Source organism: Colossoma macropomum, unplaced genomic scaffold (assembly GCF_904425465.1).
Source record: "Colossoma macropomum unplaced genomic scaffold, Colossoma_macropomum, whole genome shotgun sequence".
In the NCBI taxonomy this organism is placed as follows: Eukaryota; Metazoa; Chordata; class Actinopteri; order Characiformes; family Serrasalmidae; genus Colossoma; species Colossoma macropomum.
Window position 1 is genome coordinate 14495072 of NW_023494809.1, and position 288358 is coordinate 14783429.

The 288358-nt window shown below is 38.7% G+C and overlaps 1 protein-coding gene and 1 long non-coding RNA gene across 2 annotated transcripts; one reads left to right on the plus strand and one right to left on the minus strand.

Annotated features, from left to right (window-relative positions):
• The first annotated feature begins 14568 nt into the window (after positions 1–14568).
• LOC118798890 (nebulette-like) lies at positions 14569–218168 on the plus strand. The gene is made up of 26 exons (XM_036558502.1): positions 14569–14720; positions 33825–33935; positions 34511–34621; positions 40236–40346; positions 83612–83722; positions 83851–83961; positions 93043–93153; positions 93356–93466; positions 97619–97729; positions 99262–99372; positions 126035–126145; positions 128060–128158; positions 136679–136783; positions 138741–138845; positions 141866–141970; positions 142939–143046; positions 143400–143510; positions 160559–160669; positions 162145–162249; positions 162415–162519; positions 162853–162945; positions 184347–184458; positions 187735–187827; positions 188004–188141; positions 206564–206670; positions 217912–218168. The coding sequence occupies exons 1-26, from the start codon at positions 14646–14648 to the stop codon at positions 218086–218088; spliced, it is 2859 nt and encodes a 952-aa protein (XP_036414395.1). The 5' UTR covers positions 14569–14645; the 3' UTR covers positions 218089–218168.
• Positions 91590–92259, minus strand: LOC118798891. Its single transcript, XR_005006083.1, has 2 exons — positions 92145–92259; positions 91590–92010 (listed from the first exon to the last, which is right to left on the minus strand). It is a non-coding gene; the product is annotated as an uncharacterized LOC118798891 (long non-coding RNA).
• Positions 218169–288358: the final 70190 nt, after the last annotated feature.

Below are 288358 nucleotides of genomic sequence, written 5' to 3' on the forward strand. Positions count from 1 at the left end.
TTTTGAGTGGTGGTGGAAATGAATGGGACTCTAAGGGAGGAACAAGGGATGTAAAAAAGACAAACAGAGGAGTGCGGGTCAGTATGGCTGTGGATAAGAGCTTGGAGCCGTGCCCGGAGTAAGTATTGGCATTTCGGTGTGTGTTGGGTAAGGAAGTAATAGAGTTTGAGTGGTGGCGTAAATGAATGAGACTCTATGGAAGGAACGAGGGATGAGAAAACGACAAATAGGGGAGTGCGCGTCAGTATGGCTATAGCTTAGGGCTTGGGGATGTGCTCTTAGTGAGTACATGCATTTCGATGGCTGTCGGGCAAAGAATTAATACAGTTTGAGTGGTGGTAAAAAATGAATGGGACTCTATAGGAGGAACGAAGGATGAAAAAATGACAAATAGAGGAGTGTGGGTCAGGAAAGCTGTGGATTAGAGCTTGGGGACCTGCCCTGAATGAGTACATACATTTTGTTAACTGTTGGGCAAAGAAGTAATAGAGTTTGAGTGGTGGTGAAAATGAATGGGAATCAAAGAGAGGAACGAGGGACGAAAAACGACAAATAGAGGAGTGCGGCTCAGTATGGCAATGGATTAGTTCTTGTGCTAGCTAAGTGCAATTCCACCTTAAAAGCAGTTCCACGTTAAAAAAAATTATTATGTGTGCTGATACTGCTGAGCATTAGGCTGTGAGCATGTGAGACATTGGGCTCTGTGCGTGTGTTTGTATGGGTGTGTGAGAGAGGGGCCATTGTAACATGCATGTACACATGTACATTGGTGGTTGTTGAGAAAAAGGACAGATTAGGGCTTTGTTGCGAAAGAAAATGTATGGGACGCTATGGGAGGAATGACGGATGAAAAAAACGACATACACAGGAGTGCAGGTCAGTGTGGCTGTGGATTAGAGATTGGGAATCTACCCTGAGTGAGTACATGCATTTTGGTGACTGTCGGGTAAAGAAGTAATAGAGCTTGAGTGGTGGTGAAAATGAATGGGACTCAACGAGGGGAACGAGGGATGAAAAAATGACAAATAGAGGAGTGCGGGTCAGTATAGCTATGGAGTAGACCTTGGGGATGTGCCCTGAGTGAGTACATGCATTTCGGTGGCTGTCGGACAAAGAAGTAGTACAGTTTGAGTGGTGGTAAAAATTAATGAGGCCCTATGGGAGGAACGAGGGATGAAAAAACGACAAATAGAGGAGTGTGGGTCAGTATGGCTATGGATTAGTGCTTGGGGATGTGCCCTGAGTGAGTACTTGCATTTCGGTGGGTGTTGGGCAAAGAAGTAATACAGTTTGAGTGCTGGCAAAAATGAATAACACTCTATGGGAGGAACGAGGGACGAAAAACGACAAATAGAGGAGTGTGGGTCAGTATGGCTATGGATTAGAGCTTAGGGTTGTGCCTTAAGTGAATACATCCATTTCTGTGGCCGTCGGGCAAAGAAACAACAGAGTTTGAGCGATGAGCGAAAATAAATGGGACTCTATGGCAGGAACGAGGGATGAAAAAACGACAAATAGAGGAGTGCGGGTCAGTATGGCTATGGATTAGAGCTTGGGGATGTGCCCTGCGTGAGTACTTGCATTTCGGTGGGTGTTGGGCAAAGTAGTTATACAGTTTGAGTGGTGGCAAAAATTAATGAGACTCTATGGGAGGAATGAGGGACGATAAAACGACAAATAGAGGAGTGTGGGTCAGTATGGCTATGGATTAGAGCTTAGGGTTGTGCCTTAAGTGAATACATCCATTTCTGTGGCTGTCAGGCAAAGAAACAACAGAGTTTCAGTGGTGGCAAAAATGAATGTGGCAAGGAATCCAAGCTGTTACTGACTACAAGAGTCAAACTAACAGCTCTCCATGCATAGACGCATCCCTTCCCGCTGAACTCAACACCTTTTTTGCCCGCTTTGAGGACACTGCTCTGGAGCATCCAACCACTATTGCCCTGCCCTCCACCACCACAGATGAGCCACTAACCCTGGCTACAGAAGAGGTGTGGAGAGCACTGTCGCGGGTTCCTACCCGGAAGGCAGCTGGTCCAGACGGTATCCCAGGCAGAGTAATAAAAGCGTGTGCCAACCAACTCGCGACACCCTTCACAGACATTTATAATGTCTCACTGGCGCAGTCCATCGTCCCTGCCTGCTTTAAAACAACAACCATTGTCCCCATTCCAAAGAAAACCAACATCTCCTGCCTGAATGACTACCGTCCCATCGCTCTCACACCCATAGTGATGAAGTGTTTTGAGAGGCTGATCCTCCATCACATAAAGAACAGCCTCCCGAGCACCCTGGACCCACACCAGTTTGCATACCGGGCAAACAGATCTACGGACGATGCTGTCGCCTTGGCAATGCACACCACACTCAACCATCTGGAGGGAACAAACACATACGTCAGAATGCTGTTTGTTGACTTCAGCTCCGCTTTCAACACCATCATCCCATCCAGACTGGTCTCCAAGCTCAACATCCTTGGAATAACTAACTCCCTCTGCAACTGGATCATGGACTTCCTCACTGGCAGACCACAGTCTGTCAGAATGGGTGACCACACCTCCCCCACCCTCACACTCAGCACCGGATGCCCACAAGGCTGCGTACTCTCACCCCTGCTCTTCACCCTGTACACCCAAGACTGCTCTGCCAAGCACAGCACCAACACCATCATCAAGTATCTCGATATAAATGCCAGTATAACATTTCCAGTTTTTTCTGACGGTGTTTGTGCTGACGTTCAGTTTCACCAGATCTGAGTCATCACGATGGTTTTTCTCGAGACTCGAAGTCGTTTAGCTTGAGGAATGATGCCGCTCTGACTCGGAGGTCTGAGGATGTACCAAAATGTACCCCGTAGCCCCGCCCAGTGCTAATTAACATATATTTGCATGTTGGTCAATTTGAAAAAGAAATCGAAAAGTCGAAAATAAAGAGTAAAAGTCCAGCAGGTGGCGCAGATGTTCGTTTGCATTTGCCTTTTCATTCTGACACTTAAAGCGCGTTGACGCCGAAAACTGAATCACAAACCGTCACTTTGCTGTTGATTTATCCGTTTTGCATTTTCATTTTCATTTTGTCAGATATGCAGCCGATTGCTATGAAAAAGAAATAACAATGTAAACATTGCATTTTGGTTTTAGTTTTGACAAGTATTCTGCACTTCATGGAGAAAAGCCAAAGCCAAAGTGAAGCTTGGATTTTCTTTTCTCTATTAGCTTTTTCATTTTAGATTTGGCCATGAAAAACCCAGGATAACGACTAAAATGAAATGACAAATAGCTGTTTTACATTTATTTTTATTTTTGTCACAAATGGCTCGTGCTCATGTGAAAAATGAAATTGCAAATGTAGGCATTTCATTTCATTTTCAATTTTGGCAGGATATTTGCGCAGATGTTTGGAAAAAGAATTGGCAAAAAGAGGTTTGCATTTTCATTTTATGGTTTTAATTTTAATTTCTTTTTTGGCTGGATTTGCCTCCCATAGGAGTGGTGCCCTGAGTGAGTACATGCATTTCCGTGGATGTTGTGCAAAGAAGTAATAGAGTTTGAGTGGTGGCAATAATGAATGAGACTACAAATAGAGGAGTGCGGGTCAGTATGGCGGTGGATTAGTTCTTGTGCAATTCCACCTTAAAAGCAGTTCCACCTTAAAAAAATCATTACGTGTGCTGACACTGCTGAGCACTAGGCTGGGAGCGGGTGAGACATTGGGCTCCGGGCGTGCGTTTGGATGGGTTTGTGAGTTAACGGCCCATTGTGACATCATGTCTGGCATACTGCCAACAGTCCACTCAATGTAAGTCTATGGGAGAAACAAATGATGGAATAAAACGACAAACGGATGAGTGCTGGTCAGAACGACAGTGGATTCATGCTTGGGGGCCTGCCCTGAGATAGTGTATGAAAAACGGTGTTGATCGGGCAAGCAGAAGTACCTTAGATTGGCATGCAAATGTTCACCCCATTCATTCTCTATGGGAAAAAATCCCGCAAAATTCCCTTGCTACACGGAATCCGTGCATCCGATCAAAAAGCTGTATACAAGCACGCATCACACAATCAGGCTGGACAATCTGGAGTTGGAGCGGTGTCGATATCTCGAAAGCTAGTTACGCGGCAATGGACTAGTTACGCGGCAATGAACCGGCAGAAAAATAAGAATAAAAAGAAGAAGAAGAAAAAGAACTAGAAAAGTGCATTTCCTAAAGGAAACACGGAACGGTTGCGCCGCAGTTACTATGGAACTCTATAGAAGAAATGAGGGATGAAAAAAGTACTCATAGAGGAGTGTGGGTCAGCAAGGCGGTGGATTAGAGCTTGGAGACCTAATCTGAGTGAGTACATGTACTTTGGTGGCTTTTGAGAAAAAAAACAGATTAGGGCTTTGTTGCGAAAGAAAATAAATTGGACTCTATGGAAGGAACGTGGGATAAAGAAACGACAAATAGATGAGTGCGGGTCAGTGTGGCTGTGGATTAGAGCTTGGGAATGTGCCCATGCATTTCGGTGTCTGTTGCACAATGGAAAAAACAGGGCTATGGTTTGGCCGAAAATAAATGGGATTCTAAGGGAGGAACGAGGGATGCAAAAATGAAAAATAGAGGAGTGCAGGTCAGAACAGCTGTGGAGTAGAGCTTGGGGACCTGCCCTAAATGAGTACATGCATTTTGGTGACTGTCGGGCAAAGAAGTAATAGAGTTTGGGTGGTGGCGAAACTTAATAAGAATATATGTGAGGAATGAGGGATGAACAAATGACAAATAGAGGAGTGTGGTTCAGTATGGATATGGATTAGAGCTTGGGGATGAGCCCTCAGTTACTGCATGCATTTCAGCGGCTATTGGACAAAGAAGTCATTCAGTTTGAGTGGTGGTAAAAATGAATGAGACTCTAAGGGAGGAACAAGAGATGAAAAAAACGATAAATTTAGCTCTACCTTAAAGAGAGTTCCACCTCATATTCTGTGCCACCTTAATTTTAGTACTACCTTAAAGAGAGTTCCACCTTAAATTCTGTGCCACCTTAAACCCATTGCAATGTTAATTTAAGTTCCATCTTAAATTCTGTGCCACCTTAATTTTAGCTCTACCTTAAAGAGAGTTCCACCTCATATTCTGTGCCACGTTAAATTTAGTGCTAATGTTAATTGGAGTACCACGTTAAAAGAAGTTCCACCTGAAATACTGTGCGTGTGAAATACTATGTGTGTGTTGAGTGTGTGGTGTGGGGTGTTTAATGTGTGTTGTGTGTTTATTGTGTGTGGTTTGGGCATGTTGAGTGTGTATGTAGTGGGCTGTGTTGAGTGTGTGTTGTGGGGTGTGTTGAGTGTGTGTTGGGTGTTTATTGTGTGTGGTGTGGGGTGTGTTTAGTGTGTGTTGTCTGTGGTGTGGGGTATGTTGAGTATGTGCTGTGTGTTAATTGTGTGGAGTGTGTGGTGTGTTTGTGTGTGGTGTTGAGTGTTTATTGGATGTGGTGTGTTGTGTGTTGAGTGTGTGTGATGTGGGGTGTGTTGTGTGTTAATTGTGTGTGGTGTGTTAAGTGTGTGTTTATTGTGTGTGGTGTGGGGTGTGTTGAGTATGTGCTGTGTTAATTGTGTGGAGTGTGTGTGGTGTGTTAATTGTGTGTGTATGTGTGTGTTGAGTGTGTGGTGTGGGGTGTTTAATGTGTGTGGTTTGGGCATGTTGAGTGTGTATGTAGTGGGCTGTGTTGAGTGTGTGTTGTGGGGTGTGTTGAGTGTGTGTTGGGTGTTTATTGTGTGTGGTGTGGGGTGTGTTGAGTGTGTTGTGGGGTGTGTTGAGTGTGTGTTGGGTGTTTATTGTGTGGGGTGTGTTGAGTGTATGTTCTGTGTTTGTGTGTGGTGTGGAGTGTGTTAAGTGTGTGTGGTGTGTTTATTGTGTGTGGTGTGGGATGTGTTGAGTGTGTGTTGTGTGCTGAGTGTGTGTGGTGAGTGGTGTGTTGAGTGTGTGTGGTATCATCTGTGTTGAGTGTGTATGTGGTGTGATTATTGTGTGTGGTGTGTTGAGTGTGTATTGTGTGTGATGTGGGGTGTATTGAATGTGTGCTGTGTCTTTAATGTGTGTGTTGTGGGGTGTGTTTAGTCTGTGTGGTGTGTTTATTTACCTTAAATTCTGTGCCACCTTAATTTTATTGCAATGTTAATTGAAGTTCCACCTTAAATTCTGTGCCATCTTAATTTTAGTGCTACCTTAAAGAGAGTTCCACCTTAAATTGTGTGCAATGTTATTTGAAGTTTCACCTTAAATTCAGTGCTAACATAAATGCAGTTCCACCTTAATTTTAGTGTCAGTGTAAACTCAGTGCTACCTTAAAATCCGTGTTGCTGGCCCTTGCTGTCTGATTCTCCTGTGGTCTTGTCAATGTACTCGCACATCTACCTTCACTTTTGGGGGCTGGCACTTTCTGTGGCTCCATTTGTACCTCAACACTGCTCTGCATTAGTCTTAGATAAATAGAGGTGATTTTTGTTAGTGTGTTATGTTGCAAGACACAATAACAAAAAGACTGCAATCAAATACAGCAAAAGTTTAAAAGTGGAAAAGAAAATTATATTAAAATTAAACATTTAAATTCAGTTCTTTAGAACCAATATTCCGGACATGCAGACCTCCACATTTTGGCTTTTAGAGAGTGATTTTTTAAATCAAAAGAGCAATATTTGGGCTTAAAATAAAAACATGAAACAGTCTTGAAACCTCAGCTACAATCAAGTGAGGAGAAAAGTGCGTTTACATGCACTTGAGTAATCAGATAATGTGGAAACTCCGGCTCTACATGAGTCAGGCAGTAATTGGTTTTCTGCTTTGAAACCAACCCATAAACTCACAGAAGACGTGACGTAAATGTAATATGAAACTCAAACTTCATGCCGAGCCTTTTTTTAAAAAAAAAACATCATGCTGCTTTACCTAAAAATATAAACATACCTCATCTAAAAGATGAAGAATATTTAAATCCTTCATTTCGTCAAGCATGCAGCTAGTTGGTTTCAGCATCGCTCCAAAAGTGTTCTGCTGCCATCTCGTGGCAATGCTGTTTGCCTTTTCCTGGTATCGCAGTCTGTTTCGCACATGTGCAGACTGAGAAATCCAAAAGAAATCCGGGTAAGAGTATACATGCTCTGAGAAATACTGAGCTAAAATCCAGCTCTAATTATCAGATTTCTTAGTCGTATTTGTAGACCTTACTCTGATTTAAGAAATCGGAGTATGCTGTTTACATGACCATTTGAATAATCAAATAACTGCAGAAATCAGATTATGATTGGATTATTGAGTTCATATAAATGCATGAAATGTATGTTAAGGCAATACAGGAAGACAGCTACTGACAATGTATATTAGTTCAAAGAATATTTAAATATTTATATATTTAATGCACACATTCTACAGTTGTGGTCTATCACAGTCTGGAATTTAGCTTCACAAAATGTTCATAAGCCTAGTGTCCACTGGGTGACTGTGTGTAATGGAATGTGAAAGCGAAGGAGAACTTGGTGTGTTTACGGCTGGTGCTGCACAAAAATGTTTTGAACAGCACATTGTCGACTAGCTCAGTTTAGGTTAATACAGTAGCCTACATATCAGTTATTCTTCTAGCTAAATTACTTTTTTTCAGGTTGCACTGGTTATTTCATCTACCCTAGCCATGAACAGAAGAAACTGTTTTCAAGCTGGTCAGCTACATCCCGCAGGAGGTCTGCTAGCAGTCTCCCACTCAAGGCCATTGCATAGTTAATAGAAGGTTAACATGATTAGCTTGGGTGATGTAGAGTTGTTAGGAATCCATTGCTTCTGCCTGGTTCACCAAGCTGACCAATCCTGCGTGAAACCACTCCTAGAGTGAGGTTAGGACCTCCCACAAAATGAACATATATACGCAGAAATACAGAAATAAATAAATGAAGAAATGTAGAAATACAGGAATAAATAAATGTAGAAATACAGAAATATCCCAAATAAAAGTTGATGTATGGAGATGTAGAAATAAATTCTTAAATAAAGTTTTTATTCATTTTTTATTTGTATATTAAATAATTTATTTGTTCATTTATTTATTTATACTTGTCAATTTTGATCCTCTATATTTTGACAACATACATGTTAACACTAATGCTGTGTTTCATATTAGAACTCAGTAATCATTGATTGCTTATTTTAATGCTTAAGTTCCTAGCTGAAGCAGAGCTTCAATGATGTCTCAAAGGACATCAACCTAATACAACCTTAGCAACCACTTGGGATACAATAGCAACAGTCTAGCGACACTTTGTCTAGTGAGGCCGTTGCTATGGTATCCCAAGTGGTTGCTAAGGTGTTGCATGGCAGTTGCTATGGTAGCCCAATATTGTTCATGTTGCTCTTGTGTGTTTGTTTTTGTTTTCAATCTGGTGTTGACCCGAGAAGATTGGGTTCCCTTTTTGAGTCTTGGTTTCTCTCAAGGTTTCTTCCTCTTGCTCTTAAGGAGGTTTTCCTTGCCACTGTTACCCTTGGACCATAGGGGGTTGGACCTGGATTTTCTGTAAAGCTGCTTTGTGACAATGCCTGTTGTAAAAAGTTATATAAACAATTTCAAACAAATTAAACAAATTTCACTTCAGCTTCTTGTCCGACACAAAGTGGTTAGCACACTTGTACAGGTTTTTGCTGACCAAGAACATGCACAACGGGCTGAAGTTGCCCAAGCAACACTTTAGCAACTACTTGGGATAGCCCATGTCCTGTTTAGCAGAGCCGGCCCTCTGGAGAAAAATAATAATAACCAGAATAGTGGTATCCCAGGTGCTTGCTAAGGTGTTGCTAGGCAGTTGCTATGGTATCCCATGCAATTGCTAAATTGTTACTAGGCAGTTGCCATGGTGTATGAGGTGTTCATTTAGTTTTTCGTAGGGTAGTTGCCAAGTGTTAGCTACATATTGTTGAAAATGAATGGGAGTCTATGTGAGGAACGCGGGATGAAAAACGACACATAGAGGAGTGCAGCTCATTATGGCTGTGGATTAGAGCTTGGGAACCTGCTCTAAATGAGTACATACAGTTTGGGTGTCTGTTGGGCTAAGGAAACAATAGGGCTGGGGTTTGGGCAAAAATAATTGGGACCCTTTGGGAGAAACGAGGGATAATAAAAATATGAAGAACAGATAAGTCACAAGTAATAGTAATAATTCTTTTATATTTGTTGTTGTGGCTGCATAAATACCTGTAGCTCATAATTGCTAAAGCTAAGTCCAAACTTAATGTGGGATCCATGATGACATCAACTTATGCATAAAATCTTACCAGCAAAAAATTACTTAATAAAACATACATATATAAAAAACATAATATTGAAACAGTTTGTTCATTCTGTAGTAGCTACACAGAGACAGTTGTGCACTTATTTTGGCATTGTCAGTATATGAAAATGTTCTGGCAAAACCTGCCTTCATTGTTCCCTTATTTTTCATTATGAGATGATAACTTGTAATATTAATTTTAAGTAGGGAGGGAAAGCTGAGGGAGGCAGCTAAAGAGAGCGCAGCTTTGCAGAGCTGGATTCAAACAACCAGCAGGTAAAGTGTTATGATAGAAATGTCAAGCAGCCATTTCCTGCATAATCAATTAAATTGAAGTAGGCCTATTTTCTCAAAAGCATTTTTTTAAGTTGGAGGTTGGTTCATAACTAACCAAAAACGAATATTTCTATCAACTGTAAATATGCAGAGTTTTCTATCTGTGCATAGTAGTAATGTGAAAGTGTTTCATCTTTATCATAATGTTAACAGTGCTTTTTTGCAGGGGGCTAACCCCAAAAGCACCAGTTCTGAGAATTTTGGAAAGCCTGGTAATTAAGTAAAATACTCCTAATAGCTATTGTGAAATATGGGACGGTAAAGCCAGAAAATATGCTCTTGAAATCCTATATGACATTTGTAATTGTTCTGTAGTCTAATACATATTGTACATACAAAATTAGATGTAGACTACTCCAGTCTAATTTCTGGGCTTCTTCAGGAATCATTGGCCTCTTTTCCACTGCAGGGCCGAATGGTTCTGAGCACGGAGGGTAACTGTTCCAGTGGCATTTCCACATGGACACAGTTCGTGGTACGGTTAGTTAACCGTACTCAGGGCCACAGAACCATTCAGTGGCATACTGTTCGCTGATTGGTGCTATGTTTATATTGGTATTGTGCCACGGCATCCCGCTGCGCTATTTCAAACCCAAAAGCATTCAAATAAATTCAGCTTGCTCAAATAAATAAAAGCAGTGTACAATTTAAAATCCATCATTCAATAAACATCAAAGCTTCAATCTAAAAACAATTTCTACATGTTAAATGCGCTGCCTAAACAGCTAGAAGAGAGTAGCTGGTTAGCATTACCTTAGCTAGCATGCTTCCATGATGGAACAGATTCGATTCTGACTAACAAAAGCTTTACTGACACAAATTTAGCTGATAATGACTCAGTCTGAGGAAGCAAAGTCAAGTGGCTGATGTTAGAGGGACAGAAAGCTGAAATTAATCCCTCCTCTGGTGTCTGAAGCTGGAGCCTCCTAGCTAAGCTAATGGTAGCCAGCTCTTCTCTCCTAGCTAACTTAGCTAAAGAGATCCAAACACCACAGTGCACCTTCGATTCAACTAATTGCTCACAAATATAGATGATAAAAACTTGTAATAGCGAAAGCAAAGTTGACTGATTGGAGCGACAGCCAAAATTGGAGTGTTCTGTTAGAGCTTTAAGCTAACTCGAGTGCATGGTGCCTCCTACTGAAGTGCAGGCTTGGTTCTAGCGAACTGATGCTCAAAAACACCACTTTAGAGGATAAAGACTTGTATCTGAGAGCACAAATTTAAATGACTGGTGTTGAAGTGGGAGAAAGATTTAAAAATAGAATTGTTCTGTGGTGCTTCGAGTTGTACCCTGCTGGGCGACGCTAATGCTAATGTAGTTATCCAGCTACAGGTAAAACCCACCACAGTGCAGTCGGTTTCAGTAACAGATGTTCAAATAACACCCGCTCAGAAGATAAACAAGATGAGAGCATGCTGAGAGATTGGAGTTGTAGTGACAGACGGAATCAAACATGTTTGTGGTGGGTGGCGTGTATGTTGGTATTAGCCTTTTAGCAGTTAGCCATTCGTTTGTGTAGGTTTCTTGAGTATTTCCTGGTTCTGATTTAGCGGTACAACAGATGGAGACAGAAGCCGTAACTGGTCTTACGAGTCTGGACCAGTGCGGAACGGCCCAGTACGGCCCTGAGAACCGTTTGGCTCGATAGTGGAAAAGCGGCCATAGTGTCAGCATCACGTCCACGAAAATTCAGCTGGCTACATAAAAGTGTTCAGTTGTATTGGTGCATGTTTTGCAGTGAGAGGTAGCTAAAGTTGACAATTCAGTCAGACATTAAGAAACTTGCATTACGGACTTTAGTATGAGATTTATTGGTCCATTCTTGTTTCCATCTTCACACTTATTTTTCACATCTATTATATTTCACATCTCAGAGTTGTAGCGAGTCTGAATTTGTTGTGTTTCTAGGTGGGTTTCTAGTCTACAGTGTAGATTGAATGTTTTAGAATTAAAAACATTTAAAATATTATTACCTGCATGTCTAGCCATGTACCATGAAGACTGGTGGCATTATAAAAAGTCTACATTTAAAATGGGATGTATTTTTTTTCTTCACAGTGGGTCCAATAAGCATAATCAGCATTATTTATAAATGTTTTTCAGATATTATGCTGCTGAGAGCATAGTAGACCTGGGCGATAGGGTGATGTAATGATGGATATCTTCAATGGTTGACAACTAACCCAATGATGATGCTTAAAAGGCAATAATTGCTATGTTGGGAAACTGACAGAGGACTAGAGAGGACTCATTTACTGTTAAATAGCTTGCTAAATATGTTGGGAAATTGGGGTTCACATTCCCTTAAGAAGTGTGCGGGCGTGTGCCCCAATAGTTGAGAGAAAGAGAGAAGTTTGTTAAACTGTGTTAGTTTTCTTTGCTTCGTGCTGTGATGCTAGACTTACCTACCCCACAGCTATGAGTGCATGAAACTAAAACAAATGCTGACTTGTTTTGGAACTTTAACTTGCTTCATTCTGACTTGCTGCAGTAAAACAACCATGCTAAAGTGATTGGCCATAGAGCAGCTAAGTTAGTTCTAGCCCTGGAATCTTTAGAAGTAGAAAAAGTTAATCTGATTTACAGCCAGGAAACAGGATCAAAAAAGGTAACAAAGATGAAATTTCAGTATATTCCATACAGTTTAAGTGTCCTAGTCTTTTAGATGAGTTAAATCAAAATTGTGAAAATATAATACAGTCATGACTTGTGAAAATATAATACAGTCATGACTTTTTTCAAAGGCCATGACTTTGGAAATCACTTGCAGTCTGAAGTTTCTCCAGCAGAGAATGCTATTAGCATGCATGTCACCATGAATCTGCACCAGAAGGATCTCATGAATGCACATGTTCGCAGTAACTTCTGTTGAAATGACAGGCAAGTTTTGAAATTAAAGTAGTTTTGATATAGTTTTGATGTAAAAGATATTGATGAAAAAGATTTGAAAAAGATATTGAGTTACTCAGCATTACAATATTTAATATCTCATTTTTATTAAAGATTCATTAAAACTGTTTATGTAAAAGAGCACATAAAATAAAAATTTATTAGAAAGTAGGTCATAGCTTTAGTTGGCCACAGTATTGGGAGGTCAAAGTAATCACTAATCACGATTGTAGATATTGCTCAGGCCTAGTAAGTATTACAGTCAAGTAAATGTATTGCCTATTTGGTTGAAAGCAAGAAAGATATACTCACTAGATAGAGATTATTTGGAATTTCCCCAAATGCTGAGTAAAAGTCAGGTGTCATAACTCTAATAATTGTATAGCTGACTGACTTTTATTCAGCTGAGTTTAACAGTTTCTTTATGTTATGTTGTGATGTCAGCTGTTACATTTTTCAATGTACTTTGTCTCCAGTATAATTCAAACTGTTACTCGTGGCAATTGACTGATTAGATTGTCTTAGGTTGACTAATTAAATGTTATTAACAATTATTACTTGGACTCAACATACAGAACACTTTCAGATTCTGAGCCCATCTTTTAAAATCTTCTACCAATAGTAGTATTCAAAAGACTCCTTAGCAAATTCTGAATTAAATTCAAATTCTAACAAAAAATCCTGTGCTTCCCTAGTGGTGACATAAAGATATGAACATGCTGACAGGGTTGGGATAGCTACTGAAAAATTTGTAGTTAGCTACTTTGTAGCTACTTTCCCAAAATTTGTAGCTAGCTACAATTTAGCTACTTTTTTCAGAAAAGGTAGTGGCTACTTTTTAGCTACTATTTGAAAAGTAGTGCACTACTTTTTAGCTACTTTCAAAGTGCGATTGTAAGAATGTTTGTGAATCTCCACCTGACACACCAAACAAGCCCAGTGTGAAAAAGACACTGCATTTAATCATGTGCCAGAAGGAAACATACAATTGAAAAGCTGCGAATATACAAAAAGATCACCAAGTACGTTTAAGTGTAACCAACAATCAAACTTACACAACCAAAGGTGTGATATCCAACAAAAATTTCGACTAAAGGCAAAGTCAATCATTCCAGGTTTTTCCTACATCGATAATTTGGAGACGAATGGACTTATTTGCATTTATAAGCACTGAGCTGGTTTCCTGATACGTTTAATCTGCAACAACTCGCAAAGCTGAAGTTGCTTCTCATTCGAATTCTGCCGTTTCACCTTAAATGGCGCAGCTGTACCATCTGGCGTCGCACCATTTAAGGTGGAACAGGGCAATTTGAACGAGAATCTGGAGAGTAAGAAGCGACTTCAGCTTCGTAAAAAGTCGAACATTGAGAGACATTTTACAAGAAATTCGCGGAGAAACTTCCCAAGATGCGAGAAAAGTGGCTATAGCTGAGCTAAAGGTTAAAGCAGAGCAAAGTAAGTCTGCGTTTTTGGTTTATTTAATTTTTAGCCTGTATTAGCACATTAGCACATACTGAGACATACAGCCAAGATGGTAAAACAGACATATGTTGTGGCTCCCAAGGTGGTTTGATTTTTGTTGAAAGGACAAAATGGCTCTTCTTAACATTTCGGTTGCCGACCCCTGAGTGCGTGCCCGTTTGCTCGAACTGTCCGTGACTCGGTCAGGTTTGCACAGTCGCCACCAGCCCAGTGAACGGCCACGTTCTATGGTTCATATTTTGCGCTATAGCTACAGAAAAATTTGTAGGTGCTACAGCTGTTAGCTACATTTCATAAAACTGTAGCGGCTACAGCCATTAGCTACAAAATTTTGTAGCTAACTACAAAAAGTAGCGCGCTACTTAGCTACTCCCCCATCCCTGCATGTGGACAGGTTTAAACTGGAACATTCCATTCTATTTGTGACAACACTATCAATCTCATGATTCACAGCAATGGCACTGCCACGATAACACTCAAGTGGTATCTAAATCTGGAAGGCTAGGCTTTGATAAGAAGCCCATGATGCAGAGGCAAAGGCGAAAGAGGAACAGAACAACAGAACTGTGTCCAAGGCCAGAGAGGTTACCAGAACATTCTTTCATTTTGCTTCTCATAGTTTTGCATTTGTGTTGCAGAAATGTCCACCGCAGATGCTGAAGAGGTTGCCAAGACAGACAAGGGTGTCACCCATGAATCCAGCGTACTTGTGAAGGTGAGAGCCCCTTATCTTCCATTTGACTTTTCTAATGACCTTGAAACAACAACAAAAATATGCTAATAAGTGTTGTGAATATTACAATTTTCCATTGAACCTGAATAAATGAATAAAAATAAAGTTACTCTGTTGTTGTCGGCATAGGCAGTGACATGGTAGTGAAAAGCAAAAATGCATAGCATATAGTTCACTAGAAACACATTGCTTCCTACTATGTGATTAGCACAGTGTTCTGATACATCACACAGAAACACTCAGATGAAACAGTGGAAATTAATATACAGCAGGCAGTTTTTATATTTGCTGGTTGGTAAACTGTTATACAGACTAGAGCATACTTAGAATGTGTGATTTACACTAGTGTTTAACAACACTGTTAGTTAGTGAGTTAACTTTAAACTTAAAGATTTAACTCATGGTTCATACAGTCTCTAAAATCCTGGAAAAGTCATAGAATGAAAAGAAAAATAGAATACCACTGACAGTTGTATAAAGTTTTCCTTAACAGTAAATAATAATGTGATTCATGGGCAACCAATCATAATCTGTTTGCTATTTCAAATATTTATTTCCACTATCATTCAATATAAATATTTGTTCATGTTCTTGACCAAGGACAAAGAGGAAGGAAAAGAGCCAGTGCCAGACATTCTGAACTCCACTTTATTCCCTATTCTAACCAGTAGATGTCACTATTCTACACCCCTTTTTCTGTCAATTTTTTTTTGCTGTCAAACTTCAAGGAATAGCTCAGCAAAAATCAAATTTACAAGATTATCTGCTTACCTCAAATGCAGTTGATCAGTGAAGACATTTTTTGGTGTCCAGTTTTTTCTAAGACTTTCTTACTGTAAGAGAGTTAGAAGTTGCAAACACCAGTAGACCTATGAAAATTAGGTGTTGCGTTCCATTTTGCAAAAACAGAACAAAGACATCTGTGGCTAGTCTGGTATGTTACCACTGATTACCTACTAATGCAGACACATGCAAACTGTAACTTTTGACACCAAACCACAAACTAGCAAGAGAGATGTTCAGAAAGCTTACTGTGCAATATTTCTGTGTGTGGTGAGGTGTGGTGATATTCTAAAATCTACATCAGTACCTAGTACATTTTAGGGATGACACTGCAAAGAAGTGAATCTGAGGTAAGCGCTGTTTACTTACAACAGTGCTCATTGTTGGCTGAAGTTGGCCTCCTGTTCGGCAACAAGTTGAATTTTCTGTTACATCTGCAATGATGCAGCAGTTATATTCTGACATTTCAGGCACATTGTAACTGCTGCACCATTTAAGGTAAAACTGACATTTTTAATAAGAAGCTAACTTCATCTTTGTGTTAAAAGGTTGGTCTGGCGAGTCATTGGTTAGTCTGGCATCCAACTGATGCATTTCTTCATGTGTATATTCAGGTTCAAACATGCATTTGAGGCCCATTTGTGCAGAAAAATGTACTCAAATTCCTGACACTACATTGATTATCTGAGTACACTTGCTTAGCTTCTCTATCTGTGTACGCTACGATGTGTCTGTGTTCTCTGCTGAAAAAAAAATCATAGAAACCATCAGAAGTTTCTGCTGGTTCCTGGTGGTGTCCAGTAGTCACTAATATTATTGTGTGTTTTCCTGATGGCTTGATATCACAGTGTAAAGGACTCTAATGGTTTAACAAGTGTTCTAGGACTGATTCCAGATAAATTAGGTAGTTTCCTAATGGAATCTAAAAGTGTCTTATAGAAAACTAGTGGTCTCTAATGGTAACCATTAAGCAAATTCCCATTAGAAAGTGAAACCATGAGGATTTAATCCTAATGGTTCTAAGTTTCTTTTTCCAGTAGGGTTGTGAATTCCCTTAGCCTCGTCTTCGGTCGTCTTATGCGGAATGTCACCAAATTGTGCTCAGGAAAGAAGGCATGCAAGTTATCTTTTATGGCTTCTTATAACTACCCACCCTGCTGAAAAAGGACCATTAGGAAGGTTTAGAAGATTTTAATCCTAAGGGTTTGGTTGCCAATTGCTTAATGGTTTTCAACTGAGGCCCCTAGTTTCCTGCAGAACACCTTTAGATCCAAATAGGAAACCATTAAATGCATTTAGAATCAGCCATTGGTTACCTGTTAAACTATTAGGGTCCTTTACATTATAATATTAACCAATTAAAAGGCCAAAACACATTACAAAACAAAACAAAAAAAAACAGTCAATGGTTTCTTCAGCTGACGAAGTAACATAAGTGTCAGTATGGCAGACCGCATGCTCTTGCTTTGCTCTGAGTGCAGTATGCTTAGCTGTGTCTCTCTCTCTAAGTCACTAGTGACAGTAGCATTACTGTTTGTGAAAATGCAAATCAGTTTCTTGCTTGGAGAGAAGATTGTGCAGTCAGAGGTGTGCATCCACAAACTAGAAGTAAGTAGAGCTACTAAGCAGAGCTCACTGCAGTGTTGCCCCACTGAAAATCTTGGGGTGGTACACCAAAATCAAAAGCCATAACTTTATTTCAGAAATTCTGTTATGCTGTTGTAGTACATAGATTAGTTGAAATGTTAATATGAGAGTAAAGGAATTGCGTACTGAACTTTGGTTTCTTGCACAGGTTTAAACCATCAGTTTTGCTCATTATTCCCATGAGGACAAACCAATATTACAAGGGTGTTGCATCAGATTCAGTTTGGTTAGCACGCACTTGACTATGGCAGCAGAACCCTCGCTGTGGGGGCAAATGAGTGGCATCTCGGCAGCATAGTTGCAAAGCCAAAGATAACTCTAAGGCTTCCCCTGCAAGCACCACTTCTTTCGCATTCACATGTTGAACAGGTTTGCCCCACTCAGTGAGACATCCTTTGGGATGCCTAATGAAAGAGCTCTGGTTATAGGTTATTCTATTTTACAATACATGAAAATAGCTGGGAACCAGGATGCAGGCCATTGGAGGGAACCTAAAGCTTCTAGCTAACCATAGTTTTTCTAGGATTCACCAAGTTCACCAACCAAAAAATTTTAAATTTATGATGATGGTTAAAAAGATGTTGTTTCTGCTCTCAATGACTGCTCACTACTGTCCACAGCCAGATCAGGGTTGCCAGATGGGGAGGATCATCATTTTAATACAACTATGACATTTTTATAAAGAACAGGCATTTTTTCATTACCTTGTAGTTTTTTTTAGTCTTTTCTCAGTGTTATAGAATATTCAAATGTTCAAAATGTGCACTAGAATATTTGAAAATTAAAACCCTATTTCTGGAAACAAACATCTGGGCCATTTTATCACATTTTGTAAAATGTGGTACTTTTATTGCATTAAAACAAGAATCTACAATTTGTTAATTGTCTTGAACTTTGACAGAAGTACAATGAAAATGATTTTTAATATTTTGGCTGACCAACTTGATTTGTAAATGAAAACAAGTTCTGAATGCCTCCAACAATCTCATAAAAAGTTGGGACAGGGGCAAAATAAAAGTGAAAAATTTTATAGAATATTCAAGTTTTTTTGAAAGATTCCACAACAAGCAGGTGAATTGGTAATAGGCAAGGGTCTCATGATTGGCTGTATTTAGTATGTTTCAGAAAACCATTGTCACTTAACACAGTTTGCTGCTGCATCCAGAAATTTAGCTTGAAATTCTGTTACACAAAGAAAGACATACAACAATTCTATGCAGAAATGCTGTTGAATTCTCTGGGTCTCAAGTCATCTCAGACGATCGGAAAGACAGTGAAAATGTGTGCTGTGGTCAGATAAGTCCATGTATCAACTTGTTTTTGGGGAAATGTGCATCAAGTTCTCCATGCCAAAGATGAAGGAGACCATCCAGACTTTTATCAGCTAAAGGTGCAAGCATCTGTCATGGTATGGGAGTGAATCAGTGTCCACGGCATGGGTGACTTGCATTTGTGTGAACGTACCATTGAAGGCATATATTGGGATTGTAGGGAGACATCAGGATGTCATTTTTTCCGGGGAAGTCCATGGTTATTTCAGCAAGACAATGCCAGGCCTCATTCTGTATGTACTACAATGGCAGGGTTTTATAGACACAGAGGGTGTGTGCTTGACTGGCCTGCCTGCAGTAGAGATCTGTCTCCTTTTGAAAATGTAGAGTGCATCATGAAGAGGAGAATCAGAAAATGATGACCGCGGACCGTCGAGTCTTGTATCAAGAAAGAATGAGCAAAAATGATACTTGCAAAACTGTAACAAATAGTATCATACCCTGCCCAAATGATTAAAAAAGTGTAATTAAGAAAAAAGGTGATCTAACTCAGTGGTAAACATGCTTCTGTCCTAACTCTTTTTGAATGTGCTGTAAGCTTCAAATTCTAAATTTTTTGGTCAGTGGAAACAATGAAAATATCTTCTTTGTACTTTTGTTAGTTTAAATAAAGGTTCAAGAGAATTAACAAATCACAGATTTGTGTTTTTAGTGCATTTTACAAAATGTATCAACTTTTCTAGAAATGGATATATGCTGTTGAGACAAATATTATGATTCCTCACTGATGAAGCTAATAATATTGATTATGTCATAACAGCAATTGTCAAGATCTGGCAATATATTAGTAAGTTAACAGGTTCCCATAGTCAACATGTTGGATGCAGGGAAATGGGCAGGTGTAAAGACCTGAATGATTTTAAGAAAGACTAAATCATTATGGCTAGACAACTGGGTTGGAGTATCTCTGAAACGGCAAGGCTTTTGGTGTACTCTCAGTGGTGAGTACTTGACAACAGCAGTCCAAGAAGGACCAAACCGGTGACAAGGTGTTGGGCACCCAAGGCTTATTGATGTGTGAGAGCAATGAAGTACCTATAGTGGGGAAGCTAGCATTGAATCTGGACCATGGAGAAGCTTGTGTGGTCTGATGAGACCCGTTTTCTTTTACATCACGTGGACGACCAGGTACATGTGCAGCATTTACTTGTGGAAGTGAGGGCATCAAGATGCACTAAAGGAAAAAGACAAGCACTCCAGGCACTCATGTTGACGTCAGTTTGACAGTGTCATTAACTTAAACATTGTTGCGGACCACCATTTCATGGCAGGCGTATTCCCCTACAGCAGGATAATGCTTCCTGCCACACTATACACATTGTTCAGGAATGGTTTGAGAAACAGAGTTCAAGGTGTTGCCCTGGCCTCCAAATTCCACAAATCTCAATCCAATCAAGCATGATCTGTGGAATCGGTGGAATGTGCTTGAACAAGTGCAAACTGCAGCTGCTCCACCTCAATATTTACAGGAATGAAAGGATCTGCTGCTAATGTCTTGGTGCTAGATACCACAGGGCACCTTCAGAGGCCTTGTAGAGTCCATGCCACGGGTGGTCTGAGCTGTTTTGGCAGCATACAGATGATCTGTTAAGCATGTGGTTATGTTTTGGCTCATGATATATGTATATTTGTTTGTATGTATGTGGGCCATTCTTCATTTGGAGTTGGAATTCAGGTGGATACATTTTTTAAAAATCTATTTCTTTCATCCCAAAACTAAACAATCTTATAACACCAGCAAAAGTGGTGGGGCAAAGCAGTGTTTCCCAAGCTGACTAAAATTGTCTGTCTTTATAAACCTATTCAGAGGTTATTAGTAACTACTTACATTTACTCAAGTACATGTACTTAACTAAAATGTTTTTTACTCTCCTGAGTATTTTTCAAATACTCTTACTTCTGCTAAAGTGAGTAAAGGAATCTTTTTACTTAGTTACATTTTAGCCATTCGTATTTAGTTAGTAATTCCATTTTTTGTGTTTAATTTCAATGTTTTGACTATGTCAATTTTTGTGCTGCTTTGTGATTGGTTACATCTCTGGCTTTTGAGCTTTATAAAAATCCCAAAAAGAGAAGAACAGAGCTGCACAATCTTCAGTTCCTATACTGATAAATGCTGGATGTATGAAGAAGTTCTATTGCAGTACTCAGTACTTAAGTAGATTTTTCAACCTGCTTCTTTTGTATTTCCGCTCAGTTTGGGGAAGGTACCTTTACTTTTACTTAAATATTTTATATGTGTACCAATACTTTTACTTGAGTATTGATATAGACTACTCTACCCACCTCTGAACCTGATCATGAACAGTGTGTGTTTGTTTTGATGCTGCTTCAGTAGGTGTAGCCTCAGATAGCAATATTTGTTAGCTAACATCTCCGAAGAACATCAGGCTGTTTTCATACCCAATTAATTTTCTAAAGACAGCAGCATAATTTGTTTTTGTATGATATTGTATCTCTTTCCTTTGGTTCAGATGGTGGACTGCACAAGCTAAAGTGGACTAAATTGCACGTGTTTTTGTTTATTGATTGGACGTTTTGCGGGGATGCAATCGCTCTGTTACTCTCATATTCACCACTATGAAGACGCTTATAGTCTGTGTGAATACCAATTTAAATTTAACCGATCAGGTCACTGATGCTTGGCCAAAAATATGTTCCACAATTCATAATGAAAAGCATATCACTATTTTATTGCTTGTCTTTTGTTATTTACAGCAGCTTACAGTGCAGGAACGATATGAGCATTTGTAAAGAGTAAAATGTTAAAGCAGCAGATTGTGCAGACAGAACAGCGAAAATGTGCTCATGTTGAATTCCCTTGTGAATCAGTGTGGTTCAGTTGTTTGGTGCTGCCTGAATATGGGTGGAGTTGCATGTCAAAATCAAACTAAAGGAAAAGATTGACATGTCTGCACCATTCAAGGCAGGTCTGAAAGCTCCTCCCAGCTGAAATGGACATTCTGATTGGCTCTGTCGCTAAGGTTTACTCTGTCTGTTCGTGCTGGTCAACGCTTCATGCAGTTTAGGGAAAGGGGAGGTTTTTATGTGTGCGTCCTAAACGCAAAAGGTACCAGTACTTTAAAGAGTGGTGGGTCAAATGCCCGCTCACCACTGAGGTTCCGGCAGCCATTAACATCTCCTATTATCATATATCCAAAAAGGAGAGCTTAATTCCAACATATTTTAATTTATTTTATTGTAAAGTGCAAAGTTTTGGTTAATTTGTCACTCTGGTTACCCCTTATGAGGCAATAAATTAATATTTTTTTTACATTTAATGTGACTGTATTTATTGAAAAAATTCAATTTGAATAATCATATTACCAAAGCTCTTTTATACACATGCACAAAAAAATTCAGAAATACAGATGTTTTTATATATTTAACATACCTTCATGTTATTTTGTTAAAAAAGTAAGTTGTTGAACAGTAAACATTGAAATAGAACTACTGAGATAAAGTCAGTGCAGAAATTTCAAAACTTCACATACATGTATGAGGTGAAGTGTGTCTAGGCTAGTAAAGTAAGGTCAAAATCTGCACTTTATATCAGCGCTTAAAATTGCCTTCTTGGTGGTAATTTCAAACTTTGACCAACTATTTCTTTGGCTGGCTTTGGGTTCATATTAATCCAGTAATAGTGGTATGATGAATGGCAGTGCTGGAACCTGCTGACTGGTAGCAGCAGTTTGTACACCTTCAGAAAAAACAAAAGTGAGGTTTGAGTTATGATCATGTTAGGCATTAGTTCTGCTGATTATTAGATTATTATTAGCCATGTGATTACCTCTTCCTGTCAGCGTTCGTACAGGTGCTTGAATCCTTGAAAATACTTAAATTTTAATGTTAATATTTTACAAGTTTGAAAAGTACCTGTACAAGCTTGAAATTGTACCTGTACTTCTTTCACGACAAATAGCTATCTGACTGAATAGTTCAGTTATTAGATGGAGAAATAATTCAAGCCTAAAATAAAAACTGCTCTGCCTGGGCTCGCTTGCGCGTCTGCGTGTCTGATAGTGATAGGAATTTTATCTTTTTTCTCATTATAACACCGTGGAGAGGATCAACCTAACATTGTGCCTTGTATTAAGTTTCAAAAAAGAAAGAAAGAAAAATGGCCTATTGACGGGAGCCGGCTCCCATCGTTCACTTAAAACGGGTCAGCAACATGCGACTCTTTTACTGCTCTGTTTTGGCTCCACAGCAGAGTTAGATTTTTAGGTAAAAATAAAATAATTCTCCTTGGCAGTAAAATAAAGCTCTGCTGATCGTTCTAACACAGTTTTAACAATTAGTGGTCTTAAACACTGGAGTTAATGTAAAACTGCTAATTCACAAACCTTAGATAGCAAGGAAAGTCTATTTACAAACAGGTGACACATTTTGAAACATAAAGCATATGTGTTTTCTTTAATTTCTTATCCTTCTGCTATTACCAAACACAGTTCTGGTTGTTTATAGCATAATACCATCTCTTTTAATGTGATTGATTATTTTCAGTATGTGTTTGTATAAATATGTAATTTACTACAGCTGTAAGGTGCTGGAAAAGCTTGAAAATGGACCTTGAAAGTGCTTATAAAAGGGCTTGAATTTGACCTTGGAAAAAGTGTATGAACCCTGTAATTACCAAAAGCTTGACTAAACAAGTAGTTTTTAGCCTATTATTATTATTAGCAACAAATATATTGTACAAGAGACAGACAAGTACGTTAAGACAAGACTCAAAAGCAGAGAAAAAAAGAAATTATTCCCATACCAGACAGACAGTACATAAGGCAAACTAACAAAGTGAGATGAGACAAACCAAACAAACAAAAAAAAAGGAGCTGTAGTAATAATAGTAATAATAATAATAATAATAATAATAATGACAGACAGGCAGTATACGAAGTAAATAAAGTAGTAAGATATATGTATATACATATACACACACACCCATTCAACATCTTTGTACATAATATACAATAGTCTATTACATCAATAATAAGTAGGCAATATTGCTTTGCTGTGCAGAAGAAAGGGAGAGCCAGGGCGCCCCTGAGGACCCCCCACCAACTGTTTTCTGTCCCCTCCGTACTCTTCGTCTCTCTCTCCCCCACCCCTCCAGCCCCAACCTGCTTCCCAGTGCAGGCTGAACATCGCATCAGAGCCACTTTCTGGGTCTTATTTAAAAGCCCACTTTGCACAGGATTCCTTTGAAGTGCCCATGTGGCCTTACTGAGATGGCCACTGCGCACAGGATTCCTTTGTTCTGTGTTCGTCTGTGAAAGCTGCTGATTTTGCTCTCTCTGAAGAGGCACCAGAGCTCTGCCATAATGGGAGGGGGGCGGATGGTGGTAATGGTGATCCAGGAAGGCGGTAGGGCAGACCAGACAAACAGGTCTGGAGGGGAAGCCCCCTAAGGACCCCGCAGCATCCCATGCCCCTGCACAGCACCACACACTGATGGTGTGTTGCATTATACAAGATGTGCTCATAAAATGTGTATATATGTATGTACATACATATACATATATGCATACATTCACACACTCTCAAATATGTAAAGGGGAAAAAAAATCTTTCAATATACTACTACTACTACTACTCATGTCATGTTACATAGTTTTAGTAAGTTTGAAAAGTTTAGATTAAATGCATCTATTTTGTTGTGGCTTACAGCTGATGCTTGTTCACAAGATAGGTGTTTTGTTAATAGATTAGTCCACTGTGTTACAGATATATTTTTTTAGCTTTCCAATTTAGCAGTATTGTTTTTTTTTGCTATAGTTAATGCTATAAGTAATGGGACTGTATCTTTGACTAATGATTCTAGTTCTGAGAGGTCTCCTAGGAGGCATAGGGAGGGTGACATTGGAATGCTGCTCCTCAAATATGAAGATAATTTTGAGGTTATATTTTCCCAAAAACGGTGAACTGGTGTGCAAATCCAGAATGCATGAAAATAGTCATCTGTTTTGTTAGTTATACACTGTGTACATATGCTTGAATTGGTGAATCCCATTTTAAACAATTTGTATTGCGTAATGTGTGTCCTATGAATAGTTTATATTGAATTAATTGTATGTTTGTGTTTTTACTCATAATGAAGATATTTTTACAGATTTGTGTCCAGAATTGTGTATCAGTGCTAATATCTAAATCCTTTTCCCATTTATTAGTTGGTATTGATATAGTTGAATTTAAAGTACCTATGAGAGCATGTAACTTTGCTAAAACTTTCTTCGGGCTGATGATTTGGTTTAAATTTTCAGTAATGGGTGGTGGACTGAGACTGTTGTGAAAAATATTAATTTTGGTTTTTAGTATACTTTTTAACTGATAATATTTTAAATATTGATTTTCCTCTAAGTCAAATGTTTCAGTTAGTTCTTGAAAGCTTTTAAATATGTTATTCGTAAAGAGGTGTTTTAAATGTGTTATGCCTTTGTCTTTCCACTTCTTGTATATAAGGGGTTGTCTATTAATGGTATATATGGTAGGTGTCATTTCAAAATTTGGTAGTTTATTAATTTTCCACCACACTTTTAATGTTGTTGATATTGTCATGCTTTTAAAACATTCCTGATATTTTATGGATTTGCTAAGAAAAGGTAACTCTGCAATGGATATTTCGTTGCAGTATGACCGTTCAACATCAAGCCAGTGGTTACAGTAATCATCTGTATGTCTCCATTTTACTAAATAGTGAAACTGATTTGCTAAGTAACAAAACTGAAAATTCGGTGCACCTAGTCCCCCCTTATTTATTTATTTTTTTTTGTAAAATTGTGAGTTTTATCGTAGGTTTCTTATTTCTCCAGTAGAATTTTGATGTTAACATGTCTAAATTGTGGAACCATTTTTTAGTTGGTTCAGTTGGCAACATTGCAAATAGATGATTGACTTTTGGTAAAACTGTCATTTTGATTGTTGCAATACGGCCTATAAGAGAAATTGGTTAAATTCATCCAGCGATTTAGATCATCTTCTATTGTTTTTAATAGTGGTGTAAAATTAAGGTTGAATAACTCTGAAAGCTTGGTGGTTACTTTTATACCTAGATATGTAATACTTCCTGTGGTAATTTGTAAAGGGTAATTTTGGAGTGCAGCATTCCAGTTCCAGTCACCTATTGATAGCGCTGTTGATTTGTTCCAGTTAACAGAGTAATCTGATATATGTGAGAAACTATTAATCAGTTTAATGGTTTCCTTTATTGATGAAGTGGGATCTTGGAGAAATAGTAGCACATCATCTGCATAGAGCCTTATTTTATGAGCAATACTATGAGTTGAAATGCCTGTGATTTTATCATTCTGACGTATTGCTGTGGCTAGTGGTTCTATGAATATTGTGAATAACAGTGGTGAGAGTGGACATCCTTGTCGAGTACCACGAGAAAGTGTAAAGCTTGATGAGGTGATGTCATTAGTTATAACGGAGGCCATGGGTGATGAATATAGTATTTGGATCCAATGTATAAATGATGTACCAAAGCCAAATTTATGTAATGTACTAAAAAGAAAATCCCAGTTTACTTTATCAAAAGCTTTTTCCGCATCTAAAGATAAGATAATTGTTTTCCTATTACTTTTCTTTGTAAAGTTAATAAGGTTGATAAGACGACTTGTGTTTTTCTGATGATTGTCTCCCTTTTATAAAGCCTGTTTGATCTGGATGGATGAGATTGGATATAACTTTTTCCAGTCTTGTTGAAAGTGCCTTACTTATAATTTTTAAGTCTGTGTTAATTAGTGATATTGGACGGTAGCTTGAGCATAATGTTGAATCTTTATTTGGTTTGAGTAATACTGAAATTAGTGCCGTATTCATTTGGGATGGAATTGACGAAGTTCTTTTTATTTCATTGACCATCTTTACAAACAGGGGGGAGATAGTTGGCCAGAAATGTTTATAGAATTCAGCAGGGAATCCATCCATACCTGGTGATTTATTGTTCGGCATTGATTGAACTGCTTTCCTAAATTCTTCTTTGGTTAATGGTGCTTCTAAGGAGTGTCTTTGGTCATTATTCAACCTAGGAAGGGTGATATCATCAAGAATGGCATCAATATCAGATTCTTTTGTAACTGTATTTTTTTGAGTATAAGGTTTTGTAGTAATTTTTCTGTAGTAATGTAGTAAAGTTTCATTTATTACTTTCGGGTTTTGAGTATTGTTCCCTGATGAGTCTTGTATAGTGGTTATTGTGTGTTTTTCTTTGTTTTGTGTTATTTGGTTTGCTAAGAATTTTCCTGATTTGTCATTGTGCTCAAAGTGATTTTGTCTAAGTCGTGAGAGTAAAAATTGTGTTTTTTGATCTATAAGAGTATCTAGCTGGGCTTTAATTTTGTTAATGTTTTTAAGAATTTTTTCTGTGGGATTTTCTGCATATGAGCTCTGGAGTTGCTTTAAATGTTGTTCTAGCTGCTTTGCTTTTCCTGATCCTTCTTTTTCTTATGCACTGAATATGATATGATTTTCGCTCTCATCACTGCTTTGGATGTTTCCCATAATAGTATGGGAGAAGTTTCCTGTAGACCATTGGCTTCCATAAAAGATGTCCACTCTCTTTTAAAGTAGGTATCAAATTCTTTGTCTGTGATGAACGATGTATTAAATCGCCATCTTGGCCTTGTTGGAGTTTTTTTCTATGTCCTTAAAACTAAAAGTAGGGGCATGATCAGAGATTACTATTGGATGGATTGTTGATTGTGATATATGTGGTATGATAGAGTTACTGGCAAGAAATAAATCAATGCGAGAGAATGAATGATGAACCTGGGAAAAATAAGTATATTCTTGATATTCTGATGGGTGTTGCAGTCTCCAAATGTCTCCTAGTGCTCCATGTATTGTTGTATTTTAGTAGTGTGCCAAATCTTTGCATTGGAGTTTGATCTGTCCTGCTCTAAATTTAATACTGTGTTAAAGTCTCCTCCTATTACCAAAGATGAATTTGAAAAATCTGATAATACTGTAAATATGTCATGATAAAATGCTGGATCATCTGTGTTTGGTCCATATATATTTGCAATAGTGATATCCTTGTTATTGATTTTGATTTGTATTATGATATAGCGTCCTTGTGTGTCAGATATTGTTTTTTTTGTGGATCAACTGAAAATTTTTGTGTACCAAGATAGCAACTCCTCTTTTTTTAGAATTGAATGAGGATGAATATATACGGTTAAAATATTTCCCTAATAGTTTCTTATGTTCAGTTTCTAAAAGATGAGTTTCTTGTAGGAGACAAATGTCTGCTTGTAACTTGTGAAGGTGGTTGATGATTTTAGTTCTTTTTATTGGTGCATGAATGCCTCGTACGTTCCAGCTCAGAAACTTAATGTTTGGGGTAGACATTGTAATGAGAGATGCACAATGTAATCTTTATAAGCAATGAACATTACCAAATATCTTTTTTGTATATATGATTATTAATGTGCTGATGAAAAGGGTGATCCTGATAACCAGTTCTAATATGTACATGTAAAGTGAATAATGGTTGACTGGACATTAATGTATTATATTGACTTAAAATAAAGCACCAGCAGATCCCAAATAGCATTATATTAGGCCATAGACATAATTCTAAGAGGCCCTCATATTTATACAAATTGCCGGATGAGTAGTATGTTAATTTCAAATATAGCAACTTTGTAAAGGTGAGATAACAAATAATTACAGGTAGAACAGTTATAAAGACAAACACATAAACACAAGCACACAGAAACAAACAGAAAAGCATCAGTGATATGTATACTGTAGGAAAGAGAAGAAAGGATTGACTACTGGGTGATTAGTGATTCAGTTCGTGGTTTCTGAGCACCATTTTTTTTTCTTTTAGAACAGCCATGGTGTAACTTCTGAGTCTCTATATAGTTTCCCATCGAGATATAGTCTGTCTACTGAGACTATCGCACATATTCCTTTTTTTCTGTATTCTTTCTTGAATCTCCTTTGGAAATTGGTCACTAAGGACAAATTTAGTGTCTTTAAGCTCTCTTCCTCTGCTTCGAACAAGCTCTTTTTGTTTATATCATTCGAATTTGGCGACGATGGGTCGTGGATATGCGTTAAGTTTACGACCAATGCGGTGAAAGGAGATCTTGTTGACTGTATTCTCCGGTATCTTTAAGTGCTCACACATGAAGTTTTTAACAGTTTTTTCTGGATCTTCTTCTGTTTTTTCGGGTATTCCTGTGAATATTAAGTTATCGCACGTACTACGGCACTGAACGTCGAGTAGTGTTTCTCTCAGTGTTTCGTTTTCTTTATTTATTTTGTCCAGCTCCGTCGTTAATGAGTTATCAGTAAACTTCATATTGTTTATGTCATGTTGAAGGTCCTTAATCTGTTCAAAGCTGAATTCTAAACTTGTTTTTAAGTCTTGTATGTCTTTATGAAGGACGTCAATCACAGACAGTTGGGTTTCCAGATGCAGTAGTTTTTAGCCTAGACTTAAAGACTGAGGCTGTGTTTGAGTACCAAACACTGACTGGAAGATTATTCCAAAGCTGGGGGGCTTTGTATGAGAAGGCTTTACCCCCTGATGTAACTTTATTAATTCTAGGTACTAAGAGTAAGCCAGCACCTTATGATCTAAATAGGCGTGATGGTTCATAATAATGTATAATAATAATAGTTCACTCAAGTACTGAGGGGCGAGGCCATTTAGAGCTTTTTTTTCAGTAAAAGAATTTTGTAATCAATGCAAAATTTAACTGGCAACCAGTGTAGGTTTGATAAACCTGGGCTGATATGGTCAAAGTTTCTGGTATTTGTGAAAATTGTGAATTTTCTTTAAACGAGTATTATGTTGGGGATCAATTGTATTATAAATTCTTGAAATTGAACATTTATTTATCATGGGTAATTCAAGAATATATTCCAGGGGAGTTTCTGGTGGCAGGGAAGGAAAAAAGAGCACTGATTATGCATAAAATTCAGAATTTGAAGATATCTGTAAAACAAAGAAGGTGATAATTGAAACTTGACGGAAAGATCAGAAAAAGAAGCAGACTCCATTAATGTATAGATCTGTAAATCTACTGATGCCCTTTTTATGCCAATCATTAAAGACCCGATCCATAGTAGCACGAATAAACAAATGATTTTTACAAATAGGACCAAGATTAGAAAATTCAGTGAGGCCAAAATGCCACCGAAATTGGGACCATATCTTTAAAGTGGATCTAACAACAGGGCAAGTTGCACAAGTCAAAGCGGGTAGAGGTAAATTAGCTGTTATTAGGGCTGAAAGTGAGGATGAAGTACAAGCATCGGCTTCCCAACTACACCAATTTAACTGTGGGGATTGATATTAAAGTACTACCTTCTGCACATTAGCTGTCCAATAGTATTGCATAAAGTTAGGAAGAGCCAAACCACCTTCTTTCCTTTGTCATTGTAATCTTGCCACACAAATGACAGTATAACACTATCCATTGTGCGGAAAAAAGCCTTATTCAGGAATACTGGAAGACACTGAAATAAAAACACAGTGAATACAGAGACTTTAGGAGGTGTATAACAAACAAATCCAAGATATAAATTTAGGGCCCAAACCAAACCATTTCAGTACTGCAAACATATATTCCCATTCCACACTATCAAATGCTTTTTCTGCGTCAAGCGATATAACAACCTCTGGCGATTCTGACGGAGAAGGCGAATGTATGATGCTAAGGAGCCTACGAATATTCGAAAACAAATAACGACCATGCATAAATCCTGTCTGATCTGCTGAGATTAATTTGAGAATTACCTTTTGTAACCTGGCAGCAAGTAGCTTTGCAAGAATCTTCAAATCTACATTCAATAAAGAAATGGGTCTGTGAGAACTACACTCATTTGGATCCTTTCCAGGCTTTAAAAGGAGTGTTATAGTGGCTTCTGTCAAAGTTTGTGGTAAGCAACCTGATTCCAAGGCGTGGTTATACAACTGTAAGAGAAGAGGTGCTAACTGATTGGAGAATGTTTTGTAAAACTCTATGGGATAACCATCCAGACCTGGGGCCTTACTACTTTGCATTTTAGAAATTGAATCTAGTATTTCCTCAATTTGTATTGATTCATCTAACTGTGTTTGAAGTGCAAAATCGAGCTTAGGAACATCCAGTCCTTCCAAGAATTTAGTCATTTCTGAATAATCATTTGAAGCTTCTGAGGAGTAAAGTTCTTATAATATTCTTTGAAGGCACTATTTATCTGTATAGGGTCATTTGTGAGGTTACCATTCGTAGTGCGAATCTGTGGTATAAGCTGAGCAGCTGCTCTATTTTTAATTTGTCATGCTAAAAGTTGGCTTGCTTTCTTTCCATTTTCATATATACATATCTACACAATTTAAGAAGGGCTTGTTTTGCTTTATCAGTAGACAGCAGATTATACTGTGATTGATGTTTTATCTTTTCTTTGTATAAATGTGGGGAAGAACGTTGAATATTGCTGATCTACCTTAGATATATCATTAATTGTTGTTGTAATATTTTGGTTTTTTTTTAAGCAGTGCAGAATAGGCAATAATTTCTCCTCTAATCACTACTTTCAAAGTCTCCTATAAAACTGAAGGAGAGATTGATTCAGTTTTATTTTCTAGGATAAAATGTATAAATTTTAAAATAGCAGTTGACACTGATGAGCAGAAGTTTTGGTCTGATAGTAACATGGTATTCAGTCTCCATGGAGGTTGTGTCTTATGATGTGAGGGGAACATTAAATCAAAGGAAACAGGAGCGTGATCGGATTCTACTATGGCTTGATATTCTATGCTATTAATAAAGGAAATAAGAGTTTTGTCAACAAAAAAGTAATCTGTTCTGGAGTAAGCATGGTGGACATGTGGGGAAAAAAAAGAAAAAGCCCTTTTATCTGGATAAAAGAAACGCCAAAGGTCAGTGCAGCCAATTTGAGACAAAAACGATGAGAAAGTTTATGCAAATTTTGAGATGTTAAATGTTTTAGAATTACAGCGGTCCAACACAGGGTTCAACACAGTTTGGGTCACCTCCTTTATAGGAGTACTGGAGTATGGAAAAGCAAACCAGCCACTATAATAAATCTCCCCTGAGGATCAGAGACAGTGTTTTGGGCAGAAAAAAAAGTACCTTTTTGTGAAACAGAATAGCAGTACCTCAGTTTCTTGCATTGAAATTGGAATGAAAAATTTGGCCAATTGATATCCTGGCTCTTTCAAGAGGTCAATTTAAGCTCTTAACATTCCAGCTAACTAAGCGAATAGCGCCCCCTTCTGACTTTGTCTCAGTATTTACTCTGCCATATGTACTTACTAACATATAAACAAAAATGATTCATCGACCCTAAGAACATGTAAGGCTGCAAAGAAGAGTTCACATAATTAGCATTGTCCTGACCATGAAGTAACATATAAGACCTAACTCCAAACCAAATGAAAAAATAATTAGAAGAGAACAATTTAACAAAATTAACCATTGCCTGTGCTAACCTCCTACTGTTTGGTCAACTGCAGGCTATGTGTCACCTAACTATACTCCAAGACTTCCAATATTTTTTTACACACCAAACAATTCACAGCGGAGGAGGCCATTGAAAAGATAACAAATCTTGACGTCTATAACACCCAACTTATTTACAAACTTTGCAAAATTTGCATCAACAAGAAAACTGTCCAACTCAAATAGCACGGCTACAAGGCGAACCAGGTGCCTTCCGTGTCACTCTAAACAACTCCAAACATGTACTCATATTACACGTTGCAAAGTTAAGTCAATGTTCCAGTGGACTCAGATTATACCTGTGTGAATCAGCAATCTCTCTGATTAAACGATAAAATGTTCTTACTGTCCTGGAGAGATCCGCTTATGATAGAATTTCAAAGTTTCCTCTGGGCTGCCAAAGGTGAGAGTCTCGTTGTTGTAGTTTATTCGCTGTCGAACTGGGTACAGAAGCTGAAAACGAACGCCTTTCTTGAATAGCATGCGTTTTATGTCTTTGTAGGCTGCTCATTTTCTCGATAAAACAACACTCAGGTCAGGGTAGACTCTCAGCTTGTTTCCTGTATAGGTTAGACTGTGTTCTCTCGCCCATCTAAGCACCTTCTCTTTCTCCCTGTATCTGTGAAAGCACACCACCAAAGGTCTGGGCGGTCGGTCTGCTTTCGGTTTTATATATATGTGTATACATACATACATGTTTGTCATATTTAATGTTATTTGTCTGTTAAAATGTGTTTCAGGGCCTGATTTTGAGGGAAAGCGGGAAAGTGCACTTTGGGACACTGCAGTTTTGTCGCCTTTTTCATTTTGTTCCACCCCTCCCCCACTCCCTCAGCTCAGACATAGGCGTCGACCGCATGGCTAGCGTTTCATGTGACTGCATTTGAGTCGTTTCTTACACGTATTTAGCAGTACATTTCTTATTATCAGCACTTAACTCAGAGTCTAAGTCAATCAGAGGACTTTTTCCATGGACATTTAAACGGACGTTAATGCAGGATCTGAACGGTGGTTTTCTAAATTGGATTACTGACTGGATCTTCACTAAGATCCAGTCAGTAATCACTCTGGACGCACAGGGTAAGTCCTGATGGTCAACATGATGTGTGAATTGCGTTGCTGTTTTAACCCTTTTGTTGCCATATAAGGGCTAAAGCAGAGAGGTTTTACAGTGGAGGTGTTTGGAGTTGTATTTCTGGGTTGTGGGATGTTAGAGCTGGTTTCTCTCACTCTGGCTAGTGATGGCAGGTTCTTCTGAGTGATCTGTTATGTAAATCATGTCGTTATTTTTAACCCTTTGTTTACAATGTGATGGCTAAAAGCAGAGATGTAATATAACAGTAGCAAGTGGATTTTGGGTGATTTAGAGCTGGATTGCTGGCTGATGGATGGCCACAGGTGGATGAAATCACTCTGGATTGTGAGGGCAAAGTCTGATGTGATCTGATGTGTGAATCACGTCGCTGTTTTAACCCTTTGTTGGAATGCGAAGGCCAAAAAGCAGAGCAATAATATCAGGATTTTGGGTGATTTTCTGAGCCGTATTACTCACGGATGCTGCTGTCACGGCTTGATGACGTTGTGCTAACTAGTTAGGGGCGGGTCTGCTGAATGGTCTGATATGTGTTTCATGTCTGTAGCTTAACCGTTCTGAACTTATGAAAAGTAGAATTTACCTATGGTTTTGCCCTTTGAAGATAGGACTGGACACCCCTGTGCTAGGCGAAGGTCAATGTTACCAGTGTTACCCTTTATCTTCCCTTCCCTTCATAGTCATGCCATGAAAAGGGGAAAACAACAAAGGGGAAGGCTATTTTCTTTGAACATCCATCTCAAATTAAATTTTTGTGTTACAGACCAAGTATAAACAGGAGGAAAAGAATGAAATTTCCAGCAGCCACTATTCTCTGATGCCAGAGACGTTGGAGACCCGGCATGCTAAAGATGTCCGTCAGCTTCATAGTGATGTGAGTGTGAATAACTCTCTCTTACACATGCTTGCATGCGTAAACACACATTTTTCATTCCATACATATTTTCTGTAGCAGTGGGTGCCATTCTTAAAAACATCCTAAACATTTCAGTAGACCGAAAATATAAATGCATTCTGTAATGTTGACGGTAAATCTTAGTTTATTCTGAAGGGCACACTTGTGAGTTGCATAAATCTAAACAGCTACAGTTACAGCAGCAATTTCCTCAGAATCGCAAAAAAATTGAGTATCATAAACATGGCTGGATGAAGAGAAGGAAAGAAGGAATGAACAAACAAACGAGCAAAGAAATGACCAACGAACAAATGAACATGCCTGGTGGGAGTGTCTCCAGTGGGAGCAGGGAGCCTTAGAGCCTGAACACTGTGGGAGTCAGAATCCAGCTTTGTCATACATTTACTGTTTGACACTGTATTTAGGGAGAAAATTAAATCAAAAAAAGAAATTACAGTTATTTGGCACACAGCCATACACATATTTCTGGTTTGTGTCATTATCTTTACAATAATGAGGCACCTTGTGTTCATGTGTATTTGTGTATTATTTAGGTAAAGTACAAGGAAGCAGGGAAAAAGGGTACAACCACCTCTCTCTACTCTCTACTACCTGAGACTCTTGAGACTCAGCACGCCAAAGAAATGTCCATGCTTCAAAGTGACGTAAGGATATAGCAACATACTAAAAATTCTAAATTTACACTCCCTGGCCATTAAGGACACCTACCTTGCATCTACTCTCTTTGTATATTTTTTCAGGTCCATTTGCCAGATAGGTACACTTTGTAGTTCTACAATTTCATAATGTAGTCCATCTGTTGTTCTCTATAATAAGTCAGCACCCTTTCACCCTAATATTCAATGTTCAGGGCCCCCAAAGAACCACCACAGAGCAGGTATTATTTGCGTGGTGGATCATTCTCAGCACTTCAGTGACACCGATGTGGCAGTGGTGTTAGTGGATGTTGTGCTGGCAAGAGTGGATCAGACACTCTTACAGTGGTTTGTGTGTGTGTGTATACATATACATACTGTTGACTTCTGCTGGCAAGCGTTGGTTTTTGAAGCAAACAGGAGTGGAGACTTGAGGAAAATGAAGTTTAATGAACGTGCGTCTTCTCAACCAAACAAGTCTAATGAAGCTTACACACTGATAAACTTATAGTCACGAAATGTAAACCACACTCTCAGTTGTCTCTTTGTCTCAACGAACCCCCGGAACCCCCTACGGAATGGACAACAGCCTCTACCTTTGTAATTAAAATAGAGGTGTTGAGGCCCACCCTAGGAACCAGGATGTCTCCGAGATATCACCATCAGCAAATGGCATTGCTAGATTGAGGAGCTATAGATAACCAGATGTGAGATAGGCTAACCATTGGAGGTCGTTAAATGACAAAGCACTGCTCTCCACAGCCCCCACACATCACCCAAGAGAGACATACAAAATGCAAATGAGATTAATACAAAAAGGCAAGGGAAAAAACAGGAAAAAGGTTTGAGATGTTACAATAAAGAATAAAATAAAGTAAAATAATATTTAACAATATACACACACACACCACTGTAAGAGTGTCTGATCCACTCTTATCAGCACAACATCCACTAACACCACTGCCACTCATGACTGTTCTAAGAAAGCTTTGTATCTCATTTTTTCATAATTTGAAAATTCCAGCCTCTTATTATAGTACCTTAAATTCAAAGTTACGTTTTTCTGTCTGTATAGTTTTTTTTACATAGGTGGGTGGGTATGTAGGTGGGTAGGTGGGTAGGTAGGTAGGTAGTTAGATAGATAGATCTTTGTTGATCCCGAAGGGAAATTGCAGTGTTTCAGTAGCCAGACATACAACTGCACATAAACTTACATATGCAGAATACTATGCAGAAAAATAGAAATAAATTTAGACATAAGTTAAAGTACAAGAGAAATAAAATAAAAGTATATCTATTTGCATACTTACATGGCATATGGGACAGATTTGTTGTATTTACATGACAGCAGGCACTGAGTGGTATGAGGTAAACTAAAAGCACATATTATAGACATAACCAACTCTGAGTTGCATCAATATTACAGTGTAAAGTGCATAGTGAAAGTGTCATTACAGTAGTAGTTATGATATATTGCACAGTGTGTATTAACAGGAGAGGTGATATAGTGATGTGGTTTAGCACAGTTCAGACAACAGATCAGTACCATCTCTGCAGTAAGGAGACTCGTTGTAGAGCCTTATAGCAGAGGGTAAGAAAGATCTCACATGGCGCTCTTTAACACAGCGTAGCTGTAACAGTCGGCCACTGAATGTGCTTCTCTGTTTATACAGTGTAACATGCAGAGGGTGTGAGGTGTTATCCAATATGGCTAATAGCTTGTTGAGCGCCCTCTGTTCTGCCACAACCTTCAAAGAGTCCAGCTTGACTCCTACAACAGAGCCAGCCTTCCTGATAAGTTTGTTTATTTTGTTCAGAGCACTTTTGTTAATGCTGCTGCCCCAGCACACAACAGCATAGAATAAAGCACTCGCTAGAACAGACTGGTAGATGTCCACAGGAGCTTAGTGCACACACCAAAAGACCTCAGCCTCCTCAGGAAGTAGAGACGGCTTTGGCCTCTCTTGTGTACTGCGCGAGTGTTACAGCTCCAGTCCAGCTTGTTGTCCAAGTGCACACCCAGATATTTGTAGGTCCCAACCACCTTCACATCAACTCCATCAATGGTGACTGGTGACAAGGCAGGTTTGGACTTCCTAAAGTCCAGCACCGTCTCCTTAGTCTTACTGATGTTTAGCTGCAGCTGGTTCAGCTTACACCAGTCAACAACGAAGTCCTTCACCAGCTTCCTGTATTCCTCCTCCTGTCCATTCCTCATGCACCCCACAATGGCTGTGTCATCTGAGAATTTCTGCAGATGACACGACTCTGTGTTGTACCTGAAGTCAGAGGTGTACAGATTGATCAGGAATGGAGCTAACACAGTCCCCTGGGGTGCCCCAACACTGCACACAGCCATGTCTGAGGCACAGCTCTGCAGTCGCACATACTGGGATCGTCCAGTCAGATAGTCCATTATCCATGAAATGATGGATTCATCCACCTGCATCAGCCGTAGCTTCTCCCCTAACAGCACAGGCTGTATGGTGTTGAATGCACTGGAGAAATCGAAGAACATGATCCTCACAGTGCTGCCTGATGTGTCCAGGTGAGAGTACGTTCTGTCCAGCAGGTAGATAACTGCATCATCTACTCCAATGCCATCCTGGTATGCGAACTGCAGAGGGTCAAGAGCTGTTCTGACCAGAGGTCTCAGATGAGTTAGCATCAGCCTCTCGAGTGTCTTCATTAAGTGGGATGTCAGTGCAACCGGGCAATAATTATTCAGTGCTGTCGGTTGCCTTTTCTTGGGGACAGGAACCACACAAGGTTTTCCACATAACTGGGACTCTCTTCAGGCTGCAGCTCAGATTAAAGATGTGCTGAAGAATTCCACACAGCTGCTCTGCACACAGTTTCAGCACCCTAGGTTCAATGCCATCAGGACCCACTGCTTTGCTCTGCTTGATTTTTTTCAAGTCAGTCTTCTCCTGATTATAATATTAATGTATCATCGCAGGACATTCCAGTTGTGGGGGGTGGGTGAGAGGTGTCCATTGCTCTTTTCTTCTGGTTCAGCAGAGACTTTAAGTCACTGGTGACCCAGGGTTTGTTGTTCGGAAAGCGTTGGACAGTCCTGGAGGGTACAACACACAGACGTTGATGTAGTCAGTGATGCATGATGCGTGATGTTATTGCATCAATGTCCTCACCATGTGGTTCACACAGGACATCCCAGTGTGTGGCCTCAAGACAGCCCCTCAGTGATTCTACAGCCTCAGGTGACCACTTCCTCACTGTCCTTGTGGTCACTGCCTGTCTCTGAACCAGGGGTTTATACCATGAGTTGAGGTGAACCAGGTTATGGCCTGAACGACCCAGTGGGGGGAGAGCTGTGGATTTATATGCTTCTTTGACATTGGCATACAGCAGTTCCAAAGTCTTGTTCTCTCTCATCTTGCAGTCCACAAACTGGCTGAAAGTGGGCAGACATGATGAGAGGGTAACATGATCGAAATCTCCAGACACTGCAATGAATGCACTAGGGCTCTCGTTTTGCACCCTCGCAATGGTTGAGTGGATGATGTCACACGCGGCATCCGCATTAGCAGAAGGTGGAATGTACACAGCACAAAGAATGGCGTGAGAAAACTTGTGAGGGAGATAGTACGGACGCATAGCTACAACACACCGTCTGTTATTCACGAACACAGCCAGCCCTCCTCCCTTCTTCTTACCAGTTTGTTTGTGGTCTCTGTCCATCCTCACAGTAGTACAACCATTCAGATGAACATGAGAGTCAGGTACGCACGGGCTCAGTCATGACTCTGTGAAGCACAAAATGCTGCATTCCTGGTATTCCCATTGTGTCCATGTTAGAGCAGACAGTTCCATTTTGTTAGCGAGTGACCGTACGTTCCCCATAATTATTGCAGGAAGATTTGGTTTGTATCTCCGCTTCTTTTCCCGCTGTTTCTCTCCCGCTCTGCGGCCCCGGTAAGGACATATCAGCTCGGCTGGAATCACCGGCCGCTGCAATGTAAACAAAGGCGCCGGCTTCCACAGCGCGATCAGCTGATTCCTTGTGTAGACAAAGCGAGGGCGCGCGGTGCAGTTATAGTCTGAAAGTTCCGTTAAATGATCCATTGAAAATTCAGTAAAAGTTTTAAAAAGTTGTGTAGCAACTTTAGGCCATGCCTCAATATCCAGAAAAGAAAGAAAGTCGGCAAAAAGACGCTATTGAGCGGCGCCGGAAGGGGAGTAAAAATAGGTTTTGTTTCATTTTATATATATATATATATATATATGTTAGGGATGCACCAAGATTTTGATTGTCTAAAATGGTCAAAAATGGCACTTTTGCTGAAAAAAAAAACATTAGAAGTGTCAACATCTAACGTGACACATGCTTTGAATGGTAACTCAGCACAGACCAGCACAGACGCAGCAGATCAACAAAAAAAATCCTAACAGTCTGCTACAGCTGCATTCAGTACAGCATTTAGCTTACATGCTTTTTAGTATTAAAGGGCCCATATGATGGAAAACAAATTTTTTCTCACTTTCTTAATTCTCAGATTGTTGCAATATGTAAACATTGGTAAAGTTTCAAAATATACCATTCACTCCCCACTTCCTAAAGTCCTTGGAAATATGGAAACAAAACTGCAAAAACAGCCCATTATGAATTCACTGTATCTGTGATGTTACAACAATCAGCACATTTACGTACTGTATATCCACCTAGTTTAGCCTATAAAAGTTTAGCCATGCCCATTGACACTGAATTTATAAGTGCGTTTCAGCCCAGATTGCTGGAATAGGCACAATACAGGACAATCAGAACAGAGCTTATTTACATGTTTCAGTCTTAAAGGCACAGCACCAAAAACAGCCTGTTTACTTTTAGAGGAACAGCTTACAAGATTTACCACTTAAACCAGATGCAGTTGATCAGTTGTTTGATGCCAAAATTTTTTCTTTAGTTAGAACCGGAGCTACGAGGCTAATATGGCTAACAAACATAGTCCATAGTCTCCCAAACAGTTTCCACAAATATTGCCCAAAATTTCCCTCAACCTGCTGAAACTGCATCCAGGTCTTAATTCAGATTGTGTAGACAAGTCGATGTGGTTTAGTGCATAGTATGACTTACTATGAACTATAAAAACAAAACCTGTGCAGCTAAAAGAAGGGTCAGCCATTTAGGATAGCTGGAATCACTTCTTTCCTGAGCACAATTTGGTATGATTCTGCACAAGACTACCAAAAGCTGAGGGAATTCACAATACAGATGCGCCCTAGGGTAACGCAGATAGAGAAGCTAAGTGATTGTACTCAGAAAATCAATACAATGTCTGATTACGAATTTGTGGACCAGATTTTTCTGCACAAATTAGCCTCGGCCATATGAGCCTGAAAGTACACTTGATATTAGTTGTATGCCTGACTCACAAGTGACTCCCTGGATCCACCTCTGAGTAAGAAGCTAAAGTTAGCCTCTTATTTGATTCCACCTTAAATAGTGCAGCAGTTGCATGTTACTGCCGCACAATTTATTGCTTTATTGCTGTAAGGCTATTTGAATACAGAATACATGCTTTTACTGCAGATTGTTCTGTTTATCACTCTATTCATCTCTCTGTTTTGAGTATTTTTGTTGTTTTTGTTTTATTTTCCTTAGATCAAGTATAAAGAGAACGGGAAGAAGATTCTTTCCTCTAGTATCTACTCTCAGCTGCCAGAGACCACTGAGACTCAGTTTGTTAAAGCAGTATCTGAACTACAGAGTAAGGTAAGAAATTTTGGGCACTTACAATGGAAACATTTAAATTTATATATAATAGATATAGTTTTATAAAAGATTACTTAATTTAATGATTAATGATGAATAATTTCTTGATCCATGATAGGAGTATTAATGTATTAACATTATCTTAATTGTTATAAAGTATTAACACTATTTAATACTTTACAAAACTTCAAAAAAAGATATGGTAACCACTTTTTACTATTAGAAATGGTCCATAGACCATTAACCTAAAATTGATTTAGGAGCAGATTTATTTTATTTATAAGTTTTATAGGGTTATTTCTGAGATGGTTTGTCTTAGTAAGTAGTAAGTGCCTCTGGATTTATCATGTACTTCTTTATTTTGTACTCTGTTTTGTCATGACGTAGACACTGTGAGCCTTAACATAAGAACAAAAGACTCAAAATGTAATTAAGCCCATTCATATTAATTTAATTGCCACTCAGTAGCCACACTTGGCTTCAGGTGTACGAATAGCCCAATACAGCAAACAAACTATTTAACCACAGGAACCTGCACACAGTGCCACCCTGCCTCCTTGTCTGTTGAAAAGGAAAAAGTAGCCTTATCCCCTACAGTGGCTAGCTGCGCTTATAATGGTTATAATTTTACAATATTGTTACGTCTAGGTAGATTGCAACAAAACAATGCCCCCCACTTCCACCCCAACCTTACCATTTCTGCAGAAAAAAAGAAAAGAATACACAAACATGCCCTAGCTCCCTAATGTAAACAAAGTCCCAAAAAGAAATAGTGTACACCCCAACAGCTTCCAGACGTTTGTTACTCAAGCACAAGGACTCAATATATCATCATGACTAGATAGAGTTGGATAGAGGGTATCACAGATAGCACAACTAAGTTAATACACAGAGAGAAGGCCAGAACTACTCCATAGCAAACTCTCTCTCAGTCTGACTGGTGGAAGTGTTGAGAGGAAGGAAGAGGAGCTTCAAGGACTCGACTCCTGTAGACATTCAGCTAATAAAGCTAGTGTCTCTTTCAGTTGTGCTGTAGTTCAGCTGATTTTAATTTATTTTAGAGAAAAACAAATGTGTGTTCGATTCCATTCCACTCTTCCTGCAGTGCACAGCACTAGCACATGTTCCTCTCACATACACTTCTAACTTATAGAGTAGATCGAAATTAGGTGCAGCAAGGACTGGTGAACAGTAAAAGGCTAGAAAAGCTCTGTTAGATAGTATCCTGTCATCTTTAGAAGTCGTCTTGACTTGTGCCGGGTTGTAGGTGCAAAAAGCTCCAAGATACCAGAGATCTTGGCACTCACAGGACACATTTGACTTTGACCTAGATACTGCTCAACCTAGATAATGATCACAGCTTTTGCAATGTTCGCATTTTGCTAAGTTCAAGGTAAGTGATGTGGCTTGTAGATGATCACTTTAGAAAGAGTTTGTAAATGGCTGGCCCGAGTAGCTGAGTAAACAGTCACATCATCAAAATAAGCCTAACAATTTTTCACACCAGGGACTACACATCATATATTGTAGAAATTTATCGGGTATCTAGACTTTCCAATACTCTTAAAGTAATCAGGCCACCTTGTTAATGCAAGAGTCCACCTTGTTAATGCAATCTTCCATCTTGGGAAATGAAAATATATCAGGTTTAGTAACTGAATTAACTTTCCTATAATCAGTACAGAAGCACAAACTCCCTTCGATCTTTGGCACCAATATACAGGAAGATCCCCATAAACTCACACTGGGTACAGCAAAACCATTTTCCAGTAAATACTCAACTTTATGCATTCAACACTTTTTAGTGAGATTAATGAAAAGTGTTCTGTTTGATTAGAACATGATTACCAACATCAGTGCCATAATGCAAAGCAGAAGTCTGGGTTGGAACACCAGAAAACAAAGGCAATTGCTTTGATTCAGTTTCATAAGGACCAAAGAACTTAGCCTGCAGTGTAGACCCCGATACAGGCAAAAATCTAAACATTTTCAGATGTTTTTAAAATGGCTATTTGTCATTTCATTTTAGTCATTATTCTGGTATTTCATGGCCATATCTACAACCCCATTTCCAAAAAAGTTGAGACACTGTGAAAAATGTAAATTAAAAACTAAATGCTATGATGTGCAAATCATTTAAACCCTATATTTAATTAAAAATGCTTCAAAGACTACATATCAAATGTTGAAACTGAGAAATTGTTTCTTTTTTATGCCCATTTTGTAATTGATGCCAACAACACATTTAAAAAAAGTTGGGATAGGGGCATCAAAAGGCTGGTAAAGTTGTTTAATGCTTAAAAACACACCTGGTGGTTAATTGGCAACAGGTCAGTAACATGATTGGGTATAAAAAGAACACCCCAGAGAGACTGACTCCTTCAGAAATAAAGAGGGCGAGAGATTCACCACTCTGTGTAAGACTGCATGATCAAATAGCACAGCAATTCAAGAATATTTTTTCTTAACATAAAATAGCAAAAGACTTCTGCTTTTCATCATCTACGGTACTTAATAACATTAAAAGATTTAGAGAATCTGGAAAAAACTCTGTATGCAAGGGACAAGGCCAAAAAACGGTATTTGCTGGCCATGATCTTTGGGCCCTCAGACAGCACTGCATTAAAAACAAACATGATTCTGTAGTGGAAATCACTACATGGGCTCAAACACTTCTGAAAACCACTGTCTATGAAAACAGTTTGGCGCTGCATCCACAAATTCTAATTAAAACTCTTAAATGCAAAGAAGAAACTGTACAGAAACAGAATCCAAAAATGCTGCCACCTTCTCTGGGTCCAAGCTCATTTAAAATGGACTGAGGTGAAGTGGAAAAGTGTTCTGTGGTCAGACAAATCAACATTTGATATTCTTTTTAGAAATCATGGACATAGTGTCCTCCGGAGACCAGTGACCACTCCGCTTGTTATCAGTGCACAGCTCAAAAGCCAGTATTCACGATGGTATAGGGGTGCATGAGTGCACATAGCAAAGGTGACGTGCACATCTGTGAAGGCACCATTAATGCTGAACAATATATACATGTTTTGGCAAAATATACTGCCATCCAGATGACATCTTTTTCAGGGAAGGCCTTGATTATTTCAGCAAGACAATGCCAAACCACATTCTGCATGTATTACAACAGCATGGCTCCGTATTAAAAGAGTTCTGCCTGCAGTCCAGACCTGTCACCCACTAATAACTTTTGGAACATTATAAAATGAAAAATACGACAAAGGAGACCCTGAACTGCTCAGCAGCTGAAATCCTATGTTAAGCTAAAATGTGAAAACTTCTAAAACTACAGCAGTCGGTTTCCACAAGTCCCAAACGCTTACAGAGTGTTGTTAAAAGAAGAGGTGATGCAGCATAGTGGGAAACGTCCCCGTCCCAACTGTTTTGGAATGTGTTGTTGGCATCAAATTCAAAATGGGCATATATTTTTCAAAAAACAATAAAAGTTCTATTTCAACATTTGATTTGTTGTCTTTGTATTATTTTTAAATGAAATATAGGGTTTAAATGATTTGCACATCATTGAATTTTGTTTGTTTTTACATTTTGCACAGCGTCCAGAGTTTTTTGGAAATGGGGTTGTAAAATGGAAAAGCTAATAGAGAAAAGAAAATCCAAGCTTCACTTTGGCTTTGCATTTTCTTCATGAAATGCATTATACTTGTCAAAACTAAAATCAAAATACAGTGTTTACGTTCTGATTTCTTTTTCATAACAATAGCCTGCATATCTGAAAAATGAAAATACAAAATGGATAAATCAACAGCATAGTGACAGTTTGCGATCAAGTTTTCGGCGTGGACGTTTAAGTGTCAGAATAAAAAGGCAAATGTAAACATAGGCACCATCTGCTGGAGATTTACTTTTCATTTCCCACTTTGCTTTTTCATTTTCAAGTTGACCAACATGTAAATATATGTTAATTAACACTAGGTGGGCCTACGATGTACATTCTAGGACATCCTCAGACCTCAGCCTCAGGATAACCATCGTCTTGTCTAAGATCTGGTGTCTGATGACCAAATGCCGTCAGACCAAACACCCTCAGAAAAAAGGTATCAGATCAAACACAGTCACACAAAATTGCCTCATTCATCAGAAGTGGTGGAGACCCACGCAGCTGACAACAGCTGACAACGCACCCTCTGGTTTGTTGTAGCGGTTTGTGTGGAGAGAGGTGAGCCATACCTGATTTCATTTACCCTCACAACACTTTGCAAATGTTACACTGGCATTTATATCTATAATACACAATAGTTTAAGTTATATGACCCAGTATATGCTCAACCAAGCTTGCGTTTGGTCTGATACCTTTTTTCTGAGGCCGTTTGGTCTGATGAAGTTTAGTCTGATGTTCAGTTACACCAGATCTGAGACATGACAGTAGTTGTTCTCACGCTGAGGTCTGAGCATGTCCTAAAAATGTACACCGTAGCCCCGCCTAGTGTTAATTAACATATATTTGCATGTTGGTTAACTTGAAAACAAAAAAGCAAAGTGGGAAATGAAAAGTAAATCTCCAGCAGGTGGCGCATGTGTTCATTTGCATTTGCCATTTGATTGACACTTAAAATGCGTTCATGCCGAAAACTGAATCGCAAACTGTGACTTTGCTGTTGATTTATCCATTTGTCACTTTCATTTTGTCAGAAACGCAGCCTATGAATGCTATGAATGCCATGCTATGAAAAAGAAATAAGAACCTTAAAATTGCATTTTGATTTTAGTTTTGACATGCAGTTCATGACGAAAAAGCAAAGCCAAAGTGAAGCTTGGAATTTCGTTTCTCTGTAGCTTTTCCATTTCAGATATGGCCATAAAATACCGATATAATGACTAAAATGAAATGACAAATACCTGTTTTAAATGTATTTTATTTTTGTCGCAAGTGACTCATGCTTATGTGAAAAGTTAAATTGCAAATGTAGGTATTTCATTTTCAATTTTGGCAAGATATTTGCACAGATATTTGGAAAAAAATGGCAGAAAGAGGTTTGCATGAACATTTTATTGTTTTAATTTTAATTTCTTTTTTGGCTGGATTTGTACATACATTATATGTGTGTGCGTCTTTACTGAAACCTCAGTTCATTTTAGCTTTTAGCAAATTATGTTTGCCTGAATCCTGCTACTTGGAAATGACTGTTCACTGACTCCTACACCCTCACATATTGCGAATAAAAGAAATGGAACCCCTTTGTCCCACTTACGGCGAGTGTCAAGACAATATGTGAGCAACATAATTTCAGTGGGCCTTGACAAGCCATATTTTTTTCCTGATTCTATGGGTCCAAATAAACCTTTTGGCTATTTTGATTATTTAGCTCCGCCCACTTAGATTTTTCGCAATACTGCAAAATGTGCAAAACCTACTTTTTGCGAACTAGTCCTACAATCTTTGCCCAATCCTCATGTTTTTGGTGTCAAAAAATTCAGAAGAGTGTCCTGGTCAATAATTATCAAAAACATTTTAAGTTTTCTATACAACATGGCTGCCATATGCAAATGAACCCTTCTGGATAAATTCAAAATAATTCAGAATTAATTGAAAAATCTGTAACTCAAGAATTCTTCAGCCAAAAAATTTCAAACTTCTCACGCCATGTCAGTAGCCCATTCTGAGGTAGCCATTCGATTTTTGTGCGTATAAGTAATTAGGGGGCGGAGCAACAAAAACAGGGCTTTTTCTCTGCCTCTGAACATCCAATCAAGCTCAAACTTTGCATCCAGCATCCTCTGGCCAGTCTACAAGTGTGCATTTAAGGACGTTTGGATACATTGAAATTTGTGGTCGCCATCGGCCAATAAGCATTCAGCAGGCCATTTGACAGGCTTTACATTGACCAATCATGACGAAACTTGACTGGTGTCTATATGTAGCCACTTTCTAACAACCAGTCGAGTTTCAAAAGATTTGACCACTGGGGGGCGCTATTTCAAAAAATTACATATTATTACATGTTATTACAATATTATTACAATTTTCACCTACAGCCTATTGTAATACAGTGGCACAAACAATTTTGCCAATACATGTTCATTAAAAATCTGTATCGTTTTTTTGTAATAGATAAATGTTTCAAAACCCTACTTTTCGAACTAGTCTCTGGATTTTGATCCCATCTTGTCAAAGTTGGTCTAGAACAATTCTTTGGCATCTCTATGTAAATAATTATCAAAAACATTTTGACTTTTCTACTCAGGGTCATGTGGATTAATCACCAAATTCCTGCATATGTGGCATTGTTAGCTTGGTTAGCTATAACTCATCAGTCATTGATCAGATCATGTTCAAACTTTGAGTATTTATACAAATTGAGATTCTAATGGAGCACACCAAGTTTGGTCCAGATTGGCCTTTGGGGGTGCTTCAGCACTCAAAAACACTGAAAAATCAATAAAAATGCTATTACAATGTTATTACAAGGTCCACATATAAACAAATGGTGCCATGTGACTCAGTCCACTAAGATGAACAACTTTCTAATTACATGTTATGTCAAAAATTGCACTGCTTGTCTTTTATTTTGGATTATTCATTCAAAGATTTCACTATACAAAGACTTACTATACAAAGGCTTGTATAGTAGCCTTTTTATAGTGATGGGCGAAACCAAAAGCTTGAGGCCTTTTTAGGCCTAAAGGCCTAAACCAGAAGCTTGAGGCCTTTTTAGGCCTAATGGGCTAAACCTGCAGAAGGTCCCGTACTGCTGTTGCGTGCTTGAACCCGCTCATTGCCGCTCGCGGCTATATTTAGGGTTCAAGCATGCAATGCATTGAACCCTATTGGAATTGTGCGGATTTTTCTTATTAGGGTTCAAGCATGCAATGCATTGAACCCTATTGAAATTGTCAAGATTTTTCTTATTATTATTATTATTATTTTTCTGCCCTGAAACGGAACGCACAGCCCAAACCGTAAGTCCTAGAGACACCAAACTTGGTCAATAGGTAGTAGTCCCTCCCGCTACTCAGGCGCAAGAAATCAGCCCTGTCGGCCACAAGGGGGCGCTACAGCGAAGGACAACGCGTTTAGGTCTATATCTCTTAAACCAGATTTTTGCCAGACAAGCCATATTTTTTTCCTGATTCTATGGGTCCAAATAAACCTTTTGGCTATTTTGATTATTTAGCTCCGCCCACTTAGATTTTTCGCAATACTGCGAAATATGCGAAACCTACTTTTGCGAACTAGTCCTACAATTTTTGACCAATCCTCATCCATTTGGTGTCTAAAAATTCAGAAGGGTGTCCTGGTGAATAATTATCAAAAATATTTTAAGTTTTCCATACAGCATGGCTGCTATATGCAAATGAACCCTTCTGGATAAATTCAAATTAATTCAGAATTAATTGAAAAATCTGTAACTCAAGAATCCTTCAGCCAAAAAATTTCAGACTTCACAGGCCATGTCAGTAGCCCATTCTGAGGTAGCCATTCGATTTTTGTGCGCGTACGTAATTAGGGGGCCGGAGCAACAAAAACAGGGCATTTTCTCTGCAGCCGTACATCCGATCAGGCTCAAACTTGGTAACCTGCATCCACTGGCCATTCTACATGTGTGCATTCAAGGACTTTTGGATACATCAAAATTTGTGGTCGCCATCGGCCAATAAGCATTCAGCAGGCCTTTTGACAGGCTTAACATTGACCAATCATGACGAAACTTGACTGGTGTCTATATGTAGCCACTTTCTAACAGCCAGTCGAGTTTCAAAAGATTTGACCACTGGGGGGCGCTATTTCAAAAAATTACATATTATTACATGTTATTACAATATTATTACAATTTTCACCTACAGCCTATTGTAGTACAGTGGGACAAACAATTTTGCCTATACATGTTTATTACAAATCTGTATAGTTTTTTCGTAATCGATAAATGTTTTAAAACCCTACTTTTCGAACTAGTCTCTGGATTTTGATCCAATCTTGTCAAAGTTTGTCTAGAACAATTCTTTGGCATCTGTAGGTAAATAATTATCAAAAACATTTGGACTTTTCTACTCAGGGTCATGTGGATTAATCACCAAATTCCTGCATACATGGCATTGTTAGCTTGGTTAGCTATAACTCATCAGTCATTGATCAGATCTTGTTCAAACTTTGAGTATTTATACAAATTGAGATTCTAATGGAGCACGCCAAGTTTGGTCCAGATTGGCCTTTGGGGGTGCTTCAGCACTCAAAAACACTGAAAAATCAATAAAAATGCTATTACAATGTTATTACAAGGTCCACATATAAACAAATGGTGCCATGTGACTCAGTCCACTAAGATGAACAACTTTCTAATTACATGTTATGTCAAAAATTGCACTGCTTGTCTTTTATTTTGGATTATTCATTCAAAGATTTCACTATACAAAGACTTACTATACAAAGGCTTGAGGCCTGTTTAGGCCTAATATAATAAAAGGCTTGAGGCCTTTTTAGGCCTAATGGGCGAAACCAAAAGCTTGAGGCCTTTTTAGGCCTAAAGGCCTAAACCAGAAGCTTGAGGCCTTTTTAGGCCTAATGGGCTAAACCTGCAGAAGGGCCCGTACTGCTGTTGCGTGCTTGAACCCGCTCATTGCCGCTCGCGGCTATATTTAGGGTTCAAGCATGCAATGCATTGAACCCTATTGGAATTGTGCGGATTTTTCTTCTTCTTATTATTATTATTCTTTTTCCGCCCTGAAACGGAACGCACAGCCCAAACCGTAAGTCCTAGAGACACCAAACTTGGTCTACTGGTAGTAGTCCCTCCCGCTACTCAGGCGCAAGGAATCAGCCCTGTCGGCCACAAGGGGGCGCTACAGCGAAGGTCAACGTGTTTGGGTCTATATCTCCTAAACTAGATTTTTGCCAGACAAGCCATATTTTTTTCCTGATTCTATGGGTCCAAATAAACCTTTTGGCTATTTTGATTATTTAGCTCCGCCCACTTAGATTTTTTGCAATACTGCAAAATGTGCGAAACCTACTTTTGCAAACTAGTCCTACAATTTTTGCCCGATCCTCATCATTTTGGTGTCAAAAAATTCAGAAGACCCTGTCGGTCAATAATCATCAAAAACATTTTGAGTTTTCCATACAGCATGGCTGCCATATGCAAATGAACCCTTCTGGATAAATTCAAAATAATTCAGAATTAATTGAAAAATCTCTAACTCAAGAATCCTTCAGCCAAAAAATTTCAAACTTCACAGGCCATGTCACTAGCCTATTCTGAGGTAGCCATTCGATTTTTGTGCGCATAAGTAATTAGGGGGCGGAGCAACAAAAACAGGGCATTTTCTCTGCCTCTGAACGTCCGATCAAGCTGAAACTTGGCATGCAGCATCCTCTCGACATTCTACAAGTGTGCTTTGAAGGACGTTTGGATACATCAAAATTTGTGGTCGCCATCGGCCAATAAGCATTCAGCAGGCCATTTGATAGGCTTACCATTGACCAATCATGACGAAACTTGACTGGTGTCTATATGTAGCCACTTTCTAACAACCAGTCGAGTTTCAAAAGATTTGACCACTGGGGGGCGCTATTTCAAAAAATTACATATTATTACATGTTATTACTATATTATTACAATTTTCACCTACAGCCTATTGTAGTACATTGGGACAAACAATTTTGCCAATACATGTTTATTAAAAATCTGTATCGTTTTTTTGTAATAGATAAATGTTTCAAAACCCTACTTTTTGAACTAGTCTCTGGATTTTGATCCAATCTTTTCAAAATTGGTTTAGAACAATTCTGTGGCATCTCTATGTAAATAATTATCAAAAACATTTTGACTTTTCTACTCAGGGTCATGTGGATTAATCACTAAATTCCTGCATACGTGGCATTGTTAGCTTGGTTAGCTATAACTCATCAGTCCTTGGTCAGATCATGTCCAAACTTTGAGTATTTATACAAATTGAGATTCTAATGGAGTATGCCAAGTTTGGTCCAGATTGGCCTTTGGATGCGCTTCAGCACTCAAAAACACTGAAAAATCAATTAAAATGCTATTACAATGTTATTACAAGGCCCACATATAAACAAATGGTGCCATGTGACTCAGTCCACTAAGATGAACAACTTTCTAATTACATGTTATGTCAAAAATTGCACTGCTTGTCTTTTATTTTGGATTATTCATTCAAAGATTTCACTATACAAAGACTTACTATACAAAGGCTTGAGGCTTTTCTAGGCTTAATATAATAAAAGCTTGAGGCCTGTTTAGGCCTAATGGGCGAAACCAAAACCTTGAGGCCTTTTTAGGCCTAATGGCCTAAACCAGAAGCTTGAGGCCTTTTTAGGCCTAATGGGCTAAACCTGCAGGAGGGCCCGTACTGCCGTTGCATGCTTGAACCCGCTCATTGCCGCTTGCGGCTATATTTATTATTATTATTATTATTCTTTTTCCGCCCTGAAACGGAACGCACAGCCCAAACCGTAAGTCCTAGAGACACCAAACTTGGTCAATAGGTAGTAGTCCCTCCCGCTACTCAGGCGCAAGGAATCAGCCCAGTCGGCCACAAGGGGGCGCTACAGCGCAGGTCAACGCGTTTGGGTCTATATCTCCTAAACCTGATTTTTGCCAGACAAGCCATATTTTTTTCCTGATTCTATGGGTCCAAATAAACCTTTTGGCTATTTTGATTATTTAGCTCCGCCCACTTCGATTTTTCGCAATACTGCAAAATGTGCGAAACCTACTTTTGTGTACTAGTCCTCCAATCTTTGCCCAATCCTCATGTGTTTGGTGTCAAAAAATTCAGAAGAGTGTCCTGGTCAATAATTATCAAAAACATTTCAAGTTTTCCATACAGCATGGCTGCTATATGCAAATGAACCCCTCTGGATAAATTCAAAATAATTCAGAATTAATTGAAAAATCTGTAACTCAAGAATTCTTCAGCCAAAAAATTTCAAACTTCACAGGCCATGTCAGTAGCCCATTCTGAGGTAGCCATTCGATTTTTTGTGCGTATAAGTAATTAGGGGGCGGAGCAACAAAAACAGGGCATTTTCTCTGCCTCTGAACATCCGATCAAGCTGAAACTTTGCATCAAGCATCCTCTCGCCAGTCTACAAGTGTGCATTGAAGGACGTTTGGATACATCGAAATTTGTGGTCGCCATCGGCCAATAAGCATTCAGCAGGCCATTTGACAGGCTTAACATTGACCAATCATGACGAAACTTGACTGGTGTCTATATATAGCCAGTTTCTAACAACCAGTCGAGTTTCAAAAGATTTGACCACTGGGGGGCGCTATTTCAAAAAATTTCATATTACATGTTATTACAATATTATTACAATTTTCACCTACAGCCTATTGTACTACCATGTGACAAACAATTTTGCCACTACATGTTTATTAAAAATCTGTATCGTTTTTTTGTAATAGATAAATGTTTCAAAACCCTACTTTTTGAACTAGTCTCTGGATTTTGATCCAATCTTTTCAAAATTGGTTTAGAACAATTCTGTGGCATCTCTATGTAAATAATTATCAAAAACATTTTGACTTTTCTACTCAGGGTCATGTGGATTAATCACTAAATTCCTGCATACGTGGCATTGTTAGCTTGGTTAGCTATAACTCATCAGTCCTTGGTCAGATCATGTCCAAACTTTGAGTATTTATACAAATTGAGATTCTAATGGAGTATGCCAAGTTTGGTCCAGATTGGCCTTTGGATGCGCTTCAGCACTCAAAAACACTGAAAAATCAATTAAAATGCTATTACAATGTTATTACAAGGCCCACATATAAACAAATGGTGTCATGTGACTCAGTCCACTAAGATGAACAACTTTCTAATTACATGTTATGTCAAAAATTGTACTGCTTGTCTTTTATTTTGGATTATTCATTCAAAGATTTCACTATACAAAGACTTACTATACAAAGGCTTGAGGCTTTTCTAGGCTTAATATAATAAAAGCTTGAGGCCTGTTTAGGCCTAATGGGCGAAACCAAAACCTTGAGGCCTTTTTAGGCCTAATGGCCTAAACCAGAAGCTTGAGGCCTTTTTAGGCCTAATGGGCTAAACCTGCAGGAGGGCCCGTACTGCCGTTGCATGCTTGAACCCGCTCATTGCCGCTTGCGGTTATATTTATTATTATTATTCTTTTTCTCCGATAAAACGAATCGCCCAGACCAAACCGTAAGTCCTAGAGACATGAAACTTGGTCAATAGGTAGTAGTCCCTCCCGCTACTCAGGTTCGCGAAATGAGCCCAATCGGCCTAAAGGTGGCGCTATTGCGCAACACAACGCGTTTGGCTCTATAATTCCTTCCCCAGATTTTTGCCAGACATCACTTATTTTTTTCCTGATTCCTTGGGTCCAACAAAACAACTTTGTAATTTGGACCATTAAGCTCCGCCCACTTAGATTTTGAGCTAATTTGCATAATATGCAAAAACTACTTTTGCGAACTAGTCCTACAGTTTTCATCCAATCCTCATGTTTTTGGTGTCAAAAAATTCAACATAGCCTAAGACTCAATGATTATCCAGCACATTTTCAATTTTGTCACCAAAATGGCTGCCATATGCAAATTAATCCTTCTGGAAAAATCAAAATAATTCTTATTTAATTGAAAAATCTGTAACTCAAAAATCCTTCACCCAAAAAATTTGAAACTTGACAGGCTTGTTCCTAAAGAGACTCTGAGGTAGCCTATCCATTTTTGTGCACATTGGTCATGGGGCGCTGTAAATGCTTAATGTGCCTTAATAGCTGTTTCTCAGCATCTGTACATCCGATCAAGTTGAAACTTTGCAAGTATCATCTACTAGTAAGACTTTAAGTGATTCTTTAAGGACACTTTGATATATTGAAATTTATGGCCGCCATCGGCCAATAAGCTTTCAGCAGCCATTTGACAGGCTTAGCCTTGGCCAATCCTCATGATACTTGACAGCTATCTCTATCTCACCACTTTCTAACAACCTGCGAAGTTTCAAAACATTTGGCCACTGGGGGGCGCTATAACTGAAAATCAAGTATATCTTGTACAGATTGTTATTTTTGGTCAAATAACTTAGATGCCCTCATGCAGTGCAGTGTTCCAAACACCTTTGTCATTACAAGTCTATTAAAAATGTGCATACTTTTTTTTCAATCGTTGTTTGAAATTAGCACTCTTCGAACTAGTCCGTGGAATTTGAAGCTACCTTCTCAAAACTGGTCTAGAAATACTCTGTAGCCTCTCTAGGTAAATAATTATCCAGCACATTTTCCATTTTTTGCTCATTGTGGTCTCCCTCCATCACTAAATCATTGCGGCCATGGCATTGCTAGCTTAAATTGCTATAGCTCATCAGTCATTGGTCCAATCATCTCAAAATTATATGTATGTTTATAAATTGAGTCTCTGATGTAGCTTGCAAAATTTGATCCTGATTGGCCAATAGGGGGAGCTCTAGCACTCAAAAACACCTAAAATCTTTAAAAATGTTGTTACAACAATACTACAAAGTCTACAGATAAATAACAGGTGTCTTTTGATTCAGTTCACTGATCTGAATCACTCTGTAATTACATGTTATGTCATAAATTGTACTCCTTCTCTGGTATTTTGAATTATTCATTTAAAGACTACAGCTTATAATACCAAGGTCAAAAGGTCAATCTGAACAAAACTCGGTGAACATCTTTGACAAAGGTCCCTGATCAATATTCATAACATTTGAAGACCTTTGGACCAATCTGACCCACTTTCACTGAGGTCCTTTATGTTTAAAGGGCCCTTATGGGTCCATTGGGTCTGTTTATGTCTTGCTTATCAAAGCCTTTAACATGGAGAAACAAAATACTTTGCCAAGCAACAAAGACAGAAATTTTTACCATTACTCAAATGTGTCTTCAAACCTTTGTAGATCAGTAAATTGAAATGTAAACATATATTAGGTTTAAAGCCCCCTGCTCCTAGTTTATGACAAATGAAGGCCTGTTAAGGAACTCAGACCTTTTTTCAGCCTCTCTGCCGCAAAGTCCCAAATTGCATTAGGCCTCATTAGGCCTTTGGGCTCCCGCTGCTAAAGTTTGCGAAATGAGCCCAATCGGCCTAAAGGTGGCGCTATTGCGCAACACAACGCGTTTGGCTCTATAATTCCTTCCCCAGATTTTTGACAGACAAGCCACATTTTTTTCCTGATTCCTTGGGTCCAACAAAACAACTTGTAATTTGGACATTAAGCTCCGCCTACTTAGATTTTGAGCTAATTTGCATAATATGCAAAAACTACTTTTGTGTACTAGTCCTACAGTTTTCATCCAATCCTCATGTTTCTGGTGTCAGAAAATCCAGCATAGCCTAACCATCAACAACTATCCAGCACATTTTTAATTTTGGAAACAATATGGGTGCCATATGCAAATTAATCCTTCTGGAAAAATCAAAATAATTCTTATTTAATTGAAAAATCTGTAACTCAAAAATCCTTCACCCAAAAAATTTGAAACTTGACAGGCTTGTTCCTAAAGAGACTCTGAGGTAGCCTATCCATTTTTGTGCACATTGGTCATGGGGCGCTGTAAATGCTTAATGTGCCTTAATAGCTGTTTCTCAGCATCTGTACATCCGATCAAGTTGAAACTTTGCAAGTATCATCTACTAGTAAGACTTTAAGTGATTCTTTAAGGACACTTTGATATATTGAAATTTATGGCCGCCATCGGCCAATAAGCTTTCAGCAGCCATTTGACAGGCTTAGCCTTGGCCAATCCTCATGATACTTGACAGCTATCTCTATCTCACCACTTTCTAACAACCTGCGAAGTTTCAAAACATTTGGCCACTGGGGGGCGCTATAACTGAAAATCAAGTATATCTTGTACAGATTGTTCATTTTTGGTCAAATAACTTAGATGCCCTCATGCAGTGCAGTGTTCCAAACACCTTTGTCATTACAAGTCTATTAAAAATGTGCATACTTTTTTTTCAATCGTTGTTTGAAATTAGCACTCTTCGAACTAGTCCGTGGAATTTGAAGCTACCTTCTCAAAACTGGTCTAGAAATACTCTGTAGCCTCTCTAGGTAAATAATTATCCAGCACATTTTCCATTTTTTGCTCATTGTGGTCTCCCTCCATCACTAAATCATTGCGGCCATGGCATTGCTAGCTTAAATTGCTATAGCTCATCAGTCATTGGTCCAATCATCTCAAAATTATATGTATGTTTATAAATTGAGTCTCTGATGTAGCTTGCAAAATTTGATCCTGATTGGCCAATAGGGGGAGCTCTAGCACTCAAAAACACCTAAAATCTTTAAAAATGTTGTTACAACAATACTACAAAGTCTACAGATAAATAACAGGTGTCTTTTGATTCAGTTCACTGATCTGAATCACTCTGTAATTACATGTTATGTCATAAATTGTACTCCTTCTCTGGTATTTTGAATTATTCATTTAAAGACTACAGCTTATAATACCAAGGTCAAAAGGTCAATCTGAACAAAACTCGGTGAACATCTTTGACAAAGGTCCCTGATCAATATTCATAACATTTGAAGACCTTTGGACCAATCTGACCCACTTTCACTGAGGTCCTTTATGTTTAAAGGGCCCTTATGGGTCCATTGGGTCTGTTTATGTCTTGCTTATCAAAGCCTTTAACATGGAGAAACAAAATACTTTGCCAAGCAACAAAGACAGAAATTTTTACCATTACTCAAATGTGTCTTCAAACCTTTGTAGATCAGTAAATTGAAATGTAAACATATATTAGGTTTAAAGCCCCCTGCTCCTAGTTTATGACAAATGAAGGCCTGTTAAGGAACTCAGACCTTTTTTCAGCCTCTCTGCCGCAAAGTCCCAAATTGCATTAGGCCTCATTAGGCCTTTGGGCTCCCGCTGCTAAAGTTTGCGAAATGAGCCCAATCGGCCTAAAGGTGGCGCTATTGCGCAACACAACGCGTTTGGCTCTATAATTCCTTCCCCAGATTTTTGACAGACAAGCCACATTTTTTTCCTGATTCCTTGGGTCCAACAAAACAACTTGTAATTTGGACAATTAAGCTCCGCCTACTTAGATTTTGAGCTAATTTGCATAATATGCAAAAACTACTTTTGTGTACTAGTCCTACAGTTTTCATCCAATCCTCATGTTTCTGGTGTCAGAAAATCCAGCATAGCCTAACCATCAACAACTATCCAGCACATTTTTAATTTTGGAAACAATATGGGTGCCATATGCAAATTAATCCTTCTGGAAAATTCAAAATAATTCTTATTGAATAAAAAAATCTGTAACTCGAGAATCCTTCACCCAAAAAATGTGAAACTTGACAGGCCTATCCCGAATGAGACTCTGACGTAGCATGTCAATTTTTGTGTACATAGGTCATTAGGGGGCGCTGTAAATGCTTACTATGCCTAAATAGCTGTTTCTCAGCATGTGTACATCAGATCAAGTTGAAACTTTGTAAACACCATCTACTAGTAAGACTATAAGTAAATTGTTAAGGACGTTTCAATATATTTAAATTTATGGCCACCATCGGCCAATAAGCTTTCAGCAGCCATTTGACAGGATTACTATTGGCCAGTCCTCATGATACTTGACAGCTATCTCTATCTCACCACCTTCTAACAACCTGTGAAGTTTCAAAATATTTGGCCTCTGGGCGGCGCTATTATTGAAAATCAAGTACATCTCGTACAGAGTCTCATTTTTGGTCAAATAACATAGATGTAGCTTTAATTGCTATAGCTCATCTGTCATTGGTCTGATCATCTAAAAATTTTTAAGGCATCTATAAATTGAGACTTTGATGTGGCTTGCATAATTTGATCCTGATTGGCCCATAGGGGACGTTTTAGCACTCAAAAACTCCTAAAATCTTTGAAAGTGTTATTTTAATGATAGTGCAAAGTCTACAGATAAATAAGAGGTGTCATTTGATTCAGGTCACTCATCTAAATAACTTTGTAATTACATGTTATGTCATAAAGTGTACTTCTTCTCTGGTATTTTTATTATTCATTTAAAGAATACAGCTTATTATATCAAGGTCAAAAGGTCAATCTGACCAAAACTCAGTGAACATCTTTGATGGAGGTCTTTGATCAATTTTCATAACATATGGAGACCTTTGGACCAATTCTGACCCACTTTCACTGAGGTCCTTTATGCTAAATGAGCTCTTCTGAGTGCACTGGTTCTTTTATGTCATGCTTATCAAAGGTTTAACATGGAGAAAGAAAACAATTTGCAAACGCAACTAAGACAGACATTTTACCACTCCTCATGTATTTTTGACATCTATGTTTATAATCTTTTAAATGTTCTACAAACCTTTGTCGATCAGTAAATTGAAATGTAAACATATATTATGTTTAAAGCCCCCTTCTGATTGTTCATGATAAATGAAGGCCTGTTGATGAACTCAGATGTCTTTTCAGCCTCTCTGCCTAGAAGGCCCAAGCTGCATTAGGCCTTATTAGGCCTATTTAGCCCAAAGTGCATGAGAGTTTCTTGTAGGTTGACATCTATGTTGACAATCTGTTGCATTTTCAACAAAACTGAATCGTTCCGTACATATAAAATGAAGCACATTTCATGTTTAAAGAGTGCCCATCATTTATGGCAAATAAAGGGCTGTTCATAAACTCTAAGTTTTTAGGTTTTACCTCTTTGCCTTGGAGCAAATAGCATTATATTTTGGTAGGCCTAATTGCCTGAAACTGCACAAGCACTCATTTTGCTGATGTGGACCTCTCTATGAAAATATTGCAAACTTTGATCCAAACTTATTGAAATTTGTTTTGAAATACTGCCTTGTTGCTCTTCAAAAAATGTTCAGAGTCTAAGGACATTTGCAGATTCTGATCCAGATTGGCCTGCAGGGGGTGCCCTGGCGCTCACAAGCACTTAAAATGATCAAAAATGCTATTGCAATGTTATTATGCAATATACAGACGGACAATTGGTGCTATTTCATTCTATTCTGTGGCGTAAATAACTTTGCAAATGAAAGTCATATAAAATATTGGACTCTTTGCCTGGTATTTATACAAATTCATTCAGAGACTACAGCTTATTATTCGAAGGTGAGAAGGTCAATCTGAATAAAACTCAGTTTTCAATCTGATCAAAACTTATATTTTTGTTTAAGGCTCCTGATCAAAAAGCATAATATATTGTGACCTTATGACAAATTGTGAGCACCTTTCACTTAGTACTTGTATGACAAAAAGGTTCTGTTTAGGTGCATTGGGCTTCATTATGGCATGCACAATAATAGGTTAAACTTTGAAAACAAGTCAGCTTTGCAAATACAATTATATCAGAAATTGTGTAACAAATGGAGTATTTTGACATCAATGTTGACATTTTTTTACATGCTATATAAAGCTCAAAAGATCCGCTAATATGAATTTTCATATACAGGCTCTTGATTCATGGAATATTAGCTTCTTTTGGTTTCTCTTGTGTTAATATAGAAATTATTAAAAGTCCCTTAGAATTGTAATTGCAAATACCTTGAAACAGGTAGGTGTATGAGGATCTTAATGGCAATGCATTGAAGCAATTTATATGCAGCATGTTTATCAAAATCATTATCTGTACAACCTTGAATACTGCTTTCTCCCATTTTATGTGTTTAATTTTTACACAAGTGTCAGTATCAGGCATTGATCAATTTTAAGACTGTGTGTGTGTGTGTAATATTTTATGAAATGTTATGACTAAGTTTTTCCTAAATTTAAATGCTTAAAGGCTTAGTTCAAACAGATTTTCAGTTTTCACAGATTTCAAATTTTTGTTTGAGTACTTCTAATAAAAGAGTTCTTATAGTATTATATCACCATCCAGCAAAGAAATAACATTAGAGCACAGATATATAGAAACTTGTTAGCGTCTCTGTTCTGGTAATGTTTTCATTTCATGAAATAGCATTGCCGATGAAATTATATTTATATCCCACAAAGACACACACAATATGCATACTTTCAATGAATAATGTACTTTATTAATGCATTGATAGATATTTCCTTTCCATAATAGTTAATTACAAAAACACCAAAGGTGGGATGTGTAGGGATAATAGAAATATCAGTGATGAATGCAGCATTAACGTTTGATTTAATTTACAATTAAATAACACAAGTAATTGAATATTGAATATTGCTGTACACTATGGCAACCCATACTCAGAGGGTTGTTTTACAGTACTTTTAGTACAAGATATTACTGGTCACTACATTGTCTGTGGAAAAAGGCTGCACACATATTCTGCACAGAAACCAAGCCAATGATTTGGTGGGTAAGTTACTTCATATTTTAATAACTTTTTTGTTGAACTTATAGACACATTGAAGATAATAAATATATATATATATATATATATATATATATATATATATATATATATATATATATATATATATATATATATTTCTAACTGTATAACACAAATACATAAAGGTATGCACACTTATTTAATAAAATTTGGTCTGTTTGTACAGAGGAGTGGCTAGTGCTGATGTCACTCTGCCTTAGGTTGTCCCTGGCCAGGGGATCTTACCCGTCATCAAGCTGACACCAATGCACCAGTTTGAAATTTCATAATTTTTTCATGTAGCCCCAAAATTGGCATTATTTTGCCATAAGCAAACAGTTTTTTCAACGTTTTCTGCAGTTCCTAACATTATGACATTCAGTTGAAGCAGAAATGTTAATGATATATTGTGCTTTCATTCATACCAGTGCCAATGCCACTCTGCCTTAGGTTGTCTCCGGCCACGAGATCTTACCCGTCATTGAGCTGACATCACATTACTGGTGGGGCTACTAAATTTGCTATGTTCTGTGTATAACATAAATACATAAAGTATACACATTATTATGTGATAATATCTGGTCTGTTTGTACAGAGGAGTGGTTAGTGCCGATGTCGCTCTGCCTTAGGTTGTCCCTGGCCAGGGGATCTTACCCGTCATTAAGCTGACATCGATGCACCAGTTTGGAATCTCATATTTTTTCATGTAGCCCCAAGATGGACATTATTTTGCCATAGGCAAAAAGTTTTTTCAAGGTTTTCTGCACTTCCTACCATTATGACATTCAGTTAAAGCACAAATGTTAATGATATATTGTGCTTTCATTCATTCCAGTGCCAATGCCACTCTGCCTTAGGTTGTCTCAGGCCACGAGATCTTACCCGTCATTGAGCTGACATCACATCACTGGAGGGGCTACCAAAGTTGCTATGTTTGTAAGAACAGTTTTGGTCACATGTGTACACTTTCTTGATTAATAAATATGATTTTCATATATAAGAACTGAATAAACACATATATTTGAAACATAGTTATGTAATAACTAAAAATGTAGTTATGTAATAAGTGTAACCTCTCCACTATTTATTGCTTCCTGCAGAAAATATAAAGGTAGCTTAGCTGATGTGCACTGAAGAAAATGTGCAGTCTTTTTTCACAAAGTTCAAACACTGCAAAAGAGATGTAAGCATTACATTATTGAATACTTTTTACAACTGAATGGTGTTTTAAAAGAACAATATTTGGACCAATTCATTACAAAAATCTTTAAAATAAGGAACATAATGGATATCCCACACATACACCATATGAACAAAAGTATTAGGGCACCTACATATCACACCAACGAGAGGTTTTATGAACCCCTTTTAAATCAATAGGCATTAATATTGAGTTGGCACGCCTTTGCAGCTCTAACAGCTTCCACTCTTCTGGGAACCTTTCTGCAAGATTTTGGAGAGTGTAGCTGTGGGAATTTTTGCCCATCAATCCAGAAGAGCATTTGTAAGGTCAGACACTGAAGTTGGATGAGAGGGCCTGGCTCACAATCTCTGTTTCAGTTTATTCCAAAGGTGTTCAGTGGGGCTGAGGTGAGGGCTCTGTGTTCCAAGGTATTGTCCCAATACTTTTGTCCATATAGTGTTGCTCATTTTAAAAAGTTTTACTTAATAAGAAATAGAGATGTCCTGTTAACTGGTTCACAGCACAGAAGCTCCTAGTACAGAAATAAGAGGCTTTTGTAAACAAAATGTTCTATTTCAAGCAGCCACTATGCAAGAAATAGTCTCAGAAATAAAGGGATGAAACTGTCACTGGGGCAGTTCCCTTCTTGTCACTGGGGTGGTACTCTTAAGGGTACATCTCAGTACCTTTAGTCAGGGAACATAATTGTACCATAATCCATTAAAATTATATTTTCTAAGTTGTACTGACTCCACACACCCTGTCTCGCCTCCAGGCTTTTTATTTTATTGTACTGTTTTACAACATTAGGTTGTGAACTGTTATTGTACTGTTTTACAACATTAGGTTGTGAAACCCTCTTGTCACTGGGGCAGTTCCCCTCTTGTCACTGGGGTGGTACTCTTAAGGGTACATCTCAGTACCTTTAGTCAGGGAACATAACTGTACCATAATCCACTGAAATGATATTTTCTAAGCTGTACTGACTCCACACACCCCGTCTCGTCTCCAGGATTTTTATTTAATTGTATTGTTTTAAAACATTTGGTTGTGAAAAGATACAAATACAAACCTTTTCACCTGGAAAAACTTTTTCAAGGTACACAGTTAGACCTTAAAACCACTGTTGTACCTTTGAGGCAACATTTACATTGTTTGCACCTTGATGAACGGAAAATGTACCTGCACAGAACCTTTATTTCTAACAGTGTACTGTCAGATCTTCCTTGAACAAAGTGAGTCTTTGTGGCTGTGAACCAGTTAACAGGACATCTCTCCTATATATCTATACCCACAGGGGCCGTCCAGGCTTCTGCAGTACCCCTGTATCCCCCCCAACACGAGCAATGGACGTTTCCCATTTTCTGTACTACATAATTACGTATTAGTGAAGCATATTTAGTACTACGCATTCGTGGTAGCTGAAATATACTGGCATAATGGAAATACTCATGTTGTTGCTGCTGATGTCTTTGATATAAACATGATCAATCAAAGTGCCACTTTCAGTAGTTGCTTCTTTTACAACTTGAGAAAATCCACAATTCTGCATCATTTCATTCAAAGCACTTGCTACAAAAAGATTTTCATTAAAATCTCCCATAATAATTTTTCCTCCAGAAAAATTGTCCATGTACGTAATCAGATCAGTGAAAAGCTTTCAGATTGTAGGAGGGTGGTCTGTATACAACTGCTGCTGTTGTATTTAAATGAGGTATGATGAATGACAGAAATTCAATGTTCTTACATGGTAGATCATGAACAATACACTTAATTTGCTCTTTATTATATACACCAATACCACCATGTTGTTGCTCCTTTAGATCAGCAAACATTGTGTCACTTTGGTCATATGCAAGACATCTGGGTTTGCTATGAAATGAAAATCCAGGTAATTTTACATCATCAGTGGAATGGATTGATTTTAACCAAGTTTCTGTCACACAAATTATATCAGCTTCCATGTACCTTCTGTCATGTTTTAGATCTTCAAGGTGACATGTTAGTCCTTGTATATTGTGCAGAAGAATCTTGCATGATGGTAGAGATGGAACTGTTTCTTTCACTGTCTCAATAAATGCTGGCATGCTTTGCATGAAAGTATCAATTTCTTCTTTCGCATATATAGAATTCTCTTTGAAATCTTCTATTATGAGTCCTTCAAGAGAAGTAACACGGCTTAAAGCTACATATGCTTGTCCTGCAGCAAATATCTTTTTCAGTGATACGACAGCCTTTTCCACAGTTAGTCCTTGTACTTTGTGGATCGTGCAAGCCCAAGCTAATTTCAGAGGAAATTGATGCCGTATGCCCCCATTTCTTGTCACAGTCTCTTCTTCAGGTTTATTGGTGTTGCTTTGTCCAGTCCAGGTTTCAAGCAGGGATTTTTGGCTCTTAATGCTTTACCAGCTTTTTCATTGTCAAATGTCACGTATATTTGTGATGGAAATTCCTCATCAGTATCAAAACATACTTCATTAACTGTACCAAATGCACCATTTATAAGTCCATCTGAAACATCAGTGTTTTTAAGCAACATCACACGTGCATTGACACCTACATGCAAAGCTTGCGTCAGACATGTGTTGCGAACATTGGCATGATGTCCATCTTTTTGTTCCAGCCGACCAGTTTTAGCAACTCTTTCAAAATCCTTTGCCCGAATGACAGTAATGTCAGAGGATGTTTTATACAACATGCGCCTGTTGTGATCGTCAACTTCCTCGTTCGTTGCATAAATATGTAGGTCAGCACTGTTCTCTCCTTCACCTGTTTCACGTTCTTTCAGCGTATTGATATCTTGTTCTAGCATTGCATTTCTTTTTTTCCGTTTCCTTAACCGATTGAGTAGCTGTGCAAACTCTGTGTCTTTTTGTCTCATTATATCTGTCAGTTCTACCACAGTAAAATGATTCTGCCACAAATTCACTCCAACAGGCTCTGCAAACAGAGGTTTTCCTTTTACAGGACCAAGCTGATAGAAGTCTCCAGCTGCAATTATGGAAACTTTTCCAAAAGCAGAATAATCTCCAGTTTGTTTGATCTGTCTCAGTCTGCCATGAACATAAGCAAGGAGTTTGTGATCGACCATTGAAATTTCATCAATAATTAGTATCTGGAGATTGCCCAACTTAGATCTCAGTGAATTTATTTTTTCATCTCCCAGTGGTTGATATGGCAACTTTATGTCTGTTCCGATGGAGAAGGAAGAGTGGATTGTTGTAGCATCAATGTTGTAAGCGCTAACACCAGTTGGAGCAGTTAATAACACGTGTGTCTCATCTGGATTATCTGACACCTGAGATAAAATGCGACGTGACTCATAATGTATTGCTTTTATCAACACAGACTTTCCTACACCTCCAGGGCCTGATATAAAGACGTAAAATGGCTCAGGATTCTCACCACGTATCTTTTGTAAACACCAATGACGAATTTTATAAAAGATCAGAGATTGTTTTTCATTCAGTGAACGAAGTAAAGCCATTGCTTCTTGCTTTGGCATACAGTGAGGATTATCTTGTATTTTATATGTTTCTTTCGGTAGCAGATCTGGTATAACATCACTGTGTTGTTCTGTTTCTTTTGATTGATCAGATTTGCTGGCAAGACATTCTAAACGTTCATGTTCAGTTTCTGGACATATTTGAGCCCATGCATCTTCCATTGGACCATGTGCCTCTAGGTCTTCTTGTGCTTTTTCTATGGAGTCAGCCTCTTTCTCAAACACTGCCATGTTTGTGTCCACCGTTAATTTTACTGCATGTAGTTCATCATCAGAAAATTTCACAAAGCCAGTGTCATAAAATTCCTTATAAGAGTTGAAATTGCAGGGTTTCAATTGACTGTTTGAATAATGAGGCAAAAACAGCTGCAAAATGCTTTGATAATATTTCTCTGGATCCTTTGTTGATGAAAAGCGAGGATATCGAATGATAGCAGCGTCTGTACGTGACCTTTTCTTTACAAAACCTAATCCTTTGGCCAACTTCACACTGTTAGTGGACGAACTTTCAGATTTGGCCAATATTCTATACTCAGATGCAAAACTTGCTAAGCACATTTCAGCAAATTGTTCTGTTTTAGGTCTCCCTTGATATCTTTCAGTGATACTAGTCATCCAAATGTTCTGACTGTCTTCATCGGCACATTCAGCTCTCTTTTGAATCACATTGAGTGGAAGACTCATCCTAATTGCGTTTCCAGTTGGGACAAACTGCACTTTCCGAGATCCTTCTTTCAGCTTCATATTAGTAAGGCGATAAACACTTTCCTGAGCCGAAACTTCACGATTATGCAGAAAAACACTGCCAAGTTTGTGTAAAGCTTGCTTAGCATCAACATTGCCTTGTTCTGAAGCCTCTTTCTGAGCTTGTGACAATAGCAATCCCATTTCTCTCTCTGCTTTAGATATGTAGGAGATGATGTAGATAATACAGGAATATGCATCAACCACAAACTGGATATCTAAATTTGCATTCCAAGCTTTTAAAAGATCTCTATTATACTGATTCACCCAGACATCTTGTGGCTTTCTCTTCAAAAGTACATTCGTTTTTCGTGTCATTCTTTTGTAAGCTGCTTCAAATATTTCTTGATTTATACCAACAGAAGCAAACAAAGTATCAGCAGAATCAAAGTTGGTCTGAGTATTCAACAAAGCATCTCTTACTTTTTTAAGTATGATCTCTGCTAAATCTGGATCCATTCGAGGGTTGATACAGTTTGCAGAATCCTTTTCCGATTTCGTATCATCATCTTTTTCACCTTCTTCAGTTTTATATCTTGTGATAAATGTTCTGTTACTTGGGGGACGTGGAAAGTTAAATCTGCATGCTGTTCCCTTTTTTTTGCAGGTTTTTGAATGCCTCTTGCTGTGTTGTTGAACACTTGACACAATATCATGCATTTCTGTGTCATCATCTGGTGGCATTTCACATGTTACATAGCGATCAACAAATGCTGTAACTTCAGCATCATCATCTTTATCAATCTGTGGTGCATCTTCCACCCAGAACAAGCAGTGAGTGTGAGGTGAGCCACGCTGCTGAAATTCAACTCTGTAAAAGTAATCTATTATTTTGCCAATGGGTTTTGCTTCTGACATAATGACATCTTTAAGAAAGCAATGGAATCGATGGTTGAACATTCTAGCAGCTGTCACAGGGTTAGTTTTTAACAGGGCACATCGTTCTGACCAATCAAGTTCATCAGCGGATATCTCTTTTCCTTCTTGTTTCAGGATTGTTTGTAAGAGCTCTGGCCATCGCAAGTCAGCAGATGAAAATGAGCAAAACCAAGTAGGAATACCCAACTGTCTAACCATTGCAAACAAGTCTTTCTGGACACTTTGCCAGAACACAGGAGTTCCTCTTATGGGCCTCAAAAATTTGTAGCCTTCATCAAAACTCAAAATCCTGTGCAAGGACTCTTTGTTTGTCAACATCTCTGAAGTAATATCAATTTTGTGGTGAGACTCATATCCTTTCCTCATGGCAATTGATACATTTGATATAATTTGATTTAGCTCTGACACATATTGTGCAAAGAAAATGAAATCCAAGTCTTTTGCAAATCGTCCTTCTGCATTGAGTATTCTTGTATTAAGATATCTACACAGTGTTAGTTTCTCTGGTCTGTTATCATGAAAGGTACCTCTACCATTTGGAAAAAGAACTGGAAAACATTTAGCTTCATTTGACTCATCAGTTAGTAATCTGACTGGGTTGTTCTGTTCTGCAGGGGCCAGAGAAAGGATGCTATCAAAGTGTTGATCCAGAATCTCCTGAGCGATATCAACAGGTTGTAGACAAGTATCCATAAACATACCATGTTGCTGTCTGTCATGCAAAGTTTCATCAATGTTCTCATCTCCAAAATTGTTATCAGTATTTTCCACATCGGCGTATTCTTGACATACATCATCTTCAGAGTTAATTTTACTTAATGGATTGGTCCAACCAGTGTTAAAGCGCACATCGCAGTAAAATTTGTTATGCTCTTTCAGATACATCAAAGCATTCTTAATCTTTTCTGGATGTACAAATTCATATTCATAGTGTCCTTTATAAGTTAATTTCCTCCTCAGTTTCACACGAATCATGAAATCAGTATTTTCTGATCTTGGTAGAGCTTCAACAACATCTGTAATGTTAGAAGGAACACATGTGACAGGACCATGAACACCATTTTGCCCTCCTTTTGGTAAAGACACAACTTTCATAAATGGGATATGCAATGCAATGAGATGTTTCTCCAGTGAATTCAGCATCTGCAGCTCAGGAGGAATTGGCTCCAGGGAAAGATTGTTTGTAACACTTTCTTCTGGCATTTTTCCATTAAGAATCTTTCTATGACAAGTGTAGCAGATCCACAGACAACCAGCATGGCCAGATTTCAATTTGCAATCATCATTGCAGACATCAGAGCATGTATGTAAATATGTGTCTGTAATACACTTTTCTGCCAAAATTTTAATCATGTGTGCTCTTCTGACATATTCATCTTTTTTACATTTGATTACCTGGTGTTTGAATAATGCACGATGACAAACAGCACATACGTATTCAGGACCCGTGCTTACTTTTTCTCTGAACTGTTCAATTACATAATCAGTATCTTTCCTTTGTTCTTTTTCTGTTTTCCTTTTTTCTGCACTTCTGCATTTAGTTATCATAGCATAACTTCTGTCCGTTTTATACCGCTCCATACTGGCTTGTTTTTTAGCAGTTTGGTGAACTTCATCATTGTGGTATAATTCAAAACTCTTCTCTTTAACAGTTTCTCTGTAACTTTCATTTGTGGAATATTTCTGTATGCTCAGTTCCTTCACGTGCTGCCTATGTTCTGGATTTGTGGAATATTTCTGTACGCTCAGCTCCTTCACATCCTGCCTATGTTCTGGATTTGTGGAATATTTCTGTACGCTCAGTTCTTTCACGTGTTGCCTATGTTCTGGATTTGTGGAATATTTCTGTACGCTCAGCTCCTTCACATCCTGCCTATGTTCTGGATTTGTGTAATATTTCTGTACGCTCAGTTCCTTCACGTGCTGCCTATGTTCTGGATTTGTGGAATATTTCTGTACGCTCAGCTCCTTCATGTGCTGCGTATGTTCTGGATTTGTGGAATATTTCTGTACGCTCAGTTCCTTCATGTGTTGCCTATGTTCCAGATTTACAGAATATTTATTTAAGCTCATTTGCTTCTTTTCTTCCTTATATTCTGCATTTGATTTATATTTATCAGCTTGCTGTTTCTTAATATACTCTCTATAAACCTCATCCTCACGATACCGTTTCATGCTTTTCTGAACTTTATCATCCCTAAATTCTTTATTTGTGTCATAATGTCTTTTCCGACATTCAAGTTCACGTCTACTCGATGCAGTTGTGGATACTCTGTTTCCAATATTGTGAAGACACACCTCAGCACATTCACTTGTACTAGTTCTGACACAGGTGACTACTTCATAATGAGAATCATTACAATGTTTCAAATAAATTCCTGCTTCATTATTGAAACGACTACTGGAACAAGAACATGATGAATACTTTAACCATTTGTTCTGGGTGTAAGTAAATATGTCCACACCAAATACGTCAGCAGAAGCTTGAATTTCAACCTCTGTGGCCCAGGTTCCGACATACTTAATTCTTGTTTCAGAAATATATTCTGCAACAGTCTGGTAACGTTCTCGGAGATACTTCACATAAACTGTTTCATTTCTCTGCATGTGTGTAACAACAGCCCGTCTAATTTTTCTGTGCTCTTTTTCACTCCCACTAACTGCAAATGCCAACGATCTAAAAAAGCAATTTCCATCTCCTGTGACACTCTGCGTTTGACATGGTTCACCCACTGACACTGGTGTACTCAGAGCCAACTGTTCATGATCATAGTGTACAATATTCAGTTTCGTACAAATGCTCTTTTGCTGTTGCTCTGCCAAAGGATTGAATTGAAAGGAAGCAGTACATGTTTCACTGATGAAGTCAACTTCATTTCCACTTTCATGGTTTGACCAATTGATAGCAGTACTTGGTATAGTTTCAACACCTGTCTTACTGTGTATTTCTGCTTTGCAAGTTTCTATAGACATTTGCGGACAGCTGTTGCACAAAGATGGAGTAATGGACCTTATGCTGATTGTGGCATCCATCACATTTCCAGTAGCCATGGTATGTGATGACTGAGTATTGCTAGGAATTCTTTTTGATTCTTGGCTAGACAATACTTGGGATTTTCTGTTAGTTGAGATATTAGATTGTTGGTCCCTGGTACACTGCTCATAACTGCTTTTTGGCATTGTGGTGTAGTCTGAGTGAACATCACTGTGTTCATGTTGATTTCTGACACTTGCATGTGCTACAACTCCAACGACTTCAAACTGTTTATCAACTCCTCTTACTGACACGCCTAGAGTGGTTACATGTTCCAATAATGACTCAATGTTGGCATGGTAAACTACTAGGCTTCTACCCAAGTCCTCATCAGCAAATGAACCATCGACATTTCGGGAATGTGAATCAATCAATATGTACCAATCTCTCTCTTTAACAATGGCACATGTATTCACAGCAACTGTAAATAAGCAAGCATTGTAATTTGCAAATACTCTCTTTATTGCTTCATCACATGACATGATAACATCTGGAGCATGTCCAAACTGACCGTCATCACCAAAAACTCCAACAAAAGAATTATCCTCATATCTCATACTGAATTCATAATCACACAGTGTATGCATTGTTGGCAAATCACTGATGTACAAATAACCTGAACGATCATGAACTTTGCCTTGAGCTCTCAAACAGTTGTACAATGCATCACCATGCACCAAGATAGCATCCAGATCTTCTTTTGACCAGCTGAGCACATTCTTAACTTGGCACATCATTATGGCAGTCACACTGTTTGCTGCACATTGTTTGTTTCTACTAACAGTTTCAAATCGTGCATCACCTTGATGAAAGGAACCTCTTATACTGGACATCTGAGGCAAGTCTGCACACAAGTTTACAGACACATTTTCAGAACGTGTTTCAACCTGCAATGGGAACCGTGTTTGTGAGACTTTGCTTGGCGAGACTCTGCTTGGCGAGAATATGGGTTGCGAGAATATGGGTTGCGAGAGTTTGTTAGGAGAGTTTATTTGGGTGTCATTCTGAGCAGTTAGACAGTCACAATCGTCCTCTGACAGTGCCTTTATTTTAAAAGGCGGCACACCTTTACCCGTCTGACTAGCCTGCAAGGCTAGTCTCCTCTTTGCTGCTTCAGACCTCCTTGAAGCTTTAGTACGTGGCATCTGAAAATCACACACAGATCATGCATCATAAATGTAAAACCTGAATATGTATCAAACATTACAACAGCATCAAAAAATAAACTTGATAAATAGCAAAACCAGAGATCCATGTAATATTACTGTAAATCAAAAAAAGCATTGTGTTACCACACACAGAGAACATATATTTATATTAGAAATATACCATATAAAATACCTTTGCAAATACAGCTCTTAAGTGCACAAAATAAACAGGTAAAAAATATGACAACATTCTTTATTATAACCATAAGATTAGATATTACAAAGATCACATGATAAACGTTCAATATTCACTTATTTACTGTCCATATTATTTATATTTCACCACAAAACACAAGGACAGTGACATTAACTTTGTAAAATAATAAAACGTCATTTCAGTCTGTGTTCTAACTGAAATGAATCTTGAATTTACATCCTATATCACACACACAAGCAGAACCTATTTACAAACTAACAAATAACAGTAAATAAATCAGTTTATTAAATACTGTATAATTGAATACATAAATCATCAAATAAATCTGAGTTTGTTTTTCTCATACTCTTTTGCCAAAATGACTTTTTATTGACCTAATGTATTTTTATAATTTCTATCACAAACTTTTCATACGTTATTTTACCATTTCACACAAACAGTATTTTAGAAAATCATATTTTTAGAAAATCTTTTATTTGCAGCCTGATGTCTTTATTCTATGACTTGCATAATTGTATACAGTTCATAATGCCATATTTATAATTTATATATAATGTATCATAGTTAATTCATAGATAAAAATCAGCCTTGGCCAGTCTAGAAGCAAGTTATACTACTGAAACACTAAGTAATAATTGCTCCATTCATTTCTTCATGTGGAGTGAGGAACAATATCAGTACTGTTTTACACTGAATACACACGCAAATGATTAAAACTGAGTCATCAGTGTAATGTACAGGCAAAATACTGTCTCTGCAGAAACATTAAATCCGGAACAAAGAACTCTGTGGACTGTGTAATACAGGAGTCTATTTGAGTTCGTTTCCTTACCAGCCTGTAAAAAAACGCTGCTGGCTGCTGTGAAAACTCAACCTCTCTACAAAACCTTTTCAATATGGCCCGCACGGCTCCACAGTCCCGGTTCCATGCAGTAAAAAAACATTATAAACCAACGAGGAACTAAAATCAATCGAAAGGAACTAATATTTCTCACAAACCGCTGTGGAAAAGAGGATGAAGTTGACCTCTGCCAGCCTCTTTAAGCTGTGGCCCGCTAGGCTAAGCTAACACGAGTGCACGATTCCTCCCACCGCTGTGAGGGCTCGGTTCTAGCGAACGGATGATTGAACACACCCGTTTAGAGGATAAGGACGCTTATCTGAGAGCACTAACTCAAACGGCTGCTGTTGAAGTGACAGAAATATAGCTATAAATAACTGTTCTATGTGCTTTGGGCTGTACCCTGCCGGGCGATGCTAATGCTAATGTAGTTTATCAGCTACAAGTAAAACCCACCGCAGTACAGTCTTTACAGTCACTTTCAGTAACAGATGCTCAAAAACCACCCGTTTAGAGGATAAGGACATGCGAATCACCGACAGACTGAATCAAACGTGTTTCGGGGTGGGTGGTATGTGAGCGGCCATTCCTTTGTGTAGTTTCCTCGATTATTTCAGGGTTCTGATTTAGCTACAACAGACGGAAAGAGAAAAGTACGGCGGGCCCGAGACCGTTTAGCTGGGCAGGGCGAAAGCGGCCATTTTCTCACGGTGCATCACTACAGGTTTGTCACCACTGAAAAGAATCCAACGACATCTCCGTAAGAAACTCACACCAGTAACACTTCATACCCAGCACGGTTCGACATTACTACCAAAAACCTGAATCCGCGTTTATTAAAACAAACCTTAGATTCGCCTCGTGTTACTCCGCTCAAACAGTGTGGCGCAGTGAGAAATTCAAGCGCTTTCCAGTACTTCTCAGGAAATGCTGACGTCTTTGATTTAAAATCACTTCAAAATAAAAGCACGGCTAAGGCATAGACTGTCCTGGAACTTCAAAGGGCGTCTTTCACCAAACGTTATTAAATCTCTTCCTAAAAACTACTTTTTCACTAATTTTCACTGAGATTCTGACCTTCACTAATCTATAAAACAGACACGACTTTATGTAGATTAAAGATACATGCTTTCAGCAAAAAGTAAGGTTTGCCATTTATTAAACCTTATTGTTAGAAATTGTGTAAATGTTACATCTCTGCAACCATGACTTTTACACCTCTGTAGAAATAAAACAGTGATGCATTCACTCTGTTCAGAAACAAAAAAGGCAAACTAAGACATTTCCAACCACATTACACAGACAAGAGTATCTTTACAAAGTTAAATTTCTGTATTACAATAAAAAAACATTTTACAAATTCAGTTTTAAAAATTAAAGCTTTTAAATAATATCAAACGGTACATCAATGTTTTTCTTAAATAAAAAAAAAAAAAATAGCACACATGGGGAGTGTTTCCACAGTAATCAAACGCTCTAAATTGTAAAAACTCTGTAACCTCTCTACGTAAATAAGCATAAATTTTTTTTTACCTTTTTGCTCATTGTGGTCTCCCTCCATCACATGATCATTGCAGCTATTACTACTTTAAAGTGCTATAACTCATCAGTCATTGGTCCAATCATCTCTAAATTGTAAAGCTGTCTATATATGGAGATTCTGGTGTGGTTTGCTTCATCCAGATTGGCCCATAGGGGGTGTTTTAGAACTCAAAAACTCCCAAAATCTTTGAAAATGTTGTTACAACAATACTACAAAGTCTACAGATAAATGACAGGTGTATTTTGATTCAGGTCATTCATCTGAATAACTTTGTAATTACATGTTATGTCATGAATTGTACTCCTTTTCTGGTATTTTGAATTATTCATTTAAAGACTACAGCTTATTATACCAAGGTCAAGAGGTCAATCTGAATAAAACTCAGTGAACATCTTTGATGAATGTCCTTTGGACCAATTCTGACCCAATTTCACTGAGGTCCGTTTTGTTAAAAGGGCCCTTATGAGTCCTTTGGGTCTGTTTATGTCCTGCTTATCAAAGCCTTTAACATGGAGAAACAAAATACTTTGCAAATGCAACAAAGACAGAAATTTTACCATTACTCACGTATTTCTTCAAACCTTTGTAGATCAGTAAATTGAAATGTAAATATATATTAGGTTCAAAGCCCCCTGCATTGTTCGTGACAAATGAAGGCCTTTACATTAACGCAGGCTTCTTTTCAGCCTCTGTGCCTCGAAGGCCCAAACTGTATAAACCCTGATTGAGCCTGTTTGACTCAAAGTGCATGAGAGCTTCTTGGGCTTATGTGTGCTTGGACCCGCTCATTGCCGCTTGCGGCTATATTTATTATTCTTTTTCTCCGATAAAACGAATCGCCCAGACCAAACCGTAAGTCCTAGAGACATGAAACTTGGTCAATAGGTAGTAGTCCCTCCCGCTACTCAGGTTCGCGAAATGAGCCCAATCGGCCTAAAGGTGGCGCTATTGCGCAACACAACGCGTTTGGCTCCATAATTCCTTCCCCAGATTTTTGCCAGACATGACATATTTTTTCCTGATTCCTTGGGTCCAACAAAACAACTTTGTAATTTGGACCATTAAGCTCCGCCCACTTAGATTTTGAGCTAATTTGCATAATATACGAAACTTACTCTTGCGAACTAGTCCTACAGTTTTCATCCAATCCTCATGTTTTTGGTGTCAAAAAATTCAGAAGAGCCTGAACCTCAATAATTATCCAGCACATTTTTAATTCTTTACTCAAAATGGCTGCCATATGCAAATTAATCCTTCTGGAAAAATCAAAATAATTCTTATTTAATTGAAAAATCTGTAACTCAAAAATCCTTCACCCAAAAAATTTGAAACTTGACAGGCTTATTCCTAATGAGACTCTGAGGTAGCCTATCCATTTTTGTGCACATTGGTCATTAGGGGGCGCTGTAAATGCTTATTGTGCCTTAATAGCTGTTTCTCAGCATCTGTAATCAAGTTGAAACTTTGCAAGTATCATCTACTAGTAAGACTTAAAATGATTCTTTAAGGACACTTTGATATATTGAAATTTATGGCCGCCATCGGCCAATAAGCTTTCAGCAGCCATTTGACAGGCTTAACCTTGGCCAATCCTCATGATACTTGACAGCTATCTCTATCTCACCACCTTCTAACAACCTGCGAAGTTTCAAAACATTTGGCCACTAGGGGGCGCTATAACTGAAAATCAAGTATATCTTGTACAGATTGTCATTTTTGGTCAAATAACTTAGATGACCTCATGCAGTGCAGTGCTCCAAACACTTTTATCATTACAAGTCTATTAAAAATGTGCTTACTTTTTTTTCAATCATTAATTGTTTGAAATTAGCACTCTTTGAACTAGTCCGTGGAATTTGAAGCTAACTTCTCAAAACTGGTCTAGAAATACTCTGTAGCCTCTCTAGGTAAATAATTATCCAGCACATTTTCCATTTTTTGCTCATTGTGGTCTCCCTCCATCACTAAATCATTGCAGCTATAGCATTGCTAGCTTTAATTGCTATAGCTCATCAGTCCTTGGTCCGATCATCTCAAAATTGTAAGTATTTTTATAAATTGAGACTCTGATGTGGCTTCCAAAATTTGATCCTGATTGGCCAATAGGGGGCGCTTTAGCACTCAAAAACACCTAAAATCTTTAAAAATGTTGTTACAACAATACTACAAAGTCTACAGACAAATCAGAGGTGTCATTTGATTCAGTTCACTGGTCTGAATCACTTTGTATTTACATGTTATGTCATAAATTGTACTCCTTCTCTGGTACTTTGAATTATTCATTTAAAGACTACAGCTTGTAATACCAAGGTCAAAAGTTCAAGCTGAACAAAACTCGGTGAACATCTTTGACAAAGGTCCCTGATCAATTTTCATAACACTTGAAGACCTTTGGACCAATTTTGACCCACTTTCACTGAGGTCCTTTATGCTTAAAGGGCCCTTATGGGTCCATTGGGTCTGTTTATGTCCTGCTTATCAAAGCCTTTAACATGGAGAAACAAAATACTTTGCAAACACAACAAAGACAGAAATTTTTAACATTACTCAAATATTTCTTCAAACCTTTTTAGATCAGTAACTTGAAATATAAACATACATTAGGTTTAAAGCCCCCTGCTCCTAATTCATGACAAATGAAGGCCTGTTGAGGAACTCAGACCTTTTTTCAGGCTCTCTGCCTCAAAGTCCCAAACTGCATTAGGCCTTATTAGGTCTTTTGGCTCAAAGTGCATGAGAGCTTCTTGGGATATGAGTGCTTGGACCCGCTCATTGCCGCTTGCGGCTATATTTAGGGTTCAAGCATGCAATGCATTGAACCCTATTGGAATTGTGAGAATTTTTCTTATTATTATTATTATTATTTTTCTGCCCTGAAACGGAACGCACAGCCCAAACCGTAAGTCCTAGAGACACCAAACTTGGTCAATAGGTAGTAGTCCCTCCCGCTACTCAGGCGCAAGAAATCAGCCCAGTCGACCACAAGGGGGCGCTACAGCGAAGGCCAACGCGTTTGGGTCTATATCTCCTAAACCAGATTTTTGCCAGACAAGCCATATTTTTTTCCTGATTCTATGGGTCCAAATAAACCTTTTGGCTATTTTGATTATTTAGCTCCGCCCACTTAGATTTTTCGCAATACTGCAAAATGTGCGAAACCTACTTTTGCGAACTAGTCCTCCAATTTTTGCCCGATCCTCATCCATTTGGTGTAAAAAAAATTCAGAAGAGCCTCAAGGTCAATAATTATCAAAAACATTTTGAGTTTTCCATACAGCATGGCTGCCATATGCAAATGAACCCTTCTGGATAAATTCAAAATAATTCAGAATTAATTGAAAAATCTGTAACTCAAGAATCCTTCAGCCAAAAAAAATCAAACTTCACAGGCCATGTCAGTAGCCCATTCTGAGGTAGCCATTCGATTTTTGTGCGCATAAGTAATTAGGGGGCGGAGCAACAAAAACAGGGCATTTTCTCTGCAGCCGTACAACCTATCAAGCTCAAACTTTGCATCCAGCATCCTCTCGCCAGTCTACAAGTGTGCATTTAAGGACGTTTGGATACATTGAAATTTGTGGTCGCCATCGGCCAATAAGCATTCAGCAGGCCATTTGACAGGCTTACCATTGACCAATCATGACGAAACTTGACTGGTGTCTATATATAGCCACTTTCTAACAACCAGTCGAGTTTCAAAAGATTTGACCACTGGGGGGCGCTATTTCAAAAATTTCATATTATTACATGTTATTACAATATTATTACAATTTTCGCCTAGAGCCTATTGTACTACCATGTGACAAACAATTTTGCCACTACATGTTCATTAAAAATCTGTATCGTTTTTTGTAATAGATAAATGTTTCAAAACCCTACTTTTCGAACTAGTCTCTGGATTTTGATCCAATTTTGTCAAAGTTTGTCTAGAACAATTCTGTGGCATCTCTATGTAAATAATTATCAAAAACATTTTGACTTTTCTACTCAGGGTCATGTGGATTAATCACCAAATTCCTGCATATGTGGCATTGTTAGCTTGGTTAGCTATAACTCATCAGTCATTGATCAGATCATGTTCAAACTTTGAGTATTTATACAAATTGAGATTCTAATGGAGCACACCAAGTTTGGTCCAGATTGGCCTTTGGGGGTGCTTCAGCACTCAAAAACACTGAAAAATCAATGAAAATGCTATTACAATGTTATTACAATGTCCACATATATACAAATGGTGCCATGTGACTCAGTCCACTAAGATGAACAACTTTTTAATTACATGTTATGTCAAAAATTGCACTGCTTGTCTTTTATTTTGGATTATTCATTCAAAGATTTCACTATACAAAGACTTACTATACAAAGGCTTGAGGCTTTTCTAGGCCTAATATAATAAAAGCTTGAGGCCTTTTTAGGCCTAATGGGCGAAACCAAAACCTTGAGGCCTTTTTAGGCCTAATGGCCTAAACCAGAAGCTTGAGGCCTTTTTAGGCCTAATGGGCTAAACCTGCAGAAGGACCCATACTGCTGTTGCGTGCTTGAACCCGCTCATTGCCGCTCGCGGCTATATTTCTTATTATTTTTTCCGCCCTGAAACGGAATGCACAGCCCAAAACGTAAGTCCTAGAGACACCAAACTTGGTCAATAGGTAGTACTCCCTCCCGCTACTCAGGCGCAAGGAATCAGCCCAGTTGGCCACAAGGGGGCGCTATAGCGCAGGTCAACGCGTTTGGGTCTATAACTCCTAAACCAGATTTTTGCCAGACAAGCCATATTTTTTTCCTGGTTCCTTGGGTCCAAACAAACAACTTTGCCATTTGGACCGTTTAGCTCCGCCCACTTAGATTTTGAGCTAATTTGCATAATATGCGAAACCTACTTTTGTGAACTAGTCCTACAATTTTTGCCCGATCCTCATGTTTTTGGTGTCAAAAATTCAGAAGAGCCTGCAGGTCAATAATTATCAAAAACATTTTGACTTTTCTAAACAACGTGGCTGCCATATGCAGATGAACTCTTCTGGATAAATTCAAAATAATTCAGAATTAATTGAAAAATCTGTAACTCAAGAATCCTTCAGCCAAAAAATTTCAAACTTGAAAGACACATTTGTGAGTAGATTCTGAGCTAGCCATTCGATTTTTTTGCGCATATGTCATTAGGGGGCGGAGTTAATGCTACATGGCTGTTTCTCAGCATCCGTACATCCGATCAAGCTGAAACTTTGCAGATACCATCTGTTTGCCAGAGTACAAGGGAATCCATAAGGACAATTTGATTCACTGAAGTATATGGTCGCCATCGACCAATCAGCATTTAGCAGGCTTTTGACAGGCTTAACATTGACCAATCATCTTGAAACTTGGATGATCTCCACATATAGCCACTTCCTAACAACCAGTCGAGTTTCAAAAGATTTGACCACTGGGGGGCGCTATTTCAAAAATTAACATATTACATATAATTACTATTTTATTACAAGTTTGCTTGAAATTCCTTGTGTATCATATGTAGTATGTTATTCCAAACAATTTTGCAATTGCATATTTATTACAAAACTGCATAGTTTTTTTGTAATCAGTAACTGTTTAAAAAGCCTACTTTTCGAACTAGTCCCTGGATTTTGATCCAATCTTTTCGAAGTTGGTCTGGCAAAATTCTTTGGCATGTGTAGGTAAATAAAATATCAAAAACATTTTGACTTTTCTACTCAGGGTCATTTGGATCAATGAATTAATTACTGCGACCATGGCATTGTTAGCTTGATTAGCTATAACTCAACAGTCATTGGTCAGATCATGTCCAAACTTTACGGACCTTTACATGTTTGGACTATAATGGTGTGTGCCAATTTTGGTCCAGATTGGCCTTTAGGGGGCGCTTTAGCACTCAGAAACACTTAAAAATCAATTAAAATGCTATTACAATGTTATTACAAGGTTGACAGATAAATAAATGGTGCCATACAACTCAGGTCACTCACATGAACAACTTTGTAAGTACATGTTTTGTCACAAATTGTACTGCTTGTCTGGTATTTTGGCTTACATTATATGAAGCCTTATTATACAAAGGTCAAAAGGTCAATCTGACCAAAACTTGGTAAACATCTTTGGATATGGCCCCTGATCAAGAATCATATAATATTGTGGCCTTTTCACTAATTCTGACCCACTTTCACTGAGCTCATACTTTACTTTAGTCCTATGTTCCTATTTTTCATCTTTTTCAACTTTACACGTATTTTTGCCTGTATCTTTTGATCAGAGTGAGATAGAGACAAAATTCTTTTTTCTGCTGATTCCTTGGGACTTGCTGAACAAGTGCATCTTGGTCAATTTTTGCCCCAGCCCCTTAGTTTTTGAGCTAATTTGCATAATGTGAAAACCCTATTCTTGCAAACTAGTCTCAGGATTATTTGCCAATTTTCATCAAATTAGTACCATAAGATTCAGAAGACACTGATCCTCAAAAATTATCAAAAACATTTTGACTGTTCCACTCAGTGTATTGAGGATCAACCAATTAATTACTGAAAACATGGCATTGCTAGCTTGATTTGCTATAACTCATTGGTCAAACTTTACAGATATGTACATATTTAGACTTGAATGGAGTATGCCAATTTTGGTCCAGATTGGCCTTTAGGGGGCGCTTCAGCACTCCAAAACACTTAAAAATCAATTAAAATGCTATTACAATGTTATTACAAGGTTGACATATAAACGATTGGTGCCATGTGACTCAGTTCACTCACATGAACAAATTTCGAATTACATGTTATGTCAAAAATTGCACTGCTTGTCTTTTATTTTGGCTTATTAATTCAAAGATTTCACTATACCAAGGCTTGTTATACAAAGGTCAAAAGGTCATTCTCACCAAAACTTAGTGAACGTCTTTGGATATGGTCCTTGATCAAGAATGATACCATACTGTGGCCTTTTCACTAATTCTGACCCACTTTCAATGAGCTCCTCACACCAATAGGGCCTTTTATGAGTGCATTGGGGCCTCGTTATGGCCTACATCAAATCAATGGCTTAAATATAGAACCAATCCACTGTGCAAGTGCAACTTCTTGGATGTTCTACAAAGCAGTGTAGATCAGTACATATGAATGCAAACTTATAATGTGTTTAAAACACCACTGCTTCTTGTTTATGGAAACTGAAGGCCTTTTGATGAACTGACTTCTTATCAGTTCTATTCACTCCGCCTATGAATAAGACCCATAGCTTGAGGCCTTTTTAGGTCGAATGGGCTAAACGAAAAGCTTGAGGCCTTTTTAGGCCTAATGGGCTAAACCAAAAGCTTGAGGCCTTTTTAGGCCTAATGGGCTAAACCTGCAGAAGGGCCCATGCTGCTCTTGCATGCTTGAACCCGCTCATTGCCGCTTGCGGCTATATTTATTATTATTATTATTATCTATGTACATCTGCCGATGCTTCCAAGGACATCACTGATGATGTGTCCAGAAGTAAGTAAGTAGTAAGTTATATTAATTTCTATAGCAAATTTAAAAATAACTCTTGTTGCAGCAAAGTGCTTTACACAGGTAAAATCATAAGAGGTTAAGAGGACAAGATAAAACAAAGAAGAAAAACAAAAGACTTTGTTGAATCCAGCAGGACAGGTGTATTAAATTATTACATTTGGGCAGCATTGTTGCAAAGATGTGCAAATTTAATTTAAATTAAATTTTAATTAAATTTAATGTGATGGCAGATAACTGGAGCGCAGGGATGCAAATAGAATGTAAACATTTCATTTAGTGCCTGTCGCACTGATTTTCAGGTAATATTTATTTAAATATTGCTCATAAACTACTATCGCTTTCAATTAACCGGAGGTCTAAAATTTATACTCATCAGTCCATAATACTCCACATCTCAGATGTCCAGTTTTGGTGTTTCCCTTTTCAGTAGTAGCTTTTGACAAACTTAGATTCTTGTCTTACGAAGTCTTGTATGGTCCTCTTACCTAGCAGAGTTTTTTCACCCTTACACACAAAGTCAGATCCTCAGGTCTACATTCACTGGATCCACCACTGGAAGCAGATCTTTTAGTGTCATGGCTTTTAAATTTTAGAATAATCTCTCCTCATCCCTTCACGAAGGTTCATCTGTCACATACTTCAAAGCGTATCTCAAAACTTATTTTTCTCTACAATTTCACTCTCCTTCTTCATCTACACACTTACAATAACAAAAGAACAAAAATGGTACCCTCTTAAAAAGACGGTTCTTCAGTAAAGACAATGGGTTTATATACAACTCAAAGAACTATTTGCATGTTTAATGGGTTCTTTGCATGGTGAAATGCTTCTTTCGACTGATGGAGAAGTGGCAAATACCGAAGTACAAGTACTTTTTTAGGTATCTGTACTTTACTTGAGTATTTCTGTCACTTAATACTTTTTACTTTTACTCAATACATTTTAGAAGAAAAATCTGTACTTTTTACTTACTATTTTCAAACTGCCTTGTTACTTTAGTCTTATTAATGTATTTATTAATGTATTAATAATATGATATATTTTTAATCATGCAGTTACATTCAGGTACCTAATAACACACAAATCAAAATTCTACTGAGAGAGGGGGAGCGGAGCCTGTGATTGGCTACTTTTACGGTTACAAAGCCCCAGACGTGAGCACAGGGGAAAGGAATAAAGAAAGATACAAAGCAACAGCGTTGAGCTAGCGCTTACGGACGATGCATCTTAAAAAAAAAAAACTGCGTCCCCAGCCTTACTCAGTGCTGGAGTGGGTGATCAGGAGAGTCAAGAGAATTCTGCTCAAACTATGACATTCAAGTGTATATCGGTAATACAATAATTTAGGGTTAGCTTAGATGAAGCTTGAGACAGCTTCAGTTTCACATCTTTAATGATGTAGCAGTTGCGTTCAGATGCCTAGATGAACGATAGCGTGCAACTGCCAGACTTTTTAAGGTGGAACAGAAATTTGAATAAGATGACTTCAGCCTCGAGAGATCAGCGCGACTGTGTGAATCTGGCCACAATATTATCCAGTCTGCCGCTGGCTGACACAATGGGCAGCTCTTCTGAGTTTATTATATTTGCTTTGATTTTTCAGTTCATTATCAGGGCACCAGTTTGTGAATTTTAAGCTCCAGTTGCTTTAAAAGATGAACTGGTTTTCTTCCCGTCCAAAGCCGAAAACATCGTCGTGGTCGGTTTTCTGCAAATTTGGTACTTTTCTGCGGATTTGGGTTTGTGAAAAAGTCAAAGCAAACATCCAACATTACTTCAGTGCATTAAGTCATCACAGGTAAGACTCTAAATAGACCATGAACATGTTTCATATCCACCATGGCAATATGCTTTTGCCTACAATTATTAGGTTTAGGTGTTTAAGATTGCTGTGTTTTTTTTTCTTTGTCTTTACACATCAGCTGTTTAATTTAACGTTTGTATTCTATTCTATTATTTTCTAACGTTCATGTCGTCTTCATCAAGTCTGCCCTTTGTGGCAACCTGTGTTTTTGGCTTCGATAATTAGTAGGTTTTAAGTTTGTACATCTGTAACTTTAACTTTAAAGGTTTAACTGTCTGACTAAAACTTTTCATCTTTTCTGGGCAGAAGTTGTGTCTGTAATGAGCATGCTTAATAGTGAAGGTGCTGCAGTGTTGGCTGCGTTTGTGTGAATCCAGCTTTCTGATTGGTTGTTTTGTATCAGGGTGGAAGTGCTGGAATATGTACAGCAATTACTGTACCGCTGACAGCCTATAGCCTGATGTAATGATATTGCAGGACATGAGTGTGGGTGTGTGTGTGTGTGTGTGGGGTTTGGGGTGGGCTGGTCTGTATCATGTAACTCCTGGTCTGAAAACAAATCCCACTCCGGCCCTGGCCTTACATAAATGAATGATCTGATCTGGTGTTCACTGTTAAAATAAAAATCAACAGTTTTTTCTTCGTTGAGATTCCAACAATGTCCATCTCAAATTCTTGTAAAGGAACTGAAACATGTAAACAGGTTTGGGTGCTCTAGACAAGTGGATTTTTGTAGATGATGTCTGCAGTTCAAGTATGAATTATTATGACTGTTATGTATGCTCAGTTTCACAGATGTGTGCCTCTAACCCTCAATCAAGATATTCTTTTTAAAAAATTTAACTAGCAATGATAAAAAATACTTGTACTTTTTTACTGTAAGTACATTTATAAGCATGTACTTTTATACTTTTACTTGAGTAACAAATTTAAGTTGTACATCAACTTTTGTTTGTTTATTTTTTTTTTACTAGATTGTTAGTACTTTTACTTAAGTAAGGGACTTCTGCCACCTCTGGTTGTAGATGGTTCTATGTAGAACCTTTTTGGAAAGAGTTCTATACAGCAACAAAAGGGCTGTTCTATTGTTACAAGTTTGACATAACAATAGAAGAAGCCTTTTTGGTGCCATATAGAACCATATTCATATGTTTTCTGCTGTGAACTACAGAAATGTTGCAGATAGTCTAAGAGTTAGGTCATGTTGTTATTATTATGATTGTTTATTTATTTATTTTTTATTAATATCATTACCTCTTCATAACTGAACTGTTAGTTTCTCTTTTGTAGTTGTTGACAGTTCATTTATTTCATACCACCTCAGGAGCACACTGTGTAACTTTCTGGACATTTACTTTGTGCTTTTATATACTCAAATATGTTTAATTGTCGATTTATGATTTTGACACAGTACCCATAGAAGTTTCTCTATACTTTTTTTCATCCTTGTTCATTGGGTGCTTATGCCATCCTTAAGCACCAGTGGCTGAAGACAAGATGGCCATGACAATTACCTTCTGTCCCGAAAATTAACAAATGGAAGTTTTTTTTTTTTGTTTGTTTCAGGCAAAGTACAAGCAGTCTGGGAAAAAGGCACTATCTTCGGCTTCCTACTTTCTTTTACGAGAAACACGAGAGACACAGCATGCTAAAGAAGTGTCTCAGCTTCTGAGCGAGGTATAGTAGACATCCTTATGTGAACAACACCAACGTACATTCGCTCTAATGTACTCTGTTAATACAATTTGTTTGGTGTATTCTGTCCAGGTTCATGTGAAAATAATGATTAAAAGTTTTATTCCTAGAATAAATACAAGGAGAAAAGCGAGGCAGGGATGTCAAACTGCCTGTACTCTCTGCTACCAGAAACTACAGAAACTCAGTTTGCCAAAACTATGTCTGAACTACTAAGTGAGGTGGGTTCATTATGAGCAAATGTAATTACACTGCTGGTACATTATTTATGAGTTTGTTTGTTTAATCATTATTTATACTGGGATCTCAATTAAGTATTCTGTTTACAGCACAAACAAAATTATACAAACAGGTAATATAGAAACTAAAATAAATCAAAAAATGTATTTAGCACATTCCTGCAGAATAAACTCACTGCCACAGTTAACCTAAAATTAGTCTTTGTAAAACATATAAAACCTACTGTGTGAGCTGAACATAGTTCTGTGGTGGCTGAAGCAACTTTACTCGTGTCTGCATTACTCAGGGAAGAAAAGGAAACTTCCACAGGAATCCGTGCACGAATGAACAAAAACGGTAGTTTATTCCAGACTGTAAACGTGATGAAAATAAATTAAAACAAAACTTTCAAACCATGGTTAGGTTGTTCCAAATATAAGATGCAACACAAACCGTAACGCTAAACACGGTAAGAAAACTGTGTTGCTACCAGTATCCTCTGCAGCTCACTCCCCAATGCCTAAAACATGTCCTGCCCAGCACCGTAGCAGCTTAGCTCTTAAAGTGACAGTGCACCTATTTTCTGAACATAAACAAATGGTGCCTGAAGACATTTGTATCTACATAATCAGTACAAATATCACTTCTGGCATCTTAATACTATATTAAGCAGCAGTATATACATATATACACTTCTTCATAAAAAGTTAATTAACTATTTATATTTACACACATTGCAAAAGATGGTCTTTATGGTTTGGCTCCTACACCTACTGCTAAGCATGATGGGAGGGATAAGTCACCTAAATGTTCTGCCTAGCTGAAGTGCAATAAATACAAATATTTAAAATATAAGTCAAATCTTAACGTCTGTCCAGTGTTGATATTTTGTATTTTTGTATTTGATTAATAAGCATTGTGTATGAAAATTCCTAATTATTACTACACTTCACTCTGCACTACATTAATAAAAAAACACACACAACACTCTGTCCTAATGGGCTGTATGTGCAATGCAGCTTATTAAACAGAAGAAATGTAATACACTGTACTTGTTATATTAGACTACAGAAGTTGAATCTTATTTTGGACATATTATTAAAAGAACAAATTCACTGGAAAAGATAATTATGCTTGGAACATTTAAAGGTAAAAGAGGAAGTGGACAGCCAGCAACAAGAGAAGTGAAGACAGTCAGAGCAACACACACACACACACACACACATATACATATATATATATATATTATATATATATATATATATATATATATATATATATATATATATATATATATATATACACACGTGTGTGTGTGTGTATATATATATATATATATATATATTTATATATATAAATATAAGAGTTGAAACGGTTACCGGTTTCACGGTAAATCGCGGTAAAATTAATGACGGTTAGTAGTACCGTTTGAACTTTAAAGTATCGTTAAAACCGCGGTTGATTACCGCTGTGTGAAAAACTCGGAGATTCTGAGATATTTCAGCCTTCTAAGAAGACCAAGTTAGACGTTTGGTCATGTTTTGGGTTTATAACGGTGCAGAAGTAAAGCTAATTGAAGATGACCACCCTGTCTGCAGAACAAGCCGAAAGAAAAAAGCGGCGAAAGGGGGCAACACATCAAACCTTACGAGTCATCTTCGCGACCACCACCCGCTACTTGCAAGAATGCAAGGTTAACTTTAACAGAGAAGTCTGTGGGGACTTTGAAATAGAACAAATGTCATGGTTTGTGTGGTTTAACTTATGTTTATGGTTCGTTAATAATATAAAATGAAGCTCTGAGTAAAAAAAAAACTGTGAATCGATACTAAAGCTTTTAACACATTTCTGTGGAGCAGAGTCTCCAAAATGAGCTCTGAGTTAACGAGACGCTGCAGAAGTTCAATCTGCACAGCTCCCCTTTCTCATCTCGCTTGCAGTGGTTACTGTCTGAGAAGAGAATAACACTGTCTCAAATCACTTAATGTCCCCTACATAGGGCGCTACTGTTCAAACACGATCATCATTAACAAGCAGCTGAGTTTTAAATAGGGAATTTGTAACCTGTTGTTAAAGTTGATTATAGATGACTTAGTCGAACATTCCATGCACTCTTTGGGTGAAGGATTTGCTATTTCATGATCCACGAAGTGCACTACATAGGGAAGATAGTGTGCTTTGAGACGGGACCTCGCGCGAGTAAACACTGTGTGCTGCTTTTAGGAAAAGCAGAGTTTCAGAGATTAAACTTTAGGAGTGTTTCTGCCGCAGCTCAGATGCGCGTTAATTTTAAGTTATGTTTTAGTTTTAAATGTTTTTAGAGAAGCAGCTCCACAGGTGAAGACACGCTGTGTGAGTTGTACACTGTCTGCAGCTCACAGCACGGTCACACAATTCCTCTGTGATTTTGGCTGTTTTTCCTGGTGCACTGTATTGATTAGGGGTACAGCGCCACAATGGCACAATAATACTGCAGTTGCAGTTAGGACAGAAATCCCCCGAGTGCAACACTTCTTAGAAGTAGTAATTTTCCATTAAGACCCACCTCAGAGTTGGTCGAGATTTAATTCTCTATGCAGGGAAATCCCTAGTTATTGTAACTAATAATAATAATAATAATAATAATAATAATAAAATAATTACAACAGTAATAATAAGAATAATAACAGTAATAATAACAGTAATAATAATACATTTGCTATTCTTTTGTTTACAGAGTATTACAAGTATTGTAAGTAATACAAAAGTAATACTAAAATTGTATTGACCTTATTTTTTAATGTTTATGCAAACAGAAAGTGCATATTGCTGCCAATTCTATTTGTGTTAATATAAAAGTTGGTGAAACGAGTTTCAGTTTGTGTATCAGTATTTATTTTTTAATTTATTTTACTTTTAAACACATTTGAACATCGTGATAATTTTGGTCATGATAATCGTGATGAAATTTTAATATCGTTTCATCTCTAATATATATATATATATATATATATATATATAAAAGAAACATTGCACATTGTATAGAAAAATGTTGCACATTGTTCTTAATGATAGTATTACTGCACGGTGTAACAGGAAATGTAAACTTGACACTGGTGAATAGTGATAAAGTGCTCAAGTGATGAGAACACTGTAAATATTGCACAGAAAAAATTAGCTGCAATTTTATATTTAAGACAAAGTTCTAATAGAAATGTTCAGACAGTCTGTGTGTATGCTCAGGAGTTCACCAGTCCTGATAGGTCAGCATGTTGTGTATTGTTAGAGGGAGTTAAGTAATCTAATGGCCTGTGGGAAGAACCTCCTGCTAAGTCTTGCACCATGTGCTGTGGTTAGTTAGCGTTTGCCAGAGGGCAGAAGGCTGAACAGTCAATGGGCAGAGTGGGTGGGGTCTCTAACTATCTTGGTGGCTCTGCTGAGGCAGCGTGAAGGGTAGAGATCATGTATCGACCGAAGTGGGGTTCTGATGATTCTCTCTGCCGTCCTCATCACTCTCTGGAGGGACTTCTGGGGCCATATTACAGAAACTTCCTTTTTGTCTTTCTGTCTTAACTTAAGATCTGACAGGTCAGTATAAGATTTTTCACAAATTCGTATTACAGAAGCAAATCTTAATTTAAGAATCTTATCTTACAGCATTTCAAGTTAGGAAATCTTAACGTTTCGATTGAAGTTAACAATTAACTGTCGTGTCTGTTACGTAGCAACCGGCCATCCACGCACAGCTTAAACGTAAACATGTACTTAGCTAGTTAGCCAGACAGCTAACGTTAGCTACCGTTACTGAAGTAAAAAAGGTCAAATAAAACTAAAGCGTGATAAACTGAAAGTTAATAATATTGTGTCAGCGCTTCGTGCTGTTTCCAGAGCGTCGCTGCTCCCCGGTTTCAGTTTCATTTCCAAACGCTCTAGCCGAGCGCAGTAACGTTATTCCTCCTAATAAAGAGACACACGTTCAGCTCTGTCTCCTCATTATTCACCACCATCACTGTAATATTATATCTAACGAGTTTTTATCAAACATTAACACCCGATGGTAATAAGGGGACAGTGGAGATCGTGTCTGCAGAGTCTTGAGTTCTTAAAAAAAAACCTCACAAGTCTAAGCACCGTTTTCAATGTACACAAATGTAGCGTCATCATGCTAGTTACAGTAAACTGTGCTGCCTGCCGAGTGGCGCAACCTTCTAAGCGTTGGCCCTATAATCAGGAGATCGCGAGTTTGATCCCACGTGATGCTACAGCCATCTGTGGCCGGGAGTGCTAGAGGGAGTCTCTCTAGGATGCCCCCCCCCCTTCTTTTTCGCCGGCTGCTTATTCGACTTTTCCCATTCCACCTTAAATGGTGCAGCATTTCAGAACGTGACTGCTGCGCCATTTAAGGTGGAACGGGAAAAGTCGAACAAAAAGCTGGCGAATTTCCTGAGAAAATGTCCTCAGCAAAAAATGTTACCAGCATTAAAATAAAAATTAGGATATTCTGAGAGCCTAAATCAGTTTATATGAGGATGATAACCTGCTTAAGGAGGCTGTCAGTCTAATGACATGAATTCAGTGCACAGTAGCTTTAGCTCACATGTAGCAATATTCATATTTCAACTCTTTAACAACCTCATATTTCGGAGGATCCAGTGTTATTCGAGAGAAGAATAATCACAGGACAAAACGTATGTATGAGTCCTAACTAGCGGGTAGAATTGGAGATGACAAAATTGGGGAGAAAATTGGGTAAAAAAAAAATCAGAAAAAAAGAAACAGGCGATTAAAACAGAAGTTAAGACAGCTCTGGGGTTGTTAAGAAAATATTTAGGATATTTTGGCAACTTAGGATATTTCTGTAATACCGTTTTCTTATCTATAAGATAAAATTATAGACTTAAGAACTGTTGCTGTGTAATAGTTTCTGCCTTAACTTCAGTCCTAACTGAAGTTGCCAGGACACAAAGCAGATATGATCTCAGACTTAAGAATTTTCTGTAATATGGCCCCTGATTTGCGGCGGTGCAGCTGCCATACCACACTGGGAGGCTGCTGGTCAGGATGTTCTCTATAGTGCCTCTGTAGAAAGTAATGAGGATAGAAGGGGGGAGGTTTGCTCTTCTTATCCATCGTAGGAAGTGAAGGCACGAATGTGCCCTCTTAACAAGGGAGGTGGTGTGTGTAGTCCATGTCAGTTTGTCTGCGATGAGCACTCCCAAAAACTTGGTTTACCATGGATTGTAAGTGGAGTATGTACCATGTGCTTCCTCCTGAAGTCGACAATAATTGCCTTTTTCTTGTCGACATTTAGTGACAAGTTGTTATTGTCACACCAGATGACGAGTTGGTTCACTTTCTCTCTGTAGGCTGAGTCGTCGTCGTTGCTGATTAGGCCCACCACCGTTGTATCGTCTGGGAACTTAATAATGTGGTTTGAGTTGTACTTCGCACAACAGACATGAGTCATCAGGGTGAACAACAGAGGGCTCAGCACACAGCCCTGGGGGACTCCAGTGTTCATGATGATGGTTTTAGAGGTGTTTCTTCCAACTCGTACTGTCTGGGGGCTGTCTGTGAGGAAGTCCAGTAACCACTTGCACAGTAGGGGTGTCGGTTTCTAATGGGCTGAGTTTCAAGTGCATGTGGAAGACCGTATTGAAGGCGGAGCTGAAGTCAATGAGGAGCATCTGAACATGGTTGTTCTTATTCTCCAGATGGGCCAGACTCAGGTGAAGTTTGTCGAGCATTGTCGGGAGTCTGGATGTTATGTGATCTCTGACCAGCTTTTCAAAGCACTTCATCATGATGGGAGTGAGTGCTATAGGGTGGTAGTCATTGAGTATTGATGCTGGTGACTTCTTTGGCAGTAGTATGATAGTAGTGGCCTAGCACGAGGGAACAATGGCTTGGCTCAGGGAGGTGTTATAGATGTCTGTGAGGACATGTGTCAGTTTCCATGGGTTGACCCTGTGTAAGGTCCTCCAGACATCAGCTGGGTCGAGACAGAGTACTTCATTTTCCAGACTGAGAGGGGCTTTTGTTACTGTGGTAGTGTTCTTTTCCTCAAACCGGCTGAAGTAGGTATTGAGTGTGTTGAGGAAGTCAGTATTGTCATCACAGGGTGGTGGTGGGGGAGACCTGTAGTCTGTGATGGACTGGATACCTTGCCACATGCGCGTAGGGTCTTTTGAGTCAGTGAAGTGACTCTGGATTTTCTGACCATAAGCACGCTTTGCTGCTCTCACACTCCTGTTCAAGTAGGCTCTAGCAGATCTAAGAGCATCTTTGTTCCCAGACTTGAAGGCAGCATTAAGTGCTCTCAGAAGCACATGTACCTCTCTGATGAGCCACCGTTTCTGGTTGGCACATGTGGTGATATTCTTGATGACGGTCACATCTTCCACACACTTGGATATGAATCCCGTCACAGACTCAGCATACTCCCCCAGATTGACGTGTTGGCTTGTTTCTGGTTAACAGTGGCCTGTATGCTGGAATTAGCATAACAGAGAGATGGTCTGAGTTTCCAAGGTTGGGGTGGGGGTCTGCCCTGAATGCTTGTTTGATGTTTGTGTGAACCCCATCCAGTGTGTTTTCTCCCCTGGTTGCAAAGTCCACATGTTATTTGGTAAAATAACCTACCAAATAGTAATTTGGTAGTACTGACCTCAGGTTGGCCTGATATAAGTCTCCAGTGATAATATAAACACAGTCTGGGTTGGCATTTTGCATTGTGCTGACAGACTGTTACAGTGTGGATAGTGCATCTTTTGTGCTAGCACTCAGGGAAGTGTAAACAGCTGTGATGCTAATGGCTGTGAATTTCCTTGGCAAATAACAAGATTGACATAACATAGTCAACATGACCAATTACAAGGTTTTTACGTATAAAATTGCTATGTACTACTGACTACAGCACTACTGACTGTATCTGGCTGTCACTGTAAACAAAATCATTAGGTGTGTGCAAAAAGACGAGTATTCCTTACTTTTTCCATTAATACAGCAGTTTTAGTGTGCTGTCAGCCTGAGCACCTTCATATCTTTCAGTAAAGTTCGCAGTTTATGTATTAGCTTACTGTATCACAAAGAAGCTTTCTTCCATGAGGGTACGTTGTGATATAAGAACGCTGTGTGCATTTTGGGCAGCTGCTTATCAGGTTTTTGTTTGTGTTTTTTGTATTGCTTGTGGTTTGTTTTGTTTTGTTTGTTAGCCTGACTTCTGTTGTCAACCAAGAACTGGCTGCAGTGGTGGACTCATGCTGTTTGAAGGGCAAGGGTACACTGAAAAATAAAAAAAACAGGGACAGTGCAGATGAGATTACATCAAAATGCTAGCTAACTTACCGGCCCCTTACAAGGATGGATGGATGAATGGATGCATGGATGCATGGATGGATGGATTCAACTTTAGCAGCAGTTAGCACAAACAAACACTCAAAGAACCATATGTATGCTTACAGTGTTCTTTGCATTGTAAAGTGGTTCTTCAGCTTGATAGAGAATATATTGTTATATGGTTCTATAGGATTATATAAGGGTGTAACACCCAGCAGGACCCTTTTCCTACCGAATCTATATAAAACACAGGGAACAAGAATGTCTTGGACTATACTCTGAATGAACAAGCAAATGAGAAATATAACAAAGATGGTGTACCTTTTTCTGGTGTTATTGAAATGATGAAATGGTGAACATGCAATGTAAATCAGACAACCCCACCTCTACACAGACATAAGAAACATCCATTTAACCCACAACCTCAGTTCCACAACACAGCCAACACACACAAATACAAAAAGAAGAAAAAAGAAAAAAAGTCTAATTGAGTCCATGTGAGCCTGAGGCCTCACTCAAGAGTCCCAAAGTGTTATTTAAAATAAAATAAAAAAAAAAAACATAGCAAACCAGTCCTTTTTGGAGAGACAGAGATGAGTGGAAGCTGTGTGATAACGAGCTAACCCCACAGTAGAATGTCCATCACACCCCTTTCTTTGAATCTTCTCAGGTTTCTCCCCTTAAATGCCTCTCTTGTCACCAGCAGTTCACAAATAAGCACCAAAAAAGTCCTTCTGCAAACACAGGTATTTTAAAATGAATTTACAGCTGAAAAACTGAAAATATGGCCTGCTAACATAAACCTTAGCTTTAGCATAAACCTCAACCAATCCTCAACACATTCGAGTTAAAAAGAAAAAACACTCACTGAATGAAAAGAGAATGTAAGTTCTTCAAACAAAGGACTGTGTAAGTTGAACAGCAGGGGCTTCTGCACAACAACAGATGCTTGCTTGTTGGAGTCACCATGCTGCTCAACTTCTTCTTTGCCACCATTTTATGGGATACTAGAGACACTGAATGATGAACTGGCTCCCCCTAGAAGCCTGGATGTATAAAACTACATCGCCTCATAACCAAACCTGAAATGCAAATACTGGAACAGAGGTAAATCTGTAACAAGGGTTCTATGTAAAATCAAAAAAGTTTCTTCTATTGTTACATGCTTGACACTGTAGAAATAGCAGAACCCCTTTTGACAGTATATAGAACCCTTTTCAAAAATGTTCTTTATTGATCCATATAAAATACATTCTCCATCAATCTGAAAAAAACATTTCACAATGAAAACAATGCTTTAAGCTTGCAAATGGTTCTTTGAGAGTTCATGGTTCTATCTAGAACCATTGTCTTTACTAAAGAGCCATTGAAGAACCATCTTAACCAACTTAATAATAAACTAAAATATATATTTCCTATCTCAGTGAAAGCCTTGTTCACTGTGACTGGCTCTCTGTTCTGCAGCTGACACTGTATCCATTTAATTTACAACGCTTCTGCTGGCAGTAAGTAAAAAAGGCCACTTGATTGTAATGCCAGCTGAGGTGATTTTGCTTGAAACCTATTTGCTGATAAATATAATTGCAGCATTAATGTCTTTAATGTTCATGTGCTATACTTCAAACTTACTAACTGAAGGGTTTAGCAAGATAATGTTAACATGCTGTAGTGGCTTGTTAGCAAGCTATAATAATCCTCACACAATGTGTAATTTGTGCAAGCTTTGACCTGAATATAGAAGTGTCTTGTGACCCTTGACATTTCAGACCAAGTACAAGCAGAAAGGTAAGGAGGAGCTTTCCACTAGCAGCTTCTCCTATCTGCAACAAACACGTGAGACGCAATTTGCCAAAGAGATGGCCAAACTGCAGAGTGAGGTACATGACCAGACGTGTGTGTGTATTGTGTGTTGGGTGGTTAAGTTGGGTGGGGGTGAGTCACAAGACTAATCTCTCAGTTCTATGCATGTTGCTTTTTTGTGTGTTCTCTCAAACATGCATTCTTATCACAATGATTTCTTGAAAATACATTAAAAATATGTACATAACTTTTTTCCAGCACTTAATTTTTTTTTCCTAGAATAAGTACAAAAGAGAAACTCAGCTGGAACAGTCTAACTGCCTCTACGCTCAGCTGGCCAAGACACTTCAGACTCAGTTTGCTAAAGAGTTGGCATCTGCACTGAGTGAGGTGGGTTTCACAGTGATCTTTGACCACCTGTGTTCTTTGCATGATGCATAAAGCTGGGCCTACACTACATGATCTTTGCACCGATTTTCCCCTTCCGAAGCTACTGACGGCACAGATGTTCTGGTAACGTGAGTGCGCAAATGAGTCAATCTTTAGCCTTCCTTTTGAGCTTTTTTAACATGCCACGCATGAAAGCACAAACAGGTCCGGTCCAGTTTTGCTTTGTTTGTATTATGTGATAAGTGACACCCTCAGTCTGCTGTATCATCTATTGTGTGCTCCATTATGACAAAAAGACAAGAAAGAGTGACATTAAGTTTGTGATGTTTCAGAAATTTGTTAGGGTTTAAAAAATTGTGTGCCCAACTTAATGGGTAATTGTGACATAATTGATGCTTCGTTTGTTTTGCTGGTATGCACCACAAGTTGCAGCATTAGAAGACAAACAAATTTGAAAAAGAAATTTGATTTTCAATTTCAAAATTTGTAGACACCTGCTCATCCAATGTTTCTTCTGAAATCAAAATTTTTAATATGGAGCTTGGTTCAGTAACAAGCCAGGGAACACGTTACACTACATGGTGGTAGCGGCGTAGGCAGAAATACATCTTTGGGTAGGCCTGAGAAAAAGTGGGTAGGTCAACTTGGTAGATACAATTTCCAGGCATGCAGTGTCATAACATAGGCTAAAGCCTATTGCTAACAGCAGGGCAGTCACCATTATGCCTTTTCTAATGCTTCCGTACTGATATAAAACATCAAGACTGTGTCTGCTGACATCAACCAGAAGGCTGGACTCATATAAATCCAACTAACACTTTCCTTCACCAAGCAACAGCACCCATCTGTATAAAGCATGCGCTCACCAAAGGCACAACTTGTGCCTGACGAATATGACATAATTACTTTGAATTACGTTGAAATCAGCTAGCTGAGATACACAAAGACGAGGAAAAACGACACTGCGAACTTGAACACCGAAACCTAATCATTGTACGCTGAAGCAAATTGCCATGGTGGGCATGAAAAATGTTTTCTGAAAATACAGCTAAAAATGCATGTTGAAACCTTCACTGAATCAGGTAATAGTTTCACATTGATTTTATTAAATTGACCTCTTTCTGTCTCTCTACTTGTCTCTTTTTCTCTCTTACATAATAGTCTTCAATGATTACTGCAAAAACATACATTAAAATTATGTTTTGAAAGTCTGTCTCTACCAAGTCCCAATTAACGAAACATAATACCGTTTACTTGTTGATCTCTGCATTATGTTACATTATATACTGTGTCACTAATCTGAGATTAAATAGAGAATTTTCTTGCTTGTTGTACAACATATGTTGGTAACACAATACAAAAACTTTTTAACTACCATTCATTTCTCATTTACTCACTAATATAACCAGCTAAAGAGCTTGTCACATTAGCCTAAACTGAGCAGCTACTCAAACTAGACTAAAGTTTGCTGATGAAGCTGGCAATGTTACAGGTGGTCCATATAAAAACATGTTATGGGGTTTGCATTTTACAGATCTAATCAGTTAATTATTCTCATAAATGCTTATGTTTATATCACACTGTTGTCTTATATGTTAGCCTATTGTATGGGTGCTTCATACCTGAACATCTCAATGGGCGCAGATAATGTAGTGAAGGCTTGATACAAAGCAACAGTTGCTAAGCATTGATGGGAGAGCTAAGGAGAATAAGGTGGAGCTTGAGAGAGAGAGCGTCTTCATTTTACAACAGTGACAGTGCTCACAGAAAAAAAATCAGAATTCATTATTTAAAAAAATGTGGCACCATAAATATTTTTCAAATTTGATGGAATAGATCTGTGATCAGTCTGGCCTAGGCTTATCCGTGGCTGCGCCTTTGCATGTTGGAGGATTGTTGCATTCTATTTGATTGTATTAAGCCACTAAATTTACGACATTGATGAATTACTGTTATTGCTTAATGATTTGTTATTAAACATAATCTTTTCTTTTACTTTCTTTACTTCAAAAAAGGTTATACACTACTATTCAAAAGTTTGAAATCACTGTTCATAGGTTTGGAAACACTGTCCACTCTCATCATCAATGTTTTCCACAAAATAAAAACAGCAAGTTTTTTTTCACAATAACTCTATCATTCGGCTAAGCATGTCTCACTTTATGCTGCAGGTAACCATTACTACGTTTTGAATTTAGAACATTCAAAACCTGAAAATGAACACAATAGACGATTTCTATTAGGTAATTTTGACCTGCAGGCAGTTTTGTCAGTTTCTAAGGAAGATGTATGATAGCAGGCTTACATCAGATTCTGAAGCAGACTGGAACTAGCTAGAAATTAACAGAATACAATTTGGCAAACAAGATGGGCCGTGAAATGCTGTACAGCAGGGTGCGTCAACTGGCAAACCATGGTCCAAATGCAAAACGAGTTAACAGATGGAAAAAAAAAGGTCAGTAAGTTCAAAATTGATGGGTGTCATCAGGGCCGTAACTAGGATCATAATTTTAGTGAGGTCCATTTTGCAGAAATGTGACCTACATCTTGTAGTAAATAAGCTAACTGCCGAATATGAGTGTTACACCAACCATAAGTTTCTCCTTTAGGTTTTTTTATCATTATCATTATTATTTTTTAGTCAACCATATCATTGTTCCTTTTTACCCATCCATAACTGTTATGCATCTTTTCTTTCTTTCTTTCTTTCTTTCTTTTTCTTTCTTTCTTTTTCTTCTATAAACTTTCTTTTCCTTCATCTATAAACTGCTTCTACTCTTCCATAAACTAATTTGACTCCACAGTTATCCTCTTTATTCAATTAATTATATAACTGTTTATTTATGTGTATTTTGAAAAATTAGCTGAAAATACGTGTTGAAAGCTTCACTCAACAAAGTGATAGCTTCAAATTAATTTTACTTCATTTAGCTCTCTCTTTCTTTCTTTCTTTCTTTCTCTCTCTCTCTCTCTCTCTCTCTCTCTCTCTCTATCTATCTTGCATCTCTGTCCTCACTGATTACTGAAAAAGCACACCCTAAACATACATTATAAAAGTCTGTCTGTACCAAACCCCAGCTAATGGGAAAGGTAGCTTCTTATATGGTTAATGAGGCAAAATACAGTCTAATGTACCAGCTGATTTCTTAATAATGTTAGCAACATGACACTATACCATTAATATGCTGGTTAACAGTAAACTTTCTCATGCGGCTGTATTATGTTATGTGCAGGTAACACAATACAGCTTTAATTTCTCATCTAATCGCTAATATGGCCGACTACGGAGCCTGTAGGCTAAACTAAGCAGCTACTGGAGCTAGGGTAAAGCATGCTGATTTAAGCTAGCAACATTAAGAGCAGTCCAACTGAAAAATGAAATACAGATTTTGCATTTTACAATCTTAATTGCGTTCATAAACTCTATGTTTTTACCATAGCAATATTACATGTTAGCCTATAGCATGTGTGCTGCATACCTGAACATCTCAAGAAGTCAAAGTTACACTGGTACTGAGGGGTGTGTAGAGTCTCGTACAGAGATAAACAGAGTAGGCAGAGTAGGGCCAAACCACAGCTGTTCTGACGTCAGCTGAGAATCAGTCACAGCTCATTGGGTAGTATCCCCACACTGAATCCCATAAAACCCTTTAGAAACTTCAGAGGACCTCGGTGTCCTAAATCTAAGTACGAACATTATAGCCACTGATAACATATTGAAGTAATTGCGGATAGCAGCGGTCTCAGTGATTGGAGGGTTGAGGAAAATAAGGCTGAGTTTGGCAGATTTTGATTGGCCATAATACAGTGATAGCACTACACCCACTTTGCTGCCTGTTATATGGACAATGAAACTGCTCCTAATAAAACCACTTTGCATTTGCAACCTGCTTAAGCCCCTGAGTTACAGCCTGGAACAAAACTGGCAATAAAAAACATGTTTGATATAATCTTTTGGCAGAACTGTTCTATAAAAGCAATTGAACAAAAGAGGGAGTGTTTATTTATTTATTTATTTTTGGACTTGTTGTTTTCCCAACAGCAATTTTCTTTTCTTTGCCAAATAATATTATTTTGGCAAGGGTTTTTTTATATCAGTGTATAGTGCATTTAGAAAGAAATGAGTAATTTTTTGTTTCTGTTCTAAACCAGTACACATATAAACAGGAAGGGAAAAAGGAGCTTGCCAACTGCCTCTATGCTCTCCTGCCTAAAACCAGAGAAACACAGCATGCCAAGAAGCTTTCTCAGCTCTACAGCAAGGTACATACATAAACACACACCCACACACACACACATGTACTCACATTGTCTTTGATAAGCTAAAGAGTATTAACCATGCGTTAGGCTGTACTGTCATTGTTATGGTTAGGGATGGATATTTCCTTAATGCCCTTAACTTTTTCTCCATAGTATCTGACTGTTTGATATACACTTAGTGGCTATTTCATTAAAAAGAAGTTCCTTGTAGGTGCACCTTATTGGTGTGCAGTTAGAGACTGTAGCCCATCTGTTCAATTTGTGTTAGCCATCCATTAAGCCTTCATCAGTGGTCGGTTTGCTTAATGGTCAGTTTGATTTTAATCACAGAACCTTTCTTGACAAAAAAATGCAAACTTTGAAAACGTAAGCATTAAACACTAATGCAGTCTATCACGAGAGCTCGTTGTCGTTCTTGTAGTTTGCTTGCTCATTTTAATGCTTGAATCAAGCTGAAGCAGAGCCTCAAACTCCACCACACATTCGAGCTCAGTCCTGAGGTGGCCATCATAGAGCTTCAGCTCCTGTGAGCGTCCGATTCGCACTGGCTAAAAGAAAAATAACTTCATCACTGTTTCTACTCAATAAATCTAATTCTCCTTCCTCTGCATGTTCATCCAATGCTCTCAGTGTTAAATCAAAAAGTGCGTCAGACTTGACATGGTTTCAGTGCGTTCAGTCTTTAAAAACTGACTGTGAAAAGACCTTATGATCAATAAACTTAACATAAACATGAAAAATGCTGCTTTTGATGGTGTTTTTCCGATAAATTAGCATCTAGTGTGACGTTCACTTGTGTGGTGGAGGACAACTTACTGCTGCATATGAAAATTAAATTCTGGGACTGGAGTTTTGTAAAATGGACTAGAGCGTACAAAATAGACAAGGAAAAAAAGATAATTTCTGTGTATTGATTTAGTGGCGGTTATCAGCGTTATACCCACTACCATGTTATTGTCATCTAAGTGCCACTGTTGTGATGAAAATGTATCTGGTCGACAGCAGTCCTGTGCTAAGAATTTGACTAAATGTGGTTGACAAATTGTGGAAGACAAAAGATGGGCTATAGTTTGTGTCTCAAACTTTTTGGTGTCTCAGACAGCTGATTATATTCTGTTGCAGAGTCCTTTATTCTTTGTGTGTCCAGTCAAGAAGAGACAGAAAGTAAAAAAAGGCAGCATGAGTGCTGTACTGGTGTCTGGATTTGGTAAATTTTGATTGTGAAACTGAGTGGAGCGAGCTTGTCTTGCTTTCACAGTCAGTTGGAATGTTGCCATCTATTCTGGTGGTGTTATCACCTGTAAATTGAAGCAACATGAAAATGACATGGCCACTAGATCTTTTTTCCCAACAACAGAGTGTGGTAGCTGTAGGTATTCCAGACCCTAAAATGTTTTTGGAGTTGTAATAAATGTCACTGAGAGATTAGTCTTATTAATTTAATTAGCAATTTCTGATTGAATTTTTTAAAGAAATCTTTTTTCTTTTCTTTTTTTTGTCTTTGTTTTCTATATTTTACTTTTGTTATGAAATAGAAAAGCTATGAAGAAAGAGAGAAGGAAGATGCGAAAGCATGTCTTTATGCCAAGATGCCACAGACTGTTGAGACAGTGTTTGCTGAGGAAGTGACCAAAAATCAGAGCAACGTAAGCATTTATTCTATTTTAAACTGTATCACATCAAGGCAGATAGTGGTGCTAGAAAGTTTTTGAACCTTTTAGAATTCTCAGCATTCTAAATTTATATATTTAAACTACTATGTAATTAGCATGTATTTCACCTTAAGAGTAATTACATCTTCGTCTCACTCTTTGAAACAAATAACACAAAAATATATACTTTTCTTTTCGTTTATTGAACTAAATGATCCAACATTAAATGTTTTTGTTGGACAAAGTATGTGAACCTCTCGAATAATCCGTTCAGTATATGGGATAAATGGAGTCCTGAGGTTCAATCAATTGGAGGACAATTAGGTTAGAAATTTCTGTGGACTGGACACCCACCTGTGAACTGAAGGTGAATCTTACAGCAAGACAGCAACCCTTAAACATACCATTATAAAACGGATAGTTCAGGTCCTAAAATCTGATTGGCAAAGCCGTTGTAAAATCCACTATATATGCACCTTCTCACAAAAACTGAAGTATGAATTACTGTGCCATGTCATGAACAATCCTTGTACTGTTTAATGGAAGAATCTTTGACTTTAATGCTGTTGGAATGGATCACCGAGTGTACTGATGACAGTTTTTATTTATATTGAATGGCTGATGACGTATTTTCTTAACTAGAACTGGGTTGGTCAGCTACCTAACAGGCTAAAAGATGCTAAACAACTCCAACATTAATGAATTAATGTACTTACCATACGATTTACTGTAAAACGGGAATATAAAAGTCTAAAGAATGCCCCTTGTATGGCTTACACGCTTCAAATGTCCGTGTTTCATTCAGAAGTAGCATCAAACCCAAGCTGAATCTCATGTGGCTCTGTACTCAAAAGCTAAATAGTGTGCTATGTAAGTTTTGAAATTCCTAGCTTCTGCAGCCAAATAGTGCATGTTTGTTGAGTATGGATATGGCTAAATCTCAAATGACTCATTTTTAGCGATATTACCCACTGGATACAGGAGCCAGTTTTTCAGTTTCTACGCTGTGCACTATGTAGAGAGTAGGGAGCCAGTTGAGATTCAGACTCAGCATGGGAAGAGGGATGCTGTAAGATTGGTGCTGTATAAGATTTGCAGTGGTAATTTGATGACCAAAAAGTGCTTATAAAGCGAAAGTCTATGCATTACATTGTGCTGTGTTATATTCACTGTTATACGACAGAAAGTTAAAAAGTTCACGAAATGACCGCAGTATACAGTGATGGAAGATGGAACCTTCTTATCCTTATTTAGTGGTCCGTGGTTGCTTGGCAAGAATACCAAACTCTAAAGTAACTACTTTTTTATGGCAAAATACTTTATAATGTTTATATTGGTTGTAATTAATACTAACGTAAATAATTTTCTAAAACGTGTATTTTTACCATATTTTATGTTGGCTGCCATTTCCAGTTTCGCGTCATTCCTAAGAACACCCTTCCCCATGATAAAACTTGCAGTAACGCATGGCCTCTCGTGGATTATTTTTGTGATTTCAGTCAGGGAAAGAATGGTTCAAGCAGAAGAAATTTCATGCTTTGGAATGGCAGGACCTGAAGTGTGGAGTTCATACAAGAAAGCCCACCAACACTGGTGGATGCAGGGTAGGGATGCCCACCCTGAGTCCGCCAGTGGTTAAAAAAGTGCCCTCTAGGGTAGCAAAAACGAGAAGTGCCCTGTTGGCTGTTATTCCCGTTGTAAAAAATGATCGAGTGCCCTCTAAGGTGCCCCTTTGTGCAATAAATTATGATGACATGCCCTCTAGACAAGAAAATTCAATAAGGTTTTAACGAATGCCCTACCAGTGGAGAAAACATGATGCAGAGCCGTATAAGATGCCCTTACAATGGTCTAAAGTTAACATTCCCCAAGAGTGCCCTTCCACTGGAAAAGGGTGCCGTTTTGAAGTGTCCTCTATACTGCCCCTACGTGTTCCAAGGGTGTTCCAAGGGGGGCAAAATGTGATGCTGCATAGATTACTCCTACACATGAGAAAACATGGTGAAGTGCTCAATTAGGTGCACTTTAGGCTCCTCTAATGGAGAAGTGCCCCTCCAGTGGATAAAATATGATGCCATGCTGTAAAGGATGTCCCTACATCCTTTGTGTGAGAATGTGGAGAAGTTTCCTAATGGATGTACCTCCAGTGGAGAAAGTGTGATGTAGTGCCATATAGGTGCCCTCATAATGGGATAAACTTGGCATTCCCTAAAAGATGCCTTCAAAGATATCCTTCAAAGTGAGAAAACAAAATGAAGTGCCCTTGCAGTGAACAAAAGAAAATCCAAGTGACGAAAATTAGGTGCAGTGCCCTGCGGTCTTTCTTACAATGTGCTCTCTAGTGACTTTCCCAAAGTGGGTGCCATGACAACAATCTAGGGGTGCCACCAAATCCTTTGATAAGATTCTGAATTTACCTCTTAAACTCTGCTTACATTAAAAACACATTCAAACATTGTATGGCTTCTAACAAATCTTTTCTGTGTTTTTACAAGGAGATGATAAGTTAGGCTAATATCTAGCTAGCATTTTGATGTAATTTGCATTGTCCTTGTTTTTTATTTTTCAATGAACTCTTTAGGGTAGGTTAGATTATATTAGTGTGAATGGAACCCACAGCTGGGCTGGACACACACACACCAGAGACAGGGTTAATAGAGCTCAGAGACGTTTATTATAAGCTCAAAATACAGAAGTCGGCAAAGAATAGGCCGAAGCCTGAAAATGGGTGCAAAAAGCAAAGCTACACCTCATTTGAGGGGGTAAACGACTCTGCATACAACAGCATGATATACATGAACAGTAAACAATGTGCTTCTTTTTTCTTTCACTGGTTCCCTTTCTGTCTCCCCACACCTACAACTCAGACTTATGTCAGAAAAAGTAATCTATTCTAGAATAACAGTGGTGAACACATGAAAAAAGGAAAAGGCTTTGCTATGAGGATTTAAAAAACGGCAAGGATCTATACATCCTGCTTGATTCAGTTGCCGACAGTTCTGTGGCAATTTTAGGTTTATGTAATTTGAAACAAGAGCAACCTAAAACTGGTTTCATTACACAATTCGGGTCACCCCCCAAAGTGCTGTAAGTTCAGATTTATTAGTGTGGAAATAAGTTTGTACACAAACCCTACATCATCCCAGTTGGGACAGTAAACATTTCTTGTAGGAACGCAATATCAGTTTTCAAGCTTTTAAGGTGGCTGAATATCGTTGCTCACTTTACTGAGCCATTTAGTCCCATGTAAACCTAATGACAGGCCATCCAGCCGCTCCCTGTCACCCAACATATTAATTATAAAGTAAACCCAAAAGGGCTTAATGAAGTGTTCATATGTTAGATTGCCACTATCCTCAAGACGTCTAGGGTAAGGATTTTCTTATTTTCAAATTCAAAATGAGCATATAATTTTCAAAAAACAATAAAATTTCTCAGTTTAAACACTTGATATGTTGTCTTTGTACCATATTCAATTAAATATAGGGTTTAAATGATTTGCATATTATTGCATTTTTATTTTTATTTATATTTTGCACAACGCCCCAACTGGGTTGCAGTAATGAAATGAAGTGTTTGGTGTATTTTAAGTTATTTTGCTGACTCCTCACAGACACGGCCGCTCTCTATATCCTCACAACCGGAAACCATTGTTTGTGCATGTTCTAAAGTTACAATAATGCTAATTACCACTGGCCTTATGGAGTTTGCAATGCTATGTGAGCATCACATTAGCAGGGATGTACATTCACAATGAATGGCTTTAGTCTAGGTGTGGACATTTGAAGCTTGTATCAGACATTCAAGTGACATATTTCTTTGCCTTATATTTTGCATTTTTACATTCACTCCTTCAGTTACCTTCATTCTTCTATGTGCTAAGTCATGGTATTATCCACTAGACTATCAAGACATTGTCATTCCTGCCAGTATCTCTGCCCTAGTAGCTGGCCTATCCTGCCAGGCCTTTTTTGAGCCATCAGTTTATAAAGACTTTTGGCGTAGTCTGAAAAACTCCAGGAAAATCAGACGCAACCACATCTGACTTTTGACTGGATCTCACTGGGCTGAATTAACTTCTACTTTAGGACAGATAGTGTATCATGCCACATTCAAAGTCACAAAGATAATTTGTTTTGACCATTCCAATGCTAACTGATGCTAGAAACGCTGTTGTGAAATCATGAGTTCCAGGAGACCATAATTGGCCTTACTTTCTTTAGCCCTTCCTCAAGTCAAGTCAAGTCAATGTTTGTTTATTTATTCACAAAGCAGCTTTACAGAAAATCCAGGTGCAAGCCCCCATGAGCAAGCCAGTGGAAACAGTGGCAAAAAAAACTCCCTAAGAGCAAGAGGAAGGAACCTTGAGAGGAACCAAGACTCAAAAGGGGGAATCCATCCTCCTCTGGTCAGCACCAAATAGCAAAACAACAACACAAGCAGTATGAACAGAGAATAAGGTTTTACCATTAGTATAATATATTACAATACAGAAAAGGGGGAAAGCATGTGAAGCAATGGCTATGATTAAATAGTTTAGTGCATTCAGCAGAATCACCAGGAGTGTCAGTAGCATGCAGGTGAGGTTTGCACAACGTTATACAGCAGGAAACTCCATGGTGGTCAAACTGGTCCAGCAGTGGGCACATGATCAAGGCAGATGAAGCAACAGCATCAGATCACACAGGATGGTTCACACAGTTGTTCAGCTCGGCAAAGAAACACACAGAGAGTTAGTTCTGTTAAGAGAGACTGATTACAGTGTACAATGTTAACTGAGTGCAGCAGGGACTACAGTAGGTCTAACTATTACAGCCTAACTAAATGGGAGAGCAAGAAGGAAAAAAAGACTTGAGGGCTCCCTGAGATGTTAGCACCCCTTCGCTCCACCGTCAACAAACTTGAGTGAATGCATGACAGCAGTGGGACAACAGCAACAGCACTCCCAGTTTACCATAATACTTTATGTCCAACAACCCCAGATCTGCACCTTCCATCTAATGGGAAAAAGTAATTACCAAAGGCTTGACTAAACAAGTAGGTTTTTAGCCTAGACTTAAAGACTGAGGCTGTGTCTGAGTGGAACACCGACTGGAAGGTTATTTCAAAGCTGGGGGGGCATTGTTTGAAAGGGCTCCAACCCCTGATTGTAACTTTATTAATTCTAGGTACTAATAGTAACCCAGCACCTTGTGATCTAAGTAGATGTGATGGTTCATAATAAGAGAAGTTCACTCAGGTGCTGAGGGGCAAGGCCATTTAGAGCTTTATATGTCAGTAAAAGAATTTTGTAATCAATGCAGAATTTAGCTGGCAACCGGTGTAGGTTTGATAAAACTGGGCTGATATGGTCAAATTTTCTAGTTCTTTTGAGGACTCTGAGCATATTGGAATAACTTGTTCTGAAGCTTGTTAAGGCTTTTGCTGGAACATTCAGCCAGCAGGGCATTACAGTAATCCAGCCTTAAGGTAATAAATGCATAAACTAGCTTTTCTGGATCCTGTAGAGGCAGTGCATTTCTTAATTTGGAAATATTATGAAGATGAAGGAAAGCTATTCTAGTAATATTGGTTATACATGCATTGAAGGACTGATCGGGATCAGTCATGACCAAAGGTTTTTATAGATGTACCGATGCAACTGGGAAACTATGAAATTTACTATAGAGTAGGAGGAATTTACTAGACATCCAGTCTTTTATGTCCTTTACACAGTCCTTAATCTTAAGTTGAAGTTCATCTAGTTTGGTCAATATACACAATTGTGTGTTATCAGCGTAGCAGTGGAAATTGATGCCATGTTTACTGATAATGGTACCCAGCGGTAGCATATATAATGTGAATAATAGTGGTCCTAAAATAGAGCCTTGTGGAACACGATACTTACGTACAAACAGATCATTTACCCTTTAAATGCACAAACTGATAACTATCAGTCAGGTAAGATCTGAACCAGGAAAGAGCTATTCCTTTTACTTGTACTAGGTTTTCTCGCCTATCTAGTAAGATATAGTGGTCTGTCGTATCAAATGCTGCACTAAGATCAAGCAGAACCAGCAAAGATACACAAAGATACACACACACATTTTCTAAACCGCTTATCCTTCTGGGTCGTTTGGGGTGCTGGAGCCTATCCCAGCGGTCATTGGGCGAAGGCAGGATACACCCTGGACATGTCGACAGTCCATCGCAGGGCATCAGTTCATCAATCCACCTTTATTAAAACTTGGAGTACATTGAGGGAGACCCTCATTTACAATGTAGCCAAGCCAGTATGGAGATCAGGGACTGATAAGTTATATAGTAAAACCAATGCCGAAATGTAATTATTAAATTAAACCAAAAACCATCAAAATTACAACAATAGATTAACTTTATAAATGAGATAAAATAAAGATAAATAAAAAATATAATTAATGAAATAAAAGATGTAAAACAAAAGCTTGGCATTATTAAAATAAATAAGAACAGAATAAGAAAAATGAGAATAACTAAAAACATACTAAAAATTACATTAAAAGTTTACTAAAATCAAGTAAAACAGTTGAATGGAGGTGGTTGGAGACTAAAAGTTTAAAATGTTCATGTGAAACTATTGAGCGAAGAAATTCCTGTAAAAATTTCCAGCTAACTGGCGCACTGTAGCTTAAAGCGGATTTACCCAGTTTAGTAAAAGCTCTTGGCACCTGAAGGTAATCTAATCACTGGAATGAGTCTGGTTAAATGCATTGATTACTTTGAGCGTTTCTGTGATGTATAATGGCATATGGCCAGTAAGTGTTGTATACATTTTAAATCCCCGGGCCAACATTCCTTGGCCACACCACCACCCCCCCTTTTCCAGGGGACATATATACATATATTTTTTTTTTCTTTCACTTCGCTATTAATATCGCAACTCATCGTTTATTAATGATCATATAGATATAAGGTGATGTGGCACCACAACCACCCAACACCCCTCCAAACACCACCCCGCCACCCTCGCACCCATCCCCTGATTTGAGTGAAACAATGAACAGAGTATATAATAATAAATGATAATAATAATAATGACAAACTGGACATACAGAACAGACAAATACAGACACTTAACAAAACAATAAACAAGACAGTAATGCCCCCCCACCTTTTATGTAATTATAACGTGGGTAGTTATCAAATCCTATGTAGGTGTTTTAACCTTCCCCTGATGAGTTTGGAGAGAGAAATCAGCTCTCAATATATTGTAAAAATTGTGACCAGGTTTCCTTGAATAATTTTGTGTTATTTTTAAAATTTGCTGTGAGTCTTTCCAAGTTGCAGTGATCCATGAGGAGATTAAGCCAATGCTTTATCGAAATTTTGGTTCTGTCCTTCCAGTTCAGCAGTATAACTTTTTTGGCAATGGTAAGTGATATGAATATAAAGCATTTGAGGTGATTGGGTGCTGAAAGTGAGGAAAGGTCATTAAGTAGCGCTATAATGGGACATAAAGGGATGACAAGGCCCAAAATCTCTGATAGCCTGTCCATGACCTCTGACCAAAACTGCTGGGTCGGGGGACAATTCCAGAAAGCATGATAGTAGTTGTCTGTTAAAGCTGGACAATGTTGGCATTTATCACTGTGACTAAATCCCATACGGTGTAGTTTAGAGGCTGTGATATATGTTCTGTGAAGGGTTTTATATTGAATTAGCTGGAGTTTTGAATTGCTGGACATAGAGAAGATATCACAGCAAATATTTTGCCAGTTGATATTACATGTTTCTTTTATATCTGATATCCATTTTTCAGTTGGGAGTGAGATAGTGTTGTCCTTTGAGGCTATTTGTGATAACATTTTCTGAGGTTTTAGGGAGTGTAGTTTTAAGTAGAGGGGAGGAGTGTGATTGCAGAGATTTCCACTATTAACTGTCTTCTTTAGAACATCTTTGAGTTGTATATACTGAAAGTGACAATTATCTGGTATATTGTATTTTTCTTTGATGTCATCAAAGGTCATGAGCAAGCCACCAGAGAACAACTGTGCCAGGCTGGTTATTCCTCTCTGTTTCCGGGCTGAGAATATGAAAGTTGTTATTTATTAAAAACATGGGGTTATTCCACAGAGGAGTTTGACTGGAGGGAGAGTAGCTGTATTTAAGAATTCTGTTTGAATTCCACCATGCATTCAGGGTGGTACTTATTGTACTGTATTTATAAAATTTTGTTTTTTTTATAGCTTTGTCTATGAATGGGATACTATTAATGTCCAGTTCTTGAATTAAACTTTCCTCAATATCTTGCCAGGGTTGGTTTGAGCTAGTTGTCCAATGTCTAATGTAAAGCAATTGATGTGATAGAAAGTAGTAGTAGAAATTTGGGGCTCCAAGTCCTCCAAGATGTTTAGGTTTCTGGAGGGTAGCTAACTTGATTCGAGGCTTTTGGTGCTTCCAATAGAACTTAGTCACTGCATTGTCAAGAGAGGAGAACCAGCCTGACGGTGGGGTAACAGGGGTCATAGAAAACAGATAATTGATTTTAGGAAGGATATTCATTTTAACTGCTGATATTCAGCCAGTTAGAGATAATGGTAATTTATTCCACCTTTCTAGACTATCCTTTATTTCTTGCATTAAAGGTATGTAATTAAGTTTATACAAATCATTTATGTTAGAAGAGATATGAATACCAAGATATTTAATAGACTGGGCGATATGTTCAGATGGTATATCATAGACCTCGTCATCCCCGTTGAATTTACTTAGAGGCAGAAACTCAGATTTGGACCAATTAATGGAATAACCAGACACCCTGCTATACTTATTTATCAGATCATGAACTGATGGAAGGGATAGTGAAGGGTTAGTAATATACAGTAAAACATCATCTGCATACAGACTGATTTTATGGTGGTATGACTTTGACTGTATATCTGAGATTTTATTGCACTGATAGAAGCAGCCAAGGGTTCAATAAAAAGACAAAACAATAAAGGAGATAAAGCACATCCTTGTCGACTCTTTGTCGACTTGCCTCTTTGTAGCTGAAAGGGTCTGGATATATGTCTGTTTGTTGAGACTGAGGCAGAAGGTGAGTTGTATAATGTTTTTATCCAGTTGATGAAGTATGGGCCAAATCCAAAGTGTTTGAGAGAAGCAAAGAGAAAGGACCACTCCACTCTGTCAAACGCCTTTTCAGCATCCAGAGATGCTATTATACATGGTGATATATACGGAGATTTTTCGCTGTTATACATATGAATTAGATTGAATAACCTGCGTGTGTTCTCTGAAGACTGTCTCCCTTTGATGAACCCAGTTTGATCTGTGTTTATAAGAGTGGGTATGACCGATTCCAATCTGATTGATAAAGCTTTACTTATGATTTTTATGTCTGAATTGATCAGTGAAATGGGACGGTAGCTGGAGCAATCTGTGGATTTTTTATTTGGTTTTAAGATAAGTGTGATAAGAGCAGTATTCATATGATAGGGTATGGATGTATTTTCAAACATTTCTGAGATTGCTTTTAAAAACAGCGGTGAAATAAGAGGCCAGAATTGTTTGTAAAATTCTGCTGGGTAGCCATCCGGTCCTGGTGATTTATGGTTAGGCATTAGAAAGAGGGCTTTAGTGATTTCTTCAGAGGAAAGAGGTCTGTCTATAGATTCTGATACAGATGTAGACAATGTAGGTAGGGAGACGCTGCTCAAGAATGCTTCAATTTCTTCAATTGAGGCTTTCTTATCAGAAGTATAGAGATTGGAGTAAAAGGACCTAAATACCTCATTGATAGCTAGGGGATCCTGAATGATCCTACCAGAGGAATCTGAGATTGCTATTATTATTAATTTCTCAGTTTCCTGTTTTAATTGATTTGCTAAAATTTTCCCAGTTTTATTTCCAAATTCAAATTGCTGTTGTCTAAGTTTAAGCATATCCTGTTCGGTCTTCTTTTGTAGTATATTATTAAGTTCGTATTTAGTTTTCATTAGTTCTTTAATAATTGAATCAGTAGGAGTCTGAGAGGCCAGAAGGTCCAATCTCTTCACCTCCCCCTGCAGCTTTTGTTCTTTTACTAAGTCTTCCTTCTTCTTTTTAGAACAGTATGAAATGATTTTTCCTCTCATCACCACTTTTGCTGTTTCCCAAAGTGTGCAAGCTGTAATGTCAGGATGTTCGTTAGTTTCAATAAAGGCTGCCCATTCCTGGTTAAAATAATCTAGAAATTTTTTATCATTGAGTAAAGTAGTGTTAAAGCGCCATCTTGGTGGAGGGAGGGATTGATAGTCTGCTAGAAAGGTGATACTAATTGGGGCATGATCAGAAATAATAATACTATTAATATCTGAATGAATTATTCTGTGTGATAGAATTGTTAGACAAAAAATAGTCTATACGGGAGTATGACTTGTGGTAAGGGGAGAAATATGAATATTCTTTACTGCTGGGGTTCTGCAATCTCCAAATATCCACCAGTCCGTAATCTGACATGTATTGTTTAAGCAACGTTGCTGAATGATTATTTACGTTACATTGTGCTGAAGAGGAACGATCTATGCATGGGTTCAGAACTGTATTGAAGTCACCACCAATTATAAAAAATGAGTCAGAGAATTTAGATATTTCTGAGAAGAGTGAATGAAAGAAAGCAGGAGAATCTGTGTTTGGTCCATAAATATTTACTGAAGTTAATTTATCTTTCCCAATAGTGCCATGAATAATAATGTAACGGCCCTCTGGGTCGTTCAGTACAGAGGTACTTATGAATGGTATGTTCTTCCTGATCAGGATGGAAGTGCCACGTTTTTTTGAATTATATACAGAGTGATAAGCCTGGCCAATCCATTTAGCCGTTAATTTTCGAGACTCTGCCTCTGTAAGGTGGGTTTCCTGAATAAAACATATGTCAGATTTTAAACTATTGAGATGGTTTAACACTTTTGTTCTTTTGACAGGGGAGCTGATTCCTCTTATATTCCACGAGATTATTTTCAGGGATAGTACCATGATTGTTGAGGTGCCATATTACGTTGAACTGGCATGTAGTAACAATACCTACAGATGGGGAGGTTATATTTACAACAAGCAACAGAGACAGGACAGACAGGTACAGAGACTACATTCAGGAACAGACACAAAAAACAGAGTAGGTTGGTCATGGATGTGTGTGTGTGTGTGTGTGTGTGTGTGTGCGTGCGCACGCACACGCACGGGTTTAAATGGGCTGTAAACTTGGGTTAGCGCATTGTACTGACGAGAGAGAGAGAAAAGAGGCAACAAACGCATAGAGGTGCATTTCATATATGTTGGTTGCTGGATCGAATCAGTCTTTCCCCCTTCTTTTCCATAATCCTTCTTGTTTCAGAGAAGCCACGGTGTGATCTGTGAGTCTCTGAAAAGCTGGCCATTAATATATAATTTGTCCACAACTAGTGAGACGCGTTTGCCAGAGAGTTCCTTCATAAGCGGATATAACAGCTTGCGTCGCTCATTTAGGAAATTGGTCATTGGCGAGGAAATTGGTCATTGATACCAAAAGTTGTTCCTTTTAGTTCTCTTCCTTTGCTTTTTACAAGCTCTTTCTGTTTATAGTGTTCGAATTTAGCGATTATTGGTCTGGGTCGATTTTGTGAGCGGGCTCAGAGACGGTGTACACGGTGGAAGGAGATGTTTTTCACGGTTTCAGTCGGCAGTTTCAATTTCGTCTGCATAAAGTCTTTAATTAATAGTTCTGGATTATCCATTTCGTTTTCAAGTATTCCGGAAAAGATGAGATTGTCTCGCATATTTCGAGTTTGAATGTCAAGAATAGTTTCTTTCATTTCTTTGTTTTCCTTTTTGATGAGCTCGACTAGCGAGGTGAGTAACGCCACAGAGTTCTGGAGTTCTTCGTTGTTTCGTTTGAGGTCGTTTATCTGTTCTTGAGAAAATTCTAAACTAGTTCGTAGGTCTTCCACGTCCTGATGCAGTATTCCTAGTATATCTAATTTTTTTATTGATGTATGCCAGTACACTGACCTGTATTTCGATGGTGTTTAGATCATCCGTGTCAGTGGAGGAATCGGACAGAGATGACCAGCCAAACTTTTCACATGTATACAGCAATGGGTCTCCAGTAATGACTATTAAAACAGAGTAGTCTACAGAGTCTAAAGATTTTGGAGTAGTTGTAGATGCATTTCTGTGTATTACATCACCATAATCGAGGGCAGACAATAGTGTTGCTTCAACTTTTTCCTTGTGTGCATTGGGGAACATGCTTTTTTTTGATACATGAAACCAAATGTTTTGCCTCTTTTTACACGTAAGCATATACATATGGTGTTTAAAAGTTTATTTATCTGTGAATTTATCTGTCACCATTCAGCTTTAGCTTTTTTGATGCAGGAAGTACATTTATTTCTTAGCTGCCTGAAAGTAAGCCATTTTTCTCTGTCACCATTTCTTCCTGCAAGGTCCTATGCTTTATTTTTTGTATTGAACAAGGAATATATTTTAGAATTGAACCAGGGATTTGATCTACACTATAATGCCTTCACACACATATGAACTTGAGTGACATCCCATTCTAAAACCATAGGGTTTAATATGATGTTGTCCCACCCTTTGCAGCTATAACAGCTTCAACTCTTCTGGGAAGGCTTTCCACAAGGTTTAGGAGTGTGTTTATGGGAATTTTTGACCATTGTTCCAGAAACGCATTTGCGAGGTCAGACACTGATGTTGGACGAGAAGGCCTGGCTCGCAGTCTCCGCTCTAATTCATCCCAAAGGTGTTCTATCGGGTTGAGGTCAGGACTCTGTGCAGGCCAGTCAGGTTCTTCCACACCAAACTTGCTCATCCATGTCTTTATGGACCTTGCTTTGTGCACTGGTGCGCAGTCATGTTGGAACAGGAAGGGGCCATCCCCAAACTGTTCCCACAAAGTTGGGAGCATGAAATTGTCCAAAATCTCTTGGTATGCTGAAGCATTATGAGTTCCTTTCACTGGAACTAAGGGGCTGAACCCAACTCCTGAAAAACAACCCCACCCCATAATCCCCCCTCCACCAAACTTTACACTTGGCACAATGTAGTCAGACAAGTACCGGTCTCCTGGCAACCACCAAACCCAGACTCGTCCATTGGATTGCCAGACGGAGAAACGTGATTCTTCACTCCAGAGAACACGTCTCCACTACTTTAGAGTCCAGTGGTGGCATGCTTTACACCACTGCATTCGACACTTTGCATTGCGCTTGGTAACGTAAGGCTTGGATGCAGCTGCTCAGCCATGGAAACCCATTTCATTAAGCTCTCTACGCACTGTTCTTGAGCTAATCTGAAGGCCACATGCAGTTTGGAGGTCTATAGTGATTGACTCTGCAGAAAGTAATCGACCTCTGCGCACTATGCGCCTCAGCATCCGCTCTGTCATTTTACGTGGCCTACCACTTCGTGGCTGAGTTGCTGTCATTCCCAGTCGCTTCCACGTTATAATATCACTGACAGTTGACTATGGAATATTTAGTAGCAAGAAAATTTCACGACTGGACCTGTTGCACAGGTGGCATCCTATCACGGTACCCCGCTGGAATTCACTGAGCTCCTAAGAGCAGCCCATTCTTTCACAAATGTTTGTAGAAGCTGTCTGCATGCCTAGGTGCTTGGTTTTATACACCTGTGGCCAAGGGAGTGCCACGGTTTCCCCTTGTTCCTGTGTCTGTTACTTGCTCTGTTTTGTAGCCATGTGCTTTCTGTTTTTGTTTTGGTTCTTGTGCTCTGCCCCTTTCCCCGCCTTCCCTATTAGTATCCTCACCTGTCTGTAGTCTGTCTCCTCCCTGTCCCAGGTGTTCCCCATTTGTTGTAACCTTTATCTAGCCCTTTGTTACAATCAGTGTTGGTCTGGTCTACTTGTCAACTTTGTCTGATATAGTGGTTCTTTCCCTACCTTGTGTTTTGTTTGCTCTTTGTGTTTAAGCCTTGTAGTTTGTTACTTTGTACTGTGCTAATTTGTTTTGGTTATTAAAGTCTGCTCGCACTTATGTCCAGCTTCCTTGCTCATTCCATACATGACAGAAGACCAGACTGTTCAAAATGGATATAGTGAGCTTGTTCAAAGTACAAAAGAAGCTCATTGAGGAGAATACACTTAGGCTTCAGGAGGGTTACCGTTTGCTTCGCCAGCTTCAGCCGTTTCTCTCTGGTGGGGGTGAGAGGGCCACCTTGCTCTTGGCCCACATCTCCACCATCCTGGATGCGGAAGCGCAAACGCCGTGGGCATAAGGGCACTGAGGGTACAGCCAGTCCAGTAGCACCGGAACTGTCTGTGGCTGCTGAGCTTACTGCTGCTTCTGCACCCCAGGAACAGCCCATGTCTGCTTTCTCCACCGCTTCCCCTGACCAGCCTGCCTCCGAGGCCGTCACAGCAGGCCCGCCTGCCTTCCAAGGCCGTCGCAGCAGGCCCATCTGCTTTCCGAGGCCGTCACAGCAGGCCAGCCTGCCTTCCGAGGCCGTCGCATCAGCCTCTGAATTTCCAGACCTGCCCATAGTCTCTGTGTCTCCTGATCTACTTACCCCTGTGTGTCATGTGCCGGCTCTCCGGCGTGTTCCTGTGCCGGCTCTCCGGCGTGTTCCAGTGCCGGCTTCCAGAGTTTATGTGCCCCGGGCAGCTCCTGTTCCTGTTCCCGCGCCCAGGCTAACCTAAGAACTTTCAGTCTATGTTTTCTCCTGTGTCCAGACAATGTTTTACCCCACGTTTTGTTTCTGTTCCCATTTCTGTTAGAATGTTTGTGCCTGTTAACGTTACCGTTTTTGTATCCATTTCTAGATTTCCATCTGTCCCTGTTACTCTCATAGTTTCTGTCCCTGTTTGTTATACAGTCCCTTGTCCAGTCCCATGCCCAGTTTAGTTGAAGCTCCCAGTCTGGTGTCCTGTTTCCTCTCTAGTCTCCTGTTTGGTCACATTTCATGTCTTTCTGGTCCCTCCTCCTACCCAGCTCCCATGTCAGATGAGTTGTTATTCGCGCCTCGGGAGCTGCGCATTAGGAGGGGGGTTCTGTCACGGTTTCCCCTTGTTCCTGTGTCTGTTACTTGCTCTGTTTTGTAGCCATGTGCTTCCTGCCATGTGTTTGTGTTTGGTTCTTGTGCTCCGCCCTTTCCCCCACCTTCCCTATTAGTATCCTCACCTGTCTGTCATCGGTCTCCTCCCTGTCCCAGGTGTTCCCCATTTGTTGTAACCTTTATTTAGCCCTTTGTTTCAGTCAGTGTTGGTCTGGTCTACTTGTCACTTTGTCTGATGTAGTGGTTCTTTCCCTACCTTGTGTTTTGTTTGCTCTTTGTTTCTTTGTTTAAGCCTTGTAGTTAATTACTTTGTACTGTGCTAGTTTGTTGTTGGATAAAATTAAATCTATTGATGTTGACCTGTTGGGGTCATGCAAGTTAGGTCATGTTGGTTCTGTAATTAGTTGCATTAGCGACAGATTTCCACACGCTTCCTTCAAGTGATCGAACGCATTAGTTAACCAGTTCAGATTGGAATCACCTAGGATCAGCATTTCTGAGTTGATGTATGGCTTTAAAAGTCAGCTAAATCAACTACAGCATGAGAGGGTGCGGAAGGAGGTCTATAAATCCCAGTTACTACAAAACTATTATTGTGTCCTGTGCACACCTTTAGGGCTAAAAGTTCAAAACAATTATCTTTAGATAATGAATTAAGACTTTTATTTGAATAACACAATGACACATTTGTTTTAACCAGGACTCAATCAGAGCTACGATATACTGATCAGCTTGTGAAATAAAAATTTTCAGGTTATCCAGTGTATTTTGCTGAAGAAGACTCCTAATATTTAAGTAAATTATGCCTATGCCTTTTCTGTGTTTGAAACTAATAGGATCTGTAAATAATTTTGTTGCAAGCATAGGTTTTGGGGTCTGTGAGACAGTTTGGAGGCAGAGGGGTGACCAGTATGGCTTATCAATCAACCTTTATTTAATCTCGGAGAACATAGAGGGTGACCCTCATTTACAGTGTTGCCCAGTTGATACAGGAAAAGGGGATTGATAATGTGTAAGAACACACCAAATAATAAAAGTAAATTTAATAATAAAAATGGCTTAAATCAGATAAGTATAAAAAAGAAACCTTAATAAAAAATACATAAACAGTAAAAAATAAACAATAATTAAAGTGTAACTAAAATGTAAAAGTTAATAAAATCAGAAGATAAATAAAACAAAAGGAGGATAAGATCAAAAAAGGAAGCTTAAAATGACTGAAATAATAATAATAAAATAATCATAATTAAAACAAGAATAAGAATATGAATAATAATAAATAAATGGAAAAATGTGTTTCCCACCGTGCTGTTAGTGAGGGCCAACCAACTTTTTCATACATTCTGCATGATATGACAGAAACATTAAAAATATATGTTGTGTTCTAAAATAACTGGGGCTGCTAGATGCAGGAAGTAAGAGTCCAGCCCATGGTTCCCATCTTCACCAGTAGTCTTTCGTAGATTAATAGTAGTAAGAGATTTAGCTACTATGTTTGGAGAGAAGGGCTGAAGTGAATAATAATAATAATAATTATTTATATAGTACTTTTCATGCCGGTGGCAGCTCAAAGCGCTTTACAGACAGGTGATAAAACAGTTATACAAGAAATCATGAGTATTTATTTAGTATCAGGAGAAAATGAAACAGATCAAATTAGAAGATGAACACCACAAGACATAGAGTTTTAATTAAATGCTAAGTTAAAGAGATATATTTTTAGATGCTTCTTAAAAGTGAGCACTGAACTTGACTGTAATAAAAAGCATAATAACTGAAAGGGGCCTCTCCATGTTTTAAGTATTTTACAGACGGTATTTGTAGAAGGCCACTATCTGCAGATCTTAGATTACGTGCTGGAACATAAACAGACAGACACTCTGTGATGTAAGCAGGTGCTAGGTCATTTTGAGCTTTAAAATTAGGAGCAGAACTTTAAAATCTATCCTAAACGATACAGGTGGCCAGTGCAGTTTTTTAAAATGAGAGTGATGTGACCTCTCTTTTTTGTTTTTGTTAGGATGCGTGCTGCCGCATTTTGTACGAGTTGTAAGGGATGTATAATTTTCTTAGGAAGTCCAGTAAGAAGAGCATTGCAGTAATCAAGTCTGCTTGTAACAAATGCATGAACAAGTTTCTCTGCATCGCTCTGAGAGAGAAAAGGCCGAACTTTAGTGATATTTCTCAAATGATAGAAAGCTGCTTTAGTGACTGCATTTACATGTGGGATAAAACAGAGCTCTGAGTCTAAGATCACACCCAGGTTTCGTACTTCAGGTTTGGTATATGAAGCCAAAGAACCAAGTTTCTCATAAATAATTTTTCTCTGAGTTTCTGTACCAACGATCAATATTTCAGTTTTTTCATGATTTAATTGTGGAACATTGTGACATCCAGGGAGAAATATCTGACACACAGCTAGTTAGTCTGTCTACAGAGTCTTGATCTTCTCTGTACTATTTTTAGAAGGAAAACCTGACTGAAACTTCTCATATAATTGTTTGATATTAGATACGCATTTAGTTACATTTTCTGAGACTTTCCTTAGAAAAGGTAGGTTTGAAATTGGTCTAAAATTATTTAATATAGAAGGATCCATGCTACTCTTTTTCAGCAGAGGCTTCACCAGGGCAGTTTTAAAAGCATCTGGAAAAACACCTGTTGACAGAGAACAATTTACAATAGATAAAACATCATTGTGAACACAAAAACCATCTTAAGGAATGAAGTTGGAACAGGGTCAAAATCACATGTGGGCAAAGTTTGTTTACAACAGCTGTAAGCTCCTGATAACTGATAACAGAGAAAGATGTCATTACTGATGTAGGAGGCTTGTTGGGAACATTATAGAAGCAGCCTTGGAGCCAGCAGTGCAGCGCATAAAGCCTGCTGAACACCTCGCTTCCTCTCCGGTAGGTGGGGAGCGGTCCCGAGATGACGATCCTGGCTTTGGTTCTCTTCTTAATGGTGTCTAGAAGTAATCTGAAATGCTCCTTGAGGACTTCGCTCTGACGGGATGAGATGTCATTCACCCCAGCGTGAATTACCATGGTGCCGACGTCCCCATGTTTGCTCAGAGCCGCAGGAAACCGCTTGGAAATATCCAACACCTGGGTGTCTGGAAAACAACAGACAGCAGAATTACTTCCAGAGCAAGCTACTTTAAGATGTCTCGCTACAGAGTCTCCAATTATAACAACACTCTCCTGATTCTCTCTCCAAGGCATTGAATCAGGCGGCAAGCTGAGGGCTTCAAACTGGTTACTGGAGGTGAAATCCAGCAGGGGAGGAATTGGTGAAAACCTTCTCTTCCCCCAACCACGCTGGCATTCCCAACCCTGCTCCGGTGCGGGCGTGAAGATGGGCAATCCCAGTGTTAACCGTGATAGTAGCGCTCCATCAGGTGGAGTAGAAGTCGGCACTTGGCTTGACCCTGAAACTGCCGTGTACAGCGTGTCCCGGGCTGTTTCCAAAAGGGTTTTCTGCTCGTGGAGCTCAGTCTGCCACTTCAGGAGAGCCCTGATCTGCTGATCCAGCTGCTGCAGCTCCCTGCTCTGTGTCCAGAGTTTGCGTTCAGTGGTGGCCGCCATGTTGTCACCGTACAAACAAAGAAATGAAGGTTAGTTGAAAACAAAAAACAACACTGTAAGGGTAAAGAAACAAGTTACAAAATAAATATTCAGTTAAAGAAAGTAACTTGAAAGATTAATAACAAGATGAAAGAGCAAAAAATAACAATCAGTGAACGAGCAAACACAAACACGCGAAACATGCAACCTGTTTAGTCAAAAATGGCACCAGCCTTGCACATGCGCAGACCATAGCTCTGGGTAACAGTGGAGTTGATACCTAACAGAAGATTTGAAACAGTATTTTCAAAAATGTGAACAGGTTCAGCAAAATGTGTGTTAAAAACTCTACAGAGTTCCTTCTAATCAGATATTTTTTTTTAGGATTTTAGAGTTTTCCAAAAGTTTGAGTGTTTGTAGAGCTGGTAGTCAGGCCGAGATAATAATCTGATTTGGCCTTTCTAACTGCAGAGGTACATTCATTTCTCAGTTGACTGAAAATAAGCCAGTGGCTGAACATAAGCCAGTGGTCTCTCTCCCTCGTGCATCTGGCAATGGCCCAAGCTTTATTTCTAGAAAAATGAAGAAACTTCACTAGTAAACCAGGGACTTGATCTGTCTCTTATTCTTTAGTTTTTGTGGGGGCATGTTTACCGTACTGTCAGATATTATTTGCTAAAATGGTTTAATGCTATGTCAACATCTTTAGCATTTTTAGTGTAAAGTGAATTTCACTCATTGCTAAGTCAGATAAAAAGCTTGTTCATTAAAATGTTACAAATTTCTTCTAACCACCATCCAAGAGCCTGTTTTGTTCTTGCAACTGTTTCTTATGCATACGATGGGGCAGTGGTCACTAATGCCAAGGTCAAAGATTCTGAGGCAGTATTTTTTTTCCATTTTATTGGACAGAGTTAAGTCTACCAGGGTAGATTTGGTGGGATCCTTAAGATTTGAAGTATTTTTCTGCAGTTAATAAGATGGCTTGTATATTTACTCTTAGATAAATAGCTACTCCGCCTCCTTTTGATTCTCTGTCTCTTTTATAAAAAATTTAATTATTTAAGGCCACATCTTCATCACTTACAGATTGTCTAAGCCAAGTCTGTTAGATCAGATTGTGCAATCAGGACTTTAAGTTGATCCATTTTATCCTTTTAAGGCTTCTAACGTTAAGATGAATTATGCCTAAACCTTTTCTGTTTTTAAAACTCAAGATCTGAGTTTACACCTCCCAGCACACCTCCCAGTTATTCTCGTCGAGGACAGCCATTGCAGCTGCTCGGGGAAGACTGCCTTCCCGGTGCTGATTGCCTGAGTTGTAGCCAGCACGAAGTCGAGGAGATCCTCATCATCTTTGATCTGGTAGAGCAATTCTTTCTTCATGTTCACAAATCTTCTGGCTCAGCCGTGCAACGACACCATATCCAGCTGAAGAGCTGAGGAGAGGCATGGCCCAAAAACAACTTGTAATGTAATTAGCAGTCCGTAGTCCATAGTTTAGGGTAGTCAGTGCAAGTGCTCAGGCGAATAAAATTTAGCACTTAAAACAAGGCTTAAAAAGGTAAAAGGGTCATTCTACAGAAACGTCCACTTTTGGAGTGGCAAGATGTCTTAAAATGTATTTCTTTTTCTAACATTTAGACTATGTTATTACATAACTTATTAGCTGTACAAATACCCATACACGACAGCTTAATGATTTTTTACTTTTTTTTGTGCATGTATTTAAAGATTATATTATTATAATCTAATTTGCAAAATTATATTTGCAATAACAGGGAAAATATTTGAAAAAACAGTTATAAACAAGTAATGATAAAATGCCTTAAATCTAAACTTTTGATTGTAGCAAAAGTCAATTAATATAAAATTATTATCTTTTCAAATGTGACACTTTAACATGACCAAAAAAAAAACACACAGTAACACCAGTGACACAAGGAAAGACCAGTGACATACATAAGACCAAAGATCTCCCAAATCTAATTAAAGTGAGACTAAATTGTTACATTTGGCATAAAATCAAAGGTTATCATTGATACTTAATGACAGCACAGAGAAAAAAGACATAGATCATAAACAACAGTTTAAAAATACATAACTTTATTAGAAAACAGCTAAACCTGTCCAACAAAGTACATTGTCTAAACTACACTTCTCCACTACTATTTTATGTCATGCTATGTTACAAGGTGATGATTAATAAGGTGAGTAAAGTGGAACGGTCCCCATTTTTCATTTTATGGTTAGATCAATTTCAAACCTTCCTTTTTAAAAATAAAATCTTAGCAAATTGTTTTTTTTTTTTTTAGAGAATTAAGTTTTTATCTAATATCAAATAAGTTATATACAAAGTTTCAATCACGTTTTTATTCTAACCATAGTACTGAGACAGCATTGGTTCATGTTGTGAACGACCCTAGGCTCAGCGCTGATGCACAAAATCCTTCTATTCTGGTCTTTTTGGATATTAGTGCATGTGACGAGTCAACAGAATAAAAGGTACAACAGCCGTTTTATTATCGTCAGGCAAAGCCGTGGTCAGAAAACAGGCGTGGGACAAATCCAAAAAGCCAGCCAGATCACAATCGTGATAATAATACCAGGCAGACGAGAACAAAGGGAATAAGCAAAAATCGTGGTCAAAAAACAAGCCAAAAGGTCAAAAACACAGATCCACAAACGATAGGCAGCAGTACAAAGGGGTTAAACAAAAATCAAGGTCAGGGAAACAAAGAACAGGTCATAACAGGCAAAGACAATCAGAATATAACACTCAGTAAGTTTTTGGAATAAACAATACCTCACAATGTCTACATCTAAAGCCCGGGCTTATATACTAAACTAATATGGTCATATGACAAGATACACAGGTACACAACATTAGTATTCTGGCGATCGGGAGCGCTGATAGGTGCACGTGCGATCATCTGATGTCGTGATCTCCTGAAGGATCGTGGGCAATGGAGTCCGTTTCGGTTTCCGAGTCCGAGGGAAGTTGTTTTGACACGTGATCTCCGCATGCATGCTGGGAAATGAAGTCCGAATCTTCCCGATGCGTGACAGTGCAGCTTTTGGTACTGTTGACCACAAGATACACTATCTTGAATACTATCTTGTAGTTCATTTTGATGAAATCATTCATCAAAAAATGTAACATTTCTTGTGGAGTCCCTCAAGGTTCAGTTTTAGGGCCTTTGTTTCTCTACAATTATATCACAAACAAACAGATTTGGTACTAAAAATGCTTTATGAGAAACTTGGTTCTTTAGCTTCATATACAAAACCTGAAGTACGAAACCTGGGTGTGACCTTAGACTCCGAGCTCTGTTTTATCCCACATGTAAACACAAACAGTAAAGCAGCTTTTTAGCATGTGAGAAATATCACTAAAGTTTGGCCTTTTCTGTCTCAGAGCAACGCAGAGAAACTTTTCATGCATTTGTTACAAACAGAGTTGATCACTGTAATGACTTCTTACTGGACATCCTAAGAAAATTATACATCCCTTACAACTCATACAAAATGTGGCAGCACGGATCCTAACAACAACTGAAAATAGAGATTATATCCTATCGTATGTTCAGCTCTCTTCTTCCTTTCACTTAAATCATTTATTCCCTTCCTCTTTTTTGTCAGTGTCTCTGGCATAGCCCTGTTTCCTTCTGCAAGTATTCTGCTCTGCGTTCAGGATCAGCATCCCTGTGCTGTTTGTAAAGTTGCTGCTTCTCAGCTTCATTTCATTTAGCCATTACTGACCAAAAGAGCATTAACAGTGATAAAGAAAATTATAATCATGATGTCTGTGTTGTATTTTATGCAAAGGAACTCAATGAACAGCTTTGAATAACATTTATGTATGCATAGGAGTCATTGGTGTTACTGATTGTCACTGTTGTTACACATAAGAAAAGTAACATCAGTGACAGTAACACCAGTGACATTTTTCATGAAAAATGCATTTAACTAAATGGCTGTTACAGAGTATCAAAGCACTTGTTGTCAATCATGAAATTTCCACTAAAATATGTAATTTAATCCGTTTGTATTAAATTTTTTCACAGTTACCTAAGAATAAAGTAGGTCACACCAGTGACGTCAACTAAAAGCTTCATAGGAAATCATGAGCTAAATGAGAAAATTTCTACTAACTGAAAGACACAGTGGACTTGTGCTTTTCTTCATAGATCCTAGATAGGTAAAAGGAAGTCAATTGATGTCATCAGTGTGATTTTTCATCATCATCATCATCGTTAACCACTTAGTCCAGATAGGGTCGCGGTAGCAGTTGGGAGAGCAGAGAATCCCAGATGACCCTGTCCCCCGCAACTTCCTCCAGCTCATTCCCGGGGACCCCAAGCCGCTCCCAGGCCAACTTGGAGATATAATCCCTCCAGCAGGCCCTAGGACGACCCCGGGGTCTTATTCCGGTAGGCCGTGCCTGGTACACCCCCACCGGGAGGCGTCCAGGGGGCATCCAGGTCAGATGCCCGAACCACCTCAGCTGGCTCCTCTCAATGCGGAGGAGTAGCGGGTCTACTCCAAGCTCCTCCTGGATGGCAGAGCTCCTCACCCTATCAAATAGAGTGTAGCCCGCCACCCTGTGAAGAAAGCTCATTGCCGCCGCTTGTATTCGCGATCTCATTCTTTTGGTCATTACCCACAGCTCATGACCATAGGTGAGGGTTGGGATGTAGACCGATCGGTAAACAGAGAGCTTCGCCTTACGGCTCAGCTCCCTCTTCATCACTACAGTCCGGTACAGCGACTGCATTGCTGCTGCCGCTTGTCCCAGCCTGCGGTCGATCTCACGATCCTTCTTCCCATCACTCGTGAACAAGACCCCGAGATACTTAAACTCCTCCACCTGGGGCAAGTCCTTTCCCCTTACCTGGAGTGGGCATACCATCCTTTTCTGGGCTAAGACCATGGACTCAGACTTGGAGGTGCTGATCCGCATACCAACCGCTTCACACTCAGCTGCAAACCGCTCCAGTGCGCGCTGGAGGCATCCATGTGATCCAGCCAAAAGAACAACATCATCTGCAAATAGCAGAGACGCCACCCTCCGGCCTCCACACATAATGCCCTCCTGACCCCGGCTACGTCTTGACACCCTGTCCATGAATATCACAAACAGGAGTGGAGACAGGGCACAACCCTGGCGGAGTCCAACACTAACACTGAAAGAGTCCGACTTAATGCCGAGTATATGAAAACAGCTCTCACTCCGGGCGTACAGAGATTGAATGGCCCGGAGTAGTAACCCCAGCACCCCATACTCCCGGAGGACCCCCCACAAGATATCTCGGGGAACACGGTCGTAAGCCTTCTCCAAATCCACAAAACACATGTAGACTGGGTTGGCAAACTCCCATGCCCCCTCAACAATCTGTGAGAGGGTGAAAAGCTGGTCCATTGTTCCACGGCCAGGATGGAATCTGCATTGTTCCTCCTCAATCTGAGGTTCAACCATCGATCGAAGTCTCCTTTCCAGCACCTTGGCATAGACTTTCCCAGGGAGGCTGAGCAGTGTGATACCCCGATAGTTGGCACACACCCTCCAGTCCCCTTTCTTGAAAATAGGGACCACCACCCCGGTCTGCCAGTCCAAGGGTACTGTTCCCGAGGTCCATGCACTATTGCAGAGGCATGTCAGCCACGACAGTCCCACAATATCCAGAGCCTTAAGCATCTCCGGACGAATCTCATCCACCCCCGGTGCCTTGCCACTGAAGAGCTTGCCAACTACCTCAGTGACCTCCACCAGGGAAATGGAGCTTGACACACCAGAGGCCTCTGGCCCTGACTCCCGTGAGGGAGGCATGTCTCCCAGATTAAGGAGTTCCTCAAAGTGCTCTTTCCACCGGCCGACAATATCCTCAATTGAAGTCAGAGTTTCTCCACCCCTGCTGAATACAGCCTGGGCGCAGCCACCCCGACCGCTCCTGAGTTGCCGGACAGTCGTCCAGAACCTCCTTGAGGCCAACCGAAAGTCTTTTTCCATGGCCTCACCAAACTCCTCCCACGCCCTGGATTTTGCTTCTGCCACCGTTGCAGCTGCCACCTTTTATGCCTGTCGGTACCTATCTGCTGAATCGGGAGTCCTTTGGGCCATCCAGTCCCTAAAGGCCTCTTTCTTCAGCTTGACGGCCTCCCTCACCACCGGTGTCCACCAGGGGGTTCTTGGGTTACCGCCATGACAGGCACCAACAAGCTTTTGGCCACAGCTATGCCTGGCAGCTTCCACAATGGAGGTTTTGAACAGGGTCCATTCAGACTCTATGTCCCCTACCTCCTCCGGGACATGAGAAAAGCTCTCCCGGAGGTGGGAGTTAAAATCATTCCGAACAGGGGCCTCCGACAGTCGTTCCCAGTACACCCTCACTAGTCGCTTGGGCCTACCGGGTCTAACCCTCAGTCTTCCCTGCCTTCTGATCCAACTCACCACCAGATGGTGATCAGTTGACAGCTCAGCACCTGTCTTCACCCGAGTGTCCAGAACATATGGTCCCAAGTCAGATGAAACGACAACAAAGTCAATCATTGACCTTTGACCCAAGGAGCTCTGGTACCATGTACACTTATAAACATCCTTGTGTTCGAACTTGGTGTTCGTTATGGACAATCCATGCCTGGCACAGAAGTCCAATAACAATTCACCATTCGGGTTTAGATCGGGCAGGCCGTTCTTCCCAATCACGCCTCTCCAGGTCTCCCAGTCATTGCCAACATGAGCATTGAAGTCTCCCAGTAAGACTATGGAGTCTGTAGGCGGGACCCTTTCCAGAACCCCGCCCACTTGCTCCATAAGCACACACAACAGTCAGAGTTTTCCTCTCTGCGATTTTAATACGCATTGAGGCGACCCTCTCGTCCCCCGGGACAAACTCCAACTGCACTGCCGCCAGCCGGGGACTCGTGAGTATCCCCACACCCGCCCGGCGCCTCTCACCTTGTGCAACTCCGGAGTAGGAGAGGGACCAACCCCTATCCAGGAGTTTGGTTCCAGAGCCGATACTGTGGGTGGAGGTGAGCCCAACTATATCTAATTGGTACCTCTCAACCTCCCGCACAAGCTCCGGCTCCTTCCCCCCAAGTAAGGTTACATTCCACGTACCAAGAGCCAGTTTCTGCCGTAGGGGCCTAGGCCACCAAGGGCCCCCCTGCAATCTCCCACTGCCTGTACGGCACTGCACCACTCCCCTATGCTGGACGGTGGGTGGGCCCACATGGTCCCCCCACGTTGCCTCTTCGGGCTGAGCCCAGCCGGGTTACGTGGGCTGCCCAGCCACCAGGCGCTCGCCGAGGGATGCTACCCCCAGGCCTGGCTCCAGGGGTAGGTCCCGGTGACCCTCTCCCGGGCAGGGTACACAATCTTCTGTGTCCGTTTTTCATGGAGGTTTTTGGATTGAGTTAGTCTGGGTCTTCACTCCAGACCTGTTCGCCCTGGGAGACCCTACCAGGAGCATGTTGCTCCCGACGACTTGGCTCTGAAGATCCCTAGACCACACAAGCCCTTCCGCCACGACAGGAAGGGAGTGTGATTTTTTATTTCAAAATATTTAATTTTGCAATTTTTTGTTACACGGTAACACTAGTGACACGACTCCTGGGACAACAACTTTCATTATATATTTTTCTCCAAGCACATTGAGCTTTCCATGGCATTTCATTAGTGGCAGTTTGAGAAAATGCACTGGCTGACTTCACATGTTTTGGAGGAAGTATGTGCTAGTCCTCACCCTCCCAGTTTGGTAGGATTGTGTGATACAGACAGAATTTGCTAACAGGTGGGTTTCACTATGGCTTCATTGGGGAGAAATTTGGGTAAATGTCAATGATTTATACTTTCATTTATACATACCACAGTCACATAACATTTGGAATGTTCTATGTGCCTGAAAGTAGGTGTTGCCTATTAAACTGGCAAGCAAAGAAAGATTGCAAAATGCTGCTCTTTACTAATGGAATATGTCAAGACCATGCTCCCTCAAGTGAATGTGAGTGCAGCATGTAGTGACATGTAGAAGGCTATACTTGCAATATTCTTGCCTGTGTATGCTTTGCTCTAGAAACTATACAAGGGAAACTACAGTGCAGAGAAAGGGAAATCTATCTACGCTTACATGAAAACACTGCCAGAGGTGGACCACGCCATGGAGGTCAACAGGCAGCAGAGCAGTGTAATTGCTTTTTCAATTGTTTAAGACACATACCTTTTCCTCTGTACTGCTGTGATAAGCTGGCATCAGTGCTATATCTCTATAATATAGGATAGTGAAAATCTAATCTAATCTGTAGTTCAGCCCCTGTAGTATTGATATGAATGTGTGATGCATGTATTATAATGTTTCTATTCCCTCCAGTACAGGAATGAATAGTTTTCTCTTTGCCTTTATCATTTTTATTTAATAAAATTTTTCCTCCAGGCAGTACAGTATGGCATGGTGCGGTTAACAATCCAAATCCAGAATTATTTGCACCCTGGTCCAGTATCTGTGACCATTTCCCATCACACATCCGTGTTCGTGACAGTAGGTAGGGTTCTCTGGCAGTCATGTAGTGATGACAGGACTTCCCGTGAGTTTTAACAGTTACACAACTGCGACAACAATGGAAAGGCTTCAAGTTTCACTTCTACCAGTGGCAAACATCTGGTCTTTCAGTTCAGGCCATAAATGTCAAAACTAAAAACATCTCTGTAATAATGCAAATTTCTCTAGCGCCTTTTTGTGATATCTAATAGTATGTCAGTAGTGCTAAGCTAACGCTGCAACACATGAACATTTTTCACCATTTTGACCAACTCTGACCACAACACGAGGAAACTGTTAAATGCCTGGTGTAGTTCAATGGCAGTGCAAGGAGGCAGCGCTTGCTGGTTGATTGCCAGGCACTTGTTGCTTTCCATGGCTCTCAATAGTGCTTGTGGAAGTGGCGCCAAAGTCTTGGCATTGTCCTTGCCTCCTGTCGGTGGACTTGACACTGCGCTCTTGGCAACGCTTGTGTTTGCCACTGGGTTTTCGCTGCTCTCTGCAGCACTAGGGGGTTCGAGTGCCAGTCTCTCAGCGCTCCTTGCGGCCCTTGTTGGCATCTGCCACAGCATTTATAAGTAGTTTAAGCTTTGATATAAACATATATTTTACCTTGTATGTTGCAGTTTTGTAGTGACTCAGTAAAGAACCCTAGCATGTAGCTGCCACAGCTCTGTTTTATTTATTTTTTTTTTTTTTATTATCAAAAATTAACAAAGAAATAAGAGTAGTGGAGCTAGTGCTCCAAGTAGAGTCTCCTCAGAGGGCAGACACTGTAACAGTCAGAATGTTTTTGAAGCCAAATACCAGATAAAGCTCTGAAATAAGTCTATCCATAAACTAACACTACGTGTACGTGTCTAAATGAGAATGAAAATTTATTCCTACTTGGAGGAGAACAAGAGAGGTTTGCTTCTACATGCTTTGAAGTTTGGCTGAGAAATAGCTGTTACCTGCAAAAGTAACCATCGTAAAAAGCAGGACTCAGTTAATGCTAATGCGTTCATTTTCTGGCTTTTTTTAAAATGTAGGCACTGATCACTTATCGGTAGCTCAGAAAATCATGAGATTTGTGATTTTGTCCTTCAGACAAGTGAAATTTGCATTTTCTTCTCAAAAATGCTTACTGTCAAGCCCTGGTTCCCCACTGCCTTTTACTCTACATTTAGTTTACATGAAGATAGCATTTTAACGAAATAGCAGTTTCCCAACCTGGTTGATGCAACATGACAATTTTCAGATGATTGCATTTGACCAGTCAAATGGTCTGGTTTCACCGATATGTCCTGGTTTGGGACACGTGGTATCCCAGCAAGAGGCGTAATCAAATTCTGGATGGATACTCGTTTATGGTACAGATCACTCTGCAATGGAAATGATGACAAAATGTGTGATCTTTGAATTTCTGACCGCACCATGTTATACTGCATTGGTCAGTGGCGAAGAGCTATTGGAATCATCTGAGAGATACAAACACACCAATTGATATATGCCATACATACATGCATTGTGAGAAGTTTAAAAGTGAGTTTTTCTCATCTGCATTTCTGCATTTTCCTCAAGGTGACCTATAGAAAGAATCAAGAGCTGCACAAGTTCCATGAGGTGGCGGATAGACCAGACATCCTGTGTGCTATAAAGGCTACAAAACTAGCTAGCACTGTAAGTTGTTTCACTCAACACTGTTGTGTACGCAGTGTACACTCACTGAGCACTTTATTAGGTACACATACTTTGTTTCCACGGTCACTGTCCATTTTATCAGCTCCACTTACCATTGAACTTTGTAGTTCTACAATAGATTGTAGTCCATTTGTTTCTCTGCATACTTGGTTAGCCCCCTTTCAGCCTGTTCTTCAGTGGTTAGGACCCCTACAGGACCTCCAAGACCAGGTATTACTTGGGTAGTGCATCATTCTCAGCATTGCAGTGACACTGACGTGTGGAGTGTTGTATGTTTTGCACTGGTCTGAGTGGATCAGACACAGCAGTGCGGCTGGAGTTTTTGAATACTATGTCAACTCACTGTCACTCTATTAGATACTACTACCCTGTTGTTCCACCTTGTAGATGTAAAGTTAGAGACAGTAGCTCATCCCCTGCAAACATGCCCATGTGGGCCCACTTAGGCATATCTGTGGGCTGGGCTAGGGCTAGCCAGCAGATAACCCTATGCTGGCCCACTGTGAGTCAGCCCACAGTGAGCCCTAAAAGGTCTCTGTTTGTGCAGTGCACCACTGGACTAGCCCATATCATTTTGCCCTCTGTGGGCCCTTAATGGATTTGAGTGGGCTGTACACTATTGGGCTAGCCAACAGATAATCTGACACAGGCCTATTGTGGGTCTCTCCGCACTGGGCCTACATCACTTAGCTAACGTTGGATTCTTAATGGATTTGGGTAGGCGGTACACCACTAGGCTAGCCCACAGATAACCTGACACAGGCCCACTGTGGGCTCTTATTGCATTTGGGTGTGCAGTACACTATTGGGCTTGCCCTCAGATGACCTGACACAGGCTCACTGTGGGTCACTCCACATTAGACCTACATAACTTACCCATGTTGGGCCCTTAATGGTTTTGAATTGCAGTACGCAGCGGCTAGCGAACAGATAATCCAACATGTCAACATAATTTTAATGTTATCATGACGGTTTGTCAGCCTCACTTCAATTTTGAAATGTCAACATTATTTCAATTTTACTATAACATTAGGGTTTCAACTTGTCCTCAACATTGGTACATTAAAGTTATTTGAATGTTGCTATGACATGTACACTGCTATTTATGTCTTCAATATTAGTATGACAATATAATTTTAGTGTAAAACACTATAAATAAAACAGTGAAACAGCATAAAGAAATTGTTTAAAAAAAAGTTAGACTATTTGTTCTCACATTAATAACAAACTAACTTGGCAATGTCTTTTTTTTAGCTGTTTGAAGTCATCAGTGCTGAGTGGAATAATACTGATTCTCCTTTCCATGAAAGGCTCTCTGCAAGTTTACCCAAGCTTATGATTATAGTAATCAGAGAGAAAAACTATTCTATACTAAGTTTCTTTATCTGTTTAATTCTTACTAATTTATTGATTAATAATTAGTTGTTAGGGCCATTTTGGGCATAATATATGTAATTTATACATAATTGTAATAATATATAGTGGTACTAATAATATTTAAGAAAATGAAAAGACTGAAAGTTAATAAACTTCACATAATAACGTTTTGTTCCTAAAGTGGTGCATGTTCCTTTAAGAACCTCTTGTGCGACTTAATTAACAAAAAATGACGATTGTAGCTGCACAGCAAGCTGACCGCTAAACTGTAGAAAGAGAAGTGGAGGAGTGTAAAAAACTCTAAATATTGAATGAGCTGAATTCAATTTTTATTATAAATAAGTGTAGTCCATGTGACGATTTAAACCAGCAAACAGCAACTGAAGAATTTAACAAGTTAAAAGGAAGACAGTTTGGTAAGTTTAAATTCACTCTATGACTAGCCTCGTTAGGTTTAGCTATCGTTACGTGACAAGTAAGTTTGGTTCTTTACCTGAAAAAGATAAATGTCGTTTGCAGCCATAAATGGAAAAGTACGACTTTCTGTGTTTATACAACCCCAATTTCAAAAATGTTCGGACACTGTGTAAATTGTAAATAAAAACAGAATGCAATGATTTGCAAATTTCATAGACCCATATTTTACTCACAATAGAACATAGAACACATATCAGATGTTGAAAGTGAGACATATTACTATTTCATGAAAAATATTAACTAATTGAGAACTTGATGGCAGAAACGCATCTCCAAAAAGTTGGCACAGGGACATGTCTACCATTGTGTAGCATCCCCTCTTCTTTTAACAACAGCCTGTAAACGTCTGGGAAGTGAGGAGACCAATTGCTAGAGTTTTGGGAGAGGAATATTGTCCCATTCTTGTCTGATGTAGGATTCCAGCTGCTTAGCAGTCCTGGGTCTTCTTTGCTGGATTTTTCGTTTCATGATGGGCCAAGCGTTTCCTACTGGTGAAAGGTCTGGACTTCAGGTAGGCCAGTTCAACACCCGGACTCTTCTTCTGCAAAGCCATGCTGTTGTGATGGATGCAGTGTGTGGTTTAGCATTGTCTTGCTGAAATATGCAAGGCCTTCCCTGAAAGAGCATATGTTGTTCTAAAACCACTATATACTGTTCAGCATTGATAGTGCCTTTCCAGATGCGCAAGCTGCCCACGCCATAGGCACTAATGCAACCTTATACCATTAGAAATGCAGGCTTTTGAACTGTGTGCTGATAACAAGCTGGATAGTCCCTCTCCTCTTGAGTCCGCAGGACACAGCATCCATGGCGATTCCATTTTGCCTCAGTCCATTTTATATGAGCTTTGGCCCAGAGAAGACTGGCAGCGTTTCTGGATCGTGATCGTGATAAATGAACTGATTTGGTAACTTTGGTTGCCATTTGCTTAAAAATGCTGTAATGCATTTACCGCATATTTGGTTTCTCCTATAGTCTGATACTCTTTAAATAAGAGTCTACTGTTTAGTAATAGCCATATTATGATGTGTAGAATTTGTCTCGTGTCATTTGAATGGAGTGCATATTACTAAGTCAATGAACTGTTCTGGTAACTTTGGCAGCCTTTTATGTTAAAATGCTGCAGTAAATGGACCTTTCATATGTTCATAGTATGACAAACTTTACAACAATATGTGGTGTTTTTTTGGTCTACTTATTGGACATGGTCATTTGATTGAGATTGAGATTGAGAAAGCTGTACAACATCGAGAATGAGGTTATAATAAAATTTATTTCCTGAATTCATACTTCAAATGTGGTGATCATACTTGGAGGCAGGAATTCGAAAATATTTAAGATATTTATTGTTAAATGCAAAATATGGTTTATTATCATTTAACAAGTTTGTGTTCTTGCCAGTGTACTTGAAATACTGAATCAAATACCCACAAATGTATTTTGGTGTTTATTTTAAAAATATTTAAATCTACGTTGCAGAAAATATTAGTAAGTAAGATTTCAAAAAGATATTTACATGACAAGTAATTCCAATTTTTTAAACAAAATTTGTGCATGGTGTGATACCAAATATCCTACCTAACTTATGATACCCATCTACGAGGTATGACAGTACCATGATCAGGTCAGTTCTTAAAATGTTACAGATTACAGAGTATTATTTGAATACTTGGATAAGACAGGCTGAACAGAAACCACAAACATACCTATGCAGAGAATGGTTCAACATGATGAAAGTGATGTTCATCATGTTTCTTTGGGTTACTGATCGGGCAAAATCAGCTGTAAGGGCATGACTAAGCTGGGAAACAGAAGCAGGACTTTTCTGTAAGCAAATATACTTTTCTACTTGGGTTTCCCTAGTGAAACCTGGCCATTCCCACTCCTGTGGATAACTCAGGCATGCCTCTGTTTTGCAGCCAAGCCAGCCCTTTGCAGATAACATAACATTCATGTTTGTTTTTCAAAATATATGTTCCCTTTTCCAGTCTATTCCAAATAAACTTTTCTACTCAGGTTTCCTTAGTAAAACCTGGCCATTCCCACTCCTGTGGATAATTCAGACATGGCTGTTTTGTGCGAACTCCACTGCATGCGTGCAACTGTTTGAGCAGCACAAGTCGATAGATAAGTCTAAAGTTGGAATACCAATGTAGCTAACTATTATTAATGTAGTACCTCATGGGCCAGTCTCCCATATCTAGATTAAGCCTAAGCCTAGACTAAAGTATGTTTAATCCAAATCCAGGAAACTTCCTCTATGTTGTTCATGTTAAGAAATGAAACACATAATGTTAGTCACCACTTGTGTCTTACTTCATATTTTATATGATTTTATATGAATATTTTTTGCAATAGAAAAATATTCCTATGGATGTGAAATATATATAATAAAATATATCATTTTAAGAATTACATTTAATTACAGGGTCTTCCATGTCTGGGAACCCCCAGAACTAAAGAACCTTTATCTGAAGAAAAAAAAAAGTCAAAAATGTCTTAATCCCAACACTCAGGAACAATATTGTGTACTTAATACTTGTGGACAGATAAAGACTGTTTTAATATTGTTATGCTGTAGTAGGCTTTGTCTTGTGAATTTAATAGAACTTGCATTATACTGTCCTCAGATGTATTAAACTGATGTTTGTCAGTAGTATAGAATGTGTCACTGACCACAGAATCAAGCTTTTGCAGTGGCCGTCTCAGTTCCCTAAGGTAAACCTCACAGAAAATTTGCAGGGTAATCAGAAGTAGAGATGTTAACAATTAACTGATTAACCTTTTTTCGACAAATGCATAAATGTTTGTCCAGTGCTTTTGGTTAATAAGTTAATTTGATTTACGATAAACACTTGATTTTTGAATAGGTGGGTTTTTGTTCAAATTGAGCACTGTTTATGAATTGTATTTATGAGGGTGCAAAAGTACAACTTGCTCTGGTAGCCCTACCTATTGATGCACAACTCAGGGTTTTCTGGAGTTGGAGTTGAATCTCTCGATTCCTGACGGTGGAGTTGATAGAGTGGACTTGATTTTAACTGGGAGCACCAGAGCTATTCATAAAGTGATATCGCAGAGATTAAACCATCCAAAATGTAGTTCACAGCACTGTCACAACTAGGATATTTAGCAACATGACAGAGTGCTAAGGATGTTGATTCTGTTGAAGTGTAACCTTAAGCTATCGTGTACAAAGTGTTTTAGTTAGATAATGGGTAGCTTGTGTGGTTAGTCCCACAACAAAAAAGCTAAAAACTACTATTTTTAAATTGTTTTTTAAACTATGCTTATGTACCTCAAGCCAGCCCTGGTCAGGCCACATACATTAGTTAACTTTGGCTGATAATATGTGATAAATGTAAGTAAGTAGACTACATTATGTTGCTGTCATATGTTACATTAGGCTGCATTCTATCATACATGTTCATTAAGTGAAGCCCTCATTTCAGTAAACAAGTCTTGTTTATGTAAAACATTGTGTATGTAAAATAATTTTACAGAGTAAATCATCTAATAGTTTATTCATAATTTTTATAAGTATGTATTTATAACGCAGGCATTATTAACCATTTTCTTAGGATTATAGACACATCATAAATAATAGTTTATTAGTAATTATTTAGTTAGTAGTTATGATACTCATAACCTTTAGCTAAGAAATTATGGAACTTGAAGTAATGTGTGTATTCAGTTGCCTAAAAGTGCAAAATCATAATGAAAAAATTTGTATGCATAAACTTTTATAAACATTGACATACAGTCATGGCCAAATGTTTTGAGAATGACACAAATTTTGGCTTTTGCAAAGTTTGCTGCTTCAGTGTTTTTAGATCTTTTTATCAGATGTTTCTATCGTATACTGAAGTACAATTATGAGCATTTCATACGTTTTTTTAACCTTTATTAATAAACACTTCAAGTTTATGCAAAGTGTAACGCTCGGACAGAAAACCAGACGTGTGCGGATGGTGAGTGCAGGTGGTTTAATATAAACCAAGCGGCCGTAGTCAAAAGGGGAAAAACAGAGATCGTAGTCAAAAAACAGTCCGAAAGTCAAAACACAGATCATACACACAAGCGAAAGTACCAAAGGAATAGGCAATAGGCAAAAACGGAGTCAAACGAAGCAAAAAGGTCAAACACGGTAAACAATCAGAACAGGATGAAAAACGCTCAGTAGTCTCAGAGAAACAATACCTCGCAGTGATTCTAACTAAAGCCCGGGCTTATCTACTCTAAACTACCTGTCATATGATCATCAACACAGGTGCAAGCAGTCAAAACTCAGGGGATTGTGAGCGCTGATAGGAGCGCCTGTGAGAGTCTGAAGTCACATTAAACTTCATAGTATCCTGGGAAATGGAGTTCTCGTCAGAGTCGGATTCCGAGTGCGGCTGCTCAGTCACATGATCTCCCAGAGAATTCTGGGAGATGATGTCCGTTTCCTCCATAGAGGGAGCCGAATGCATGACACAAAGACTCAGTATTTACAGTGTTGATCCTTCTTTTTTCAAGACTTCTGCAATTCCCACCAGCATGCTGGACATCAGCTTCTGGGCCAAATTCTGACTGATAGCAACCCGTTCTTGCCTAATCAGTGTTTGGAGTTTATCACAATTTCTGTGTTTTTGTTTTTCCACACGCTTTTTGAGGATTGACCACAGGTTCTTACTGGGATTGAGATCTGGAGAGTTTCTTGGCCATGGACCCAAAATTGTAATGTTTTGTTCACCGAGTCACTTAGTTATCACTTTTGCCTTGTGACATGGTGCTCCATCATGCTGGAAAAAAGCGTCATTTATCACCAAATTGCTCCTGGTCTGTTGGGAGAAGTTGCTTTTGGAGGATGTTTTGATACCATTCTTTATTCATGGCAGTGTTCCTAGGCAAAATTGTGACTGAGCCCACTCCCTTGGATGAGAAACAACCCTAGGCCAGACATGAATGTTTTTTTTTTATGCTTTACTGTTGGCATGACACAGGACTCATGGTAGGCCTCATCTTTTCTTCTCCGGACAATAATTTTTCCAGATGTCCCAAACAGTCTGAAGGGGGCTTCATTAGAGAAAATTACTTTACCCCAGTCCAATCCCTGTACTTCCTGCAGAATGTCAGTCTGTTCTTGATTTTTTTCTTGGAAAGAAGTGGCTTCTTTGCTCCCCTTCTTGACCCCAGGCCATCCTCCAAAAGCCCTCGCCTCACTGTGTGTGCAGATGCACAGTAAGTATTAAAATGTAAAAAAAAATGTAAAATGTAATGTAAAATGTAAAAACCAAGATGAACGTGATGAATAACAAAACCGTCCATGAATTTGTGTGCGCTCATCTTACGGTCAGATGTGACCATAAGCATCTTTAATGAACCAAAGTGAGAAAGTGAAGCAACTGAATATATGGAGGTAATGGAAAGTTAATTAACAGATATTTAGCGGGATTAACACATAAGTGCTAGTTATCACGTTACTTCTTTATATGAAGAAAAATACTTTAGTATTGTAATAAGTAAAATGTATTAAGTAAAATGTAATAAGCAGCAATTAGCACACATAATGAGTAAGTAAGCCACAAACTAATGACAAACTAACTTATCAACTAACAGTGTACTTAATTACTAATTGATAAGTGCTTAATCAATTACTAAGTAATAGCTAATGCTTAATGAAGAGTTAACTAATAACTAAATAATGGGAAGCTAATAGTTGATTATTATATATTTAATGATTGATTAGCGACCCTTAATGTAAAGTGTTACCGAATTTGGATCTGTAGTATTAGAAATATGTCTAGGCAAACAAGGTAATACACTGACAGGGAACATTTTAAGCAATTAAACTGAATAAATCAGTTTTAGGACAGAGGCATGTTTATCACTGTGTTACATGACATTTTTGAAATATACTTTTTAATAGTCTGGGAAAAGAGGACTGAGATTTCTCCCAATTCTCTGAATCTTTTTGCAAAATGATAGTCAAAGACCTAAATTCTTTCCAATCCTTCTGAACTGATAATTCTCTCATGAAGTTTGACACAAAGTGGTGAGCCACGACCCATCTTTGCTTGCAAAGACTGAGCCTTCAGTGGATGCTACTTTTATCCAGTCATGATACCCTCACCTGCCAAATCATCTGCTTTTGGTGGAAGTTTAACTTGAAGTGTAAGAGGAAGTGTAACGTGAATATTCTAAAAACATTTGACTTTGTTGTATTGTTAACTCCCTCTATCCACATATTTTTACATGCACATTGCTGATGCCCAAAAAGCAGCTAGAAGTTTTGAAGAAGGGTGCTGCTTGCTCAGAAAAAATATTACTACAGGCACAGAATCTAATAAGAGTTTATTAATCTAGTTGCTCAGTAATACCTTTCTCATTTAAACCCAATTCATGTGACCATCTCTGTTTTTTTATTTTTTTTGTTTTTGGTTTGTCTCCTTTATATCATGCCTTTCTTAATGTTTATTCTGTGTATCTGATAATTGTTTGCAGCTATTTCCTTATATAGTCCTCTGCTGACTGTCCACCGGGTGCTGTATTTTGCTTCCTTATTGTCTGATGTCCTCTCTGACTCTACCTCTCTGTTTCCCTTTTTCTCTTGCTCTCTCTCTCTCATTAATATACACAAAAAAATGTTCTTTGTTTATGTAGATATACTACAAGCAGAAGTTCGCAAAAGCCCAGAAGCCACAATACAATCCAAGAGACTGTGTGTCATTTAAACATTCACAAGCTGCCTCAGCGATTGTGAGTCAGGTATTACAATATACTGCTTCCACACATCTGGGAATCTTATGGATTCCTCGTTGTATTCATGGAAAACAAATGAAAAAAGTAAATTGTATTAATTTATACTTCAATTATATTACATTATTTTTTTTTTTGATAAACTATAAACTTACACTATCATCCAGTTTCCTTTATGGTGGTTATAACTTTTTTTATAACTAAAAAAAGTTACCAATGATGGGCTGCTATACATGCTGAGTTTACACTAGATGCTTCTAATTGCTGCCAAATATCAGACCTCTTTAGGAAACTTTTAAAAGGTAAATAACATGAATTTTTATTTAAAGAGCCCATATCACGGATAACTCAATGTCCTTGCTTTTTGAAGAAAGAGTTTGTAAACATGTTAAAAAATGTAGTATGTTAGCACTGTTAAAGTTTCAAGATGTTCTATTCACTCCCCAGTCCATAGACAGTACAATGCAGAGTAACCAATCTGAACATGAATTCATTTACATTTATCGGTCTTTAAGGCATAATAACAAAAACACACTGTTTAATTCTAAAGAATAAAGAAAAGTTGGAAAATGGCCATGTAAGAATGAATTAAAAATAAGTGTTTTTGGTACTGAATCTCAGGGAACAAATTAAACTACAGTGAAGAAAACAGTCCTGTAGAACCTGGGCTTGTGAATGGAGTGAGTAAACTGGATGCAGAAATGAGAGCTGCAGAGCTTTTAATTTAAACATAAAACATAAAACAACATTAAAAAAATTTTTGTTCTAATCCCTGAGAATGGGGATTCCGCTCTGCTTGGTTGTGTCTCTCAGGTCTCCTGTAGTCTACAGAAAAAAGGCAGTCAAAAGCTGTCAGAAGCCGCGCATATGTGGAACACAGCCTAATCAGCCTGCTTGTTCACTGCACCTGATTCTCCATCCTGCAGGCCCCTTTAAATGCAGTATATAAAAACTATTTCCCCCAGAATGATTGGCACCTTGTGAAGATGATCAAAAAATGTCTTTCTCGTTTACATATATAGGGATCTGAGACCATTCTTCCTTAAAAATCCAGATCCTTCATGAATTGTTCTTTTCAGCTCATCTAATGTTAGAGAGTTTCAGTGGGGTTAAGGTCAGGAGACTAGTGTAACCACTGGAAATTCTTGTGAACTATTTTGATATGAATTTGGATCATTGTCATACCCAGTATTAGTGTCTAATGATTTAATTATTCCTACACAGTGGAAGGTTATGGCATGAGGATTTTATACTATTTGTTGGTATTAATGAATGTCACCATATTCAACAGTTTTCCACATATTGCTGGATGATAAATGATGTTTGGCCTGCTTCATGTCATACCCAAGTGAACCAGAAAGTCACAGATATGTTCCTAAATATTCAGCTGTTCCTGAAATTGTATTCCCAGTAAAAATGGGAATATATGTTAACCCCTTAAATCCCAGGCTTTTTACACACTAAGGGTTATTATTCAGTAACTACAGGGACTACAGTGCAAACTGGCCGAGCTATTTATAGATTATAGAAGTGTGTAATAAAACTTTGGGCCTGCCAGTTTGCCCTGGTCATTTAAGGAGTTAATTAGATGTTGCTTGGAAGAATTTCAGAACAATTGTGTAATAATGTTTTTGAGTTTTTTGCCTAATAGTCTTGTAAGCACTCCAGAATAATTCCTCATACCTCAGAGAACAAGCTCTCCTCCTTGTAGAGGTTATAATTTAGGGCACATCTTGATTTCAAAAGCTTGTCACTTTTGAAAAAGAAACATATTTTTAGAAGGTTGTTTGCTGAAGTGTGTGTGAAGTACTATGATGCAGTAATTATTTGATGAAATACAAACTTTGATGTAATATGTTTGTAGCAGATATTACTTTAATTGTAATAAGCATTTATTACCTTTTAGAGGTATAAGTGATTATATTCATCATTTTAAAACTATTATTTTTGCATGTTTCTGTTTCAGGTTAAGTACAAAAGCAGTCAGAAACAGATCCACAAACCTGCTACTGCTTTGCCTAATCTACTCCATCTGGCCCATAATTTGCATGTCAGCAGAATTCAGAGCAATGTATAGTATCTCTTCTGTATTCTTATAATCACAATTTTGAAATATACCACCGCATTTGTTATGGCAAGCGTGTAAAAATTTGTAAAACAACCATTGTATGCATTTTACAGTGTATATGCGAAAAGACAACTCATTACTCACTTATATCTTTTTATTTTATCTAAAAAAAAAGCATAGAAAAAGGAATTGTATGTAAGGATGGGATAGCTTGAAGGACAAGGCAATGAACGTTGCAAGGCCTCATCAAATAGCACGAATTCAGCTCAAAACTTTAGCTGGAAGCCCCAGGAGTCTGTGCAAATAGCCTATGCATGCAGTCAACCACCATACATCAGCACACTTGAGAACAACACTGAGAAAACAGATGCACATGAGAAGCTTGAACTAGCATAAGTTAGCACTTTTTTCCAACCATGGTCACGCTTGCTGAAATACATAGAACAACGTCTCTTGCAAAACATGAACATGGGCTTAATTGATTTTGTTGTGATTACAGAAAAGACAATTTCATATGGCCTAGTCAAATAGCCTAAAGACAAACAGTTCTAATAAAATGCAGAAATTGCAACCATTTTGCAGGAAGCAGCGCATTCAGTGGGAGAACACAGTGAGACACACAGTTTATTGATTCAGTGTTATGAAAAGGCCACACTCTTTAATGAGAGCAATTTATTCAAAGCCAGGCTTATAGTTTACCTACTTAAATGCACACACCTCTCTCTGCTAAGCTGACTCAAAAAATAGCTGCAGTCAGTGCAGTAGCTTGGCATAATTACAAAGCTCACAGAACTGACAGACTTGGTAAACACACTGGCTGTAGTTGTGAATTTCCCTACAGGCATGTTTCATATATGCAGGGATGGGGGAGTAGCTAGGTAGCGTGCTACTTTTTGTAGCTAACTACACATTTTTGTAGCTAATAGCTGTAGCCACTACAGTTTTATGAAATGTAGCTAATAGCTGTAGCGCCTGCAAATTTTTATGTAGCTATAGTGATAATTTTCGCTACAATTTCGCTACAGGCTTAAGACAATCTGTGCAAAATTTGAACCATAGAACACGGTCGTTAACTGGGCTGGTGGCGACTGTGCAATCCTGACTGAGCCACGGGCAGTTTGAGTAAACGGTCACGCGCTGGCCCCACGTGCTGATCACCCCTTAGTAGGCTTACCTCAGGGGTCGACAACCGAAATGTTAACAAGAGCCATTTTGTCCTCTCAACAAGAATTAAACCACCTTGGGAGACACAACATTTTGTGTCCATTTTAGTTCGTTGTCCAATTTAGGCTGTAAATGTCTCAGTATGTGCTAATGTACTAGTATAGTCTAAAAATATAATATAAACGAAAACACAGATTTACTTTGCTCTGCTTTAAGCTTTAGGTCAGCTGTAGCCGCTTTTCTCGCACCTTAAATGGTGCCTGATGCGCCAGAATGTAACTGCTCCGTCATTTAAGGTGGAACGGGACAATTCAAACAAGAAGCTGGCGAAAGAAAAGCTGCAGCTTCGCACCATAGTGTTTGACAGTTTCTCGTTGCAGATTAAACATGTCAGGAAACTAGTTGGAGTGATTATCAATGCAAATAAGTTCATCCGTCTCCAAATTATCAATGTTTGTCTTAAATCTCTCTCATTGCCGTATTGTTAGCTACTAGCTGAGATTGTTATTATCTGCGTTGCTAGATCTATTATCTGTATGCTAGATCCGGATTTTGGTTAGTTAAGCTCACTGAATTCTACATTCAACATGGTATTTGAACTCTGTGGATCCTTTTATTTACTCATTACTCATTGGCATAATTTCAGCCCAGGAAGACTTTTTAGTGAAAAATGACAAAAGCATGAGGGCCTAAAGGTGCCTCAGAAATTGTAAATAACATACTGGACTATGGAAGGACCAAAGATAAACATGACTGAAAATGACACAATGCAACAACACTCTCATGAGTATGGAGTCAGGCTGAACCCCAAAACCTGTATAATTGGAACCAGTGAATTATTTCTGACATCACCTTACTGTTAAAGACATAAGACCAAACAATTGGTTGCTACTGTGAGAGACACGAAAAAGACAAAGTGGAGCTACAAGTGATATTTGGTATGGTGAATTATCTGGCAAAGTTTGCTCCCAGCCTGTCTACCATAAAAATTCAGCTTCTGAACAATTTAATTGAGTTTGCCAAGGAGACACAGCATGGTCCAGCATGCTAGAAAATAAAATAACAAGACCCTGTCCTAGCCTACAAAAGGAGCTTAGACTGTAGATGCATGCATCAAAATTGTCAAAACATGGTGCTGTCCTGTTATCTGAAGGCAAACCTGTAGCATATGCCTCTAAATCTTATACAGACAGTGAAATCAACTATGGACAAATTTAGAAGGGATGGTATGCCATTTACGTTGGTTGCAAACATTTCCATCAGTAAAGGGTGGAAAAGAAAAAAGGTCATAAAGGAAGGATAGGCAATGAGAGAAGGAAATACCTACAAAGCATGACTAATGTCAAATATATGATTTTGGAGAATAAATGGGATTTTCAATAGCCATAGAATTTCCATTCCTCGCTTTCTAAGTGCAGACAAGCTGTCACATATTCATGCTGTCCACATTGGCATAGAAAAGTACAATATCTCTCAAATGCCAAAGAGCCCATGATCAGCCATAAACTACTTGATAGACCTTGGCGGGTAATGGCCACAGATTTATTCATGTGGAACAATAAAGATTTACATTCATTGATGTTGAGTATTACAGCAGGTACTTTGAGCTAGAAAACTGCATTCTACTGCATGGCATCCCAGATATAGTTATATTTGCATGTGGGCCATAGTAAAGATTCCCAAACTTTGGTTAAGGCTCAGGAATTCTCTAAAAGTATAACATACCCACACTATCCACAAAGCAATGGCCTAATAAAAGAGTAGGGTTTCAGTGCCTTCATTGCTTTCACAGTTAAAAATGCCAGGTGTTATTTGGATCAATTTAAGAGCCATTTTCATTTGAAAACTCTTTCCCTCAGGTGCAGTACCGGAAGAAGTATGAACAGGTTAAAGGACATTATCACTTCACCCTGGACACAGCAGAACAGATCCACCATAAAGAAAATACAGTTCTGCACAGTCAGGTAATCTATTGAAATTGCTGAAATCAAGGATGTTTTTATTAAAGTTGCTGAAATTAAGGATGATTTGGTCTCCTATGATTATTTCACTCACAAGTCTCCCTCTAATATACTCATAGTATTAAAATGTCTAAAGTACACGCCCTTTATTTACAATTTAATCGGGTTTCTCTTTTTATTTGTAATATCAAAAGTGAAAAGATAGGAAAGCATCTCACTGCAGTTGCATATGATTAACTATTTAAATGAGATAATTAATGAAACTATTGAAATCTGTAATTTGAATTAATGTAGAGAAAAATGGCACGTGTAGAATTTTGATAAAAAATTATGAATGTCATTACTTTGGCATTTACTAAAAATGATTGGCCACAAATTGTCACATTAATCAGCACATTTTCGATTTAGGCAATTCTACACACTGTATTATCAAGAATTTATACGCATTTCCGTCATCTGGGAAATTCTACTAATATGAAGGTGAGACAGTCAGACAGGCACAGTTGCCACATGTTAACCCCTTGAAATGCCAGGCTTATCATTCAGTAACTACAGGGACTTCAATGCAAACTGCCTGAGGTATTCTTAGGTTGTAGGAATGTGTAATAAAACCAAATAAAGGATTAAAGCCTTTACACTTGTTTGCAACATGGCCACAGCGTGTCCTTATAAGGTGGCTTGGCACCTTTTAGGCATCTGTTACAGCGTTCAAATTCAAATTCACAATATTCATCTACCAAAAATAGTAGTCATTTGAAGTATTGTAATATGTCTTGACACTTGGCAGAATACAGTTTTTTCACTGATATTGAACAGGAAACCCCTCCCTTGAAAGGGCAGTGATGATGTCTTCTCATTATCGGTAGCAAAAAATATTTTTCAGTATGTTTTTATTATCATATCTGTGTTTTGTTTGCTAATGTCATTTGATCTTTTTGTTTAATTTTTGTAAATGGTGACTGTGGAAGTAGGTCAAGTATAAACATGAGTATGAGAAGAACAAAGGTAAACTGAAGATGGAGTTTGTTGATACACAGTTCTACAGAGTGTCCAAGGAGGCTCAGAAAATGCAGAGCGAGGTGATGTCCACTTTTATTTTTTGGTTTGTTTAAATATTGCATATAATTATTCACTGTTGTGTTTGATATCAGGAATGGAAGAAGACCATTAGAATAGATCTTAAAAGCAAAAAATAGTCAATACCAGTTGCATGGCAATGCCAGCAACTTCTTGAGTGAGGTAAAGACAACGTTTCTCATAGTACTTGATTACTTGCAGTCTGCAATGCAAATAAACTTTTAAGGCAAGTATGATTCTCAGGTTTAATTACAAGAATGTCAACATATTGCTAAATGTAGCATTGTCCACATTCCCTATAGGAACTGATTACTTGTAAAAGAGCCATTTCCAATGTGTCTGTTGTGATCTACAGAAGAACTACAGAAAGGATCTGGAGCTGGAGGTAAAGGGAAAAGGCCTGACTAGTCTAGAAGAGACGCCAGATCTCCTGCGAGTCAAGAATGCTGGACAGGTTCTCAGTGAGGTACAGCTGCAAATCTTTCAAATAAAATTTGCTTTGTGAGGTTTGAGAACATAATGGTACCCCTGCCACCCTGGAGAAAGCTGCTGCTCTCAAATTTTTAGCAACAGCTCCAGCTGCAAAAATAAAGCTATGAAAGCTATGTTCAGGCTACAGACAAATCGGATTTGTTTCTCAAATTAGATTGTTTGAGATGTCTGTCCGCACTATTATTTGCAAGTGATCTGATCAGATTTGTGTATCCAGACATTACCATCTGACCTGCAAACGTTGCTATAGTAACAATATAGACGTCAGTAACTACGTAGCTATGCTGGTGATGTGGAGGGCAAACGCGGGTGCAGGAAAGATGGAATCACCATCATCTAACTCTCCAAACTGTTCATTAATCTCTGGCATAGGCATGAATCTTTGAGGCTCTACTTGAATCCCAGCACTTCCGTCACTCGTTGTATGTCGTGTTGTGAGTGATGTAAAAATTAAGTTTGAGCAGCCAGAGCGTCCAGACTGAGAGGCATCTGTAAAAATCTAATTGGAATCACATTCCAGACTACCTCCAAATGGGGTTTGGATCCAATTTTCAAACCCCATATTTCATGTGTTTTTGCTGTCCAGACTAACAAAATCTATAATTATAACAATAATAGCACACACACACATTTTCGGAACCGCTTATCCTTCTGGGTCACGGGGGGAGCTGGAGCCTGTGCCAGCAGTCAATAGGCGGAAGGCAACAATAATAGCAATAATAATAAAATAATAATATAAATAATAATAAAATAATATTTTTAACAACAACAACAAAACAACAACGACAATAATAATAATAAAAATAATAATAGGGGTCCTAGTCCAGCAGGATGAATGAGGTACTCATGATGGTTAACACAAAAGGAAATAGGAGACAGTGACCGATACCATCAGTCTTTGCCCCATTTTCCAGGGAATCATGGGAGTAGACTCAGTGCACCTTGTATGCGTTATCTTGTTTGCTGATGAGTAAGGGTCTGACAGAATTGGATCAGTCAGAGGGGAGCTGGAGATTCTTCTCAGAAATTGGTGATTGGGAGTCAGGATACTCCCAGTTTGCAATTCAGAAGAGAAAGTCCCTGTCATGTCTGGTCCTAAATGCTGATTGGTTCTCCCTCCATATGAGCGGTGTTTGGGGTGATATTCCAATCTCAGCACTCCCACTTTTCCTATGATAAAAGGACATAAAAAAACTACATGAAATGTCACATAAGTTTTCTGTCTTCTGTGCTGTGGAACAGTGGCATGACTAGAGGAGGGGCAGGGTGGGCAGTCGCATTGGGGCACACAGCGATGGAGGGCCTGCGGCGACCAGCCTCCCATTTTTTTTTATTGAGCCCCTCCAACTGCCCATCGGAAGAACCGGGAGATTTTCCGGTGGGTAGTCTGACTTGTTAGTTGTGCAAAAGATTAACTAAACTAGAGCACAATGCAGCCACATCTATTAATATGTGAAAAAACCTCCCACCCTCTGCCCCTTGACCTCTCACACAACTAGACATGGTAAACGCGCACTATAAGATATTCTGGTGTCCGCCACAGGCTCCACATGTCTACGCTGACACGACAGTATTAAATCAGAGATGTGCAGTACAACTAGCTGGCTAGCCAGTTTAGTTAGTTAACTAGCCTACAGCATCACAGTTCGTGACCACAACTTCGCAAAATGGATGAGAGGATTAGAGAAGGCGGAGTGTCTGTGTATCTTTTGGTCATTTGATTTTTCATTTGAAAACCAATATTGAAAAGTGGGGAAATGGGTAAATTCTCGTTTTAGGTTCTGTTATTGTCAGTGCAACAATCAAGAAATAGCTTAGCTTTACAGTTTAATCATAAAATCAAACAACAATGGAATAAATGCTTGTATTTTACTGATCCAAATAAAAAAATTATCACCTTAACCGGAAATAAGCGTGCATTACACATGTGGTCGCAAAAAGCTCAGAATTCACTGAAATCTGGTCTGCTTGTAGGGGTTTTGCAGAAACCACGACTCCCCTTCACCTGCAGGCGTGTCTCTTGGGCATATGGACGCTACAGATTAGACTCGCGATTTCGGTTGTTTCTGTGTGTAAATAATGGTTAATCCAGACTTTTCCTTCACAACAAACAGCACAACAAGACCTAAAGCCAAACACAGAGTCTCTGTCTCACAGTGAGAGTTTTGTTTCTTTCAGTCGAAATGGTGATTTTCTTGGTGAAGAAGGAGACACGGGAGAGGCTACAGAATAACACAAATAACACACATACATTTTCGACTAACAGAACAACAACATTAATGACATTAATCCATTTTACGGGGCGGTGCCCTCTGCACAGCTCTGCATAATGCACCTCTAAAGCACCTTCCCAAAACCAAAGCCAGTGGCAGCTGCCACGATATTATAAGAACAGTATGAACATGGGACAGCTCACAGGTTTAATTCTTAAGTCTGGAGCAACAACACAGTAGCTGTAACACTCTGATGACGTGACATTACAGTATTATTTTTTCTCATCATTATAGGGCAGACTTTCATTTCTCTTTGGTTTCGCTGTTAAATGGCGGGAGTCCTGTAGAGTCTCTTCCCCATATCGCTTTAGGTTTTTGCTAATAGAATATCTACATCAGATATACAAACATCTATAAAACATGATATAGTCTCCCAAAATGCCAGGAGCAGGCCTGTCAGCATTAATGCCCGTTTTTTTCTGTCTTTATAATTTTTTTTTACTGCCTGATTTCTGAGCTTCTGTGACCACACTTGCCCTCTGCACGTTTATTTCCGGTTCAAGTGATAGAAAAAATTCAATTTGGATAAATAAAATATGACCTTTTATACTTCTTCTGTTTTTTGTATTTTGATTTTATGATTAGTTTGTGAAACTGTAAATTGAAGCTATTTCTTGAATTTTCCACTGACAATAACAGAATCAGAATTGTCCCTCCGTGTACCTTCTGTTCATTTGATTTTAATTTCAAAATCCAGTATTGAAAAACGGCAATTGGGTCAATTCTCGTTTTTGATTCTGTTATTGTCAGTCAAAAAAAATAGTTTTTTAGTTTTATTTTATAGTTTCACAGGCTAATCATAAAATCAAAAAACAAACAAACTGCGATGGAATAAAGGGTTGATTTTAACTGATTTAAATTAACCAACAATAAACTGCAGAGTGCACCCATAGTCGCAGGAGCTCAGAAATCAGGCTGACGTGGTTAAAAAATTATGAGAACAGGAAAGATTGAGCATGAGTGTTGAAAACGTCAGCCTACATCTGGCATTATGGAAGGCTATATAACGTTTTATATGTGTCTTTTTTCTATTAGCATAAAAACACGACTCCCGCCATGTGCGCTGTCCTGTGATCATGTGGGTTCATAGTGTTCTCATAGTCATGTGACGGCGGCGCTGCCTCCGGTTTTGGGGGAAAGGAGCTTTAGAGGCGCGTTAGAGCTGTCCCAGGGGTCTCTGTGCTCAGGACCCTGTGTTCAGTTCGCTTCTGTGAGCGTTTTGTATGATGGTCTGAATCAAAAGAGGGAATTCAACATTTTTCAGGGGTGATAACGTGGGTGTGTTTAGTTAGTTGGGTTAAGTGTCTACGATGAAGCGGAGGGAGCGGAAGTGACCTTCATTGCTAACAGGCTGCCCTGTATGAGCCTTTTCTGCAGGTGTCAATAAAGAGCACTTCTCGTAGCAGAATGACAGTCTCTCCTGAGAGGCTACAGTCTCACCAAGAGGCTACAGTACTGGTCATTATGACTGAAAGACAGAATGTAATCTAGTGTCCATATATGATGCGCGCGCACGCATAGGGGAGTTTGGCACAACACCGACAGAATACTTCTTGATCTAGGGAGCACAAAGCCCACATCAAATGGTGGGAATTCAGTTTCTTCCCTATATCGTTTCTTTCTTATATAATTTGTACAGGTCAAATATACAAGTGCTTATACAAAAAGTAATATAGCCTGCCAATACACCAGAACTACAGGCCTGATTTCTGTGATTTCTTAGCTTCCATACCAGCGCTCTGCATGTTTATTTCTGCTTATGATGGGAAATTCTAAATCTGGATCATTAGAATACGACCCTTTATTCCATTGCTGTTTGTTTGTTATTTGATTTTATGATTAGTTTGTGAAATTGTAAAACTAAGCTATTTCATGATTTTTCCACTGACAATAACAGAATCAAAAACGAGAATTGACCCAATTGCTGTTTTTCAATACTGGTTTTTAAAATGAAAATCAAAAGAACAGAAGGCACACAGACTGGGCGCGTCCCTTTTCCCCGTTTTTTAATACTGGATTTGAAATGAAAATTGAATGACCAAAAAATACACGGAGGTCCGTGTACCTTCTGTTCATTTGATTATCATTTCAAAATCCAGTATTGAAAACGGAAAATGGGTCAGTTCTCGTTATTGGTTCTGTTACTGTCAGTGGAAAAATCAAGCAACTAATTTACAGTTTCACAAACTAATCATAAAATCAAATAACAAACAAACAGAAATAAAATAAAGGGTCATATTTCATCCACACTCAAAAATTTCCATCACTTGGGACTTCCGGTATTCCACTGCAGGAGTAAGACGTGTGGGAGTTGCTCCATGTCTTCTCTCTTTTTGCTCAGTCCCTTGGCACAATTACATTTTTTTCTTCACTGCATTTTTATTCCTTGAAGTTGACAGACACTACTGGAACCCTCATGATGCCAAAAGCTAAACGAAACGTGACGGATTCACCACATACTGAGGAGGCTAGCACTCAAAGTGAGAGTAGCATTGCCTGCTCCAACTTTAGAGCTAGCGGTGGGCTAACCCCTGCTCTGCTGAAAAATGTTCTAACAACGACTATACGGGAAGATTTCCACATTCAGAGCGGAATTTCTGGCTGAACTTCGTTCATCACATGAAACTTTGACCACCAGCATTAACTCTCTGAACTCTAAAATTCTGGACTTTAAAGCATCCACAGACACGGACAAACGAATCGCAGAACTCGAAACAGTGTGCAAATTACTGAGTTCTCATAACAAATGGCTCAGAGAGAAGATGGATGACTTAGAGAATCACTCCCAGAGAACAATCTCTATATTATCAGCATTCCTGAAGGGGTTGAAGGTTCTCAACCCACCTCGTTCATGGCGTCCTTTTTCACAGAGTTATTCGGTGTGCAAAAGCTCCCCAATGCACCTGAAATCGATCAAGCTCACCGAGCCCCGATCCCAAAGCCCCAGCCAGGTCCTCATCCCAGGTCAATGCTGGTTCGCTTTTCAACCAAAGAGGAAATTCTTTGGCTATCCCAGCAGCAGGGCCAGTTATCCTACAGGAACTCCAAGGTGCACATTTTCCCGGATCTATCGGCAGATTTACGGTGTCGTCGTAACGAGTTCAAGTCCATTAAACTCAAACTACACAGGGCTGGTTTGAAATTTCTCATACAGTATCCAGCTGGTCTGGTTTTCTCCTTTGGCGGTTTCATGCACAAATTTGACTCTGTGATTGAGGCATCTGCCTTTTTCAGTGACTCAGTCCTTCCTACCTTGAAAGCAGCGCCTGATCCCTCTATGTAACTGTGTAATCTGTTGACAATTTCACTCAAAGGCACGAGGTTCTTGTCTTAATCTTTTCGGACTCTTGCTCTATTTTATAGAGTAAAATGCAGCCCCAGTAGTTGTATATAGTATGGACGAATTTTTGGACTCGGAAACTTTAGCCTCTATGAGGAACCTGTTCCGACTCTGCAGTTGATTCTTAACGCCCAAGATCTAGTCCAAGGGGAGTCAATTCTTATTTTATTATTATTATTATTATTTTTAAACGACTCCTGCATATGGGTGGACCTTCGCTTATCTTTGAAACAGTATTCTTTTTATATCTAGCAATAGGCCTAAGTGTTTCAACTGAATATTAGTGTTCGCTACTTGTGTCTGTGTTATAGTTCATTACATACATTATTTACATACTATCTCTATTTTACTCTGAAATTTGTGTCTGTAAACCGAGTGTTTTTTCTTTTTTTTCTTGGGAAGCTTTAAAGGCAGTGATTCGAGGTCGGACCATTTCTTATTTGACTTTTCAAAATAGACAGAAAAACTGCTAAAGTTGACCAATGAGATTGCACAGCTGGACATGATCTGTGCCCTCTCCCCAGATCCAGATATTTTAAGAAAAGAACAGCTCTGCAATCTCAATTTAATTTACTCTCCACTCAACCTGCAGAACAAATGCTTTTATGCTCACGGCAATCCTTTTTTGAACATGGCAATAAACCTAGTAAGATCTTAGCCTCCCAGCTAAGTAAACAGCAATCTGCCCGAAATTTCATATCTCAGATTTGTATGCAGTGTGGTACTCTCACTACAGATGCTTTGGAAATTAATAATTGTTTTAAACACTTTTATTCTTCATTGTATAAATCCGATTCTACTCCTGACATACAGCAAATGGAGACATTTTTTGAAGGCCTTCCAATTCTTACTATTAGTACTTCAGCCAAAGCTGAGTTAGATTCACCTATAACTAAAGAGACAATTATTTTAGCCACTCAAGCTATGCAGAGTGGCAAGACCCCTGGTCCTGACAGCTTCCCTGCAGAATTCTTAAAAAAAAAATTAAGTATACTTGCTCCTGCACTATTGGAAATGTTTAATGATTCTTTGGAGGGGGTGTCCTCCCTACTACTCTACGACAAGCGATCATTTCACTGATTTTGAAGAAAGATAAAGACCCTCTTGACTGTGGTGCATACTGCCCTATTAGTCTTCTTAATGTAGATGTTGAAATCCTATCAAAAGTGCTTTCTAAACGGCTTGAAACTGTTAGGTAGTAATACATACAGATCAGACAGGATTTGTTAGTCATAGACTGTCTTTTTTCAAAATTAGAAGGGTCATGAATATTGTTTATTCTTCGACCCCATCCCCGCCCTCTGAAGTTTTACTTTTGTTAGATGCTGAAAAGCGTTTGAAATTGAATTACATCTTTTACACATTGCATAACTTTGGCTTTGGCCCTGTATATATCTTGGATTAAGCTTTTGTATACACCCCCCTTGCCTTGGAGCGCACCAATGGGCTCTGTTCTAGTTTTTTCCCTCTTTTTTGTGCAACACGTCAGGGTCATCCCCTTTCACCTTTGATATTCACTATCAATAGAACCTTTAGCAATCGCTATTCGTACAGATCCTGGGATTCGGGGGATTAGTCTTGGAGGACTTGAACATAAAATTTCCCTTTATGCAGACGATGTGGTTTTATTTATGACTGAACCTGAGATCTCTTTGCCACATGTTCTACATGTCATTAATATCTACAGTTCATTCTCAGGTTATAAATTAAACACTGCTAAAAGTGAATTGTTCCCCGTTAATATTACAGCTAATGATCCACCTCAGAGTGCCTTGTCCTTCCATATTATCTCACACAGTTTCAAATATCTTGGTGTCATCCTGACCCATAAATATTCCGAACTTTTTAAATGTAACTTTTTTATCATTATTGTCTTGGGTCAAGGAAGATCTATCCCGCTGGTCGTTCCTTCCCCTGTCCTTAATTGGCCAAGTAAATTCGGTTAAAATAAATATACTCCCCAAATTCTTATATCTCTTTCAATCAATTCCCTTGTTTTTGCCCAAATCGTTTTTTTTAAACTATCGACCAATATATATATATATATATATGATTTTATGTGGAACAGTAAGCCCCCCAAAATTCGTAAAGTGCTTATTCAAAGCCCTAAGCAAGTAGGTGGCTTTGCGTCTCCAAAATTCCTATTTTATTACTGGGCGGCAAATATCCGTAGCATTTTATTTTAGTGTGAAGGCCACTATGGGTTGAGTGACTGGGTTCCTGCATGGACAGCGGTGGTGATTGATGCTGCAAGACCTATATCTTTGATGGCCGTATTATGTGCTCCCCTGGCATCTAGCTTTAATCGATCTTTTGCTAACCCAATTTTAAATGCTTCAGTACGTATTTGGCGCCAGTTCCAGCATCATTTTGGTCTTCAATCTCCATCTATAAACATGCCAGTTACAGCCAATCCCTTATTTCCACCTTCAATGAAAGATTACGCTTTTCTTAGCTGGCATAGACCTGGTATTAAGAAGATCAAAGATAGGTATGCTGATAACACATTCTGTACTTTCTCACAGCTTGGGTTTAGTTGGATTGGGAGATTTGGAATGGCTTATTTGGTTAATTGTCTGGAATAACCAAACAAAATCTATGCATGTATCTTGTTTCAGCTTTGTAAGCCTTTTCTTTCCTCCTTACCCAATAAACAGAATGGTCAAAAAAAAAATTCCCATCACTTTGAGCAGAAATAAAGAGCAGTGCGCACATATGGTTGCAGAAGCTCAGAATACAGGCCTGCAGTTCTGACATATTGGTAGACTTTATCATGTTTTGTGTAGGTGTTTGTATACTTGACGTGCACAGCTTTGTTCTATCTGCAAATCAATGAAACGATATGAGAGACTCCCATACTGCACTCCCGCCATTTAACGTGGGGGCCTCATACTCTCCAGATCAGCTGCTGGTGCACTCAGGTTCACGTAACGAAGTATTCTGTCGGTGTTGTGCCGAACTCCGACTCCTCTCCACGTGCACGTGCATCAGTGTCTTGGTGAAGAAGGAGACTCAGGAGAGGCTGTGATTCTGCTATGAGAAGTGCTCTTTATTTACACCGGCAGAAAAGACTCATACAGAGCAGCCCGTTAGCAGAGAAGGTCGCCTCTGCTTCAGGATAGACACTTAACCCAACTAACTGAACCCACACCAGGAACGGCGCCAGGGAGTGCTAGAAGGTGCTGAAGCCCCCCTGAAAATCGTTCAGCGTCCCCATTAGCACCCCCGAAAAACGTTCCATTTGCCTCTATTAAACAAATTATTTTTTCTTTTAACTTTTACTCATCCATCATGGTATAAAAGCCAGATCTGTCACTCACTCATATTCTTGATGAATCATATTATCACACTTATTATTATGTTAAAATAAAGTCTGCGGGTAGCTTGTGCAGTCAGAGAAATGAAACTAATCTTCACTCCATCTCTACTTCTGGTTCTGCGTCTGTTTGAAGGTTACTGTTGTGTGGCCCAGCCAATCAGAAATAAGTTATGTGGTCTGTGTAATATAGTAAAATGTTTTGTTTACTTTTCTAGCTCAGATGGTGGCAAAAGTGGGAGCGACCTATCCGTTACAGTGTGAAACCAACCGAATCCAATTAAAAAAATACAAAATCACAATAACCCAAACTCTGGTTCGGACTTTAGCAAATGAATAAGGTGTGAAAACAGCCTTAATACTGAATCTTCTCCACCCTGAATTCAGTGTGTACCTAACGCCGCTCCCCCCTTCTCATCTTGCCACCATCACAACCATAGGTATAACCCCCCCTTCACATGATTCAGCACCCCTGTAACACACACACACTGTAGAGTAACACAACAACAACGTTAACAACAGTAAACTACAACGTCCCTTTTTCACGGGGGGCGGTGAAGCCCACTCAATGCACCTTTAAAGCTCTTTTCCAAAAACCAGAGCCACTGCAGCAATAACACACATTAACACACTTTTACCTCTGACGAAGGTCAAGTTACAGTATGACTTTTTCACCTCATAATTGGGCAACAAGACCTTCATTTCTCTTTCATTTTGCCGTCAAATGGTGGGAGTCCTGTACGGAGTCTCTTCTCCATATTTGTTCAGTTTTTTGTCAAATATACAAATACGTACACAAAATGTCATAAATCCATGTCAGAACTAGGCCTTATATTCTCAACACTCATGCTCCATATTTCCCTTCTTTATAATTTGATTTCTTCTTTATAATCCTGATTTCCGAGCTTCTGTGAACACACTGCTCTCTGCACGTTTATTTCCGGGTAATTTGGATCAGCGAAATAGGACCCTATTCCATTGTTGTTAATACAATACATTGTTGTTAATATGTTGTTCATGATTAGTATGTGAAACCGTAAAATGCAGCTATTTCTTGATTTTTCCGCTGACAATAACAGAACCAAAAACGAGAATTGACCCATTTTTCGTTTTTCAATACTATATTTAGAAATGAAAATCAAAATCAAATGAACAGAAGGTACACGGTGGAGCAGAGAGTCTAGCAAACTGAATTCATGAATGATGGCACGTTCAGCATTCGCTTACAAAAATAGGCCTGGTTCTGCTTCCTAACATAGCCAACTTACATCCGATTACAAACAGGTTCCAACAAAACTGTCTCATTAATGTGAAATACGTCATACAAAATACATACATACAAAAATACTGTTACATTTGAACAACTGAGATTTCACTTTATATGTCCAAGTACTTAAAATATTGTATGGATTATTTTTTACACTAGAATGTTTTATATGAGCTGATTATGGTGCTGTTGTTACCGACCCCAGGCCTAGGAGGAACCTGGGCGCGGTATAAAGCCCACTTCCCTTAATGAAAGAGAGAACGGACACAAAAGTTATGGTGTGCACAGCTCTGGCGTTGATTTATTAATACAAAAATACAAAAGAAATAATAGCACTTTAAATAATTGGATATCAATTTGAATTACATAGAATAAACAGACTCAAAAACAATAGAAAACAGAATAAGAAATAAAAGACCACACATTCACAAAATAACCCAATTAATCACTAATGAAATAGTAAATAAACATGTTCTCAAGTAAACTTAAGGAAACCTGCACATTAGCATAGCCTTCATTCACAGATAACTCATGTAAAATACTGTAGCAGCTTAGTTAGGCTGATGCTATAGGTAATGGTAGCAGCGTGGTACAATCGCAGCTCTGTGAGCTTACACGATGGCATAAAATTGCATACAACACAATGCACATAAAATACATTCTAAGCCCAGTCAAACCAAGGCAGTCGTAGATAAAACAACATTTCTATACCTTAATAAAAGAGAGAACGGACACAGAAGTTATGGTGTGCACAGCTCTGGCGTTCGAAGCATGACTTCCTCGCCACCAGTTTTATGCACACCATCCTCTTAGCAAGGGGCGCCCCCTGCTGGTCTAGTGCCGTTAGTACCCAGTTAGTACCCTGTCTTTAAGCTGATCTGCTTTTAAAAGGCATGTAGTTTATTAAGAGATCCCAAACCAAAGAAAAGAATGGAATAAAAGAACACACAAAAAGAAGTTATGTCAGTGTTTTAAAAACCCAATATGAGTATAAAAAAATTGTACAGGGGTGTTAATGCATCTTTATTAAGATTTCCAACCCCTTACACCGTCATACTTCATGGATGGGTATCATACTAAATAACAAAGCGAGGTGACAGGTCAGTGGACCTCACAATGCACCCTATGCTCAGAAACTAGATCTTGGGTGGGTTCTTTTAGGTGATTTTTGACTAGTACACAAGCCCACTGTGCACTGGGAAAGCAAATCAGGTGATGGACTTGGGCTTACTGTCTTCAAAAGAACATGCAACAATGACCAGCTCACTCTTTATATCGAAGATAAAGTCTTTTTAATACATGGATGAAGAGGTCTACCAAGACAAGTCAAACAGCTGAGTGGCCCCTCTTCCTTTCAGGAGCACCAGACAGCCCCTTCCTAACAATAGAGAACAAGCCTTAAGCCACTTCTTCTCTCTAAGGCACACCCTGAAAAAATGTTTTATGCAGAATATATATGACAGCGATCATGCTGAGCCTGCACCTCCACTGAGAGAGGGAAAAGAATGCCGGTATTTGCCAGCATTTGCTCTTTATCATCCAAGGAAGCCAGATCAAATCAGAGTTGTATTCGACTCTAGTGCACAGTACAGTGGCATCTCCCTGAACAATGTCCTTCATACTGGGCCAGACTTCAATAATGGTCTCCTGGGTGTCCTAATCTGCTTCAGGAAGAAAAGTGTGGCCGTGACAGCAGACGTAGAACAGATGTTCCATTGTTTTAATGAGTGGGAAGACCATCAGGATTATTGCGCTTCTTTTGGTTTGGACCCCAGCAAAGACATCATGGAGTTTAGGATGCATGTACACATTTTTGTAAATAGCCCTTTTCTAACAGTGGCAGCCTGAGGAGAGCTGCAAAAAAAGGTGAACAGCAGTATGGCCCCGACGCTAGGCAGTTCATGGAGCCCCAGTTCTATGTGGATGATGGACTCATTACAAACAAAAAAGGAAACCGTTGATGTGCTCAGGACGACACAAGCATTCCTCGCCATCTCAAACCTAAAGTTTCACAAGTTCATTTCAAACAGCACAGAAGTACTGAAGGTTTTTTCTTCTGTTGACTATGCCAAAAGCACCAAAGACTTAGACCTTGATGGAGAAGTTGCTCATGCACAGCATAGCCTTGGTTAAATATGGGAAGTAGCAGCCGATACGTTCACTTTCCAAGTGTCAGTCAGTGAAAAACCCTTTACACAATATAGAGTCCTATCCACTGTCAACAGTCTCTTCAATTCCCTTGGCATTGCAGCTCCTGTGACTATACAGGGAAGATTACTAAGGGAACTCTCCTGGTGAGTCAGACACATGGAGAGACTCCCTGTAAGACTTACAGCTGCTTTGTATTCCCCACACATACACAGCAAGCTCTCTCTGTGAAGCAAAAAGGAGAGAAATCCATGTCTGCTCAGATGCATCCACGAAGGCGGTAGGTATCTTAAGACAACAGACAAAGCCAGGCAAGTCAGTGTTGGCGAGACTCGCACCTCAGGCTGGGCCTGCGATTCCCAGGTTAGAGCTATATGCAGCAGTGCTGGCAGTATAGATAGCAGAGCTCATAGTGCAAGAGACTGATGAGCTAAGACACTTCCATGTATATGTCCATAACAGAGTGCAAAGAATCAGACAGTCCACACAACCAGAGCAGTGGCATTATGTGCCCAAAGGGCCAGTGGTGGACGAAGTACACAAATCATGTACATGAGTTAAAGATACCCAAAGTAAAAAATTATTCCAGTAAAAGTAGAAGTCCTCCCTATAGACCTCCATTTGAGTAAAAGTACAAAGGTATTTGCCTTCTAATGTACTTAAGTATCGAAAGTAAAAGTACCAAAAGATTAATTATGACTTTAATGTCCTATTACCATTTTTGTAACAAGACTTTTGCTTCATTAACTCATTTTAGGAGAAAATACTCTAGTGTCACTCTTGGTAAACCAGTCTTTTAATAGAATGTCATTAATTAGTCTGACACTGATGTCTATTAAAATTATCATGAGCACAAAACACTGAAGGCAAACAATTTCTGTTAGGTAGAACCAAGTGGCTATGAAATAACTTTTTTGCAAACAAGCAAATTTCCATTTTATGATTTATTTGCAACTTAGTTACAAGTTTAACTTGTAACTAAGCTTTAAACACAGGTTCACAAATGTGTTTTCCTTTACTATATTGCATCTGTAGGTCTATGTTCATAAACATAAACTAGCAAAAACAAATTTACTATAACATGAAATAGTGTTTGTATAAATTCAGAAAAAAGACACATGCCAGTCACAACTGCATATGTGTACATATTTCTATATTATGGTCTATTTACACAAAGTTAGGTTAGTTCCATCATTTATGTAGGAATAGGCACTCCCAAAATTTTACATTGCTGCACTGACGTTGAACCATATGACAGCGTTGTAGGGCACTGTTAATAAAAATAAAAATAGTAGACTTCGTGAATAAAGTCGTAATATTTTGAGAAAAAAAGTCGTAGAATTATAACATTAAAGTGGCATTGAAAGGTCGCAATATTGTGGCCAAAGGCTTTGCAAAGGCAAGGCAGCACCTCCTCGTGTTACAATGAGGGGTATTGAGGAGTTGGTGGGGTTATACTTTCATATCGATTTCACCCATAAAGAAATACTCCGTCTCCCTGTCTCTCATGCACATCAGCACCAGCCTGTTATTTGTATAAGAAACGGCTGAGCAGGAAACTGTGTTTATTTAGAATAAACAACCAGATGGACTTGGAGGAAACTGTCTGTCTGTTTTGTTGAAGGAGAATCGCAGGCAGGGCCGTCTACACGGCTATCGGTGGCTACATCTCCGCGCCATTCAAAGAGGGCATGAAGTTTCACAGACAGTCAGAATGATAATCAAAATGATCGATCCACAAAGAGACAGGAGTGTGTGGGACTCCGGCGCCAGTACAGCAACCAAGACCCCAACACGTTATGGCAGCCCCCCTACAGTTAGCCCACTTTATCCTCCAAATATTACAACTTTGTTCTTGAAATAGTACAACCTTATTCTCGAAATATTATGACTTTATTCTCGAAATCTACTATTTTTATTTTTATGAACAGTGGCCCTAAAACGCCACCGAAGAACCTCATGCTTGCACTGGGTAGGTGTGTCCAACAGGTCAAAACAAGCTCAAAAGAAAGTGCATGTTGTACCCTGATTGGTATGCTTGCTTCACGCTTCTTTCGTTTTGACTGCACACATAAGCCAAAAGGAATGACAGATTTCGCATAATGTGATGGAGTAAAACATAAGATATATGACTTTGAATTGCAGTGGAGTAAAAGTAAAAAGTTGCCCAAAATGGAAATGCTTCAGTAAAGTACAGATACACAAAAAAGTACTTAAGTACAGTGACGAATTACATTTACTTCATTACTGTCCACCACTGCACAGGGCACAGTTCTGCTGATCACGTCTCAAGGTCTGTTCAGGCATCTCATCTAGTCAAGACCACATGGTTCATAGGACCAGCCTCCTTCTAAAAACCCACCCTGGGTGGCATCACTGTTCTAATATGTGCAATATGTATATGTGTATAAAGTGTTAGTGCATAGTAATATGAGTAGAGAGATATAATGTAATGTAATATCCCGCTTGTGCCCAGTGAGCCTGCCCTGTTAGTGGCTCAGTATACAGTAATGTCCTGACACAGTGATGAGGTGTTGTACAGTGTGATCACTGTTGGTAATGATCTCCTGTACCGTTCCTTACTGCAGTGGAACTAAATGAGTCTGTTGCTGAAGGTGCTCTGCTGTAGTTCATGGAGGAGGTGTGATGTATTGTCCAGGATAGCAGTGAATTTGTCAAGTAACCATACATACTGGGGTCTACCAGACAGGTAGTCCAATCATGGACTTGTCCACCTGCATTTTATCCATTTTCTCCCCCAGCATGAGAGGTTGGATGGTATTGAATGCATCTGAGAAGTCAAAGAAAGCGATTCTCACTATGGTGTTGTTCTGGTCCAAAAGGGACTGCGCCTTCTGTAGAAGAAAAATAACAGCATTGTTTATGCCAACCTGCTGTTGATAAGCAAAAACAGTTTGGGCCACCAATGTAATTTTCCAGAGCGTACAGAGAGCAGCCTTTCCTGAAGAGTTCAACCCACTTTCACAAGGGGTCCCCATACCAAAGAACAGTTTACTTGCAAAGCTCAGTCCTGTCTTGGATGAAAATTGGCTGAGTAGGGGGCAAGTTGAAACAATCATAACTGTAGACTGGTGAGGAAAAATCCCCTCCTCATTCCTCGAAAGCACCATGTTTCTATACAACTTATATGCTACCATCATGAAAAAGTGGAGCATCAAGGCCTGAATCTTAGAGGATCTGCCTGAAGAGCGACTGACTATGTTGCCACCATTTCCAAAATATTGGCCTGGAGGTATTCGGCCCTTGGATTGTTACTGCACACTGTGCTTGGCAGTGCTTTTTACTTTTATGCAATTCATATCAAGGTCATCAAGTCAATAGACACCTTTAGTTGCATTAAGACAATAAGGAGATTCTTTGCGATTCATAGTCCAACTAAGCTGTTTCATTCTGATTGCGAAACTACTTTCATTGGAGCCTGCAATGAGTTTCACAAAGTGACAAACAAATAGACAGTGCAGAGATATGTCAGCAGTCAAGGCTGAACTTGGATCTTTAATCCACCACACTCTTCACACATGGGAGGAGTATGGGAATGGATGATTGGTGTTGCACACAGAGTTTTGGATTCTATGCTGACCCATGAAGTCCTGTGCATGTTTATGGCAGAAGTATTAGCTATCATTAACTTAAGACTGCTTGTTCCTGTTTTCACAGATGTAGACTCTTAGCCTGGTAATGCTACTGACCCAGAAAGCAAGCATTCAGCTTCCACCTAGGAACTTCACAGAAAAAGATTTGTAATATAACCTTTTTCTTTACTGAGACCCATTGAAAAAACATCCTTTTTAATGTGAATTTATACTAGTGTTATATAGCAAACCAAATACTTTAGATGCTAGTGGGTGGAGTAGCATGTCTTGAGAGCATAGACACGTTTGAGACATATTGAATACACAAGCAAATTACATTGCCTTTTTTTTATTATTTGAAAGAACTTTGAGAGTTTCTCGGCTAACATAGAAAATGAATTATGGTCAGAGACAGCATATATACCAATATAGCACCTTTTGGCCACAGTTCAAAGCAAATTGAAAATTTCTGTTCGCTGAACAACCTCCTGCAAACCAGCAAAGACAAATGGGGGTTTCACACCTGAACAGCATGCAAAGCTGGAACATATTTGTCCCCAAAACACTTATTGCAGCAAAAGGTCAATCTACCAAAAATTTATCAAGTTGTTATATTTAAGCAATAGTATCAGTTTTTCATTTTCTTTAAAATATGTGCAGAAAAAAAAAACTCACTTTGGCTCTGAAAATGTTGTGATAAAGAAAATTATAAAAAAAAAGATACTTGTTTGAATTTGTTTATTTAAAATCTAGAAAATGGCTTTCACAAGGCTGTATACCTCACCTACATTTAATAAACATATAGCTGTCAGAGTTAATGCAATGCATTATTAATGCCACTCTTTTTTAAATTGTGTTAACACATTCCCTTTAGTACATTTTTACCTTTAAAACCATCTGAAATAGTGCAGACTAAAGCTCAGCTACTCGCACACTGTTTATATATTAGAATCCGCGATTGTGGCCCTTGCATTATTTTGTGTAGTGTGATTGATTGCATTTAATTATTATTATTGTAATTGTTTGACAACTCTAAATAAAGATGCTAATTGGTTTCTTCATATCTTCATTTCATGTTCTGATAGAAAGAGTATCGTAAGGATTTGAAAAAGGAGATCATAGGGAAGGGCATGGATATCAGCAGTGATACAATGGAGATGCAGAGGGCTAAGAAGGCATCAGAATTGACCAGCCAGGTAAAGCAGAACATAAACAGACTCAGGCTTCTTAATTAATTTTTGTTTGTTTAGTATTGGATTTTATGACTACTAGGTGAAACAATACAATCGAGGTGTTTCATTTTTCCAGTATTGGTTCCTGATATTACCTACAATAACTCTATGCCATCTCTACCAAAAAGAATATTTGGGCTGTTTCTGTCATGTACAGAAGCCCAAAATGAATTCACATATTTTATTTACTCCTTTTTCCATGATTAGTTGTTATTATTATTATTAGTAGTAGTAGTTGTAGTAGTAGTAATAGTAGTAGTAGTTTTAATGAGATCCTGAGCAATTATGTCATTACCACGTTATTATCATTAATAAATGTTGCTTTCCTACGATAATGGCATTTTTTTTTGGAGATATTGAGAAAACTACACTTATTCTCAGAATAACAACATAATTCATTTGAGAACTTGAGAAATCAAAGCCTTGTTCTCTTGTGAGACTTGAGGTTTTCTGATTCATGTTAACTTTTTTTTATTGTGATATTATAAACTGTGATAAAAGGTTAGGTATTTTTTAAATTGGCATAAGATAAACGGTAGAGAAAAAATATGTGATTACACAGTCACGTATTGAAGTGGTAGTGACTGGTTGACATCATTCACAGTGTTTTTGGGATAAGTTGTTCCTGTTTTTGTTCATTATTTATATGTTAACCCTCTATTTGTGTATGTGCAAGCGGAGTTTCATTGCTTCCTTGGAGAGGTGTCCCTCCATTACCAATTACATGTAACATTTACCCAAAAGCTCATTTAATTCAGTGTATACCGCCAACTACTGTCTGTCATGTTGGAGGCCTCTGTATAACTTTGGGTATTAGTGAAGAACATATCAGGGACTCAGTAGAAGACATCCACTCTTTTAGACTGAAAAAAACCTTTTCAGCATCAGTGCCAAACTTGTGCAAATATGATGGCAGGAGCTGTTTTGATTGTTGATAAATGAAGCAATGAACACAGTGGCCTCTGAAGTACTCCTGGCTTCTAGTGTAATTGGTCCAAAGTTTTGCTTTAAATCGGGCAAGCCAACAAGTGTTCTTTGTACGTCATTAAGAAAATGTCCCCAAACATTGGTGAAGTTGTCTCATTGGTTGGCTTGTGGTCAACAAAAAATTTAGAGGGAAACAATGATATTGTGTAGTATATTGGATATTGCAGATGTTTGTATATGTGTGTGTGAACTCTTTCAGTTGCCTTACAAACAGTTATCACAGCTAAGGCACAATTTATTTGGTACGGTGACTGATACTCCAGAGCTCCTTCATGCAGCATACTTGAAAGATATCTACAGCCAGGTCTGTCATTACAGTCTGTCTCTACCATCCACCCATCATACATCCAACCACCCACCTATCCAGCCATCCATCCATTCTTCCACAATGTGAAAATATCATACTTTGGCGGTGTGTTTCTTTTTTGTTGTGTGTACATGTGTGTGTACAGAAGAAGTATAAGGATTATGCAGAGAAGCTGAAGTGTTCGTATGCTGTGGTGCCAGACACACCTGACATTGAGAGAGTCAAGACCAACCAGCGCAACATCAGTTCAGTCAGTCACACTTCAGTTCAATTCATTTTCAGATTTGCACTGCCACAACACACTATTGTGGAAATTTAAGTCTTTTGGATGAAAAATCTGACATTTGGTTTATATCAGTACATTTAACATGGTTTGTGTTTATGTGCACAAATATTGATATGTCCATACATGTAGGTAAGGTACACTTGGAATGCAAAGTTGATGAAGGGACTGATGTCATCAGTCACTGAGACTCCAGAGATTGTCTTGGCTAAAGAGAATACCAAGAAGATTAGCAATGTGAGTATGCTTCCACTCAAACATCAAATGTTATATTTTTATACATTTTATGGCCTTAGGCCTTAACCACAGGCCAAGCCTTAGGCCTAATGTACATGTGAAGAGTAACAGTGATAAGGAAAACCAAGGTTTAAGAGATCCCATCCTCTTCTGGGTAGCAGAGGACAGTGAGGTTTAGACAAGCAGTCTGAGAGTTATATAAAGAGTTCCTGGTTCATGTCAAGGGACTACTACATAAAGATCAACAATGGGCCTTTTAATTTATGTGACTGTGTGTGTTAATCCATTTTCACATATATATTTCATGGTGTTTGGACATGTGTGTTACTGCAGGTTGAGTACAAAAAGAAGGTTGGCAGTGGGACTTCGGTGAACTACACTCCTGAAATGGAAAGAGTGCAGAGGAACCAGAAGAACATCAGCTCAGTATGCATAACCGCTCCAGCTCAATACACCCACATCTTGATTAAACTTCACTTAATAATAATTTTTATTTACTTAATAATAAATAACCATAATGTGATTTGATCATCAGATTTGAGAAAAAAAATCATAGACCATAATTCAAAAACTCAAAAAAACTATAAAATAGAACAATGGAAAACCTTTTCTCTGCCTGTAAGTGTTTCAGACCACATGGTGATTAACAGTGGCACAGCAATGGCATCATAAACAACTCCACAGAAACAGGCCTCTGTGTTTTTTTTTCTTCTGTTTTTTGGCAGAAGTCAGACTTTGAATCTGTAAGAAGTTATGCTCAACTGGGAGTGACTGCTGTGTAAGTGGCTACAAAATTTGGTCAGTTGTGCAAACAACTTCAGTATTTGCTTGATTGTAGTAGTGTGGCTGTATGGCTGTAAAAGGCTACAAATCATTTAATGTTAGTATTTGTTGGCTAAGTTAGACTTGGGACAGGAAAGATCAAGCATGAGTGATGGGAAGGTCAGCTTAGATCTGGCATTATGAAAGGCCATATGACATTTTATGTGTTTATTGACTTATATTAGCAAAAATACGTGTGTTTAGTTAGATGGGTTGAGTGTCTACCATGAAATGGAGGTGACCTTCATTAGGGGCTGCCTTGTGTGTGTCTTTTCTGCTGGTGTCAATAAAAAGCACTTCTCATAGCAAAATGACAGACTCGACTGAGTCTCCTTCTTCACCAAGAGGCTACAGTACTGGTCATTACGACTGAAAGACAGAATGTAATCTAGTGTCGTTATGCCTGTATGATGCACGTGCACGCATAGGGAAATTCGGCAGATTACTGACAGAATACATCTTGAACTGGGGAGCACAAAGCCCCTGTCAAATGGTGGGAGTTCAGTTTCTTCCCTATATCATTCCTTTCTCATATAATTTGTACAGGTCAAATATAAAAACAGATATACAAATAGTAATACAGACTCAGGAGATCTTTTGTCCCTAGAGCCATTAGGCTCTTCAGCTCTTCGCAGTGGGGCCAGAAGAGAAGAGGGAAGAGGGAAGAGAATAGATTAGGACTGAATCTCTCATACTAAATTACAGGTTTATTTTATCTGTCTGCACATATGGACACCTTACTGTACATATTGCACTAGTGTGCACCTTATCGCACATTTTGCACATCTGGACATTACTTCACACCTAGTCACTTTATTACAGTACCAATATATGCACCTATTTATTCAGTGTTGTCATTACCTGCGCACTGCAGGTTTTTTTTATCTCAGAATAGATCTATTGCATATTTCTTTTTATAGTTTTAGTTTTATATATGCCTGTAGATAGGTTTTTTTTGTATATATTCTTCTTTTTATATTGTATCACCCTTATTATTATAACTGTCCTGTGTTGTGTGACTGCTACTGGCTGCTAAATGTCCTTCAAGATCAATAAAGTATCTGTCTGTCTGTCTGTCTGTCTGTCTGTCTATCTATCTATCTATCTATCTGTCTATCTATAGCCTACCAATACACGATCGACAGGCCTAATTTCTGTGATGTCTGAGCTTCTATACCTGTGCTTTGCACATTTATTTCCACTTATGATGGGAAATTCTAAACTTAGATCATTAGAATATGACCCTTTGTTCCACTGTTGTTTGTTTGTTATTTGATTTTCTGATTATTTTGTGAAGTTGTAAAATGAAGCTATTTCTTGACTGTTCCACTGACAATAACAGAACCAGAAATGAGAATCGACCCATTTGCCGTTTTTCAACACTGGATTTTAAAATGAAAATCACATTTTTTCCACATTCTGATGGATGATGTGAACATTACCGAAAGCTGCTGACCCATAACTGCATGATTTTATGGACTGCACTACTGCCACACAATTGGCTGATTAGATAATTGCATTAATGAATATGTGTACAAATGTTCTTAATAAAGTGCTTAGTCAGCGTAAGTCAGAAAGGCTTAAAGACCAAAGCATAACCATAGAAAGTACACTAGAGAGAGAATTTTATTTTCTCAATCTCTGCCCAAGCCAGCACAGTGGCCTCTTTCGCATTAAGTCAAGTCATAGTGCACTCGAGGGAGGCAATATAGCAGTAGTAGTGTCATCTCAAAACATTTATAGGGAGTGATGTATAATCTGTGAATCATCTTATAATGAATAAGCTGATGTGCAAGGTTTTTGGAGGTGGTGTTCATGTTTGTCCATATAGTTTTCCCATTAGGTTCCAGGCATAGACTATAAAGTTCTCTGTTCCGTATTTTTTCCACTCCCAATAGAACAATCCATCAACAAATTACATATATGAGTTACTAGTCCTTTGAAGCACTTCCTAGGACTAATCCACTCCTCTAAGGGGTGTTGAGACAGTGGTTCCCCATATGCTTTCATTGCTGATCTTATTCACCCCAAATGAAGAAAATATGAGGTGCATGGTAAGTTGTATTTCTCCTTTAAATCTTGAAATGAGTATAGTCTTGTGCTGCTAAAGATATCCACAATAACAAACACTCCTTTTGAGATCCAAGGTGGAATGTAACCAGTTTACCACCTGACTGAAAATGATGATTATTCCATAGAGGAGGCGCTTGATAAAATTTAACTGTTGTGATCTTTTCTATTTTATGCCATACATCAAGTTGGTAATGATGCTCCCATATCTTAAATGATAATTTCTGTGCCCCATACATATACATAATAGATCCTCCAGCCTATGTGGTTTTACACGTGCTGCCTCTGTCGCCCGCCAAGGGACATGCATAGATGTAATTGGAAAAGCTAAGTAGTGATAATTTGTATAGCACATTTGTATAGCACTTTTCTAGGGCCAAAAGACGCGTACAGATTACAGTTTAGTAACACAAACAGATTAGTGGCACAAGAAACAAATACATAACAATATACAAACAGATGACACAGCAGAGACAGAGATACATGTTCACAGCACAGATGATGAACTGACATGAGCAGTTGAGCATGAGTAGTTTAAGACAGGGGAAGGTTGTATGCAAGATAGAACAGATGTATTTTAAGGTTGGATTCAAATGAGGACAGAGAATTAGACTGCTGAATATGAGAAGGGAGAGAGTTCCATAGGCGCGGGGCTACTCTGGAAAATGCACGATCACCAAAGCTGTGGATTTTAGAGGAGGGAATGGTAAGCAGACCAGCGGTAGAAGAACGGAGAGTGCGCTTAGGCTTGTAGGGTTGGAGAAGATCAGAGAGAGAGGAAGGAGCAAGATTGTTGAGAGCTTTGTAAGTGAGAAGAGGGATCTTAAACTGAAACTGAAACAGCCAATGGAGGTTTTGGAGAAAAGGTGTAATGTGGTGATGTGACAGGGTGTAAGTGAGGAGAGGTGCAAAAGAGTTTTGAACTGTCTGGAGTTTACGAAGTGATGAGGAGCCGATGCCTGCAAGAAGAGAATTGCAATAACCTAGACAGCTAGAAATTAAAGCATGAATGAGAGTTTCAGCAGCTGACTGGGACAGAGATGGTAGGATTTTTGCTATATTGCGTAAGTGAAAGAAAGAGGTTTTAACAAGGGAGCTGACATGAGAGTCGAGTTTAAGTGAGGCGTCGAGGATGACACCCAGATTAGGGACCACAGAGGAGGGAGACAAAACAACATCATCAGTTGAGAGAGTGAGGGGGCCAGTTTTATTGAGTGCAGATTTAGAACTAATGAGAATGAGTCCAGTCTTATTACTGTTTAGCATTAGAGAGTAATGCACAATTCCAAATTGCCAAGAGGGGGTTAATGGGCGAATTTGTCCGAAGATAAATCTGAATGTCATCCGATGAAAGTCAAGGTTAAAATGTCGAATAATCTTGCCAAGAGGGAGCATGTAAATAATAAATAATAATGGGCCAAGTACAGAACCTTGCAGGACCCCTTGGCTGACAGTGGAAGTGGAGGAATGATGCCCAGAGAGAGTAACAAACTGTTTACGATCTGTTAGATAGGAAGTGAACCAGTCAAGAGCAGAGCCTACAATACCCAGCTCACTCAGTCAAGAGAGGAGGATGGAATGGTTAACGGTGTCAAATGCAGCGCTTAAATCAAGCAGCACGAGAATGCTAATAGCACCGGCATCAGCTGTCAACAGCAGATCATTAACAACCTCGACCAAAGCTGTTTCAGTGCTATGATGTGGCCAAAAACGAGACTGGAAAGGATCTAAAAGATTATTAGTTTCCAAGTAATCTTTGAGCTGTATTGCGACAACTTACTCGAGGGCTTTCAATAAGAATGGGAGATTTGAGATGGGACGAAAGTTATTAAAGTTAGATGTCAAGGCCAGGTTTTTTAAGGACTAGCGTAACCGAGGGAACATGGCCAGAAGACAATGACTGGTTAGTGATAGAAGTGAGATGGGGGACCAGAGCAGACATATATGCTTTGACTAGTGATGTGGGGAGGGGGTCAAGGGAACAGATTGTACTTTTAGAATTTGGAATGATTTCACTAACAAGAGACTCAGTAACAGGGTTGAAAGCAGGGAAGCAGGGTGAGTCTAGAGGCTGGGTGTTTGAAGGAGAGGAAAAGAAGGTTTTAGGGGAGGAGACCATAAGAGAGTTGTTGATTTTAGATATTTTTTTTACTTTCAAAGAAATGTAAGAATAAGTTACAGAGTTCAGAGGAAGGTGCCACAATGCCTACTGGGGGTTTGAAAAGCTTAGAGATGGTTGAAAATAGATGGTGGGAGTTTGAGTTTGGCCTGTTAAAAAGACTAGAAAGATAGCTAGATTTAGCAGTGCATAGTGCATCTCTGTAAGCACAGAAAAGTTCCTTATAAGCATCAGCATGCACTGTAAAGTTTAGATTTTTTGTACAGCCTTTCAAGTTGACGACAAGCCTGCTTCATGGTACGAAGTTCAATAATGTACCAAGGTGCAGAAGTGTAAAAGAAACGGCTTTGGTTCTCATAGGGGCTACTGCATTGAGGGACTCAGAGAGAGACAAATTCAGCATTGTAGCATGTTCCTCGGAAGAAAGAGGGGCATAATGGAGTGGAAAAGCCCTAAAAATATGCGGGATACGAGAAAGAGGGTCAACAGATTTAATACTACGAAAAGTCTTTTCACTGACTGATGAGTTACACTAGCAGGGACAGCATACAGAATAAGCTTATGATAATGTAAACAGAAGAGAATGGAGATTTAGAATCTGTACAGACCTGCAGACTAGGTCAAGAGTGTGGCCTCTGTCATGAGTGGGAAAGTCAACATGCTGAGTGAAGAGAAAACACTCAAGGAGAGACAGAAAATCAGTCACATATTTACTAGTAAGAACATTAATATGAATATTAAAGTCACCGAGTAGCAACAAGCGGGGGGAAGCTGAGATGAAGGAAACCGGAGATGAAAATGTAAATTAATTTTTAATGTTGTCATTCTACCTTGTAACTGTACGAGGAAAGTGCCCCTTGTCTTGAGATCATCTATAATTTTCAGGGTCCAAAATATATCGAGCTGTAACCAACCCAGGATACTTTCTCTGGATCATACTCTTCCCAGTCCACCAGGGACTGCATCCTGCCTCGGACTCACTGTGAGTCTAGAATGCACCTGATTCTATAGGCAGGTGCTCCCACAACCAAAAGTGGGGCTAGGAGTTATACAGTAGGCAAGAAGGGACTGCACAGGACTGGCAGGCAACAAGAAATGTTGGGTTTACCTGCATAGACCCGGGCAAAAGTAGCTGGTACGAGACCGGGTTAACTCATCTGAGCACCTTAGCAGATCCTTGGATGACAGCCACACTCTTTGCCCTGGGCAGGAGGAGAGTCCTAGTCTTCTACAGCGGTTGACAACTACCTTGCGACCTTAAGATGTAGCTAGGAGTGTGGTGTGTGCTTTTTTTCCAAGCTCGTCCTCATCATACCAGCTGCTCAGAGATGGGAACCCCTACTTCCACTTCTTACTATGGAAAGAGAAGTGACTGGGATTCCGAATATTATAATTATGTTCCTCAGGGGTAAGCCTATAGGGGTACCCATATGGAAAAAATTATATGGACATGTATTTTAATATATTCAAAATACATTTCAAATACATTGCAGTTCATTCTGAAATGCATTCCTAACACTAAAATGTATTTCAGAATAAGATAAGAAAAGATAATCAGCCCCATAACGAGGGAATTCGCAGTGCTACAGCAGCAAAGGCACTCAAGAAAAGACGTAACAAGAAGAGAATTAACAAAGTAATTAACCTTGTTAATTACTTAACAAGGTTATGGTTTGCTACTTGTTACTATATAATATAAGTATATTGCCAAATTGACCAAATATATTTTAAAATACACTTATTTTAACATGTATGAGGATGTATTACACATAGAAATGTACCATACAATAATAAATGTGTGAAAATAGCCAAAATACATGTCTAGTGCACTTTGCTGTTTGGAATACCTTTTGAAATGAATTTGGATTCCAGTATCTTAGTTTTAAATATTAGCAAATAAATTTTTAACATGACAAAAACAAGTGTTGTAGGTATTAATACATAGTGAAAATTGCTATGATTTGACATCCTGTTCATTTAAAATACATTTTGTGTCTTACCACGTGCATGTATGGTTAATGCAAACCACAGTGCAAGTCAGTACTGCTTATTCAGTTCATGTACATTTAGTTATAGCTGTAACCTTTGTTAAAACTACAGTGGTGTGAAAAAGTGTTTGCCCCCTTCCTGATTTCTTATTCTTTTGCATGTTTGTCACACTTAAATGTTTCAGATCACCAAACAAATTTAAATATTAGACAAAGATAACACAAGTAAACACAAAATGCAGTTTATAAATGAAGATCTTTATCATTAAGGGAAAAAGAAATCCAAACCTACAGGGCCCTGTGTGAAAAAGTGATGACCCCCCTTAAAACATAAATTAACTGTGGTTTATCACATCTTTGGAAAGCTGAGTTCAATTTTCCTAGCCACACCCAGGCCTGATTACTGCCACACCTGTTCTCAATCAAGAAATAACTTAAAAAGGACCTGCCTGACAAAGTGAAGTAGACCAAAAGATCCTCAAAAGCTAGACGTCATGCTGCGATCCAAAGAAATTCAGGAACAAATGGAAAAACAAAGTAATTGAGATCTGTCAGTCTGGAAAAGGTTATAAAGCCATTTCTATACCTTTAGGACTCCAGCAAACCACAGTGAGAGCCATTATCCACAAATGGCGAAAACATGGAACAGTAGTGAACCTTCCCAGGAGTGGCCAGTCGACCAAAATTACCCCAAGAGCGCAGCGACGACTCATCCAAGAGGTCACAAAAGACCCCACAACAACATCCAAAGAACTGCAGGCCTCACTTGCCTCAGTTAAAGTCAGTGTTCATGACTCCACCATAAGAAAGAGACTGGGCAAAAATGGCCTGCATGGCAGAGTTCCAAGACGAAAACCACTGCTGAGCAAAAAGAACATAAAGCCTTGTCTCAGTTTTGCCATAAAACATCTTGATGATCCCCAAGACTTTTGGGAGAATATTCTGTGGACTGATGAGACAAAAGTTGAACTTTTTAGAAGGTGTATGTCCCATTACATCTGACATAGAATTGACACAGCATTTCAGAAAAGGAACATCATACCAACAGTAAAATATGGTGGTGGTAGTGTAATGGTTTGGGGCTGTTTTGCTGCTTCAGGACCTGGAAGACCTGCTGTGGTAAATGGAACCATGAATTCTGCTGTCTACCAAAAAATCCTGAAGGAGAATGTCTGACCATCTGTTTGTGTCAAGCTGAAGCACACTTGGGTTCTGCAGCAGGACAATGATCCAAAACACACCAGTCCAAAAGTCCGCCTCTGAATGGCTTAAGAAAAACAAAATTAAGACTTTGGAGTGGCCTAGTCAAAGTCCTGACCTGAATCCAATTGAGATGCTGTGGCATGACCTTAAAAAGGCGGTTCATGCTCGGAAACCCTCCAATGTGGCTGAATTACAACAATTCTGCAAAGATGAGTGGGCCAAAATTCCTCCACAGCGCTGTAAACGACTCATTGGCAGTTATCGCAAACGCTTGATTGCAGTTGTTGCTGCTAAGGGTGGCCCAACCAGTTATTAGGTTTAGGGGGCAATCACTTTTTCACACAGGGCCCTGTAGGTTTGGATTTCTTTTTCCCTTAATAATAAAGATCTTCATTTATAAACTGCGTTTTGTGTTTACTTGTGTTATCTTTGTCTAATATTTAAATTTGTTTGGTGATCTGAAACATTTAAGTGTGACAAACATGCAAAAGAATAAGAAATCAGGAAGGGGGCAAACACTTTTTCACACCACTGTACATACAATTGAAAGAATAGAAGAACAAATACAAATAAATGCATTTAAAAAATATATTTAACAAATACATTTTTGGCAGTTTTCATACATTGCAAAAGCATATTTGAAAAATACATTTGGAATATGTATTTTTCCACATGGGTAGAAAGCACAAGGATGGAGTTTCTGGTCAGGACCAGACCTTTGTGAGAGGATAGCACCCACTCCTACATCAGAGGTGTCCACTTCCATGACAAAAAGGTGCTTCAGCATGTTTTAATTGGAGCACAGGTGCTGTGGTCAGTCTATGCTTGAGGTTCTCAAAAGCCTTTTGGGCCTCAGGGGTGCACTGAAACTGGCCCTGGAAATTTTGTTGCAAGGGAGGGGAGGATACTGACGGGAATATTGAATAAATATTCCCTTAATCAATAATCAAATAGATTACATGTTGTAATCAATAACCAAATAGGAAGTATTGCCTAACAGAGAATATTAATTCTCTCACAAAGGGTAGGCCGTAGACTGTCTGCATAGGAGATTGTAGACACTGGAAAGCAGCTGGGTTCACAGAGAGGCCTGTGTGTACCTACTGACCCAGTGAAGAGAGGGGCAAGTTGACCTTGAAAGGTAGAGCAGACTGGTAAAAACCTGTTGAAGCCAGTTTTTAGGAGTGAGCTCATCATGCCATGGCCAATTGATGGACGAAGAGATACACCTATTAGAGAATGAGCTAATATCAAAATTTGAGAAGTAAGGTGGGGGGATATCACATTACCCCAGATAAATTATATATAAACTGTTGTTTGTAATACTGTATTTGCGCTGTTGGGTCTCTCGAGACCCTGTGCCACCTGATGCTGTAATAAAGAAGAAACTTTTTCTCCCTTCCACAAGAACTCAGTGGCTGAAGTCTTTTATTCTACTTTCTTTTATTTTGGTCCAATATCCTTTTTATTTTTGTTTATTTTATTTTTGTTTATTTTTGTAAGTGATTAAGACAATAATTAGAACAAAACCACAGCACAGAATAGTTTAGATTTTAAAAACCATCATATGTCAGGGCTTTGGGCAAGGAAGAAAATAGCTCTTGGTCCTGACATAATTGGTGACCCTGTAGCGGGGACAGGTGACGAACCTGAAAGACCGCTGTGTTATCAGCACCAGATCAATAGTGGACCGCCACCCTGTGACCCTGTGAAAAAGTGCCCACAAGCGCGCGCTAAGAGTAAAAGGTAAGCAGACATCAGTTTTAAAAGCTCTGCTTTAAATGTGGGAACAGGCTTTGTTCACTGGGTTATGTGGTCGCTGACGCTTGAAATAGCTCTAAGAGTGATTTATGACTGAGGTGCAGTGAGAAAGGTAGTGAGCCGCATGAGAAGGGAGGAAAATGAAAAAAAAAAAGGATAAAAAGGAGTAATAGAAAAAATCGGGTGGACAAATTAAGTAGTTTTATGTTGTGAAGATGATATAGTGATTGGAGTGAGCCGTCGGTTGACAAAAAACAGTGTATGAAGAAAAAGCGCGCCAGAGAAAAAAAGGGATGATGAAGAAATAATAGAGACAAAGAGAAAAAAAAGCATGCTAGAGAGAAAAAGCGCTAAGAGATAAATGTTAAATGTTTGTCTGTGTGTTTTGTCTGAAAGGGTGGCCATACAAAAAGTTGTAAAAAGAAAAAAAAAAAATAGAAAAACTTCTGAAGATATGACTGCAGTGGTATGTGAAAACTAAGAGACAGGCTCCTTCTCTACATAAGTGTAAATGTGTATTACAACATTGAGAAGATATGTTAGAGAGGACCAGATAAGTTTAATACCAGCCGCACTTGTGCGTGAGTACGTGCCAGTGCTGTCATTCGAAGCTATAAAAAAAAATTGCTGTTGGGAAAGAAAAGGAAACTGTAAACTACTAAATGATTGAAATACAGAATTTAAAAATACAAATGAAACTTAAAAGTAAGGTCAAATATAAGCAACTGACAGTAACAGCTATATCAGTGATGAGTGTAAATGTAAACGGTGATAGAGAATTTAATAAACGAAAATGGAAGTTAATTGAGATATGGACAGGACCTGATTTAATTTCCATAAATAAAGTGTGGCTGACGAAGTATATGAAAAAACTCCCGGTTCCTCAATAGAGAGTAGAGTGATTGTATTAAAATATTGTCCACAGTGATTTTATGGATAATCAACTTGTAATGGAGACACAAGGTGTTCAAACTCAATTTTGGCTTGAAAAATTACAAAGATGTAGAAGGCAGAGAGTTGGCAATCATCAGTGTTGATTATTGAAAAATTATGGCAGCTGACCCAAATGGCTTAATTGGGATGAAGTGCAAACTGTGTTGGAACAAAAACATCTAGCTCCATTGTAAAATACAATATTAAATAGTCAAATCCCCTTTAGTGGCTGAAATTAAATTTGAGCGGTGCAGAGAGCTTAAGATATACCTTACTGTCGAAAAAAGAGAGGTCCAAAGAAAGAAAAATTGTTATGGACATTAACATCTTACTTTGCATATGGCATAAATTTAGTTCTGACAATGGCCAACACTTTGTTAATAAAGTTATTGATATAATCACACAGATGTTAATTATTAATTAATAATTAAATGTAGATTGGGATGTGTATATCATCCATAATCGCAGGGCATAGTTGAATGTCAAAATGAAATTCTTAAAGCTAAAATTGCTAAGATATGTGCAGCGAGCAGACAGAAAATTGCCTTAACGCTCTACCTTTAGCTTTAATGAGTATGAGAGTGACTACCAATCGAATCACTCATTTGACCCCTTATGAAATGCTCACAGGGCGCCCCATGCCTGTAACATATCTCTGACGGCCTACTAAAGGCCCTCAGCTCAAGTAATTACAAGCTGAGTTACACAAATATGTAAAAGGTTTGACTAAAATCCATAGAGAAATCTTCAATGATGTGAAAGGTGCCACTGAGGGAAGAAAGTCAGATATTAGAGATCAGCTCAAACAAGTGCTGCCCAGAGACTATGTCTACATAAGGGTCTTCAAAAGAGGCTGGACTGAACCAAGACGTGAGGGTCCTGCCAAGGTAGTCCTAGCAACTCCAATTGCAATTAAAGTGGAAGGACGAAAGGTGTGGGTCTGTCTAAACCATTGTTCCAGAGCAACATCTGCGCCGAGACCAGCAACTGAACAACCACCAGCACAACAAGAAGAACACATCCACAAGGATGATGACTCCCAAGAGTCTGGACCAAGTGGAACTTCCAGACCAAGAACAAGAGCCCAAGCCCACTGAGAGACACCACCAGCACCATCGGACGGTGATGATGTGGACACGGACATGGATGACTGAAGTGAGGAAACATGAAAACACAATCGTCAATCTCTTGCTGTTGTCATTTGCTTTTTTTCATCACTTGTGTTCTGCTGGGACTGACAATGTGCATGTTCTACATGATATACAACCCACCACGCTGTCTGAAAAATGACTCACGTGCACACAATCAAATCCAGAACTCTCATGAATGGATGAAAAGAGCGTAACCAGAATACTTTCTTGCATGCCAAACCTGGAACTTGACTAATGGCATGCACTGTGAACAGCATTGTCCAATTACTAGCCAAAAAGTTTGCCAAGGATTGCGTGAGACACCGAATGAGTTCAAGGTGTTGCATGAATGGACAGAGACAAAAGGGACATGCAAATGCAAATCAGTCTTGCTGTTGTCAGTGGTTTCCAGGTATTTCCAATTGTACACAAGAGCCTAATTGTGCTGCACCAAGTGTTACACCTAGCAGGATAAACAATGGGCTATAATGTGTGTTCTCTTTTGCTACTCCTTAGAAATAATCACTCACTGCCAGCAGGTGATTCCTATGTACAGCTATGAGCAAATCTTTTACAGCTCCACCTGTGGTAATTAAGGGTGGTGGATTAAATAATCCATTTTGTTTTTGTCTAGAAGAAGGTAATGAGATTAATAGCTTTGCTATTAGATATGATAGAAAGTTAAATGCCACTATTCAAATAAACAATAAAGGGAATGTTACCTTTGACATAGACTTTACTGTAGGATCTAACCCTGTAGCAGACATATTTAGTAAGAAGGATAAGAACTACTACAATGCTTATCAGATAAGTGTGCTCCATTTACTCTTAGTGGGATTGTTCTTACATTTGCATGGGGAGAAATAACAACTAGACATAAGAAAGACATTTCTTGGCAAGAAAACAAACCAACACTAAATTGGGCAGGTGTTCCTGTTAATGTACCACCAGAGTTTAAAGCCATGTCAGATGCGGCCTTAGGAGGTTTATCTGCATTTTTCTGAAGTATTCAAACATCACAAAATGCCAAGTGGATAAATTATATTTGGTATAATCAACAAAGGTTCATAAATTACACCATCAAAGCTTTAGAATTGCTGGGTCAACAACTAGATGCTACTTCTCGTATGGCACTACAAAATCAGTTTGCAAAATGGTTACATTCCAATACATACAGCAGTAAAAGGTAATTACACAAACATAATGGATCAATTAAGGGCACTTAGGAATGAACATGTGGAAAATACTAAAGGTCCTTCTGTATTTGCTGGGGGGGGTAGTTTAAAAGGTTATTCTCTAGTGAGTGGACAGCTATCTTATTAAGAATGGGTATGATTCTATTGGTTATTCCTGTGGTTTTGTTATTTTTGGAGTGTTGTGTTACACCTTTGGTACGCAGCGTGATTATCATTGTGGGAAGTATTATGGGATATTTTCCTGGGTTACGTTAAGTTGAAACTCCTATAACTAGTAATAACTTTCATGTGACTTGCTGTGTTGCACCAGCTCAAGGAATTAATTAGGACTGAGTGATGGCCTATTAATCCGTGTATTCTTTTTTTTAAGTTTTCTTGATATTTTGGTGTTTAATTCTATCCTTTAGTGACATTAGTTTGTGTTTTTGGAAATAATACATTGGCAAGTAAATATGTTTGTTAACTATTTCAAGGGTCTGGTTTGCTTTCAGGCTGATGCTGGCTGCTGACATCCAAGAAGTTGGGTTCAAGACACCAGTTGCCTCTTTGGGGTTGAGAGCTGGGACTGGAATGGTCCAAGTGTGGCTTTTTGGGCTTATTGGCCTTCTTGGGACACCTAGTATGTGGGACTTAAAGAGCTTGTGTAGTACCTCTGAGGAGCTTTATATCCAGGAAGACCCGGATTTGCCATGCCTTATGCAGCTATGCTCACCCCCTATACAAAAAGTTCACCAGACTGATAATTGGGCTGATAAATTTGTAGTGAGTTTAGCAGTATAGTTTACACTGCCAAACAGGTTCCAATGCACAAACAATGATCATTTAAGGAGGGAAATGACTATTTGGGTTTTTATTTTATTTTTATTTTGTTTTTCTTTTACTTTGAACTACTTTGCTAATGGATTTGATTTTTGGTTTGTTTTTAACTATACTCTTTGATTTTATTCATTTTTCTTCACTTATTTTGATATTATTTTACCCCTTTAACATTTATAATATGTAATTCAGCATTACTCACTGTTTGGTATGTTGAACAAATTAATCAATTATAAGGTTCACGGGCCCTGCGATGGACTTGCGACCTGTCCAGGTGTATTCTGCCTTCCGCCCAGTGACAGCTGGGATAGGCTCCAGAACCCCACCGTGACCCAGAAGGATAAGCGGTTTAGATGATGTATGTATGTATTTAAGGTTCACGGTAAAGGGTGAGAAGGGGGGAAATGACGGAGATTTTGAGTAAACAAAACCACAGCACAGAATAGTTTCGATTTTAAAAACCATCATATGTCGGGGCTTTGGGCAAGAAAGAAAATATGTTCCATTGTTCCAGGCCAGGAGATGTGGCTCAGAATGAATGACGATGGGGGCTGCCTGAAGCAAGGGGTCACCCCCAGAGGCCTCGGTTGGCTGGGCAGGTGGAGTAGTGTGCTGCTCTTTGGGCTCCACCCCTCTTTGCAACTGAACTGATAGAGACTGAAGTTGTGATAGTTTCTTGCAGAACATGTTTATGTCTGCCAATTGCAGTTACCTGGTTAACCAAGGCTGTTCTTAAATGACAGAGAAGAGATATAAATCTTAACTACCTAGTTAGAAGGCGGTTTAAGCTGACATGGGATTAACTAACAAGCAAGTCAGCTATTAGGCAATTTTTTTAAACATGAACTGGCAAATTATTGGGAACATCGTCTGTAAGTTGAATGGACATTCAAGTATTAAATAAACTTACCAAAGGAGATGAAACCTAATACTTGAGCTGTCGAGAAGCGCTAATTTCAGTATTCTGCCTCAATTGCTATGTACTCTAGATACTGTGACGTCAGCAAATCTTGGCAGAGGACCAGGATATGATTGGCCAGTGGATGTCAGTTCTTGGTAATTGACAGACTTGCGATAGGCTGCCATCCATTGCAAAGGGGCCCTGGATACTTGGGGCTAGCCAAAGGCTCCAGAAAGGGGGGGGGTAGGTAGGGATAGGGATAGAAGGGATAGGTAAACCTAAATATTTTTTTACTTTAACACATTTAACTCATTTTCTTGTTTTCTCAAGATAACAAAGCTTAATTTTTTGTTGATCAGTTGTTTCTAAATACTGAGAGGTGGCTCTCTGCCTCCCTCTAGGGGTGTCACTGGGTCTGACCACAGGCAGGAGACCTGTCACCCAGCCTGTGGCAGTCCAAGACTCACACCTCACAAAGTTATCTTGAACTGTCTTGTGGAGCTCTGGATAACTTTTATATATACCATACAGTGTTTTTATCAATGATATGAATTTATGCCCAAATTCAAATCTATCCAAAACCAGCCATAAATAACTCCATTCCAACCTGTCAAATGTTGGAAAGTTTTTTTTAGCAACTTTAGAAAGGACAGTGCAGCCATCTGGAAGCTTTCTGACATTGGCAGATGCGATTCTACCTTTAATCAGTTCTGTTCAATCAAAATATCCAAGTTTTCAACTGGATATTTTGATTGAACAGAATTCATTTCTTTGATCTCTATAAAATGACTTATGCTTAATTGCATTTCGTTGATCTCTATAAAATGACTTATGTCTAATAGCAAAGTTTATAGACTCTATTATTAAAGACCTGATACCAAAATGACAGATAGAATTCAAGTGGTAAACCAGGTGATTTTTCTTTTTTGGAGTGATTTTTCTGCCATTTAATGATGCTCCTTTAATGGTATGGGGCTCTCTAAATTAACTCTCTCTGTTTGGTCCAATCTAGGCTTTGAAGGAAAGACATGCACTTTGTTCTTTCTAGAGAGCATTCAGAGGAGTAAAGGCTACCATAAAAAGATTTTACATAACGTTGTTGATTATAGCGGGTTCAGTAGCAACTTCACCATATGCTGAACTTCACCATATGATGTTAGCTTTCTTTTAACTGAAGGGCTAATGGTATGGTGCCTTCGTATGTGACTTTGAACTGGGCTGGATGATCAAAAATGGTTGGAGCCCAAGAGAAGCCCTCCTTTTGCAAACTAGAGCAAAATCCATTCTTTTGATTGTTGTTTTTGCTGTAAAAAGAAAAGTAAAGACTGGCCATCGTGTTGGACTGGCTGGGCTCTGGCTACTTTTAGAATGGCTTGGCAGTCAGAGTAATCCAGCAATTAGAAGATGAGACTGTGTGGGTGTTTGGCGTTCCTTTCTTTTCCCACATAGAGTCAGAGTGACCTCTTGATTTGATTGGTCCATTCTCCCAGTGAGGGAATCCACTTTGGTAGCATTATTCTGAGGAAGCTGATAGCGTCAGAGCCTTCTGTGCCTTCCTTCAGGCCGAAAATGAGATTTTCTTGCTGTAGTCCTCCATTTGGATTGTTGTAGCATGAAATTTGTCAACCTGATGCTGGAGATCATTAGCCTGTTGTTTATTAGTCCATGGCCTGCTGTGAGTCAAATCTAGCTGTGTTATTTTGTACAGTTCTGTGGGACAACTGAAGTTCTTTAGTCAAAGCATGCATGTTGTCTTTCAGTATGTTGCAGCTGAGTAACTGCAGCAAAAGAATACTATTTAACACTTCAGTCACTGCTGACTTGATAGTTGTCTTAAGGTTGCTTTGCTGTTTGCGTAGTGCTTTCTTGTTTGCCAAAGCAATGACATCATCCAGGTCTTCTCTTGGCATTGTGAGCATGGGTTTTTTCTTCAGAGGCGACAGGCTGTCTTCCTCTCTTTTCGCTGCAGGTTTTCCTTGCACCATCAGTTTACTTTGTGTCAGCAGATTTGTTCAAAATAAGCAAAAAATATGAGGTTGAAGCTGTTGCAGAGGGCAAGCAACTGTAGTGAAACTGACTGGAAATCCTTGTTTTTTTTATTATTGTTAACTCTCTGGATTTAGTATCACATGTAGCTAAAACAAACAATGAAGTGGAGAATGGTAACAACAAAATGGGCTTAAATAAGCAAACATATTTAAGATTAGTGAACAAAAGAAGACAGCAGTGGGCAAAAGTAGTTGTTAATTTGTTAATGGCCTACGTAACTGCTGAAATGCTGCTAGTTTCACAAAGCTGATGTTAGAAACCTTACACAATGTTAGGTGACGTATCATGCTATCACTATGCTACAGTAGCACATCATGCTAATAAGAAATGAAAGTTTTTTTAATTCACATAGTAACACTTCTTCACCTGAATTTTAAAAAACACTCTGCCTCTTGCTTTCTCCATGACTAGGTATTATTTAATTTAATGTTGCAGTGGGTAAACAGCAGACAAACAGTCAAAGAAAAACCTGAAAGTTTTGAGTGGCCACAGGTCATGGACATATGAAGCTGCTGAAGTACATCCAACAACAGCACAAGTGGAATCCAAGCTTGTGTTTTAATGAAGTGCTAATAAAATGCTTTTTATATTTCGCTGTGTTTGCAGTTAGCTACTTGAATACTAATGCATTGGGAAACAGGAAGCTGGCATATGGTGAGGTGTCATGACAGTGGCTTCTAAAAAAAATATTATTATCATATTTAAACTAACTACCCCTAACATCGGCCGTCCCCCAATATCGGCCACTTGCGCGTATTGCGCATTTCATCTCTCTCTCTCCACAAATTGCTCAGGCTCTTCTCTGAGGTAAAAAAAAAAGGTTTGCCGCCATGGTAGTGTTACGTATATGGCGTAAGGGTGCCCACAGAGGACAAACTTAACGTCATTGTGAAGCATTGTAAAGCACTGAATCTGGTAGGAATGATGCATAAACACGATTTCTCATTTGATCAGGCACACAGCAAAGAGCTGTGCTCTATACTTAGTTGAACAAGCAAATCAAGTTGAATAATAAAACAATACAATAACGTCACATTTTACTAACAAATATATACAAATATTTTATGTTTTTCACAATTTTATACGCTGAATTTTAGGCTGAAAGATGAGTTACGGAAAACTGGAAGTGAGGTGGCCGATATTGGGTGACCCCCATCATTCTAGCGATACTAGTGTCAAAGTAAACAAAAACGTTATTATTGAAAAAACTGTTTTCTCATCATGTCAAATGACTCTTGGACATTAATCTACACATGTATCTCCCCCGAAAAACATTGATTTGGGTGAGTAAAGTGCTTTCATTTATTTACAGTTAGCTTAGATTCCTGATGTTTTGTTTTGAGGTGGCCGATAACAGGGGTAGCTACACTACATGCTATTAAGAAACTAGCCTGAATGGATCAGGTCCTGTGCTACTTGAAGGTCTTGTGCCAAACCTGGTGCAGATATGCATAAATGAATCAAATATCAGTTTAATCAAATCAAATGAATCAAATATCACCACAGTTATTCCATTTAAATTACCTGATGACTTGCTATCATGTGTGCTAGTGATGTTTTAATTTTTAAAGAATGTAATCTTTTTTTCTCTTTGAACAGCCAAGTAGTTTGTACATGTATGAAAAAGTAATGGACTTCCTCTGATTGAAAGGTATACAAACCCTGACATAGCCTGGAATTCAAGCTGATATTTTGCACTTCAATCTCTTGATCAATACAGAGTACAGAGCAAATATACCAAAATTGTCACTGTCCGAATGCACTGTATGAGAGTATGTGGGCATATGTATCTATTTTTGTGATTTTGTATACTTCAGGTGAAATATCAGCATGATCTGGAAACAAAGGGTCATTCATGTACAGTGCTGGACACAAGTTCACTGTAAGGTTTCTAGCACGGTCAGATGCTCGCAGATGTAACTTACAGAAAGGGCTTTACTGATAGAAACAGAGTTCAAAGTCGTAGTTGATAACCAGGCAGAGATCAGATCCAGAAGGCACACGAAAGATACAAAGATCAGACAAGGCAACAATCCAAAAAGGGAAAAGCAGTAGCGTGGTCAAAGGTAAAGGCAAGTAGTCATAATCCAAAATCAGAGACAAATGCAACCAAATCCAAAGGGCAGAGCAAAAAGGGCAGAGACGAGAAAACGATAAGCAAAGGTCATACACGAAATATACAACAATGAATAAACGCTGAGTAGATCTCAAAAATGGATACAATACCTTTACTAAGCTAAAGCCCGGGCTTATATACTATATCATATGACACATAACACAGGTGATTCATATAACTCTGGAGACCTAGAGTGCTGATAGGAGCGCGGTGTCACGTGAGACGTCATGTGACTTCCCATAGGATCCTTGGATATTGAGTACGGGAAGATCAGAAGTCATGTGATCTCCCAGAGGATTCTGGGAGATTGAGTCCGAATCTACAAGGGGTTTCGGAGGCTGTGTGACATTCACAAGTCTCAAGCCACCATCTTCATTGTAGCACACAACCGTGGTGCTTTTTTAAACATGTACTCATTGTTGCTGGTAACAGTGGGTTGGGCTTTTCATTTTAATCTTCAAAGCAATGTTGAAGGCATGCTTTCAGTCTGTTGTGGGGAAGGATTGAGTTTTTGAGTATACTTAAACTAATAAGTATTTCTGCTGTACTAAAAAAACAAACTAATATTTGCTATACATACATGTTTTGCCCTCATAACGGTATATTTAAGTATGTGTTTGTTTGGAAGCAAATTAAATGGTAGTTAATTTCTTTTTTCACATTATCCAAATGCATATTTGTGTGTGTGTGCAGGGGGGCTGTGAGGGGTTGGAAGAATATAACTGAAGCTAATGCTATAATAGGCTAACTGCAGTTGTCAAATGGAATTGTTTTGACAGAGCTGTGTAAACCAAAGCCCATGCTCCATTGCAAATTTACAATGTTTGAGTTGTTCACTCATAAAGCATTAGTGTAACATACCAGCGAGAACTAGGGGGCATCTTTCATCAAAGTGTTTTGGCAGGTCCAACTGATCAATCAGAGCATGCCATGTCATCAAGCCACACCCCCAAAGGTACTGTAAACCCCAACAATAAAATGTTAATCTCAAACTCATTTTGTCCATTATTGCAAAGGTGCACCAATATGACTGAGGTTGTTGAAATAAATATCTTATACATCCTCTGACCCATGGTCTGACAGAGAAGTTGAAAGTTTGCAAAGAGCTATTGTGGAGAAAATAGGTAAAAGGTGAACATGAATTATGTCAAAAACTGGTAAGTTGCGCAGGATGCAAACACTCTCCATAAACCTGTTTCTGTGAAATTGAAAAGAAACATGATGAACAATGGCAAGCTGATTTAAATGACCATCTTATTGGAGAATAATGACAATATGTAATTTATGTACCACTGTCATTTTGTTTGTCAAAAACGAACCCAAACTAGCTCCTGTTCAATAGTCACCACACATGAACCTTGTCCAACTCATTCACTCGCAAAGTCGATCTACACAGAGCTCTCACTGGCTTTTTTGGTGCAACCAGAATGTTCACCATAGCCTCTTGCCTTCTTAGCCTCTTAGGCTTCATTTACTTTTCTTAAAACACTAACTCTTAAATACTCGTGCTCAGAGTCTCATGGATTGAAGAGCAGAGTTTAATCCTACAGATAAGAATGAATACGATCACCTGATTTGTCAGCATCTTTTGAAATTTGGCGGAAAAATTTAAATCGAGCTTAGCGTTTTAGCAACTCAAAGAGGCCGAAGAAAAATGGATGAGGGGTGGAGGTTCTAGATTTAAAACCTGTTGAGGGTGGGGCTTCTAGATTAAATAACAGTTGAGGATGTGGTTGAGTAGGTGGTTATCCATTCAAAACTGGAGGATAATAAACTGTTGAAGGTTTGCTGTTTTCATGAAAATGGCTGACTGACGAAAGGGCATGGTTTCCAGGAAAAACGGTTGAGGAGTGGGAAGGCTGTATATCCTGGGGTGGGACATCCTGGGCGGGACTTTCAACTAACACACACTAAAGATTGTTTGAAGGAGCAGGACTTACCGTAAGTGCATGCTTATGATTTGATAAAGGGGCAGGGCTTATGCAACATTTCGGGGCATGGTTGATGACGTGACATGCACTGATTGGTCAGTTGGACCTGTCAAAACACTTTGAAGAAAGGTACCCTTATTTCTGTCTCTCATACCTTTAGTTTTTTTGTGATGAGATGTTGTGTTCTCTTGGCCACTTTAAAGTAAGAGTTTAACATGAAAAGTGAAAGTGAAGTATAAAGTGGTGTCTGCTATGTATGCTAAAGACAGTCTTTAGGCTCCTCTTCTCTTCTGGCCTGGGTACAAGTACAAATTAAAACCAGATTATCTCCATAATTCCGCAGCTAAATTTAATGATCTGTAGTTGATAAACTAGTAGGTTTGTGGAGATTTTATTGGGTGTTGAATAATGTATTTGTCCTAAACAGTTCATTATAGAGTTGTGCTTCAACAGCCAAGATGCAACACATTTAAGAGGCATTTCAGAATTTCAGCCAGTTGAATACAGTATATTGATGTGCAGTCATGTTGCTTATATTCATATTTACAGCTTGGTGCATGCTAAGTAAAAGTTGGAGTTTTGGACCTATGACAAAATAAAGAGTAGGGATGTAAAAATTTTGGCAAGCTTTAAGGTGATGCTAAGGCAAGTGAAGTAATGCAAGGAGCCCTACATAAAGTTTTCAGGAGGCCCAATATTCCTTACCATTTTTCTTTAAACACCATATATATTGGATAATCTATAATAAAATTATTGTCATTTTAACATTGGTCACACATTCTCTTCCTTCAGGCAAAGTACCATGAGGACTTTGATTGGATGCGTGGGAGGGGCTGTACTCCTGCACTGGAAAACCAAAACATTCATGCACTGGAAACAGATCGAACAGCAGGCATTGGTGTCGGTCAGTAAATAATTTTATGTTTCTTAATTGCAGTATTATGATATAATATATAGTATTTAAAACAAACTCGGCTCAATTTATTCGATTAATTCAATTATTGGCACCCTTAGAAATCCATCCATCAATATGAGAAAGGCCAGAGAAAATAACAATTATGTGCAGCAAAAGCTTGTTGAGCTGCACAAATCAGGAAATGGCTACAAGAAAATAGATAAACAGTTGAAAATTCCCATTTCTACTATTAGAGCAATAATTAAGAAGCTTAAAATAACTAGAGATGTTAGGAATCTGCCAGGAAGAGGATGTATGTCTATACTGACCCCACGCACGCTAAGGAGGATAGTTCAAGTTGACAGAGAATCTCTAAGGATCACAGATAGGGAATTGCGGACAGTAGTTAGGCCTTGGGGTCACATGTCCCAAAGTACAAAGGTAACACTTTACATTTAAGGGTACATAATCTGCCAGTAATTTTAAGGCATTTACTAATGAATAACTAATCAGAAAGCAATTAATTATTAATAAGAGATAAGATAAGATAATCCTTTATTAATCCCACAACGGGGAAATTTGCGGTGTTACAGCAGCACAGAAGACAGAGCAGGAACAAATGAATAGTTTATATTAACAACAACAAGATTAAATTACTAATGCATGCACTAATGAATGAAGATAAAGGTAATATAGGCTTTCTTCAACATCTGAATTCATCAGGAATTCATGTGTTAATTAATGTTTGTTGTCACAAGATCCCTCTGACACAATATTGTGTCTATCAAAGTCAACTATGTTTTTTCTGAGCTCCATCTTCTCATCATCTTGTCCTTCTGCTTCATCTTGCTGTATGTGCCTGTTTCTATCTGTCAGGTCTTGAGTTTATTGTTTTTGATTTCGTATGTTACCTCATCTGTTTCTGCCTACCCTAGTGTCTGTTTATTGAACAAAATTAAAAACTTACACTGATATCGTTTTGCAACTAGTCCTCATTTGGGACAGTTGCCGTAGTTTTAATTAATCTTTCATGTTAATAATATGACATGACATGTTTTAACTCATATGTTGATACACAGTGCCTCATGAGGAAACGGTCTATCCTACATTTACCATTAACCTCGGAAATTAGTTAATAATTAATAGGGAAAGTGCAGTGCCTTTCTCCTAGGGTCATAAGAATCTTTAATTCTATGCACATTTTTGTGCTTTCCCCCATCTACTACACCTGATGAACTCAACTGCTAATTTACAAGCTCCTGTTGTACTGAATAGGATGATACTAACAGAGCTTCTAGCAGTACGCCATTGTGTACTAACATTCTTTTTGTATGCTTAATTAACGCATGAATTCCTGATAAATTCAGATGCTGAAGAAAGCCTTTATTACCTTCATCTTCATTCATCAGTAAATGCATTAGTAATTTAATCTTGTGGTTAATATATGACTTATTCATTTGTTCCTGATTAATGATTCATTACTTTCTGATTAATTATTAATAAGTAAATGTTACTGGCAGGTCATGTACCCTTAATGTAAAGTGTTACCCAATCAAACACGACCTATATAACGACAAGTTGTACGTCTTTCAGAAGTAAAGATGAGTAGGGGTACACCACTCTGTGAATGACTGCATGATCAAATAGTGCAACAATTCAAGAATAAAGTTTCTCAACGTAAAATACCAAAGAACTTTTGCTTTTCATCATATATGGTACATATCATTAAAAGATTCAGAGAATCTGGAGAAATCTCTGTGTGCAAGGGACAAGGTCGAAAACCAGTATTTGTTGGCCATGATCTTTGGGCCTTCAGAAGGCACTGACACAAATGCAAGTCAAAACTCAGTTAAACGCAAACAAGAAAGCATATATATACAGGATCCAGAAATGCTGCCACCTTCTCTGGGCCCAAATGGACTAAATGGAAATGGAAAAGTGTCATGTGGTCCGACGATTTAACATTTGAAATTCTTTTTGCAAATCATGGACATTTTGTCCGCCAGGCTAAAGACCACTCAGCTTGTTATCAGTACAGAGTTCAAAAGCCAATATTAATGATGGTAAAGGGGTGCATTAGTGCACATGGCATGGGTGCTCATCTGTGATGGCACCATTAATGCTAAACGATATATACATGTTTTGGCAACATTTGCTGCCATCTAGATGACATCTTTTTGCTTTTTTCAGCAAGATGATGTCAAATCACATTCTGCATGTATTACAGCAGCATTGGTCCATATTAAACAGGCTCTAAACACTAAACTGGCCTGCCTGCAGTCCAGACCTGTCACCACTGGAAAGATCTGGCGCATTATGAAATGAAAAATACAACAATGGAAACCATGATCTGTCCTATGTTAAGCAAAAATGGGAAATCTACACTTTCAAAAATTACAGCAGTTGGTCTCCTCAGTTCCCAAATGCTTACAGAGTTCTTCTTTGTTAAAAGAAGAGGTGATGAAACACAGTGGTAAATATGCCCCTGTTCCAACTTTTTTGGAACAGATTATTGGCATCAAGCTCAAAATAGGCATGTATTTTTCAAAAAACAATAAAATTTCTCAGTTTCAACATTTAATGTGTTGTCTTTGTACTATTTTCAATGAAATATAGAGTTTAAATGATTTGGACATCATTGGATTTTGTTTTTATTGACATTTTGCACAGCTTCCCAACTTTTTTGGAAGTGGGGTTGTAAGATTTTGCTATAACCTGCCTTGTTCCATGACCTAAACCCCTTAGAAAACCTGTGGGATGTGCTCAAGTGGAAAGTCCATAGTGTGGACTTCAGAATCTAAAGGATCTGGAGAGGTCCTCTATGGAGGAATGGTCTGAGATTGTTTGTAATGTGTTCTTTGCAGAGAGAGGCTGCACAAAGTATTAAACAAAGGGATGCCATAATTTTGTCACACACAGATTTGAAAAAAATATTTATTTCCTGTTAAGATTTTTTTTTTCAATCATTGCATTTCAGATTTTTGTTAATATTTTGAATGAAAAATCAAAAGGATCAGAATGTTTCTTGCAGCCTGTTTTGCTCATTTTTACCAGGGGTGCCATTATTTGTGCAGGGCAGTATATATAACTGAGCCCATAAAAAGTGTCTTAAACCTAGTGTGTAATTGTTTGGATTGGTTGTCATTTAGGATTAATTAGTGATTGTTCAGTCATCTAATGCACTGTAAAATTTACAAATTAGCAATTTAATTATTTAATCATTTTTGTTGTCATTGCTGTTTGTATAAAGTAACTAACTGAAAATTAAAAATATTTTTGTCAAAGACCAAAAGGTGTGGAGGACAGATCCAGACTCCATATTTGATTTTGACCCTGTGGAGGACAATATTCAGTCTAAAAGCCTGCACAGAATGTGTGGTACTGCTGCACCCTTCTTCACACATCCCAATCTCACACAAACACACACACAAACACACACACAAACACACACACACACACACACACTGTGTATATATATATATATATATATATATATATATATATACATATATATATTTATAGGTGTGTGTGTATTTATTTTTTGTCTGCATTAGAGCGAGCTACCCATGTGACTAGGCAGCAGTCTGCACATTTCATACCTTCCTGTATGCAGTCTGTGTGCAGCTCTTTGGTGTCTGAGCCATGGGGTGATGAAAGTGTCTACAGCAGCACACAGGACACAGCTAGCGCAGGTAAGAAAATGCATGTGTGGATGCTTCTGCTAGCATGCGTGTGTAAATGTATTTGATTTCAGAAAGAACACATGGTAAAACATGCACTTAATTACCACTTTATAAGGAACATCTACCTTGTGTTTACACTCATTTTGCATTTTATTAGCTCCACTTACCACATAGGTGCACTTTGTAGCTCTACAAATACCAACTGTAGTCCATCTGTTACACTGTATACTTTTTAACCCCACCACAGAGCAGGTATTATTTGGTGGATCATTTGGTGGATCATTCTCAGAACTGCAGTGACACATGATGTAAGTGGTGGGTTAAGAGTTTTTAAACACTTAACTGTCCACTCTATTAGACAATCCTACCTTGCTGGTCCACCTTGTAGATGTAAATTTATAAATGATAGCTTATCTGTGGCTGCACAGTTTGTGTTGGTCATCCTGTAGTCTATCGTCAGTGGTCACAGGACGCTGTTGGCTGGATGTTTTTGGTTGGTGGACTATTCTCAGTCCAGCAGTGACACTAAATTGTGTATGCATACTAGGGCTGCAACAACTAATCAATATTATTGACAACAATAATAATTAATAAAATATTGTTGGCAATGAATCATGATATCCATTAGTTGGCTTCCGTCATTAGGGGGATCAGGGCAAAAAAATGCAGGAACTTACTGCCTGCGTGGTGCCACTGTCCTGGATGTTTTGAAAAATCTCTCTAACATTTTGGATCAGCAGCCATCTGTTAAAAACATTGTTGTCCACATGGGCACAAACAATATTGTGCATCAGGAATCAGAAATCCTGAAGTTGGATTTAATTTGTTTGTTTGACTTTCTTAAAAGTTGTGGGTAGAATGTTTTCATCTCTCATCCTCTGCCCACTCTTGGCCATGGGAACATTTTAGCAGACTTTTGAGTTTTTACACTTGGCTGCATTCATATCTGCATGATTTGTTGTTTATTGATTATTTTAATCTATTTTGGAATAGGGCTTGCTTTTTCAGGAGAGATGGTCTTTATCCAAGTAGTTTGGAGACATGCATGTTGGGTGCAAACATTTTCCATGCCATTCAGGTTGCTCCACATAACTGACTAATAGAGAGGAAATCTTCTTCTTCGGATTACAAAACTGCTTTGATTACCGATGTTGGTAGCGCCCGCTTTAGTGCAACAGACTTAAACATGTCAATTAATTAATGATTTCATCAATCAGACTATGGCTACATTCACACAGCAGGGAAAAGTGGCCCAAATCCGATCTTTTTCTTCCTATGTGACACAGAAAAAACACACTGAATCTGACATTTTCAATTCTGATTTGGAACACTTTTATATGTGGTACTGAAATCTGATATGTATCCAATATGCAGCAATGCAACTCAGTCTGAAGAGCCAGATCAGAATTCATGCTATAACTATTACGTCAATCAAACACGTCATTTGTCATAATTTCGTGCTGTGGAGAAGAAAAGATGGACGACAGCAGTGAGGGAGGATTTCAGTGATGGGATAGCGAGGCAACAGACCTCATAAACATTTGGGGTTATGTTTCCATACAATCAAAATTAGAAGGCCGCTCCGTGTTTGAAGAGACTTTGCCGAAGGAAATTACCAAACACGGCCACAGGAGAATGTGGCTACAGTGTCAAACGACAGTCAGAAGTCTGAAAGCAAAGTTTAAAGAATACACAGGGTGCTAACCAACCGAGAGCATTCTGGGTGATAAGCCCAGCAGTCAGCCTTTGGAACTTCTTGATAGCTCCTGTGATGTTGGCGGATATGTAACTGAAACCGAAATCTCCAGGAGTGGGCCTGCATCTGTTGGAAGTAATGAAGATGGCAAGACAGGTATGGGAAAGAAATGCTTGTCAGCTATTCGTAGCTCAGTCAACTTCACCTTCAGTTACTTAAATGTCACAACAAGTTACTGTAATGGACAAGGACGACTTCTAGATGAACATGCTGTAAACAAGATTAAACTGAATATTTAACCTCAAATGATTAGCTAGCTACTCTTAGTAGAACATAATAAGCAGTATGTTTTCCCTGTAGCAAGCCAGCATTGTTTCATGTTTGCTCACATCCGTCTGAATGTGCAAAAATCGTGCATATATATATATTGTCAGCATGTTCCTCATAAAGGGGAACAAGGTACACCATACACTTTGGAACTTCATCATAATTAGCATGTTTGCTGCCCATATTTAAAACTGAAATAAAATAGAAGGAAAATAACAGTGCTGTCATCCCCTTTTTGGGAAATTTTGAAGTGATTACAGTCCCTATATAATAGTTCTGAGAAGTGCACTTGACACAGCTTTTCACATTGAATAGTCTATTGCAAAAATAATGGAAGAGGAGCTATTGTTTAATTATTTTAATATTGTTTCTTTAGATCCAGCTGACACCGCCCCTGAGCCACTCCCATGTACATCTGGAGGAAGTTCATCATCTGGAGAAAGCTTATCAACCTTTCAAGAAAGCACATCATTGACAGCTAATACAGAGAACTTTGGATGTGCATGTGCATGTGCATGGCTTCTACTGTGTCCTCTGGAGGTGACTGACCTAGCTTTTGATATTGCTTTTGTGTGGTTACCAATCACCACTCTATTTCTGCTACATTTAGGTGGCTGCTTGGATGGATGAATGTTTACATTTGTGTGCAAAACATGACTTTAGTTGCACATTTTATATCATGATTATAGAACCTATTACCACTTGGTATATCACTATTTTATGTAGGCATATCAAATTAATTAAAATTAGAAAACCTACTCCTGGCAGTGTCCCTAACCTAAGCACTGGCCAACTCATTTATGTTGGTCCCCAAGTCCTGTTTCATGGCTGCTATGACTAATTATCCCACTGAGACAATAAATATTATATTCCTCATTGTCCATACGTTAAGCACAGTGCTGTATGTACCTCTAGAAAGAATGAACCCCTTTTGCTCAACTTTTCCTTTCACTTCTAGTTCAGTTACAATAGTCATTCTTCTAAAACTGTTTTAACATATGCCCTTTCTTTTTACAGCTAAATCTGTCAAGAACAGAAAGCCAAAATTAGTCTTAATTAAGCCTTCACTGAAAAATAAGCAAGGCCCTCAGCACAGATGATGCAGACCCTCACTTGAAAATGCAAGCAGCAGAACATGAGCAGAAGCTCAAAATAATGACAATGTTTATCCAGTTTCTAACCAGGTTCAACCTTATCCAACCTCCTACCTTCTACCCAGCACCTGCCCCCACCTCCATACATGACCAACCCAACACAACCTCCTTTCCAAAATTTTGCTCAGCCCTCTGCATTTCGCATGGCTCCTCCTCTGTCTTCCCCAGTAAACATCCTTCCTGCAAGATTTGGCTCAGCCTCCAGATGATGGTCAATAATGTTTGAGCATTTAGAGAGAGATCTTGAAGCTTGAAAGTTAGAACAAAATGTTTTCAGTGTGCATGTTCTGAAACCTTTAAGATACCAGCGTTCATTATAGTTACAATTGTGAATATTTTCAATGACCCAGATAAGTATGATGTTTTGTTTGTTTTAAACATGTACAATTGAATATTGCACTACCTCTAGACAAATAATTGCATTAAGAATGTGTTTTTTTTCAAGCAGAGTTGTGGACAATGTCAGGCTATCTAACATATATCTTGGTATGATTGTCAAGAGCAGAACAGTATAGAATTTGCATTTGTATAGAATACTGTCATAATATGGTCATAATTCTGATGCTGCATACAGTTCACATTAACCTTACACAAGTGTTTATTGAGAAACAAAAATATAGTTCCTTCAAAAGAGAACTTTTATTTTGTTAGTAAACACATTTTACAATGTTTAGTGTGTAATGTTCACAATGTTTTACATAAAATGGCAATAAACTTGTCTGTCACTACTAAATTTAAGGCTGAATGGTGGCTGATATCTTTTGTAACCTATAAATAAATTGTATGTATTGCTATCACTAAAACCTAAAAAGAATAATTACTTTAACTCAAAAACACTTCCAAATTAAATATGTCTGTGTAAAACAAAGTAACTTCACATTTATGTATAAAAGGGGTTTGTGCAGTGTTACAATGCAGCAAGAACCCACTCAACGTTCACTATAAAAAAGCTGTGCCAGTGCATCTCTGACTCTTACTGGGCTCACTATATCTTGTGCCCCTTCTTCTGCCCCTACTTCTGTTTCTGTACTCTAGAGAATCAGTCTGCCCAGGGTCCTCATAGGCCTTACCATGCTTTTCATACACATTGTGTAGTGTGCAGCATGCACTTATGATGGTGGGGACTTTAGAGATGTCTACATCCAGACGTTTCCCCAGGCATCTCCACCACCCCTTTACTCTGCCAAACCCACACTCCCACCATCATTCTGGCCCTGCAGTGTCGCTTGTCAAAGTACCTCTGCTGTTCAGTGAGGTTACCTGTGTCAGTGTATCCTTTGAGTAGCCAGCTTTGTAGGGGATACGCTGGGTCACCAAGTAGCATATTTGGTACTTTGATGTCACTGATCTCTTCTGTGTCCCGAGACAATGGAAATATGACATGGGTTACATTTGGGAGGATTAAATATGCTTTCATATTTCATTTTTAAAAGGTACATTTTTTAGTCAGTAACTCTTCAATGTTTGTCATGACACGTTCTGACAGCAGGCAGACATAGAGTATACAGTATGATATACAGTATTACTTCAGTTGGGCAAAATTGAAAACTGTCATAATTATGTTATAATGTTCAAATGATGAGAAATTAATTTCATTTCACATCCTTAATGGTTATAATCTACAGAAGATCAATGTTTTGTGTACGAGAAGGATATAGAAAAAAAGACCTACTTGAGGGAACAGTTCCCTTCTTTCTGCTACAGCATGGATTCTTGAATTTTTAAAAACCCTGGCATCATGGACACTGCCAGGCCATCCAACACATGTTGGTGAAGCTATCAAGAGCAGAACAATTAATATGGAAGTACAAGCAAATAATGGTGATTGATGATTGAAAATGATTTTATGATTAAACTTAAAATCAATGTCTAATCTTTGATGTGATATTGTACAGCCATATATTTAAGTGTCCTTTTTACTTTTAAATGACCTGGAAGTGTAAAGAGAAAGACTTTGAAAATAGAAATGGCCTAATAAAATCAAACATTTACCAACAGTACCTGAAACTCACCAAACAAGTTAGACAACACGTGATAACCCACCGCCGTTGCCAACCAGTTCAACACAACTCCTACGTGCTTTCTCAGAGATATGGTTTGTGAGTATTTTGCTTCTGCAATACATCGGACAGTTGCTGACATAGGTAGCTGAAAGTCGCCCATGACATCCTGAAATTTTGGATGAATTCCATGTCTGAGAATGCATCCACATCTCAATCCCACCACTCCTGGCTCCTATTTTGCATCCAGATATTCCTCTCCAATAAAGTAGCTGCAATCGATCCACAGAGACCCATCAGTAAAATCTTGGCCCTTTTGCGCTTCCTCGCTCTCATGATAATTTGTTTATGAATTTGCAGCAGCCCTCCACTGCACATTAACATGAGCATTAACTTTACGTTACTGGCTGGTACTGTGGACTCAGTTTTGATTGTTTACCTTTGAATTTAACATTCCATGTGAGGCATTGTACCTTTGTGCATGTAGGTCTGTTCAGGAGCGTGATTTGGATATAGGTCACATTAAAAAGAATGTGAACAGCCTAACTAAAAAATTTGGGCCTTGGGCCACTTTTACCTGCTGTGCGAACAAAGCCTATCTCTGTTTCAAATGTCTATCATATTCCGTCTTTTATAACTTTTCAACCTCTAGGAAATGTGAAAATATGCAAATATGTTGCCTGTCACCATTCAAACACAGCAGAAGTACTTAAATTTGCCTCTATGAATATACAATCACTTACAAACAAATTGACAATTTTAATAATCTACTGTCCACCTAAGGCTAATCATTTTTTTGTTCAGGATTTTTTTAGATTTGCTTTTTACATGTCCATCAGTCCAACAGACATGTTTATTTTTGGAGAATTTAACATATCGTCTCCTTGGAATCATAAGGCTCTAACTGACATTTTTGTCAGAATTGAGTTATTTACATATTCGTATTCTGTGACAACTTCCTAATGTTGTGTGAGGTGTTTTTTTGAGTTGTATGCATTTTTGGACTCTTTATCTAGGAAACAAAAAGTCTCCAAAGTCAAACTAACATAGTTCTATAAGGTTCTATCTGTGAGCCAGTCAGCACTTTGAATACACACAAGAGGAGCAATCAGGCTCTGCTACTTTGTCATGTCACCACACTGCTCAGTGACTGTGGAAAAAGGAGCCTAGGAGTCAAATATAAGAAAATGTCATGCAATGCAAAGTTTAAGAGAAACTTCAAGTTGGAAGGTTTCATTGATGGTCTCATGAAGGACAGCAGTACAAATGAGACCATGACACCGTCTTTTACCAGACATTAGTCTTTACCAGACATAACAATGGCCGTACCTGTGGAGCCAGTGGCTTGCAGATGGACAGCATCATAGTGCTTTGTTGAAAAAATAAGCCAAGGCTATAAGGCTTAGAATCTGCCAACTTGATGAGTTAGAGGTATTTTATGAAATTGAGATGAAACAATCGTTTTTAATTGTTAGTAGAAACTGAGTTGTTGCATTATTTGAAACGTTTTGCAATGACTTAACAATTGTTTAATTAATGTATTTCCAAGTTTATAAAACTGTGAAACATGAAATCATGTTGCTGAAACTCTGCCTGTCTCTTTGCAGTTCTTTAAAAACTCATTTTGTCTTAAACTTTATTAAATATTAAGCCTTAAAGGTAATTAATTAGGGAACATTTGAATTGATGGGGTCTTATTACAGCATAAACATTAATTTCATTCACCCAGCATTTTTGATATAAAATAAAACCTCATACACTGACCGGCTACACTTACTTGCTGGGATAGTTCATTACAGTAGCTGGTTGCTGTGAAACCTAAGGACACTTAAACTAATAGTTCCTACCTGAAACTGACCTCTGCACTGGACAAAATATTTTTCACTGACCTTTATACTTAAACAGCAATGCTTTTTTGAATATGAAAGAGATGATTTGTCCTAAAAAAGCAATAAATGGCAAAAAAATTAATTAAAAAAAGTTATAAAAATGCCATTAAAAGGCATTAAATTAAACTTTCTGATAATGTAGACACTTTGCAAGAACACTAATTTTATCTTTTGAAACAAAGTATAAGTAACCTGTTTGTGTTCCTTGTGTTCATTTCTTCTTTTCATGTTTTCCCAGATAGAATCCAAGCAGAAAGTGAGTTCTTAGGGTTAGAAGGTTCTATCTGCATTTGACCTGTTCCAAAAAAAACAAATTTTTACAAGTTTGATAGGATTTTGATATTGTACATTTACGGTGTCTGTCCTTCTCATGTTTGACACAGACTTCCACATATCAGTTTTGCTATTTGGAAAACAAAATCTTTGAAGCTCAATATCTCAAAACTGCTCAGAATGCAGACAGAACCTTATAATGCCAAGGGGGCGATACATGTTGATTCCCTCAAAGGATCACTTGCTGTTGATTATCTTAAATTTATTAACTGTCTTCCACTTGTACAGCATGTTAACAGTCCTACTCACAAATATGGTCATACACTACATCTTGTGATTACAAGTGATGGTGCTGATGTGAATATTTAGGTATTAAGATAAAGGGGTTTCTGATCACACTCTTTCTCATAAGAACCTCCGTACCATAACTTTCTGTAACACTTGAAATATTGATATGAATTATCTTGTAGCCACCCTACCTACTGCCCTCTGTGCTACCTCTAATGCTTCTATATTTGATGACTGTTGAATTATACAATCGAGTTTTAAGTAATATTTTTAATGAGCTGGCTCCTGTGAATATTTGTACTGTTTTTTTTCTTGCTAATCCCCATGGTATACTTCTCAGCTTAGGGCTCTAAAAGCACAGTATCGCAAGCTTGAACGCAAATGAAAGACATTTCTCTAACAGTCCACCAATTGGCCTATAGAGAACACCAGCACAAATACTCTGTAGAATTAAGAGAAGCTAGGTCCAAATATTATTCTGGTCTAATAGGCCTTTATCACACTTCCTGTTTCTGGGAGGTCAGAATTGAGTGAAGCAGTGTTTTCGCACTTACAGTTTAGATTAGCAGTGGCAGAATCCTCTTGCCTCTAGGGATCCTTATTGCAGCATTCCTGGCTGCTCTGACTCTAAACAGAAACACCCTTACTTGAGTTTTCATGATTTCCTGAAAGATAAAGAATTGTTAAGGCTGGGTAAGGTTAATTAAGAGGGATGAAGTTCCTTTGTTTAATATAGTTAGTGGGAGCACTTCAGTGTAGCCTGCACTTCGAAAGTGCCGATGTTCACATTTCGAAAAGCAGCAGAAATGACTTAAAACCAGTGCTGCACCCCACCGCTTTTCTGGAACAACTGGGGTGAATGACCAGATGTCTCGGAAATCTGCCTTTAACCGCGCTAGCGCTAGTCTTGGAGCGAGGTTTATACTGTGGATGAAGTGGACGAGGTACAACCCACAACTAGTACAAATGTTCTCCTGCTGGTAAGTATGTGCAAATTCCATTTTTTTAACTCAGTGCTTTAAATCATCGACCACAGTCTTTTTTATTTAGCTTACATTATCTTTACATTAAGCCTCTTTGCAGTGTAGCTGTAAGACTGATGTAGCTAGCTAATGCAGTTTGCATGATGCTATACTGGTAGCTAGCTAAGTTACTGTAGCATATATGCCCCACTTCCTTGTTTACCATATTAGCTTTGTGGCTCCACTACAAAACCGAATAAGCAAACACCAAACATATTTCACATTATAATTATTTAGGGAAAGGAAGAATGTTGTATATTTGATTTTTGACCTTTTGCTCCCCACTACACACATGGGCACATATACAAGCTTCTCAGCTTCTCACAGTAGGATTATTGATCCAGAATCAGAGTAAAATCATAGTAAATAATAACAAAATCTAAGCCTAGATTAGCACTCTTTCTCTAAGAAGCTTCTTGAATAGGAGCCCCGATTCAGTTAATCAAATGCAAGATAAAGAGCTGATCATTTGGACTGGATGTTTTGTAGCCGGGAAAACACTGTTACCTAGTGTTGGTCCTGAACTACCTCTGCTCTGTTGTTTTGATGTTCTCTCTGGACCAACACATCTAATTCAAACAGTTCAAGTTACAGCCCCTTCTTGAAATCATTGAGGTGTGTTAGTATCAGGAAAACAATAAATATCTCAATTTATAGAACAGGACAACTTCAATTTTTCACTAATGCTTTCATCCATTTTTCAGGTGCATCAGAAGCTGCTGGTGGAAGAATCAGAGAATTTGAGGCCAAGGTCAGAGAACTAGAATCTCAGGTCAGGGACTTGACTGCCACAAAACTACAAATCAACAGATTTTGTGTAACTGATGAAGAGTTCAGATTCTACACCCGTTTTCCATCAGTAGGAAGGTCTTTTAGATCTTTTGGGAGTCCGTTGCCCTCTCAGCTTCAAGGTTAGTGTGCTGAAGTAAAACACAGAGAGTTGAGGATGTCATGGAAATTGAGAAACGAGTCATTCATGTACTGCTGCCATGTTGCAGTTGGCCTGAAAGAAGAGGTCCTAGCAGACATCTTTGGTGTCAGCACCACAACTGTAGGCAGAGTGATCATCACATGGGCCAACTATCTGTACCTTGTCTTGGGGTCAGTGCCAACCTAGATGTCAAGGCAGGAAGTCCAAGCAACAATTCCAGAGAAGTTCAGACATGAGAGTGATTCTGGACTGTACTGAAATTAGATGCGAAACATCATCTTTGCTTATGCTTCAGTCTGAAACTTTATGAACATAGAAAAATCACACCAGTTTTAAAGCCCTGATAGGTGTTTCGCCATGTAGAGTGATCACTTCTGTTTCAGAGCTCTTCACGAGATTAATATCTGACCAAGAAATAACAAGGCATTCTGGAATTCTTAGACTACTGGAGCCATGAGATGCATGCATGGCAGACAAAGGCTTTGTCATTGACCAGATACTGTCTGATGGTGGTGCAAGTCTCATCATCCCACCCTTCAAGAAAGGTACCTGCTTAAGCAAAGAGGAAACAGAGCAAACACAAGCCATAGCTTGTCTCAGAATCTTGGTGGAGAGAGCTATCAGCAGAGTCAAGGAATACAACATCTGGGATACAACCATTTCTCTGACCCTTTCAGGCTTAGTCAATCATGGATAAACTGCTGTTTAATGACCAACTACCAAGGTCCATTAGATGTAAAAGGTGATGTACGTGTTTGAATTATTCTTGTAACACTGAAAGAAACAGACACAATTCATTGTTTTTAGTTTTAATTTCAGTGTTAATTAAATGTTCTTTTTGTATAGAGTTTGTTTTTAGATATTTATTTCATTAAGTAAAACATGGTATTCCTAAAACAGCATATTTTAAAGAAATAGGAACAATACATATAAGTACAATAAAATAGGTACCAAAGTTAACAGAACTACTGATAATACATAAGAACTCATGTTCCAAACCCTGGGCCTGAAGTATTTCTTGGTCTGCACATTTTAGTGTCTATCCTACTGTAACACAACACAATTTCAACCCAGGAAGTGCTTGTTAATGAGCTGATTCAAACCAGTTGTGTTGGGAGCAGGGAAAACACTACATTGTGCATGACAGAAGCACCCAGGACCAGGTTTGGGAACCACCATTAGAGAACTTAAGAGCATACTGCGTCAGGACAAACACTTGTATCTCTATAATAGCAAGCTGCCCTGTTACATTGTCTAGAAATTATAATCATAATACAATGGACCAAAATTGACACTTAAAGATGGTGCTTCAAATGGTTCTTTATTAAAGGGAATAGTTCTGTTTAGAAACATGAGCTCTATATAGAACTATTTCATGCATAAAATGTTCTTTGCATGGGGAAATGTTTTTCAGACTGATGGGGAATATGTTGTTTATGGTTCTGTATAGAACCTTTTTGAAAATGGTTCTATATAGCACCAAAAAGGGTTCTTTTATTGTAACAAGCTTGACATCATAACAATAGCAGAACCCTTTTTGGTGCTATATAGACCCATTTCCAAAAAGGCTCTATATAGAACCATATACATTACATTCTCAGTCAATCTGAACAACCATTTTACCATGCAAAAGAACATTTAAGCAAAATGGCTCTATAGACACACTCTTAAAGATGGTTCTTCAAGGGTTTTTTAGTAAAGACAGTGGTTCTATATAGGACCATGAACACTCAAGGAACCATTTGCATGAGTAAATAATTCTTTGCATTGTGAAATGGTTCTTTAGATGGATGGAGAATGTCATATGGTTCTATATAGAACCTTTTTGAGAATGGTTCTACATAGCATCAAAAAGTGTTCTTCAACTGCAACATCACAATAGCAGAAACCTTTCTGGTGCCATATAGAACCCTTTTCAAAAAGGTGCTATATCTAAACATATGCAACACATTCTCCATCAATCTGAAGAACCATTTTATCATGCAAATAGTTCTTTGAGCGTTCACATTTCTTTATAGAACCATTGTCTTCAGTGAAGGACCCTTGAAGAACTATCTACTTTTGTATCTTTGAGTGTACAAAAGTAGATTAATTGGCTAATTATTTTATAGTCAGGTACATATCCATATGTGTTGAAATAGAACAGGCCCAGCTTCTTCTTCATTTCCATGATCAGAGGAATCATCTCGTCAGTTTTGGTAGACCTGATAAAATCGCACCAAAACAAACCAGTTTTGGCCATCTGGTCTTGGACCTGCCAAAAGTACTTGTGGTTCCTTTCAGTTTAGCCTGACCACTGATGAACTTGATGTGCGTAGCCTCTGTTGCACGCTCAACAATTGGACATTTTACTTCAGCAAGCCCAAAGGGAGGTATTGCAGCAGGATTTGGATACCTTAGCATCAGGGCTGGCACCAAGGTAAGGCACGTCAGGGTGTATAACAAATGCAGAAGGTGACATTCACAGGACACTGTATTCCTGTAAGACATCTGACTCAAGGTCAGTACCCCTCTTCGTGGCAGATGTTTGCCGCACCCATTAAAGAGTAACTACACCCTAAGACCTTTTTTCCATTAACAGCTGAAATGTTTTGCTCTGTAATAATAAAATATACCAGCCTTTCTTGAAATGCGAATACATCTTTTCAAACTGTAAAAATAACATTTTTATCATGGTCAGTTCCGCCTCTGCAGTGCCCCTCTGGTTCAACTCTACTATAGGCGTGGATAACGTGTCTTCGTACCAAAGTACGATGACATGTCACAGTAAGCAAATCAGTCAAACAACATTACCATTACCCTGATGACGGCCTGCTGCACTCATAAATATGAAAGCACAGGAGCCTAGAGCAAGGAGATAACCACACTAAATACGCCCAGCACCACCTTACAAAGTTGTGATATGCAAGATGTCTCTAACAACTGTACATAACCCAATTAATCTAAGCTTAGTTTGTAATAAAGATGTTATGATTAGCACTTTAATTGATAATGTTCATCGTATGAGTGGGTGACCTGAAGGGCCAGTCTTTCAAGTATTCCATATAGCTGCTGGTGTTGCGTCCGATTTACATTTCCCTTCATAAATCAAACCCTCAGGCGCACACACTCACTGAACAGAAATGAATGGCAAGCCACACTGGAGCTACAGAAAGCGAAAAGGTTCATTAAAGGTTAATGTTAAATGGCCATTGTTACTGATTGTGTCAAGCTTTTGTCTCTGCAGCCTTTCTTGAACTTTTTTTTTCGCTTTCCGTAGTTCCAGTGTTGCTTGCCGTTGATTTCTGTTCCGTGAACGCGCATGCCCGAGGGCTTGATTTATGAAGAATATTTAGGAACGTGAATTTGAGGTAGAATTGGATCGGATGTAACACCGGTAAGTGCCATTAACAGCTTGCAGAATGTAAGGATTTAGGGCTACTGCAGCAAACCCTGGATGACAGGTGAGGTGACCCCAAACTGGTGACATCTGTGAACAACCTATTTGGTACAGTTCAGTCTCCCTGTTATACTTCTGTGCTTGGAATCAAACAGGCAGCATGCTAAAAGCTGGGTTGTGATGCTGGCACAAGCTAACTAGCTTAGGCTACAAAGGTTGGGTTAGTTTTTTTCTACATTAACTTTTAACATAAATTACCTCCACCCTACTGCAAATATTCTCAACAAGTGAGAGATTTGTACAGTGCCCACAAGTGTACCTGTATAGAAAGAAATGGTATCCTAATGGCCCAATAGAATTTTTTCATATCTTGATGTCAAAATGAATGAAACTTTGACAATGTTCAAAGAAATTCACTTTATTTTCTCGGAATTCAGTACATCTAAGAAATCCGGACTCTGATTATATAGAATATGGACCTGCTGAACAGATAAATACGAACTAGCTGTCACGGTTGGGGAATGTTCTTCCATTCGGGTGCTTCTCCCACTCACTGTTAATCATTTTCCGGCACTATGTTAACTCCTCAGTGGCTTGAATGAGTGGCTCATACTGGTAAGGCTTAAGAAACACCTTCCCTCGCCGAAGATAGGGATGGTAGTGAAGAAGAATCATCAGCCTTGTAAGACCTTGAAGTTGCAAAAGTGCTGTTCGATTCTGTCACTCTCCATATTTCCTGGTAGCTAACATTAACTATAAAGACACAGCAGCCCAGCTTGGACAGTTTCTCTCCCAGCCCCACCTCCAAATCTGATATTACTGCAGTGCCCCGCCCAAATTGCCCCGCCCATTTTTGAGCATTTCAGTTCAGCCAGGGATGGAGTTAGCTGAAAATTATGGGGTGTAGTTACGATCCTGACTGTTAAGGCCTGAATAGATGACTCCCCCTGTATATTGCATACATCTCCAAATCTGCTGGAGGTCAACCGTGGCTGACGCACTACCCTCTTGTGTTCTTCTCAGTGACACTTGATAATTCCATAGTGACCACTAAACTTTCCAAATGATTAAAATGATAACTGGGAACAAAATGTAGATGCTCTTGCAATGTATGGTCATTTAGTGGAAGCTATGGGAATAAGGGGGCTTCTGGATGTTTAGTAATTGTTACCACAAGTGGACACTGACATGAGAAAACAGAGCCCTGAAAGACTGGTCCAAATTTGGAGTCCACTAAAGTCATGTTGGATAGGCTGCACAAGATCTTACAGATTCCAGGGGTTGGTCTCATATCTCTTAAGCAGGCTCCAGCTGACAACATTGCAGGGCCAGGAAGGGGTCCTAAACACAGATGAAGTGTCACTCCTGCCAACTGACTGCTTAGGCTTTACAACAGTTGATACACAAAAAAATATTATTAAGAAGCTGTTTTATGTTTTCACCTCCAGAAGCAGACTACTGCAGTTTCTCACAAAAATACTCACTTGGGTATGCTCAATAGAGTGTTGACACAACTTCGTCCTGGTGCCCTTGGCTTCTACACCACAAGTTCATCTGTAGGTTCCGGATGAATCCCCTATAAGAAATGCATTTTTCATAAACAAAAAAGGCCTGCCAATTTATTAGACACATACACTAACAATTTTATAAAGGTTAACTTACCACTTTGTAGGCATACAATTACTGACTATCATTCTGTCTCTATAGCCCGTCCACAGCAGTGACACTGACAGTGTGTGTAAGTCTGGTTCGGTGTATTAGATATAATGCTGTTACTGTTTAAAAACTCAGTGTTCATCTAAAAAGGTGGACAGTAAGCTATGCCTGAATCAGTCATACCAGATTCACATACAGTACCGTGTATTAGTATGAATAGAGTGTGGAGAAGTAATGATACAATGGTCAGAGCTGTATATTAACTGTATATCAACAATGTGAACCTACTAACTTTAAACTATCAGGCAAAACTTTGCTGAAATATCATACATGGGTCCTTGGTCTGTGCCATTTTTGAAGAACACTGAAGGAATGGTTCGGCATAAAATATAATTTACACAATTTCCACTTACCTTAAACTCATTAACAGGTCTTTATTAATGAGTTGGATATGGTTTTATGATGTTTTAGGGATGTATTACAGAAAGGATTTACGTGATTATTGACTTCCAGCGACTGACAGCCACTTGGCCAAATTATGGCAAAGTGAGTCAAAAGTGAGCTTGATGACTGAGATCCGGTATGCCATTTTGAATCCACTGCTAGCGAAAGCTGGAAGTTGTTGTATACAGCTTTGACGAACACTTCTGGTAACCTGTTCAGCTGTGATAAAGCCTATTGAGAGAAGCAGTAATAATCCCAGACATTTATTTTCTACAATTAGCCATTTGCTCAATACTAAAGAACCCAGCTTGGCTCCCTCGATTGATGTTTGTTGTGATTTTCTTGATTTTTTTCAAACAAAGATACATAACATAAGGCAGAACATGATTAATAGTATAACTCAACAGCCCTCTCCATTGGATTTTGTTCCTGTAATGGTTCAAGATTCTTTATTTAGCGCTTTGTCTAAACTGAAGCCCTTGGCTTTCACTCTAGATCCTCTGCCAGCTTTATTATTGAAAATGTGTTTTCATGCGATTAGCCCTGTTGTAACTTGTATTATTAATAGTGTTGTATTGTATTGTATTAAAAATAGGTGTGGTACTATCACTTTTTAAAATGGCTATAGTGAAAGCTCTGCTAAAGAAACGTGGTCTTCACCCTTCTGTTTTATCTAACTATAGGCCATTTTATCTCCAACTTATCTTTTTTATCCAAAGTTTTAAAGAAGGTTATTACAGATTTCAAATACGATTGTAACAGCCAGTTACAATTGTATTTGGAATCTAACATGCTGTATGAAGAATTTCAGGCTGGATATTGTACATTTCATAGTACCAGGACAGCATTAGTTGGGGTGGTTAATGATCTTTTATTGGCCTTTGATACTATCAACCATGCTATTCTTTTGCAGTTCATGCAGACCATAGAAATTTTAGGTATTGTTTTAAATTGGCTTTAATTCCTATTTGACTGGGCGCAAGGAATGTGTAACCTTGGATGGGCATTCCTCATCTTTTAAGGTTATTACTTCAGGTGTCTCCCAGGGGTCAGTATTGGGTCCTACCCTATATTCATAAGCATAATAATTCTTTTCATTGCTTTGCTGATGAAACACAAGTTTACTTTCAAACACAACCAAGCTCACAGTTTGCCTCAACTCAGGCAACTAGGTGCCTGGAGGATATTCACAGTTGGATGACAAGAAATTTTTTGCATTTGAATAATACTAAAAGTTACGTTTTTCCCATAGGCACTTACGTAAGGCTGGAATTGACAATGTCGTAAATCGTCATTTGTTATCATTGTCATCATGTATGGGGAATATTGGGGATGTGCTTGACCCTACGTTATAATTTGATTTATATATTACCTCTGTTTGTAAAACTTACCACCTACGGAATATTGCGAGACTCAGGGCCTTTCTGACGCATGGTGATGCCGAGAAGCCGATGCATGCGTTTGTGACCTCACGGTTAGATTACTGTAATGCACTCCTGGCGGAATTTCCAAATTAGAGAACACAGAGATTATAGTATGTTCAGAATTGCACTGCATGTATTTTAACCAAATCTATAAAATTTTCCAACCTCGCTCCAGTTTTAAAGTCTTTGCACTGGTTACCCATTTGAGAGAGAATTAATTTCAATATTAATTTTGGTTTAAAATTGTTTACATATCCAAGCTCCAGTATATTTGCGTCATCAGTACTTCATATGCTCCATGGGTGACTGTGCTTTTAGTATATTGGGTCCACGATTATGGAAAAAACTTCCTGAGTCTCTAAGAAATTCTGGGTCTTTATCTCATTTTTAAAAAAAAGCATCTTAAGACTTTTCTTTTTAGATGCATTTTATATATTAATTTTTGTGTTTTAGGTAATTCTGGGTCTCTTAAGAAAAATCATAAGACTTTACTTATTAGACCTGTTTTCATGAACTAAATTTGCTTTGTCTTAGAAACACTGGATGTTTTAAGTAAAATCTTATGAATTTTCCTTTTAGATGTTTTTTTTTATGAATTTTGTTTTATTTTTCCATAAAGCACCTTGAGTTGACTGTGTCATGTAATATATAAATAAAGTTTATTATTATTTATTAAAACCATGTGAATCATTGACCCTCATTCACCAACCATTCTTAAGATGAAATTTCTTCTTAAAATCCACTTACGCAGATTCTGACATTCACCAATGTTTTTGTATTTGGAAGCTGCTCTTTGGTAAGAACAGAATCTATGCACATTTGAGCGCAAAAGTGCAAACAATTCTGTGGTTTAAGAACACATAAATCTGACGTTGACTTTTTCTGAGGACCTTTCTTTTGAACAAATTTAAGAAAAAACTTAGGAAGATGTTTGTGAATAAAGCCCATTGTTTTGTTGACACGTAAGTGACATGCTTTGCATGTGTCAGGGTCTGTATGTCTAGCTAGCAAATGATGTTCTGTCGTGGGTGACAGGATGGGGATGATTGCAACAAGTTCACACAACTGTATTTTTGAACATTTTTAGTTCAACGTAGGCACAATTTTTCTATTTTAGTGGTTATAATGAACAGAACAGGCAATATATTAAAAGACCACAAGATGATCAACTATGATCGGCTAATGATCAACAAAATAATTCTCAAAATAACTTGTTTGTAGTTTCTTATGTGTGTGTGTGGGGAGGGGGAGTGTAATACTTGTCTAAAAGTAGAAATTGTATTTTGTTTGTTTTCTGTATAATCAGGGATGAGGGCAGAACTGTCAGGGCAGGATTAATATTACTAAATAAATAAATAACACTAATATTTTTGTACAAATAAAAATATAGTGAAATTGTAAAACAATGCATATTTTCAGAATGCTGTGCTTATTGAAACAAAAAGCAAAAGTTAATTAGTGAAATTTAACATATTTTGAAAATTTTGCAACTGTCCCTGATCTATGTTGCAACTGTCCCAAGAGAGAGAGAGAAATGCAAAAAGTGTTCCCCTAGTGTCAGAAATGTCTTTTGCATGTTCTGTGGTCAGTTCATTTCATAGCAAATTCTATAAGGTGAATAGTGAACTATTCGAAACACAGTTTTAGGGTAACATTATATCAGTTCACTGGAAGGTGTAATTTGTCAGAAATTTTAAACACATGGTGCAGCTTCAAAAGTCCATGCAGCAAAAAATAGTTCATTATTTTGACAGAAATGTAGAAATACTTCATAAAACCAAAATTTACCAGACAGCACTTTGGCTCTAGGTATGGATTTGCCAGGGCTGTCTGGCAACAGGAGAACCACATTTGTGTAGTATCTCTAATAATTATGCACATTTTATTTTTCTTTATGTCTTTTGGTTCTTTTTTATGTGAATTTGAACTCTAGCTTCTGCTTCTTCAGGTGATAACCAGCCAAGTAGCCACTACCACTTCCAACAGCCACATCAGCATGGTTATGTCCACATTCACCAGACCAACATAAAGGCTTCTCCTCACTGTGCCACTATGGTAAGATCTCATTTTTACCTGTTTTCCCCAACAAGAATCAGGGACCATCAGTTAGCTAAATTCTGATTACTTTAGATTATGGCAGCATATTCTGGACAGTTTTTGTAGAGATGGACCAGTCAGTGTTTCTGGGGCTAATACCAATCAACTTTCAGCACGATTGGCCAATAGCAGATACCAGTTGAGGGTGGGGCTGCATGCCACATTCAATGGCAATGTTTGAACTCAACAGCAAAACAAATTCACCCAAGGGCACTTTTTTAGATCTATATAGCCATAAAACCCTTTGCAAATGTTGTACAAACAAAAAACAGCAAGCTGTCAAGACATTTACTACTGCAAAGCTAACCAGTTAGGATTAGCTACCATAAACATTAGCAAATGGGACAAAACAATACTGACCTATTGGTTCTTTGAAACAGCAAAAATAAGTTAATATTACCCACCTGTTGTGCAAAAACAGAGCAGCCACCTCATCCATTAGCATGCCTTTCAAGTCAGCTTTTTTGCCAGCTTCTTGTTCACATTTTGCCATTCCACTTTAAATGGTGCAGCAGTTACATTATGGCATCTCAGGCTAGCACAGCCATTGAAATAGCTGGTGCAGCTAACAGAACAATTTTTTAAATGGATTTTAAACGTAATAAAAAAAGGCTAACATACAATCACTTTTGCAGTTATGCGTCTTATTTTTATTTTCAGCCGAAGCTGTAGGTCATGAAACTAGTGTAGTGTAAGCTAAGCAAAAATTAGTGCTCGGGTGCTAACATGCTAACAGAAACTAATCCTAGCAGCTTTAACAACAAACTGCGTTAATTACAGCTCTGCATGGTCACACAGTGAGTTTACGGCAAAATAGGAGCCAAATACAATATATTCTTCAGGAAAAAAAGTTTTTCTTAAGTGAAATAGATAAGACAAGGTTTTCTATTTGCCAGTTTCTTGTTCGGCCATTCCACTTCAAATGGTACAGCAGTTACATTCTGGCGCCTCAGGTGAAATATGGCTCATATATTTTACGTGACTGATCAGCTCTTAGGATAGGTTAAGTTAGAGAGATACTGGCCGCTCGCATATTTGGGCTGAAAATTGGCCGATACGATACACAGCCGAATAATCCTTGCACCTCTACTTTTTTCATATTCAAATGCCAATTTGAAAATGCAAATTTTTTTAGAGTGGTTATGTAGTGTGAATGTTGGTAGTCCTTTGGTCTTTTGGATTAAACAGTTTTTGAGGGAACAGTCCCAGCCAGTTTGCATTAACAATGTCTTTTGTGGTTGGCTTGTTCTGAATACTGGTTTACCTCAAGTCTGTATTTTGCCCCCTCTGTTGTTCTCTACATACACACGAACAAGCTGCAGTCTAACAGCCTTGATTGTTCTTTTATTAAGTATGTAGATTATATAGGCCCTTATTTCTAGTCAGCAGGATGAATCTCTGTATCAATAGTCTTGTCTCCTAGTTTGACAATAGCTTCCTGGATCTTAATATCACCAGGGAGCTGTGTATAGGAGACAAAAGGAAAAAGGGCAGTTCAGGTCTTGCATACCACCAGTCAGTGTAAAGGGTAAGGAACTGGAGCAGGTCACTCATTTCAAAAACTTAGGCAACAAAAATTTATGAGCTCACTTTGGAGGATAACATGAACTATATAGAAAAAAAAGCAAGACAGCGGCTTTCTCTTCTCAGAAAGTTAAAAGGTTTACATCAGTAAACCTACTCTGACCATGGTCTATAGATAAGAAATTCTGACATTTAATATTGTATCATGATATGGAATGTGAAGCAGAAAATTAAACTGTCATAAGAATGTGCATTTGCATTTACATATATAATGGCTGGAAAAAGTTAATAGGAAAAATCAAAATGCTTTTGATATTTCATTTTCATTGCCTCAATGGTCTGACTCTGACATATTAAAAATGAAATAACAATTGCTGATTTGCAATTGCATTTCCTCATCATCATGCTCCAGCTCTGCCAAAATTAAAATGTTAAAATTTTGCAGCCCTGCTTGCAGTTGCATTTTCACTGTGAATGAGGCACTTCTGTCAATCAAACGCGGAGGGACCTCTGGAAGGACTTTTCAGTGCAGGCATGTTTTGAGAGGAAGTCAAAGTCTAAACTTTGTCTAAACTGCTGCTAGTGACATTTTAACACTGGCTGACCTGTGTTAAAATGTCCGGGGATAAATCTCAAAGTGATTTCCTGTTTCATGTGACAGTGATTGTTAACCATGTAGCAGATGATTGCCACTTAATTCACTTATTTCATATTTACCATAAGCATAACTTACTTTTAGTTTCAACTCAGGCTGGGATCTTCCTGTGGCCAGAGGCTGTTTAGCAGGATGTGATAATTACACAACAAACAAATGATAAGGTTAATATGATGCTAGATGATGGAAAAGATTAATAAGTATGCTTAGAGAAATCAGACACAACATTAACCTAATGAAAATACTGTGGGAAATTGAGCAGTATCAACAGAATGTGCAATATAGAAGCTAGTGTTATGACTGATCTAGGTTTTAAAACAAAAACAAAAAACAAACAAAAAAAGGGGCAGAATAACACAGCACTGAGAATAAATCATATAATAGAAGTGATGGTACGTTACTGCTTTGAAGCTTAGAAGGAGAGCTGCTGATCTCTCTATGCTGATGACCTGGGTCCCTGTTTGCAGCGGGACCTTCAGAGAATTAACCCAAAATGCACCTGAGCTTAGGGCCTGGATGTGCACGGTGGACTCAGCTAGTTGGTCAGTCTCTCTTGAAGACTGAAGATTCTTTTGCAGTGGCTGGGGACAGTAAGTCATGGTTTAAGAATGGCTACTGAAGCAAACTTATGTGATGGCTTTGCAGGTCAGTGCTGGCTTATTTCTGTCCATCATTCCTAAAATATGCTCGTAGGACATCTTGCAATGAACTGTCATTGGCCAATAAAAACGTACACATTGAATCGACAAAACTTGAAAACAGATGCAGTTCAGCTAGGCTGTTTAAGTGCAGAAGAGCAACATCAGGTTGAATAATTTACACCACTCTTTCTTTCAGGTTACTGTTTGAACATAAAGAAAGAAACAAAACTGAACAACAAACTGAAACACAAAAATAAAAACAAAATCTGCAGATTTATCATTCCGGGGGGACCCTGAGCCACTTCCAGGCCAATTTGGAGATATAATCCCTCCAGCAGGTCCTAGGACGACCGCGGGGTCTCATCCTAGTAGGCCTAGTAAACCCCCACCAAGAGGTGTCCAGGGGGCATTCTGATCAGATGCCTGAACCACCTCAACTGGCTCCTCTCAGTGCAGAGAAGTAGTGGCCCTACTCTGAGCTCGTCCTGGATGACCGAGCTCCTCACCCTATCAAGTAGAGTGTAGTACTGCAAAGAAAGCATATTTCTGCCACTTGTATTTGCAATCTCATTCTTTCAGACACTACCCACAGCTCATGACCATTGGTGAGGGTCGGGAGGTAGACTGACAGGTAAACAGAGAGCTTTGCCTTATGACTCAGCTCCCTCTTCACCACTACAGTCCAGTACAGTCACTGCATTACAGCTGCTGCTTCCGGCCGATCTCACGATCCCTGTTCCTATCACTTGAGAACAAGACCCTGAGATACCTGAACTCCTCCACCTGGGGCAGGTCCTTTCCCCTTACCTGGAGTAGGCATGCCATCCTTTTCCAGGATAGGACCATGAGCTTGGAGGTGCTGATCCGCATACTAACTGCTTCACACTCAGCTGTAAACCGCTCCAGTGAGTGCTGGAGGCTGGAGCATAATGCCCTCCTGACCTTGGCTATGCCTTGACACCCTGTCCATGAATAAATAGAATATCACAAATAGGAGTGGGGCCAAGGCACAACCTTGGCGGAGTCCAACACTACCACTGGATGAGATTGACTTAATGCTGAGTATACAGACACAATTCTCACTCCAGGAGTACAGAGATTGAATGGCCCAGAGTAGTAGCCTTGGCACCCCATACTCCCAGAGGACCTCCCACAAGATATCTCGGGAAACATGGTTGTAAGCCCTCTACAAGTCCAGGAAACCGCATTGTTCCTCCTCAGTCTGAGGTTCGACTATCGGCTAGAGTCTTCTTTCCAGCACCTTGGCATAAAATTTCCCAGAGCGGCTGAGCAGTGTGATACCCTGGTAGTTGGCACACACTCTCTGGTCCCTTTTCTTAAAAATAGGGACCACCACCCCAGTCTGCCAGTCCAAGGGTACTGTTCCCAAGGTCCATGCAACATTGCAGAGGCGTGTCAGCCATGACAGCCCCACAACATCCAGAGCCTTAAGCATTTCTGGGTGAATATCATCCACCCCTGGTGCCTTGCCACTGAGGAGCTTGCCAACTACCTCAGTGACCTCCACCAGGGAAATGGAGCCTGACACACCAGAAGCCTCTGGCCCTGACTCCTGTAATGCTCCTGGAGTGCTCCTTCCACTTTCTCATTTAAAGTCAGAGTTTCTCCACCCCTGCCGAATACAGCTTGGGCAAAGCCACCTCGACCGCTCCTGAGTCACCGGATAGTTGTCCAGAACCTCCTTAAAGCCTACTGAAAGTCTTTTTCCATGGCCTTCTCAAACTCCTTTCATACCCTGGAGTTTGCTTGTCCCACTGCTGCCGCTTTTTTTGCCTGTCGGTACCTATCTCTGAGTCAGGAGTCTTCCGGGCCATCCACTCCCTAAAGGCCTTCCTTCAGCTTGATGACCTCCATTCATCACCGGTGTCCACCACTGGGTTCTTGGGTTACTGCCATGACAGGCACCAACAAGCTTTTGGCAATAGCTGCACCTGGCAGCTTCCACAATGGAAGTTTTCAGCAGGGTCCCTTCAGACTCCATGTCCCCTGTCTCCTCTGGAACATGAGAAAAGCTCTCCCGGAGGTGGGACTTAAAATCATTCCAAACAGGGGCCTCTGCCAGACGTTCCCAGCACACCCTCACTATTCCCTTGGGCCTACCAGGTCTGACCATTAGTCTTCCCTGCTATCTGATCCAGCTCAACACCAGATGGTGATCAGTTGACAGCTCAGCACCTCTCTTCACCTGAGTGTCCAGAACATATGGTCCCAACAAACTGCAACAAAGTCGATCATTGACCTTTGACTCAAGGAGCTCTGGTACCACATACACTTATGAACATCCAACTAGGTGTTTGTTATGAACAATCAATGCCTAGCACAGAAGTCCAATAACAATTCATCATTCGAGTTTGGATCGGGCAAACCGTTCTTTCCAATCACCCCTCTCCAGGTCTCCCAGTCATTGCCAACATTGCCAACTATGGAGTCTTTCCAGAACCCCACCCACTCGGTCCAAGAAGGCTGTATACTCTGAACTGGTGCATAAGTACACACAACAATCAGAGTTTTCCTCCCTGTGATTTTAATTCGCATTGAGGCGACCCTCTCGTCCACCGTCAAACTCCATCTGCACAATGGCCGGCCAGGGACTCATTAGCCAGGTTAGGTGAGCTGCCTGGCCACCAGGTGCTTGCCGAGGAACACTACCCCTAGGCCTGGCTCCAGGGGTAGGTCCCGCTAACCCTTCCGGGCAGTGTACACGATTTCTTGTGTTCCTTAGTCATGGAGGATTTTTGAATTGAGTTAGTCTGGGTCTTCACTTCAGACCTGTTCACCTTGGGAGACCCTACTAGGAGCATATTGCTCCAGACAACATAGCTCTGAAGATCCCTAGACCACACAAGCCCTTCCTCCACGGCAAGGCCAGGAAGTGCCAAGTATGAGCTCCTATTTTGGACTTCTGTTACATGTTTCTTCCTCTTTCCACTTCTCTGTCTGTGTGTTATGTAAAACAGACCTTTCAGGAAAAGGTGTTCATACCCAATTTCAGAACAATTTTTCAAATTATTTGTTTGTTACAATATCTAATCAAATTCACCACAATGTTAATTCACATACATTAGGATTTCTGAGCATGGTTGCATAATATAGAGTAAAAGAAACACCAAGTATAAATTTATCTAATTAATATTAATATTTCCAGTGAAAATTTATGGTAGTACCTCTAATAATCATGATGTATTTTCATGAGAGTAGTTACACATAGTTTAATACCCATTTACTTACTCAATTATTTAATACACATAAACGTTCCTACTTCTAGGAATAAGGAGAATAAAATGATTACTTAAAAGAAAAGAAAATATATGAGATTACAACATAACTGAACAAAAGAAATATGAACTTTGAGATTCATAAAATGATTTAAAATGATTTAACGAAACATTTCAACAGTTTTGACAATGTAAATTCACTCTGACTGTAAATGAGTCATATGAACTCCATCTCTCAGCAAACATTGTTGGTGGCATATTTGAAGGACATTTTAGAACAAGTGAGTCATGGAATTTAAAAGGTGCAGCACTTCTTACTTAAGTCACAGGGTGGAGCTGTGGATGTATGTGGAATAATGGAGTTTACGAAAGAGCAGTGAAATTGACAGGATTTGTGAGAGTCAACGTCTGAGAGATCTTTAAATATTTTATGACCTCTGGGAATACACTTGTCATGCAGATGGTAAAGGAGGAAGAGGAGAGAGAGGGAAAGAGATGGATGGCTTCCTAGAGTGTTTGAAAGGTGATTTCTTTGAGGTGGTCCATTAACATTGTAACTCAGGCTATGTGGTCACTGTTGTATTTTACCTCTGTCCTTGAGGCCAGATATCCTTCTCTTACACAGTGATGCTGTGAGAAGTGAGAAATGTGGGATTTGTGTATGCAGATAAAGAATAAAAATCTGCTCCACTTTAATATAAAATGTAAACTGGCTTTTAATATTTCATATTCACTGAGCCTGTAACAGTGATGTAAGGAAATGTACAGAGGACTTTCAGAATGGCATTATTGAAGAATGTTTTTTTTTCTTTTTTTTGTTTTTTTGCTCTCTGTTACAGTGGTTTCTTATTTTGTTTGTTTGTTTTTTTATGGTTTAGTTCATAACACCCAATCAACAATGCTGAATTGCTTCATGTTTTGTTGATGTGTAAATCTCTATGTCAAATTTTAAATGTAATTGCACATTTTACAGGTTAATTAAAAAAAATCTGGGTGCTGATTCTACAGTGAACTGGACTGAGCCCCAGACCTTTGCATGTCCAGCCCATCTGTACGTATCTTCCCATCTGTACCACTATAGAGTCGAAGGAAAAGTGTTTATCTGCTTGTAAATTTTCACCAGGTGTATGATGGGGAATAATATCAAAAATGTAGTTGTAGTCTTGCAAATAGTGACACTGCAAGATACCTAGTCCTTGCAAAATCACAGTCTGTGACTAAAAACTGTGACATTGACATTGATGGTGTCGGACTTTAGTCTTGAAGTCTCTTCAAAGTTTTCTAGTGTATGGTTAACATTAGACAAGAAGTTAGAGTAACCTGGATTTATTTGAAATATACAGACCAAACAAGAGAGACAAATGCTCACACCAAGGATGCTTCAATCAAAAGGGAATTGATTGGCTAAGTATAAAACTACATTTGAATTACTTTCAATCATAAAAAAAGGAAAAAGAAACAAAAAAGCTCAAGTGATGTTTTTTACAGCTAAAATAGTATGAGACAGTGTGGTTTGGTGCACTTCCTGGGAAGGCAGCTTGAAACTTAGACGTGAAAGAGCCTCTAGGGAAATAACCTAAGTATGGACGTGTGTAGTTATATGGGTAGATATATCAGTGAAGGGTTTTCATTAAATAAGTTAGCATCAGAGTCCTGAATGCACAAAGGAAACTTAAATAGCCTTACTTTGGAGTCTAGGGAACTAACTTCAAGCCCTCCAGGAGGGGTCATCTCAGGACTGGCTGGATTGAGACAAGCTCACACGCTGGGTCTTGTTTCACTGGTGGTTCTCCAGCAGTTTCACTGCTACTCTGCCGCAGTAGCCGTAAATGCAAACATGGCCTCGGTCAGCCCCTGGGCAGAGGCGCCTCGAGGCTGCTCAAAGATGGACCTTGAGCAGTCTTCAATCTGCAATCTGCGTGGCTCTGGGTGAGGTCTCAAGGTCTTTTGTGGCATCAGACCTACTGACTCCACTGCCGAGGTTTGGGTTCCGAGGCTGGTGATACTAACTTAACTAACTACCTCTCTTTGGCTGAGGTGAAATTTGAAGAAATGATTCACTGGCCAGGTAACAGACCTCTTCACTTTTCTTCTCTAAGGGTGGTGTAAACTTGAAGTGTATACAAACTGACAAACAAGTTACAAAGATGAACAAAAGTTTTAGATCTGATAATTGTTTTATTTCTGACCTCGGTCTGTACGAAATGTATGAATTTTCTAGCTTTCTTCAAAGCAGAACTGCTGAAAAATCCTGTGCAGTTTTTGTTTGGCTGTAGACCCTCCCCTTTGGAGGTGGAATGTGAGTACTGATAGGTTCTCTTCACCTAATGGTTAATTAGCTATTCATTGTTTCCAACTCTGATTGGTGTAGCATAATCTACAAGTGCCTCCCCAAGAATGCCCTCCTTTGTTTTAGTTAAATCTTAAAAAAAGGAAATCAAGGTAATCAACTACATAATATACAAGTAATATTGCTTGTAATAATATTTGTTTCTTTGGTCCTTTTCCTTTTTAAGCAAATGACTTTTCAGCAGTGAGGTGTGTCTCATTCTCACCACTTGGTGGTGCTGTGGCTCCATATCTAAATTCTCAATAAACTCCAAAAAGGGCTAACTGTATTATAAATTCTCATAATAACTTCGTTTTTGGTGTCTCCAGTCTTCTTGAAACAGTCTTCTTGAAGCAGTTTGGATTTGATACACACTTTAGAAATGTGGTTTTCTGTTGCTTAGAGAGGTTTTAGTCAAGTCATTCTGTGGTCTCCAGCAAGAGCTTTTTATTGTCAGGGCTGGTACCAGGACAGCTGTTGAGCTATAAAATTCTAATCCCTGTTTATGGCTTTTAGCTGAAACTTTGTGGAGCCAAAGCAATTATGTTTTGAGGTTGTGGGGAGTTCTTGTAAACAAGAGGGACTTTGGTTTAACCAAATAAACCAACAAAAAATTCTTGGTGTTCTTAGATAAGTAATAACACAGACTGACAACTGTGCCATGTAATATATTTTATTTGCATAAGCAAAACTTTAAAATGCATTTACACAGCTTAACAAGACTGACTAGGCTCTGGGACATTCACAACACAGCACTAAAAAATAACTGGAGTCTGAATAACAGAATGTCACTCTATATTGTAATTCAGTTAGAATTGATGCACTAAATCTGTGTTACACAGAATAGTTGAAAACAGAATGAAAGAGAGCATTAGCAATTTACGCACACAGTTCTAGCATTAAAGCCTCTGCCTATAACGCATTTTGTACTTTAAAGTATGCGTTTATGTACAAATGTTTTTACAAACAAAGTGAAAATTTGCTTACCCCCAAGGAACAGAAAGAAATAACAATACAAACATGAGCAAATTAATCTTATCTAAGCCCCGCAGAGCAGCGGAATTATCTCGACATAATAAGCTCTCACTGGGCAGAAGGCAGGAAACACCCTAGACAGGTGGCCAGTCACATATATATATATATATATATACTGTAGAATTCTGCCAAATATTACATATAGTACAGTACTTGATTTGTAAAACACGGGTTAACAGAACACCAAAGGTGAGGTGATGCAGCAAGAGTGTAGGGAAGGAAAAGGTCCTGGAATGTATACATACAACAGTGCTCTAAGAGGCCCATCTAATGCAGTAGGTTTCAGTGCCATAAAATCAACTGAAAATTAATGTTGTAGCATTGGTGGAATACAAAACACCCGTGTAGCCATGATTCTATTACAAAATATGTTCTTTATTGAACACAGCAAGAAAAACACATAACACATAAGTTCACAGGGGAGGTCTCCACCAGCCACAGGCTACACCCTGACAGTGACCCCCCCAACACACACACACACACACACACACACACACACACACACACTCACACACACATGCACACACACACACACACACGCACATACCAATCCCACAGCCCCTTACAATAAACAACACCAGTAACACACACACATAACTATAACGAACAAACTACAACAATAAACACACAAATAGTGCCTTTGTTGCTGGGCGTGCATACCTTGAGCCTTCCCCTGTGGGCATCTGCCTAGCCACACCTCCAGAGTGTCTCAGCTCCATCGCCAGGCAGTAGCAGGATGCTACACAGCTCCCCTCCCCCTTCAAAGGTCAGTTAGTCCCCAGCTTGAACTGGGGTAGTAGATTTGCTTTATCATGAACTGAGCTGCAGTCCAAATTCTCTGTGCTGGTCTCTGATGCTTCCGTAGGCATGTCACTTGTGTATTCGGTAGATCTTCAAACTCTCACTTTCACTCTGCTACTCATCTCTCTTTAACTGTATCATGCAAGCTCCCACTGTTGTTGGCCCTGGTGCCAAACTAGCAACATTAACATCACTGTTAGTGCTGGGTTTACCACTGGCATGGATCACTGTCCTCCTTTTCATTCTCCCATTTTCAGAATTTTTAGAATCTTGTTCTGCCCTGTCACTTTTACTTACTTTTTTAAGAAAAGACAGCAAAATTAGTTGCCTTTTTTGCCACTTTAAAATCTCGCAATCGGCTAAATTGAGCCCACAAAATGTGACTGATAACTTGATTACCATCCATGAAATGAGCCAGTTGGGTTTTTGGAAAGGAGTTTTCACACAAAGAAGGTATCATTTAATATAAATTTGTTTATCAATATTACTTTATTTTATTTTATTTTTATTTTATTTTAAAAAATGCCCCAGAGGCAGAGAATCGCTGCAAATAGAGAGGATCTTGTTCCGACAGGATCCGGTAAAAATTAAGTGCTGGTATCGTATAGATAGATAGACATGTATAAAATGTTAATAATCTAACAGAGGAATTATGCTAATTTTGTCAGTAACATAATAACAGCAGAAAAGTAGAAAGTGTTTTTTCAGAGGAGAATGATTTTTGTTATGACTGTTTATCAGGACTTCTTGGTGTTGCAACAATACTTTGTGACAGTGTATTAAGAATCTTAATCATTATCATCATCATCATTAGTGTGGTAAATACACCATATAACGTGTTATAACAGTTTTACAATTAAATTGTGAAAATAGAGCTTGTGTTTTAGCCTCTACATTTTATTCTGAAATAGACCTTATGATGAGTATATAGTATATATAGAGAGTATAACATGTCATTTTTGTCTGTTTGTGAAACAGAGTGTTTATCGCGCTCTGTATGATTATGCAGCCCAAGATCATGACGAAGTCTCCTTTCGGGATGGTGATGTCATCATCAACGTGCAGCTAATCGATGAGGGCTGGATGTATGGCACTGTCCAGAGAACAAGGAAGTCAGGCATGCTCCCTGCTAATTACGTGGAGTGCTTCAGCTGAAGTTGACTCTCAGAGTACTTCACATCAGCAAGCCTGCTTCAGCATTAGTGCTTAAATTATACTCTAAGAACAATTATTTTAAAAACAACACAACACATATATGCCTAGTTAAGGACAACACATTTTGTGCAAGGTTCTATATAGTAATAGAAAGTGTTCTTCTACTGTTACGTAACAATGGCAGAATTCTTTTTGGTACTTTGTATAGCACCTTTTTCAAAAACAGTTTTAAATAGCATTTGTGGATGCACGCGGCGAACCTTTTTCACAGTAGGTGTTTTTCAGAAGTTTTTCTGAGCCCATGCATTGACGTCCACTACACTTTTAATGCAGTGCCATCTGAGGGCCCAAAGATCACAGCCAGCAAATACTGTTTTTTGGCCTTGTCCCTTGCATACTGAGATTTCTCCAGATTCTCTGAATCTCTTAATGTTATTATGTACCACAGATGAGGAAAAGCAAAAGTTCTTTGCTATTTTATGTTGAGAAATGTTATTCTTGAATTGTTGCACTATTTGATCGTGCAGTCCTTTACAGAGTGGTGAACCCCTCCTCATCTTTACGTCTGAAAGACGCAGCCTCTCTGGCATGCTTTTTTATACCAAATAACTTGTTATAAGTAACAGGTTACTGACCTGTTGCCAATTAACCACCAGGGGCCGTATTACAGAAAATTCGTATCTTTTTGTCTTAACTTAGGATCTGACAAGTTAAGATACGATTTTCACACATTCGTATTACAGAAGCAAATCTTATGTTAATTTAATCTTATCTTATCTTACAGCCTCTTATCTCAAGTTAGGAAATCTTAATTTACTCGATTGAAGTCAACAGTCAACTGTCGTGTCTCTTACCTAGCAACCGACCATACCCGCACAGCTGAAACGTAAACACATAATCAAGTTAGTTAGCCAGCTAACGTTAACTGCTGTTACTGTCAAATAAAACTAAACTGCGATAAACTGAGAGTTAAGTAGCTATATTGTGAGAGCACTTCATGCTGTTGATCAGAGCGTTGCCGCTCTCCACTTTAATTTCATTTCCCAAACGCTTTAGCCGAGCACGCTAACATTATTCCTCCTAATAAACAGACACACATTCAGATCTGTCTCCTCATTATTCACCACCATCACCGTAATATTTTGTTTGACGAGTTTTCATGAACAATAACACATGAAGGTAATAAGAGGGGTTGGTGGACATCGTGTCTGCAGCATCTGGGGGTTTTAAACGCAGTTAAAAAAAAAAAACTCACAAGTCAAAGCACTGTTTTCAGTGTAGAAAAATGTAACATCATTATGCTAGTTATAGTGAGCTATGCTGCCTATCACTGCATAAAACAATAGAAACAGATGATTAAAACAGAAGTTAAGACAGCTCTGGGGTTGTCTTAAAGTTAAGAAAATATTTAGGATATTTTGGCAATTTAAGATATTTCTGTAATACCGTTTTCTTATCTGGAAATAAGATAAGTTTATAGACTTAAGAACTGTTGTTCTGTAATTTCTTCTGTCCTAACTTCAGTCTTAACTGAAGTTGCCATGACAACAAAGCAGATCTCAGGCTTAAGAATTTTCTGTAATACAGCCCCAGGTGTTTTTTTTAACATTACACAACTTTACCAGCCTTTTGTTGCCCCCGTCCCAACTTTTGTTTGGAACGTGTTGCTGGCATCAAATTCAAAACAGGCATATATAAGGTTTAAATGATTTGCACATCATTGCATTTTGTTTTTATTTACATTTTACACAGCGAAAAAACGTTTTTTTATTTACATTTTTCACAGTGAAAATGAATGGGGTTGTGTATATGCATATTTTTTTTTCACTCAAGCTCTTAAGCTGACATTTTATACATGTGCATTTGGCTTTGGAAATTGGTAGAAAACTCTACCTCAGGCAGTCAGGTTTTGCTTTTACAGACCCATTTCTGGAGTTTTAAAGCATATCTTGAGCTTGAGTTTGGTTGTTGTCTTGTTGAAAGATCCATCTTCTCCCCAGTCTTTCTTGGCCAATGAGATTAAGTTCTTCTGTAATATATCTTGGGGCATCTTTTTGATGATGTGTAATGCCTTAATCATATCATGATGCTCCTTCCGTACTTGACTGCAAGTATGGTGTTCTCTCATCACATGCACAACCCCTCTTTATGATTAGCTGAATTATTACCTAAGAGTTTTATTGTTATCTGATCAGAATACAGGTGTTGTGTAAATGCTTGTGTGTAAATTTTAGATGTGCATCTCTGTACTTCTTTTTTGTACTTATATCTTGAGCTTCAAATTCAAAATATATGTCCACAGGAAGCAAGGGTGAGTTGCTCAAAAACTAAAAGCTTAATTGAGATAATGACTTAAATCATGTCAGCCAATCATGTGGCAGGAGTGCAGTGTATAAAATCATGCAGACACAGTTCAAAAGGCTCAATTAATATTCACATCAAACACAATGGGGAAAAAATGTGATCTAAGTGACTTTGATCGTGACGTGTGTTGGTGCCGTATGGAGTGGTTTGAGTGTTTCTGAAACTGCTGACATGACAGTGAGTTTAGTGTACAACATTGGCTTCTACAGTAGTATAATGTAGATTGGCACAATGAATGTGCAGCTGACAAATCTGCAGCAATTATATGATGCAATCGATCATGTTAACCTAGACCAGAATCAATGTTTTTCAGCACCTAGTTGAATCCATGCCATGAAGAATTCAGGCTGCTCTGAGAGCAAGGGGTTTTGAAATGGTGTTCCTAATAAAATGGCCTCGATCCTGCCTTTTATCTTCAACACATTTTCTGTCACATTTCTGTTTTGTAATGAACCAGGACATGTCTAACATGAAACAAAGCTTTGATGAGACATGTAACAGAAGATAATGTTTTGATAGGAAGGATTTATTTACAGCATTGCATCAGTCTCTTGGAAGACTCATTTTCTTAAGTTTGCCCACTGAAGTAGGTATGACCAATAAGATAAATTACTGTGAAAAAGTATGAAATAATATGTCAAATAAATTTGGTATATGCCTGACACTTTTTGTTAAAAAAAGCAAACTAGCTGAAAATATACTCTGTCTTTTTTTTTAGATCAGTTTAACATGATTACAATTACTACGGCAATGTAGCCAATGCACAGATCTCTAAAATTTAATTTTCTTTTCAAGTGTGAAAACATACTTATGTTGAGTCCACATTATTGATATCCATTTCCAGTGCTTTATGTCAAAAAATGCTGGACAAAGTGTCAAACATATCATATGGCCTAAACAGTACTTATTTCTCCCCACTGATTTAATTTCACTAACCTTGCTAATTTGTCCAATGGTATGATTTCACTGAAGTTTGGTTTTGTTGTACATGAACAGGTATGCCTTGACTTGGGCTCCAAAATATCTTGAGGAATAAAAACAAAAAAACATAAAGAAATGTTAACTTAAAAACAAAACAGAAACTTAATCATCCTTAACTGTTCTGGAACAGAAACCTTACTCTGTAGTGTTACTGTTTTTGATGATCACACATCTACTAAATCAAATGGGGAGAAAAATGTTTTAAGCTGCATTTTTACAGTGATGATATTTAATGTGTTGTCATTATATTGTAGCCAATCAAATTATCATATCTGCAATCATATCTGCAAGCTGTCCATTCACTGCTTAAGGCACCAGTAGTTCCCATGCATAAATTTAGAATTTGAAACAAAGGCTAAAGATGTGCTTTTTGGAAATGAGTCCCAATACCCCGCAGAGTAGAAGGTGCTCCAGCCATTTCCAAAGCCAAACACAAATTTAAAAAAAGCTATGGAGGTGCCAAAGTACAGTTTGGGAATTACATGAGTCGAAGTATTTAGACACTTTCATTTTTGTTATTTAATATTTAACTGTAAGTGCACATATCCACTTCAAATTTACACACATAATATCTTTTGGCTTTGTACTTACAAATCTGAACAAAAACTGTGTATTCATAAGCACAAACAAAAATGTGTTCAAAAATTTAAATTGATAGGGAAAAAAGTATTGAGACAAATTCATAACATTAGTATTTTGAAGCAAAACCATTGGTGCTACAGCTTTGAGATGTCTATAGTAAGAAGTAATTCACTTTTTGCAGCATTGTGGGTCAATTTTGGCCCATTACTCTTGGCAAACCAACTTCAGCTCCCCAAGGTTATGCAGATCCCACTGATGCACCACAATATCACCATTTTCAATGGGATTCATGTCAGATGATTGGCTAGGGCATGCAAGCACCTTCACATTGTTTTTAGAAAACAGCTTTGAGTCTTGATTTATTTGGGCTGTATGTTGGTTGGTGCCTTGTTGAAACGTCCGTCTTCTCCCCTTGCCTTCATACCATGTGCAGAGAGGCAGCTTCAGATCATGATACTCCCTCCGTACTTGACTGTGAGTGTGGTGTTCTTGGCAACACATCCGCATCCCCTCTTTATGATCAGCTGATTATCAAAGAGTTTTACTGTTGTCTGAACAGAATACATTTCAAAAGTGTTGTGTAAATGCTTGTGTGTAAATTTTAGATGCACATCTCTGTACTTCTTTTTTAGCAGAGGGGTTTTGCATGAAGTGTTGTTATGGAGATGATTGCAGTGAAATTTATTGCTTATTGTTGTTTGTGTAAACTGTGCAACTGTTTTTGAGATTCAACTGCTGGCTTTTCTCTTACCTTCCTTATCATTAGTATGAGAGTTTGTTGTGAAATCTGTGTAGTGCACCTGCGAGGGGAAGATTAGTTATTGTTCCTTGAACTTTCCCTTTGCATATTATCAAACCAGCTGTATTGACAGGGATGTGTATGGTCTTTGCTATGGCTCTGTAGTGTTCTATTTGAGTATTGTTTAATAATATTGTGCCTGAGAACTTCTTAGCATTCTCCACAACAGCCAAAATCTTCCCAGTCATTGGCAAGAGGACTGCACAAGATTTTTTTTTTTTTTTTGCAGCTATATTAAACAGAACTTGATTTATTTTTATGAATCTTTTACATATGTATATTTACACATAACTTTGTTTATGCTTATGAATACAAACATTTTTGTTCATAGTTTTTTATAAGTCCAAAAATTGAAAAAAAAAGTGTTGAAAAAAATTTTAAATGGATATATGCACTAGAAGTATATTACATAACGGAAAACAAAAGTGCCTACTTGTTATACTTTTTTCCCCTCTCTGTAGGAACAATCCACTTTTACTAAAATAGCTTCAACTGGTTATTCTAAAATGTCAAAACAGTATTTGTGCATCAAATGTCATCAAAAGTAAGATAAATGGCTCCCGAGTGGCAACCGTCTAAGAACTGGCCCTATCATCAGGAGATCGCGAGTTCAATCCCTGGTGATGCTACAGCCATCTGTGGCCAGGAGTCCAAGACAGCACAATTGGCCTCGTTCTCTCTGGGTGGGTAGGATGGACTACTTAATAACTACTAAGTCTTATAGAGAATTACTTAGTAACTATGTTTTCTTAGAATAAACTCATAAATTACCGATCAATTCAACATTAATTGCTGCTGAACTACTAACTACTAACAGTAGTGAAATACGCTACACAGTGTGCAGTCTCTACAACATAAAGGATTGTATCCTCCATTATTATTCACAGAAACAGGTATCCATGCACATCTTATATTTGGCAGTGTGAACCAATTTGCACATCAGCCTACAAATGGGACAACTGCTAAAATACTACAGTATTCAGTAGACCAGTCTGCTTACCTCTCATCTTTAGAAAAGAAAACACCATTCTTTTCTGCAGGAGCACATGTGCCAGTGTTTCTTCTGAACAGTAGTTCTCCTTTAAAGTCCTCTTGAGGGCAGGGTCAGTTGAAGAGAGGGCTCACTGAAATATCTGACTGTGTTTGTGTCCTACCTTCAAATTCACATGGTTCTAAATATTACCAAATGATTATGTAATTACTACCATGCCATGAATCTGACCAGCACTCACAAAAACCTCACTGGCGCTCAACAGAGACAACAGAGCTATCATAATAAAGACAACATATCAAATGTTGAAACTGAGAATTTTTTTTGTTTTTTAAAAAATATTTGCCTATTTTGAATTTGATGCCAGCAACACGTTCCAAAAAGTTGGGACAGGGGCAACAAAAGGCTGGTAAAGTTGTGTAATGCTAAAAAAACACCTGGTGGTTGATTGGCAATAAGTCAGTAACATGATTGGGTATAAAAAAAAGATCCCAAAGAGGCTGAGTCTTTCAGAAGTAAAGATGAGGAGGGCTTCACCACTCTGTGAAAGATTGCACAAGCAATCAAGAAATTGAGGGAAGAGGACTAGGATAACTGAAGATGAACCAATTTCTGCCTATGTTTGAATGCTGCTTTCATTTTGTCCTTAACCAGTGAGTGTCAGCTGAGTGGTTCATCAGGCACATCGTCTTTATGCATTTTTCACCAGATAACTACTCCCCACAAACAGATATTTTATGATGAGTCTTTCAGTCATCTTTATAATTGGATATTTTGCTCTTCATCTTGCTTGCTGAGCTGCGCTGCACAGTTTTAGTCTCCTGGCCAGGTGCCCAGACCCACTCTGAGGATCATAGCAGTGTTCCTGTCAAAAAAATGTTGTTTTCAACCCCAAAAGGAGTCCAAATCTAACAAACACGAGTAATTGCTACACAGATTTGCATGTATTCATCAGTACTTACACAGCCATTCTTTGAATCTGAACCTTTCTAGCAAGGGGAAAAGTGTTACTATTCCAAGGGCATATAAAATGAGGACATTTAAAGATGGGATCCTCCTTCATTAAAACCACACAAGTACTATTAAGAAACATGGCCAGAATTGAATGTACAGAAATACGATACTTCCAATAAATGTGACTATTCACTGTTTACTCACCTATGGCTTTCCACCACAGCTGTCACATGTATGTTCACCATCATTCTTCTAATGCAATCAGAAAGACCACTAGTTTTGTACCACTCCTGAAATATCCAGTCACCACCTTGCATTGAGTGCTACTTTGACCATCTGAAACAATCACATTTACATATGCTGTTAAAATGGTGCTTCACATTGATTTTAAAGAAATGTCCCTACAAAAAGACAACCAGAGAAATTCACCCATATTTATCAAGCATGTCAGAGTAAAATTAGTAAAAATATTCATCTAAATTCAAGTCTCATCAGTCAATTTAAGGCACAAAATGATTCCAGATCAGTATTCATACTTTGAGAACTTTAATAAATATCGGCCATTGTGGGTGATCAGGACAGGACAAAGCAGCACAAAGCTGTATCACAGTGCTCAATTTCTAAGCCAGTTTACCAGTGTTGACATGACAACTTAAAACTCACATCTCCTACTGTGTTAGGGTCAGGGTTCCATCAACCAACTGTCTTCGTCATGCATTGGTAGACTCTACAGTTGAGCCTGATGAAGTTGAGCCTGATGAAGAATTTTTATTTTTTAATATTAAAGTATAGCCAGTAGAGCAAGTTTTTACCGTTCTTAACTGCTTGCCTAACTTTGTTAACTTGATGAGCCAGCTATTTTAGTAAACTCCACAGATAGTGAGAGTGTGAACAGGCCAAAGAGCTAAATTTAACCTTTTTTGACAATATGATTTTTTTTTATTTCAAACAAAAAATTTTAATTGATTGGTCTAGGCCTCAAGTTCTTGTAAAACTGAGTTTAATAAAACAGTGTGTTACCAGAACCAGGAAAGGATAAGAAAGAAGCTGGAGGAGATTGACAGGGCTGAAGGAGACTGTACAGAGGTTCTTACTTGTGTAATTAAGCTTATTTAAGAGAAAAAAACTGAGTCAAAATTATGAGTAGATTGCTTAATAATGTAATTTTAGTGTCAGTCCAGTCCCTGGACTCTTACGTTAACAGGTGTGAATATCTACAGACAGTAAACACATTCACAGTGTTGTTTATTTAGTGGCGATAGTGTTTAGATGTTGTGAAGAAAAACTCAGCTGATACTGAGTTGCCAGTAAAAAGGTTCATTACATAGTAAAACAGTATCATATCAAGCACTATAGAGTACCTGAGAGAGGATCTGTGCCAATTCTAAATGTCCCCTCCCGCACAGACTGACCAACAGCATATATATATGGTTCTTGTTGTTGAAACAGGAGACAGAGCATATGGTTCTTTTTAAAATGATCTCATCTATTTGGACCTAAGAGAAGAAGGGAGAAAGTAAGAGGCCCTCTCCCAATGGACCAATTCACATTCCTAGCCCCTGCACAAACAGAGCACATGGGGCACTCCTAGATACTACCACCTCAACTTATTGAAAGAGTGTTTTTACCTTCTTCTATCAAAGGTTTCTTTTTAAAATATACTTCAACAGCCTTCACACAGTACATTTTCACTGATATCTATTCAGAACATTTACACCATTAAAATCAGCAGCAGACATCAGCAATGTACCCAGCTTTGATTTTACTGTAATATCTCACTAGTAATCATGCTGATCACTTCATAAAGAATCAGACATTATTACTGCATTAGACAGTTAAACAGCTAAACAGCCTCTCACAGTTGAAGACAAACACCAAGGCGGGGGGGGGGTTGGAAGGAAGAGAGACAGAGGGGGGGGGTTGGAAGGAAGAGAGACAGAGAGAAGAGACTTTCAAGCACCTTTATTTAACATACTACAACAAAACACTAAAAGCCCTTTTTTTCTCCAAATTAAGCCATAAACAAAACAATAGTCATCTAAACACACCAGAGAGAGAGAGAGGAAGAGAGAGAGAGAGGAAGAGAGGTGGGGGCGAGAGAGAGAGAGAGAGTGGGGGAGAGAGAGAGAGAGAGAGAGAGAGAGAAAACGGGGAGGGATCAGATCAGGCCAGTCGACAGAATCACTGTGCAGAGGATCTACTTTAAACGCGTAAACTGCAGGCTGTGGGTGACACCTGTTAACTAAAGTAGCTGACAGTCACTTGTTCTTTGATTGGTGAATCTTTTAAATTTAACCGCGCTTCATTATTATTGGGTGATAAGCTGATACGCTCATCATTTATTTTTGCTCTGTAACGTTATGAAAATTAAAGTAGTGAAGTAAAAGTATTCCATTAAAAATGAACTCAAGTAAAAGTACTATGATTTAATTTTACTCCAAAAAGTACTGTTACAGGGAAAACTGTAAAATTACAGTAACAAGAGTAAATGTAATTTGTTACTTACACCTCTGGTCTTTGTAGTATTTTCCTTTTAAAAATGGTTTACATGATTTGCATATCATTGCATCCTATTTTTATTTACATTCTGCACAGCATCCCAACTTTTTTGGAAATGGGGTTGTAGATGGACTTCCTCTTTAAGGCTGTAACCATATGCAAAAAAAAGTAACGGGATATAAAACTTATACCGTCCTGAAAGCGCTATGTTTCCAGATCAGTGTCTTCATACATCTGTATGTTAATCAGTTTGACTGAACATCAGGGAAGTTAAAACAGTAATTTGAGTCTCACCAGTCACTCTGCAGGAGATTTCTGTTGAGGCAAATTCTTCCTTTTTGTGGGCGAAATCTCCGACGTCGGCATGCACATGACACCACTATCTCAGAAATGAACAAAATGCACATACTTGATGAGATTTTAGCATAAACGCAACGGATAAACTAGGAAGAAAAGCAATATCATTGAATTCCTAAACATTTAGTCTTTAGCCATTTACATTTATGAATGTAAAACCAATAGATATTAAACAAGTTTTAAACAAAAGTCCATCATAAGGTTTATGCTACATAGCCTGTTCAGATGCATTTTTCTGTGCCACCGCCTTTCCCACAGAAAGCCTCTCACTTCAACCATAAATCATCCTTGTATACCCATTAATTCAGCGTCAGAATTTTGTTTTTAACTGACATTTACCACGTAGATCTGTTTAATGTTGAATGTAGGTTATTTTTCCATCATCGGCGTTAAACAACAAAATACAACCGTAATTCAACCTTGAATCAATACACTTCTGCTATCTGGGGAGTATATAGAGGAGGATCTCTGGTGGATACGCGCTCTTGGAGACATTTTCTCCAACGCGAGGTGACGTCTGCCTGTAAAAATGCAGATGGGGCTAAAATGATAAGAGCAGCGCTGAGTTCATTGAGAAACAGTAGACAATTCGGCCTGTAATTTTCTCAGAAGAAACGGGAGAAAAACACAGACAGGGCCGATTCGGACGGAAATAAAATCACAGGACCAACTGTGAAAAAAGAAAATCACCTCAGGACCCCATGTAAATTTGATCCTGTCCTAATTGGGCTTACTTGTGAATGGAACTCCATGGAATTTTGCTAAGTTGCCAAAAAGTAGTTTTAATACCATCTGGCAACCTTACTCAATAATGAGGTTGTGACAACGTTGTGACAACCTTGTTCAGACAATGTAAATGGCACCACCTTTATGGGAGGCAAATCCAGCCAAAAAAGAAATTAAAATGAAAACAATAAAATGTAAATGCAAACCTCTTTTTGCCATTTCTTTTTCCAAACATCTGTGCAAATATCCTACCAAAATTGAAAATGAAATGAAATACCTACATTCGCAATTTCATTTTTCACATGAGCATGAGCCATTTGTGACAAAAATAAAAATAAATATTAAACAGCTATTTGTCATTTCATTTTAGTCGTTATTCTGATATTTCATGGCCAAATCTAAAATGAAAAAGCTAATAGAGAAAAGAAAATCCAAGCTTCACTTTGGCTTCGGCTTTTCTACAAGAAATGCAGAATACGTGTCAAAACTAAAATCAAAATGCAATGTTCACGTTCTTATTTCTTTTTCATAGCAATCGGCTGCATATCTGACAAAATTAAAATGCAAAATGGATAAATCAACAGCAAAGTGACAGTTTGTGATTCAGTTTTCGGCGTGGACGCGCTTTAGGTGTCAGAATGAAAAGGCAAATGCAAACGAACGTCGGCGCCACCTGCTGGAGATTTACTTTCCATTTTCCACTTTTCGTTTTTGTTTTCAAACTGACCAACATGCAAATATATGTTAATTAGGACTAGGCGGGGCTACAGGGTACATTTTAGGACATCCTTAGACCTCCGAATCAGAACGGCATTCTTCAAGCTAAACGACTTCGAGTCTCGAGAAAAACCATCGTCATGACTCTGGTGAAACTGAACCTCAGAACAATTACCTTTATTTTTTTCCTTTATTTCCTTTATTATTAAAGGAAAACATTCTGATAAGCCCAGTTAATGGAAAGATAAATTAGACTATATTTGAAATAAATAATAAAATATAGGGTCCTAAAGTCAAATTGTCTGTGGGCCAAGTGTCAGGTGGTCTTCTCCATAAAGTCCTGGTAGGGAAAAAAATATTTTTCATCCAAGTACTTCAAATGTGCACTAATTTAAGTGCATCTTAGTCAGTGCATATTAGCAAGTCTTCTATCACCACAATCCACTACTACTACTACTGATGATAATGATGATGATTATTATTATTGTTATTATTATTATTATTATTATTATTGTAGAATAAATACAAAGAGGTTTTGACATTTAAAATAATAAACATTTTAGTGTTGAATTAAATAAACTTACATTTAACTGTAGAATTGCATGGGACTCATTATGATAGCATTGACATTTCTGTTAAGACTAGCAGAACGGACTCAGCTCTAATGTAGAGACACAGTTAGCTGACTCGCTAACTAATCTGAACTAAGCAGATACGGTCTTCTTGTACGATGTCCATTTTACCCTGTTGTTTCAGAATTCTAAGCACATGTTAGTGCTTTATTAAACCTAAAGCTGCTGCTTATGTTCTGCTATGAGTGCTTGCTAGCTATCTAGTTAATTTAGTTAATGTTAAGCTAACAGGCAGAAAAACTTTGTGCCTCAGATAAGAAACAAAGATGTGTAATTAATGTACTAGCAGAACATACTGTGATTAGTTTCAGCTCTCAGACGTTCTCCTTCAGTAGTAATGACAGATTTTGATTTCATTTAGTTTGGGTGTATTATTTTCAATGATATAGCTAGCTAACTCAGGAATGTTTTCACATTTGGGCTGTTAATTAAAAAAGGACTTAACAAACAACTTATTTACTTTTACTTTTTACAAAATGTTTTTTTTTGTACTACAGTACATCAATTCTTTAGGGGTTTTTATTTCTAATGTATTTCAATTTATAATACTGCTCCAGATCATCATTGACTCCTAGTTCATTAATGATGAGTTACCATGTGTTTCACTTTATAATACTGTTCCTGATCATCATTAACTCCTAGTTCATTAATAGTAAGTCGCCATGTATTTCACTTTGTACTGTTCCAGCTCATCATTAACTCCTAGTTCATTAGTAATGAGTTACCATCTGTTTCACTTTAAAATACTGTTCCTGATCATCATTAACTCTTGGTTCATTAATAATGCATTACCATATGTTTCACTGTTCCAGATCATTATTCACTCCTAGTTCATTAATGATGAGTTACCATGTTTCACTTTATAATACTGTTCCTGATCAGCATTAACTCCTAGTTCATTAATAATAAGTTACGATTGTTTCATTTTATATTTTTCCTGATCAGCATTAACTCCTAATGAAGAACAGCAACACCTCATTCATTATCTAACAGACAGTAATTACATAATCACTTGGTAATATTTAGAACCAAGTACATTTGATGGCAGGACACATACACAGTCAGATATTTACTTCTGTGAGGATACCTGTTTCTGTGAATAAAAAGGGAGGATATAATCCATTATATTGTAGAGACTGCACACTGTGTAGTGTACTTCACTACTGTTGAAGTTTTGAAGTGAAGTGGAAGTGTTGGAATATACTATTTCAGTTAGTAGTTCAGCAGGAACCTTGTCAGACTCAGCTATTGAGCACATAATGTTGAATTGATCTGTAATTTATGAGTAGTTATTCTAAGAAACCATAGTTACTAAGTAATTCTCTATGAGCCTCAGTAGTTATTAAGTAGTTAATCATGAACTACCCCAGTCATTAGTTTACTATTACCTACTGAGTAGTTAACTAGCAGTCCTTGAAAGTTAAGAGTAGATACTTAAGTGTTAATGCAGCACTAGTCTTTCGTTCCTGCTTAGTTCTTGATTAGTTACTTATTAACTATGAAACAGTACTGAGAAGTGTTACCTGCCATGGTAATATACTTTAGCTTTGGATGCTTGACGATTTAGGTTTTGAGTTTTGCTTAACTTTGCTGTGTATCTCTCAGCTGTTGGATGTAAACTCAGTTATCTGTCATTTTCACTGGGCTAAAAGTTGTGCATGTCACAGTTGTATGTACGCTTTATACAGAAGAGTGTCATTTGTACTAAATCACTACTAATATATACTTGATATATATTTCAGTAATGTTTTATATTTAGTATCATGTTATTTTATCCATTCTTATGCAGTTTTAGTATATTTGTCTGTGCTGCCAAATTGAACTTGAAAAATAAAGTGTGCTAAAATTATGTTAGTAATACTCTGTGCTCTTTAATCACATAATTACCACATCAAGATACATAGTCCCAGTATATAATTAGTGTCTTTACAAAAACCAAGTAATTTTACAGAATCTTTCTTTTGATCTTGCAAAGTATGTACTGTAAGCATTTACTAAGGTTCTTTTTACGCAATTAAAATTTAACGCATTTTATAAACAAACATTTGTCCTAAAGTCTTGAAAACCAAGGTGTGGACTCCAGTCACATGACTTGGACTCGAGTCCGACTCAAGTAATGAATTTGATGGCTTGCTACTCGACTCATCAACATTAAAAAAGACTTGTGACTCGACTTTGACTTTACCATCAGTAACTTGGAATTGGACTTGGGCTTTCAGACTCAAAAAGACTCAAGACCCTCCACAAACCCATTTTCAACATATCAATTTATTTCTAGGAGTTAAAATACTATGGAATCACATAACTTTGTATTGCTTGCATGGTACTGTCACAGTAACACTAACGAGCTGAACTGCTCAGCTCTGTTTATCCATAACCTAGCAACAAGAGAAATTTTGCAGTCAGTTGTGGAAAACTTAGGGAGGCACCAGTGTTGAAGTTTGTACTGGCTTGGAACATGCTGCCAAAAAGAATATTTTTCAACTATAAACACTGTATGTAGTGAATAAAAAATGAACTGCAACATGCAAAACATGTGGGGTGAAGATCACTGATGGAGATGCAACATCAAACTTTGTTTGACATTTGAGGCTACACAAAGAACGGTAAGTATGTGCTTAGCCATATAGTTTACATAATAATTTGCTAGCTAGCTAACTTAATGAGCTAATGACGAACTATAGCTAATGTGAAGAATGTTCTCTCCCAACATACCATTTATATTGTTGATTTTTTTAGCTGTAGCCAAGTAGCCGAGACAAATTCTGACTGTGCATAGTTAGCCTACTTTGTTAGCCTGTTCAGTTTATAGAAATACATCTGGCTGATAACATACTAAAACAACCACAACACCATAAAACAAATATTATGATACTGAAGTCCTTTCATTATTATCAATAAACCTTAATTTTCTGTTGCTGTAAACAGTGATATAATATCAATTGCCTATCAATTGTTGCTGTAAACAGTGGTATAATGTCAATTGCCTATCAGTTGTGAAAAATATAAAATTCTGGCACTTTCTGTAAGTGGTTGACAGCCCAGTATGTCGCTGAACATTAACATCAAAAGCAGAGGTCCTCACAGCTGAGAAATGTTCAACAGTGAAAACTCAGTTGAGCAAAGCAGATCACATTTTAGTTACAGTGGACATTTGGTCCAACCAGAAGATGAGAGGGTTCCTTGGTGTTACTGGGCACTATATGGAGCAATGAATGTTCATGAGTTTGAGGACAATGCTGTTTGGAAGAGGAAGAAGGCCTATTTGCAGCATACCGTAAGAGACAGAAGAAAGATGTTCCGGTCAACCCAGCATTATAGCTAAGACATGACCACTTTGACATTTGGATATTTTTTGACATTTTGATATTTCCAAAGGACAGAATGCCCTCTTCTTCTGGGCAAAAACAGGGGGACTCTACCTTCGCTATTTTGTTTGGCTATAAGAGTATTAGCAGTGCCTGCCTCCAGTGCTCCAGTGGAGTGTGCGTTCGGCCCCATCGTGCACAAATGAATGATTAACTGTTGGCCAATTCGATCTTTTGCAAATGTAATGGTTCATAGACAGGATTAGTGGTAGGATTTGTTGGGTATATTTCTGAGACCAAAACGTGAGAGAGAAATGAGATGATTTCTAAATAGTACTAGAATATCTAATTAGTTTTGTATTGTAAAAAGGCTCAAATGCTGGAAGTATAAGCTTAGCTGACAAGCTGGTGTTGTGTGGGCTCGCAGAGATGGGCGAAGGTTTGAAATCGACCTCAAGATGTACAACTCATGGTAATAGAGGTTAGGGTTGTCAATCAAAGTTTTGATTTCAGTTAGAAGGGTCATGTCAATATCCTTTGAAAAAGGCTTCTTGAAACGATTTCATAAGAAAATGGTCTGCACTACTTGTTACTGTAGCACTTTATTGTTTAAAGCTCTTGAACTGATCTCATTTCATATGTAGTTTCATTTTTTGTGTTTTAATAAAACAACATTTAAAAAGAGTCATGATTTATGTTAATTTAATATACTACATCAACTACTTTGTTAGTGACAAATATTGAGATGGCATTACATTTGGTGACTTGGGACTTGACTTGAGACTTACTTGTTGCTTGCAACTTAGTGACTTGTTCCCACCTCTGGTTAAAAAACCCTTCAACAGTTTCTTGACTAGGACAATTCATCTGATGTCAGAACATCATCAGGAGATATGATGCCCTGAAACATGTTTCTGTAACGCAAATCAGACACACGTGGATAAAAATGAACCCGGAAGATTTATTCAAACGGAGATGAACAGGGTTAACACCAGACCAGGTCAAAAACCAGAATAGCCAGGCACAATACATAGGAGTAGACGAAAGTGGAGTCAAATAAACAGGCAAGGATCATAACCAGAGAAAACACATACACGAAACAACAAAGCCAAAACAGGAGCGAAAATAAGTAATGGAGTAAACAAAGCGAGGTCAAACATGGAACAACAATCAGGAAAATAAACGGCTTGGTACGCACTGACGAGACAATGGCAATATTTTGCAAAGACATGAAACAAACAGACTAGTCTATACACACAGAGTTCAACAGGTGGTTGTGATCTGCTGGGTGGTTTGTGATTGGTCGAAGAAGTCCCATGACTGACAGAGGGATTCTGGGAAATGGAGTCCTTGATATGAGTGTCCGACTGAGAACCAGGAAGCGTGACAGTTACAGTGCGCCCAGTGTCTTAAAATGTCGCTCTTAGTGTTGTCCTGGACAGTTATGTTGTAGTCCATGTTTCAGGATGTCTCTTTATCTACAAAGGACAGTGTTGCAAAATACAAGTGACAACTCATCCAGAAGGAGAGAGGAAAAAATAGAAAAAGAAATAAAAGCTTCAGATATCCAAACAAGTAGTAGAATCAAAAACACAGAGCTGAAAGGGATTAGAATTACCTAGTAACAGGTGAATATCCCACTGCAATATGGTTTTGTACAGTACTGCACACGAGTGAGGAGCTACATCAAGTTGCTCAGTACATTAGCGCACCATTAGTGCATGAAATTAAACCATATACTTTAAAAGTCAAAGAGTAGAAAAATTAGCTAAAGTCGTGCCATAGTAGCAAAACATACTGAAATGAAAGAAGGATTTTTGATCATTTTAATGCTAGTGTTATGTGGAATTAAAGAACAAAAGAACAACAAATAGATAGCTCAGTTAAGGGACTTAGAGCAGTGGACAGAGTGGCTCTGATCACACCTGATATATAGCTGGTCACCATTGTTAAATATTATTTTATTTCATTTTACTTTATTTGTTCCTTATTAACTTTGTAACTTCTCTTAAACCTTTTCCCTGTTTTTCCCTTGCCTTTTTGTATTAATCTCGTTTGCATTTTGTATGTCTCTCTTGGGTGATGTGTGGGGGCTGTGGAGAGCAGTGCTTTGTCATTTAACGACCCCTAATGGTTAGCCTATCTCACATCTGGTTATCTATAGCTCCCCAATCTAGCAATGCCATTTGCTGACGGGCCTCAACACCTCTATTTTAATTACAAAGGTAGAGGCAGTTGTCCATTCCGTGGGGGGGTTCTGGGGGTTCGTTGAGACAAAGAGACAACTGAGGGTGTGGTTTACATTTTATGACTATAAGTTCATCAGTGTGTAAGCTTCATTAGACGTTTGGTTAGGAAGATGCGCGTTCAATAAACTTCATTTTCCTCAAGTCTCCACTCCTGTTTGCTTCAAAAAACCAACGCTTGCCAGCAGAAGTCAACACCATGGTTTCCAACCCAAATTTTTCTGCATGTGACTGGCTGACTTTTCTGATTCTTCTGACTTCTACACTACTAATGAAGTAAGTTGCGCAAGTTAATAGTCATTAAGTCATTTTCATCTTGTTTTCCTGATACATTTCTAGCATGTTAATGAAGTCAGGGCTAACTAGAAGCTATCAGTGTTCAATAAATTCTGTAAATTCTATCAATGATTAATTTTTATCTATCAATCGGAAATTGTCATTCAGATTCTTTAACTGTAGATTATTTTTTGACAACTGAAGATAATGGTGTGTTGATCTTTGGAAACTTCTTAGCCGCACCCCCCAAACACTTCTTAGCCACAACACCCCCAAAAGTCCTAGAAACAACACTCCATGCAGCACAGAAAGGCATATAATTCTCAATGGGAATCAGTGCAATGTTGTCTAATCACATTACACAAACTATGTGGGCTGCTGCCATTTCACATCTCAAACGCGCAAAACTGTGTTGAAGATTCCGTAAAATTAACTAGTAGAAAAAAATGAAAAGATAGCAGGAAATGTACATTAAATTAAGGTATTTGAAACATGCTATATCTCTTTGCTAACCAAGGACAGTGTCATTAGCTGGGTTTTTATCCATGTAAAAAAGCATACACATTTGTACCCTCACTTGAGGTTGATAATATCTTTGCCGGTAAAAAAAAAAATGGGATGAATTATGAAAAATTAAATACAAAATTATTTGCCAAGTAAGAACAAAATAAAGTCATATGATCATTCAAAGAAAAAGCATAATAGTGATATTACACAGTAAACAGACAGAAGGTGTCTGCACCAATATGAACATTTTGTTAGCCACAATGTTTGCTTTCCATCTTTCCATTCTTAAATTTGTTAAAGGTAAAAAAAAAAACCGTTCAAAATGTTCAAAGTTACTGGCGGGAGTGGTTGCTGTTTTCTCCGCTCTATTTTGCTAGTCTTTTGTGGCCTTTTACATTTTCAATTCGCTGTTGCATATTACTCGCAATTAATTACAACCTCCAACCTTTGAATGTCACTTCTTCTCTCATCGGATTCGCGAGACCCCTGGAAAGGACTCCATTCAGCCGACGAAACAACGTGAGTATCAGTATGGCAGACCGTGAGTTGTTGCTTTGCTCTGAGTGCAGCCTGTTTAGTTATGCTTCTCTCTCGGTCACTAGTGACAGCAGCGTTACTAGCTTTGTTTGTGAGAAGTGTAAGTTAGTTTCAGGGGACAGCAGGGAGAGCTAGCACGCCCTTGACTCCGGCAGTAGAGCCCTCACAGTTGGGCGATTCGGTGGTGTCTAAAGCTAAAGCCACACCACGCGAGCACCACTCATCTCCCATTCACGTGCCCAACGTGTTTGACCCACTCAGTGAGACACTCTCTGAGACGCCTGGTGAAAGAGCTCTGGTTATAGGTAATTCCATTTTTTACGGCACGTAAAAATAGCTTCTCCTGTAGGGGCGCCAGTAGCAGTTAACTGTATACTGGGAGCCAGGGCGCCGGACATTAGAGGGAACCTGAAGCTGCTAGCTAGCCGTAGATAGTCGGGGATAGTCATTCATGTAGGTACTAATGACGTTCGACTGCGGCAGTCAGAAATAACTAAAGATAACATTGAAGAGGTGTGTAAATTAGCCCAGACAATGTCTGATGCCGTAATATGCTCTGGCCCCATCCCAGTTCAACGTGGCGCCGAAATCTACAGCAGGTTATGGTCGCTGAACTGCTGGTTGTCCAAGTGGTGCTCAGAAAACAATGTGGGATTTGTAGATAATTGGTCTACTTTTGAGCGCAAGCCTGGTCTTTTGAGTTGGGACGGTATTCACCCCTCGCAGGAGGGTGCTGCTCTCATTTCATGTAGCTTAGCTCGTACTCTCTCAGATAGCCGTCAGTGTAGGACAGTTAGTTGCTGACAAACCAGGGCCGAGGCCAGGCAGCAGACAAACAGGCTAAACCGACTGTCTGCGAGCTGCCTTGAGATGCCACATAGTCTCCAGCCAATTGAGACTGTGTCTGTTCCCCGAATAAAACGAAGCATCAAAAATCCTTGAAAAGTTTGCTCTGGTAACTTGATTAATATCAGACCAGTTATACCAGTTTGCAGTGACAGCACCTTTGGTCTAAAACTAGGACTTCTTAACATAAAGTCTCTTACATCTAAAGACTTCGTTGTAAATTAAATTATTACCGATCATGATTTTGATGCTCTGTGCCTCATAGAAACATGGATTAGACCTGAAGAATATTTTAGTCTAAATGAACCCACCCCCACAGGCAGTTACGCGCATAGCCCTCGTTTAAGCGGCCGGGGTGGAGGTATAGCAAACACCCATACTAAAGCGTTAGGCGTGAGCCAGAAAGTAGGATACAAATTCTCTTCTTTTGAAGTTCTTTTTCTTAATATAAGTGATCAAGGAACAAATAAGAATTAATTTTCACTAATTACAATCTATAGGCCACCAGGGCCGTATTCTCAGTCCTTACAGGAATTTTCTGACCTTCTATCAAGTTCAGTAACATTTTCAAATAAAGTAATAATTGTCTGAGATTTTAATATCCACTCTGACAAACCTCAAGATCCACTAAGTAAGGCATTTATATCTATCTTTGACTCTGTAGATTTCACTCAAAATATAAAGGGGCCCAGTCATTATTGCAGCCACACTTCAGACTTAATTCTGACCTTTGGTGTAAACATAGATAACTTAGCCATTCTCCCCCAGAGCATAGCAGTCTCAGATCATTACCTAATCTCATATGAAATTCACTTTAGTGGTAATGTACATTCATCACCATGCTATCGTGTTAAGCGGACTATAACTTCCTCCACAGCTGGTAGCTTTATCAGAAACCTTCCACAATTGTCAGCTTCTATCAAATGTCCATCTAAACCTACCGAACTAGATATTATGACCAAGTGCTTAGAGGATACTTTTCAATCTACTCTAGATAATGTGGCTTCATTAAAAAGTAAAACAATAAAGCAGTAAAAGCTTGCCCCGTGGTATAATGATCATACTCGAGCTTTAAAACAGACTGTCAGACAACTAGAGCGAAAATGGCGCCTGACTAAACTAGAAGTGTTCCAGTCTGCCTGGAGGGAGAGCCTTAGACTACAGAAGAGCACTTACTGCAGCATGCTCAATCTCTCCTCTCTCATAGAAAACAATAAGAATAATCGTGGACTATTATTTAAAACAATTTCTAAAATAACTAAGAACTAAACAGTTACTGAACCCCAGATGCCATTAGCTTATAGCAGCAACGATTTATGAATTTCTTTAGCGATAAAATTGAAAAAATTAGGCAGAAAATTCAGAATGCACAGTTAAACTCTACAAACTTGCTGCCTTATAATGCCAGTCTAAATCTTGAGAATATTGTAACTACTGCAGAGAGGCTGGAATCGTTTACCTTACTTCAACAAAATGAACTAGTTAAAATTGTTTCTTCCACAAAATCTTCTACTTGTATGTTAGATCCAATTCCTCCAGGCTTACGCAAAGAAATTTTGCCAGAAATAACCGAGCCTATTCTGTCAATAATAAACTCCTCTCTTAGCCTTAGCTATATCCCAAAAACTCTTAAACTAGCAATAATTAGACCTCTGATTAAGAAAGCTAACCTTGATCCTTGAACTATCAAATTATAGACCTATGTCGAATCTCTTCTTTATTTCTAAGATCTTGGAAAAAGTTGTGGCAAAACAATTAAGTTCCTATTTGGAATCATATACATGAAAAATTTCAGTCTGGTTTTAGGCCACATCATAGTACAGAGACAGCACTAGTTAAAAATTGTAAACAATCTTTTATTATTCTCTGACCAAGGAAATGTGTCTTTGCTAGTTCTCCTTGATTTTAGTGCGGCATTTGACACAAAAGACCACTCTATTTATATTTTCCTAAATAGACTAGAAAACCTTGTAGGGGTAACAGGAATACCTCTTTCCTGGTTCAGATCTTACCTCACTGATCGCTATCAGTTTGTTAATGTAAACGGTGAATCATCTGTCCTTGCAAAAGCAAAGCATGGTGTTCCACAAGGCTGTTTTAGGACCTATATTATTCACATTATATATGCTGCCACTGGGCACCATTATCAGTAAACACGGCATCAATTTCCACTGCTATGCCGATGACACAGAGATATATATATATATATATATCAAGCAAACCAGATGATAAAATTCAACAAGATTGAGGACTGTATAAAAAACATAAAAGACTGGATGTCGAGTAACTTTCTCCTACTTAACTCAGATAAAACAGAGGTGCTAGAAACAAATTATCTAATTTAACTCTTAAACTTATTAGTTTCTCAGTTGCGTCAGGTTCATCTGTAAAAAATCTTGGTGTCACAATAGATCCTGATCGGTCCTTCGATGCACATATAACGAATATTACTAGAATAGCCTTCCTGCATCTCCGCAATGTTGCTAAATTAAGAAATGCATTATCTCTACTGGATGCAGAAAAGCTAGCTCATGCATTTATTACCTCAAGGCTAGATTACTGTAATGCCCTGGATGTTCCAGCAAAAGCCTTAACGAGCTTCAGTTAGTCCAGAACGCTGCAGCCAGAGTCCTCACAAGAACCAGAAAGTTTGACGATATCAGCCCAGTTTTATCAAATCTACACTGGTTGCCAGTTAAATTTCGCATCGGTTACAAAATTCTTTTACCGACCTATAAAACTCTAAACGGACTTGTCCCTCAGTACCTGAGTGAACTTCTCTCATACTACCTAGAAATAATAAAGTAACATCAGGGGAGAGCCTTCTCATACAAAGCCCCTCAACTTTGGAATAATCTTCCAGTCAGCGTTCGGTACTCAGACACAGCCTCAAGTCTTTAAGTCTAGGCTAAAACTTACTTGTTTAGTCAAGCCTTTGGTAATTAGTTTTCCCTGTTAGATAAAAGGTGCAGATCTGGGGGTTCATGGACATAAAGTATTATGGTAAACTGGGAGTGTTGGTGCTGTCGTCCCGCTGCTCTCACACGTTCACTCAAGTTTGCTGACGGTGGAGCGGAGGGGCGCTGACATCTCAGGAAGCCCTCGTGTCTCTGTTACCTTTCTGGTTTCTCCCTTTTAGTTAGGCTGTAATAACTAGAATTGCCGGAGTCTTTGCTGCACTCTGTTAATACTGTAATCTGTGATCAGTCTGTAACGAATTCTAGCTAGCAGTGAGGTGTTAGCTTGGTTAGAGCATTGTAAATTAAAAGCGCTAACACAGTAGGCAATTTCTATCATTAACATTGGGTTTAAATGAGTGAGCAAAAGAGGAAACACCAAGATACTGTGGACCAATCAGAACGATTCCAGGATCGCCTATGGAGCCGGGGCAAACCACTACGACGCTGCACCACTGCACTTTGATGGGAAGTTTAGGGAAGCTTCCTTTTAATAAAGAAACAGGTATGTAAAGAAATAAATCCTGGAACAAAATTAAATAAAACATACATACAATAAACAATTCAATTTAAATCTGTATTAGCCCAGTAAACTACTACTTCTACCCAGGTAGGGAATAAAACACCAAATTCTAAATTTTCCCTTTTTAAGATGTGAACAATTTCCAGTTTACAAAAATAAAGTTAAATTCAATAATATCTTCTGTCACAGTTTTCAGTTAGTTCAACAATATAATCCAATCAGTTTCACTCAGTAAATAGTATAATTCAATTACAATTTCAGTATCAACCTTTCTTTCGTGTGTGTGTGTAATCAATGTTCCTCTGTGTTCCACAGGTTGCAAATGTGTGTGTATGTGTGAGAGTTCCAGTCCATGAAAAAAAAGGTTAAGTATTCCTCCTACCGCTCTGGAGAGAGGCTTCAGTGCAAAGTTCAATAGAAAAGGGAGACTTCACAGCTTAAATGATGTCCACTGTGCTTGCGAATCACTTTTTAGGGTCAATGTTCCAGGGTGGCTCGCCATCGAATGAGATCCAACAGATCCAACTTCATCTTCAGCAAAAAAACCTGACCTATAATAAGGTCATAAATCACTGTTAAATTCAAGATTCAAAGTCTCTATAAACATGAACATAAACTTTAAACATAGTAATTCACATATAGCTGCTCTTATTTGCAGTATTTCCAATGTTTATAACAAATAACTGCACTTATTTACAGTATTTTCAGTTTCTACACAGTAAAAATGAAGAAAACCGCATCACTCGGCACTGAAAGACTGGCTTTGACTACACACGCCAGAAAACTCACATAAACTCCTTGAAATTCTACAGATATCTCAAATATAGCTTACTCTTGCACTCTAAGAACTGAAACACTGGTATTGTTTGCATTACATAATTGTTTTATGGTGAAATTACTTGTACTATTTAATTTTCACAGTAAAAAATAGGCACGCATCATTGCATTAAAATAATAATATGAGATTTCAAGGCTACAAAATACCACAGATTAAAACCAACATAACTAGCTCGCTTTAAACGCACTACCCTTCGAACTTAATAGAGACCGTCCCAATGCGCTTTCCGTACTCGCGGGGTCGCGCGTGCGCAGTATTTATGAGGCTAACGAGCACGAACGCCATTTTCCTATCTTCCCTCCCCCTCCTCACGCGGCATGGGCCCTCAGGAAAGTCTCGTTTTTCATCGACCACCATCCATCACCTACCTGGTAAGTACAAAGTTTTACTTACTAATACATTATAAACTGGTATGTTTAAGACAACAGACGTGTTATTTCAATTTATTATGACTCAGCCGTATATTTTGATGGCGTTTAGGGCTCCAGACAAAAACGCGTAATTCGCCGTTGTAAATATTCCAACAACAAACTCAGGTCTGCCTGTAATTTATTTAATTTTGCTTCTATTTCAACTACTTTTCGAACCCAGACTAGTTTGTTACTTTTAGAACTAAAATTCTCTCTCTTAACTAACCTGTGTACTTCACTCTGTGTAGAAGCTCCTTCTAGCGGGACCGCCTGCCCTGGCTGTCTAAAGTCGAGTATTTATATACGTCAAATATTTGATAGCTTTTTAAAACGCAGTCTAATACACCAACTTTCTCAGAACTAGTTTAATTGCCCACATAACAATTTTCAGCTGAATCAGTGCAACCATTCGGCAGAAATGACATGCCGAATAAACTGTCTTTTCTAACTGTTTACACGAGGAGCATGCCTCCCAAAACACTCATGCTTAAGATCACTTCAGATTTCATCACAGATTTCATCACAGACAATGCACACACCATCAAACAACTGTATGAAACTGTTGAACAGTATATGAAATGTGAAAGTTCTTTATTTGCTTGCTCACGTTTTCTTACAAAACGTGCAAATGGAAACTAAATGATGGAAATAAAAGCCTGGAGGTGATTGATTGTCTTGGCCCAAGTGTCTGATTGATCATGGTGCTATATGTACAAATTTAGATAACTGGTGTTACAGTGTAGTATTACAAGTTGTTTGAAAAAAAATAAGCTTAAACTTAGATCTGCATAAAAGGGTTAAACAGAAAGTAAATGTGTGGCAGGGCCTTCACTGCAGGAAGTGTGTGTATAATGACCCAACAGGTGCCTGAATGTAACTACAGCTCCATTTAAGGTGGAAAGAAACACCTGAATAAAATTACTGCAACATTTAAGATGTAACAAACTACTGCCCCGTAGCACGGAGCGCAAAAATGTAACTGCTGTACCGTTTATGGTGGAAAGTGGTACCTCTGGCTAGAATTCACCTTTTTTGCAGGAGATGCCTTTTTTATTTTTTTATTCATATTTTAAAATGCTTACCTTTTTAAGGAAGGTACACAAATAAAATGCATACTTAAATGCATGATAAATCTATAATGTTTTAGAATAGATTTTAAATAACACTTAAACTCCATGAAAGATACTTTGTGATCAAAGCTAACAGTAAATTGTCTGGATTTCAGGTTTCTAAGCAATTGTCTTACTTGACTGATGCAAAGCACATGGCTCGAATGCAGCTGTAAGTATTCTTTACTTCCTAAACAAAGTACTTGTAAATGCTACAGATTCATGAGTTACTCTGGAGTGATTGCCTCAGACAAGCACAAATGTGCTGTTATGCCAAGCATAAATGTGTATTATTTAGAAAATGAGTACATTTTGAGAGTTGAAACGATTGCTGATCAGTGACGTTCCATCTCTTTTTATTTTTATTTGTTTATTTTTTTTCTTTCAGGCTCTGAATGTGGAGGTGCAAACAGTGTTCTGAAAGTTTATCTACAAGGTACCAGTTACTAAAGCACTATAAGCTGAAGCATGGCCATTGTGGTCAGAGACACTCATATCCATGCACATACTATGAATGCCCATGCACATTCAAAACATGGAATGCTCTTAAAACTCATCTGAGTCGATTTCATGTTGCTGTTTTACCTGTGAAAAGTGCAGAACTAGTAATATTTACATGCCTATTGTGTCCTGGAAGTGAAATATCGTCTCTTAGAGAGTACTTTTCTCACATAAACAACCATCTGAAGCATTATGAAACAGTAACTTGTATGTTTCAGAATTGTTCTTTTCAAACTAATATTTATGCTACTTTCAAATCCCATAAGAGTAGGAAGCATGCAAATTGCACAGTAAAAGACTTTAAAGTTGAAGTGGTGAAAGGTGGTGATGTGAATGGTGAGCAAGTATCTGAAAAACATCCAGATGATCTTGAAGAAATTGCTTCTGATTTAGTCAGTCACAATTTGTTTGAAGCTGATGCAGTAAGTGAGAACTTGCAAGACACTATAATTCAAAAATTGGCATCTGTCCTTTTGATGTTAGAGATTTTGTCGCATGTGCCAAGTTCTGCAATTGATGAATTACTGGAGGAATTACATTTCATTTTTACCTCTGCTGCAGTGCCTGTATCACACAGCACAGCTTTTGACATTTTCAGAAAGCATAACCTTCTGGTTAATCAGTTAGTAATTAATGAACTCAGCCTTGCCATTTCCAATAATAATCCTTTGGTAAAAGCTATAGGTAAGGGTGGTCCACTAGCCTCATCTTTCAAACGTAAACAATACTACAAGGAAAATTTTAAGGTTGTGGAACCTGTTGAGTACATATTAGAGGCAAGGACCAACAAAACCTTTCAGTATGTTCCCTTACCGAAGTCTCTGCAACAGTTGCTTGGACGTAAAGATATAGTTGATAAGCTTGTTGATCATCATACAGCCTGTTCTGCAAGTTTACACCAGCATGCATCTTTTCAGGACAGCAAGTGTTACCAAAACAATCCTTTTTTTTCAAATGGTGATTTAAGGATTTCCCTGTGTTTTGTACATTGACGAATTTGAGGTTTGCAATCCATTAGGAATGTCCCGCAAAAAACACAAAATTTGTGCAGTGTACTGGATTCTAGGTAACTTGCCTCCTGGTAGCAGCTCAGCCTTGTCTTCAATCTACTTAGCATTGTTGTGCAAAAGTGATCATGTTAAAACTTACGGCCATAAGAAAATATTTGAGCCTCTGTTGCATGATCTAGTGACTTTGGAGCAGCAAGGACTGTTTATTCCACAGCTTGGGTCATTTATTAAGGGCACAGTACAGTGTGTTGTTGCTGATAATCTGGGAGCTCATGGACTAGCTGGATTTGTGGAGAGTTTTTCAGGAAAGTATTTCTGTCAATTTTGTACAGCTCAGCTTTGTGACATTCAGGGGCAGGAAGTGAAATCGGGAGTATTTGAATGCAGAACCAAGGAAGTTCATCAGCTTCATGTCAAAACAGCGCAGGAAAAAGAGGTAAGCTGCCTTGGTGTAAGATCAGCTTGTGTTTTAACTGAAAGTCTGTCTCACTTTAATGTGATAAGTGATTATCCCCCAGATATTGTCCACGATCTTTTTGAGGGCATAGTTCCTGTAGAACTGGCATGGTGCTTTGAAGTACTTCTTTCTAAGAAGTTGTTCACTCTTGAACACCTTAATAATCTTATCCAATCTTTTCCATTCAAAGTGGGGGATAAAACTAACCGCCCTCATTTGTTGCCTAAAACATTACGAAGGAAACAAACAGTAGGTGGCAATGCCCATGAAAACTGGTGTCTTCGGTTACTTCCTTTCATCATTGGAAAACTTGTTCCCAGTGGTGAACCTGCTTGGCAGGTGATTTAAAGGATATTGCTGAATTGGTTGTTGCCCCTGTTCATAGTCTAGAATCAATTGCGTATTTGGAGTGCAAAATTTCAGAACATCGAAAACGTTATCAGGAACTCTTTCCTGATCACAAGTTGTTGCCTAAACATCACTTTCTGGAACATTATCCAGAAATGAATGAATGTTTTGGTCCCCTTGTGTCATTATGGACTATGTGATTCGAGGCCAAGCACTGCTTTTTCAAGCAGGTCGTCAGGCATATAAATAACTTCAGAAACGTAACTTTGTCATTGGCAACAAAGCACCAGTTAATGGTTGCCTATAATATGCTTTGTCCTGACAATGAAAAGTCTTCATTGGAGGTTGCACAAGTCTCAAAAGTCCCCATTGACATCCTTAATGAGGATGTTGTAAACACAATTGCCCAGAAGTACCCTGAAATCACTGCTGTAAACCTTGCGCAGAGTGTCACAGTTAATGGCATAAACTACAAAAAAGGTATGATAGTTGTTCATGGATCATGTGGGAGTCTGCCAGAATTCTCAGAAATAATTCAGCTGTGCATTGTAAAAGATGATTTGAGTCTCATTGTAAACTGAGTTCATGGTATAGAGAGCCCTATCGAGCATTTGAGTTGCATCCAACAACAGAGCTTGCAGCAGTTGATTTGAAGGAGCTTGCTGACCAGTATCCTTTGGCTGACTATAAAGTGGGATCACTATGAATGGTGACTTTAAAAAGATTTGTACATGTGACAGGTAAGTTTTAAAATGTATATCTTAAAAGCTCAAATTTTCTACTTTGTCATTAATACTCAGTTACTGGTGAGTTTTAATAAAATGTGGCAATGCTGAAATTCATAATACAAACACCTATGAAATTTTAAAAAATTAAAATGATTTCTATCATTATCACAAGTTATTACATAGGGTTGTCATACAAATTTGTTTTTAAAATGGGGGGGGGGAGTGAGACATAAAGGGTAAGAGGAAGAGGTAAAAAAGTAAGGGACAAAAACAGGCAGGGGGGTAAAATGGGAAGAAATGTGAGAAGAGAAATGGAGGTGCAGTTGCAAATTTACATTAGAGAGGGCTGAATGGGCTGCCAATTTAAAATCACTAAAATGCTGATGGTAATCCTCCTCCTGACTGAATACAAGATGGCTGCAATTCTGAGAATCATACTTGGAGTAGACAGCGCCTCAAAATTAACTCTGCCCACTGGGATACCCGATTCAGTAGAGGACCTCAAAGGAGAGATTAGAAGAAACTTCGGCTTGTCTGGAAATTTCAGGCCTGCAGTACAGAGACATTGAATTTGACAATGAGTTTGTGAACTTGACGGTGACTTCAGAAATCAAAGACAAGACCACAGTTAAAATTATTTACTTACCAAATGAGTCAGACATAACTGTGCCTCATACTGCTCTGCAAGGGTTAGATGACAATTCTTTATTGTCCTCATCATCAGACACAGACATACTTTCCTCCAATGAATCTACATCTTCAGGTTCTTCCCTTAGATCACAGCCATGGCCCCCAAACTTCCAAATACCACAGTTCAGTTATGAGGTACAGATTCAGTTAGAAAAAGCCAACCAAGCTTTCTACAACAGTGGCACTCTTCTAAATCCAAGTACCAAACTTAACTCAGACATACTAGATGGTTTGGCATCAGAAATTGTCAAATACAAAGTTTATCCTTCGAGTGCAGAGTTTGATGTGGCTGAGGCTCTGATAACAAAGCATCCCTGTTTAAAGGAGCAAGGATCGGTCACTGGCTACTATGGATGGAAAATAAGTTTGAAGTACAAAATGGCAAACTACCGCACTAGACTAAGAAACATTGGCTGCCCAGAGTTGAGCATAAATGCTGTAAAAGAAAAGCGAGGTGCCATGAGTCAAGGTCCTAACCAGGTAAAGAAGCCACAGAGAGCAGAAGTCAACTATTATCCTGATTACCCTACAGGTGAGACTAAAGAAAGCCTTGAGAAGGAAAGGCAAGCACTTATGCTGGAGGTAAAGAAGAGGAACAACCAGCAGCTAATCCAAAGTAAAATGGAAAGAACCTTTGCCTACAGAAGACAAGAAGTCATTGAAGATATGCCTTTTATACTTTGACTTAAACGTGAAATTCACATTCAATTTGTTGTTTCATTACGTTCAGGTAAATGCAGAATTCACCCGCATCACCACAGTCCCCCTGTTGTCAACCTTTATGTCCAATTTGGATCATTACTCCAGCCAGCTAGTGAGGGTATTCAAAAAGAAGGGAGGAACAGCAGGACACGATATCAGCCTGATCATGGCAACCATGGACAAAGTATGTGTTTTGTGTGAGTTTGTGTAATTTGGGCTCTGACCATTTGGGATTTTAAAATTGAAAGTTTAAGTAATAACTTTGCATACACTTTACGACATTCATTAAAACGGACTTTCACAATTCCTGACATCTAGTATACATTCCCTCTCTTGGGTCAGTGAAGAACACTACTATATTTTAAGAATGTGAAATGTCAGAATAATATTAGAGATTTATTTCAGCTTCACAGTGCCTCAAAGGTTTACATACTTAATTTGGAGAAATGTCTTTTTGGTCTGATAAAACAAAAATGGAACTCTTTGGCCATAATCAACATCATTATGCAACAAAGTAAAAGTAATAGTGAGTTAACTTTTTCACTTATAATTGAGTAAGAGCTGTGTTGCATATTATGCTAAACTGATTTGGCTAATGCTGTCCTTAAATTTTCCAATGGTTAATAGAATTAACCAGTCAAAATGTAATGGGCAGCAATTTCTGTATTAGTGGTACATATCATTTTTCGCAAGTTATTTCCTCCCTGTTCTTTAATTTGTCTCTGGCTTGCTGAACTAGGAAATGGAAACTAGGAAGTATGATTTTTCCAATTGTGAGCTTGTCATGAAAAGATCATGCAGTTCATAAATTGACAAAACCCTAAAATTAAAGCTGATATATATCTAAAATACATGTTGTATATCAAAAACATTGTTTCAAGTCAAATCCATTGTGGCATACAGAGCCAAAATGTTAAATTGTCATTGTCCAAATAAATATGGAGCTAATTGTATTTCTTCATTTATATTTAGAGAAGACTCCACAGGCTAATAATGGAGATCACTTTTACAGTCTCTGGAGAGTAGCTCCTCTAAGTGCCTAAAAGTGATCTCCATTATTAGTCTGTGGAGCTGTTTCTATGTATGTTTCAACTTTCTTGGTTTTGCTATTGATGTCTATGCATGACTTACGGTTGTTTTCCTCCAAAAATGGGTGTGGTAATGAGAGCGTACTGTGAATGACGTTGCTGATCTGATCCATTGAACCCTATGGCACAAATGGATACATTAACTGAGGCTTTTGATGCACACAGAGTACTACTCAGTAGTTACTACTCATTGGTTTTGGTCTTTTCATGGGATTTACTACAATAAGAAAAATAGACAATCATTATTTAAACAACTAGACAAATATGAATGAAAAATAAAATGCAAATAATACACCTCTTAGGAATGAAGATTTGCTATTCTTCTAGCAAATTTGCTGTGTTCTTTGTAAACTGAAGATTTTATGGGTGTGTACAGTTAGTTGGACAAAACAATGGTAATTTATTACCGTGTGTCATAGATGCATAATTAATTCTGTTTATTTCTGTCTTTGAGGGTGTGAATCTTGATGTAATGAGAGAAATGGAGAAAATGGTTTTGGGCATCTACATTCTCTGATATGAGGGAGCAGACTCTGCAGATCCACCTGAGGATGTTGTCATTGTCATTGAAGGATGCACAGTGCTGCAAGATCTGGGAGATTTGGCAAATGGGTGTGCAGTCCTGCTTGGCTTGATCTACAGTTTAATAGATGGTAGAATGACGAAAAAAAAAAACATTCACAAATAGGGAAAAGAGAACTTATTTTAAAAGATTTCATTTTTTTGTATTTTATATATTTTGGTCTGCTTTATTTATTTTGTATAGTTTAAGTAAAGTTTTTACTTTCTGTAAATTTAATTTTTACTGTAATTTGTATTTATTTGTATTAAGTATCAGTTTTGTTTACATATTTTCTTTGATTTTTGATGGTCTTAATGTAATGCACCTTGCAGTGTCTTTTGGCAGTGTCATGTTAGACGAATTCCTCCTTGTTTCTAAACCTGAAAGTTTAATAAAGTCAGGTGAGTTAAATCAACTTAGGTTGTATTTATTTGACTTAGGGACCTAAACAGAGCTAAGGTTCAGTCATTAAGTGCAATCAACATAAACCGGAAACATTAATAAAACTTATTTGTGTTCAGTAAATCAAACTATCATGTGAAGTTAATTCAACATGTTGTCAGTAAGTTCAAGACAAAACGGTTGCATTAGTTCAACTTAACTACATGATGTTGCATTTAATTAACGCAATTTGGTTAGATTTACTTGTGATGTATTGTTGCAAATAATCATATTATCTTTCCCATTTAACTAAGTTTCGTGGGACCGGTTGACATAACTAGATTAAGTAAATACAGCGTTTCATTTCTTAGAGTGTGGTTCACCGTTTCACTGCTAAAGTTATAAGTACACGTTGAAACACATATCGCCAGTGTTTAGCTCATTACGTGTATGTAAATACGAACTTAGTTTGGCACAACCGACTGTAGCATCAGCAATACAATACACTTACCAATGCCGAAATCCATTTATTTCAGCAAATAAAAGTCCTCCTTCGCCAGTGAAGTGCTTTTTAGGTCCAACCGCTTAGTCCAGCAGTACTTTACCCTCACGAAAATATAACTAGTCACCTTATTGGCTGGCTGGATCAATAATGTGAAATATCTCCACAAATCAGTGAAAAGGATATTTATGAACTGAATAAAGGTTCTTTTCTAATATGTGTCCTTATTTATTTTATTTTATTCTTTATCTCAGCTCATTTCATATAGATTGAGCTTGGTTCTGGTTTAGAAGTACTTACAAACTAAATATTTTACAATTATTACTCTTCGTTCTCTTCTTTTAGAATTAAGAATGAGTTATTCATGGTTCTAATGTTCTGCAGCTTAATTCTTATTAATAAACTGTTTAATTCAGGTTTTTTATTTAGGCTTTTACAACCTGTGTTACAAGTCACTCTTTACAGAACTAACTCTCTGCGTGTTTTCCTTTTCTTTGCCGAGTTGAACAACTCCCCATCCTGTGTGGTCTGATGCGGTTGCTTCTTCTGCCTTGATGGGGTGCCCATTGCTTGCCAGCCTTCTGGACCGTTTTGACCACCATTGAGCTTCATGCTGTACAACGCTGTGCAAACCTCACCCTTGTGAACTCACCCTCCTGATGATGATGCTGCTGCTGCATAGATTTAATGGTTAATTAGATCTAATTAACCATTGCTCTGCCTGTTTTCCCCGTTTTGTATTCTAATATTTTATACTAATGTTGTTTGCTATCCAGTGTCTTTTGCTCTTAGGGAGTTTTTCCTTGCCACTGTTGCCATTGGCTTGCTCATGGGGGCTTTCGTCTGTAAAGCTGCTTTGTGACAACACCTGTTGTAAAAAGTGCTATATAAACTAGAAAGGGAAAGTTCGTGAATGAACTTTAAGTTGGCTTGAAAAAGCCAGTTAATGAAGTTAAAACGTTAAAATGGTTGAAGACTGCTGATAGTTGTTAAAATGTTGCCAAAATTTTGTTAAGCAGAAGCTGCAGAATCCGTGGTGGATGGAACTTTTTTCTAAGTTCTACTGTGAATGAAGTTCCACCTTAAATTCTGTGCCACCTTAAATTTAGTGCTATGTTCATAGTGGTTCCACCTTAAATTTAATGTGTCACGCATCCTTCAGGCTCTGAGGTCTCTAGGGAATCACATGATTCTCAGTCCGCCATCGCGCTCCAATCACCGCTCTCTGTCACCGGAGTAACTGGTTTCACCTGTTTTCGTATAATTAGTTTAGTATAAAGCCCGGGCTTTTAGTCTAGTTCCTTGCGAGGTATTGCTTCTTTTCCCCAAGAGCTACTGAGCGTTATATTCTTCTGTCTATTGTGATTTTCCGGTTTTCGACTCTTTGCTGATTTTGACTTTTGCCCTTGCCCTTTGGACTTTGTTCGCCTTATGTTTGTCTTTTTGTGTTGCTTGCCTTTGCTGGATTTGACCTTTGCCTGTTTTTGGACCACGATTTTGGATTATGACTCTAACATTAAAGCCTCACTCTCTTTTTTTTTTAAACTGCGAGCGTCAGAGTTATTCTGCCTCGTTACATAATGCTATGTTAATTGAAATTCCAACTCAAATTCTGTGCCACCTTAAATTTAGTGCTATGGTAATTGCAGTTCCACCTTAAATTTATTGCCACCCTAAAAAGAGTTCCATTTTAAATTCGGTGCCACCTTAAAAGAAATTCCACCTTGAATTCTGTGCCACCGCAATTTTATTGCTATGTGAATTAAAATTCCACCTTAAGTTCAGTGCTAACATAAATGCAGTTCCACCTTAATTTCAGTGTCAGCGTAAACTCAGTGCTACCTTAAAAGAAGTTCCACCTTAAAATTAATGCTATTTTAATTGAAGTTCCACCTTAAATTCTGTACCATGTTAAATTTAGTGCTCTTGTATGCCATCTTAATTTCAGTACAATGTTAATTAAAGTTCTACGTTAATTTCTGTTCCACCTGAAATTTAGTGATATGTTAATTGAAATTCCACCTTAAATTTACTGCTATGTTAATACTGGTTCCACCTTAAATTTAATGCTATGTTAATTGAAATTCCACCTTAAATTCTGTGCCATCTTAAATTTTGTGCGAGTTTAATTGAAGTTCCACCTTAAAATAAGTCCTATGTTAATAGCAGTTCGACCTTCATTTTAATGCTAGGTTAATTGAAATTCCAATTCTGTGTCATCTTTAATTTAATGTTATGTTCATTGAAGTTCGACCTTAAATTTATTATTATGCTAATTGAAGTTCCACCTTAAATTCAGTGCTAGCTAAGTGCAATTCCAACTTAAAAGCAGTTCCACCTTAAAAAATCGTTATGTGTGCCGATACTGCTGAGCATTAGGCTGAGAACATGTGAGACATTGTGCTCTGTGCGTGAGTTTGTATGTGTGTGTGAGAGAGGTGGCCATTGTGACATCATGTTTGGCATGCTGCCAACATTCCGCCCATTCATTCCCTTTGGGAAAAATTATCGGCTTTGAACGTTAATTTTCCGGAAACCGTACATCGGATCGGTCCAAAAAGCACAAGCGCACTATTCCCGTATATGAGGAATGTTTGTGCAAAATTTGGTGGTTGTACGTCAAAAACTGCGGGCCGTGAAAAGATTACAAAATTTGAGCGTAGAATAATAATAATAACTAGAAAGGAAAAGTTTGTGAACTTTAAGTTGGCTTGAAAAAGCCAGTTAATTACGTTAAAACGTTAAAATGGTTGATGGCTGTTGAAATTTGTTTAAATATTGGTAAAATGTTGCTAAGCAGAAGCTGCAGTATCTGGTGGATTCTAATTCGTTGCTAGATGCTAGCGTGAATGAAGTTCCACCTTAAAGTCTGTGCCAGCTTAAATTTAGTGCTACGTTAAAATCAGTTCCTCCTTAAATTCTGTAATTCCTTAAATTTAGTGCTATGTTAATTTCAGTTCCACCTTAAATTGTGTGCCAAATTAATTTTCGTGCTACCTTAAATGCAGTTCCCCCTTAAATTCTTCTCAACCTTAAATTTGGGGCCACCTTAAATTTAGAGCTATGTTGATTGAAGTGCCACCTTAAGTTTAATGCGAGGTAATGATAATTCCACCTTGAGTTCTGTTGCAACTGAAATTTAGTGATATGTTAACAGCAGTTCCACCTTAAATGTAATGCTATGGAATGATAATTCCACTTTAATTTCTGTTCCAACTGAAATATAGTGACTATTAATAGCAGTTCCACCTTAAATTTAATGATATGTTAATTGAAGTTCCACCTGAAATTCTGGTCCACCTTAAATGGAGTGTTATGGTAATAGCAGTTCCACCTTAAATTTAATGCTATGGTAATTGAAGTTCCACCTTAATTTCAGTGTCAGTGTAAACTCGGTGCTACCTTAACAGAAGTTCAACCTTAAAATTAATGCTATTTTAATTGAAGTTCCACCTTAAATTCTGTGCCATCTTAAATTCAGTGCTATGTTAATTTAAGCTCCACCTTAATTCCTGTTCCACCTTGAATGTAGTGCTCTGTTAATTGAAGTTCCACCGTAAATTCTGTGCCACGTTAATTTCAGTGCTACCTTAAAGACAGATCCAACATAAATTCTGTGCCACCTTAAAAGAAGATCCACCTTAAATTCTGTGCCAGCTAAAATTCGGCACTATGTTAATTCCAGTTCCACCTTAAATTCTGTGACACCAAAAATTTGGTACTATTTTAATTCCAGTTCCACCTTTGATCCTGTGCCACCTTAAATTTAGTGCTATGGTAATTGCAGTTCCACCTTAAATTCTGTGCCATTAAAAATTTAGTGATATTTTAATTCTGTGCCATGTTGAATTCATTGCTATGTTAATTGAAGTTCCACCTTAAATTTAATAATTTGTAATGGTAATTCCACCTTAAATTGTGTTCCACCTTAAATTTAGTGATATGTCAATAGCAGTTCCACCTTAAATGTAATGCTGTGGAATGATAATTCCACCTTAAATTCTATTCCGATTAAAATATAGTGATTGTTAAATGAAGTTCCACCATAATTTCAGTGTCAGTGTAAACTCAGTGTTACCTTAAAAGAAGTTCCACCTTAAAATTCAGTGCTACCTAAGTGCAATTCCACCTTAACAAATCATTGTGTGCTGACACTGCTGAGCATTAGGCTGGGAGTGCGTGAGACATTGGGCTCCGTGCGTGAGTTTGGATGGGTGTGTGAGTTAACAGGCCATTGTGACATCGTGTGTGGCATGCTGCCAACATTCCGCCCATTCATTCTCTACGGGAAAAAATATCGACTTTAAACGTTAATATTCCGAAAACCGTACATCGGATCGCTTAGAAAAGCACAAGCAACCTAATCGGGTATAGGATCTACGATCGAAAACTGTGGGACGAGAAACATTTTATAATTTGAGCGTAGAATAATAATAATAATAATAAGATTACGAAGAACAGTAAGTTGGCTTTTTCAAGCCAACTTAACTAGAAAGGGAAAGTTCGTGAACGAACTTTAAGTTGGCTTGAAAAAGCCAGTTAATTACGTTAAAATGTTAAAATTGTTGAAGACTGTTGATAGTTGTTAAAATGTTGCCAAAATTTTGTTAAGCAGAAGCTGCAGTATCTGTCGTGGATGGTAATTCGTTGCTAGTTGCTACCATGAATGAAGTTCCACCTTAAATTTTGTGCCACCTTAAATTTTGTGCTATGTTAATTGCAGTTCCACCTTAAATTCTGTGCCACCTCAAATTTAGTACTATGTTAATTGAAGTTCCACCTTAAATTCTGTGCTAACTTATAGTTAGTGCTATGTGAATTGAAGTTCCACCTTAAATTCAGTGCTAATTTAAAAGAAGTTACACCTTAATTTCAGTTTCAATGTAAACTCAGTGCTACCTTAAAAGAAGTTAAAATGGTTGAAGGCTGTTGATAGCTGTTAAAATGTTGCTAAATGTTAAGCAGAATCTGCAGAATCCGTGGTGGATGGAAATTTTTTGCTAGGTTCTACTGTGAATGAAGTTTCACCTTAAATTTTGTGCCATCTTAATTTTAGTGCTATGTTAATTGCAGTTCCACCTTAAATTCTGTGCCGCCTAAAATTTAGTACTATGTTAATCGAAGTTCCACCTTAAATTCTGTGCCTCCTTAAAGTTAGTGCTATGTGAATTGAAGTTCCACCTTAAATTCAGTGCCACCTTAATTTTAGCACTACCTTAAAGAGTTCCACCTTAAATTATGTGCCACCTTAAATTTAATGCTATGTTAATTGCATTGCCACCTTAAACCAAGTTCCACCTTAAATTCTGTGCCACTTTAATTTTAGTGCTATGTGAATTGAAGTTCCACCTTAAATTCAGTGCTAATTTAAAAGCAGTTCCACCTTAATTTCAGTTTCAGTGTAAACTCAGTGCTACCTTAAAAGAAGTTAAAATGGTTAAAATGATTAAAGTTAAAATGGTTGAAGACTGTTGATAGCTGTTAAAATACTGCCAAAATGTTCCTAAGCAGAAGCTGCAGTATCCGTGGAGGATAGCAATTCATTGCCAGTTGCTACTGTGAATGAATTTCCACTTTAAATTTTGTACCACCTTAAAAATGTTATTTGAAGTTCCACCATAAATTCTGGACCACGTTTCATTTAGTGCTATGTTATTTGAAGTTCCACCTTAAATTCTTTGCCAATTTTCGTGCTACCTTAAAATGAGTTCCAACTGAAATTATGTGCCGCCGTAAAAGAAGTTCCACCTTAAATTCTGTTCCACCTTAATTTTAGTGCTAGGTTAATTTAAGTTCCACCTTAATTTCTGTGCCACCTTAAAATTAATGCAATGTTAACTGCAGTCCCACCTTAAATTTTGTGCCACCTTAATTTTAGTTTTACCTTAAAGAGAGTTCCACCTTAAGTTCTGTGGCACCCCAAATTTAGTGCTATGTTAATTGCAGTGCCACCTTCAAAGAAGTTCCACCTTAAATTCTGTGCCATCTTAATTTTAGTGCTACTTTAAAGAGTTCCACCTTAAATTTCCACATTAAATTCTGTGCCTCCGTGAAGTTAGTCCAATGTTAATTGAAGTTCAACCTTTAATTCGTTGCTAACTTAAATGCAGTTCCACCTTAATTTCAGTGTCAGTGTAAACTCAGTGCTACCTTAAAAGAAGTTCCACCTTAAAATTGAGTGCTACCTAAGTGCAATTCCACCTTAAAAGCAGTTCCACCTTAACAAATCATTATGTGCGCTGACACTGCTGAGCATTAGGCTGGGAGTGGGTGAGACATTGGGTTCCGTGCGTCAGTTTGGATGGGTGTGTGAGTTAACGGGCCATTGTGACATCATGTGTGGCATGCTGCCAACATTCCGCCCATTCATTCCCTATGGGAAAAAATATCGACTTTGAACGTTAATTTTGGGAAAACTGTACGTCGGATCGCTTAGAAAAGCACAAGCAACCTAATCGGGTATGGGTCCTATGATCCTGCAAAGTTTCGTAGTTCTAGCTCGAAAACTGTGGGACGAGAAACATTTTATATTTTGAGCGTAGAATAATAATAATAACTAGAAAGGGAAAGTTCGTGAACGAACTTTAAGTTGGCTTGAAAAAGCCAGTTAATTACGTTAAAACGTTAAAATGGTTGAAGACTGTTGATAGTTGTTAAAATGTTGCCAAAATTTTATTAAGCAGAAGCTGCAGTATCTGTCGTGGATGGTAATTCGTTGCTAGTTGCTACCATGAATGAAGTTCCACCTTAAATTTTGTGCCACCTTAAATTTTGTGCTATGTTAATTGCAGTTCCACCTTAAATTCTGTGCCACCTCAAATTTAGTACTATGTTAATTGAAGTTCCACCTTAAATTCAGTGCTAATTTAAAAGCAGTTCCACCTTAATTTCAGTTTCAGTGTAAACTCAGTGCTACCTTAAAAGAAGTTAAAATGGTTAAAATGGTCAAAGTTAAAATGGTTGAAGGCTGTTGATAGCTGTTAAAATGTTTCTAAATGTTAAGCAGAATCTGCAGAGTCCATGGTGGATGGAAATTTTTTGCTAAGTTCTACTGTGAATGAAGTTTCACCTTAAATTTTGTGCCATCTTAATTTTAGTGCTATGTTAATTGCAGTTCCACCTTAAATTCTGTGCCGCCTAAAATTTAGTACTATGTTAATCAAAGTTCCACCTTAAATTCTGTGCCTCCTTAAAGTTAGTGCTATGTGAATTGAAGTTCCACCTTAAATTCAGTGCTAATTTAAAAGCAGTTCCACCTTAATTTCAGTTTCAGTGTAAACTCAGTGCCACCTTAAAAGAAGTTAAAATGGTTAAAATGGTTAAAGTTAAAATGGTTGAAGACTGTTGATAGCTGTTAAAATAAGGCCAAAATGTTCCTAAGCAGAAGCTGCAGTATCCGTGGAGGATAGCAATTCATTGCCAGTTGCTACTGTGAATGAATTTCCACTTTAAATTTTGTACCACCTTAATTTTAGTGTTATGTTATTTGAAGTTCCACCATAAATTCTGTACCAGCTTACATTTACTGCTATGTTCTTTGAAGTTCCCCCTTAAATTCTTTGCCAATTTTAGTGCCACCTTAAAGAGAGTTCCAACTGAAAGTAGGTGCTGCCTTAAAAGAAGTTCCACCTTAAATTCTGTTCCACCTTAATTTTAGTGCTAGGTTAATTTAAGTTCCACCTTAATTTCTGTGCCACCTTAAATTAATGCAATGTTAGCTGAATTCACACCTTAAATTTTGTGCCACCTTTATTTTAGTTTTACCTTAAAGAGAGTTCCACCTTAAGTTCTGTGGCACCTCAAATTTAGTGCTATGTTAATTGCAGTGCCACCTTCAAAGAAGTTCCACCTTAAATTCTGTGCCATCTTAATTTTAGTGCTACTTTAAAGATTTCCACCTCAAATTTCCACCTTAAATACTGTGCCTCCGTGAAGTTAGTCCAATGTTAATTGAAGTTCAACCTTTAATTCATTTGTAACTTAAATGCAGTTCCACCTTAATTTCAGTGTCAGTGTAAACTCATTGCTACCTTAAAAGAAGTTCCACCTTAAAATTCAGTGCTACCTAAGCGCAATTCCACCTTAAAAGCTGTTCCACCTTAACAAATCATTATCTGTGCTGACACTGCTGAGCATTAGGCTGGGAGTGGGTGAGACATTGGGCTCCGTGCGTGAGTTTGTATGTGTGTGTGAGAGAGGTGGCCATTGTGACATCATGTGTGGCATGCTGCCAACATTCCGCCCATTCATTCCCTATATGAAAAAATATCGACTTCGAACGTTAATCTTCAGAAAACCGTACGTCGGATCGCTTAGAAAAGCACAAGCAACCTAATCAGGTATAGGATCTACGATCCTGCAATGTTTCGTGGCTCTAGCTCGAAAACTGTAGGAGGAGTAGCATTTAGTTTTTTGAGTATAGAATAATAATAATAAGATTACGAAGAACAGTAAGTTGGCTTTTTCAAGCCATGTAATAATAAGATTACGAAGAACAGTAAGTTGGCTTTTTCAAGCCAACTTAATTTTCAGATTACGAAGAAGAGTAAGTTGGCTTTTTCTTTTATGTGTATATATATATATATATATATATATATATATATATATATATATATATATATACACACACACACACACACACATTTTATAGGCCACTAGGAATAGGATTTTGTCAGAGGCTTGTAGAGCAACCTTAACTCACACATAATAAAAATACCACTATGATGTTCAAGACAAGAAAATGAAAACCAGAATTAGAATTTCAATTTGATTGTTTTCTACACATATAACCTACTTGAGTAAGTGTCATTTGACCTGTTGAAAGAGAAGATTTTTATCCTCCCTGAGATTGCTGGAGCAGCTAGGCAGACCTCAGCACCGGAGTCAAGTGGGAGGCGGAGATGGAGACACTGGGAGCGGAAGCGTAAACGAGACAAACGGGCTGGTGTACACACCAGGCTAAAAGCTAATTCATCCAAACCTCCACCTCCCTCAATATTCCTTGCTAATGTACATTTGATCCAGAATAAAATGGACAAAATCAGACTGCTTCTCCTAACTCAGCGGTTGCTGATAAATTGCTTCTGTATGATCCTCACGGAAAAGTGGCTAGGCAGCACCGTACCCGATGCTGGAATCCCCCTGATGTTAATGCTAAGTTAGCTTTAGAACAGCTACATCACATCATCAAAAAGAAAATGGTCGTGCATCCAGACTGTGTTTTTATTGCTGCAGGAGATTAATCTCAAGACTGTGATGCACAATTTCCATCATAATGTGACATTCTCAACAAGAGGCACTAAGATACTGGATCAGGTTTATACCAATGTGGCTAAGGCCTACAAAGCACAGTCTGACTCCCACTTAGGACTGTGTAGAAAATCTTTGATCTTTCAATGGAAGAGATTCAGGGGACTGGGGTTCACAGAATTAATGATAGTTTATTCAAAGAAAGACTGAGCGCTCTGTCCATATTCTGTTCCCACAACCAGTCTAAAAAACAAACTGAGACACACCACTCTTATACCTGGCCATCAACCTCCCTTCAGGACCCTTGGTACTGTCATGAAAGACCAAAGTTTGAGTTCTCAGAGCCCTAGATCCTGTTGTAAATACAATACTGTCGTAAAACGACCAGAGTTGATGTTGTAAACTGAGTGTTCTGTTCCTATCCTTAGGACGTGTTATTAAAAGACAGTTTGCTGTTATTGTTCAAACCACAAAAACAGAATGGAGGTGTCTTCTTAAACCCTCCAGCATTCAAGGACCATCAGAGTCTGGCCTGAGGATGCTGTTTCTTGGCTTCAGGACTGCTTGGATACCACTGACTGGTATATATTTGATGGGCATGTAACGTTGGAAGGTCCTAAAAGGGCACATGGCTTTTCTTGAGTTAACTCAACTTGAGGACACAACTCAAACTTTTTAGTTGAGTCAAAAGTTCTCTTAATTTTTTAGCTCTGCATCTCAAATAGGTAAATGAAACAAACTTTTCTTTTTAAATACTCAACTTCCCCACTAGCCAGCATGCTTTTCATCACACAATCCTGGGAGACATTTTTTCCACTTGGGTATGTACTTACAGATGGCTATGGCATTGCTGGGGCTGACACTCACACCCGCCTGTTTGGGAGATGGCTTAGTCCACTGTTCCACTCAGGAACACATAAAGCAGCTCAGATTTTGTGTCTACAGATGTTTAATACACTGGAGAAAATATTTGTTGTTTTAATTTTAAAGCATTGCATAGTTTTATGTGGTGCAACTGTCTAATAATTCATCCTGACATCAGGAGATTGTGAGTTTGAATCATCAATACCATAGCTGTCCACATCCAGAAGCCCAAGAGGAAAAAATGCCAGATGGGACTGTGTGATAGGAGTGCCAGCTAGTGGGGAAATTAGGTAAAAAGCACAGATTCTGTTTTGTTTGCCTAACTGAGATGCAGACCTATAAACAGTAACTGAGAATTTTGAGTTGGGTGAACTCTGGTGTCCTCAAGTTGAGTCAACTCAAGAAAGCCATGTAATCAGTTACTAAATCATTTTAAGTTGTGCAGACTTCTCATTTTTTAGTGTACTTAACCACAGTCTTGGATTACATAAACTACTGTGTTGACAATGTTACCAGGAGGAAAACAGTCAGAGTCAGAGTGTTTCCTAAGAAGAAGCCCTGGATGACATGGGAGGTACATACACTAATAAAAGCGCGGAATTCTAAGCCTGAATATCAGGAAAACTAAGGAGATGATTGTGGACTTGGGTCAGCACAACCATTCCCCGCTCTACATTGACAGTGTAGAAGTGGAACGGGTCAACTTCAAGTTCTTGGGCCTGTCAGTGATGGAGGATCTGTCTTGGGATACCAACACAACCTCTATGATCAGGAAAGCCCAACAACATTTCTTTTTTTTCTGAGGAAACTACAGAAGGAAAATCTGTCACAGAAGCTGCTGATAAACTTTTATCATTGTGCCATCAAGAGCATACTGACAAATTATGTGTCTGTGTTTTTTCAGCTGTACAAAGGCAGAGCAGGCAGTCATACAGCGTGTAATCAACACTGCAGGAAAAATCATTGGAGTTATGTTGCCAGACATCAATACCATCTCCTCCTCCCTTTGCCTGAAATGATGTCTCTGCATCCTCAAAGACCCACCACACCCCGTCCACCACTTTATCCAATTATTACCATCTGGTAGAAGGTTCAGATCCTGCAGAGCAAAAACGTCCAGATTGGCAGTTTTATACCTCAAGCAATAAGACTTCTTAATAGCTCTCCCATTCCCCCCACTACACTCCACACTAAACATCCCTTTGACGTAGTGCCACTTATTCCATCACAATAACTTATTACAGATATGTCCATTTATCAACTAATTATTGTTCTTAATCGTGGAGACGCCGTGATGTCTCATTGTTTTTATAACAATGACAATAACATTTGAACTTTTGAGTAAATGTAACTGTAGCACGGCATGTGCTACCCCGGGCTCAAGGAGGACGCTGGAGGCAGAGTTCAGTGTCGCAGCAGCCATATCTTTTATTACACCCAGATAAACACAAAGCAAAACCTATACCAAAATATCCACTATGCTGGCCACTTTTCAGTGGCTTCAGCCAGACTTTTCAGTCCTTCTCCTAAATAAGCTTTTCAGCTCTTCAGTCCTTGTTGCTGCTGTGTGTCCTCTCCTTCTCCTTCTCTCTGTTCCCTCTCAGCTCTTTTAAAAGGCGCTCACGCTGCCAGCCAGATCAGCAATAGCTGGCTCTCATTAAGGGCAGCGTGAGCACCCGAGCTGAGAGGGAACTCCTCGCCTCCTCGTCACCGCCCCCAGCTCACAGCTCAGCCACCGGGGTCGAAGGTGAGGTGTAGTGGAGCGGCCTCGCTGCATAACAGGGGGCGGGGCCCAGACGGCGGAGGACTCGCTCCTTGCCCTGGTGCTTCTCGTTGCCGTCGTCGTCTTTCTCCTCCTCCCGCCGTCACTCGCATTACTCCGAGGAGCTCGGGCTTTGCGCTCCGCCCCCTCCCCACTCGCGGCTCTCTCCCCGCCATCCTGGCCGAGGTTTGTCGCCGCTGGGTGTTCGGGCCCCGCCTTCCTGCCGGCTCTCGCGGCCGTCATCGTCGGGGCCCGGGGGGCGGGCGCATGCCACTAACTAATATTACCCCACCCCTATCCTTATTGTAAGTTTCGATTACCTCTCTAGGTAGCAAAGCTAGCAAGGAAAGACCCAGCGCGGGGTGGGAGAACCCGGGGCCTCCACGACTTCTCCGGCGGCAGGGATGGGAGGGGAGAGAAGCCGGGCTCCGAGCGCCCTTGGAGCAGGGATGGGAGGGGAGAGAAGGTGAGCTCCGAGCGCCCTCGGAGCGGGGACAGGAGGAGAGAGAAGGTGAGCTCCGGGCGCCCTCGGAGCAGAAAGGGGAGGGGGAGAAGGGCTCCAGTCCTCCTGGGAGCTGGGACTGGAGGCTCGAGGGGTGGTGAGAGGGGGGCTCCTGCCCCCACGCACACCAAGGGTTGCCGCTCCGCCAGCAGGCTCCTGACCATCTGACAGGTTGCTACCTGCTGCTCCTCAAGCTGCTTCCAGTGCTTTTCAGCATCCTGGAAGACAGCCTGCAGCTCCCGCCAGCCGGCCAGGTGCAGGTGGACCAGGGTCTTGACGGCCTCCTCTTCTGCCGCGGAGACTCCCTCGGTGCGTTGGCGTCCTCCTCTCCAATGGAGGCAGGGTTCAGTGTTGCAGCAGCCATATCTTTTATTCACACCCAGATAAACACAAAGCAAAACCTATACCAAAAAATCCACTATGCTGGCCAGCCAGACTTTTCAGTCCTTCTCCTAAATAAGCTTTTATGCTCTTAAGTCCTTGTTGCTGCTGCGTGTTCCTCTTCTTCTCTCTGTTCCCTCTCAGTTCTTTTAAAAGGAGCTCACGCTGCCAGCCAGATCAGTGAAGTATATTTAAAAAGGAACCTTTTGATAGAAGAAGGTAAAAACACTCTTTCAGCATGAATTTGGGGCCTGGAATTCTCTGCGTGCTCTGTTTGTGCAGGGGCTAGGAATGTCTCCCTTCATCTCTTAGTTCCAAATAGATGAGATCATTTTAAAAAGAACCATATGTTCTGTCTCCTGTTTCAACAACAAGAACCATATATATATGCTGTTGGTCATTCTGTTCGGGAGGGGACATTTAGAATTGGCCCAGATCCTCTCTCAGATACTTTATAGTGCTTGATATGATACTGTTTTACTTTGTAATAAACTTTTTATGAAGAAAACACAGTGTCAGTGGAGTTGTCCATCATCTTCACATCATCGCTACTTAATAAACAACAAGAATTTGGCGTCACGAACTTTGGAGGTGTTGTGGCTGGCTGCATCGCCGACAGCCTTAGCGCACTAACTCCCGCTCCAGGCCGGCAATTCAGGTGAGCGCTGGTTTTTTTGTTGAGGCTGTTGGGTGTTTGCTGTCTAGTTGCACTGTAAAGAATCATGTGTGTGTGAGCCATGCTGTGTTGATGTTTGGAGTACTTCTCCGTTCTAAATTGGGGTTTATTGCGTTGTGCACGCCGCAATAAAAGGGGGGAGTATAATAGAGAAAAGGAAAGCTGATGCAAAAGTGTAGAATAGCCTAATTAGTAACGATAAGGTGAGATTAATGAAGGTTGGGCTCTTCTTAACGGTAAGACTATAATATAGATTATATTGTCATGTATATTAGTCACAAAGTGAAAGTTGGCTTAGAGAAGTAGTCAGATTAGGTTAAAAAGCGGGTACGAGAAGTGAAAAGTAAAAGCCCAGGGCCCTGGGGAATTAGATTAAGGGGAAATTAGTTTACTGGGGAAAAGAGAATAAAAGAAGTTAAAGAGCATAGAGATGATATGAGTGAAAAGAGAAATAATAAAAGGGAAGAGAATAGAGATGATATGAGTTAAAAGAGAAAAGGAGCCGCAGATTTGGACCAAAGCCCTCTGGGAGGCGGTTTTAGACAGGCCTAAAATCCTGGAAAATCACTAGGTGAATTTCTGGGTCAGTTCTAAGGAACTGGAGGTGTGGAATGGAAAATTCAATTATAAAGTTCCCACTCGAACACTAGTTGACGAACAGTGTCTGAAGCAGCTTTTTATTGAATATTCACACCTCATAAAGGTAGCATAAATTTAGAAGAAAAAGAGAAAAAGGAGCGGCAGGAAAAAGCATGCTATAGGATAAATGTTGTTCTTTGTCTTCTGTGTCTTTGCGCTCGCTGTGTGCTTCTGTGTGAGGGGGAAAGCCCCCCCCCCTTACTGGGCGTGTGCGGAGCTGGCTTCTCCGTATGCGTGTGTGTGTATGTGTGTGCGTATGTGTATATGTGTGCGTGGTGCTTGACTTGGCTGTGCTCCAGCTGTGTGACTAGCTTTAAGAATGTATAAATGATAATTTGTAAAAAAAATATGAACCTCTATGAGAGGGCATTTCTGTGATATTGTTAATACCATGAGCTTTCCTGGGGGGACATTTTTAGATTTAAGATTTAAGATAAAGTTAAGAGTAAAGAATAAGAGGACTTTTATAAATTAATATTCATGAGCCTCATTCAGGGGACTTAATAATAATAAGCATTATGAGCCCCCAAGAAGGACGTTTATAATTTTGGAGAGGAGTGGAGAGACCAGTGAGGATGTTTGTGTGTATGGGTGAAGAAAATTGAATGAGTATGTGAGGTGTTATTAGAGTGAAATAAACTGAAATGTCTTTTTTGATGATAATTTGGTGTTTAAAGGAGGAAAACATTTGTTATAGATAAAAATGATCTAAGTGTTGGCAGATAATGGGCGTAAATCATATTGGATTGTTTTTGTGTGGTCCATAATACCTAGTGGGTTCATTTGATACTTGATTCTGATCTGTTCCTTTGTCCACCTATGGTGTGTGAGGACTGGAGGGGAGAGAGAGAGAAAGAGAAGAGGGGGGAGGCCAGCAGCTCCAGTGCTGACACGGATTGAGGCCTGCTGATGACCGCATGCCCATCTGGCTCCAATCTGATTAAGGCCAGTGTGTTTTATCCACAAAGCTCTTTTTGACAAATACCTGCATTCTAAATATATGTATGTATACTTATTTATAGTCATTATTGTTGATATATATACAATCTGCTTCATTTATAGGCTATTATAAGAATATTTCTCTATTTGGGGTTAAAGAGTATAACTATTTGTTTATATGATACTATGGGCTGTAGTTTAAGAAAAAAGAGAGGTTTGGCAACAGACTGACTGTTCAATGCATTTAATTAATTAAGGGAATATACTTATTTGGTTTAAACTCTGTTAAGAATTGCAAATATGAGTTTTATTGTTTGTGCATGGTTTATTCTGACTTGAGCGACGCTGGGGATTCAATATTGAGACTATTTGATGATTTGAGGTGCAGGGGTTTGAACATTGGGTGATAAATAGGTGATTGTCTTGCTGCAAATAGGAACACATCTGGTGATAGCTGGTCCCTTGTGGGTGTGTGATTACTTTGAGCTTTATATAGGATTAGATTTTTTATGTGCTGGATATTTGAGGAAACTTTATTTGCAATTAAGCAGATTATTTGTGGGTTTAGTCCATATTATAGGTGGATTTATTATTGTGAAGTGTTATTACATTAATATGTTTCCGATTTCTTTGAAGTTGGCAAATTTCTTTCATTTTTACTGATGTGGTAAATTAGTGGTTTGAAAAAAGAGAGAAAGGGAGAAGTAATTTAAATAGTTTTAAGTAATTTTAATTTTAGAAAATAGTCTTAATTCACAATAAGGGAACATAAGGGAGCAGTTACAATGTCGACAAAGGACATTAAAATTTCGAAAGTAATTACTCCTGTTGATGTAGTGCAGAAGAATAATCCTTTAGTTAAAGGCGTTGCAAAGATATCGGAGAAATGGCATAAGCGTTGGTCTGAAATTGACCAACCATGGCCAGTGGAGGGGACCCTTAACCCAGATGTAATTAAAACAATGCAGGTGCTTGTGTCCGCATATAAGGCAGATCAAAAGAAGGGTAAAAAGGGGGAAAAACGTAAAGAAAAGAGATAAGTAGAGCTTGGTATTCTCCAGTTGTTTGAAAACGAGGGACAGAAACGGATAAAAGCGGCCAAAGATAAGAGAGCTAGAGGTGCAGAAGAAATAGGAGAAAATGTAAAGGAAATAGAAAAATTAATGGCAGAAATTAAAGTACCTTTCTCACACATGGATCCAGTAAAGAGACCCCCACCTTATGAGAAGGAGGTGAAGTTTAAGGAAATCTATCCCCAGCTCCCATTGATCAGCCAGGAAGGTGAATATCGCATCAGAGATGAGGATGACTGGATAATTGAAACAGGTCAAGCGGAAACAACTATAAAGATGTATCCAAGTTCCAAAAGTAAGAAGAAAATTCAGAAGAAAGAGTTGCGGAAAGGAGGCTCCCAAAAATTGGATGTGAAATATGCATTACGCACAAGAAAAGGGAAGACACACGAGAAAATGTGTCCAGTGGTCATCCGAGGACAGAGCTTAGAATACAAGCCTTGGCAAAACACAGATATGTCGGATATACTTGAGAAGTTACCTACTCTTCAGGATGGAGCACATCCTTGGATTTCGAAGTTGGAAGAGATCATGGTGGGAACACAGCCCGCAATAGGAGATATTAAGAGACTTTTGGCTAATCTCCTTGGAGTCCCAGCCATGGAAGAGATTCTACAGAAAGCAGGACTTAATCGATATGTGGGGACTGCTATGAATGATCCGGAGCTGTTTTCTGCAATTAGAGGTCGAGTATGGAGAGCGCTGAGAGACACATTTCCGACAAATGTACATCCTGATAATATTCTTATTGAGCCACTGGGACAGGAAGAAAACCTGAGGGCCTATGTGTCAAGAGCCCATCAAGTGTGGAGAAATGTTACAGGAAATGTCCCGGATTTGAATCAAATGGCGCAGTCAATTTTGCGAGCCAAGATACAGAAGGGGCTGCCTCTACCAGTGAGGAGTAAACTGGCAGAGGTGGTTGGTCTTGGAAGTATGGCAAAGGGTGTTTATACGGATCACATAGCCCATCTAGTGGAGCTATATAGGAAAAAGGAACATGACCAGAAAGAACAGGACCAAGAAACCCTCAGAAAGCTTAATCAAATACAACTGGTGGATAACAAGAAGAAAGAGAAGAAGCAGGCCTTGGTTATATAGAGTCAGTCTCTGCAAAATCAACCATTACCACAAACGCAGTCGAATCAGGTTCAGCCCCAGTCATTTCAGCCATCGTCGGTGGTTCCAGTTGCTGCCTCCCCACAGCCAACTTTTGGTCAAGCGCAGACCTGGAGAGGAAGAGGTCGAGGAAATTTAGGAAGAGGAAGAGGAGGAAGGTTTAATCCAAATTTTCAACAGTCCTTAGAAGTGTGTTATAATTGTGGACAGTTTGGCCACTTTGCTCGTGAGTGTAACAGACCAGGAGGAAATTTCAGAGGAGGCTTCAGGGGCCAACCAAGGCCATTTGGGGGACCGGTGAACCCTTACAGGGGTCCGGAACCAGGATTCTAGGGGTGCCCAGAGGACCCGAGAGGGGGGTGTCAGCTGGTAGCATCAGGGCCGGAGAGAGATCCAACAATAAAGGTGAAGGTAAATAATCGACCATTGGAAGTGATGGTGGATAGCGGAGCTGCTTTCACCTGTATTCGGCCTGAAGATGCTATACATCTCCCCATGTCTGGCCAATGGATTTGGACAATCGTGTTTGAGGGAGTGAAACAGCTGATTCCTCTCACAGAACCAATTGAGCTCTGCTATAAAAATATGAAGACGACTTTACCTATACTGGTATCAGAACATACACCTATTGCACTTTTGGGAAGAGATGCTTTGTCTAGATTGAACTGTACAATAAAGTGTACACCTGACGGCTGTCTGGTGGAAGTGCCAAATGATATTGCTCACCAATTATTGATGACAACGGAGACTGAAGCTTCTTCAGTATTTTGGATTGGAAATCTTAGTGCAGATTTTTTGGAGCCAGCTAAGTTGTGGGAGAAGTTTCTTGTAGCGAACATGCCTGATGCAAAGCTTCCAGAGTATCCATTTCACTGCACACTCAAGTATTTCAAGGATGCGGCTCAATCAAACTCGGAGGAATGTTGTCAACCAAAGCAAGTTCAGCTTCGGTCGTGCTGTATAATTTTGGGACCACAAGGAGCAGCTATGAAGATAGATAGAGATGATTATTTAGATAAAGAGTTTGACATTGAGAAGAGTGTACCACATGTGACTTTGTTGGTATCTGAAGAATATGAGCAGAAGCACATAGGAGAAATGATGGTAGAAGCAGAGGAAGTTGTTTTTGAACCGGTGAAAGAGAATCTTGCCATCTGGAGGAGTAAGGATCAGCGGTTTGTTAAGATTATGATTTCTGCTCGAGGACAGGGACAGCCACAAACTGTGCGGATGACACGAGTCAATTTGCAGTGTTAAGATGGATTCAGACTCTTTGAAAGAAGAGATGTTGCGACAAGTTCCAGAATGTTTGTGGTCTCGGCATAGTACTGATATTGGACTTGTGAAGTCAGCCCAACCAGTGAAAGTTGAACTTCGACCAGGAGTCAAACCTCCTTGGAAAAACCAGTATCCACTGAAAGAAGAGGCAATCCGAGGGATTGAACCACAGATTGAAGGACTTGTGAAAGCAGATGTTTTGAAGATAACACAGAATCCTCAGAGTAACACGCCTTTGCTGCCTGTGAAGAAGCCGGATGACTCGTATCACCTGGTACATGATTTGAGAGCGGTGAATGAAGTGGTGGCTGATTTTCCAGCAGAAGTGCCGGATCCGCATACTTTGTTAGCCCAAATTCCTCCAGATGCGACACATTTCACAGTGTTAGATTTATGTGGTGCATATTTCAGTGTTCCACTTAGCATAGAAAGTCAGGGTTTATTTGGGTTTACATACAATGGACAGTTCTATGAGTATAAGAGATTACCACAGGGATTTAAACATAGTCCTCATATTTTCAATAAAGTATTGAATGATGATTTGGTAGGGATAGATCAGCTATTAAAAAGCACTGTAGTACAGTATGTGGATGACATTATTATTTATTCACCAGATGAGGAAACATGTCATAAGGATTCAATTAAATTGTTACAGATATTGGCAGAAAAGGGACACAAGGTCTCTTTGAGGAAGTTGCAGTACTGTCAGGATAAAGTAGTTTATTTGGGTCAGACAATAACGCAGGGACACAGAAGCATTTCTGATAGTCAGTTGGAAGCTATTCGCAAGGCTCCTAAACCCAGAACAGTCAGAGAGATGATGACATCTCTTGGTATTGCTGGTTATTCTTCAGCATGGGTAGAGGATTATGCTAGTTTAACAGGGCCTTTGAGAGCTATGATTAAAGATACTGGGAATGCTCAACTTCATTGTAACCTTTCTTGGACACAGGATGGCCTTTTGGCATTTGAGACGATCAAACAGAGGTTGCAAGAGGCTCCAGCGCTAGCGTTTCCGGACTATTCTAAGAATTTTTTGTTATATGTGTCTACTTCCACTGGGGGTAAATATGCATGTGCAGTTCTTTGTCAGCCAACAGGTACGGGGACAAATCCTCAACCTATTTCTTATTATTCTACTGCTTATTCAGAAGTAGAGCTGGGGCTACCGCTGTGCTACAGAGCACTGGTGGGAGTTTTTTTAATGTATGAGAAGGCATCGTCTGTCACAATGGGCTATCCGGTGACAATTCTTACCCATCATAGTCTTAGAAATCTCTTGAATTATGGCAAATACATATCGACTATGTCTAGACTTAGAGACTATCATAGGCTCTTGGAGCAGGAAGATGTTACCCTAGCAAGGTGTGTCACAGTAAATCCAGCTGAGAATTTGCCAACTCCAGAGGATGGTGAACCACATGATTGTGTTCAAGAAGCAGAGAAATACTCGAAGCTTAGATCAGATTTGCAAGCCCTCCCATTGCGTGAGGCGGACTTGGAGTATTGGACTGATGGGTCCTGTTATCGTGTGGGAGATAAATTGAGTGCTGGTTATGCAGTAGTAAAAGCCCAAGGGACTGAATTTGTCGTTGAGAAAGCTGGAGTAGTACCACAGCCTGCATCTGCACAGCTTGCTGAACTTGTGGGATTAACTGAAGCATGTTTGTTAGCGGAAGGTAAGCATGTAAACATATATTGTGACTCCGCCTATGCTCACAATGTGTGTCACTTGTTTGGAGCGGTGTGGAAGAACCGAGGGTTTAAGAAAGCAGATGGATCTCCAATACAGCATCACCATCAGATAATGAAATTGTTGCATGCTATGATGAAGCCTAAAGAAATAGCAAAAGCTAAGTGCGCAGCACATAAAATGGATGTGTCGAAGGTCACGCAAGGGAATAAAGCGGCTGATGAAGCTGCCAAAGCAGTTGCAGGAGCTGATAAATTGGGCAAAGTGTTTTTGGTCACTCATGAAGTAGACGTGGAAGACAAAATCACACTTAGGGATGTGATTTTAATGCAGGAAGCTGCTCCTGCAATGGATAAACAGTTGTGGCTAGACCGAGGTGCCACTCAAGATTCTACTGGTCTTTGGAGATATCATGAGGGGCTGATAATAGCACCTCCAGACCTGTTAGGTCTGATGATTCAGGAGGCACATGGGCTAGCTCATGTTGCAAGGGTGGAAGTCAGACGAAAGATTACAAAGGAGTATGGGTTTTGGGCACCATGCTTGCTTGAACAGATTGATTATGTTATAGGCAGATGTACTATCTGCTTGAAAAATAATGTTCGAAGGGGTGTGATGGTTCCTCCTGGTTACATTCCAACTCTGAGGGGTCCTATGCGTGAGTTACTTGTGGACTTTGTTGACATGATAAAACCAGTTGAAGGTAAGAGATACATGCTAGTCGTTGTGGACAGATTTTCACGTTGGCCAGAGGCGTGCCCGACCAAGTGAAAGGACGCTCAGTCAGTTGCCAAGTTTCTGTGTAGAGAGGTCATAAGCAGGTGGGGACTTCCAGATCGGATATCCTCAGATAATGGGAAAGAGTTTGTGGATAAGACGATGAAATAGATTTTGCAAAAATTGGGAATTAAACAGCGTCTTGGTGCAGTCTATCATCCGCAAAGTCAAGGGATTTGTGAAAAAATGAATGGGGTTCTGAAAAATCATATTGTTAAAATCTGCCAGCACACAGATTTAAATTGGATAGCGGCACTTCCGCTGGCGCTACTGGTGTGTCGCTCAAGTGAGCTGCGTGATTTGCATATGACACCTCATGAGTTGGTCACAGGAAGACGAATGCCAACGCCTTGTTTGCGTACAAGTGGAAAGGGTCCAAGCGTAGCCCTTTTGGAAGATGAAATGCGAGTGTACGTTAAATATATGGCTAATTTGCATAAAAGAATATATACGTACGTTTCTGACAGGCAAAGAAAAGAGGAAGCTCAGGAGAGGCTTGATGAGCAAAAGAGAAGCACAGTGCAACCTGGAGACAAGGTGTTCGTGAAGGTGTTTAGAAGGAAGTGGTATAAAGAACGCCGTGAAGGACCATTTGAAGTTGTTCGCAGTACTGGAACTGCAGTCCAGGTTAAAGGGTCTCCAACGTGGTATCATTTATCGCATTGTGTTAAAGCGCCAAGGGAAGAGGCACCACGCTTACAGAGGAGAGATGTTGAAGGCTCAAGAGAGCCAGGAGAAAATGTGGAAGAACATGCAGAAGAAGAAGAGATGCATACAGATCTCCAGAGTCAAAATCCAGAAGAGGAGGGTGTCCATGTTGTTGACAACGTTGATGATTCTATGTACTTTTCTGATGATGCCAGAAATGACTCTGCAGTTAATGGACAGGAAAGAAGATTTGGTGACATTGATTTTCAACATGTCCCAGAAACAGCAGAGCCTATTTCAGTGGAGAGCGAAGCGCCAAAGGTTTCAAAGGACTGTGATTCCGCTGCAGGAGAAATCAGAGATTCAGTTAGACGATGAAGTCCAAGACCAGTTCGGAAAAGGGTCAGACCAAAACGTTACGAGGACTAGGGCTTAAAAAACCTTAGGGAATTCTACTTTTTTAGCATTGAAAGTTATTGAAGGTATAAATATGTCACAGTTAATAACATTGGCGCCTCAGATGATTGCGACGACGTCAACTCCTTTGAAGACAGTCGTCAGAACTAAGTTAGGAAGAGCGGTTTCTCCCCCCTGTCGATGTGGAAGATTTAATGTTGGTGGTAATAATCCTCCTAAGTGGAAAAATAGTCGTGGTAAAGATGCGCTGTTAACAGGACCTGAAGTTGATACTGTACCTCGTGATCAGAGGAATCTGTTGTTTAATGACTGGAGGTGGTTGAAAGTTAGGGATGATTGTTCACTTTCAGTGCGTAATGTAACATGGGAAGATCAAGGGGAATACACATACTTATTTTGAGCCAGAGTTGAAATTTGTTCCATTTCAAAATGTGTGGAGAGAGGGTTATATAACTCGTAAGGTAGGGTTTGTGATAGAAGATTTGAGTTCTTCTGGAATTTTCATGGTGGCTACAAGAGTTCAGGAACGAGTTACCACAGCAATCACTCCAAGAGTGAATATTACATCGAGGAAGCTTACTACTTTAGCTCCGGAAACAACTAAGAATGTTAATACATCAATTCAGGCTATTACTTTAGCTACGAAGGGGATGAACGCTACTACAGAGAAGGCACCAATTTCTACTTTTGTTACTTGGGGAAATATTACAAGTGAGGTTGGGCTAAGGGCAACCTATGCTAATAAAACAGTGACGACATCTCTGTCACCTAGGAAAGTTGTAAATATAACACAGACACCTGGTATGACATCTTTGAACTTTAAAGAAAGAGCAAATATAACTCAGAAACCTATGCTGAAAATAGAGCTTAGTGTGAATAGTAGTAAGGAGATTTTGGAACCTAGAGAACAGAAGGTGGAAGAGCATGATGCAGATTCATCTGTGACAGCTCAGAGGACTATTTTAGACATGGAAGAGGGGTTTTTTGACTTGGACTGGACACCAGAGGACATGACTAACCATTATCGTGTATTACAGAAGAGAGAAACTAAGTGGAAGGCATATGGATTTGATTCTTCGGTGTTACAAATCGCAGACCCATGGGCAGGTAGGAACTTATGGTTCCAGCAGTTAACTCATTCTGTAAGATCGGTTAGGAAGCTGAATTGTCCATGTGTGGTGAAAGTTCCAACACCAGGCACATGGCCTTCAATTTTAGAGACGGTACCAGAACCATTAAGTGCTAAATGTCAATCATATGCATTATCGTGGCTGTTATATCAGCAGCAATCAGCAGAAGATAAGGTGATGGCTCTGTCAGTGCATCTGTTTAGACCTAAACATAATTGTTCTTGGTTGGGAGAGTTACCATATGTGAATTTACTTGATCAGCATGAAAATATGATAACAGCGGTCCCTGATCCGTTGGAAGTGAAATTTGTAGGGGCTAAAAACTTTTGTTCAGATGATACTCATAATGGACCTGGAAAGTTTATGGGGATATCAGACTGTAACAACTATATTATGGACTTGGGCGAGCGTAAATATGAGGCTATAAATGACTTGTATAAAGTGACTTTTCAGGTACCACATCGCAAACTGAGTAGAATTTTGATGGTGCGGAACCAAAAGTTGCCTGGAAATGTAACTATAGGGAATTTTAAGGATATTTGGTGGGTTTGTGGTGATGAGGCATATATATTTCTACCGTATGGGTGGATAGGATGCTGTTATATGGCAATGTTGAAGCTTCCATATGAGGTTTTTACTGTCCAGAAGGGAAAAGTTTCTGATGAGGTTCAATCTGATGCTATTTCTGGAAGTAGGAAGAAAAGGGAACTAGAACAATTTCATAATCTGGAGTCCTATCATTGGAGGATAAGCCTAGGAGAGAAGTGGGGTATAGGATTATTTCCATGGTATGGGGTGACATTTTTGGCAGATCACATTGATAATGTTACCTACACCCTACAGGGTTTTGCAAATGAGACTATAAGAGGTTTTGAATACTTGTCAAATACTCAAAAGAGTCACAGACTGACGTTGCTGAAACATGACATGGCTCTTGATTATCTTTTGGCCAAACAAGGGGGCCTATGTGTGGCTCTGAACTTAACTGGTGATGCTTGTTATACTTTGATTCCTGATAGTTCTGACAATATGACTAGTGTCATAGATGCATTGAAGCATATAAGGGATGCGTTTGGCCCATCGGAAGGAGCTGGATGGTCTGCGAATGCTTGGTTGCAGGAGAAATTAGGACCATTGGGAGCAGTGTTGGTTCAGATTATGGTAGCAGTTCTTATATCATTGAGTGTGATGTTCTGTTGCTGTACATTGGTGTTAACTTTTGCGAAGGCTATGATATTGAGATGGGTTGGAGTTGTGATGCCGGGAGATCAAGTTCAGATGCCATTATTACATAGGACTGACACAGACGATGATGAAGAAGTGGTGATAGAAGGTGAACTGATGGAGAAATATCCATTTTGAATATCTATCCTTATTATAATCTTAACATTTCTTTCTTTTACTATTTAGGGTATTTAGTAGTCTCTTACTATAGAGTGGGATGATAGCAGGGGAAATGAAAAAGGGGATTTATAACTTGGAATAATGTGAAAGTATGATACTGTGAATTTCACATTTACTTATAAGGTGTTAACCCATAGGTGATGTTTCAATTTGCATCTGTTGTTTTTGCAAAAGATACTGGTTGGTGGTTTTCTTTCTTTTCTTCAAGAACAATGTTGGGGGAAGACCACTGCAAGGGTGGCTGGATCTTCGGGGACCCCGATGTTCATGGACAATAAGATTGGACTGAAGGACTTTGAATAAGGACACTGTGATACGATGCCCAGAGTCAACACATCATCGACACTACACTGAGAGTCGACGCTGCTGAGGAGCTGCAGTGTGATACATTTTTATGTCTTCATATATATTTGCATAGTATTGGATTTTGTTATATTATATGGTAAGGGGTGATATTGATAGAGGACATTTATAAGGAAGTGATAATCTTAGTAAGACATACTAGTTGGATTGAGTGTTTGAGTTGTTTATTGCATGAGTAGTACTTTAATTTATAATATGCTCTTTGTTTCCCTTACAAAAAAGAAGTTTATTCAAGTGTGCTATTAGTATACTTCTTTTAAACTAAAAATAAATGAGTATGCTTTCAGTTTACTTTTTACGTACTTATTAGTGATATACTAAACACAATCATACCTAAGTATACTTGGCTTATACTGACAAGTATACTGAAAAGTCTTGGTACATTTGGCCTATACTTGTACTTAATCTTTTGACTGAGATATACTTAAGAATAGTATAGTTATGTGTTCTTGCCTTATAAAGTATACTTCGCTTGTATTTTGGAACTGAACCTGACCTTCTATGTACAGTGTTATTAACCAGCACAAACCAATACAGAAACAGATAAACATTTGGGTGATTTTATTGACAATACTCTTCCAAGGTGTGACAGTATTGTAACAGGCTTAATTCATACTGACTGATATTATATTCCATTACCACATACATGCATGTGTGCATACATATATATTTACATATTTATACATCGCTGCTGTCAGAACAAAAACCTAGTATGTCCAAAATGGTAACTTTACAGGTTAATTCATCATAAAATTCACACATGTAAATGGCAACAGACATTTTCAAATTGTGTCTCATATATAGCTGCTGTCGGAACAACAACATATCTCCATGTATGTCATTTTTCAGTTTTTGACATTTACTGATTTATATGTATTTAATCTCATCACAAAATATCACGTCATACAGAAAAAGGAGCAAATCTCATTAAGTAATACATAAATCACTGGCTACAATGTTTGACTTCTGGTAGGGCCCACGACTGCTCTTTTAGTCCCGTTCATGTCGATTTGGCAAAGGTGTAATGTACAATCTGTCAACTGTTTCAACAACAACACATTTCATTGTTATCATATCTGGCCATATAGCACTGACGTTTCCAGTCTTCCTCACCTCATGTACGAAAGTACTCTGTACATTTATTCGTAAGTCTTTACACAAAGGCCTGCTAGATTTAGCAAGTACTTCAACTAAACACAGCAATGTTTGGTGCATGCACAATATGCAGGCCTTTGATGTGCACACATTTGTTTAAAAATGACTAAGTCATTAATTAAACACAATGTACCATCTTTCAAGTATACAGCGCTGTTGTATCTTTTCTTTAGTCTGTCATATTTTTGACTGTGATACAAAACTCAAAAGATACATCAACCAAAAAACGGTTGTAAGACCAGAAGCAGTTACTTAGATTTCCACATAACTTTGCAATGGCAAGCCTATATGAAGTTGTGATATTTTCTCGCAACTGAGGATGCCCAAAACCCTTCACACTTTCATTTAGTACTTCACATTTTTCTGTTCTTCACTTATTAAAATAAAGCTCTTCAACAAATGACTGAACCTTTGCACTTGTGATAGTATGTTTAGCCTTTTCTGGCAATTCTCTCCACAACAGAAATTTTCTAGCTATTTGTGAAGGGACATACTGTGTTCCATGAAAATACCTCTGTAGAGTGCCCATATTGGATTCAAATGCAAAGGCTGACGTAGCCCATAATGGCCCCCAAAGTTTCACGCTTTGTGTGATGTGTGTGAGTAAGTGTATGTTGAAAGTCATGTGGTGTTTCCCATACAGTCTTTGAAATTCAATGACAAATTTTTTAAGAGCCAGTTCTGACATCAAGATGCTTCTAGTCTTGATCTTATCCTGCAGTAATGTATATACACCCAACACCAAAAGGAACAAATGATTCCAAAATCTGGCAGGGAGTATGCCTTTCAAGACGGGCAGAGCATAGAAGAGAAGAAATCCTCGCCACTCTGAAGCTTTCCAGAACTTCCTTTCACTCATTGACCTTGGTGTCCTGGTTATCTCAACAGGAGGTTTTATTTTTACAAGTCGCAAATCAACCTCTTCAATCTGTTTGCCAAGGTACCAGGGGGCTTCACTGTTTCCTGTATCAAACCACAGTGTGGACAGTTGCCGAGTGACTCCAAGACACACATTGTGTTGATATTCAGGAATGAAACCATTTATCATTTGGAAGTGACTAAGCTTCATTAAAGGAGATGGCCCTTTGACTCCAAATACTGGCTCATTATCTGAAGCTGACATTGCATGACTGAAATGATCTCTTTCATTTCGAAGTGGGGGTTCAGGTCGTTCGTATGGATAGGATTTACCACCTTTGTGATAACAAAAATCACAACCATAAAAACCATTGAACTGCTTTGTGTTACGAAGCAATGGACGAGCCATCGAATCAGAGCTACAAACCAGCACAAACACTTTAGAAACATGACATTTTCCCTGTATGTCTTGCCAATCAACACCTTCACTCTCTAATAATGAGGCTTCTTTAACAAATGGTGTTAACATTGATGGTTTACTTGGCCCAAACCATAACGCTGACATCAAAATGTGCTGTTTTCTCACTTCTGGTTTTAGTTCAATTACTTGACACTGAATTGGCCAAATGCTGCATTTAGAACTTTTGAACACTGGTGCACCATCACAATTCCAAATTAGCGTCAAGTCATCTTTTCCAAGAACTCCACCATCACATAACTTTTGATACTCTTCGCCAGACTGTATGTCAGAGAGAACCCCGAAAGTTCTAGTTTTTTCATTAAGACTGACACCATGTTCTTGCAGAAGTTGCTTAATCTGTGCATACAGGGGCAACACAAGAAAACAGAAGCCATTCTTTAGGTTTGCACTGGCGTCAAATACTGTGTTACAAGAGTCACATTGAGAGGGACAGTCTGCTCTAATGCCAAGGTATTTTAAACAGCTTTCACAATAAAAGTGAACTTCAAATTTAGACGAACTTCCAAATTCTTTGTGGAAAAGGTAATGTGAAGATGGGATAAGACCTGGAAACATTATGTTAAACATTTCCAGTAAGTGAGTAAGTGCTTCACCAGTTAAATTATGCCGTAGCAGATAGGACATCAGCATCAGTACACTTTCTCCTTTTGAAAGAGGTGCACCAGGATACAAGGCCATGTCACCAGTATCGGCTCTATCTTCACTAACCTAGAGAGAGAAAGAGACAGAACCCAAAGATGTAAAAATGTGAGCAGCTGCAGAATGAAGCAGGAATATCAGTCTAATATGTTGTTTTTTACAAAATGTAATTTTCTAGAAATGCTTGCTCTGGCTTATCACAAATTTGATGATATTTTCATCATATTCTACAAAGATGCAAATCCAAAAGAAAGAGTAGCTAGGTGTATGTGTACCCATGTGTTTAACTTTGGAGTCTTGGGTTATACAATTACCCAGGCATGCTATGAGTCCTAATAGTGACAAAATATCCTTATTACTTTGTTTGTGCTCTCCTGGGCTCATATTGCATCCAGGTAACTATACAACCCAAGACGCTACCAAACTTCAGTTCCGCTTTAAACAAGCTATTATCTACTCCCTACATGTGCCCACACAGTGCAGGAGTGATACCACATTGCTGTACAGCAAAATGTAACCCCTGACTTTTGTTTGACTTGTTAACAAAATTCAGAATTTTAGGAGTTTGGTAGAGAAACTGAATTCCACGTTTACAGACGATGTCATTTTGAAATAGTCTGATATTCAGAAAACTCTTCACTACTACCTGCTTCTTCAACTCCTCCTCCTGCAACAATGAAATAAAGCATTATGTAAGGACAAAAACTCTAAAAAATGCTTGCTAGGCAATGCACTGTGGTTTCCCCAGGTGATCTAGGCACAGCACATATCTATGTCTGCTGACCAAAGGTAAACAACTTCTACAGTTAGCCCATCGCTATTTTATATTGTCTACGAATGCGTTCATTTTATGTAATGGTCTTCTTTACATGAACTATTACACTTAACTCCTATCACCATGTCACTGAACCATTTACTACATACCACTGAAAATTCAGATGTGTTTTCTCCACCAGTATTGCTCTCCATCAAGTCTTCGCTGTCCAAATCGTTTCCAGCTTCACTCCTGGTAGCATCAAGCATGCTCCCTTCAGAATCTGACAGGTCTTCCTCGTTCTACAGGTTAACAAGGGAAAAAGATGACTTGAAAGATTATGAATGAATTAAAAGGATAGGTATTTATTTAATCCAAGGTAAAAACTGTGTGATGTATAATTGCGTATTTACCTCTTGAATGTCAGCACCAAACAGGCTAGTTGTGCAGGAGTTTTCATGGTCCATTTCATCTTCTTCATCTTCACTGTTGGATGCATTACTCATGTTATCGTCTGTGTTTGTTTGGTCATCTTCATTGTCGCTCTAAAGGTTCACAAAGGAAAGAGAATGAAAAACTGAATGAATGGCAAAATATCAGTGAATTTGTGCAGGCCATTTGTGCAGGTCACAGCGATCCACTAACTACATGTAATATCTTATGTGCAATGTTGACATTTTGGTGTGAGAGTGGCACTGGACTTAAGGTCATAAGTTTAAGACAGTTGACAGTATTCGTCCTCCAAGGAGCATGACTGTGCTTACCAAATTTCATGGCAATTGGCCCAGCATATTTCAAGATATGTTGCCTTAGAGCAATGAGATGGATGAAAAGAAATAACAATGCCAGAAGACAAATTGCAATTGTGTATTTACCTCTTGAATGTCAGTACCCAACAGGCTAGTTGTGGAGGAGTTTTCACTGTCCACTTCATCATCATCGTCTTCGCTGTTGGATGCATTACTCATGTCATCTTCTGTGTTTGTTTGGTCATCTTCATTGTTGATCTAAAGGTTCACAAGGGAAAAAAATGAATAACTGAATGAATGGCAGAATATCAGTGAACTTGTGCAGGCCCTCTGCTGCCCCTGGCTTGGTGCATGTAGGGAGAAAGTGAGTAGTGGGAGAATGGAGTCTGTTATTTGGCCACAATATAGTGGAATCTTTCTGTAGGGAGTAAAATGCAAATACCACTGCAATCCACTAACTACATGTAATATCTGACAAATTCTGACATTTTGGCGTGAGGACGGCACTCAACTTAAGGTCATAGGGAGCTGTGAAAAAGTATTTGCCCCCAGTCAAATTCTTCTATTTTGCTGTATATGTATCATATTTAAATATTTCAGATCATCCAACAAATTTTAATATAAGATAAAGACAACACAAATAAGCACAAAACTCAGCTTTTAAATGATCATTCCATTTACTGAAGTTAAAGATTTATTCAAAACCTATATCACCCATGTGAAAAAGTTACCCACCCCAAGCCTAATAACCAGTTTTGCCACTCTTGGCAGCAATAACTGTAATCAAACACTTGTGATAACTTGCGACGAGTCTTTTACATCACTGTGGAGGAATTCTGGCCCACGCTTCTTTGCTTTCAAGTGTGACAATAAGAAAAAAATAGAAGAAATTGGGAAGGGGGCAAATACTTTTTCACAGTACTGTAGGTTCAACACACTTGACAGGGTCATCCTCCGAGGAACATGAATGTGCTCACCAAATTTTATGCAATTGGCCCTGCATATTTTCTGATTTGTTGCCTTGGAGCAATGAGTTGGAGAAAATAACAATGCCAATAGACAAATTGCAATTGTGTATTTACCTCTTGAATGTCAGTACCCAACAGGCTAGTTGTGGAGGAGTTTCCACTGTCCACTTTCCATCATCATCTTCACTGTTGGATGCATTACTCATGTCATCTTCTGCGCTTATTCGGTCATCCTCACTGTCGTTCTAAAGGTTAACAGGGAAAAAATGCGAATGGTGACATGTCAAGGAACATTTAAAAAATAGCAGGTTTTTCTTGTACCACACTTAGTAGACTTAATAGCAATGTTTGGATTAAACTGTTAATCACTACTGGGTGACAGACACTGTTTACATGCAGGAAATTGTGATAAGTGAAACAGTAAAAATAAGGTAAAAAAGTTTATTTCACTTGAGGACAAATGTACATAAAAATATATAGTACAGTATCAAAGAACATGAGTAATTTACTGTTGTAATAAGATAAATAATGCTCTCTATGAGGCCTGGGCGATATGCACAAAATTAAGTATCACAATATGTCTGAGTGAATACCTCAGCATCGATATTGTGATGATACTGTAAGGAAGACAAATGGTGCTTTCATGAGATATTTACACAATTACATTTTTAATAAACAGCCAGTAGCAATGTGAATAAGAATGGTCAAGCAAGAAAGCAAAAAATGCTGACATAGTACTGCCGCAGTAGGTGTAATATGTAAATACCTCTTCAACGTCCTTCTCTAAGTCTTCATTGCCCAGTTCATTTATTTCATCTTCACTGTTGGAAGCGTTGCTCCTGTCATCTCCAGTATTTCTTGGATCATGTTCATCGTAGTTGTACTTGTAGACAAGGAAAGACGGAAAGGGTAAGAGGCAGTGTCAAGAAATAAAAAGGCAGTAATTTATTTCCCCAAGGTTAATATTACTGAATAAATATTAAGAAGACTTAAAAATTGAGGATAATTATAACCCCAGTTTTTGCAGATGCATCCAATTTATGTTGTGCAACACACATAGTGCATCTCAAAAAACATATTTTACTTTATTACAGCTCTCTAAAGGTATGTGTGTAGTATTTTTAATGTCTGTTTATTACCAGGTGTATATTTAATGAGTAAAACAAGTATAAATAAGTGTAAATAATACACCAATACAATATAAATCATTAGGTGCAGCCCTTGTGTCAGCCTCCAATAAGCATCTCTCATACTGACCACATTTAGCAAACTGTCTTCATCATCTTTAGTATTTGCATGTAACCAGTCATCTTCTTGGCTTCTCTATATTTATAGAAAAAGAGACTCAGAGACATTTTATTCATATGGCTATTGTGCTGTGCTGTTTGTAGTGATTTCTCATTATGATACACCGTGATACACATAAAATGAAGCATTATAACAAGAAGCAAAGTTCTGACAGGTGAGCACTAACGTTAAGTTACAGTTGCCTGTGTCTGTGTTAATCTGACTTTGAACAGAAATAAAAGTAGTCTTAAGTCTTGGTGTAGTGAACAGTTATTAGTTTGCATCCTAAGTGTTACCAAAGTTACTTACTTTTGCATCCCATCTGAACTTGGTTCTCCTTGGAATTCCTTCCGTGTCGCTCTCCAAGTATCTTTTGTAAGGTCCTGAACGTCTTGCCATTATTTCGGACGTTGCACCCAACTGCTATGAACGACAAATGGGACCGAGCGCAGCTGGATTGGTGTGATCTCCCGCGCTCTCCACAAATATCGAATCTGTTAAGCATCTTTGGTGGGTTTGAGGGTCACCGATTTACATATACGAACAATAAGGAAAGCTAAACGTAATTGTGAGTGATAACAATATTTATCACAATGGCATTTGCCATATATTATTTCAAGGACAAGACCGTGGAAGTCGGAAAAATTGGTTGGATGAGTGCCGAAGACCAGCAGTATACATCTTCAAAAATGATCACACAGTGTCCCAGACTCGATGATGAAGATGGATGGATAAATGTAAAGTGAGATAAAGGCAGAAAGAAGAAAGATGGTCCAGCCTTTTTTCCTGCAAAGGTTTTAATGCTCAGTGGTAAGTAAGTATAAGTTCGCTAGCAATTGACTTTGGCTATGTGGACATTAATACGTTTTAGTTTTAAAACGCATCACTTTTGCGAGCTACGTTTACGCCTGGCGTTTTATATTACTCCGGAGTTTCCGAGCCCCTTTTTTGAAACGCTGCTAGCCTCGTTTTAGTCTCCAGGGAGGCTCCGGGTTTGCGTTTTAGTTTGGACGGGCAAATTAGCAAACATATCTTCACAATATAAGTTAGCTATGTTACACATCGGAGATTGTGCGTCGGTTTTTTGCCAGTTGTGAAGTTTTTTTATCCCCAATTTGTTATGCTTGCGAGATCATGTTTACTAACCAGCTACGGTTAGCTATGTGGAGGTCAGTGTTAGCTAATGCAGTTAGTTAGCAAGCTGGTCTAGTCACATAGCTAGTGCTTGGTGCTCCATGCATCTTAACACTTTCACTACATTAGCTAGCTAGCTAACATTCCCAACTTGATTGTGTTAACGTTCCGGGATTTAGTAACTTTCATGCACAGCAAGTCTTTTAGATCTTCTTATGCTAGCTAGCGTCTAGTTCTGACCTCCTTGTGATAGATTGACGGTTATCGACTGTGTGTAGCAACTAGGCAGCAGACTTCAGACAGCTAAGCTAGCTAGCCAAGTTAACGTTAACTAACTAGGTGCACACCTGAAATAAACGTGTTTTTCTTCAAAGTCGAATATCCAAAATTGTCAAAGGCCCATATATCCTGAGGACCCAGTCAGCATTTTAATTTGGTCATTGTGCCCAACTTTTTCACATAGACAACTACAGTGACCTCTGCCAGAAGAGGGAGGAATTCATAAAGGGTGTAGACATCTGGAACCAAACACTTAAGAGGAAGACCAAGCCAAACAGTAGGTGGATGAAGGACATGGAAGATGAGGATGAAAGGCCAACAAAACAGGTAATTACATTCACACAGTTAAAGAACAGTATGCAGAGGATTTTGTGTCACCTCTTAAATGATTCTAGCAGAAAAAATATGCATTACAATACAGACGTGACACATTACTTTCTCATTATTCTTTATTGATGTGTGGAAAACCTTCCTTTCTGTTGCTCTGACCTCACTGGGTCTCTTCACCAGAAAATTTGCATTACTCCATATTTGCAACAACTTGTCCCTGAATTCCCCGTAAGAGTAGGAGAGAATTGTGCAACATTAAATGTAATCACTGTCAAACATCTTGAAAAGCAAATGCCTGTTGATTGTTTTTCAATAAAGAAATCAAGTGTCATCAGAACAATGTAATGAAGGGCTTGCATCTCAGATTGGTGTGTTTACATCACTATTTAAAAGTAATGCCATTTCTGTGTTGCCTCTTGTGTTTTTTCACTGTTATGATTACTTTGTGATAGATGCTTTATGACAGCTATAATAGTTTGTAGATGTTGTAATGTTTGATTTTAATTGCTCATCATAATCCCAGCCATCTTGTCAGTGGTATGGAAGTATTTCAACATTTCTGACAAAGACACATTTGCAAACCTTGTTTATCTGAAATAATAGATGGGGTGCATCATCAAAACCTTTTAAACCTTAAGGTTTTGAGCCATCACAACACCATGATGGCTGTTGTGGTTCTCATTTGAGTACTTGGTGGAGTGTCTCCTCGTTTTCATGTTTTGGCCCAAGAATTTTTACTTAGGTAATCCCTAGGCTGTATTTATAAGAATAAATTAATAATTAAAAAAAAGTTCTTATTGTTTTTGTAAATCCTGTATTGGTCATTGAACAATATTTTTGTCTCATTATCAGGGCCGTAAATTTCGACAAATGCTATTTAATGGCCTTTTGCTGAGTCTCTGTTAGCCTGATGGGTGGGCATGTACACTAAATATTCAGGTAGCACTGGGTCCCCAGATTGCACAGTTGTCAAACTTAAAATATTGATTTTTGATTATTTTGGTAAATTATGGGTAGGTCAGAACTGTCTGTGGTCCAGTTGATTCTAGTAACTACTAAATAGTTATTAGAATCAGTACTATTGCACATCCCTGCTATTGAAAAAAATGTATCATTTTGACAGCAAAAGAGCAAAAAGGCAACCTGTACCCCAAAAGAAGCAGCAGACCAAATAATTGAAGGCCTGAAGAAGGAGTTGATGGCAAAGCAAGCACCTTTAGAGGTAAATTATTTTGAATATTTACAAATTTTGTAGTTTAAGTTATTTTGAGTTTAAAGGAACAGGTTGTACCCCTAGCAGTGAGGTTGCAAATTGTAACCAACCTGGCATTCACCAGCATCTTGTTCAAGTTTTCTTGTATCGCCATGAATGGTGCTGCAGTTACGTTCTGGTGCCTGAGGCGTTACAACAATAATTGCTGCACTATTTAAGGTAAAATGGGAAAATTCTATCAAGAAGGTGGCGAATAAGCTGAATTCAGCCTCATAGTTCTAATGTTGGCAGTACTTTTGAATAAAGAGATTTAAGCTGTTAAAATATTCTAGCTGCAGTTTTATGTAGAGCACTACCTTTAAATATGCACTAAGGTAGGACATTTCAACAAGGATTCTTCATCTTGCTATGTCTTCCAGCCGGTGCTATAGTGCCACAAATTTAAGCTTCTGCTTCACTGTAAAAGTGCAAAAGGCGCTCTCTAGAGCCACTGTTTGGTTTGTCTATTCTGGGCTACAGTAAAAACATGGCGGCTCTGCACTGTTGGAGGAGGACCTGCTCCTATGTAGATTTGAAGGGCTCATTTTCAGCTAATGAAAACACAACAATTCGTAATTACTGGTAATTGTACACTAATGAAAACATAGTTTTTTTGTGTACTATATTCAAATTCTGTTAATAGACCACTCAAAATATTACACACTGCACCTTTAAGCACTGCACTATTTCATCTTGTTTAATTTTTTTTTTTTCTGATCATTGTGTTTGGGTGTAGTCAAATACCGAAAAGGAGGAGTCATCAGATGAGGACCTACTGCCCAGGAACTGGAGTAAGGCACAGCAGAAAATAAAGGAGCTTAAAAGAGAGAACAAGAGGCTGAAAGAAGGCAATGTTAAAGAGATATTAGATGCCATGAGAGGTAATTTTATGACTTTTAAGCAGTTAAACAATTATTCTGCCCTTGTGTAGGCAACATCTCAAAAATTGTGGAGAAAATAAGACAACATCAAATCACCTTAGGCTAATATGGGTATGTGGAGTTCATAGCATCAAAAATAAATTTGAAAAACTCACCAGCAACCAAAGAATACAAGCGAAGTAGAGATAGTTGACCAGTGTTGGCTTTTGTCATTCCATGGTATCCATTGTATTTGGGTGACAGCAGGCAATGAATGTTACATAAATATCCAGCCCTTACCAAATCACACTGAAATTATCTGGACTATCAGTACAAGAAACTGAAATATATATATATATATATATATATATATATATATATATATATATATATATATATATATATATATATATATATATATACCTCACTGGAAAGCAGAGCTTAAGATAGGCAGTTTCGATTTCCAGATTCAGACTTACTGGTCAGACTTTGATTTTTTTCAAATGTCTTTATATAAACTAGGAGGTTCCCTTGGGTCATTGAATAGTAATGAGCCTTTTTAGTCAAAAATTGGTCTTAAGTTTAATTTCAAGTGGCAATAAAAAAAAATCTTAATGTCTTATATTTAGCTTACTGAAACCTGTAGACACCCTGATATATATATTTTTTCTTTTCAAATGATTATTGTGGTGTCTGGAATTTGTCTCAACATGCAGTCATAAGACTTTTTGACTCTTGTCTTATAATCATTTATATGTTCATTCTCTTCAGAGCTTCCAGTGGTAGTTGCAAAGATGAAAGAAGTAATTGAAAATGTCACATTTCAAACCTCAACTCCTGCATCCAACTGGTCAACACCCACAACATCTGTGGACTCACCAGTTTCTGCATGTGTTTCTCCTCAAGTGGTGTCTGATGATATGGTAAGTACCAGATATAGATATGTAATGGGCCATGGGCCATGTGTTTCCAACCTGGAAAATCTGCATATTCAGCTGTGTGCATGTTAACTGGATAGGATGCATATTCCCTGACCAAACAGGAAATCTGGGAGGCATTCCCACATTTTCCAATGAAACAATTAATGTGGATGGAGATACTACAGAGCAGTGTGGCCAGGCTGTCCCTTGAATGGCAAAGTAGCATTTTGCACCCCCTATTAGTCGTTTTGCTGGGAAATGTGAGAGGCATTTGGGGGATAATGTCTTAGTTAATATACATGCACAGATTTCCTGGGTAATGTGTATCATTATTTTGTCATTACTTAAGTGTGTAACAACAATGTCTGACCACTTTCAAACTAACTGTTCCGTCAATTGTTTTGCAGGTGTGTCTTCTGCCAGGCTCTGATGTCGAAGTCCCTAGACGAAAGCTTAACTCTCTGCGGACGGCAAATCCGTCAGTGTACATCGGGGACCTTGCTGTGCTTGTCTATGGCAGGGAAACACTGTCGCATTCAAGTTTGACGGGGAGACAGTCAGGGGCACACAAAGACGTGGAATCAAAGCCACAACTCGATAACACAAAACTTGATGCTATAATTGGTGAGTGCATTTAATTAAAGGGAAATTTCATTCTGAAATAAATTATTACACATCACTTATGTATAGGTTTTTACAAAATGACTGCAGTGTTCCATTTTGGATGTGACTGTGATAGAGTTCAGTTTCTGTCACCTTCAACATGGAACAAAAATGGAACATTGTGCGAAAAGCCTCTAATTAGAGCAACAAAAACATTTTGGCCCTTTCCCACCTAGTTCCGTCAAGGTGAACTGACATCCAATATCTGACATAGTCTGTTCACAAATCCATTATTCTCTGCTGAAATAACACGGCAGTCATGGTTATCAGGCTCACTGTGAAGTAACCTCACCATACGACATTTATTCCCAGTAAACACAAAGCAGAAATTAAACCACAAAACAGGTTATTTTTGGTGCTTTTTTTTGCTGATCGCATTAGTGTTCAAAAACTTACCAAAAAAAATTCAAATATCATGTAGAAACATGCCACTTTGACTGTTTTGTTGTGTTAATTCTGGATGGTGAATTTGGGGTGATAGGAAAAAAAAAACGTTAAAGTAACGTTTTGTTTGTATGTCCTAGGCCATGCTCTATCAAAGTTCCCTCACATCAGCGTCCAAGATGTGAGACGCATCATAAGAAAAAAATGCAACAACGAAAGCTATACCAGGCAAGCCACTGCAAAGAAGACCATGTGAAAAGAACTTTCTTTCCCATTTAGTTGAACATTTTTTGGTGGGATTTGTGGTTCCTGTGGCTCAGGAAGGCCATTTAACAGAGCAGAAATTGTAGAGAGGTACAAAATTGCTTGTGGGCAGCCAGGGACTGATCTTGTAGAGGCTGCATGTCGCAAATTGTAATATCACACATACCTAAAGACTGTGTGTTTGTTGTGCTTTGTTTGGAAATGGAGTGTCATCCAGTACAATATTTGTTTGATAATTTTGATTTATAAAA

Bases quoted from the DNA above. Each gene is read 5' to 3' on its own strand.
- LOC118798890 (XM_036558502.1), top strand. From the start codon at position 14,646: ATGTCCACCGCAGATGCTGAAGAGGTTGCCAAGACAGACAAGGGTGTC. The intron at 34,622-40,235 runs GTAAGGATATAG...TATTTTCCTTAG, and splicing joins TGTCCATGCTTCAAAGTGAC to ATCAAGTATAAAGAGAACGG. The intron at 141,971-142,938 runs GTAATCTATTGA...CTGTGGAAGTAG, and splicing joins ATACAGTTCTGCACAGTCAG to GTCAAGTATAAACATGAGTA.